Consider the following 269223-nt stretch of genomic DNA (forward strand, 5'->3'; position numbering starts at 1 on the left):
TGCGACAGCATTTCCTGACCAACGTTCCTCAATGCACAGCCCACAGGAAGCCCTGTGCCACTGCAACTTTGCCAGTTGTGTTTTCCATTGCTGCAAGAGAGGTGTCTTGGCCAGAAATGATTTTCAGAAATGTAGTGGAATTGTGAAGCTGTTGTTACATATCCATTCGCTGGGTCCAAATGAGCCAAGTGAACCTGCATTTTGAGGTACACACGACCTACTGTTTGGGAGGAATAAATGTATGAAAATGGGCAACCTTTATAAACAACAGTGATATTTCTGTAGAACGTGACTGTATGAGCAGAAATTAACACCTTTAGACTGCCAGCTCTGGGAAAAGAAGGGCTAAGGCTCAATAAAGGTTGTTCTGACAAGGACCAGGAAGACGGTGTTTCCAAAGTTTTAATTTTCCCAGGGAGAGGCCAAGACAGTCTAGTAGCTAAAGCATGGGGCTGGGATCAGATTTGAATCCTCTTTCTGACGATGTCATTTAGCTCTGTTTCTTTTTGTGTAATAGGGGAATTACGTCACTGGCATCTTGAGCAGTTTGAAATCCTTGGGTGGAATAATCTGAAGAACTGCAAACTACTTTTTATGTATGGACTGAAATCCCAACTCCAGGTCTGCTTGTATCCTCAGCCAAGTTAGCAGCTCAAAATCCTTCTGTTTCTTGTGAGCTGAGACAAGGTACCCTGACATTTAAAAAATCTTGGATCAGGATTTCTCCCCAGCTTGGAGAATTGGCTCTTCCTTTACTTTTTTTTCTATTCTAAGAAGAATAGGAAGCATATCTGAAATTAAGTGATTATCCTATTTTTTCTTCTTAACTTTAATTTTAAAATGGGCTGGTTTTAAGTTATTAAATCTTATGCCAGACACCTAAATTGCAGTTAAGAAAATAGGTGAATGTGTCTGGCATTTTCGAGCACATACATGGCCATATCTAACCGAAAATGAGAGCCGCCAGTCCTGAAAGGCAGTGGGGAGACATTGCCAAGCAGCGGGAAGCATGTCTGAGCCCAGCAGCCTGTGTCAGGTCTCTGGAGGTCAGACCACAGGGCCTTTTGTGCGTTTGTATTTTTCCCCCCCTCCCTTTTCTCTCTCCCTCTCCATGTGTATTTTGTCTCCTCCTCCTCCTCCTGTGGGTGGGTGTGTGTCTTTGCATCTCCAGTCTTCTCCCTCCCCTCCTCCGGATCGATCGCTGGCCGAGGAGACCTCCAAAGGGCCAGGCACTTTGTGGGATTGTCCTTGTTCCTCCTGCGTTTGCCGAGTCAAGGGTATCTCTTTGCAAGCTTGGAGAGATGCTGTTACTCCTGGTGATGTGATTGCATAGCAACACAGCAGCGCGGGGCGGTGGAGGAGGAGAGGCAGGGAGTGTGCAGACAGCAGCGCTCAGCCTCAGCATGCATCCCTGTCACAGGGACTCCTTTGCTGATTCACAGAGGCAGCCCCAGTCAGTGCTCCTGAAGCCCGGCGGCCGCTGCCCCTGCATCTCAGACCTGGTGGACTCGGAAGGTAGGCCATGACAAAATTTGTTTCCCGCTCAGATCCTGGCTGGGCTGGAAAAGGGGAAAATATCGACAGATGGTTAACCTCGGAAATACGCTCTTTGGGCGTGTGTGCATGTGTATATCCCTTCACAGTAACACTGTCCATGTATGTGTGGGTGAAGAAACTTGCAGAGAAGAAAAGAAGGGTGTTGGGGGGACACAGTGGGAGCAAGAGAGGTGGCCACGACTGTTTCCACAAGGGAGAGGCTGGGAACCAGTAAGTGATGCAGATTCCCAAGGCAAACAATAGTAGCCAGCATCCCAATTTCACCAGCTTTGATTCTTTGCACACTGAAGGCTTATTTACCCTGGCAGTGTTTTCGCCTGAGCTGAAGGACTGCTCTGGGCAGGGTGCGTGGTGGCCTTCTAGCATTCTCCTGGGAGGATTAGACAGCAGGGCAAGGCAGGGACCCAAATATTTCTTGAGTAGTAACCTGGGATCAGACTAGTCCTAGCTCTGCCCTTTTCATTCACCACCTTGCCCAGTCCAGCCTTGCTCCTTTATGTGTCCACCCTCCCCTCCCCCAGCTTCTCCCCAATTCCTTTCACTCATTCCTCCTCCTCCTCTCTCAAGGCCTTATATTGCCAGCGCTGACCTTCCCTTTGATGCGGGCAGCCCTGACCAGCTGCAGAACTGCCCGCAGGAGGCACGGGACCTTTCCTGCTCCCCAGAGCTCAGCACTCTGCCTTTCTCTCCATGCCAGACAGGGCAGCCTGGGCAGTGGTTCACCAAGATTTAGTGCCACTTTGCACAACAGATTACCGGTCCCCAGTCTGGCCTGTTCCCTTCAGTCTTCCCTCTGGCACAGCATCGCTGGTGGAATTGCCAGCACCGTATTCATGAGGTCTCAATGCTGAGATTGCCCATGTACAGTGACAGGGGTGCAGAGCAATTACTCCCACACTTTTAAAAGCCGTGTTGTCTGTGGGAGAAACCTATGTTTGTTTGGGTTTTGGTTTTTAGGGTTGAAAAAAAATCTCTAGTCAAATCTTTGTCAATCTGTGTTTTACCTGTGCCCTAATCCAAGGTCCTTCACACCTTCTCTCCTTCTGCTGCTCACCAATCTCTCTGGAGGCATGAGAGTTCTTGCTTGATTATTCTCTTTAATGGCCTTTATTGCCCGACCATAGTACCCTGCAGCAACACACTGTGTGAAGTCCCAGCTAAAAGGCTCAGTTGTGCTGAGAGGGTTTCCGTTTTTCTGGCAGCCGTGTGTAGTGTGTGTGCCTGCCGTGGCTCTGGTGCCATCTCGCATCCTCCCCTGCCAGTTCCCCATGCTGAAAGCTGCTTTCTCTCCTGCTGCGGGGATGGTCAGGCAGGGCTCTGGTGACAACAACTGTGTGATGGCACTCCAGAAAGGGACCAGGCTATAGATGTGCAATTTCAAACTATCTTGTTTTGCAACACCATGCCCAGGAACATCAGTGCCTGGAGTGCTGAGATGGGAAGGCATTGGAGTGGGTGCTGTGATGTGATGCTGTGTTCAGGTCCTCTTTGTTAATTGAAGAAATTAAGATGAGGACCAACTCTCTCTGGATTAATACCTGAGATAGATCAATCCTACTTGCTAAAATTGGCCAGGACTGTAACCGTGAATGGGGTTGCTCAGGTTGGAGTGACTCTTTTCAAAATGAAACAAGGTGAGATAGGGAAGGAATTAAATGAATGGGTTCAAACAAAAGCCCTGGGTTCTGGAAATGTATGGTGAATTTCTGATTATAATACTGTTTTGAGAAATATATTCAAGGCTTCCACTTTAGGCTGGATGCCTACAATAAAAGCATAAAAGAGGAATTGTAAGTCTCATGAAACAAGACATACTGACCAGAAAGAATTCAGTTTTCAAAAAACCCTCATTTTCACAGGTGTATAAAGATGAAACCGAGCTCTTCAGAATTGAGCCAAAATAGCTCCATCCCATTTTCCTTTGCTGTTTCCCGTAGCATAAGGATAAGGTCGCTCTGATACATGTCAAGAAAGGAAAGGAAATGTGACTTCATGTGACACACAGCCTGCTTATAAAATGCATGGCCTCAGAAGGCCAGAGAACCCCATGCTTTGACTGGGAGTTTATTATAAAGACAAGCTGGTTGGGGGCAAGGCGGAATATTCAGTACAGAGAAATAGATATTAGCTTGACACTGAGAATGAGAAACAGAGTCAAGGAAGCCAAAAGTTAGCACAGTGTTACCTTGGCTATCGCCGTGTGGTGGGTGTGCTCTTCCCACTATTGCTGATCAGTTATACAGTATGGCAAATGGGTGATGTGTTTTTCACAATGCAGCAAGACTCATTTCCTGCCTCTAACAGCAGGGAAGGGAAAGCTCAGGTTCTTAGATGAGAAAGACAAAGACAAGACTCAGGATTTTTAGTGGGTTTAAATAGGCTGGTTTCAGGGCTACAGGACACGACCTCTGAAGAACTGGGTTCAATTCTTATGGTTGGTGCAACCTTCTTTTGGTCATTAGGCAAGTTATTGCCACCCCGCTGTCCCTTTTGGGAGGTTGGAGGATGTTTGCTGCTTCCCCCACTCCTTTTGTCTGTCAGGTCTATCAGACAGCAACTTCTCTGTGTCTAGCACAGTGGGGCTGTGTGTTTACAGCTGGGTCCTCAAGGTGCTGGGGTAATTATTTGTAGTACTTGTCTAATTGAAGGAGAAGGAGAAGAAATGGGAAGAATTCCTAGGCAAAGTGAGTTTTGCAGAGAGCAGTTTAAAACCCAGCTGGAACTCTGAAACAGCATGTGAAAGAAATTTAGATTTCAATCTTCCCAAATAAATTCCCATAAGTTATTTTTAAGCAGGAAGAGGAGCAGTCAGTTCTACATGGCCATGTTGTGGGCATGCACCCACACTCACCTGGTTAGCTGGGGATATCATCGTCCCAGTTTCCTGGTGCAAGACTAACTGGTGAAATTTTTCAGCTTGAGTTTTTGTGTGCATGTGGGTATTCTTTTGCTTGGGAAAATGGAGAGCGAGTGAGCCAGCGGAAGAGATGCTGCTTCTATATTAGGACCTGTGGCACCTATTTATCCACTGAATTAAAATAACATTTTGGTTATGAGCTCAAAGTCTAAGTGGTCATTTAAAAATGCAGCTCATTAGATGCGAGCGTGCCCCACTTCACCCACCCTCAGTGAATAAGGCATCTTCTGTGCCACTTGTTCACTACCAGACACAGCAAAGGTTTTATGTTACTTCTTAAGGACAGCTGCTTAATTGAAGGACCCTTCATTCTAATTAATGAAGGGGACCTGCTACTTAGGTGGAAGTGCAGTGTGAAGCCCAGCTGCAGCTTCGGCATCTGGGTTTTTTAGCCCTTGGATGACAGGGTTGTAAATGCCCACTCATGTGGAAGATTGCTGGTGGTCCTTTTCCCCTTTCCTCGTACACAGGAGCAAGTGAGAACCAGGAGACTGTTGGGGTGAATTTTTAAGGAATGTGTTTGGGTATCTATTCCAGGTTTGTAAAGAGATGGCAACTAAAGGTCCATGCTCTAAGAGGGAGTTTTGTTGTTTGTATGCTTGGTCCCAGTGGGACAAAGACTTCTCTTCCTTCTCTCACCAAACCTTGACCTAGTGGGGTCTTGGGAAGTAGATCTGCTGGCCCTCGATCTCAGGCTTAAACTATTTACTTACACGTGCAGAAAACAATTTTTGCTGGAACAGGATGTGCTATTGAGCTGTTGAGGGAGTCCTGCTGTCTGCCAGCTTGGGAATGCTCCCTTTGTTAGCATCTACATGGGAGCTGAACTTTGAAATATCCACAAGCCTCCCACCTTTCCCCTTAAAGGACACTGAGCATGCTGAGCTAAAATGTTATTACTTCTCTTGTACAGTAAGTTAAACAACAACAAAGTCATTAACATTTCCAGCAGCAGGGAATGTGTTTGTATTTCCATTCCCCTCATGGGATAAAGGCTGAGCTGCCTTGCCTCAAAATGTTGCTATATTTTTTCCTTATAGGCCAAGATCTGAAGTGGAAAGTTTCAGCCCGGAAAAAACGTTTTGGAGGAAATTAGCAATTCAAAGCATAAGCCTTGTGATCGAGAGACCTCTTGACCTATATGCTGTATTTGCTGCTGTTATATGTGGTAGAGAGATGGAAATTCAACATCTGACATTGGACTCTAGCTTCAGCAGCAGGTCCCTAATCCTGGGGGTTACCTTTAGCGATGCAGGTCAGCTGCAGTGTGAATTCCCTTGATGTTTGGGAGAGTTTGGATCTGGGTTTGTACCAGGAGGATTTTAAATAAATGCAGCAAAATGGCAGAAATACACTGTGCTGTATGTGCACTGGTGGCAAGCTGTCATCTTACTGTTAGCTGGGATGGAGAAGAGATGCTGCAGGCCTGTGCACCTGAGTGCTGCCTCTCTGGCCCGCCAGTCTTGCTGCTGCAACAGGTCTGGAAGTAGGAAGAGTGCAGAGATCACTGAGCGGAGCAGTAAGTTGTGTGGTAGAGCTGAAGCAGAACTGGTTGAGCAAAGGCCATTCCAGCTGCCTTTGTCAGACTCCTGGAAAGCAGTGCGGTGAGCCAGGCTCTCCAGTGCTGAATTTGTAACAGGTACAGCTCATGTAGGAAGAGGAAAAAGGCAAATACTTTGTTTTGAATACATCCCAATGCCCAAGCATTCAACTGTTGAAATGTAACATCAAGATTTTTGGCTTTCTTATTTTTCAACTAGAGGATCATCATGGTCTCCAACTAGGCTAACAGTTGTGGTTTCGTTACTAAAGTGTTTGGAAGCTGTAACACAGCACTGTGAAACGTCTAATGCTTCATTTCTTAAGGTGTATTAAGAGCAGAGGCAAGTGTTGCATGCTTTTCACGTGGAAGGATGCAAAACAAAATCATGTAATGAGGTTGTACCTGATCCTTCTGAGGAAGGGTCTGATCACCTTTGGGCCTGGAGCGAGGACCTCCAGCAAAGACCAGGTGAGACACACCAGTGAGAAAGATCTCACTCCTTGTGCTCTCCACTGTATGGGTGCAGTGCCCCAGTGCCTGCTCTGTGGTGACTGTAAGACTGCTTCTTGCAATGTCCTCCTGTGGAAATTCTCACCTGCTTCTGCTCACATGGGCTTTGATGTTTTTCCGTCTTGCACAGAAATGTGCCTAGGGGATCAACCTCGCTTTAAATCTGGTGGGACTGCCTGACCACATTGCTCCCTGAGTCATCCAAAGGAGGATTTTTCAACTCCTTTTCAAGTAGAAGCTTGTAGTAGGCTGTGAGGATGGTAGTTTTGGTTGCCAACGCTTAAATCTTTTTTGATTGATGTTGTCCCTTGGCAGTAGCATGCTGGGTCTCCAGCACCAACCTAGAGCAGAGTACAGAGGGTGAACACTGGTGTGGGAGAGGCAAGGTGGATCACAGGTTCGGTTCTTGACAGGCATGGGCAGCAGGCAATAGATGTTTAGCCAGGAAGCATCCACAAAACAGCTACTCCACATGCTGCAGTGCCCAGACACAGTGCCATACTGAAGCACTAAAGTAAAACTGCAAGAGTCGGAGCTATTCTGTGTGCCATGGCAGAGGAGCAGAGCAGATCAAGAGCATTTCTCCTTGCCTGGTTCCTGTAATAGCAGGGAATTTGGCAAGGGATCATACATAGCTGTTGGTTTGCTTGCAGTCATGCCTCACCGTCTGGTTGTCTCTCTCTCCCACTGAATGTCCTCCTTTGTGGTGGCTGCCATGCAGCTGAGTTGTTTTCACATTTTCTTGGGTTCTCCACATCTGGGCTTTGTCTTTGCTATTGCAGAGTGGCAAAGAGCAGCTGAGCCATTGCCATCAAACCTGCAATAAGGTTTCTGTGTCAGCAAGGTATTGCAAAGGACATGCTTGAGGTAGTGGCCTTTGCTAGCACTTAGCTTTCCATCCAGCTCAGTCTTGTTCTTTGACTGCTGCCTTGGACAGGCTTTAGTTCCCCTGTGCCATGGCTCTGTGTCCTGATGGACCTTGTCATCACTGAAGGAGTTCAGGAGCCCGGCACTCAGGAGGTGAGGCAAAGGCTGTTATTATTTCCATAATGCTAGCAGAGAGCATGGAGACCCACCATGTCCTACACGTGGATACCTGTAGAACATGGTTTACCCATCTCTGTCTCCAGAACCGCACCTGCCCTGTACATGGAGACTCATTCTTCAGCAAAAAGCAGTAAGATCAGAGCTAGTGACCTTCCCAGTATTGCTCCCATTCTGCAGTGCTGGTGGGAGGAACAAGAGACCAGGCTGTGCTGGGAGGACTGGGAATGGAGGGCCCCTGTGTGTGGTGTTGGAGGGCTGGCTGAACTTGCCTCGCCAGCACACATCACTGCAATTACATTGCACTGTGCCACAGAAAAACTGGGGCCTCAGGATGGCAGCTGCAATGAGACATTGCAGAACCTCATCGGCAAAAGCCATGGATTTCCCAGTCATGCGGTAGAGCTCAATGACATTCCTCTGATGGAAGCTTTGAGGCAAAATAACTTTTCATGCCCCGAGAATGGTATCTCTGCTAGATTGAGCCTCATTTAGAGGTTCAGGGACAGCTCAGACCCCAAATAGCACAAGCATTGCAGGAATAGGACATGGTGTTACCTGCTATCAAAGACAGAAATCATCCACTGTACCCTTGGAGTTGCGTGAGGTGAATTTGCCCCACAAGTCTGGGGGGCTTTGAAGATCCTGGAATTTATAACTATTAATGTGTCCTGATAACCCTGCCTGCATGGGGAAAGGAGCAGGGCAAGCGTGCTGCGATGCACAGTCTGCGATGTTCATTTGTGCAAATGGGCAGGAGGGGTAGAGGACAGGACCTTGGATTATTGGCACGTTGGAGAGCTCAGCACAGGCTGTTCTGCTGAAGAGGGAGAGAATTATGGCTGTAGAAATTGCTAAGGTATTAAAAAAATCATAACAGGATAAGCTGTTCTCTTAATGCGTGTAATGGAGGGGGGAGAGGCAGTGAAAGCTCAGGCAGGGGAGTGGGAGATATGAAAGCGTGAGAGATGGGCAGTGTGTACCAGGGCCTGGGGGCTTTCTCCTCGCCTGGCTGTCCAGCGTGATTGCTGGCGGTGCAGGACGTGCTGCCTGCTCCTGCCCTACCAGGACCAAGCAGGAAGTTTCTCAGCTGGTCCACGTGAGCTGGGTGTGAAGGAGCCAACGACCTTTTTCCAGCAGCGTTGCTCCATCTGTACCTTGGAAGCAGCCCCCTCTCTGCTTGGACATGAGGTCTGGCTGCTGGAGCCAGGTGATAGTTTCCTTCTAAAAGTAAGAAAGCAATCACCAGGTTAGGCAGTGGGTTGGACAGAAGGCAGCACAGTCCCTCAACACTGCCTCTTGACCCATCACAGACAGTATTCAAGCATCACTCTTGATTTGCTCATCTGACCTCAGATGTGTGGAGTCTGGTCTGGGCAAAGCCCTGCATAGTGTTCACAGCTTTTGCATGTTAGGTCTCCATCCTGCTGTGGACATGTTGGTGCTCAGCTCCTTTCATGGCGCTGCCACTGACCAAATGTAGAGTTGTGGGACTGTGCTTCAGTTCTAGAAATTTTCCAGACTGAGGTAAATATTACCTTGCACTGTTTTCTTTGGACTTTATTTTCTCATGGCTTTCTGTAAAGCTGAGATGATGCTGGCAGTGGAATAAATCACTATTTTAGCTTATTCAGAGTCCAAACAAACAAAAAAAGCAGTGTTGTGACCAGAGGTTGCATTTCAGATCTGTAAAATAGACAAGGGGCCACTGCTAACTGGCTTTACGGGTCATACAGTTTTAAAAACGGAATAAAAAAGGGAATTTTATAACTCATAATGAGTAAAAACTCATAAAAAAGTAGCTGGTAGTGCGAGATGTTTGTATGGGGGACTGAGGGTCTAGGCAATTTTACTTCTGAACATAAAAGGAAAAAATAGTATGTTTGAAAATATTGTCTGTTATGGGGATATGTTTATTATGTTTAAACGTAAGTGGTCATGACAGTGAGATCCTCTCTCCCCTCTTCCTTTAAACCCTGGGCATCTCCTGTAGTTCAAGAAACCCAACCCTTTTTAAAAATGCAACATAATCTGTGCGACTCACTAGCACAGGATATCATTACAGCAAATTGTGTAACTAGATGCAAAAAAGAGTTGGACATTTAGATGAAAAAAGATTGCAACATTAGTACAAATGTATTAAAAAAAAAAAAGCATCCTTTTAGTCTTCAGCCTTCATGAAGGCAGCATACTAGGCAGCTGGGAAGGGTGTCAGTTCCATGAGGAGGTGCAAGCTGACCCAGGGACTCTCACGCTGCTTTTCAGGTGCTTGTGCTCAGAGTTGTCTCCATCCCCATGAACATCAGTTCTGATGCAGCCCCTGGTGATGCAGGAATGGCCCTATGTCCTCTCACGATGTCCTGAGTTGCACGTCACAGACCAGGCGCAGCACAGCAGCACTGCCCACCCACTGTCTCAGGTAAGAGCTGGTTCTGGGAGCCTTTCTCGTAGCAGCTTTTTGCAGTGGTTGCAAATGCCTGTGGAGCAAACCGGGACCTCTGTTCCTTGTGGCAGGGAAAGCTGTTAGCTCCAGCCCCACATCAGCTTGCACTTAATGAGAGCATTAGCTCTCCTCAAGCGTTTTGGCTGCAAAGTGGTTCCCAAAGTAGAGCAAGAGAGACAACCTGCAGAGCTGGATTTCAAGCTTCCTTCAAAATAAAGAGCAAGAGGCCACTGTTAACAGCTCTTGTGTATTTGGTTGGGTTTACTTTTTTCCTGGAAACTTGGAAGAAAGTCAGCTTTTGCTGAAAATGTAGGTTTCTAATCTTCCTGGTTGCAGAGGAGAGCTTGGAAATAAGCCCCTGGCAAATGCTGTAAGGCGGAGGAGGATTCTGACCTCTTTCTAGTCTAGTTATCTTGAGGAACAGAGAGTGGGTGCTCACACTGCCGATCTCCCTTCTCCTTCCCCCAAGGTCTCTGAGCCGGCAGGCCAGGCTCCTCACCGAAGCCGGGCAGAGAGATGAAGGTCTCTGGGATCCCTGGGTAAAGGGCAGGGCAGAGTGGAGGAGAACAGAAAGATGTGCTGGTGACTGTCTGCAAAGCTGCCTGTGCTCTGCACCGAGCTGTCACAAGCTGGTTTAGTACCTTGTCCTGGGTCACCCAGGACAGCAAGGCTGGGGACACACTGCCTTGTCTCTGCTAGAGCATGGTTTCCCCTTTGCTGCCTGTAGCTGTTGGCCCCAGGGTACCTCTCACCTGGCAAGAGACTGATGGACGGTGCCAAAGTTTTCCTTGGGCACTGGCAGTGTTGTTCCCAGGACAAATGAGATCCCTGGCTCTGCCTTTTCTTTTTTCATGTGCTTCAGACATGAAGAGCAAAGGCTGAGCCTGGGGCTCCTCCCTGCCATGGCTTGCCATCAGCCTGGACCCATCCTGCCCCACAGAGCGTCTGCAGGATGAAGGGCAGAGCTGTCTCTGGAGTGGCTCCAGCATGCAAGGATGAGGCTTGCAGCTGGGGCAGGCTCTTGGTAGCTGACTCAGGGCTTATTGACGCTGGGGTGGCTGTTACGTAGCTGCTACCAGGCCAGCGCATGGGTGGTTAATGAACAGCCCAGCAGATGAAGCAAGGAGGGGGAGGCATATAACAAGATGAGCAGGCAAATGCCCTTCTGAGCTGCCTGAGCAGTCCAAGCCTCTATGAGGGGGTCAGACCTCTGTGGGGTGAGCTGGGGCAGGATGCCTTGTGGGACCCACCACCACTGAGCTGCAAGATGGCACATGGGGAGGGTGCAAACATCCTCAGCTCAGGTCATATCCACCACAGGTTTCCCCCAGTCCCTGCCTGAGCCTGGCTTTCTGCTGTGTGGGCATCAGTGTGTTGGGTGCCACGCACCAGCTGGCTGCTGACTCCTACAACGTTAATGACAGCCTGCCTCATTCAAAGGGTCTGCCATGCCCTCCTCACAGGTGTAGGTGTTGCCACCTAGGAAACAGCCTTCCTCTCTTCTCCCAGTCTGGGAGATGGTCCTGCATCTGTCAGGCCTGGGAGGTGGTAGGGAAAGGAAGCTGGCTGTGCTGGTCCCAGAGGGAGAGACAGCAGCAGTCAGATGTGCAGACAGGGAAGGAGGGGAAGAGAGGGAGAGATACAGGGAGCTTTTCATTCCCTCCCTGTAGGTGGAGGAGAGCATGGAAACAATGCTGGGCGGCAGGACTGTGGGGGGCACAAGGAGCCGGCCCAGAGCCTTCTGGCAAAAACAAGCTATTTTCTCAGTCCAGGCGGGCAGGAACATCTGTGCTGGCACCCAGCACTGGGCTGAGACACACTGGGGGCAAGGAGGGCATCTTTGGCTTCTTGGGGGTTAGGTCACAAGGACCTGACTATTTACCTTCTGGGTAGCCAAAGCTTGCTGGGACCATTCCCTGGGTAAAAATCTTCCCTGGCAAACACCCCTGTCTACCCTGCACGTGCTCCAGCATCTGAGGGCAAGGTCTCTGCTGGTCACCCCATCCCAGCCCACCATCACCTTTGCCATGCTCTTGCAGAGATGGATCTTCCCCAGTGCCCAGAGCAATCCCTCTGTGCATGGCCAACTTCCCACAAGGGGCTTTCCCATGCTGGGGTGCCCTGCAGTGGGCAAATCTCTGCCCGCTTTGTGGACAGCCATGATGGCACCACCAGGGTTAAGGCAGGTTGGAGGCTGCTGGAATGCCACTGGACAAAGCTGGGATTGAGGCTGGCTGCGAGGCACTGCCGCCCCCCTCCAGATTCCTGGGGGGTCAGTGCTCAGGGCACCCCGCTCTGCTAAGCACACAGTGCTTGCCTGCTTCCCTGCCGGGTGCTGCCTGGCAGCACCCGGAGGGGTGGAGGCAATGCCTGTTCCTCCGGCGAAGCTGAGCAGCCCTGCGGCAGATCTGTGGCTAAGCACAGGTAGATGCACTTGCCAGAGCCTGCGTGAGTGTTCTGCGCCTGAAAATAAAGCTGTTCAAGGGTGGAGGGGGAATGCGGATCTAGGCTGCTGCTACTGGGGCTCTGGGGAAGGAATGCTTGGGGGATGCTCAGAGGGAAAGCACTGCTTTTTCCCTCTGCTCGCTTACAGGTGTTTTGTCCTAGGGGAGCAGATGTTCAACACCTGGCCCTTGCTTGGCCACTGTCACTGGCTCATCTACTGGGTATGGTCTGTGAGTCGCAGACTTGGTGGGCTTTTAACTTCTTCTTAAACAAGGCTGGGAGGACTGTGTTGTCTGCTGAGCTGTCCTTCAGTTGCACTTGCACCCAGGTAGAGCTGATCCCCCTCCTTTGGTATCCCCTGGGATAGAGGGGAGGGCTGGAGTGTTCCCTGGCAGTGCTGTGGGGCTTACCTACTTCAGTGTCATGAGGATGAGCACATGCAGGGTATTGATTTTTCTACGTGCAAGCAGCAGTTTTAGCTTGAGTGGTTTATTATTCATGGCCCCAAGATTCCTGTGAACTCTGTGGGTGACGGTTTTCTCTGTTTTCTTGATGCTCCTGGAGTGGCAGGATGGGGAGGCAGAGAACAGCCTGGTGTTAGATGTTTTTAGATGAAGCAAACTTAGCACCAGTCTTGGCAATCATTTGACTTCTCTCTGAGAACTGGCATGGAAGGGGTATTGTTTTAGCTGTATGGCCAAATTCCTCATCTGGTGGTTTCCTCCTGCCTGTTGTTTTCCTTGGCTTGGCTGGATCTGTCCCCTGGACACCTTCGGGAGCCATTGGACAGGACAAGTGACAAGTATCCGCACATTCCCCTTGGAAGAGCTGCTGCTTTCCCCCAGAGGCAGCTGCCCTTCTATGGCAAAGGGGTGCCTGTTGTATGTGCTGTTTAGAAAGTGCTAATGCAGTTAATTATGGTTGATTAATCACCTGGGGATAATTATGACAAATGAGCTCTAATATAAAAGTAGCATTAGATCGAAATGCTGCCATTTCCCAACAAAGCGCATCAACGTCTCACTTGTGGAAATGCAATGTGTCTGTGTGTTTTGCACAACAAACTATGTTTTTCGAAGAGGAAATCCCCTGTCAGTCCCTGAGTCCTATGTGAGATGCGTCCAGTCCTGCTGGTGTGTGTTGCTGTTACCAGCAAGTGCAACGATGTCTTCGCTGCCATCACGAGCAGGAGCATGATACAGTGCTAAAGGCTTAGGAGAGGATTCCTTCCCCCATCCACCAAGGATTTGTTGTCCAGGGATCAGCACCCGGTTTTCCAGGCTGAGTGGCGCGGTGCAAAGTGTGCTTCCTTCATGTGGCTGGGTTAGGATTTGCTGTCATCTGCTCCATGGCCTCTTGGAGCATCCTTCCCACCACTACTCATTCTGGAGAGGTGCAGATGAGAAGCAGCATCTGTGGAGGAGAAGCGGCATCTCAGATTTGCTGTGCAGGCAGTGAATATCCTTGTGCTTCTGTAGAGGAGCAGGTGGCAGCTCCCAGTACTGGGGATGGTGTAAAGGAGGTTGGCAGGTCCCCTTGGTCCCTAGGAACAACAGGACCCACGGTGCTCACCTCTTCTTGAAGCACAGCAGCCCTGTATGGCATGGAAAGAAATCGCCATTAACCCTGCAGGGACTGTGACACACAAGGGCCAGCTCTGATTTAATACCTAGCAGTGAGATAAGTTCATTGCTGGATGACTGAGGAGCACAGAGATCCTGCAGAACAGGAGATGTGCTGTAAGCCCTTCCTTCAACCTTTGCTCTTAGTGCTGCTGGAGCTGGCACTGCATCCTTCCTCCAGGCACAGCCATGAGCTTCCCTGGAGCTGCTAACAGACCCCTCTGGGAGCAGGGCAGCCCCCTTGTGAGTTGAAAAGCCAGGCAGGGTCAGGACAGAGGGCAGTAGGTGTCCCCAGGCAAGTGCTGTAAACACCAGGCAGTGTTCTCTGTATGCAGTGTGGTTCTGTTTCTGCCCAGGTTGAAGCCTCGCAGGATGGTGCAGGACCTTCGTGTGTAACCCCCTGGGCTCCAAGCGGTGCCACCAGGCCTCAGGCCCCTCTGGAGATGAATCTTTGCTGGAATGAAATCAAAAAGAAATCCCACAGCCTTCGGTAAGAGTCCCTGCCTGGGGCAAGCTCCGGGGCTGGCCTGGCCTTCCAGCCTTGCCTGCTGCATGTGCTTGTCAGGAGGTTTTTGAACTTGTTCGCTTGACCAGCCACATGAATTCACAGTGACCTTGGCTCCGTTTCCCCTCTTGGCCACAGACCTCTGAGACTTTCTCCCTAAGCTGAAAAGCATCCCCTCCATTTCCACCCATCCCGCTCTCCTCTCCCTCCCCTCCTTCACTCCTGTTTGCTTTCTGCTGCTTTGTCCTTCCTCTGCCACTGCTGTCTCTGCGGCTTGTCTCTTTTTGCCCCATAGCCTTGCCGCCACCTCCTCTGCGCTTGTCCCTTCGCTGGGAGCCCTCTCCACTGCACGGGGGAAACATGCCTTCCAGACTGTCAGAGGTTGCAGCTCCACAGCCAGCATGATGGAGAGCTTAACTGGGGCGTGTTAATTGTCTCCTGCCTTAATGCAAGGCTCCTGGAAGCTGTCCAGTCATGTAAATGCTGAGCCAAGTCCCCCGTGCTAGCCAGAGCACAGCCCCAACCCACAGGCAAATGCGGAGCAGCTCTGTCCTCTGCTCCGGGCTCCAGGGTGATGAATAGCCTCAGAGTTTCCGCTCCCCGATGCCTCTGTGCTTCACCCCACCTGGTGGTGCAGCATCTGTGCTGGCTGAGGGTCATGCACAGCCTGTGCTGAGGCATGCTGCCAGTCCTGTGGGTGCCCGGGGGTCACCACCCCAGCCGTGGTGCTGTGCCTCCCCTTCCTGTTCTGCTCTTCTCCTGTCCGTCTGACCACCGTCCTGCTGTGCTTGCTCTCCTGCCAGGGCTCGTCTGGAGGCCTTTTCCGACCACAGTGGGAAGCTGCAGGTGCCTCTCCAGGAGATCATAGACTGGCTCGGGCAGAAGGATGAGGAGCTCTCGGCACAGCTGCCCCTGCGAGGCGATGTCCTCCTGGTGCAGCAAGAAAAGGAGACGCATGCGGTATGTTCCCTCGCACCTCCCCCGCTGCCGTTCACTGCTAAGATGAGCTGCAGGTGGGCAGCCTTGCCTGGGACCCCTGCCTTGTATCACTGCCCATGCCCACAGCCTATGAGTGCACCAGTCCTTGCCCGTCTCCATCTGTGCTTTCCGTGGAAAGGCAGAGCCCCAGTCCCATAGCAAATACCCATGGCACATGACAGGCAGAGCCCATCTGGTTTTAGACAATAAATCTGCATTACAGCCTCAAGTCATCTGCAGGTGCTGCAGCTGGTAGTGGGCCCCATCACTTCTCTCCTAGTATCCTCCTTATGTCCTAACTCTGCAACAGAGGGAATTGCCTCTCACTGGCCTCTGCTTTTGGGTTCCTGGGGCCTGAGGAGGTCGGTTGGTCTGAAGGCAACCCAGTAGTCAGGACATGAGTGATTCTTGCAGTAGCACATTATCATCATATCTGAAACTGGGGTAAACCCAGACAGACCAGTTTCCTGCTTCCCTGATCAGAGCATTTCCTTCTCACTGCCAGTGGCTGTTGGGCTTTAGTTGTTTTTACCTTGAAAACAAAACTAAACTGTTGCTTACTGTTGCTATCCCTCATCCTTGCTGGAGCTAGCCACTTCCCCAGCACACAAATAGCCAATCCAACAGACAGCACCAGTGGGGGGCTGCAGTTGGAGGGGAGGAGAGGACATCCTAAACCAGCCTGCCTCCGAAGTCTGCCCTGGTGGATATGCTGCTTTGGGGCATCCTGCTGGTTCCCCTCCTTGTTCCTCCAGCAGCTGGACCTGTTGCTGAACAGCTGCTGGAAGGACTGTTTGCATGACCATGCTCTTACTGCATGAGTGAGGAATGTCTCCAAGCAGTGCCTGTGAAAGCATCATCAATAAAGCAGTTCCTCTTGCGCAGCCCTGGCTCAACACACCCTTCTGGGCTCGCTGTTCTGCCTCCCCCCTCCAGCAAAGCTGCAGTCCAGACCTCTGCAGGAGCCACCTTCTTGCAGGTGGTCATTCCTTCCCCGAACTGCAAAAATATTTCTCTGTTAACCTCTCTTTGTATCTCCAGTGAGGTTTGGGCCCTGGAGTGAATAAATCACTGCAGCCTTTGGCAAGGGGGCAGCAGGGGCACAATTCTCCAGCTCAGGCTGCTGTCTCATCTCTGTGCTCTGCTCTCCAGGCTTTCATGGAAGAAGTGAAGTCTCGGGGACCATACATTTACTCTGTCCTGGAGTCAGCACAGGCTTTCCTTTCCCAGCATCCATTTGAGGAATTAGAAGAACCAACGTCAGAAAGCAAAGGTCTGTGGAGCTCCCCCTTCCTTGTTCTCCCATAGCACAGCACAGTGCCTCCTGGGCTGGACCAGAGAGGATGGAGTGGAGGTGGTTGGTGTGGCACAAAGTGGCACGTCAGTGCTCTGCCTTGTGCCATCATGCACCAGGCTGTTTCCAATCCTTTGGCCAAAGGTCAGACCGGCACAGAGCAGTGCTTCTGTCCTGGGCGAAGGCAGAAGCTGCTGGCGCAGCCCATGATGGAGTGCATCTCATGAAACGGCATCAGATGTGCTCTGGGGTAGGTTTTTAAAGGGCAGCAGGGCTTCTGCTTGAGAGGACAGACAGAGAGCAGGCAGAGGTCTGTGGGCAGGCTGGATACCTGGAGGAGCTGGTGCAGAGATGGATACTATTATCGCTTGTTTTCCCTCTCTCTTTCCAGTTTTCCCTAGATTTTTTTATCTCCCTTTTCTGTGCCCTCCCTCCATCTCTTGCCCAATCTCCTCTGGGCTGGGATCTCATTTTTGCTCTCCATTCCCCTTCCGCTTTGCCTTCACAGATGTCTCTCCCCGGCACCGGATCCAAAACATCAGCCGCTTTGTCTGGAAGCAGGCGAACGTGGCCAGTGAGCTGTGGGAGAAGCTCACAGCCCGGTGCGTGGACCAGCACCGTCACATTGAACGGACACTGGAGCAGCTGCTAGAGATTAAAGGGGCCATGGAGGAGCTCAGCATGACACTGGACCAGGCTGAAAGCGTGTGCGAAACCTGGGAACCCATTGGGGACCTCTTCATTGACTCCTTACCAGAGCACATCCAGTCAACCAAGGTACTTCTGGCTCTGAGAAGGCTCCAGCCTTGGCCCCAGAGGTGATGAGATGCTACTTCCCAGGAGAGCAGTGCTGCTCCTCCTGACTGCTCAGTCCAATGCAGCCTTGTTACTTGGGGTCTCAGGGGCCAGGTCCTCCCTCCGACAGTCCCCTAGCTTTGTGAGGGTGGATTTGGCCCGCAGTGTCCTGAGCAATTGGCTGTGCTGAGCACCTTGTCATGGCACAGACCTTACACAGGTACAGTGGCTCAGCATAGATAAGCCATTGTCCGTGTTCCAGTTCTCAGGAGATTTGAGTAATCTCCAGCCTGGCTGGTTTGTTTTGTTTCTTTTTTCCCTATTGAGGTACCCTGTGGGAGGGTTAGTCAGCAGCGTCTTGCCAGCCACTAGCCCACCTTAGCTTGTAGCAGAGGAATCAGATCCAAGTCCTGACCGCTTGCCTGCTTCTTTTCCTTCTTCCCCTGCCCTGTGTCTGTTCCCCCGGGCACGGGACTCCAGCTGTTCAAAGAGGAGCTCTCCCCCATGAAGGATGGGGTGAAAGTGGTCAATGATCTTGCACACCAGCTTGCCATCTCAGATGTCCACCTGTCCATGGAGAACTCCCGTACCCTGGAGCAGATCAATACGCGCTGGAAGCAGCTGCAGGTGGGAAGGAGTCAGGACCAAGCACAGCAAATAAACCACAGACAGGAGGATGCTGGGGAAGGGCTGTCACTGTTGAGCTTCAAGGACAATAAAGTAAGGCTTGGCATAGCAGGGATAGTATAGCTAGTGTTCCTGGAGGAGGATAGCATCAGTTCAGTGTGAGGAAAGTGGCTGGTAAATCTGTAGAGGTCTTGAGCAGGAAAAGGCAGTGGGAAGAACAAAGGATGCTGTCTGAGTAAAAGCAGGATCTGATGGGGGGATCAGTACCAGCTGTGGCTTTGTTGATGCCTGTAAAAATATGGATACAGGTGAGCTGGAGATGTGGCCTGTGCTGCCTCTGCCTGTGGGAGGAGGTGTAGAGGGCTGAGTGGACTGGGGAATGCAAATACCAAGGCAGGTGAGGAAGGAAGAGGACCTGCGTGCTGGGGCATGTCTGAGTCCATCCACAAGCCTTCCTGAATGGGGCTTCAGTCTGAAACGCCTGATGGGCTGCCACTGAATTCTTCTGTCCCATTCTCCAGGCCTCCATAAACGAACGCCTGAAGCAGCTCCAAGATGCCCACCGGGACTTTGGACCAGGCTCCCAGCACTTCCTCTCCTGTACGTAAGCAGGTCCTCCGGGCTTCCTGCCATGAGGCTGCCTCTGCGGAGTGGCTTAGCATGGGCTGTGGCACAGGAGAATGGGGTGCAGAGTCCTGTTGCTCAGCCCAGAGCCCCCAGAGACATGCATGCAGCTAGAAAAGGGCCCAGGCCAGTGCCTGGTGCACAGGAACCAGAGCAGAAGGCATGTCCCAAAGTTAGCATTGTTCTACCTCACCTTGGGGGACCAAGGGTGGGACATGAGTGTGGTTTCCCTTCAGATCACAGAGCTGTGACACTCACAGCAACAGCTCCCAGGTGATACTGGGACTGTGCCAGCCTCAGAGACTGGGTGGGCAAGACAACAGATGGCAGAAAAAGGCAGTCCCCCATATCCCGTGTTAGTCATTCAGAGGCCAAAAATGCACACGTTGAGGAGGTTTTCATTCACGTGGTGAGGCAGAGGGATGCTGTTCCTACAGAGCTGAGCTGCTGCTGGCTGACAGCTCTCAGACCTGCAAAGGATGGGCAGCAGGTTGTGCTCCAGAGTCTGGGGTCCATCCTCATAAATGCTGAGCTCTGCAGGGTCTCCAGATGTCAGTGGGGTTTGTTGGCCTGTGTTTCTCTTCAGACCACGTCCTCCTATCTGAAAGGAAGAGCAACTTTTCCAGTTGCTGGAATTGATAAGCTGCCTATGATAAGGGAAAATAGCTGAGGGTCATAAAAGGGCTTTCGTCCTCTAGATAACAAACGTAGGGTGGCAGGCAACTGGTATGGGATGCGTCCTCATCTTCCCGAAGTACTGCAGCTGACACACAGAGCTTGAGTAATGGGAACAGCAGATGCTGTGGGTGCCCAAGCCTGGCCATAACAGGCAGTGCTCTGTGTGTGCCCGAATCCCACCTGGTGGGGATTATGTGCCCTGCGCACTGGTGACCACAGCGTTGCCTTGAGCATCATCAAAAGCATCAGGAAGTGTCTCTTCCTGAGTTCTGAGCTCAGCCTCTGACAAGACCAGCAGTCTTGTGCCTCTCTTAGAGGCAGCATCCACTCGCCTGTTCCAACACCCCCAGTTGGTGATTTGGGAAGGCATAGCCTCTTCAGAGGCACCCACCTGCTGGCACAGTCCCGCTGGTGTCTCATCAGAAACAGCATCAACCTGAAGGAGTGTTTGGTGTTGATCTGACATCTGTGTCTCTCTCCTTGCAGCCTCTGTCCAGGTCCCCTGGGAGCGAGCCATTTCCCCTAACAAAGTACCATACTACATCAAGTGAGTGTGCTCCCAACCAAAGCCTGTGGTCTTCTCTGACCCAGTGGGAAACAGGAATTGGGAACCAATTAGGAGCAGGGGGCAGTAAGCAGACTGGTCTGAGCATTGACCTCCAGCGAAGTGTGTTGCCCCCAACCTGGCAGAGCCAGGCTTTCCCTGCCTGCCGAAATGCCCCAGATGAGGGGTGACGCTGACTGGAAGGAGGGTGGGCTGGCAGCAAGTGAGGGCATCCTCCTGTGGGCATCCTCCCTGCTGCTGTGGCTGGGGAGTGTGCTCACTGGGGTGCAGCGGCCCCAGCATCTGCAGGCACTGGGAGACTTGCTCTCAGGGCCGGCCAGGTCCTTTTTTATAATCTCTCATGGCAGCTGCTTAATTCCCAGCTTGACTCTTGGTTTCCTTCTATTTTCCTTCCAGCCACCAGGCCCAGACTACATGCTGGGACCACCCGAAGATGACGGAGTTGTACCAGACGCTGGGTAAGGAGGCTGCCACAAAACCATTCGAGTAGCATCCACCTTTTTGCAGTGTAGGGTGCTATATGAGATTCCCCCAGCCCACCTGCTCCCCTCTGTGGCACAGGGCCCCCCAAAACAATGGGGTGCGAGCCCCTGCCAGGCTCTGCCCCTCCTGCTTCCACATACACTCTGCTTCTGCTGGTGGGGCTGGTGTCTGGGAACTGCAACTGCTGCTTCCTGCCCTGGAGATAAGGATGTTGAGCTGCAGTTTTATTCTTCTTTTCCTGTGTTATTGCAGCGGATTTGAACAACATCAAGTTCTCAGCGTATCGGACGGCTATGAAACTACGACGGGTGCAAAAAGCTCTGCGATGTGAGTGTGGGAAGTATTTCCCTCCTGCTGGGTCTCCCTCGATAAAGGCATTAAACTAACACAAGCTTTTATCAGCACATCAAAGGCAGGAGCCCACCAGGGGACAGGTAGCTGAGGTGAGAAGCGCTAGGAAGATGAGCCTGTGGCTGGAAAGCTGAGCAAACCCACCAGCGAGGTGTCTGTGTCAGCGCCTTTCTTTGCAGGCTTAGGGTGGAAATGCCTCAAGGGCAGGTGTTAGTCAAAGGGATTTGAGAACAAAGTTGTCTAGTTCAGAGTTACAAAGCTGTGGGATCAGGCAGGGGCTCACCCAGGAGCTCCAAGGGAGCCTGGAGAAGCTGTGGATGTAACTGAGAGCAGAAACCAGCCTCGCTGGCAGGAGCAGAGAGGGCTCCACCACTTAAAGAGGAGGAAGGGAGCCGATAAACCTGACTTCTGCACTGTTGGTAAAACTCCAGTTAAAATGAGGATTAATAGCCAGGTGAATATGATGCGATAAGAGTTCAACATGATGCGTGGCTCTCCGAGGGGCAGCTGCTCCTCAGAAACTGCTGAGGAGTTTCTAGGGGGAATCAGCAAGCACACGGATGGGAATCTGATAGATGTGGCATCCTTGGCTGCTGGAGAGCTTTTGGCAAGGCCTCTCGCCTAAGGCTCTATCAAACAGCAGCAGGATGAGGGAAACCCCTCTCCTGAATTAATCGTTCCCGACAGGGAGGAGATGCAGCCAGGCAGCAGTGGGGTCCCAGGCAGACCTGTGCTCCTTGATGTCTCATGAAAGGCCTGGAAGAAGGCAATGAGTGAAAGTGAGAGGAGGTTTGGTACTTGGGGGAGTTGAACCCTGGCTGCAGAGTAGTTTCATGACAGTGTAGTGACCAGGCTGTCCCATACCTGGGCACGTTCAGGGCTGACATAGTGCAAATGGGGGGAAGCAGCAGTTAGCTTTCGCCACCCTGCAAAGATGTCCATACAGTAGCAGCCGCAGAAACACCAGGCATGGTGAGGAAAAGGGCAGAGAGCAAAGCAGAGCCCTTCCATGTGCTGCTTGTGTATCTTTGGTTGCCCATCTCTTGCATCTCACATGCTGCACTGGCGCTTTCTTCCCAGCCCAGAAATGATGTGGAAGAACGTGAATAAGTGCTTCTTATTCAAGATGTTCTTGAGAAGGGCAAGGAGGCTGCCAAAGCAGCTTCCCCATGATGAGAGGTTTGGTGGAGTGAGTGGCCATGTCAGAAGGAGACAGTGTGGGACATGTCAGAGCCATGTGCAGTCATGGGCAGTGTGGATGTGAGGGTGAGCAGGAGCGATACTCACTGGCGTGTGAATTGGGGGTCCCCAGTGCAACTGTCAGCAGCTTTGACAGGAGAAGGGAGGACTTTTCCACAGAGTGAAGTTACAGTGTGGAAATGGCACATGATCCCCTGGGCACTGAGAACATAAATGGTCTCAGAAATGGAAAGACTTTCAGGAAAGAAAGATTGCTGGCTGCTAAACACGGTAGCACATACAACCTGCAGCCATAGAAATCTGAAAGCAGGGTATCCAGGGTAGCCCACGCTGTCCTAGCCCCATTTTAGGTTTCTGCCTCGACACCCACTGCTGGTCAGAGCTGGAGATAGGACTACTCCACCTCTGGGCAGCTGCTCATAGGGTCTGTGTGGGTCTGTGCCCCCTCACCTCCCCACACCAGCCCCACAGGGACCCAGCACATGCAGAGGCCGGCTCTGGGCACCTGTGGCTCCGCATAGAGCCTTTCATGGGTAGCATTTTCGTGGCCATGGCTGGCCACAGCAACAGGCAAGGACGGTCACACAGAATGGTGGCTCAAGTTGACTATAGGAGGGTGTTTTGGGAGGGGTTTACAGGTGGCAGAGCAATTCTGGGAGCTGTGCCCATCCTGCCAGCATCTTCCGCACTGCAGTGGGGCCGAGACTGCCCCAGGTCAGGGCAGGGCTGTGCGTCTCCCTCCTCTTGGTTCTCACCTCTCCTGTTTTCCTTTCTGCCTCTGATCCCTCCATCTGTACAGTGGACATGGTGACCCTGGCCACGGCCTTGGAAATCTTCAATGAGCATGACCTGCAGCCCAGCGACCGGGCGATGGATGTGGTGGAGGTCATTCACTGCCTGACTGCCCTCTACGAGAGGCTGGAGGAGGAGCGGGGCATCCTGGTGAATGTGCCACTCTGTGTGGACATGAGCCTCAACTGGCTTTTGAATGTCTTTGACAGGTACCCGTTCCTCAGTGTCCCCCTGAGCTGTGGGGCTGCTGTGCTTGGAAGGAAACCTCTGTGCTGCTCTTCCAGCTGGCAGTGCTGCAAAAAGGCCCTGGCCGCTGGCGAGGGGGCTGCCTGGTGCGGGCTTGCCTTGCTGACCCCCCTGCATAAAAAAACCTCCAAAACATTTGCAAACCTGTGCAATATCTCACCTTGCAGTGGCCGCAGTGGGAAGATGAGGGCGCTCTCCTTCAAGACGGGCATTGCATGTCTGTGCGGGACAGAGGTCAAGGAGAAGTTTCAGTGTGAGTCCCCTGTCTCCGTCCCCTAGGGCCTGGTGTGGCATAACCTGGGGAAAGCAGGAGTGCTTTTGTTTCCTGGCTTAGCCCTTCTTTGCCCAGAAAGAACAGAGCAACAGCTTTCCTGCAGTGACCAATCTGCTTGCATCACCACCCTTCCCTTCCCCCCTCCCCAAGCCTATGCTGCCTAAATTAGGAGGCATTTTTGCAGACTGACTGGTGCTGTGGTGATCTTGCTTGCATGGCACTATAATGAACAGTGCAGAGAAGGCAAACAGAAAACAGTTAATCTAGTGCTTCCCAGAAGGAAAAAACCTGCATGGCTGGGAAGTAGGTTTCAAACAAATTAAAGCAAGCCCCTTTTTTCACTGTGTTTTAACCATGGTGCTCTCTGCGATGGGATACTGCGGAGGGGTTAGCATAGGAAGCACCTAGGGGTTAAATAAAGGGATTGGGCAGATTCATAGAGGACAGGCCAGCTGTGGCTGTTAAAGAAGTGATGTATGTAACCTCTGTCTCAAGAAGACTCTAAACTCCTGGTTATTGGGAGCTGGAAGGATACTGGTAAAGGTTATTTAATCATAGCTCAGTTTTTCTCTCTTATTTGAGCTCCCTGCTGGAGACAGGCAGCGGGGCCCCTGGTCTGATCCACACACAGCTCCCCTGTGCCTGCGTCCTGCCCGGTGTGTTGGGGCATCAGGCATGTCTCTAACAGGGCTGTGTGTCTGTTCTGCCAGCAGATCTCTTCAGCCAAGTGGCAAACGCTGGGGGACTGTGTGACCAGCGGCACCTTGGCGTCCTGCTCCACGAGGCCATCCAGGTCCCACGCCAGCTGGGGGAGGTGGCAGCGTTTGGGGGCAGCAACGTGGAGCCCAGCATCCGCAGCTGCTTCCGCTTTGTGAGTAGGGTGCTGTGGCCTGTGCCATCCCTTTTGCAGCAGCCGTGCCATGGAGAGGCTCCCAGCGTTGGCAAGGAGCTTGCACTGCATCGCAGCTGGGTCCCAGCTCTGAGCAGCCCCTTCCTCTCCCCTCCCCAGAGCAACGGGAAGCCCACCATCGAGGCATCCCAGTTCCTGGAGTGGGCCAACCTGGAGCCGCAGTCCATGGTGTGGCTGGCCGTGCTGCACCGGGTGACCATGGCTGAGCAGGTGAAGCACCAGACCAAGTGCTCTGTCTGCCGGCAGTGCCCCATCAAGGGCTTCAGGTAGGGGTTGTGATATGGGACCTTGGCCCTCAAGGGAAGTGCATGGTGTCCTGCAGGAGGGAGCTGAATTTTCTCTGTGCTGTTGGGGGAACCTAGAGCTCTGCAGCAGCAGTGTTTCAGGCAGGTCAGACCAGGTGCCAGCAGAGGGGAAGGAGCAGGATGCTTTTCTGGGGACTTCAGCCATCAGCACTGTGGGTTCAGTGGGGTGCAAGAGCAACACAGACCACCTCTGTCCCCTGCTGAGCTCTCCTTGGGCTCCAAAATGATGTGGTTTTGCTGATTCTCACTGCCTCCCTATGGCCTCTTGATCTCTTCAGGTATCGGAGCCTGAAGCAATTCAATGTGGATATCTGCCAGGCTTGCTTCCTCACTGGGCGAGCCAGCAAGGGCAACAAGCTGCACTACCCCATCATGGAGTACTACACCCCGGTATGGAGCTGGGCTGGGCTGGGAGGGTCTTGGCTCAGAGCAGGTCCACATCGACGGCAGCAGCCTTGCGATGTTTAGGCTGGTACAGCCCCAGAAGCGGATCCCTTGTATGTTTTTGTTCCACTCCATATGCTGGATGTTGCCTGTGTCCCTGCTATTCTGGGGCTCATGGTGAGCGGGATGCATGGCATCCACCAATGCCCAGCTTGACTTGTGCCAGGCCCTGTGACAGGCTGACAGAGCTGCTGTGTGCCCTCCTTGCTTCCTCAGTTTTGTCTGCCTCTTCCTCTGTGGAGCTCGTGCTCAGCCTGAAGGGACTACTTTCCTGCGGATCCCCCACTGTGATCCCCCACTTTTCATTAAGCAGCACCTTGGTAATGTTTGTGTCTCTGCAGACCACATCCAGTGAGAACATGAGAGACTTTGCCACAACGCTGAAGAACAAGTTTCGGTCCAAGCAGTACTTCAGCAAGCACCCACAGAGGGGTTACCTGCCCGTCCAGTCTGTGCTCGAGGCTGACTTCTCCGAGACGTGAGTTGGCTGGGCCCCAGGCTGTGCCTTTCAACCCTGCCTGATACATAGGCTCCACGGATGGAAGCAGCATCTCAGCTGTGAGACAGGGCTCCTGTGGGAGGGCTGGAGGGGGCACTTACTTTGGGGCTGATACGGCACCTAGTTCTTGGAGGAGCAGAGATTTCAGTCTCCCTCTCCAGCCTGTCCCTGGCTCTTCTCAGCCCAGGTGAGACCAGGGCAGCCTCTCCAAGCCCTAGCTTTGAGTGAGGACTGCCAAGCCTTGCTGACCAGTGTGCGTCTCTTCCAGACCAGCCTCCTCCCCGATGTTACCACATGCCGACACCCACTCCCGGATCGAGCACTTTGCCAGCAGGTATCACCACTGGGCACTGCTGTCACGGCAGGGCACAGAGCATGATTCCGACGGGTGTGGAGGGGTTTCGGGGCAGACGCATGGTGAGCTCCTGCTGCCCACAGTCCCCTCCACACTTCCCAGCACACTGCCTGGTAGACAGAGACTGGCTACAGCAGCTGAGGCTGCAGTGCCATTGGGAAGAGGCAGCTGCAGGGCCAGGCAAACCTGCCTGCACCACTTTGCTCCTGCCTGGGACATGGCTGATGACACGCAAATTGGCAGCAAACACCATGCATTTGACAGCAGATGTCTTAGTGATGAAGCAGCCTCCATGTACCCTCCTGCTCTTCCCAGTATTAGCTGCTGGTTGGATTCTCACCAGGCAGATCCCTCAATGTCTTGCTCTGCCTGTGTGCTCACCAGTGCTGCTTGCACGCTTCCCGTTGCTGCTGCCTTGTGGTTTGTAACGCCTCTGCCCTCACCACAGGTCCAGGCAGAGTGGGGACCCAAGGAGCACAGGGACCCTGTAGCTCAGGCCCTAGGCTGGAGCTGGTACGCTTTTACCCCTTTCCTTTGCTTATGTGAGAGGAGGCAGAGCCAGCTGCATGGCAGCAGCCCCTTATTCCAGAGACTGCAACCCAGAGCAGGAATGGCTTTTGTTTTCCAAAAAGGCAAAACTCTATAGAGCCTGTAAAGAGGGGCAGATTGGTACAGGCCAGCTGGGAGACCCTGCCAGAGAGGGGTCTTGCAGGGGCTGCCGTAAGAAGGGTGCATTGAGCAGATATTTAGGGTGTCTCTGACCATATCCCAACCTGTTTCTCTTTCCTCCAGGCTTGCAGAGATGGAAAGCCAGAACTGTTCCTTCTTCAATGACAGCCTGTCCCCTGATGATAGCCTGTGAGTTCTGCCTCCTTTCCCTCCTCCTCACCTCCTGCTGAGCCAGGGCTCCTGTGGCTCCATCCCTGCCTGGCCAGGGCACAGAAATGCTTTACTTCCCAGTTCCTTTGAGTCTGAGGCTCTTGGGCATCCCCAGCTACCCAGGGGTGCTGAGCTACTTCTGAGCTCTAGACCTGGAGCAGCCAGAACGAACTCCCATATGAAACCACCTCCTTCCAGGCTGTCCTTCCCCAAGGGCACACAAATCACTTGAGACTGATGTTCCTCACTAAGGTATTTCTCCACCTGCTGCAACAGGGATGAGGACCAGTACCTGCTGCGCCATTCCAGCCCCATCACTGACAGAGAGCCTGGGGGCAGCCAGCAGGTTCCGGCAAGCCTCAACATGGATGACAAGGGAGAGCTGGAGCGAATCCTGGCCCACTTAGAAGATGAAAACAGGTAGGGGCATGGGCAACTCTGAAAGTGGGGTTTATAGCCTAAGGGGAAGCCTAAGGCTGGAGAAGCCTGGCAGAGCTCAGAGTGGAGCCAGGGGATAACTGCTAGGGCTGGAGGTGGGGATGGACCTGAGTGGGCTGGTTTGGAGGGAGTCTAGGCGGAGCCCTAAAAACCTTCATGGGAGCACTCGGTGAGGGTGTGCTCTCCAAGGAAGGGAGAAGACTGTTCCCCAAAATGTTCCTGCCCTCATCCCCAGAACCTGTTCCCCTCCTGAACCCCAAACTGGTTGAAGTGAGCCCAGGGCACTGCTGTCTCTCTTGTCGCTGAGCCCCTCACAAACAGTGGTGGTGCTACTCTGGACTACACGAGATGAGGCTCTGGGCAGGGCAGCTTGGCTCAGGAGGAGGTTATGCTTTCCCTGCCCTTGTTCTCAGCCTCTTAGGAAGCAGTTACATGTCTTTTTGTAAACCACCCAAGTGGGGAAGAGCTGCAGGCAGGCCACCCTGCGGTGCAGGGCCAAAGTCCAGGAGCATGCTGGTCCTCAAGCTTCACATGTGGCAAAGCCTCCAGGGGTGTTTTGTCTCTAAGTCATGGGCTGTCCCCAGTGCACAGCGGTCAGGTGTTTCCAGCAGTCTCTAGAAAGGAGGGTGGTGATGCTGACCTAAGCTATCTTGCAGGATCCTCCAGGGAGAGCTGAGACGTTTGAAATGGCAGCATGATGAGGCGGTGGAGTCTCCAACCTTGGCTACAGGCTCCCCTGAATCAGTGCAAGACCCACATAATGATGAGCTCCTGGCAGAAGCACGAATCCTTCGGCAGCACAAGAGCCGCCTAGAGACCCGCATGCAGATCCTAGAGGACCACAACAAGCAGCTGGAGTCCCAGCTGCACCGGCTGAGGGAGCTGCTGCTGCAGGTACTCTCAGGGCAAGGATCTGGGGAAGCCCATCCTTGGGGTGGGCTGTGCCATAACAGAGCTGGGGCAGTGGCAGAAAGTGATGGTCAGAAGGGGGGGAGGACAAGGACAGAGGATCATGACAAGCCCCCTTCTCTCCCCAGCCTCCAGTAGAGTCAGATGGCAACGGTTCAGCAGCCTCTTCCTTGGCTTCATCTCCATATCAGTCTGAAGGCAGCCAGACAAAGGAGAAAGAGCACAACACCCCTGACACCGAAGCTGCAGGTGAGGATTGGGGTTGGGCTGAGCTCTCTGCCCTGCTCCCTTGGTTCAATGCTGCAGGAAGCTGCCTGTGCCCTGCCATCCTGCAGAGATGCTGGCTGGCGAGACGGATGCCCAGAGAGCCTACTCACCCACGCTGCCCTCTTTCCTGCTGCAGACGAGGTGGAAATCAAAACCCAGGAAGTCAGCGTGTGCCTGGAAGACATCATGGAGAAGCTGCGGAGCGCCTTCCCCAACTCTCGAGGTACTCAAGTGAAATCCCCCTCTCTGGCCTCTTACTGCTCCCTCAGATGAGGTTTTCCCCATGGAGCGCTGCCCCGATCCCAGCTTCCCTGCGACAGCTGATCCCCCACAGCGCCTACAGCCAAGAGCTACGCTGACGTGGTGCTGCTGGGACAGGTGTGTGGCCTGGGCACAGAGAGGTTGAGGAGGAGGTTTCACATCTGCAAGGAGAGGCAATCAGAGCTGCCAAGAGTATGGACCAAGTAGATTCCCCCAGATGAGCTGCAAGGCAGCCTCCTGCCCTGCTCAGGACCCTGCACCCTGGGGGGCTCCCCACTGTGAACATGGACAGACCTGCCAGCATCGAGTTTGCAGTGATCACCTTGAGCCACCTCCACACTTTGTCCCTGTCCAGACCACTCTCCAGGAGAGGTCGAGGCCCCAGTTACCTGGCGAGATGGAAGCAATGCTGCAAGCTCTCCTAGATGCTCATGGATGGCTCTTCCCAGAAGGGAGGAGGACTGGGGGATGCATGTGTGGACGGCGCTCCACTCGCCCAGTGGGGTTTGGTGTTGGTCTTTCTGCTGTCCCTCTGTGCTCCAGCCTGGGAGCAGCACTTGGTCCCTCGCCCAGGCTGCCCATGCATGTGCTGCGGGGAGACATTGCTTGGTGCCAGCACTAACACGAGGTGGGGGAGAGCTTCCCTCTCTGCCCACACAGACCCTTGCCCACTTTCTGCCATCCCTGAGCAGGATCCTCCTGGCTCTGCAGCAGCCCCGTTCTAACCAGGTGGCTCTGGGTCCTATTTTCCTGACTTCTCCATTTCTCTTTCAGGTATGACCTCCCTTATCTAACACCTCCTGTGAGCCAGAGGCTTTTTCTAACCAGCTACCTGGCTGCTTTCCTCCCCTTCCTCTCCCTGCCATGTTCCCTGTGCTGCAACAGACCTCGCACAGACTCCTTCTGAGCCGGTTGCGCAGGATGCTTGCCAGCTCCAGAAGATCTCAGGGGAACATAGGTCATGCAGGAGTGGGACTGTGGGCTCCCCAGGAGACTGGTTCAGTCACTCAGCCACAGTGTCCAAGCCTGGGTGGAAAGGTTCAGAAGAAAGAACGGAAGCCTTGAAAGCTGCCTGTCTCCCCCTGTGCTTGCGGGCTGCTACCTTTGACCGCAGCCCTTGGGGGATGCAGAGCTCAGCATCCTGCTACTCTTCAGTTGTGCCCAGGGGCACCAAAACACTCCTGGAGCCACCCAGTTTTTAAAAGAACTTTTTCTAACAGCATCCAGCTGCCAGCCTTACGGATTGAACTCTCTCTGCCACCCAGGGCTCCACAGCCAGGCAGGCATATACTGTCTGGTGGGGAGAGTCTGCAAGGTTTATGGGGTAGGGTTGAGTCCATGTTAGAGCTTCAGCCCAGCTAGTAGCCTTATCTTGAGAGGGTCTTTATAACAGAGCCTTATCATTTAATTTGCATATATTTCTATATATTATATATATATTCTGTACTTAAATACTCTCATGGACTCACTCCATTAAATTCTAATACTGTAAGTGCAGCTGCCCTTCACTTTCAGTCCAGCCCAACATCTGCTCCCACAGGGACCAGCACCTTCCTCGTTGCTGGTGCTGCCTTGGAGCAGGGCTGCTGTGAGGGCAGCTCAGCAGAGGGCTGGACCAACAGCAGGTACTGCATCCCAGCTGGTTTCCTGGGGAGCTGTGCCTTTGCCGTGGCACAGAGAGCCTGTCCTGCCTGGACTCGGCTCCATCCCTGCGGAGCCTCAGCTCCTGCAGCTGCCCATCCCCGTGGCACTGTGGGAAGGGGTTTCTCCAGCCATAGCTCCAGCCCTGGGGCCACCGGGATGTTGAGCTGTGATGCAGAAGCATAGCGGTGTGGACAGGCAGCAGAACAGGCAGGGCACCTCCTTGCTGCCCCCAAGGAGCAGCTGCCCTGCTGCTGTCCCCCAATTTGAGCTGGGCTGAGGGGCTTGAGGCACTCGTTGGAAGCAGGCGAGTCCCGCCAGGCAGTGGAGGAGGCTGTTCTGCAAGCTGGTGGGGTAGCTCAGTGATGGTGGCTCCTGGTCCCAAAGGCGCTCTCAGGCTGGCTGTCTCATGCTGTGTTATGTTGAGAAAGAGGTGGAGTCAGGTGCTGTGGGGTGCCCCAGATCAGAGGCTGAGATGGTGCTGGTGCTCTGGGGCCACAGGCTGAGGAGGGATGAGATGCCTGAGCCCTCGGGGCAGGGCAGGGCTGCATGCCAGTGTGAAGCATCCTGCCCAAAACAGGGCTTGCTGTGAGGACAGGGACAGGGCTGTTGTCGCTGGCTGGGACAGGATGCAGTAGTGAGCTGTTCAAGGAGGTTCGGACCAAGGCAACATGTGGGGGCACAGGGCTGTGTGGGCGGTTGCCTTTGACATGCTGGCAGAGGTGCGAAGCAGTGCCCACACCGGGGATTAGGCAGTATGAGCCTTATGGCCAGGTGTTTGGGGTCTTGTGCTGCAGTGTCCACTAGCAGTGGTGCGGGTTGCTGTCCTTGCCAACCCCTCTCACACCCAGGCGAGTGGCAGGAGGGCAGTAGTGGTGGCATTGGTGTTAGGCTGGCTGTAAGCTTGCTATGTGTCAGGCTGCTTGTTTGACTGTGGTGAGGGACCACATGCTAGCCTGCAAGACCCGGCTGGACCCCCCTGTTATCCCAGCAGCAGGATGGAGGGAGCGTGGGGAGGAGTGAGGTTTTGGCTTGAGGATGAGGTCAGGAGTACCCAGGCTGGGGGGAGCTGGAGGAAGGAAAAGGCAGGATGAGGGCAGACCTGCTGGCCCCGGTGCCAGGTGTGGGGAGCAGTGGTGGCCAGGCTGGGTGCTTGGGCTGTCGGGTACAGGGTGAGGGTGGGCTGTGTTTGGGAGCCAGGATGCGGCAGAGAGAGGAGCAGGCTGGCTAATGCTCTGGTAACCATGTACTGTGGCGCTGCTGTACTTGCTGCTTTGCACCATCTCTGCTCTGGAAAGAGAATAAATTTGTATTTATACTGAGACCCGGATCAGTGCTCTGGCCTCTTCTGTCTGTGCACCTCAGCTAAGTCAAGGCAGCTCCTGGCCCTCTGCTATCCTGGCACCGCTCCTGTAGGGCTGCTGTGACATGGATGTCCCTGTGCCCTCTGTCACCCTGGCTGAGGGTGACATCCACACCATTCGAGGTAGAGCAGAAGCTGTGAGCAGAGCCCTGGGCTCCCCAGACACAGGTGCGTCCCCCAACCACCATCTTCCTTCGTCTTCTTCCAGCAAGGTCTGCTCAGAGCCACACAGCAGCCTGAGGGCTGGGACAGGGGCTGTGTGGGGACAGTCCCTCTTCCTTGCCTGGGAACTTCTGCTGTAGGAAACCCTTCAGCCCCAGGAAGGATGTAGGCAGCAGTGGGATGCTGGGCAGGCAGTCCTCTCCCTCCATGCTTTTTCCCTGGAGCCCCATTAGGTCTCCAGTGCCCAGAGGTGTCCGTGTGCCGCTGCCCCAAGTGCTGCCCATGTTCCCCGTGTCTCCATGGCACAGTGAGGGGCTCAGTTGAGGACTAGCCTAGGGCAAGGCTGGGGCGTCTCAGGCCCTCCCTGCCACACAGGGTGCAGCCCAGCCCTGGCTGACAATGAAGCCTGCCCAGAACTGATAGCTGTAGGGCTGGACCTGCTCTCAGTCCAACCTGGAGGGGCTGACGCTGCTGGGCAAAGGCCTGACATGGTAGTACTGCAGGGGAGTATGGGGACAGCTTTCACACATAAGGGATTCAGGAGCTTAAATGGGGGTGAAATGCAGCCTCTTTAACTCCCCCTCTCAAGAGTAGAGCAAAATGCCCCATCCCTGCGCTGCAGGCTCCAGGGCAAGGCAGGAGGTGCAGATTGTGATCAGGGAAGCCAGTCACGTCCAGGAACAAATCCAGCACATGGTGCCAAGGAAAAGCTTTTATTTCTCAGCCAGCAAAGCTCAGCAGGGCCCAGCTGAAAGGCGCTGGAGCCAATGTGTCGGGGCAGTGAGGCAGCAGGCGCTGCTGCACAGCGGGGCCGGTGGTCCCGGTGGCGGCAGGGTGAGGACAGCATTGTTCCCATGTCACTGCAGGGCCAGTCCCCAGCCCTGGAGCTCCCTCAGCATACAGCAGCCCCACTGTCTGTGCTGTGCCTCCTTGTCAGTGATCCGGCAGCCCTTCCGCCATCCAGGGGTAACCGGCCCTGCTCAGGGCTGGCCATGCCCCAGGGTCGTGGCCCCAAGCTCTCTGCTCTCGTTGCACTGCCCTGGGGGTGCATCACCCCCTTCCCGGGCTGCTATGGGGCAGGGGGGTACTTCTGCCCCTCTGCCCAGCTCCTCATCTGCCCCCAAGTGCCCAGCCTGGAGCACTGCCCCAGGGGTGAAGCTGTCTGGGGGGATGTTGCCTTCTCCAGCATTTCCTTGGCCGCTGCCTGCTCGCTGCTCCCTGCAGCTCCCCTCTTCCAGCGCCTCTCTGGGTGTTTTGTCCTCCAGGTCTGGGGGCCCCTCAGCTGGCCCCAGCCCCTTGCTGGGGGGCCTTGGCTCTGGAGCTCTGCCTGGCTCAGCCAAGGCCACACTCCCTGTCCCAGCTCCCTCTGCCCCACTGGCTCCCTGCTCCAGCCCCTGCCTGAGTCCTGCTGCCTCTGTCCCCCCTGCTGCCCCACATTGCCCTAGAGCCAGCTTTTCCATCTCTGCTGCTGAGCTCTCTTCCTTTTCGTCCTCCTCTACCTTTTCCTCCTCCTCCTTCTCCCCCTCTTCTTCCTCCTTCTCCACCTCCTCCCCCTCCTCTTCTTTCTCATCTTCCTCCTCTCCCTCCTCTTCTTTCTCATCTTCCTCCTCTGCCCCCCTCTCTGCTCCCCAGCTCTCTGGCTCTGGCCCACAGATGCCTAGGTTTGCTTCTTCCCCCAGTCCCATCCCATCCCTTGCTTCCACCTCCACCCCTGCAGGCTGCCCCTGGGCTGCTTCTCCTCTGGGCACTGCTCCTTCACACCCAGCCCCAGGGGTCCCTTGTTCTGCTTGGTCAGCCCCTGGTTGTTCTGCTTCTTTGGTCCCTGCACCCTGCTCCCCCTGCCCAGGGGTCTCCAGGACCTCAGCCTCACCCTGGGATGCCTCTTCCTGCAGCATCGCCCTGTCACCCACCTCCCTGCTCTCCTGCTCCTCACTGGCCCGTGGCCCCTGAGGTGGCTGGAAGAGCCCCTGGTAGCGCTTTCGATCCTCCACATGCTTCTTCCTCATCCTCTCCCCCAGTTGCTTCAGCTCCTTCTTCACAGCAGCTGCCATGGAGGGGTCAAGGTGAGCCACCCGCTGGAAGTCCTCCCGCGCCTCTCGCTCATTCCATACAGCAGCGTGGGCCTTCGCCCGCTTGAAATAGGCCTTGGCGTTTTCTGCCAGGAGAGGAGAGCCCCCAGCAGGGGTCCTGAAGCTCAGGGCCACCAGCCACAGGAGCTGGAGACCCTGGGAACCCAGGGGACACAGAGCACAGGTACCATCATAGGCAGGAGAACATGGAGTGGACACACTTGTAGGTAGGGGTACCATCATGGGCAGGGGGACCTGGGCCATGCACGTACCACTGTGGACACCAGGGGACATGGGGTGCAGGGATCATCACGGGCAAGGGGAACCATGGTGGGCAGGGGGAACCATGGTGGGCAGGGGATCTGGATGGTGTTGGACAACATCATGGGCAGGGGGACCTAGAGGACATGGGGTGCAGGTGCCATCATGGGCAGGGGAAACCAGGGACATGGGCACTGTCATGGGCAGGGGGACCTGGGACACAGGTTCTGCAGTGGACATGAGGATCCAAATGATATAGGTACCATCACAGGCAGAGGGATGTGGGCTGAGCATTGTCATGGATGGGGGATCCAGAGGACACAGTCCCTGGGGGCTGTGGGCACAGCAGGGGGGTAGGATGCAGGGCATGGGTACCGTTGTGTTTCTGGAGGAGCTCTGTTGTGTGCTCCAGCACCTCATAGTACTCGCCCAGCTCCAGCTGGCACTGGCAGTAGTTGAGCACCAGTGGCGTGACCAGGCTCTCCAGCTTCAGCCATCCATCCTCCCATGGCTTCTCCTGCCCCAGAGAGCCATTTAGTTCACAGCTGTGGCTGTCCCCTCCCGGGCACCCAGGGCCCACAGGGTAGTGCTTTGCTGAGGAAACCCAGGCAGGGATGACAGGAGGTGGCTGTGTCCTGCTCACCTTGGCCTGGAGGTTCCTCAGGCAGATGACAGCCTCCTGGTACTTCGCCGCTGCCTGCCCAAACTCCTTGCAGAGGACAAGGCGGTTGCCCTCGCTGTGCAGCACGGGCACCGCTGCCAGCTTCTCCTCCTTGCTCATAGCCCAGGTGTCTCGCTTGTATGCCGAGGGCTCCTCCACCTGTACGGGCAGTGGGAGCTGAGCTGCCTGCCCTGGCTGTCCCCGCGCTGGCAGCCATCCCCACCATCCCCCTTACCCGGAACAACTCCATGATGAAGATGAGGGGCTGCGGTGTCCGCTGCAGCTCGTCCAGGTCATCATAGCCTGTGCTGTGGTAGTCAAACATGTTGCCCATGCCACAGCGGTGCTTCTGCCCTTCCAGGGGGTCCCGGCCCTCTGCGATCCTCCGCATGCCCCTGGAGACCAGGGCGTACATGCCTGTGTGCTGCAAGGAGGGGGAGCACCCCGCTCAGCTGCATGGGGCCAGCCTGCACCCCCTTCCTCTGGGGCAGCCCCCCTGGTGCCATGGCTAAGTGACACCTGTGTCCCCTGTGCTTGCACCAGACGAGGCTGGAGCATCTCTGGGGTGCATGGTCCTGTGCCCTGGCTCTGCAGAAAGGAGGGGAGTGGGCGCCCATGGGCCCCTCACTCACGATGGCGTCGCACCAGAACTCGGCCACCTCCCCGGCTCTCATGGAGCTGAGCAGCGTCTCCCAGATCTCCAGCTTGAACATCTTGCCCACGATGATCTCCATGGGGATGCCAGCTTCCCGGCTGTCGTCAATCACTGTCCGCTCAAAGTCATCCTTCAGTGTCTGGAAGTGGAAGGTGATCTGCCCCGGAGAAAGCTCAGTGTTGAGCCAGGGCAGGCACTGCAGTGAAAGCCCTCCGTCCCCTCGCCAGCCCTGAATCCCTCTGCCATAGGGCCAGGACGCGGGGCTAAGCCTGCTCTTGTTGAGGTGCTGATATGATTGGCAGCTCTCCATCTGCAGCAGGAGACTGTACTTCCTACCCACTTGTCTTAGACAGCAAGCAGATGGTGGAGTAACTTAATGCCCATATCTTGCTGCTCTCTTTGGAGCCCTCTTTATAACCCAGTAGAGAGTGCTCCCACAGCATGCACCAGGACCTGGCGGAACCCACACTGATCTACCCATACCCATAGGCTGGGGAATCTCTGAAACCCCCAAAAGCTCCCCATTGGCACCCCTCACTCCTGTTTGACACGCATCAGGAGAGGCGGATTTCCAGCAACCCATCGTGGCCACTGAGCTCTGATGGCCCCAGGATAGAGGAAGGAGGCAGGTAACAGCACCAATGCAAGGTGAAGGCAGCAGGCAATGTCAGCTGTCACTGTGAGGGCAATGTGGCTGCCTGTGCCCAAAACAGCCCTTCCTGTACCCCCCTTGCAAGGGATCTCCTGGAGATGGGATCTCCCCATACCGCAGACCTGGAGCTTAGCTTGTGAGCACGGAATTTAACCATAATGGACAGGGCTAGTGGTGTTGGGTCCACTCCCCTCTTCTACGGCTTTGGGGTAACAACCAAGACGACTTACCTTGCTCCCATCCTGCAACTTTGGCAGCTCCCCTTGGCCTCCATGCAGAATCTTCTTCTTGACCCCTTCCACATTCAGCAGGTAGGTTTCCTCCATGGCTGCTCCTGCTGGCCCCCAGGAGCAGGTCACAGGCACATGCACACGGGTGTGCTCTGACCCTTCCCGAGCTCCGCGTCTTCCTCAGGGTATCTCCCTTTCTTGACTATCTGGACACGCATGTCATCCCCCGGGGCTTCTGCTGGCCTTTCGCTTTCCGTACTGCGGGCAGAGCTTGGAAGCCTTCTCCCCTTCCCCTGCCCTTCAGGTTGCGAGAGGGGCGTCCCACCGTGGCACACCCTTGGTGAAGCCCGCAGTGCCCTCCATTGTGCTCTGGAACTGCCTTTCTAATCCTCTTCCCACACTGCCAGGTTAATCTGGGATTTGCCTGCCTAGTCTGTGAAGAATTAAAGAAACTCCCTGATCAGGAGGGCCTCGTTCCTCCCACAGAGCGACAGCTCACAGGGTCCCCTTTGCACGCAGTCTCCCTTTGACCCAGCCACACAAGGAGCATCTCAGCAAAGGAGCCCAACAATGCTGGTGCGAGCACCAGCCAGGGGCTGTGTGTGGTCAGGCACAAGCTGGCAAAAGGCAGTGCTAGTCTGTGCTCCAGAGACCACGGAGAAACAGACCAGCGTTGGAAACGGTACTTTATTGAGCCTGGTTTGCAGACACAAGCATTCTCCAAACACAAGAACAAGCTCCCACCAGGCCACAGCCCATCAAGTCCAAGACTCAATAAGATGCAGAAAGCTGCACCGCACTGTCCCAGGGAGAACTAAACCCCTCTGGGAGGATGGTGCTGAATATTTACAGTAAACCCAGTGTTTTGGCTGCTCTCACAGGCATAGTTCAATTCTTTAGCTCCACTCAGCCAAGCCCAGCAGAATGTATGTGAGAGCAGCTCTGGGCATGGGGCCTCTAGCACTGCCCAGCAGCACATCTGGCAACAGAAGTGTGGGACTAGAGCAAAAACTTCAGCATGGCAGATGAACTTCCAGCTCTGCTCACAGGTGCAAAAATCAAGGCCCGCTCCTCACTTCTCCATGAGGGATTCCAGCTGCTCCTGCAGGGATGTCATCTGGGAAGAGAGAGTGAAGCATTACAGTAAAGCATGGCTGGGACTCCTGGCAGCTCCAGCCCAAGCACTTCCATGTTTCTGCGGATCTTCCACCTACGCCAGTGGCTGCTTTGCTTGTACGTTGCAGGGAGCCGTGCCTGGGCACCTCTAGGGCAGAACTCAGCACTGCCCACAAGATGAAGCCACACAACAGGTACCTGGGGAGTGGGAACCTCCTGCCTTGGTATCTGGTTGAAACTCAGCAGAGCTGCCCAGGAAGGAAATCTGCCAAGACCCTACAGCTACTCCCTTTCTTGTACATGGGTGCTAGTGGGTTTCTGTGTCATGTTTTACCCCAGGCAGCAATCCTAGCAGCTTTGGACTGCTGACTAGACATGTTCTGGCTCACTGCTCCTCCAGAAGGAAGGCTGCAATCAACCCCATTTCCTATACCTCCTTGTGTCTTAGGAAGCCCCACACAAGTACAGATGAGGTACAACCACACCTGACCTGTAACACTAGAGTTCAAAGCAGCTGGTGTGGTACAAGATCAGGAAACTTTGTCAGAGGCCAAGCCTAGAACCGTGTAGTGCCCCAGTCCTTCCCACTCCACTGTGGGAGTTTCCTCACCTGCTGCTTCTCTCGCTCTTCCTGCTGCTTGAACTCATCCAGCACAGCCTGGAGACGGGTCTGCAGAGACAAACATGCCAGACCACAGTTACCAACGTGTTCTCAGCTGAACGGGTGCTGGCACATGTCAAATGGTGCAGCAAGTCCCAGGCTGCACTGACAACCAGCCCCCTTATCTCCTGCAGTTTCATGGATTGTTTTGCCTCCATGGGGAAATGCTGGAGTGTGTATGGTCACACCATAATCATTTTTAACCCAGCAGGCAAAGGCCCCTGGCTTTTCCAGGGCAGCAGCTGAATCAGTTTGCTGGATCTAATGGCAAGCCAGTGTTAAGCAGAAGACTTGAAGAGAGAGAGAGCTCTCACCTTGAGGGCTAGGTTCTCCACTTTCATGATGAGATCTTCCTGGCGCTTCCTCCTGTCCTGAGTCTCCTGGAGTTTACTTTTCAGGTTGTCAATCTGTTTCTGGATCCCCATGACTGGAAGAGCAAGTTCAGACCCAGAGCAGCAGCAGAGCTGGGCAGCGCAGCCTGCCTAGCACCCCGGCGATTCTGCTGCGCTCTGCCACCTACTCACCTATTTGGTTGGACCCCTCGTTCTCCTGTTGCTGCCCATCAGACTCATTCAGCTTGTCCTGCAGCTGCCTCTCCAAGTCCTCCTCAGTGTCCATGATGTTCAGGTCTTCGTCGTCATGATGATCCCTCTCATCTTCATCTTCGCTGCTGCTGCTGATGTCATTAAATATCTCCCGCAGTTCATCATGTTCTAGGGGTGTGCAAAAGGGAAGAGGAAAAACACAGCTGATGACCTTCCAGCACTCTTTGCCTGCCAGGGACCACGTCAGTACAGGGTGCCTGTCTCAATGTCCTCTCTCCTTCACTCTGGTTAGGGCTTACCCCAGAGAGAATGGGCCCAACTGATTACTTAGTGGCTAGAAAGAAAACAACAGCCTTCCCCACTGCACCTGAGGAGCCATGGCCTTGCTTATGTCCCGACATCCCTGGGGAGGAGATGTCCAGGCCGGTGAGCGAACCATGGTTGTCTACTTCTTTTGTTTCATCTTCAGCAATGACTTCCCAGCCTGATAGCAGGAACAGACGAGTCAAGGGAAAAAGAGGAATGTGAAAGATGCAGTATGATGAAAGAATGCTAAAAACTGCAGGAGATCACCGCCCCTCCAACAAGTCTGGCCTTGCCGCTATGGATATCCAGGACGAACCACCCCAGCCTCTTTTTGATGACTTCTCTGCTGTTACTTAAGTTCCTGCTCAGTACAATAGTACAGTCTGCAAGGAAGGTCACCATGAAGAAACAATGAGCTTTGAACAAGGCAAAGATGAAGCTCCAAAACTTCAGTGCCTCTTGTGTGCTTACGTCCCCAGCCTCTCACACTCACACAAAGCTGAACTTGTCTCCCCTTTCCACAACCCCCAGGTCACACATAGTGTCCTGTCCCCCACTTGAGCTTTTTTTCTCCTAAAAGGATACGGACACTGACAGCTTCAGCATCTGTGCTCAGGAGACGCTTCACCTCTTTTTCCACATCAGGAGACTCAATATACTGGGTCAGAGAGGGGAAAGAGAACAGAGACACTGTTAAATGCCTCGTGCAGGCTGCTGGTGCTGGTCAACTCCAACCCTCCACCTCTGAACAGAGACCTATTTCAAGCCTTTCTTCTCTTATGCTTTCTGCTCAGCCTTTGCTCAAGTTCACCCTAAAAGTAATTTATGCACCTCCAGAAAGCAATCCATCTTTTTTGTACAGAGCTCCTTGGTGGGTTGTATACTCTCATTTTTCTACTTATACTACTTATGAAATAAGACTTTCTGTGTGTATGCAGAAAGTCCTTGAGTTTCCTGATGGATGGTCAGCTCAACTCCTTCCCATCTCACTCAAAAGAAGGTTTCATTTTTCACTTCTAAATTAGCCAGGAATCTTAATGCAGTGACATCAAGTCTCTCCTGTGAGCTATAAGAATGTCTCAAGTAATTTGTTTCTCAAATGTCATGCAAAATAACACTCCATCCTGTTCTCAGAAACTGCAAAGCAGAGAAGAACAAGTCTTCCCAGCCTCACAGTGCTGCATCTCCCCAACACCTTGCCTGGCTTGTGCATATGCACAGAGTCAGTCTCTGAGCTCCATCTGTTGTCACTCCCCCAGCTGACATGACAGTTATTCTATTTGTAGTGTTGCTTGCTGGGGAAGTGAACAGGCTATGCATAGACAGATTTCAGCTGAGAAAGCAGGAATGAGCGAAGTCTCATTTCCATGCAAGTCTTCCTTTCTTCTCTATGAGCAGGAAGAGATGCGCTATGGCAAGGCAGCCGCAGGAATGGAGTCCAGCAGTTCTCTGCACAGAGGATTTTCCCCTCAGGAGCATCTTGGAAAACATGGAGGAAGCACCCAAGGAAGTGTTTAAATCTACTACCCTCCCTTCACCCTCATCTCGTGCAAGGAAACATGTGAAGCAATGTTAAGAAATTACATGTTTTCTGGACTAATAGACAGTTACAGCTCTAATGCCTCTGCCTTCCTATCCCTTGGTTATTGCACCTGCATCTGTGTGAGAAGCAACTCACCTTCTTCTTAGCCGTCTTCCGGAAACGTCTCTTCCGTACATTTTTCAAGGGAAGAGTGACTGTGACAGAGGAAACAGATTGCATGTGTCAGACAGATGGCCTAATGGGAGAGCTGCATGCCAAAAGGGAGAAGATCCCTTCAGGAACAGAGACAGCACTGAAAACGGAGCAGCAGCACAGCTGGGACACGGCAGTGGTGAGTGCCCTGCACAGCTGTAGGGACACTGGGGTGGTGGGATGGAGGGGTTTGGCACAGCCTCTACTCACTGCCATGGTTCCAGATGAATTTCTTTTCTCTGTCCTTGTCTTTCTTCTTGTTTGCCTTGGGGTCAGTGCTCACACTTTGCTCTTCCAAAGGGGGGTAGAGATCACCATCCACAGTGCAAACGAGCATCTGGAATCCCCGTATAAACACAAAGGGTGCTTATTGTAACGCAAGGACAAAAGGATGTGAAAGCTTTTCTGGAAGATGAACAGTGACTTCCCACTGCATATTGTGAGCCAAAGGGATTCATGGGCATGGGGTACGAGAAACACAATGTTTCACACCCAGCTCAGTTCATATCTAAACACAGCAGCAGTTAAGCTGTTACAAGGACAATCACATTTCATGCTTCAGAAATGAGATTTCTAAACACCAAGCGGAGTGGGGAATTTTAAACTGCTAATATTGTGAGAATACAAAAATTGGCCATGTTATACTGGGTGTCCAGCTCCCAAAGTGTACAAGGGTTTTCCTGGAGAGGGGAGCAAGGAGTTAAGCTGTTGGGGCAGGCAAGGAGGATAGCCCATACCTGGCAAATATCCGCTGTCTTATAGAAGGTTTTCTTGTCAATGGTTTTTAAGCTCTCAATGATGCAGGGCAGATCCACCAGCTTGGCTGCCAGTGGCACCCGGTCTACGCGGACAATCCCATGGCGCCCATCCGCTGCGGAAAGCCACAGGACAGGTTAGTGCTGTTGCTAAACAGCTAAACTGAGCAATACATTCCTGGGCAGCAGAAATTTCATGGGAAAACACATGCAAGTTGCACAGCTTCACGTGCGGACAGTCAGAGGAGTTTTAAGATGTCCTGATACTGCTCACTCACCATGTAGCTCAATGGTGAGCCTGTCCTTCAAGTTGACATTCCCGGACTGTACTGCTCGCCGCACAGTGGAGGCATATTCCTGGGAATGTTGGACAGACTTACGTCAGGACTGAGTGTGCTTCCTCCGAGAATCATCAAAGGCTTCTGTCCAACCTACCCAGCTTTAAACACCCCTGCCATCCCAATGCAGAAAAACAACTGCAAGAACCACAATGAAAATTGCACCCTCCTCCCAATACCACGCGTTAACCCTGTGGCTCTGTTATTCCCAGTGCCCTTCACACCCCCCGACATGATACAGCTGTGACAGTGGCGTGAGGCCCCCGACAGAGATACCCTACCAGAGGACCACAGCTCTGGGGGAAGTTACAGCTCCCCTCACCAAGCTCTTGTGGTCTCCGCAGGGGACAGTCTCAGCTTTAAGCATCTAACAAATAGCATCAGGTACACTGACAGCCATAGCAACTGAAGACCCAGCACTTGCTAAAGCTCTACCCTTATAGAAATTTCCTCCCTAGTTGTCTTCCGAGCCTCCTGCTCTGTGTCACAGGAGCACCTCTCAAGAGGAGGCCGTGGAAAAACTGTTCAAATTCGTGGGAATGGGCTACCCAAGGCCAAAAGCATCCCACCCCTTCCATGTCCCTTGCCAGGTCCGCAGATTTCCCACTGACTTCACCCGCGTTGCTAATCCCTCTCCCAGCCCCCGTGCCCGCCAAGCAAACTGGACTGAGCTGCGTGTTAAACGTGATGGTGGCCACTTCAGCTGTACCAGACCGAACGGTCTCTTACCGGCGGCAGCCGCAGCACGAACTGGCTCTCCAGCTCATGCGGAGCATCGTCCTTGCTCTTACTCATCCTTTCTTTTCAGCTTGGAGAACAAGATACAATCACCTCGTCGCCAAGAAGGCTCCCACAAGGCAACCCCAGCCCAGCACCCCGAGGGCCAGGCTCTCACCCACGGGCGTCCCGCACAGGGGCGGCGGCGGGGGGAGCTGGGGCCTTTCCGGGGCCCGGGGCTGCGCTGCTGTCGGGATGACACCCCCGGCAGAGCCCGTCCGGCGCTCACGGACGGCCCCAGCCCCAAACGGCGCTGCCAGCGCCTCCCCCGGTGCCCCTCACCCGCGCCCCGCGGCGGCCCCGAGCGGAAGCCAGGCCCGGTGCGCCAGCATAGGCTCCCCCCACCCGCACCGACCGTTCCGCTCCGCCCGGCGCCGGGGGAAGGGTGTTGGCGGCGCACCGGAAGCGGCGGCGGTGCTGCCATGGGGGGCGCGGGCGGGCGGTCTGGCTTCTACGTGGGGCTGGGCCTAGCCTTGGCCTCCAGCGCCTTCATCGGCGGCAGCTTCATCCTCAAGAAGAAGGGGCTGCTCCGGCTGTGCCGCCGCGGCCGCGCCAGGGCAGGTACCGCCGGCCCCGGGCCGGGGGGGGGGGGGGGAGCCCGGGCTGACGGGTGGGAGGGGCAAAACGCCCCGTTGCCTCCCCTGCGAGCGGCCCATCACCGCCGCCTCTGGCTCGTGGGCAGACAGCCCCCCGGCTGTCACAGTAGCTGCTCCCCCCGGAGGCGCGTTCCCCGGACGCTAAAGGCCGCGTCACAGCCTCCGCCCGGGCAGTCCGGCCAGCGCTGGGCCTTGGCCGCCCCGCTCCTTGCTTCTGGGGCTTTTTGGTCTGAAAGCAGACTTCTTCCACAGGGATAGCCAGCCACTGCCGATAGCCAACAGAGACACGTTTCTATAACCACTCGCGCGTTCTTGAAACTGCTGTCTTTCAAACGCGGGAGAACCAGGGGATAAAATCTTTGCTTTTAGGGTAGAAGAATCAGTGCTTGCCCACGTCTGGGTCAGGCCAATATGTGACAAGACAGGCAGACCCATGGCAGCCTTGCACGTAGAGGAGATCAGACTGCTCCCGCTTGCTTCTCCGAGGCAGTTCTGGCAGGATAACGAGCCTTTTGTGTAGCTTCATCTGAGGTTTCTTGTTACTCTTCCTTCCTCACTTAGGGCAAGGAGGTCACGCCTACCTGCAAGAATGGCTTTGGTGGGCAGGGCTGCTGTGCAGTAAGTACCCACTCTGAAACTGTAGCAAGACACACTTAAGAGTGTGTTTGTCAGTTGCTTTCGTGTTTTATTATTACAATCATTGTTTGACTGCTTGATTTTTATCTGAGTGTCTGAGGATGTTGTTGATCTAATTAGAACTCTAAAATATTCTGAAGTCTCATGCATTACCAGGTTTCTCTGCTAAATAGGAGTTGAGGAGCTAGTCTAACTGGCTTGGGTTAAGTGCTTCTGAAATGGCCCGCCCAGACAATGTAGTTGATAACAGCACATCCAGCACTGTGGGTTTAGGCTACAGCGATTTCAGCTGCTCTATTTTACACTTTTCAACATTAATAACCAATTGTACTTGATTTACCCTTTAAAAAGCTGTAAAAGCTGTTGCAGGAGAAGAACAGGTCTTAGAAATACGAAACGGGTCAAAACTCCTTTCAACTTTGAGGACATTATGGAAGTATTTTCCTGTGGTTACTGCTCATCTGCGTAGCCACGTGTGACTAAGGATCACCATGCGTAACCATGAGCCTTCTCTTCCCAAGAGAACCTGTATCGGGCTTCTGCTTGTTCTTGCTGGTGCTGTTCTTTCCTGGTTGCATGACATACCTCAGAGAAACATGGGATGCTCAGGTGGAAACTGAGGCTCTCTTCTGACTGCACTCAACCTTGTATTATGCTGAACTGCTCCTACTTTGATGCTCACCTGACAGAGTTTCTCTTGCAGTGGGAGTTGGAGAAGCAGCAAATTTTGCTGCCTATGCCTTTGCCCCTGCAACGCTGGTAACTCCACTGGGTGCTCTAAGTGTCCTTGTCAGGTAAGCAGCCTCAGAAACACCCTTACCTCACCTACCTTAGTGGTGAAAGCAGTTGCTCTGCTTTCCTCTGTCTCTTCCCTCAGGTACTCCATCCCTTGGCCTAATTGGTTTTGGGGTTTTTTTTACTATCTTTCAGTGCAGTTCTGTCTTCCACCTTCCTGCATGAGCAGCTGAATGTTCATGGGAAGATTGGCTGCATCCTGAGTATCCTGGGCTCCACGGTGATGGTGATCCATGCTCCACAGGAAGAAGAGGTTTCCAGCCTGGAGTCAATGGCAGAGAAGCTGAAAGATCCAGGTACTTAAATAAAAGGGGTCCTGTCAACTTCAGGCTTGGAAATGACAGTAGAAGGTAGGATACAACTTTTGGCTAGATTGGGAAGGACTGAACTAAAGGGTAATTGAGCTGATTCTTCTTCTGCGCACCAGTGGAGGAAACATTCCCCTGTGTCCAGGATAGCTTGTGGGTTGCCTTCTGTGGTGGGAAAAGGCTGGGGTCTCCACACTCTAAATATGAAAGATTGGTGACAGTCAAACAGCATTTAATGCATGTGCTCAGAGGATTTACACCTTATTAACTAGCTCAAAACATAGGGGACATGTCAGCTTCAGAATGGCTTTTTAGGACTGTTAGGTCCTCTTGACCCCGGATGAAAGAAGCAGACGGGAACCCCACTTCGCAGAGAGGGAGTCTGGGTGATGCTCCCAAGTCACTGGGTCTGTGCTGAAGCAAGGATGAGAACTTGGGTCATTAACAGTTACCAAGAGTGCTTTTTTTGTACTGTCTATGAGGTATAGATGCAAAAAATGAAGAGCATGGGAATTAGCTGCAGCTGTCAGCAGAAGGGGTTGGCCTGTGGCAGTGCTGGGATAGGAGATGGAATTCCTGTACACGAGTGTGGCAGTGGTGTGGCTGAGGGAAGACAGAGGAGGAACTTCAGGCAAAGATGAATGAGCAATTCAAGGAGTTATGCCCAAGATCAAGTAGTCCTGGTATTTATGTTAGAGGATGAATCAGGTTGCAAGGATATGATTTGGGCAATAGCATGAATGCCAGAATAAGCCACAGGAGATGGAGGAAGGAAGCACAGGGAGAAGAGCAAAGCAGAGTAACAGGTAGATGCTGCTGCTCGTTAGAGGGAGCGTTTTGGCAGGACCTCGCACTCCTGTGATGTGGCGCTTTCCTCTTTATTCCACCACAGCCCACAGAGTTCAGCTAGGGCTTCCCAAGCTTTCTGCCACCCTCTTGGGCCTCCTGCAGAGCTGTGCCCTCTCGTCTTCCTGGTCAACAAGCCCCCCACCTCCGCTAGTGCCGTAGAGCCTGGCTGTGCTCCTACCCCTTCCAGCACGGGCAGCTGTATCCCCTGACAGGCTGACTTATGGGGTGATGGTGTGATCAGCACTATAGAGCTGCTGTTGTCTCTGCAGCTTTGCTCAGGCTGGAGACCAACTCTGCTTCCCAACCCTGGTCCCTACAGGTGGAGGCTAAAAAGACATACTGATGGGGCAGTTACCCGCCTGTCTTCCATCTCTACTTGCTGTTCAGTTACATCTGTCACTGGTGCTACTGTTCTCTGATAGAGCTCTTTAATTCTTCTTTCCCCAAGGATTCATTGTATTTGCTGTATGTGTGCTGGTGAGCTCCCTTCTGCTTATCTTTGTGGCTGGACCCCGTTACGGACAGAGCAATGTCCTGGTTTATGTTTTGGTCTGCTCCGCCATCGGCTCGCTTTCTGTGTCCTGTGTCAAAGGCTTGGGGATTGCCCTGAAAGAACTGTTTTCCGGGAAGCCAGTCCTGAAAGAACCACTGGGCTGGGTGCTCCTGGTGTGCCTGGTGATCTGCATCAGCGTCCAAATCAACTATCTGAACAAAGCCTTGGACATCTTCAACACATCTGTGGTCACACCCATTTACTACGTGCTGTTCACCACAGCAGTCATGATGTGCTCTGCCATCCTCTTCAAGGAGTGGCAACACATGGTGCTAGACAACATCATCGGCACCATCAGTGGCTTCCTCACCATCGTGTCCGGCATCTTCCTCCTGCACGCCTTCAGGGACATGCCCTTCACCCCCGACCTCCTGCCCCTCTTCCTGCAGCAAGGCAGGACAGACCTGCACGCCTCGTGGAGGAGTGCAGACAAACATCAGTCATGTCAGCACCAGCCTCTTCTGCCCTCAGAGGACAAAGGCTCTCACAGCACAGAGGAGGAGGAAGCTGAAAGCGTGTGAGGAAGCCTCTGAACTGCTAGCTTTTTGCTCCACTGCAAGGTTGAACATGCTGCCTCAGCTGCTGCTAGCTACTGCTGCACAAGCAGGAGTTGGCAGTTACCATCTACCTGCCCCTGGCACAAGATGGGTGACCTGCCACTGCCAGGAGGCTGACAGGGACAGCAGCCTCCTGCGGCTACAGACAGGAGCACTGGGAACCGCCCAGTTCCTGGGATCTGGTGCCTCTTCACTGTTCTTTTACATGAAGAATTGATCTGCTCACGTCAGGACACAGGCTTTGGTGGCGCAGAGGCCCCGCAGCACTAACACAGTGCTAACCCTTACTGAATGTGAAGACCATGCATTTGGGAAGGCCTCACAGCATTTTTTAAAAATATACTTAAAAGATTAACAGTTACAAAATAATCTAACATGGTGCTAAGATTACACGGAGAAAAGATGGATGTCTGGCTTTAAAGATGACATACCCAGAATATTTATTCAAAAATTCCTGTCAAGTACTTGTTTTGCTCACTCTGCTAGAATTTATTTACAGATTCACATCCAAGAACAGAATACAGCCAAAACTAGAAAACTTCAGTGGTGCTGCCACGTGCTGCTGTGGCTCTTACAGAGGGACCAACCTCTTCATGCAACATCTGCTGTGCAGGTTGATGAAGCACCTGCTTACTGTATTCTATTAAAAAACTATTTGTTCAGTTACCGAGTGGCTAGTGATACATTTGTACTGAGAGCTGGGCCAGTGCTGAAAGGCGTGAAGGATTACAGGGGTAGGAAGAACCGTGTGGATGCTTGAGAGAAACTCAAGATAGGGACAGGAGAGGGAATCGCTTATTGCGGGAAGAGGAGTGACCTAAGAGTCCTTAGCTATTGAGGTAAGTTTCTGAAAGATAACTAGACAGCTGTGTCCTGACTAACGTGGGTTTATACCTGCATATCTCTGTTTAACACATCCTGAATTTGTTCCCAGGAAGGCTGCTGGCTACAAGCCACCCGTGTTAGGAACTCACATGCCCTGTCCAGCCACCCACAGCAAAGGGACGTGTGCAAAACTGCTTTACCAGGTTCCTGTGTAGAGCTCCAAGCCACTGTCAGTGGGTCACTCCAGGCTTCCCAGAGCCACGCTGTATGTAAACACTGCTGAAATGCTATGCTGCCTTTCCAGAGGGTGGATCAGTAGTTTGTTGTTTCTCCAGTTAGAAGCTCCTCTCTGTGTCCTGGGGGCAGAAGTCCAGAAGGTGCAGCCATAGGCCTTCCTCCCCTGATCTCCACAGGTAAAGGTGCATGAGGTTATAAAGTAGCTGGTTACTTATTTCCTGCATTTAGTTTCTCTAGAGAAACTACTGCTTTACAGGACAGCAGGAGCTGTTAACCCTTTGGGGATGAGGAGGAAAGGCCACAGCCTCTCCCAGAAACAAGTTTGATTCATGGGACCAAATCAGTTGAGCAACAAATCAGAATTCAGAGCAGACCTTCTAGCCAGAAGACAATTATGCCCCCTCCCTACTAATTTTGCAATAAACAGGATTACTGGGAAGGAAGGAGAATGACAAGAAGGTCAGATTTTCAATTCTCAGTGGTCATCTACCTGAACAAAGGCGAATCTCATGTTAAAAATTGACCCAGTTAATATTTATTACATTGACCAGGGGAAAGCAGTTAATGGAGCAAGTCAGTATTGACAGAGTTGTGCTGCAATTTGAAAATTTGTCACTTGGCCACATGAACGATTTACCTATGGAAGTGTGAAAGTATTTTCCAGTAGCGACACTGTGTGGGATGATCACTGTGCTCAACAAACTCTTCTCACTAAGGGTACCTGTGCCGGACTGCACAGCAATGGCGCCTGCAGGGCTTGTTAGCATCTACCCAGGAGGGTTTGTTTTGTGCAGCACTGTTTAAGGCAGCGGTCACAGGCTGGTCTCGCCCAGGGCTGAGATTCACATCAGCCCCTGATGCGAGCATCACCACCCCTCCTTTCAGCTGAGCGGGTGCGTGCCAAATGCTCCCTACGTAGCATCGGTAGCCCAGGAGTCCCAGTGCAAAAACAGCTGCTGGCAGCGCGTCACCCTGAGGAGGAGTGACTGTGCCTCTGTCATGGGCTCTCATCTGGCTGCAACTTCCCCAAGACTGCATTTAATTAAATCCTAAACCCCAGAGCTGATCCTGGCTCATTCAGGCGGCAGAGTGACCGGGAGCCAGCGCAGCGGAGGGCCCAGCCTCGCAGGGCGCTGGCCGGTGTCCCCCGGGGCGCAGGTCCCACTCAGTCGGACAGGCTCTCTGAGAAGGTCGACTTGGACTTCTGTGTCTGCTCCAGCCGGTTCAGGATGAACTGGCTGGTGTCGATGAAGCGCTCCACACAGTTCACGAAGCACGTCTCGGCCCGGCTGTCCAGCTTCGGACCCGGCTTGTCCATGCACTTCTCCTGCACATAGTGGGGGACCTGTTGGTCCCGGGAGCGCCACGGCCCGACACCCCTCCGCACACCGGGGCCGTGCCTCCTGGGCGTCTCGAGCTCGCGGGCGCACCGCCGTCATCCCCCTCGGGAATCTCATCCTCTACGGTGCATCTAGCCCCCCCTGCCCGGGGCTCTTCCCGTCCAGTCCCATCCCATCCCCCCGGGTCCTCCCTTCCCCGAGAGCCCCCCCGCCCCCGGGCTCACCGGGGCTGGGACTGCTCCCACGGCGGCTCTATTTTGTCCCCATCTCCCTCCTTCCCCTGGGGGCAAGGGTCAGCGCGGCGTCCCAGCCCGCCCGTCCCCCCACCGCGACCCGCCCCCACCCCCCGCCGGTCACCGGAGCCGGCGGCGCCGCTCGCGGGCCGCCCGTACCCAGCAGAGCTCGGTCATCTGGTGCACCAGCTGCTGGAAGCGCTGCTTCTGCGTCTCCACCTCGATGAAGCGCTGGAGCTGGGGGTCGGCGCCGCCCAGCCCGGCGGCGGACGGCGCGTCCATCCCGCTACCGGTACCACCGGTATTACCGGTACCGCCGCGCCGCGACCTTCACGTGCCGCGCCGCGCCGCCGCCGCGCATGCGCCCCGGCCGCAGCGCGCATGCACCGCGCATGCGCCAAGCCCACCCCTTCCGCGCGCGCGCGCGCTACGCATGCTCGCTCGCCCGCCGCGCGCCCCCTGCCGGCGGGGCGGAGCGGATGTGCGGCGGCGCCGGCGCGCGGCGGCAGCGGAGGAGGTGTCCGCGTTGGGAACTGTTTATTGTGCACAGGCCCGGCCCGCCGCCGGCTGCGGAGCCCGGCGGGGCTGGCCGAGACCGCGGCCGTCAGGGGCCCCGCCTCTGCCCTTGGCTGCGAGGGGCCCTGCCGGTGACAGGGGCTGCGGTGGCGGCCGTGAGGACCCCTCAGGCCCCTGCTTGCCCGGGGGGTGGCCAGTGCCGAGTCCGTGACAGCGGTGCTGAGGTACCGTCCAGTGCGCAGGTCCGTCCCGGCGGGCAGTGGGGCAGCACCAGCCCAGTAGTACCAGCCACCAGCACCAGGCAGGGATCAGCGGTCTGGGCCGGCCCAGGGGTCAGGGCTCCTCATCAGTGATGTCCAGGATGCTGCCCAGCAGCGTGGTGAAGGTTGGGCGCTCCTCGGCCTTCTGCCGTGCGAGAGGGGGGAATCCCTGCTGGAGCCTGCCAGCCACCCCACTGCTCTCCGCACCCCGGCGGAGCCGCAGAGCATGTCAGCCCCCCCAGAGCAGCTGGGGGTGATCACCGAGGGTGAGAGCAACCTACCTCATGCCAGCAGCTGTACATGATGGCGTAGACCCGCTCTGAGGCCTGCTGCGGCCGGTAGAGGCGCAGGCCTTGGATGACGTGCTCTGTTGTCTCGCTGTTATTAAACCTCTCATAAGGCATCTTTCCCAGAGAGTAAACTTCCCACATCAGAACGCCTGTTAGAGGAAATGGTAGGGACAGTTCATGGCACGGGAGCGCCTGTGCCTGAAGCTGGTTTGCAGAGGACCTCACTGTTGTGGGGCACCCTCTCTTCCCGATGTCCGAGTCATTAATGCCATGCTCTTACCAAAAGCCCAGATGTCAGACTTGCTGCTGAACTTGCTGTACAGAAGCACTTCAGGGGGAGACCACCGCACTGGAAACTTTGACCCCATGGAGCTTGTATACTCGTCATCTAGAACGTACCTGCAGCAGATAAATGGATCAGGGTGCCTGTCTTGGATTTCACATTTCACTCCTCCATGCAACCAACCAAGCCCAAAAGGAATTGACAGCTCTCAGAGTGACCAGAAGTTGCACTCTGCATGGGTTTCAATAGGCAGAAATGTCCCTTTGCAAATGAGTTAGTCAAGATAGGGGAAGGGATAGGGTGACACAGAAGCATAGCAAAAAGGGGATGTGGAGAGAAAGCTGTAGCCAGGAGGCTAAAGGTGGGGGAAAGAAGAAGCAGAGAGGGGGAAAAGGGACGGGGAAGTAAGAAAGGGGTGGTGGAAAGTGGAGGGGCAGAAGGTCGAGCCAGATAGATGAAGCGGAAAGATGGGAGAAGATGGAGGAAAAGCAGAGCTGGAGGATGGTGGGAAGAAAGACTAAAGTGCAGAAGAGACTGAAGGAGGAGATGGGGGATTGAGACAGGAAAGTGACACAGACTTATCTACCAGACCTGGAAAGGCCAAAATCTGATACTTTCACAATTCCTTGGTCGTTCACCAAACAGTTGCGAGCAGCCTGTGGATGGAGAGATGGAGGCAGTCACTCCTATCTGCTCCTGCCTCTCCCATCCCCGCGTACCATCTGGAACTTCATCTTGCCCCCACCCACTTAACACTTTGCCTCACTTTGTCCTGCAGGTTCACCTGGACTGGGGCAAGCTACAAAGTCCTCAGCAAAGATAGCAAGAGAGGTCTCCAGGCATCTTGTTTATCTATGGAGGGGCGACTTCCCTGGCGGGATTTTGCCTGAACAAAGCGGCACCAGGAGGAGATCAGGTATGGGACCTAGCAGGACTGCAAGCTAGCAATGGTAGCCCAAGGCCTGACAAACTGCAGGCTCAGCTTTTCATGTGGGTCGAGAGGTCCCTTTTCATGTCTGAGCCAGCAATGCTGCCTGTGCTGCCTAACGCAAACCCTGCCCTAGCCACAAATGCATTTCCTGTCCCCTGGAAAACTACCTAGTCCCGGCCTTTCTGCAATCTCTGCTAACACTGCAGAGCAGTGACTTCAGAGCATCCCGCCCATGCTCAGGTGGGCAGGGAAGCTTAGAGGGATGTTCTGCAGAGAAGGCTGCAGAGCTGCCTCTCCTCATTTGATGAACTAGCTGGACCCTGTCTAGGACATGCTGTGGCTGTCACTGAGCTGGAGATGTGTCCTTCAGCCACAGCCCTACCAGGTCTCGGTGCAGGAACTGCTTGGATTCCAGGTACTCCATAGCTTCACAGACGTCTTTGCACATCTCCAGCAGCTCAGCAGGCTGGAACCGCCGCCGAGTTTCCCTCAGAAAGTTCAGGAGGCAGCCGTTGGCCATGTACTCGGTGATGATGAAGATGGGACGCTGCTTGGTGCAGACCCCATAGAGCTGCACCAGCTTCTCATGAGACAGGTTCCTGTGTTGGGGGCAAGAAGGGCAATTCTGAGCATCTAGAAGGCCAAGCAGCAGAAGAAGCATCTGTGAATACAGAGAGTTTGGGAAGGGAAGGTGTTCCTGGCCCAGTCGATGGTAGAAAAGCTCACCGGGCAATCAGCATAAAGGCAGTAGGTGCTCGGATGCATTTTGCAGTGTGAGGCTGCCTGAGACTGTCCCTCCACATCACCCAGGAGTGCAGCCATTCTGGCAAGGCATATCCAGCACTGACCTGCAGGCTGCTCACCACTTACATCATGACTTTGGCTTCGTCGATAAACTCATCCTCTGACATGGAGCCCTCCCTGATCATCTTGATAGCAACGTTGAACTGGCCTCTCCATTTCCCGTACTTCACCACACCAAACTGCCCCGTCCCCAGTTCCTTCAGGAAGGTCAGATCCTTCGGGTCAATCTCCCACGACCCTAGGACAGAGAGTGCGAGCATAATGTGGGTGCAGGTGACCTTCCTGCAGGGTGCTCCCAGTCATTTGATCTACAAGCCCAAGAAGAGCTCACGAGCACGTGCTGCCTGAAAAACCATCCCAAAAAATCCACGAAATCTGAGACCTGTTCCTCCAGGGGATGGGGAGCAAAGTAGCTTGTGGCGTCTCTTGGTCAGTACTGTCACCAGAGGGCCAGTGAGTGTTGGGAAGTGGTTCCTGGAAAGGCTGTGAGCCCTGTTACCATGGGACAGCCAGGATCCCAGCCCGGGAAAGTTACTGCTGGTAGAGACAGGGCCTACAACCAGGGAACCGTGAGGTAGCCAAGGCCAAATTACCATAGCCGAGGCCAGCTGTGGAAGGAGCACTTTTCTGGTGTTGAGACACGGGGTACTTCAGTCTGGATATGAGCCCTGAAACACAAAAAGGTAGATTGCCACACCACGCTTACCCGCCATGTTCCAGCAGGGAACACAAGCCTCCTGCCTTCAGCACAGGAAGGTGAGGATTCTGTCATGTCAGTAAAAACGCTGCTGACCTCACTCTGTCCCCCAAACACTGACCGGCAGAGTTGTGCTGATGGTATGTGATGAGCTCCGGGATGGTGTTGAACAGGTGCTTTTCTGCCAAGTAATACTGATTCTGGGGGGTGCAGCATACAACGTAATGGCGGATTGTGCCTTGGGGGTCTCTGGAGAGACAGTACGTGGGGTCAGCGGCATGGGGAGGACAGGCAGAGGGTGCAGGGTGCCTGGAGGGGCCCTCTGAGGTAGGAACAAGCTGTTCTTAGATCCACTTACACAGAGGACTTGGCATAGACGGAGACAGTGTATTTCCCTGTCTTGCTGGTGGAGTCTCGGACAATGAAGCCCCCTTCCTTACCCTAAAACAGAAAGGGGAGAGGGGATGGGGTGGTTGTGGGGAGGCATGACTGTAACAGGCAAGACTTAAAGTGAGTGAAGATCACAGCATGGCTGGAGAGGGTGTGATAAGTCAGAGGAGTCCTACTTCCAGTCCCTGCCTGGGGGGCCACCTGAAGTGCCTGCCAGGAGGAGGTCACGTTGGGGTAGAGATAGTTCCTGGGGCTGTTGGGGTGACACTCCCCTCCCAGTGCAAACCAGGGTTAGTCCCATGCTGAAGACAACGTGACAGCAGCCCACGGAGGGCTGGTGTGTAGAAAGGACTCAGCCTTGGGAGTCAAAACTTACCTCCTGTTTCAGCAGTTGCTCCGCTTGGCTCCGAGTGATATTCTTTGAGTACCACCTAGAACAGGGACACAGTCATCAGGGAGATCACTGCAGCCACCGCAGTCCCCAGCCTGGGCTGACCCTAGCCCAGCCAGGACAGGTGGTGCAGGGAGCAGGGCAGCGATGGCTGTCACAGGGCCAGAGGCTCTTGAAGGGTGTGCAAGAGGGAGAGTGACCCAGCCAGGCTGGGCTCGCAGGCTGCATAGGTTAACAGAACTGAATGTAAAAAGTCTCCAACCAAGTGCAACTTGCCCTGTCCCTGCACCTTCTCTTACTCAAAGATCTCCAGGGAATTGCTGGTTTCAGTGACGTAGTTGCTGGGGATGTATCCTTCCCTCCTGCAGGAGAAAAGGGGCAGGTCACACACTGATGGAGGAGGCCGAGGGGAAAGCAGGTTCCTGTCCCAGAAGGCTGAGTAGAAATAGGCTCAAAAACCCTGGCGCAAACCCATTTGTGTTCATGCTTGGAGAGGGCTGATACCACAGCCTGCTTCAGTCTCCCTCACCCTCCTCATGTGCCATCCCATGCAGGGGCCCACAGGCAGGCAGGCAGGCAGCCTATCCTAACCCCCGCGATGCTGAAGAGGTGTGTTTGCCCACCAGTGTCTTGGCACCAGGAGAGGGCACCGTTGCAGGGCGAGTGCTGCAGGCAGTGGGAGCTCTTACCCGTTCTTGTCACGGGCTTTCCACCAGGGCAGGTGGCTTTCCTCCAGGATGAAGTACTCCTCGCCCTTCTGCAGTTGCAGGTCCTGTGCGTTCATTGGCAGGTAGTTGTAGAGGGCCACCACCTTCTTCATCTCGCCTGCTGTGCTGGGCGCCGGCTCGGGGGGCAGGGGCTTCATCACCATCTTTCCCAGAGCAAGGGAGAGCATGGGACATGGTGAAGCTGGCAGACACACTGTTTCCCAGGCGAGACCCTCCCCAGGCCTGGCAGGGCAGTGGGCTCAGGCCAGGTCAGTGCAGTGTTTGTCTCAGCTCCCACATGTATCCCCACCAGGAGACCAATCCCCCTTCAGCGCTTTTTATTGCAACATTTCCTCCTTGGAGACCTGTCCTCACAAAAGATTAAGTGTTTTCTCTCTACCTTTTGGCTTAACCTGTGACTCCTCCACCCTATATCAGGGCTTCTCTATCCTCCCAGCTCCCCCTGGGGAACCTGAGGGGTGAGATCATTTGACTTTCCTCCATCCCCTGGTTCAAGCTCCTTCTCCCTTAGGGCACCATCTCGACACCCCTCTCCAGAGCAGAGCCCTGGCCTGTATATCTCTGAGCAATGCCCTGTCAGTCATTGAACGTGTTGGCTTTTGCCAGGCAGACCTTTCCTTAAACACCTTGGAGCAAACCCACATGCTGACACTGACCCCTACCTGGTCCTCCTCAGGAGTTGGGGGAAGAGGCTTCTTTGTCTTGCGATGTGACCGTCCAACTTTTAAACCTTCAGAACAGAAAAGGGACTAAGGTGAGAAGAGATCCCCGGCGTCGTGCTGTGGTGGTCCCCGGGGGCTTGGGATGGGGCAAGGGGAGGGTGCCCAATGTCTTACTGCCATTCCTGCTCTCCAGGATCTGGCAGCCCATGGCGTTCTTGGCTGTCTGGGAGCAGCACAGGTACTGGCCGTCGATCCAGAAGCAGGGGTGATACTTCTGTACCAGGTCGCTGTTGTACCGGATCACTGTAGCAGAGGAGGGGAGATATGTGCAACCCGGGGCTGTGTCCCCAGCCTGCTACAGAGAGCTCTCTGCTCCCTGAATGCAGATGATCGGCCCCATCAGCCCCATTAAATCACTTCATCCTCTGCTGTGCTACTGATACACAGTCACATGTGGCCCTGCTGCTCAGGTTTCCCTCAACTCCTTGCTCATGCTTCAGTGCTGTGGCTATGCAAACCCTGTGCCACGAAACCCCTAGTCTGGGGAGAGCCAGGCCGTTCCTCTCAGATTTGATCAAAGCCCTTCAGCAGCTCTGCAAAAGGACATGAGCATGCTTGGAGGGGCAAGTCCTGCTGTGACTGGCCCTCCTGTCAGCCAAAACATCCAGCATCCCCCGGGCTGCAGAGGCCCACGGTTTGCAGCTCTTTTGAACCCTTTTTTTTCAGAAGTGGAGAGTGCTGTGCCTGGCTTGTCCATGGGGAGAGCAGGGCACTGCCACCATCTGCTGCCTGCTCAGAGACTTCCCTTGCTGGGAGACTGGTCCCTTGCCAGGCAGGTGCCAACTGGCTTCTTCGTACTTCTCCCCAAGCTAGAGGGACAACTGGATGTGCCTGAACACCATCGCAGCACAGTGCTGGCCCACAGCAGCTCTGCAGGATGCAGAGAGCCCCTTCTCTGGTGGAGCAGGATGCGGGCATCCCAGCAGCAAAAGGCGAGCATTTTCTTTCCCCTTTTCCCTGTGGATTTTACACTGGCTTCAGCTGCCACAGCAACCCCCTCCTGAAGCAGGGAAGTGGGGAGAGGGCTGGCTGCTTGCCAGCGCAGCGCAGCAGGGGTCTCATGAAATAACCGACTTCCCCGTTATCAGCCTGCTCTGCTTCCGCCTCACTCCGGCAAACTTCCCTGTGTCAATTCGAGCAGCTAATCTCGCCCCACCAGCACAAAGTCACAGAGAGATACACATGCACTAAGAGACACATATGGGCAGCTCCAGCAGATTTCGGCCAACTGCAAGCTCCCGAGCCCCTCTGCGCAGTGCTGCTGCAACATGCTCTCAGCTTGAGGAGGTAGCACCCAGGCAGCTGAGCATTAGCTCAGCAGCACCAAGCGAGGCTTGGGGTGGGTTGGGAGAGACGCTCCCTGGCTTCCAGCAGGCTTTTCGTCTGTGTTTCCTAAAGCACTGGGGGCTCTACCCTCACCTTGCATGCCAGTACAGCTGCGTGGCCACATCTGCTATTTCCTCTCGCCCTCAGTAACTTCTGAGCCTGCTTGAGCTAATTTGGAGCAGGCTTGTGAGAGGGCAAGAAGCCTCAGCCGAGGTGGCTGCGGTGCTGCAGAAGTCAGAGGGTAACAGAGGTGAGGGTCCACCTCCGCCGGGCAGGAGCGGCTAGCATCAGCTCAGGGATGTTAGGGAGCATGCATGTGGGGGCATGGCCTTACAAGTGTGCTTGTCACGGGAGAAGTTTCTGATCAGCACTTGCTCTTCCGTAGGCATGGGGTAACATAACCACAAGATAGTGAGCCCCCGGAAACTCGGCGCTTTGGGTCGTGCCGCACGCACAGCTGATTGCTTGTGTCTGCTTTCCGAGGGAGCCACAGAGCCCCCAAACTCACCGCTCTTCAGCTGATGGATCCAGCGTTTGCGCAGCTCCTCCGTAGGGGAGAACACATAGAGGGGCCCTTCGTCATACACCACCTGCAGGACCACGCACCTTAGCGCCCTGGCTGGGGGTCTCCCAGGGAGGATGGGGGGAGCCGAGGCTTGTGGCCACCCCGAGCAGCTGCTGCAGAGCACAAGCTGTGCCAGTGTGTGCTGGCCCCACATGGTGCTCATGGGACCGTGACAGAGAGGTTATAAATAAGCCCCCTCCCCCGAGACTTTCCACTTCCTTCTCTGACTTTCAGTGTGTCGGGGGCCGTGCTGGGTGCCAGCAGGGGCAGGAAGCTGGGTTGGGGGCTGAGCAGGCAGCCAGCAGCCAGCATCCCTCCAGCATCGGCCAGGGGACTGAAAGGGGCAGGACAGAGCTCAGAAGCAGGTTTCCATCTAAGCAGCCCCCTTAAATAGAGCTGCCCAATTCCTCGAGGCTCACAGAAGCTCACCTGCCTGCCCCACGCAGCGTGGACAGCAGCAGGGCATCCCCAAACAGCTGAGTGACAGCTGGCACTGGGGCAGCGATGCCTTGTTTGGCCCCAGGTCCCTCTGGGGTCCTCCCCCCAGCACCCTCCAGCTGGGCAGAGCAGACCGGCAAAGGGGGTACAGTGAGGACTCACCTGGAAAGGGTAGGGGAACCGTTCGATGATTGAGATCTGCTCCATGTTGTTGTAATCCTCTCCTTTCCTCTGGAAGAGAGAGGCAGAGACGGATGCTGGCATCCTGCTGCTTGGCTGGTGGCATCTCCTCTGGGACCCACAGCCTTTGGCGTCCCCCTGCTCCCCCTGTCCTGCATCAAGCTGGAACCCTGGTATGGTATGGACTGTGGGTGCAGAGCCCCCCATGCCAAGCAGGGCTGTCCCCCATTCCCACCACCCCAGGGCAAGGTAACTCTCCCTACTTCCCCAGTGAGGGGACGGGGGACACAAGCGGGGACTCCGGGACCTTCCTCACCGGGACCTGCCGCTCAGGGGGAGGGTTGTTTTCAGGCACCACCGTCTCCACACAGGTGATCTTCTCAATGTCCACTGAGCCTTTCTTACTGCCCCGGCGCTGCAAGAGACGGAGTTGGTTTGAACGATTGTCAGGGGGGAGACCTGGGGAGCCTCAAGCCAACCACCATCCCCATCCGACCACCCCTTGGGCTGGGTGCTGGTGAGGGACAACTGGTGACCCATGGGCACTGCCATGGCACAGCCCCTATGGCCCTGAGGCCACCAACTCACCCCCCGCTCAAAGTCATACTCGTAGTAGGACAGCTTGCTCTCCGTCAACAGGAACAGGCGCTTCTTGAAGTTGAGAGGAGATGTTTTCTTCTTCTGCTGTGAGCGCTTCAAGAAGATGCTCTCCAGGATGATGCTGGCCATGTCGGCCCCCCCAGCCTCGTCTGTGCTGTGCTCGCCGGGTTGCTGTGGGCAGGACAACGCTGACACAGTGCTTGCTCAGCTGAAAACCTGCCCACTGCTGGACCTCGCTCAGGTGCACTCTCCCCCCTGCCTGAGGGGCAGCCAGGGGGTGCTGGGACCCCCACGGGGGGAATCAGCTGCAGAAGTGTGCAGGCAGGTCAGTGTAGGGTATTTGCGATGTGACCTCGCCCTCTCCCGTCCCCTCTCCAACACCAGGCTGCAGACCAAGCCACCACTCAGCCAGCTTCAGCTGCCGCTGGATGCTGGAGGGGCCCCCTGGGCGTGCAGATGGACAGACAGACACAGACAGCCGGAGAGAGAGGGAGCCGGGGAGGCTGCAAGAAGCGTAGCCCCGGGGAGGAGCACAGAGCCTGAGCAGCAACACCCAGCAGGCTCCCTCCTCCCCTCCAACATGATGCGGGTGTGTTTGTGTGGGCCATTTCCTCCTGCCACACCACAGGCGCTTCGTGCTGGGGATGTGCTGACTTGGCAGTGTGTGCAAGGGACAGCCATGGGAGGCCAGTCCCTAAAAAGTTGTGGGTAGGTCCTGGCCCTGAATAGCCGCAGTGCCATGCTGTCGAGAGCACAGAGTAGCCCTAAAGTCATCCATCCTGCGTCCATGGAGCCTGCAAGAGTGCAGGGACGATGCTCAACCCCCTTTCCTCCCTTGTGAGCAGTGCTTGCTGGAGGCCAGGCTCAAAGGGCTGCCTCCAGCCAGCAACGAGACGTCCCCAGCAAAGCCCTCCTCCTGAGCCTCTCCAGGAATGGTCCGGGCAGGAAAGGGCTCAGATGGGAGCCCCACGTCCCACTGCTGCCCTGCCTTCAGGGGACTGGAAATCTGCTCTGGCCCATCTCTTGGAGCAGCCTGTCCATCTCACCCTGTGCCACTCCATGCTACACCTCGGCACTGCGACACCCAGATGGTTCCAGCACCTCACAGAGCCACACGGCTGGAGCTGTGGGCTTCTCCTTCTCTGAGGGCTGTAACCAACACCTGACTCCAGCCTGGACCTAACAGGGAGATGATGAGCTGCGTGGAACCACTGCTGAACTGTGATCCCCTGGAGCCCTCCTTCGTGTCTCCTGCCCCGACCACCTACATGCCCTGCTCCCCCTTCACCTCCACCTTAATTCCCTTTTTCCTCCTACAAAAACAGCTTTGGAGGGCAACCTGGGAGAAGCTGTTTCCCTCCCCTGCCCATCTCCTCTGGGGGAAGGCTCAGAGGTGGGCCAGAGTCAAGGGTTGAGCCCCCCGCTACCCAGCTGGGCAGCCCATCCTCTCCCCCCACACAGGAGGCAGGCATTGGCTCACTCGCGACAGGGACCAGGTGGAGACCAAAGATGCCAGGAGCTGGTCCCACCTGCTATGCCTCTCTCCAGGGCATGCCCCAGCCTGGGGGCAGGAGCAGGGGCATCCTCCCATCTGCTGGTGATGCCCAGACCCTCCCAGCACAGATCCTGCTGCTGCAATCCTGACCCTGCCCCACTGTGGTGGCTGTAGCCAGAGAGGTTGGAGACAAGCAGGGTTCCTCTCTCCCACAGTCCTCCCTTCCCTCCCCTTGTGGCCCTCATGGCTCAGGCCTTTCCGGCTTGTTTGGGTGGTTTAAAAAAAAAAACAAACAAAAAATGAGTTGTCAGTCTTTTAGAAAAAACAGTAGCCTCCACTGGCTGATCCAGGCCTGGGGAGGAAGGAACTGGGGTCCCTGCTGGGGACAGGGCAGGTGGCTGGGGTGGTGACCCCAAACTGCTGGCAGGCTGGTGGGCGAGCACAGAGCAACCCCAGCATCCCCCTGTAGCCCCATGCCTCAGTTTCCCTAGCTATAAAATGGGGCTGCCAGTCCTGTGTCCCAAGAGCAGGAGGGCTCCCATTGCACCCCCTGGCACAGACACGGGCTGAGCAGAGCAGCCCTGGGCTCCAGCCCATCCCAACTGCAGTGCCGGGTCCCCAGAAGCTTTACCTTGAGTTGCAGCAGCTGAGTCACTGCCAGCAGTGCTGGGCAGATGGGACACGTCCTTGCTGTGTCCTCTGGGACAGTGCTGCCAGAGAGGAAAGGACAATGAGTATCTCAGAGGGCTGTTCTGCCCCAGCGTGGCACAGCTGCCCTGTCCCCAGCACTGCTTCCTTGTCCCCACCATGGCACAGCCACCCTTATCCCCAGCACTGCCTCCTTGTCCCCAGCATGGCACAGCTTCCCTCTCCCCGGCACTGCCACCAGCCCCGCTCTGTCCCTGCCTGTCCTTTGGGGTGGTGGGTGCCCCGTGAGACTCACCCCCGCAGCGAGCCATCGCTGCCGCGCTGTGACAGCAGAGGTGATGAGTGGGTGGGTGGAAGCATATCCTGTGTGTCCCCCCCCCAAGCTAATGTGACTTCCTGCTACTGTCACACCTCGGCCAAGCGTGCTCTGACACCACTGGGCCCAGCACGCACTGCTGGCCCCATGCCACTGGACACTGTGCCCCACTATGGTCCCGGGGCCACCCCCCCGCAGGCAAGCTCCCTGGCCCCTTCCCCGTGTCCTGCTAAGGAGCCGAGCCTTCCTGCCACTGCTGGTTGATGGGGGGCTGGCAGGGGGCTGGCATGCTCAGGGCAAGTGGGAAGGACGACGCGGTGTCTGGGAATGACAAACTCCACAGCCCCCATGTTTCAGGTGCAGCCTGGAGGGTGACAAAAATGAAGGGTGGGAGGGACTGAGGAGGGAAACTCCCGCATGGGAGAGACTCGGGAACAAACCCAGAGCTGCACCTCAGCAGCGCCCACTGCAAAAGGCACGAGCAAGGAGTGGTCAAAGGCACAGTCAGCACCCCGACCCCCTGCTCTGGAGCACCCCTGGGGTCCCTGGCACCCACACACGACCCTGATCCCATGCTCTGCTGCAGCCCCAGAGCCCCTAGCACCCACATACCACCCTGCCCTCCTGCTCTTGTGCAGCCCTGGGGTCCCTGGCACCCATGCACCACCCTGAACCCCCTGCTCCAGGGCACCCCTCCAGGCCCTGGCACCCACACACCACCCCACCGCCCTGCTCTGCTACACCCCCATGGCCTCTGGCACTGTGGCCCCATGGCAGCTGTCCCACCCCCGGTGGCAGATGCTGCCTGCTCAGAACTGGCCAGGCTGCGGGACAAGGCTGAGCCTTCCCAGCTCAGCTCATCCGCAGCTTGGCAGCATGTGGCCTGCACCCGGGATGGCTTTCCCAGCCCCAGCAGGTGCTGTGGCTGCCGGCACCGCTGAGGAGGCAAGCACCGGTACAAGCAGGCGCCGCATGGATGCTCCCGCCTCCTGCTGCCATGGCTCCCCCCCAGCGACGTTAACGGGGCCGCGCCGGCACCCAGGGCGCACCCAGCCACCCTCGTGCTCCCCGCCGCGCCTCTCCCTGCGCCACGCGGTGCCGGGACACGGCTGCCCTGGGCCCGCTGCGCCCTGGCACACTCACCGAGCCCTCCTGCCGCCACTCTGGCCAGCCAGGGTCCCGCTGCACCCGCTGCCCTGCGCCCACCCCGAGCGGCCCAGCCTGGCGGGTCAGGGTGGCTGTGGCGGCCGGGAGGGAGGGAGGCAGGCACGGTGGGGTCGACCGCGCAGGGAGGAAGGACGGGGCCGGCCAACCCCACCCTTTCGGTTCCCCTTTTTTTGGTTTCTGACTCAAAAGCAGCAGCTGTGCTTCCTCCTGGAGACAGCCGGGCCACCTCCGCGGGGCCGCTGGGCCTCCGGCCGTGGCCAGGGCCTGCCCTGCACTGAGGGGACGGGGGGCCTGGAGGTGGTACCAGGGGTGCGGGCCGGGACGTGGGGACCGGAGTGCAGGGCTGCGGCTGGGTCCGGGGTCCGGGCTGTGGGGCAGCGCCGTGTTCCTGCTGGCTGCCTGCCCCTGCTTCCCACGTCGCGCACCCTGCACATCCCACAGACACCCCCCCCCAGTCACCCCCTGGCACCCCCACAGCCACGTACCCTCACCCCCTACGCCCTGCACCCCCACTCCTCCGCAGCCCCCCACCCCCCGGCCCCCGCTGCGCCCCCCGCTGCGCCCCCCAGCCGGTGCCGCCGCCCCGCTCTCCTCCCACCGGGAGGGGGCGCTGCACGCCCAGTGCCTGACGGGCCACTCGCCCTCCCTGCGCGCCTCCTCTCGATGGTCCCCCGGTCCCATCTGCTTCCGCTTCCGGGGCGCTCCTTCTCTTCAGGCCGCAGCTGACAACATGGTGAGTGCTGGCGGCAGCGGGCTGCGGGTCCGACTCCATCTGCTGCCATCCGCCCCGGCGGCGGCTCGCTCCGCTCGCCCGAGGCGCTGGCCGCTGCGGTGGGTGCTTGGCTGGCGGCTAGGCCGGGTCGGGGCGGTGGGGGAGGCCGTAGGCCCGGGATGGTGGCGCAGGGTCTCCTCGAGGGGCGGGGAAGGGCGGCCGGATTGCGTTCGGCAGCGCCGGGGCGAGGGGGGCCCCGGAGGGCGGCGTGGTGTCTCCCTGCGCGGTTGTTGGCCGTGCTGACCGGCTTCTCCCTGCTCCTCCAGGTGAACGTCCCGAAAACCCGCCGGACCTACTGCAAGAAATGCGGCAAGCACCAGCCGCACAAAGTCACCCAATACAAGAAGGGGAAGGACTCCCTGTATGCCCAGGGTAGGGACGGGTGCGCGCCGGGGGCTCTGGGGCACGGCCCGGGGAAGTTGCGTGGGGCCCGGGTGGTCATGCCCCGCGCCAGGGTGGTGGTTGTGGGCGGAGCACGCGGCTGTCCGGGAAGGGGGGATTGCTTCTCGTCGGTTGTGCAGCTGCAGACTGAGGTCTGCTAGGGTTTGGTAAGAGTGTTAGTTGCGCTTGTAGCATGTCTTGAATTGTTGCCTAAACAGCCATTTCCTCCTGTAGGGAAAAGACGCTACGATAGGAAGCAAAGTGGCTATGGGGGCCAGACAAAGCCCATCTTCCGTAAGAAGGTGAGTGCTGCTACTGGAAGGAGAACCTGAAACTTTCTTGGCAATCCACATACCCAGCTGAAGAGGGGCAGGCACTTCAGCCTCCTGCAGCCTTGTGGTGGTCCTGTGCTCAAGCTGTGTTACGGCAGCTCTGTGCTGGTAGTGCTGTCTGGGGAGCGTAAGTTTTTCATCTGCATCTGCTGACCTTCCCTGCTGCTTCTGTCTTATGTAGATGCTCCTTTTTTTGCAGGAGTGACATAGTATGTGTTTGCAGAGCAGGTTCTGCAGGGAGCGTTGATGCTGTAGGGGAGCGGGATCTTACTGGAAGTGATGCTTTTAATGAAAGGAGCATTTTCCTCATTGCTTGCCAAAGGGGAGGAGTATGGTGAAGGGAAAGGCAGCCTGCTGCTTGCTTTTCTTATGTTCTTGAAATGTTAGTAGTTTATTGCTGAAACTTTTTGTGGGGTTTGTGAGGCTCTGCATAGTGAGGCTGTCTTCACTGACAAGGGTATGATAGAAGCAAAGCGTGTGCAACTCCTGGGGGTACCGCAGAACACGACATTTTCTTGCAGTCTGCTGTCTCCAGGGAAATCCATATTGCTGAGCCAGTAAATGAGAGCTGTTGCGTTAGGCCTTTCCTGAGAATCTCAAAGCAGCAGTGGAAGGGCAGCAGTGCATTCTGTTACAGATGAGTTGCAGAAACCTGCTGCTGTCATCCTTCCTCTTCAGTGTGGGTACCTGGAACTGTAGTCTTGCAGCATGTTTTCCCTCTGTGCCTCTACATACCTCCTGCCAAGGAGTTGGGGGTGGGGGCAAAGTCTGTGGTACTTAAAGCAGGGAAGCAAAACCCGATGGGCTGATTTGTTAGTTTTTGTGTGAACCGTTTAGTTATAGCACTTAGAGCTACTTGGCTCACTGCTGGAAAGCCCTGGTGTTCTGCTGGAGATGTTCAGGAAGTCTTCCAGCAAGAAGAAAAAAATGAGATGGCAGTTTTTTAAGTTGACTTTCTGCCAGGAAGTGGGGAGACCTTGCAGAAAATGCTTCCGCAAGCAGGGTACACAAAGCAGCCATACCGCTTTCGTGGTTTGGCACTCTCTACCTGTACATTGCCATCCCCATTTCTGTTTCTTCCCAGTCAGCATTATATGGATGATTGACAGAAGTTTATAACTGGTGGTTACAGCTCTGTCCAGCTGCTACAGTAGCCTTGCAGCTTTGGATTCTTCCCTCTGTAGTCTTTGGGTTTCACCTAACTTCTCAGTAGCTGTGCGTCTGCACTGAACACGTGTCGCTGCTCCTTCTGGGGAAAGTTTGTCAGTGGTGCTGCTTTCAGGTATTTCTTCTGCCTGGCTTTCTGCTGAACTTCTGCAGTGTGGGAGAACAGACTGACACTGCTCAGAAGTGCCTATTCCTTGGTGTGTTCACTGGCACAGACTTTCTTCCAGTGTGGCTGATGTTTGCAGGGGACCAGCCATGCCCCACTGAGTGCCAGCGTCCTTTATTGTGAAGGTACAGATCCACTATACTTCTGTACTGGTCCTTAAGGTGCCTTCTGGTTTTTAATGGAGGGAGCCTAACTGTGTTGGTAGTCTTTTTCTTTACACTTTGAGAACAAGCTGCTGAATCTTCAGGAGTGCAGATAACAAGCTTTCCCTGAGAACAGCAATTTGTTTGTTTGTGGACATTTTGTTCGTTGATATGCTTTGCTCCTCTGCTCCCAGGCTAAGACCACGAAGAAGATTGTGCTGAGGCTGGAGTGTGTGGAGCCCAACTGCAGGTCCAAGAGGATGCTGGCCATTAAGAGGTGCAAGCACTTTGAACTGGGAGGAGACAAGAAGAGAAAGGTATGTTTGTGTATCGAGAGTGGCTGAGAAAGGGTGGTGACATTCAGTGGTGAATAAACTTGCTCTGTCTCTTCCTTCTTACAGGGCCAGGTGATCCAGTTCTAAGCTCCATCCTACCTGTTGTTATGGGTCATATTAAAGTACTTAGAAGTGATCCATTGCTTGGTTTTGTGTATCTTCTCTTGTTGGTGGGGTGGGACTTCCAAGTACATCAGCCCAACAGGAAGGTGTTGCTTGCAAAGCTGCTTAGTAAATGAACAGTTTGTAATCTAAAGGCTTTTGAAAAAACCCTGCCGATGGCTGGGATCTCCTTACTGTGTTACCAAGAGGTGTTTTAGAATATATGTAGAGCCTGAGGCTCTGATGGATTTTTGCACCAGTGGCTTCTCTGCATGAGCATTGTGCTGCTGCTTTTCTCCAGGCTTTTATGAGCTTCCATGGTAGAAGGCTGTCTTCAAAAGGGCCTCCTATAAACTTCTGCAGCTTGTTTCATTTAAAACAGTTCATGTCTCTATTACAGTGGTTCCATTTCAGGAATGCTATTGTGAATTTGAATTGTTGGTAGATGAAGTAGTGATTGGAAAAAAAAGCAGAGCTGCCTGAGGAGGCCTTTTTCCTCTCCAAGCCTTTGCCCGAGAGGAGAGGCAGGTAAGGTTCCTTGCACCCAGCAATGGTTTCGACACAGTAGGGGCCAGAGTAATCTGAACTCCCGTGAACAGCCCCTGCACTTGGCTGTAGGCCCCTCTTCACAACAGGGAACGGTTGTACAGGGGCAATGCATGAGCAAAGGCTCTGGAGTCGCTGGTGGGTTTAGTACAAGGGACTTCATCTGATGAAGCGTCACCCACACCATTAAGCCGTAGTTATGTGCTGCGGCTCAGCTATGACCTGTGTGCAGTGGCTGTGAGTGTTATGGTAGCTCAGGGACAGGAAAGGGACAGCTTCATGTCCATGGTTCCCCCAGCTGCATGCTGTCACACTGAAAGTGATGGTGTGACAGGCCTCAGCTGCCTGCCCCTTGTGTCTGACTGCTGTTGGCACTTCTTAGAATTTTCCTTAAAAGAAAAAGCCCAAGCACAGCACTGAAGTTTCAAATGATGGGCAACTACCGAGAGTGTGGACAACCTGCCCTGGGCTTTGATGGGATCATCCACTTGAGGCAGCAGTATGCTGCTTGTGAGCAGGAAGTCCACTGTCAGCAGGTGCTGGGAGTGCAATACAGAGCTCTCTCTTAAGAGTAACTTTCTTGTAGTGGAAGTAGAGCTGGAGGATGGAAAAGTGCCTCTTCGCATCTTCATAGGGACTGAGAGCGCTCAGTTACTGAACGGTAGCAGAATTTGTGTTTTTATTTATTCAGTACTGGCTGATGTGATTGGCATTTTCAAACTCCTGCTGCTTAAGCTGTTAGCAGCAGTGACTTTGGCCTCTGCCTGTGAGACGGACTGTACGGCTGCATCATGTCAGCTTTACTGAGCTCTGTTTGTAATAATTGTGACAAATTTCACAAGAACTTAGTGACTGGAACAAACCGGCCTGTTTGCTAAAACCCAATTTAATTTCAGATACCATGCTGTACTCCTGTACAGTGGAACTAAGAAAAAGCTTAGCCTTTTTAAGGGACATTTTAATCAAAGTGCTTAATCACAGAAATAAGAACAAATCAGGATATCGTGATTGTGTAGTAGTCAGAAGAGAACATACTTGTACATGATGGTTGCAGAAGTGATTATGTACCCATCTCCTGTCTCAGAAGGACCTGTGTTAGTCAACCTAAAGGCTACTGCCAGCAGTGGAAAGCAAGCACACATATTTCTGGAAGGCAGCTCACTGAGGAAGGGGGACCCCAGTGGCCCCATGAAGGGTGGAGAGGGAGTTGTCACCTAAAAGGAAGTGACAGCCGCTGGTGAGAGGAAGACTCCTGGGGTAAGGAGAAACCCTCAAAAGCTGAGTCCTAAGGCATGATACTTAATCACACTTGTACTAAGCAGGCAGCTGTCAAGAAAGCAGTTGCTAAGAAGTACAGTGATTTAGGCCAGTCCCTGAGTTGTCAGAAGGTGGAAGTAGATGTCCATGCTCTGAGGAGGGTGTTGGCTTTCTTCAGCAGGGGTAGGAGCAGCTTTTCTTGTTCTTGGACTGTGTGCTCCAGCCTGGCAAAGCAAGAGCAAGGCAGCCAGGGTGTGTTTCCCTATTGTCCCTGAAATGCTCAAGGAGGGCTGTGAGATGCTGCATGAATCCTTTGCATTTCTTTGGTTGGTAGTGGCAGCGGGTGTTAACAGGAGTTGCTGCCCTGCTGGGGCCCTTATAGCCCCTTGGAGAAGGAGTTAGGTGAGATGCCAGAGAAAGGGTAAACAGAAGAGAAGCAGTGCCCCTTTCTCTGTTACCTCTTGGTGATGGAGTGATGGGTATTTGTTACATTAGGCTGAAGGTTCACAGTCCACATAGAAGCACTTGAGTAGTGAATGCCTGAGGAGAGAACAAAGGCACCCCGCTTGGAGGAAGGAGACAGGCTTCTTGTGACAAGAAGTTTAGACGGTCTGAGGCTTACAAAAAGATTGTCTTTGTGTCTCCTATAGTGCTACTACTTTCAGCAGCACGGTGCCTGTTGGGTTCACCTCCACGCTCAGGGAGGAGACCCAGCTGTAAACCCCCCAGTCTCTGCTGGCTGGCAGGACCTGCCGGATGGAGCATGCTGGGTTGCAGGCCAGCCCATTGCCGAGGAAGGTGAGGGAGAAGGTGAAGTTCTGGGGTCCCCCAATCTCTTGCTGATTCAGCACCGCCACGGCGTAGGCTCGGCCAGACAGGGGCCGCTCCCACAGCTCAAAGTTCTTGTCCTGCCAAGGAGAAAATACATTAAGGGAGGCAGAACTGATGGTCTTCGTGCCTGTCTGATTAAGCAGGCTTCAGGAACAAGTGGGCTCGCTGAGCTTCTGTTCCCAAACCCTGAGCATTCCTTTATATCCCATGTGTCCCCTTTCTGAGGAGGCTGGTTGCCTGTGCCCCGCCCTGCTCCCTGAGCCCAGTCCTGCTGTACCTTGGTGATTTGGTATCCCTGCTTGCCCAGCGGATCCTGGTTGATGGTGATCACCTCTTTGTTCTGGAGCAGCCCTCTGGCCTCAGGACTAATGTGCCGCAGGTCGTTGGACATGAAGAGGGGAGCTGCCATAATAGCCCACATTGCCATCTGAGTCACCGCCTGGTCCCAGCTCAGCCCAAAGTTTCCAATCACCAGCTGTGACAAGAAAACAAAAATGCCTGGTAATGCTGCCTGCTGAGGAGAAACTGGGCCACCAACCCGAGCACTGGTAAATGACAGGATGCTGTGGGTGGGACCCCTGTTTGGGGACTAGTTAGATAGGCTGAGCGCCAGGAGCAGGACCAGCTGGTTGGGAAATGCAAGGCATGACTAGTGTGGCAATTTAGGATTAACCACTGGTGGAGGTGAAGCAGGATCCTTAACTGGCTAGGCAGTGTTTAAGAATCTGCTTTTGGATGTATCTATTCCTTCCTTGCAATGCTGGCACCCAGCCTGGCACCCAGGGGTTTTCCCTCTGGTGGGAGATCAGCACTTCGGAGACTGTCTCCCACTGCCACGCCTATGTTCTGAACTGGCACTGCTTGTAGAGGCTGCATTACACAGAGACAGCGCTTCCTCGGTACTGTCCATCGCTGTAGTTCTCTTTCCCTTTCCAGCCAGGGACCCTCCCATCAGGGTCCTGATCGTAGGGCCCCGTCAGAGCCCCTCAGTGTTTCTCCCCTGATTCTCTCCCTCCCCATCCTTCTCAGCCTACAGCCGAGGAAAGGATTTTTTGCGGGTGCTGCAAGGGGTGTGGGTTGTTGCTCTACTTGCCATGTCAGGATCATTCCAGCCTCCTGGCCCAGCTATCTTCACAATGCTATCCTGGTGAAGTGCTGTCCAGTCCAAGATACTCTTGATGCTGCTCCAGGAATCGTAGACATCAAAAAAGTTCCTCCAGTGATTGCAGTACTGTTTGATCTCTGTGTAATTGGGCTGCCAAAACAATGAGTGTGATTAGCCAGAGAGCCTGGCTGTACAAGAACAAGACTGTACACAAGGCTTGACTGGATCAGGGATAATTTGGGGGAGAGCTATGATAACACCCTTCCATCACCAGCTATCTGGATGATCTAGTGCATGTTTGTTCCCTAGAATGCCTTGTGCCCAGTAACTCCAGTCTCCCACGCTCCAGACAACACTATTGCTTCCCTTGGGAGAATAGTTGTGGCCACCAAGCTCTGTTAGAAAATTCCTTTGAGCGCTATTTTACGGAAGGCGTGATGGGGCCAGTGGGATTAAACTGTGACATCCCAGTAATTACTGCCATTTCTTGGGTTTACACCCTTTGGTGACTAATGCATTTAACTTCCAGTGGGAGGGAATGGCAGCATCCTGTCATGGTGGCACAGGGGAAGCCAGCTATGGGTGGAGAGCAACATGTCGGTCATGGACCCTGGCTGGCAGAAATTTGTCAGTAAACAATGTGGAGAATTCCCATTAAATAGGCTGTCTTAAAGTCTCTCTCCTGGTCCCTAGAGGTGACTGTAAGGCGTGAGTCTGCAGCACTCTGCATCCAGGAGGAATAACACCGAACTATCCACTAGCTGTGTGTCTGCATTGCCAATGTTTTGTTGCTTGGCTCCTTGGAGACAGAAAGCAGATGGATGAGGCTCTGTTCTTTGGTGTGCTCCAGCTGGGCTGTGCCTTCATGCTGCAGGATCCTACTGAATTCTTTTCAGCAGAGTAATGACTTGCCTCAGATACGCTTCAGGTCCTCCACCTTACAGTCTTGTTTTCTGTCAGACCAGGGAGCAGCAAGTTTCTAGGGAGGCTGTTTTGCAGTCTTAATGCTTTTCTGTTCTTCCCACTTCCAGTCCCAGGATAAGCCTTGAGAAACACTCCTTACCTGCTGCACAGGCCTCAAGTAAAAAGGCCACTCGCAGGAGTACACAATGCTCCTTCCAGTCTTGTTCAGGGCCAGAGACATGCGCCTGTAACCTGAAGGAAGAGGACAGACAGAGGTTACACAACCTCCTTGGTCAAACAGAGGAACTAATCCAATGTCACAGGTTCAAGTTTTAGTTCAACTCTTGCAAAATCAAGGCTGAACACATGCTCACGGCTGAAACACCACAGGGAGGACAGGGGAGCTTATAGTCTGTAGCCAGTCTCCTGCCTCCCAAGGACAGGTGAGCTTCACAGCTTTGCTACAGGTCATGGGCAGGCTTATTGCTCCGAGACTGCTGATTTCTTTGTACATACAGCCATGGGAAGAGGCTGTGGTTTTGCTGTGTGGCATTTTTTCCTCTAGGTATCTGGGACATACAAGTTGGTATCTATCAAGCTGCTGGGGACAGCTTCGCTGGGTAACATTGCAGGAGTATGTTCTTATGAGGCATTTGTGCCATATGGACTGGGCAGGAATGCAAAAGCACTAGGTTTTTTCCTGTCCTTGTCCTGAGACAGCCGTGTTAAGCCCCTTTTAATCAGCAGAGAGGGAACAAAAAGTTTGCTCTCTCTCCCCTGGAACTGCTTCAATACAACTGGATTGTATCTGGGCTACACATATGATCCAACAAGAGCTTTCAGCTCAGCTGTCACTTACAGTGCTGAGCTGTGCTCCTGGCTGCAGCAGCTGGCATATGCCCCACCAACTGGCTTTGAGGGGATTGTCACTTGGGCAGGTTCTCCCTGCCAGGCAGGGCCAGGACTTGTGCAGGATTCCTGCTGCCAAACACTGTGGAGCTCACTGCCAGCAGTGAGACCCCAGCCAAGAGAAAACCGCCTTCCGAGTTGCATCATTATTCCCACAAATCTGGCCCCGTGGCACGGGGATTTGGTTGTGCTTGTAGAGAGTCTGTAGCTGAGCCCCCTTGGCACAGTGAACTACTGAGCTTTCAGCTGCTGACTTGCCAGCCTGTGTGCAAATAACTTCTGAACTGGGATTTATGCTGTCGTGCTTTAAAGTGAAAGCCCCAGTAAGATTTTCATGACAGAATTCCCTTCATTTTTTTCTGTTAAAAGCCGTGATAACTGCCCTTTTTACAGCTGACACAAACTGTTCTAGCTTCAAGCTGATCCATGTTGACATGGCCTCACCAAAGGGTTTAAGGGTTAAGTGTGTGAAATGCTTTGAGGTCTCCAGTAAAGACACTGCAGAAGGGCAAAGCCTCTGCTGCATTAAGAGCTGAGGCAGCAGTCTGCAGAGAGAGCCCCCAGAGAACGCAGTTGATGTTTCCGTGCTTGGCACAATGCAGTCTCTGGTGTAAGAAAGCTGCTTTTTCAAGCTGTGCACACCGGTGAAAGCTCCAGGAGGCTGAAGAGGTAAAAAACGCTTGGGCTAGCAACACTCACTACCTTGGGCTTGAGAACAGAGTCTCATACCTGCTTTGTAAGCAAATCCCTTAAATTAGTATGCTCAGGGAAAAGCAACTCCCTGGAGCCCACCCTGGGCCTAGAATTGCTGCTGCCTGCACAATATTCCCACCCCATGGCGCAGTGCTGCCTTGAGCCCATGCCTACCTTCTGCCAGCAGCTCCAGTGTGCCAGAGTTGCAGCCGTCAAACTTCAGCAGGTCCACGCCCCAGGAGGCAAATGTTTGGGCGTCCAGGTCGTAGTGGTTGTAACTGCCAGGGAAGCCAGCGCACGTCTTGTTCCCGACATCGCTGTAGATTCCCAGCTTCAGCCCCTTGGAGTGGACCTATGCTTGCAGACAGAATGAGAACTGGGGATGGGGCAGCTGCAAGGCAGGAGAAAGTGGAGCTGGGCCGGCAAGGGAAACAAAACCCCACTCCGGCAGGTAGGGCCTTAGCTCAGCAGCTATGCCGCTGTTCCCCACCCGGCCTTCCCTCTCCTCCCCTGCTCCCAGCATGGCTGCAGGTCTGGTCCTTGACTGTCGTCAGTGCTCTACGCTGCGGCGGGTGGCACTCACATAGTCAGCCAGCTTGCGGATCCCGCCGGGGAACCGTTTTGGGTCAGCCTGGAGCCTGCCATGTTCATCCCGTGTCGGGGCCATCCAGCAGTCATCAATGCAGACGAACTCGTAGCCTGCGTCCCTCCAGCCCTCAGCAGCCATCACATCGGCCATCTCCATGAAGAGCCACTCGCTGGGCATGGGGAGGCAACACGACCAGGAAAGAAAGTGGAGAACGTGGCAGCCCGATTTCTAGTACCGACACGGCAACCGTGCCGCCCTTCTGCCAAGGGGCTGGGCCAGCCGTGAGCGCACAAACGGCAGAGCAGTGCGGGAAAGGCCCCGACCCCGGCACGGGGCGAGCCTGGTTCTGTGCCCTGGCGCGGGGAAGGCACACCGGGTGCCAGGGGACAGGGCCGCAGAGCATCGCGCCAGGCCGGCTGTCCTTGGCTCTGACACCCCCGGTGCCGGTACCCCCCACCCCGCTCCCGGGGCATCCCCGTGCGCCGCCGCCGGTACCTGACGCAGCGACGCGGGTCGGCGGCGCAGTCGGTGCCGCAGAGGAAGCGCTCCCAGTGCAGCCAGCCCATCGGCGGCGTCCGCGCTAGCCCGTTGTCCAGCGCCAGCGCCGCCGCCGCCGCCAGGGCCCAGCGCAGCGCCCAGGGTAGCGCCCGGCGTACCGCCGCCATGGCCGCCGACGAGCCGCCGCGACGATGGGCGGTCCGACGGACCAATCGTCGCGCGGCGCCCGCCACCCCTCTGCCAATCCCGGGTAGCGGGGCGCGCCGCGGCCCGCCCTCTCTCCGGGCGGTCACGTGGGGGTGTGATCACGTGAGCGAGGCGGAAGGGCACACGGCGGCGGGGGCGAGGCTCAGCCGGGCTGGGGCTTATCCGGTTCCTGCCGGGGGACGCGCGGGCGGGGCCGGCCGGCCGGCCTTCCCCGGCTGCTGCACCGAGGCCCCCGTGAGGTGCTAGGGGGGTGCGCCCGGAGTGGAAGCCTATGCATGCCCCTCCCTACCTGCGGGCCCGGTCCCGGTCCCGGGCCCGGGCCCGGGCCCGGTCCTGCAGCAGCGCGGCCCCGTGCCCGGGCTCAGAAGTGCCGGAGCTACCGTGGAGGCCTGGCGAGGCTTGGGGCCCCCGTGAGCGCAGGGGCAGTGCGTTTGTGCGTGCTCCGTGGCGTCAGCACTGACCGTGTGAGCACAGGGTCCTGTGGAAGGGGTATTTGTTCCCCATGGGCCCAGGGCTTAGTTTTGGCTCCAGTCCTCAGCCCTGCCTCAAAACCTGTGAGCAGCTCCTGAATGAACCCTGTGATGACACCTTCCTCCTCAGAGCTCCTTCTTCCCCCCGTTCTCTTTCCTCCTCTGTCACTGCTACCCTCTTAACCCTCCTGGGTTCCTTCACCCCTCTGAGACACACCACTGGGTTCATCTTCCTCACTTTGCCTTTTCCCTTGAGCACTACCACTCCCTGACCGTGACAGCTTGGAAACATCAGTGGAGGAGGAGGGGTTTGGTGTTACGGTGTTTCTTCAGACAGCATCTTGTGGCCTGCCTGTTCTGGCTGCGTGGGGTGTTTGGAGCACAGGGCTCTTGGGTGCCTTGGCTGTGCTGAGGAGCTGGCAGGGTCCCTACTGTGAGCTCAGGGTGTTTTATGGTACTGTAGGTTGGGAGGTAAGGAAGGGGAACAGGGTCTCTGCAGAGCCCGCCTCTCCTCTTGCAGGGATCCAAGGATCAGAGTGAAGCCTGGGGCTGGATCCAGTGCTGGCAAGAGGCTGATACAGAGCATCGGGTATGGCCAGGCTGATTGCTGCTGCTCTGGCTGCTTGTGGGTATCCCTGAGGAGCTGGATCCAGCATGCCTCTGCCTGAGGTGCCTGTGCCCATCCAGATCTTTGCACTCAAAGGTTATGGTCTCTCTTCAAACAAGTTCAGCCATGAGAATAAGTCATAGTCACTGGGCACTGCCCCATTTGCACCAGTAAAATCAGCTTGACGGGAGGGTGAGATGAGAACCTCTGGAAGGGGCAATGCTGATGTCAGCAGGACCCAGAGAGCTGTAAGGGGCACCTGCATCCCAGCCAGTGTCTCTGAGATGAGCCCTAGATTTAATCCCTGTTTTTGCAGGAGTCGCACAGCTGTGAGCACTGCTGGGCCTCATCCTGCTGGAGGTATCATCATTGGCAGCATGTGTGACCTGTCAGGGAGGCATGGAGGCTCTCGCTGCCAAGGCAGCAGTGGGAAATGGGAAACGAGGAGCCAATTCTTCCCCCCTGTGCATCTCCCTCAGGGTTGGACAGGCCCCTGCAGCCCCTCTGGAGCTCTTGTTGTGGGGCCATAGCAGGAGGAGGGGAGTGGGATGGGACCGTTGCAGGGCCTGGGCTGCTATGGTGTTGGGTTCTGGGTGCCACTGGTGCGCAGGGCCATTGAGGCATCTCGCTAGGTGTCCTCCAATCCCTGCTCTGGTGCATCCAGGGAACAAAAGCTCTTCAGAGACCGTGGTTTGATAATTGCTCCTTGTTTCAGTGCCAGGATCCTTCCCCTGCCCCTTGAGGGGCTGAAGCGCAGAGGCTTCTCAAAGTCAGACAAAACAAGCTGCTTTGAGGGCTGGAAAACCTCGTTGCTTTGTTTTTTCTTGTGCAAAACCACAGCCCGGAGCTGGGCAGTTACCCGTATTCCTAGAGCTTGGGAGTGCTGCAGGGCTGATTCCTGCTTGTCTCCGGGCTCCAGCCCTCCCTCACTGCCCCCTCCCAGGTGTCCTGCCTGCCCCCAGGAGTACCTGGCACACCCACACCCCTTGGGCTGGGGAGCACATGGGGTGCCCCATGGCCTGCATGTGCTGGCTGGCTTCCCCTGAGCGGTGCAGGCTGATCCCAAAGTGATGCCGGGGGGGTGGATGTGGCTGTGGGGTTTGGCAGGGCACTGGCAAAACCCCTCTGAGTAGGCAGAGGTGACAGGCTGTGGTGTGATGCTGCAGCTTAGATGGCAGGGGCATGCTGGGGGCCAAAGTGCCACTTGGCTCCTGGGGCTCCTCTGTCCGGAGGGCAGCACTGGCAGAGCTGTGCTGAGGGCTGGGGTGCCGGCACAGCCATGCTGCGTGAGCGCCCTGCACCTGGACCTTCCCTGTGGTGGAAAAATCCTGCCCCAATGGGGCCGGCCGCAGCGGGTCTGCAGTCCTGCAAAGGCCCCGTGCGCCGTGGCATGGCTGGATCCCAGCAGGGCATGCTGCCAGTCCAGCTCCTGGTGCTCTCCTCGTGCTTCAGTTTCCCCATCTGTAGGGAGCAGCCCTGGCCCACTCAGGACTGGCTGGCTGACTTTGGAGCTTGATATTTTATTTAAAAAAATAATCTGTGCCCAGGCAACATGCAAAAGGCGCTGAGTGCTCAGAGCCCTGGCAGGGCTGTCACCTGTTCTTGCTGCATTGAACTCGCCTGGCTCTGAACCTAGTGTCCCAAACAGCATGGGACATGCTGTCCTGTGGGTATTGGTCCATCTGGACAGGGTGGTTTGCTAAACCTCTGGCAGTTGATGTTGCCCCAAGGCAGCTCCAGGCTGTGGGTGCAGGCAGGAGGCCCTGGTGAGGGAGGGGAAGAGGAAGGGAAAGTTTGGTACCCCGATGCTGCCATGTACAGTGGCAGAGCTCGGCTCCAGCAGGATCAGGCCCTCTAAGGTTGGTGGAGCGGGGGCCTGCTGTCGCAGTGCCCAGCCAAGGGCACGTTTCCTCAACCCCATGCAGGCGCCCCAGGGAGACCCTGGGGCTGGTGAGGGGCTGTGCTGCCCCAAATCTGTGTGTGCCTGTGGCCACCTGGCCCTGGGCATGCTGTCGGCAGGCTGTTGGGAAGCTGCCAGTGATGATGATGCTCATTTTACTGTCTGGGAGTCCTGTTAACCCAGTGTAACTCCATTAACTTCCATTTAAACCAGCAATTGACTTGGCCATGGCTGTTGGTCCCATGCCCACCGCTGCTTCCCATGGTGGCTGGGATGCGTCCCCCAATGCACAGCCGCAGGCGGGAAGTGGAAAACCGACTCTGTCCAAAGGCCATGGGCTTTGCTGGGGGATGGAGCCACCTGAGCTGGCTCCTGGCCATGCTGTGACCTGTGGAAGGGTGTGGGGCTCAGCACCCCCAGCCTGGGCGCTGCTGCTGTCCCCAAGATGTGAGGGACCTGCTGGAGCTGTGTGCTGGAGGGCAGTGACAGACCTGCAGCTGTGTGGGTGTCCCAGCGGCTCCCAATCCAAGCTGGGAGGACCAGAGGCGGGGGCTGAGTGCTGCTCCTCACCCCGAAACTGCTCCTGGAGACACCCGAACCGCAAAGGGCTGTGGGCCAGTGCTCCCCTCATGCCTTTGCTATTGCGGTGCCAGCAGCAAGGCCCCCTCCCCCCATCACTGCAACCAGCGTGTGGGACCCAGGGGCTTTAGCTTAGGAAGGATGTGTTGGGTTTTTACCATTTTCATTTTTCTGGGACACGCCGGTTCCCGCAGCTGGGTGGCTTAGGGCTGACTACAGTGTTTACCTCCAAACAGATGCCAGGTGCCCAGACCTAACGTTAGGCAAGGGAGAGAAAGGAGAGAGAGCAGGGAGTGAAGAAACCAGGTGCACTGCATTGGCATGAAATGGCTCCTGGCTCTCCCCTTGGCCATGTCCTCTCTTGGGTTGGATGGGGGCAGGAGCAAGACCTCAGCGGGGTTTGGCTTGTCCCATCTAAAGAACAACCCCAGTTGAGTGAGTGAGTGAGTGCACCTCACCTTCTCTCCTCCCTGCCACAGAAGACCCCGACGGGGCTGGGCGGGTGATAGGGCTGCGAGGTACCAACAGAGCCGGTCTGTGAAACTTGGCTGGGAGGACAGAGGGAGATTGATGTTTGCTTGGGCGCTCAGCCCTCAGCTGCGGGCTCTCCCTGCCCCCGTGGCAGCTGGGGACAAAAGCACCGGCCCCGGATGGCACTGCAGGGCTGGTGTAAGCCCCCCGGGACAGCTGGCAGCTCTGTAAGGCTGGCGCCTGCCCAGCGAGCCAGCATGAAGGGGCCGTGCAGGGAGGCTCACCCGTCAGGATGCTCGCCCATGTTTGGGTGTCTGAGCTCCACTGCAGAGCTGGAGCCCCCCCCCCCCCGGCCCCACATCTGCCCCGTCTTAGGTCCTGTCCCCTGGCCAAGCCTGGATGGGGTGGAAAGGAGCTGGGGTGACCACAGGAAGCACCCCACAGAGCTGGGGGGGGAGGAGAGTGATGGGGTTTGGGGTTAGGAGCTCGCAGGGGGCTCCCGCCCGGCCCTGCTGGCATCTCCCACGCAGCAGATAAAACCCATCACCACCAATTATGTCAGAAAAATCACCTGTGGAGGTAATGATATCTGGGTGTAATTGCAGGTCAGGGCTCCTGTCCTCACAGGGCTGTTGTGCCCTCATCCCCACGTCTCTCCCACACATGGGGGGCCCTGCCAGTGGCTGGAGCTGGCCGAAGGGTCCTTGGCAGAGAAAAACCCCCAGCGCACCGCTGAAAATCCCAGAAAGGCTTTATTTGTGTAGCAAGATTAAAAACCCACTGCTGCTAGAGGGAGGCTTGGCTGCCCAGCACCTGCGGGTGCTGCCCGGGCACTGGCATCTCCCCATTTGGCGCTGCCTTGGGGGGCCGGGTGAGCCGAGGAGACAAGGTGCACCCCTTCCTCCTTATCCAAACAGGGCCTCCCCAAAAACAAGTCTTGAAAGCCTGGTCTGGACACACGGTGGGGCCCTGTGGGGACACCCACAGAGGGGAAGGCATGCACGGTGGTGGAACGGAGCTGGCTTGGCCTGTCCTGGTGGGTCCCGGGCATGGCCTGGGGCCGGTTCTCTTCTGCTTGCCCTGTCTGTGAAATGGGTGCGTGTGGCTGAGTGTTCTGTGAGGTTCGGGGGGCTGGGCAGAAGGTGGGGGGGTGTGGGGCTTTGCTCCCGGTGAGTCGTGTGAGGGAGAGGGTGATGCCTGCCTGAGGAGTGGGGCCAGGGGCCATGGTGGGGGTTTCTGCCCGGTTCTGGCTTCAGCAGGCAGTGCTGGCCTCCCGCCCATGTCCCCCTGCCCTGCAGGGTCCCTTTTGCCATGACAAGCGGGTCACCAGGGCCCTCACTGTGCCATGGTGGCACCACAGCCTCCAAGGAAAAAGGGGTGAATCCCATTTCCACGCTGCCCTGCCTGGAAGACCCTGGGCCCTCTGCTGCGCCCAGGGCTGTGGAGGGACAGACCCCGCCGGGCTGCGAGCCCTCCCCGGGCTGGCTGTGAGCAGGGGGAAAGGAGAGCATCAACACGTTTCTCTCTGTAGGACCTACATAAACATCACCTACTGCTTTTATTTCCTGCTAAGCATGGAGGATATCCAGGTCTGGAGGGCTGGAAGCCTTGCTGAGCTTGTCCTGTTGAGGTTTTGGATGCTCTCCTCTCTGGTGGAGGAGCAGCAGGGGTGAACCCGCCCAGGGGACACCGCACCTGGGCGACAGGGTCAGGAGAAAGCTGGCGAACAGGGCGGTTTTCACCTCCGGCTCTCTGCTGGCACTGTGGTGCCATGGGAATGCAGCAGTCTGGGGATGCCACCACTCACTCTACTCCTCCAAAGGGATCGGCCAAGCTGCACCCCACTACTTTCATCCTGAAAAATCTCCCTCGGAAGATGGGCTGTGGGCCCTACCCTGCAGGTAGTGCAGTGCCGGCTCCCCGGTGCCAAGCGGCTCCTGTCTGCGGCTGCAGTGGCCGTCTGCGCCCCTTCACCGTCACTGGGACTGGGCTTGCCTGCTGCCTGCCCCAGGGCTAGTATTTCCTCAGAGGAAATGGAGCCTCCTGCCCAGTGTCCCTGCCACAGTCCTTCCTGCGGCCATGGGCATCATGGGCAACTCTGGGCTCTGCAGGGAAGGAAGCATCCCCGAGCCGCTGCTTTCCTGTGTGTTGGAGCTGGCTGGGGGCCGGAGGGGCCCTGTCTGTTGCTGGGGGCTATGGGGCCATAGCCAGCACCCCACACAGTCCGGGCACAGGCAGGGGTGCTGCCTGCTGTTTCCTGCAACCGAGCTCTGGGCCAGGGGAGGAGAGAGGACTGCAGCCTCTCACCTGACTGCCCGTGGCCCACAGCTCACTGATGCAGCCTAGAGAAGCAGCAGCCTTGACATGGAAGGTGCAGAGAGGTGGAGGGTGTTTGGCTAGAAGGTGGTGTTCCCTGGCCACCAGCTGTGCAGCATCCCAAGGTACTGGGGCTCCCCGGCATCCGAAGGGACGTGGGGGCTACCACATGTCCAGGCTCCAAGGCCCAGCCTGGCAGTGCCGCTGCTCCAGGACAGGGAAACATGGTTCTGGCTGAGCTCATGGCGCCTGGGCGCACTGGGAAGGGGGGTCAGACCGAGAGGCAGTCACGCTTTTCAGGGCCTCAGGGCAATGAGTGGATGTCCTCTGAGTGCAGCACTTTGTAGACAACCCAGTAGAAGATATTGAAGACCAGGAAGGTGAAGGGGAAGACAGCTCGGGAGATGGTGTCGATGCGCTTGGCCCGGTCAATGTAGCACCTGCGGAGGCTCTCCCCTTCCCGCAGCAGCATGCTGGCTGGGGTGGGGCTGTAGATGCCAGGCCCCCCCCAGCTCCGTCCTTCGGCTGCAGGCAGTGACCCAGCCCGTAGCCTCGCAAGTAGAAGTGGCTCTCGCGGACAAGCTCTTCCTCCTGGCAAAGGGAAAGGCTGTCAGCTGGGGCACCCTGTGGACACCGATACTGCAGGGCGAGTAGGTGCTTGTGGCTGTATGCCCTATACACCCCACTGCTGGGTGATACGGTCATGTAAGTGCCTGGCGCAAGGTTAGGCGCTATTTCAGAAAGCCCGAAGCATGCAGGCAAAAGCACGGGGCCGGCAAGCTGCAGGCAGAGGCAGGCAGCAGCGTGCAAAGGGTGTGGGGGCAAGCACTGACCACCTTGTCATCCGGCACGTGTTTTAAGGGTGCATCCAAGGGCAACCCTGACCCTGGCAGCCCAACACTGATCCCCCCCTGGCCTCCTCCCAGCTCCAGCTTGCGGGCTTGGGAACCCCAGCTCTCCGGCAGCGAGGGGGATGGGGGTGAACTGGGGTGGGGGGGAGATGGGCACATGGGGGTGCAGGGAATGCAGGTTGCATGGGGGTGCAGGGCACAGGGGTGCAGGGTGCACTGGGGTGCAGAGCACATGGGGTGCAGGGTGCATTGGGCTGCAGGGAGCTTGGGTGTGCAGGGAGCTTGGGAGTGCAGGCACTGCTGCAGCAGCTGTGTTTGCTGTGGGGTGGAAGCATGCCTGTGCCAGTGAACAGGAGGGGGCAGGCAGCTTGCTGGAGCAAAGCTGGGCAGGGATGCAGGAGCCTGGCTACCATCAGGGTTTGCAGGGCCTCCCAGTTCCTCCAAGGGCCCAGACCCCCCTTTCTCCCCACAGCTGCTTGGTGGGGGCTGCCCAGTGCAGCAGAGGAGGGAGGCTGAGAGAGTTAGACTCCTTGCTGGTCTCTCTGCCCTTGCTCACCCCATCTCCCCCCATGTTGGTGGGGGGGGGGCTGCAGGGAGGGCAGCATGCCCATGGGGCTGCATGCCCATGATCAAGCCTGCAAAAGTGCCATGAGAGCCGGGTGCCTGCCCTCACCCTCGGGTTGCAGCCTACAGCCATCGTTCACGGCACAGCCCTGCTTGCCTCATGGGCCCTCAGGTGCCAGCCAGCAGTGCCCACACTCCTCCCCACCGACAGCTGTGCATCGTTAGCAACTTGCTTCATCCTGCTCTTTTATCCTTGCGGGGGTTGTGTGTGTGAAGATTTGGCAAGGGACTGGCATGTGCAAGCCTGGGCTGCATGTCTGGCTTCTCACTGAGCCCCTGGGCCACTCATTTGGTCTCTGTGGCTCATCCCCCTCTGCCCCACTGGTGCCATATCTGGCTTCAGTGGGTCTCTTCTCCCGGGGCATGCTGCAGGCCTGCCCCTCGCCTTGTGCCATGCCCACACGCAGCCCGGGTGCCAGATCCCAAACTTCATCTCCAACCGGCACTGCCCTCCAAACCATAGAAAGCAGCCTCCTCACTGAGGTCAGCCTGCACAGGTGCTCAGCCGGCAAGGGGGCTCTCATGCAGGAAGCTTGCACCCTAGCATCTTTATTTAACTCAGCAATCTGCTGGCTAAGCAAAATTTCCCAGTGGGAAGAGCAGCAGCGGCTCAAATTGCTGATACTACTTCTCATTTGCAGCAGAGGTTTATTCCCCTGCCCCAGGCTGAGTGCTTGCGGCCGCTCTGGGGGACGCAGTGGGGGGGAGCCGGGGTGCCCTGCATGCCCTGGGGTGCAGCAGCTATTCCCCCAGCCCGAGGAGCCAGTGGGCCCAGCCAGGGCATTTTGGGGAGGAGATGGCAGACTGGGAGTGCTGGTCCCTCTAGGCTGGGCAGCGCCGGGGCGCTTACTGGGGGCTGAGGCTGGGTGCAGGGAGCTCCCTGGGCCCAGCTTTGTGGGGTCTGTGGGAGGGATTTGCTGTCGGGCTGCGGCACCCAGGCTGTGCTGTGTCAGGCAGTGCCAGCACAGGAGCTGTGGGCAGCGGGGCTCTGCTCTGGTCTCTGACCGAACAGCAACCCGGGGTGTTCCTAGCTGCACCCGGTGCCTTGCCAGCAGCACCCTGGGGTGGCTCTGCAGCCTCCACCTCAGGGCAGCTGCACTTTGGTCTGTTTTAAGCTGGCAGATGGTTCCTGGTTTGGCAGAGCCTCCCCCTCCCTGCCCAGGTTGGGTGGGTGTTCATCTCCAGGGGTCAGTGCTCAGGGGCTGTGAAAGGCAGGGAGCAAGGGAGCATGTTGGGGGGAGCTGGGAAGCCTCTCCTGCTGATGATGGTGGAGGGGAGGCTTGGGCCAGCCCGGCTGGGCAGGGAGCCGAGGATGTACTAGTCCTGATCTCCTCCCTGGAGCTGTGGTAGTCCCCCAACATCTCCCCACCAGCCTGGGAGCCTGCTCTGCCCCACTGCTCCTCCCTATGCCTCGAGCTGTAAAGTGCCCATGTACCCTGAGCAACTGCCCGTACTGGAGTTACTGCAGGCAGCCACAAGTGCCTCAAACCTGCCTGCACCAGGAAAGCTGGGCAGGCAGAGCCCTCACCCTGCCAGAGGTGTGGGCACGGCCTGGGGAGCTGGACAGCAGCCCAGGAGTGGCCATCAGTCTGCCCCAGCATCACTCATCCCTCAGCAAAAGGGGCTGTGCTGGTCCTCCTTTACGGAAGGGGAAACTGAGGCATGGAGTGGGGGTGTCTCCAGGGAAATCTGCTCCATTCCTATACCTCTCTCAAATCTCTTTTCAGCCCAGGGAGCGGCAGCTCCATCCTATGGGCTCATGCTCTGTGCGAATCACTGCCCTGCTTCTTCCATGGGCCCTTGCTGGCCCCTGGGGCCAGCTCCTGGGGGGCTTGTTTTGGGGAAGGGGTGGTGAGGCTGGCTGGGGGTGCGCTGCGCTGCACTGCACGGGGGGCTGCTGGAGGGTCGTGCTTTACCCGGGAGCTGGAGAGCTGTGAGAGCGTCGCATAGGTGTGCTCGCCACCGTGCTGGCCGTTCAGCTGCTGCAGGGACTCCAGGCTGGCCGTCCCGCTGCTCAGGCCCTTTTGGCATCCGACAGTGCGCACCAAACAGAAACAGGACAGTGGGTGACCGATGGCTCTGCCCTGGCCCTGGAAACAGTAGCTCTGTGCGCTGGGATGGGGATGGTGGGGGACGGGGGCTCCATGTGGTGGGGGAAAGCCCCCCCAGCAGTGCCTGGGCACCAGGATCCGTCTTCAGCACATGCCAAAGGGATTTGGCTGCACAGGGCACTGCGAGCCTGTGCGGTGTATACGTGTACTCGTGTTTTCCATGGAGGTCTGGTGCCTCACGGTGTGCTTATGGCAAGAAAATGAGTGGGGCAGCCACGTGCTTTTCCTGAGCATCTCGCAGGCCTGATGCCTGCGCCGATGGGCTGACAGAGGGGAGGGCTGTCCCGTGAGCGTGGGACCCTGCCTCTCCAGGCCCTGCTGCGCTTCCGTCTGCAGCCCAGGCCCTGTCCCTGGGTGCCACTAGGTCCCCTTGGTGCTTCACCACTGACGCAGCAGTGAGCCCCCGTCACCGCTGCGGCACAGCGAGGAGCCTGAGTTTGGGGCTGCAGGTAAGGGGAAAGGCCGTTTCCCTCACCCTCACTGTTTATTCTTCTGCTTTTTTAGAGGAAGCAGAGCCTGAGGATGTCCCGGCAGGAGGAGGATGGCACCCTGGGCATGTTTATGCTGGCAGGGCCTGGCACACCCATGCGTGTTATGCACTGTGCTGCTCAGGCAGGCAGAAGGACCGCGATGCCCGTGGGTCCCTGATACGCTGGAGGGGCACTGGGGACACAGCCCAGCACCGCACCATGCCCCAGCAGCTGCTGAGAAACTGGCCCTGCAGCCCCGGGGTGTCCCCTTGGCAGCTGAGGACAGGCAGATGTCGTGACAGCAGTGGTGGGAGGGACTCACCATCCTCTGCCGCCGCTGGCGCCGGCGCAGGCGTATGAACTCCTTGTGCTGGCGGGAGACGAAGTTGACAGCTGCGTACTCCAACAAGGCGGCAAAGACGAAGAGCAGGCACACGGCCATCCAGATGTCGATGGCCTTCACGTAGGAGACCTGTGAGGGTGAGAGGGGGCTCAGGGACCCACTGCCCCCTGCCTCCCTCATCCCCCCCACTGCCAGCTTTGCCCCACTGCCAAGGGGTACAGGAGCCCTCTCAGCTGGGACAGACAGGCCAGAGCTCACCCGGCTGAGCAGCGCCATGTCCCCACCTTGGCACACATAGTGCCCCAGCCGGCGAGGCTACAGAGCCAGTCATTTCCAAGGGAAGGCTGCCCCTGGGGCACTGGGGGCAGCAGTGGGCACCCCAGGTGCCCTGGGCAGGCTGCAGCACGGCAGCCCTGGTGCTGACCTTGGGCAGGGAGGCACGGGAGCCGGCACTCTGTGTGGTCATGGTGAGCACGGTGGTGATGCCCAAGCCCACCCGGGCTGGCGCTGCGTCCATGTTGATCCAGAAGGAGACCCAGGAGAGGATGACGATGAGCAGGCTGGGGATGTACATCTGGATCAGGTAGTAACCCATCTGCCTCTCTAGGTGGAACTTCACCTCGATGCAGGTGAACTTGCCTGTGGGGAAAGACGGCCCTGATGGGCAAGAGGGACACCTGGGCCGTGGCAGGGGGGTGGCAGCGGGTCTCTGGAGTGCTCACCTGTGTTGTAGTACTTGGTGCAATAGCCCAGGTCCTTCTCATCCCTGAGGATGAACTGTGGGAGTGTCAAGCCCTCTGCTACCTGCACAGCCTCCTGCTCCTCCAGCCACTCGAAGATGAGGTCGTTCATAGTGTAGCCAACTGAAGGGGATGGAGGGAGCCATGGGACGGGGGCACGTGCACCCCGTTCATCACCACTCTGAATGACTGCTCCTTCCTGCTCACCTCCCTCAGAAGCAGGGAGATGTCAGCCTTTGGGATGGGATGGGATGGGATGGGATGGGATGGGATGGGATGGGGGGGACGAAGCACAGCTTGAACCCCCCTAGGTACTCACAGCTCTCCAGCTGCATGGTGCACGTTTGGATGTCCATGGGGAAGTTCTTGAGGTCCATGGGGCAGGACAGGATCAGCGTCAGCCTGGAGGAGGCAGAGGAAAGGAGGGGGTTGCTAGGAGCTGGGGCAGTTGGCGGGGGAAAGCTGCCCCGTGGGAAGCAAGAGGAAAGCTTCGCCTTCCCACTTGGGCACTGCACCAGAGGAGAAGGGTTCTACCTAATGCTGTAGAGCACATTGCCATTCTTGAAGATGCGCAGAAGCTTGTTGTCGGTGGTGACCTCGTGGAAATTGGCCCCTTTCTCATTGGCAAAGAACAAGTCTGGCTTCCAGATGGAGTCGAGCATGGAGGGGTCGAGGTCAAGGGAGTCGTCGGGGTACTCGCGGTAAGCCAGGCGGGGGTCGTTCCACTGCTGCCGCAGGAAGACATTCACCCGGTAGTCCTGGGGCAGAGGGCACCATGTCAGCCAGGAGCACCCCATGGGGAGGAGGAGGAGAAGGAAGAGATGGAGGAGGAAGAAGAGAGAGAGGAGGAGGTGGAAGGGGGTCTCAGTTGAGGCTCAGCCTTGCAGGTGCTTCCTGCGTGACACTAACCATGCATGGGGCAGGGGCAGCTCAGGAGCCTTCCCACACTGTCAGCAGCCAGGGGAAATTAAAAAGCCAAAGCCACAGCAGCCAAGAGGAGAAGAAGGAGGAGGAGGACCAGTAGCTGCTGCCTGCAGCGTTCCTCGCAGGGCTCTGTGGCCCTGTGGGGGGTTGATGTGATGGTTGATGGTATTAAGGCTTTGCAGCAGCACAAATAGGGAATTTTTACCCCTGGGGCTTCCTCAGAGGAGTTCCTCATGCACCCAAGGAGGCTGGGGATGGCAGGGACACAGAGCTTGCTTGCGTTGTACGGCACCTGCCAAGCCTGTGAGCAGCAGGGAGCTACCGCCAGCTGCCTCGCTCCGACCCTTCAGGGTGTTTCTCCCAGCTCAGGCATGGAGAATGTGTCCCACACAGCTAAGCCCAGAAAAGCCACAGCCATTTGCTATGGCTCTGCATGTCCCCACCACGGTGCCAGGGCTGGCTCTGGAGAAGGGCTCACAGGGACCCCTGTAAGCACGGCCATGGGCTCAGGCACCAGGACCTGCACGCTCCCCGGCAGAGCCACCGCCAGCCCTGAGGTGCTGGGAGGGGAGCCCGTTGCGCTGGTGAAACCCTCACCATAGTGGTCTCAGTGACGGAGCCGAAGCTGTTGATGAAGATGTTGCATGTCACGTTGACGGGCGGACCTGGAAAACAGTGTGAAGCCTCCTCTCGCTGCTGGCCGGAGAGACACGTGCATCGCACAGGCACATGTGGGGATGCCGCCTCCTGCATGTGCTGCGCAGATGAATGCACACGAGCATCCCCCTGCCCGTTGGGGTCACGCCCCTAGTGTGCTGAGGTGAGCCCCAGCACACCCTGCAAGCACTGCAGCCGCCCGTGCTGTCAGGCAAAGCAGGCACATGCAGGGCGGCTGTGATCACAAGAGCAGCCGGGACTCTGGGGACAGTGTTGGGACGGAGGGACATGGGTCACAGTCCTGCCCCCAAACCCATACCTGCCTATTCCCTGAGTTTGGGCAGCCATAAACGTGGATCACTGCCAGGTTTGGGAGCCTCACGTCCTTCCCTCACCTTTGAAGTTGGGTCGAATCCGGGCATCATACCCTGACGTTCGTCCCATAAGCTTGTCCAGGAAATCAGAGGGTGACATGGGCTGGGGTGAGCTTCGGGAAGCAGCTTTAATCTCCTCCCGCCCTGAGACCAGCCTGCGGGGCAGAGGAGGCAAGTTAGCTGCCTGCTGGCACCACAGGTCTGCAGGCATATTTCAGCACCCCACAGGGATTACCAGCTGCCAGGGGAAACAGCTGTGTCCACGCTGCATCCTCTCCAGCGCCAAGTCAGCGTACTGACCCCGGGACCCCTTCCTCCTTCTGCTGTGATCCCAGCGGCCTCCCCCCTCGCCTGCCACAACCTGAGTGTCACGTGCCTGCATTTTTCCTGTCCCCCTGCCAGCAAAGCTCCTGCCCACCATGTCCGCTGGCATGGCATTCAGAGCCGGGTGCTTCCTGGCTCCAGGACTGTGGTGCAGACAGGGAGCAGTGGGCGATGGCCTCATGCATGGCAGCTGGGCTCTGTGCTGGTGCTGGAGGGGAAAAGCGGGGAGGGTCCCTCCCGGGTTCGATCGCCAGCCCCAGCTTGAGCTGCTGAGCAAACATCCATACCCTGCCTGGCACAGACTCATGGCCTGGGGGGCTTGGGCGACACAACACCCTGCCCCCCGAGCCATGCGCTGGCCTGGTGTGAGTGAGGAGGTGCCCAGGAGCACAGCTGGGGTTGTGACACCTTGCCAGGGGCCAAGACGATGTGGCAGGAGAGGAGCAGCAAAGTCCACCTCCGCACCAGCCGTGGCGTGGAGCTGACATGAGCTCTCCCACACAGCGCTCCCAACGATGATGGAGACTTATTTAAACTGACCTTGGAGGGGATGTTTTTGTGAACACATCTTAGCCTGCCAGCTTCTCTCCTTCCATCAGTCTATAATAATCATTTCAAGGAAAAACATTCGCTCACCACATTGCCAGGCACGTGGCTGTGATGGAGAGGAATTAGCCAGAGACCTCTGGACACAAAGGGAGCTTTGAGCATGCTGCTGATGCTGCTGCATGCTGCCTCATAACTCCACCAGGTCCATGCCCAGGTGGGTCCCACTCCTGCTTGGAGCTACAACCCCGTTACCACAAGCAGAGGATGATGCTGGGAGCTGGGACCCCCTGGGGTGCTTGTTCCTACCTCCTTGTTCCTACCAACACACCTTGTTCCTACCTCCTCTCAGGGGAGCAGGATTCATCCTGGAGGGGCTTATGTGCATCCTTGCCAGCTAGAAATGGCCACAACGGCCATCCCAAAATGATTCATCCGGGCAGGTTTTCCCTTAATTGGAGACGGGCAGCAGAGAGTACCCAAGACTGGTCCTGGCCAAGAGCAAAAGGCTGGGAGAAATTCCCCTTCCAGGAGCTGCGTTAGAGAGATGCGCCCTTGGGAGGAGGGCTGCAAGAGGCCAGGATAACAAGGAGTTAAGTCAGGCCTCTGCCTGCCACATAGCTGTGAACCATGTCCTCCTCTGCTGGAGAGGAGGATGAGGGTTCTCCCCTGGAGCATGTGGGAGGAAGGCTCCCTTGGCGCAGTGGCAGCTAGTTCCTTGAAGAGGCTCAGCTAACTGGCTGAGCAGTGGTGGATCTGCAGCCCCAGCGATGCTCGGACCTTGGGGACTGCAGGGGGTGCAGAAACTCCCTGCGTGCAGCCACCTCCAGCAGCATTACTGGCAGGGCCATGCTGGCACACAGCCCCTGGGCACAGCCCCTGGGTCCTGGCTCTTCTCAAGGTTTGGCTGCAGCTCCCCAGTTCGGGCACTGCCTGCCACGGGGGACTCTGCCACTAACCTGGCCCGGGCACTGCAGGGCCCTGGAGCTCAGCACCTCTGTGGAGCAAAGGGATGGTGGGGCTGGAAAACACTCACGTCTGCCTAAAAATGCCACCCCGAGACAAGCAGTTGCCACATGTGAAGCGATGACATTTTGACATGATTTCCCCCCTCCCCGCCACAAATGCTGTGGTTCCCCCCTGCGCTGCTTCAGCTGTACTGGCCGAGTGGTGGGAGGGGGAGTGGGGGCAGGGAGCGGGCTCTGCCCAGGGGCACTGCAGGCCGCCAACCCCTCCCTGCCTGGCCCACTCACCCCCCCATCCCACCTTGTCCCAGATGGCACCCAGATGGGGTGGGCGGAGAGGAAAAAAAGGAACCTGGAGGCTTTGGATTTTCCACCCAAGTGGGCCAAGAGTTGTTCCTGCACCCATGGGACCTGGGACACCCACTGGCCTGGGCGACCCAAGGGGCTGGGTCAGGGACTGTCCTGAGCCCCCTCCAAACACCCTGAGCCAGGAGAGGGTCTGGGCATCACAGGGGCTTTGCAACACTGGAGAAGGAGTTGCCTGGGCCATCACCTGGCTCAGCTCACCCCTTCTCCCACTGTGGCAAGGGTACCCAGCTGGCCTGGGGCTAGGGGGACCATCAAATGGGGCAGGGACTACTGGGGACAGGCAGAGCCCGGCTGTGTGCGGCTGGGGCTGGAGGGGGGAGGTCTGGTGGGTCCCCGGGGTGCTGGGTCAGGGTTCCGGAGAATGGGGGGCAAGGCCAGATTTGGAGGAGCTCCGGCAGCCTGCAGGGAGGTCTGGATCGGGGTTCTGGCTGGGGGGAAGAGCCCCTGGAGAGAGATCCAGACCAGGGTGGGGGTGCGGGTCCCGGGGCTCCTGCGGGTCTGGGAGGGGATGCCCGGGTCCCGCAGGAGAGATCCATCTCCGAGAGGGGGTGATGCCCGGGTCCTGGAGGGTTAATGTGGCTCCCGGTGAATGGGGGTCCGGGTGCCGGAGGAGGGGGTTCCGGGGGAGCGGTGCGGAGAGCAGCGGCCCCCGCAGCCCCACGGCCCGCGAGTGGGGGCCGCCCCGCCGGACGCGCAGCGCCGAGCACCCGCGCCGTGCGCTCACCTGAGCGGGCCGCGCCGGGGCAGGAGGCAGCCGAGGAGGAGGAGGAGGAGGAAGGCGAGGGCGCCGGCCCGGAGCGCGCCCATCCCGCCGCAGCCCGCAGCCCCGCCGCCCCGGGCGCACGGGCATGACCCGGCCGGCGGCGGCGGCGCACCCGCTCCAGCTCCCGCCGCACCGGGGCCGCTGCCGCCGCCGCTGCCGCCGCCCCCCGCCCGGTCCCGCTCCTCATAGTCCGGGAGAGCGGGAGCCCGCCGCGGGGTGGGCGCCGGCCGGCTGCGGGTTCCGGGAGCCGGGCGGAGCCTCGCCCGCCGCGGCGGGGAGGAGGCGGGCACGGCGGCGGGGGGCCCCTCGCCGCCGTGCCCGCCTCCTCCCCACCGCCTCGGGGACGTCTGCCGCCCCGTCGGGGCTGTCCTGGAGCCCACGTGGGGGTTCTCGGCGCGGGGCGGCAGGGCCCTGCCCCGGTGCTGGGGAGGGAGGCAGCTCCCTGCGGGGTTTGCGAGGGTCCAGGGGCGCACCGGGGCTGGGGGATGCGCTGGTGCGCTGGGATCGAGGGATGCGCCGGTGCTGGGGGATGTGGCAGGGCTGATGGCTGTGCTGGGATCAAAGGATGTGCAGGGCTGAGGGATGCTCCGGGAACAAAGGGTGTGCTGGGATCGAGGGATGTGCTGGGGCTGAGGGATGCCCTGGAGGTACTGCCCATCTGAGTAGGAGGGAGCGGCTGGGATCAGCCGGGCTCCTTCCTTCCTCTGCCTGGCCTGGAGGTGCATGCCCCGGGGCCGCAGCTCAGGGCCGGCTCTCAGGCAGGCTGGGGCACAGACCCCGGGGGGCTTAGCCCTCCTGCTGGGACGCCTGTGCTTGCCTTTCCCGGAGGCTCAGTGGGTGGGCAATCCTGTCCCTCGGTAGGGGCAGGTAAGCTCCTTGGAGAAGGCAAGATGGACAGTCATATCTGCGTGATGTGGAGAGCTGCAGTGGCTGCCAGGGAGAGGGAAACCGAGGCAGAGGGAGGGGAGCTGCTCGTTAACCAGGGCGGCATAGGCAGGGCTGGGACTCAGGCTGCTCGGCTGCCTCTGCCCTGTCCCCTGGGGCCACCTGGCCGAGCCACAGAGTCGCCTCTGGTCCTAGGCAATCTGTGATTAATTTGCGAGGAAGAAAATAGTATTAAAAAAAGAGAAAAGCACAGAATAAATTATTCCCAGCGGATATGTTGTTCAGGTTTCCGTTCACCCTACTGTGGCTGGCTCATCTCATTTATTTGTATTAATTACAGTTTAGTAATGGCTAGGAGCTGCTGTACAAAGCCATTGCTGCAGGGGTCTGCAGAGGAGGATCTCGGTGGAGGAGGAGGAGAGCTTGGTACCCCCCGCCCACTCTCCCCAGGGCAAGTGAGGGGCTCAGGTCTGTGCCGGCTTCTCCTCGGCAGAAAGCCAATGCAGGATTTCGAGAGCTCCCTGCTGAGTTTGCTGTAGGGAGGCAGCATGAGTGAGGGCTGACTGTGTGAAGTCAAGCCTGGGGCACCTTGTCCAGCACAGGGGAGAGGACAGGGGGCTGTAGGCAGTGGGCACTTAGCTGCGAGGCAGCGTGCAGGAGTCCTCATCCCCACTCATTGGCTCTCCCAGCACCAGGAGCTGGGCGAAGTCTCCTCCGATTACTGTTGCCATTAATGTTTACGGGGCCGTGGTGCTGGGAGGCGCAAGGCAGGATCTGCAGCCCTGGGGCGTGAAGCAAACACACACTGTGCGACAGCTCCTCTTCCAGAGACTGTCCGAGCTAAGTGGACCTGACACCATCAGGAAGAGGGGAGCCAGCCACATCCTCTCTGCCCTCCGGGGAGACTGAGGCACCCGCACGGCATGCCTGCATCCGTGCCTGCATCTGCTGAGGGGCCTGGGGATGGTTGGAGAGCCAGTTCTGCAGGCAGCCATGAGCATGGGCTCTCAAGATAACCAGCTACTAGCCTTGGCTGCACGTGCTGTGGTTAGCAGGGCACCGGGGCCGAACTAATGAGGCCCTTGGAGAGGCTGGTGAAGCCAACACGGCAACACAGCTCCCTGATGGGCAGGGCTGTGGGGGACGGTGCAGCCATAGCCCTCCTGCCCACCTTGCAGCTCTGAAAATAAGCTCTGAGAAAATGAAGGCAGCAAGCATCCCATCAGGAAGGTGAAGTTAGCGCTGATTTGTTGCCAGCCAGGTCAGGGGAATGGAGCAGGAGCTGCAAAAGCAGAGCCCGGCCATACCCAGGGGACCCCAGGCACTGCACCACATCCCGGCCAGGGGATTTTTGGGAGTGACAAGAACAGGCTTCTTTCCCATGTTCCTCAAATCAGAGCGTGAGGTGTTTTTTCTGTAAACGGTAAAGATGCCAGCCAGCAGGCAGCTGCCAGCGACGGGCTCCCAGAGGCAGGCATCCACTGCCAGGCTGCCCTGCAGCTGCTTTCCCCGGGGGCAGTAAGGCTGGGGGGGGGGGGGCAAGGACCACACTATGACCCGGAGTGTGGGCAGTGGCTGTCAGCCTGTTGCAGTCCCCAGGGCTGGCACTGGCATGGCCCTCTCTGGGGATTCCCCCTGTCCCTGCCCTGAAGCCGTCCCTGTCATGGTGCCAGGCTCTGCTAATAGGAGAGATGCAGGCAGCAGAGGCTGGGGTTGCTAAGACAGGGAGGAAAATGTAATATCTTTTTTTCCCTTTCCCTCTGCTATCTCTGAGCCCTCGTCAAACTGTTGTCTGGGGCTGGATTCCTACCCGCCACAAATCTGCCTGGATCCAGAGCCTGGAGGAGGGCTGTGCCAATCCACGCCACTTGGATCCTGACCCTTCTCTGCTGCTCAGCCCCCTGCATTGCCACATCTATATATTTAATCCCGCCTGATAAACCCTGTAGTGCATTTGCAGACAACACAATTTCGAGTGGCTGAGTGATTCAACCCCTTGAAAACAGGTTTGGGTTTTTTTGCAGAGAAAAGCTTGAGAGGTGCTTAAGCTCGATTTTGGGATGAACAGTTGCCTGTAAGATCAATTTTGTGCTGTCCATGTTGCGGGGGGGGGGAGTGGGAGGGAGGGCAGCAGGTGAAAGAGCACCCTTTGCTCTTCATGTAGGGCCACAAAGCCTCCCTGGGCTCCCTCGCCAGCAGCCCCGCTCGGGGGGCCAGGGGCTGGGATGCTGCTGCCCATGCTGCTCCTTGGTCTGTCCTTCAGAGTCAGCTCGGAGCTTTGCCTTTGCCCCGGAACCAAGAGAACCTGCAGCACCAGGAGGGGCAGAAGCTTCAGGTGGGCACAGGTTTGTGGTAGGCTTTAAGCAACTTGCTCCAGTTCCCTTCCAGCAGACTCGGAGGGCGAGGGGCGAGGCGGGTGTGTGTGATAGCAGCTTAGAGGCAGCTCCTGTTTTAGGAGGTGTCGTGTGCTCTGCATCTCGCAACCCCAGCCCCACTGAGGGGCTGGCACGCGGGCTAGCCTCCTGCCTAAGATAGGATAATGACTCTGCGATTAATCAGGGGCAGAGGCAGATGCTCTAGGAGACTCCGCTTATTTTAATTAGGGTGTATCACACAGCAGGCACCTCCATCCCCTGTCTCCTAATTCCTTCCTGCCTTCCTTCCCCTCTCCCAAGGCTCCCAGCCAACCCAGCTGGCTCTGGACATCCTCCTCTCTCTTTTGCTCTAGGACTGGGATTTTTTTTGCAGAAACCAAGGAGTGAAACAGAGATGCTGAGTGCAGAGGGCTCTACCAGCTAGCTGGCACGCAAATGCTGCTGTGCGCTTCTGCTCTGTACCAATTGCTTAAATGCTTAATGAGCACTGGGGAGCAAAGTGCTCCTTGTGAAAGATTCAAGGCCTCTGTGCCTCCAGTTTAGGACTATGCCAGCTCCCCTTTCCATTTTTTAATCCTCCAACCAGTGAAAGCAAGGGAAAGCAGACACAGTCTCATCACTGTTTCTAAGGAAAGCAGCAAAACAAATAGGAAAACCCCGCGTGCCTGCATTCAGGGAGAGGACAGCCTCTCCGCCCCAGAGTGGACACAGTGGTAGGCTTCCCCACAGCAAGCATTTTGAGACATCTAATCGGGTGTGAAATTAATGGCAGGGAAAACACATTCTTGAGGGTGGCTGTGCATTGCTGCCAGCCTGTGGGTCTCCCTGACCACCCAGCGTGCACCCAGCTTGGGCACTTCATTCTCATTTAATGGCACATTCGTTTGGTTCCCCAGTGTTGTGCTGGTCCCGTCTTTCCCTGGAGAAGCTGTATAATGGGCTGTGGGTGCTTTCCTTTCCCAGCAGGAGCAAAAATCATCTCAGGGCAATAAATGCATGGCTAAGGGATGAATAACTGTGGTGGTGCTTTGGTGGGGAGACTGGGGCCCCACTGGCACCAGAGCATGGGCAGAGAGCCCGAACCCCCACCGCATCTCAGTAGGGCAAGCAGGCACTGGGTTCAGGTGTAGTCGCCAGCGGGACAGGGCAGGACATCCCCTCCAGTGGCCCAGGAAGGTCATGGGGTGCTGGGGGGATTTGGGGCTGCTCCTAGGGGAAGGTGGCACCGTGGCATGGGAGGAGGGGACAGAATGGCAGTCGTGCTGGGGAGCCCAGTGGGTGCTTGGTGCTTATGCAGCAGTGCCAGCGGGACCCAGTGCCTCACTGAGCCGGGCAGGGTGACCTGGAGGAGATTGCAAGGTGAACCGAGACGTTGGTCCCAGCTCTGGCTAATGTCACTCTATGATTTTGTGGCACTTTTCCAGGCTAAAAATACACCTGCTGTTGGTGTGGCGTGGGGCGGGCATTGCGTGCAGTGGCTGTGGAGGGATGCTCTGTGCTGCAGGACCAGCCAAGGGCAGCCAGCTGGTGAGGCTGGGGTGGCCTCGCAGCCGCCATGGGGCTAGCCCTCCCCTGCCCCGAGCAGCCAGGCGCAGAGGTCACCTCTTCTCTCTTCCTGCTCTGAGGTGACCTGGCACCTCTCTCTAGGGCTGTGCCAGATGCAACTGCTCAGTCAACAGTCCCCAAAATACCATGTGGGGGGGGAGAGCATCCTCAGTGACCTCTCTGAGCTGTGTTTCAGCCCAGTACTGGGTCCTTTGCTGATCCTGGAGGGTCACACTGGCTCATCTGGGTGCTCCTTGGGAGCTGCAGTTAGGGCACACCGGTTCCTCTGGGTGCTCCTTGGGGTGTGTCTGGTCCATTTGGGGACCAGCCTGGAGGTGGGATGCTGCAGCAGGGCTCATTTCCCCAACGAGGGGCAGCAAGGCCTGAGGAGCTGAGCCCATCACTATGGCTGTGGGGCTGCTGTGTGTGCTAAAGAAATGTGCCCCCAGCCCCTCCGTAGAGCTGGGGGGTGGCTGGCGTTGGGCTGAGGGACCTCACCTGTCCCTGTGTGTCCGAGCTGCTGGGGAGCTGAGTTTGGGGCACATGAGCAGGTGGCTGGAGGGGACAGGGTTGGCAAGCCTCTCACAGGCTTGGAGGCAGTCCCAGTACAGCAGGATCCAGCTAGGCCAGCCCCATCCACCTTCACGACTCTCCTCGCCATGCGGGGCAGCTCAGTCCTGCGCCACTCTGCTGTTGCAAGCAGATTGCTCAGAGCCGGGCAATGAGAAATGCAGGATCTGGACCTGGGCCCATGTCTGCATCTGTGACGGGACTTTTCAGGGTGATCCATAGGGATTCGGTCCCCTGTGCCATCATGCAGCCTTGGGGTATGTCATGCCATCCTGGGGACCGCTGTGATGGAGGCCAAGGGGGCAGAGCATGGCTGCCGTTGGGGCCGGATGCTTTGCTGGATGGGAGCCAGCCAGGTGGCTGAGGGAGGGCAGGGGCATGTTGCAGCAGCCATGCTGCCGGTGGCCATGCACCTCAGCACTGCCTTGGGGAGCTCTTCTGCGCTCTGTCGAGTTGGTTGTCGTTTGCACAAAGGCTGTCCGAGCCCTGCCCAGGATCCTGGAGTACTTGAGCATCCTCCATGCAGGTTGGAGGGTGTTTTGGATATTGCTCTCCTGAAAGCTATCAAAGAAAAGAGAGTCCAACACTTGTTCTTCAAAACCAACCCTTCATCTAACAGGCGCTTATCCACGTCTAACATATTTCTGATATTTTATGGCAGGTTCTCAAGGAAATATTTTGTGTACGTCCCCCCATCATGTACTGTCCTGGTTTCGGCAGGGATAGAGTTAATTTCCTTTCTAGTAGCTGGTACAGTGCTGTGTTTTGGATTTAGGAAGAGAACAAAGTTGATAAGGCACCGATGTTTTAGTTGTTGCTAGGTAGTACTTACACTAGTCAAGGACTTTTCAGCTTCCCATGCTCTACTGACTGAGAAGGCTGGAGGTGCACAAGAAGCTGGGAGGGGGCACAGCCAAACTGGCCAAAGGGACATTCCATACCATGTGACGTCATGCTCAGTACATAAACTGGGGAAAACTGGCCGGGGGGGGGCCGCTGCTCAGGGACTGGCTGGGCATCGGTCAGCGAGTGGTGAGCAATTGCACTGTGCATCACTTGCTTTGTGTATTATTATTATTATATTATTATTATAATTTTATTTCAATTATTAAACTGTTTTTATCTCAACCCATGAGTTTTTCTCACTTGTGCTTTTCTAATTCTCTCCCCCATCCCACGGGGGCGGGGGGGGGGAGTGAGTGAGCGGCTGCGTGGTGCTCAGTTGCCGACTGAGGTTAAACCACGACATGTACGAGCAGGAAACTCCCACCCTGGCCTGAAGACATGGCCTAGATGGTCCTAACTTGCCTTTTCCTGCCCATGGGCTGCGGACCTTGTGCCTCCTGGCACCAATGGTGCTCTGCTTTGGGCAAACTACATGGATCGTATTTGCAGATAGAGCAAGCACGGAGGGAACTGCAGACAGAGGGAAGGCTGGAGCAATGGTACTGGCTGATCCCGTGACCTTGACAAGCCGGGCATGCTGAACAGGGAGATTTAATTTAGGTAAGTGTCAAGCGAGACTCTTGGGGCCAGCAGCAAAGCCTGGCACAGATGCCAAAACCCTCAGTGGGTGCCTCGCTCCCGCAGGGTGACCTGGCCCTTTCCCATCTTCGTGTCCCTTCTCTTTTCCCACGGGTCACCCCTTTGCTGCCTGCCTTGTCCCCAAATCACCCCGCAGTGTGGGCTGGTTCCCTCCTGATGCTAGGAGTGCAGGAGGGGAATTACAGAGAGGAAGCTTGGACTGGAGTAGAGCTCTCTCTTGGCTGTGGATGCTCCCACCTCTACTCCCAGAAATGGCCCTGCTTGGTGAGGACAGCAATCGGATGGGGTTGGGATCTGCCAGTGGGCTGTGGGGAGTGGTGCTGGGGGAGATAGCACTGGCCTGACCCCTGCTCCAGTTGCCTCCAGCATTTCCAGTTACTCAGGGGAAAATCTACTGGATTTTGACACTGCAAGACACCCTAGCCCCTAAACTCTGCCGCCACTAGCCCCGCCCCTCCCCCTGCAGCTCTTCACGCTGCCTGAGAGGAGAAGAGCTGCTGTGCAAAATCGATGACTTGGCCAGTGCTGGGCTAAGGGGTGTTGTATCAGCAAAGGGAGGTGGGGGCTGTGGGACAGGGTCAGTATGGTCCCCCAGTCTCCTCCCCACTTTGGGGTACCTGGCTCTGAGCATCCTTGGCCATGGTTGCCATGGCGATGCACATCCCTCACTGTGGCAGAAGCACTTGCGGGGTTTGCTGAGCTCTGTTTGCTGTTCTCACCTCCGTGGCTCTCCTGCCCTCAGCCCCAGCAATCTCCAAGCACGAAAGTAGAAGGAGATCACCTCGAGCAAAATGCGCGGTAACATCACCTCGAGCAAAATGCGTGGTAACGTTGCGTGGTGCTAACTGCAGGCCACCCGCCTCAGCCTGATTGGACAGGATTTTTTTTTTTTCCACTAGAGACCCCTGGGAGGGACAAATTTGGAAAACAAAGCATTACACATCTGCGACATCAGGCGGCAAGCAGGTGGGGGGAGAAGGAATAAGAAACCAGCCCCCCTGCCCTGTGCCCCCCCACTGCTTCTCCCCCTGGCACGGCCGCTATGGTGGAGATGAAGGATTTGTTTCATTAGATGGCAAATCATCCTGCTGCTGCACAGATGCAAACAGCAGCAGCTCAGGCAGCGGCTGCTTCCCAGGGGAATCTTGGCTGTGGGACTCAGGGTGTGGGGCTGCCATGATGGCACCTGCATCCCACGGAGCTGGTGGGTGTCACGGTGCCAACGAAGCCATCGCTGGGGGCAGACAGCATGCTGGGTGCCACTCCAGTGGTGGTGGTCATGTGGCTACAGAGAATGGTGCCGTGAGGAGCCTAGTGTGACCCCAGGTTTGTTCCCCCACTCCATCCTCTGCCTCCCATGCTGTTATGGACGCTAGGGTGGCTGTCCTGGGGTCCCTGCTGCAAGTGGCATCCTGGCAAAGGCATCTCATCCGTCCCCATGTCTCATCACCTTGCCATCCTCAGGGACCCAGGCTGATTCTCCTTGTGCAGCTGCCAGTACGGAGGGGCTGCACAGTGGCATCACGTAAGTGTAACTGGAGCAGCAAATGAGTCCCCCCTCCCCAGAGCCACCCCGGGAGAGGAGCCTGTGTGGTGTTTGTGGGTTGTTTCTGCCTGGCTCAGCTGCAGGGGGGATGCAGGAGGGTTGTGCGGCCGCTGGTCTCCAGCCGACTCTCTGAGAGCCTCCTGCAACTCTGGGGAGAGGCAGTGGGTGCCAGGTAGGAAATGTCTGCATCTCTCACACCCACCTCTTGGTCCTACCATTGGGTTTGCTCTCCAGGAAACACTGCAGCATGCTCTCTGTGGCTCGGGCGGGAGGTGCTGTGACAGTAATGCCACCCCGGGGGCTCTCACTGCTGTCCTTTTGCTGCCCGGCCCAGTCGTCACCTCCCAGTGCCCACTTGCTCATCCCCTGGGAGAGCCCCGCTGTGACTGTCACCCGCTGGCCATACAAAGGGTCCTGCCAGCCTGGGGACAAGGCTTGGAGCAGCCGGGTCAGACCCTGTCCCCTGGTCTCTGGAGGGGGCATCACCCCTGGCACACGTGGGTGAGCTGGGGCTGGGGCTGGCATGGGGGTGCGCAGGAGGAGCAGCATCTTCCTGGGCTCTGGAGGGAAATACAGGGAAAAGCTCCCTCTCCGGGTAGAAATCCAAGACAAAACACCGCGGGCACAACCTCTGCTGCCCAAGGACTGTCCTGGCTAACCCAAGACCTCCCTCAGCATCACTCTCTCTCCTCTGGGCTCAGGGAAAGCGTGGGACAAGTTAGCACCTCCTTGGCTGTTTGGAGGCACATGAATTCACCTGAGCCTTTCAAAATGGGTCCCATGGGCAGCAAGAAATAGATGGGGGTGCCCCAGAGCTGAGCCTGACCCCGGCGCTGCCTGTACCCTCCCTTTGCAGAGCCCGCTCCGGCTTCACAGGGGCAAATAGAAACAGAGTGATCCTGGGCTGTATTTGCTCTTCTCAGACATCATTGGCTCCAAGGAAGCAGAACGACATTTGTCTTTCCCTTCCAGGGTTTTCTGAAAGGTAAATGAGAACAGTTCAAGAATGTGACCCCGCAAACGGCAGAGCGAGAGAGTAATGAACAGCTCGGAGAACATCAGTGTGAGGCATCTGTTTACCCTTCTTTAGGAAGAAAATCAAGGAGAAAGGCAGTGGATGTAAAAGGCAAATCTGCTGGAAAATCAGTCAGGGGGAAAAAAAAAAATCACCTTCCCCCCAAACCCGTAATTAACCCAGGAGATTCACTGCACTGGGAGAGGAGCTTGGTGAGAATTTTGGGGGAAATTAGAAACAAGAGTAAGAAAGCAGTTTGGACCAGCATATTATCCCCAATTTCTGCAGTAAATAATAGGAGTATTCAGTGGGTAAAAGGAGCAGCAAGCAGCCAGCGAGCCCTCCGGTGCCTGGGCTGCCTCTCACATCAGCTGGGCCCCGGGTTGTGCTGCCAGCAGCTGCCTGTGCCCCTGATTCCCCCCTGGGCGCGGGCAGCCGTGCCTGCACACCTGCACCATGTGGCCCCACCACCCTGGGCTTCAGCTTCACAGCCTGCGAAAGATGTGGGGACAGCGGGGTGGCAGCGGGGCTCCTGCATGTACCACCTCTGGGATGCCAGACACCCTGCCCCGAGCACGGCTGGGGGGCTGGTGACCCCCTCTGCCCCCCCCAGGCTCATGGCCCCTCCTACACCAGCGAGCCCAGGCATGGTGCACGGGCTGGACAAGAAGACCTTCCAAATTTTAAAATTTGGTATTTTAAAAATATCAGGCTCCTGCAGGGGAAAACATCAGCCAGGCACACCAAAAAGGAGGAGTGGGCATCTGCTCATCTTCTCTAAAGGGTGACTAGGCAGGGAGGTGAACTCAGCTCGGGTGTAATCTCAGGTGCCCGGCACCTCCGTGGCTGCTGCTGTGGTCCCAGATAAAGTTGGGCAGCTGATGCAGGCAGGAGACAGGCGCTGGTGCCAGGGAGGAGGGCCCTGCCCCTGGGTTATCTGGCAGGGCTTTGTCGCACTGCCTGCAGCCCTGCTTGCTGTGGGGTCCTGAGAGCCTTGGAGCATCCCTGGGGGGCTCAGGGTGCGGGGTCCTGCTACTGCCAACCCCCACACCCAAGGCTGGTACCCATTGCCCAGCCCTTGGCTGAGCCTAGAGAGGGTTTTAGCCTGCTCCTCTCCCACACATCCCCTGCCCTTCCTCTGTCATCCCGCAACACTGGCCTGTCCATCTGTCCTTCAGCGTGCCTCTCTCGTCCTCTGACAGCCTCTGACAGCTGCTTTTTTTTTTTTTTAAATTTAATTTTTATTAGCACATTTTGCAGCCTTGCAGCAACCCAGGAATACAAATAGGACAGCGAGTGCAGCCAGGCCCGGGCAGTGGCGAGCGGGGCCGGCTCCATCGGGTGTCCTTGGCACCGCCAGGAGGAGGCAGCTGGGCAGATGCTGCTGGTGCCACCACGACCTTCCCGCGGTCGCTGTCTCCTCTCTGCTTGGATGGAGCTGCCTGGGAGAACAGGAGATTTTGCAAGGCAGGAAAATCCCTGGGCATCCCTGGCTGCTTCAGGCAGCTAAATTGCTCGCCCTGGCCACAGAGCTGCCCTGGGGCACTCGATAGTAGGACACGTCTCAGGCTCCCTGGCCAGGGTGTTTTTACCCTGCTCATGGGTGAACCAAGGCAGCAAGGCAGGTGAAGAAGGACAGTTAAAATCAGTAGCAGATAATGAGAAATTCAGCCTGGCCGGGGAAGCGGCTGCCTAAAAATAGCAGCAAGGTTCTCAGCTGTGACAAGATACACCGGGGTTTCTCCCGCTGCCCTATGTATAATGGATAAGGGCACTGCATGCGCCATCGCTGGCTCCTCTTGGGTGTACCGGGGCTGTGCCTGCATTTTGGGTGTGCAGGGTGGAGGGGCTTTCTCTGTTTTGCACGGTCAGCACCCGCTGAAGCATGTGATTTTGGCCACTGTGTGTCTTTAAAAATCCAACCCCGCGCCCAGGCCAGTGCAGAAAATGAGCCTGTGGGGACATAAGCAAAGAAATCAATTGGGGGGGGGGACGGGGGGGGGGACACGGAAATCCTCCCTGAAACTGCAGGGCTGTGGCAACCAGGAAACCTTCTTCTCCCATCTGGCCCCCACTGCGACTGGCCTCCCTGCTGCCTCCCAGCTCGCCCTGGGTTGGGCTGCCTGTGTGCTCGGTGTGCCTGGTGTGTGCCAGGGGGCCAGGGCAAGCAGGAGGCTGTCCCATGCCATCAGCATGATGGGAGTGGGTGTGACAGGCTGTCTGCAGTGATTATGAGTGAAGTGGCTGCATATGGGGACGGGGACAGGGAGGATGCTTTGTTTCTCTGCCCCATATGCTCATGCTTGCTTTCCCATCTCGCTTCTTTGCCCTGATGTGGTGGAGCAGTGCAGATTGGCGATGCCCATGTGGCTCTCCCTTTGCCATTGCCGTCACCTGCTTGTCCCTCCAGCCCCAAACTTGCCTTCCCCATGGCCCAGGGAAAGACTGAGTCTGAGCCGCAGCTGTGAAGCACTGAGGACGGAAGAGAAAGACCCACAAACATCCCAGAGAGGCCTTACCATGCAGGGGAGGTGGGTAGGTGGGTGGTGTATTTAGAGAGGTGCGTGTGTGTTTTCCTCGAAATACTTCATTTTGGTGCAACCCATTCCAGTGTCTTAGTGCAGATTGCAGGTGGCTGGGGAAGGAAAGCCTTCTCAGTGTCTAGCCCCTAGTACACCTCGCAAGGGGCAGCGTGGCAGTCCCGGGCTCTATTAATGAGTGCATAATTGCCCTGTGGGGGGTGGTTTTGGACATAATTGGCCACTGCCCAAGGGTCAGAACAAATTGCAAGGTGATCTGGATTGATTTATAAGCATGTTTATTTTTATCAGCCTGGCATAGCCCTCTCCTGGCTGGCAAACAGGGATACGTCTCCCCTTCTCCGCCTGAGAAATAGCAGCATTTTCTCTGGCGGGGACGAGCCAACAAGAAAACTTTTATGTGGGCTGGCAGGCTCCCTGCAGCCGCATGCTGCCCTCAGGGCCTCATCCAGGAAGGGGCTGAGCTGCAGGATTGCTCCAAGCCTGCGGAAGCATGTGGTTACGCACTAAGGATTTGCAGGAGAGGCTCCCACGACCTCTCCAACTGAAATGCAAAGGGAGAGGGATGCAAGAAAGCCTTTTCAGCATCCCTGTGGCCACACGTACCCCTGGAGATCTGTCCCCCCCAGTGCGGGCAGATGGTGCAGTGTTTGGGGTGCGCTGTTGGCCACGCACCCAGCTGCTTGGTGCAGGGTACCTGCTGTGTTGGCAGAGGAAAGGCAACCCCAACCACTTTCCTGCACGCTTTCTTCTCCCTCAAACCTTAGAAATCTAGGGAGGGGCTTTCCCCTTTTTCCCCGTCTCCCTGTTTTGCAGCTCTGCTCTGAAGCACCCATGGGAGCACTGCCGGGAGATGGGCTGATCCCTACTGCCAGCGGGTGATGCTAGTGGCAGGACCGAGGGGTTTCCATCCCAGGAGGGAACCGCTTGCTGACAAACAATGCCCAATCACCAAGAATTTTAAGCCACTTTGTGCAGAAATCACAGTCCCTCTTTGTTGCCCACCTTCTCCTTGATGGGGTAAAGCTGCCACTTCCCCCCAGGGTGTTCAGAAATTGCAGTCGGCAAGACTGGAATTTCTAGGGAAAGAAAAAGAAGGGCTTATATTTTTTCCCCCAATGTCATATTTTATTTTTTTTATATTATGTTATATTTTATATATTATATTTATTGGGTTTTTTTACGTAATATTTTTTTCCTCCTGGTTGCCAGGGGTCCCCCCGTGCTGCCCTGGGGTGCAGGCTGGGCCCTGCTGGTTTCCAGTGGCCATAGGGGTCACGGGTTATTTCCAAAGGGATGTTGCAAGGCTGTCACCTTCCCATGGCCATTACGAGGTGACCGTGGCTGGGTGACATCGCTGCCAGGCCACCTGGGTGCCACCTGGAGGGCTAAAGGAGGTGCCCAAGGATGCTGCCCACAGCAGTATCAGAGGCTCTCCCTGCTCTGTTGTCCCTCCCCAGCCCTTCCCATCCCACGGCTGGCTGGGGACACCAGGCAGCCCTCTGCCACCCTGCCTCGCAGTGGAAAACCAAGGCAGGGAGTGGTGCTGGGGGGCCAGGAGCTGTGTCCCACCGATGCAGGGTGCAGCTGGCCACCATGAAGCCCTGGCAGCATTTGCACAGCTGCCCAAGTGGTGTTTCCCCCCCAACCCATCTGCAGGCAAGCCAGTGGCTGTTTGGATGGGCGAGGAAGGGGCAGGGGTCCCCACAAGGTGCCTGCCAGCATCCCCAGCCCCAGGGACAGCCAGGCCCTGCCACCTCACTGCCTGGCACAAAGCGGGGCATTGAGGGACACAGCGGGGCTTTGTCCACCCCATGCCTGCTGGGAAGGGGCCGGTTGCCCTCTGCAGGTTTCCCCAGCCCTGTGCTGGCTCTGCAGCCACAGTACCCAGGGGAGCTGTGGCACCCATAGGAGCAGGAGCACCCAAGGGAGCTGGCTCCATCTGCTGCAGCCCTGGAGCCATACTTGTCACTTGGGGACCACACGGCTGTGCCCACCCAAGCACTGTTCCCCCACAGGGGCCAAGGAGCCAGGGAAAGTGGCTGCAGGATTCCCATCAAAAGGGGGAAAGCTCCCAGTTTGGAGCCCCCAAGGCTGAAAGCAGGTCCCTGGAACAGGGGACCCCCATTCCCCACTGACAGATGCTGGGGGGTCGGGGAGGTGGCAGAGGGGCATCACTGCTGTCCTGTGGGGCCAGTCTCCCACACTGCCACAGCGGGCAGCCTGGGGCAAACACAGCCTGGCTGGGCCCGGGTGGGTCCCCAAAGCCACCAACAAGGGGACACCCCATGAACCACCACCCCCACCCCCCCCCCACCCCCCCACCCCCCCCCCCAAGCTGCTCTCTTTCTTTTGCAAAAGCCTTTTCCCCCAAAAGCCCTGAGCGGGGCTGTGGGGCGGCTCTGCCCACACAGCCGCCAGGCACCCAGGAACTGGCAGCCAAGGGGTGCTGGGAGGGTTGGGGGGGGCGGGGTTCTGTCCCTTTAAGGGGGGTGGCTGTCACTCAGAGAGCCCTTTTCTTTGCTGGAGAGCGGGACAGGCACCCAGAGGGGGAAATACAGGGCAAGGGACTTCCAGGCAGGCGAGGGCTCTTGAATATAGCATCAAAGCAGCCGAGCCGGCGGTCGGGGGAGTTGACCAAGTCCAGCGCCATGGGTGAGTATGGGGTGAGGGTGGCAGACACCTGGAGAGCTGTTGCTGGTGGCTCTGTCCCAGAGCAGAGCCCCCTGAAACTTTCCTCTGGCACCGGTCAGGTCCCGGTGGCCCTGGTGTGGCCATGCCGGCCATGGGAGCTGCCAGGGGAGGATATCTCGGCATGGGGGGGATGATGTTTTCTGTCCAAAAGCGGTTTTCTGTCCCTCTGTGCTCATGTGCTGTCTGTGGGGACAGATGCCATCCCCACAGCCGGTCCCACCTGAGCCCTCCCCACACGGGCTGGAGAAATGAGAACTGGGAGGCTGGTGGGAGCTGGGAGGTCAAGGCAGGGCGCTGAGACCTGCCACAGCTCATGCCACTTTTATGCCGGCAGCCTTGGGAAAACAGAGGCACCCCTTGTGCCTCAGTTTCCCTATCGATACACCAGAGCTAATACTTACCGGCATACCCCCCAGGGCATCAGGGGTGCTCTGTTCCCAGGCGTGCGATGGGCTGCCGGCACCCTGCCTCCTCCTCCTCCTCCTGTCTGCAGTGTATTGTTTGGCTCTGGCAGCAGCTGAGCCCGGGTACAAGGCCCGGGACTGTGCTGCACAAGGGCTCTTTCTCTCCTCCCTTCCCCTCCCCAGGCTTTCCCAGCATGGCTTCCCAAAGCCCGAGGGCCTGGAGCTGTGTCAGGGAGCCTGCCAGGCCCTGCTGCATCCTGGGACCTGCAGTCCCCTGGGAATGGAGCCATTCACCATCCCCCAGCCCCGGGCACCTGCCACACCACTTCCCAGGTGCCCAAAAATAAAAATAAAAAAGGCGTGTTTGGTCCAGCACCCCTCTGGGTGCGCAGGGCCATCCCCGTAGGTCCCAGCGAGGTTTGGGGAGCAGCGCTGGACAGGAGGAGCAGGACCCCCCTGGACCTGCCGCATCCAAGGCAAACAAGCGGGAGGGGTCCCAGTGCTCCCCCATAGTACTGCCTTTGTTCCCTGTTTGCTCTCAGCACGGGGCAGCCACCAGGGTGGCAGTGCCAGGACAATCCCCCATTGTCCTCGGTGCCACTGCATGACCTTGCTCCCAGTGGGGAGGGCACTGCTGGCCAGGACCCCACAGCTTTCTTGTCCTTTGAGGGAGGAGATAAGCACTGTGGGATCCGTGGAGGGAGCATGGGTTTGGGAAGACTTCCCATGGGTGCCTTTTTGGCATTCAAGGCACAAATGCTGTGCCCAAATGGGATGTGCCCAGGCAGCCCCTGTGCCTGGGACAATGGGGTGCTGGAGCCTGCATCTTGGGGAAGGGGAGCAGCTTCCCAGCGCAGAGGTGTTGCACAGCCAGGGCAGCAGGTTATCGCAGCTTAGCTGGAGCCAAACTGATGCTCCGGTGCAAACCCACCTGGCTACCCACCCTCAAACAGGGCAGGAGAGCGGCTGGCTGAGCACCTCCAAACCCAGCCCATCGGGAGCCTGAGCTAACGATCCTGCATGTTAGAGCTCCAACATGCAGAAGGAACAGGTGCCCATGGCCCCACTGCTGAAAAAAATCCAGCATTTAGGCAATCCAAGCAGCACGCTGGCACATGCCCTCGCTTTCCCTACCCACACACAGGTACATGTACCTTCTTGCCAAATATCTGTCCTGGAGGACTAAATCTATTACACAAGCACTGACGTTCGGGGAACTAACACAGCTCCTCTCCATAAGCACATCTGCCCATGTAACAGGGCTGCTGCAGCCCATTAGCAGCTTGTTTGCCAGGTCCCGCTGGCATTACACTACATTGCCTTATATTTCCATTGTTTCGCATGAATTGGCACAGCTGGCTCACCTTGGCTTCCCATCCACCTCACACCCAGGGGCTGCCTTGTGGCCCCGGTGCCCCACACTGCCATCACCCCCTGTCCCTGGGCGCACTTGGGTGTGATCTTGCCTGGCTGCTTAGAAAGCTCTCGGGGAAGCTGCTGGGTTTGGCTCTCCAGCACCGCAACAAATCATTTCTGGATTTTCCTTCAACCTACTTCCCTCCTCCCGCCAGGCACCTTTCTCCCACCCTGTGCTTGCCTGCCCCTGAGCTGTAGGCTCCAAGCACTCCCCATCCCAGTGGTCCCATCCCACCTCACCTCTCTTCTCCCTAGGTTTGCTCGAGTGCTGTGCCAGATGTCTCATCGGGGCACCCTTTGCTTCACTGGTTGCCACTGGCTTGTGCTTCTTCGGGGTAGCGCTGTTTTGTGGCTGTGGGCACGAAGCTCTCACAGGCACCGAGCAGCTCATTGAGACCTACTTCTCCAAAAACTACCAGGACTATGAGTATCTCATCGACGTGTAAGTACCCTGCTGCAGTGCATCACTCTCACGCCGGGGCCCCTTGCGTCTCTGTCTTGCTCTGTGCCGGGAGGAGGTGTCCAGCCAAGGCGATGCTGCCACCCAGACACCATGGAGACCCCAGGCTGTGTTTGCCGTGTGCCGGTGCCACGGCTGCATGGCAGGGTCCAGTGGCCACTTGTTTCCATTTCACGCCTGTTTTTATCTGACCCTCACTAGGTGCCCTGACTAGTGCTGGACCTCTGCAGCGGGTAGGTATGGAGGGCGCGGGGGAGCTGGCAGTGGCCGACAGCCTTGCTCGCCACAGCTGTGCCCCAGCGCGCTCCTCTCGCGGCTTCACCCTCCATTTTGGTCCCCCCGGGGTGGCACAGGGAGGGTAAGTCACTGCGGCCAGGCTGCCCCAGCCATGCCGCACACGGGGCTGAGCTCCCCAGCACTGCCCTGGCACCTGAGCATCCCTGCCCGCTCCTCTCCCTGGCAGCATCCACGCTTTTCAGTACGTCATCTATGGCACAGCCTCCTTCTTCTTCCTCTATGGAGCCCTGCTGCTGGCTGAAGGCTTCTACACCACCGGCGCCGTCCGGCAAATCTTCGGGGACTACAAGACCACCATCTGCGGCAAGGGCCTCAGCGCAACGGTAACTGGGGGCCCGAAAGGGAGGGGAGCGCGAGGCCCCCAGCGAGCTCACTCGTTGCAGCGGGTGTGTCAGTGTTTGGGAAAGTGGCTAGGACATCCTGACAAGGTGATCTTAACCGGGGTTTGGCACCCCTTCGCGCGCCCGCAGCGGGTTCGCCATGCTTGGCGTGGCCGAAGGGCAGGAGACGGCGGCCGTCCGGGTTTCGGGGTATCCCAAAGGGAAGCGCAGCCCGGCCGCCCTCCCCCAGGCCTGCCGTGGCCCCTGGAGACCAAAGCAGCCCAAATGGCCACATGTAATGAAACCACTTCATGTTTAAGCATCGGCGAGGAGAGCCATGAGCATCCCCGCGGTGCTGGCAGCCCGAGGCTCTCTGGCACCTGGTGCCCCTGGGGTTGTCCTCTCCGCTGTGCTTGGGGACCATAACAAAGTGCTGGCAAGGGGAGCCCATGGCCTGGGGGAGTGGAGGGGGATGGCTGCGGTTCCCTTGGGGGCCAGTCGGGGTGGCACCGCGGAGGGCGGGCAGGAAAGCCACATGTGCACACCAAGGCAGGTTTTGCAGCTGCCCTCCCGCAGAGGCCAAACCCTGCTTGGCCACAGCCACGTTTTTTCCCCCCCCTATACGGGATGTGGCAGCCATCCTGCTGCTGCTGCCAGTCACCCCCACGCACGCATAGGTGGCCACGAGCCTGGGGCTGATGCTGGCCCCGTGAGCTGCAGGGTTGCCCGGCTCGGGCTGTTGTTCCGTGCTGGCTGCTTGGGGATACGCCGGGTTTGGTGGGCAGTGTGGAGCTGGATGCAGGCAACATCTCAGTCCCCTGCCTGCCCCACATCCTCTCCTGCCTGGGGACCCTCGCGCTCCCTTGTCCTTGTTCCTGGCCACTCGGTAACCATGGCTCTGCCCCGGTTTGTCCTGCCCCTTGCAGTTTGTGGGCATTACCTACATCCTGACCATCATCTGGCTCCTGGTCTTCGCCTGCTCCGCGGTGCCTGTCTACATCTACTTTAACACTTGGACCACCTGCCAGTCCATTGCCAACCCCAGCAAGACCTCGGCCAGCATCGGCACCCTGTGTGCAGATGCCAGGATGTACGGTGAGTACCCGGTTCGCTGTCCAGGAGCCAGGGCTCAGGGCAGAGGAGAGGCAATGGAGGAGAGGGTCCAGGTGGATAAGGCTGGGATAAAGCAGGGGCAAGTGCTGAAGAGCCCTAAAACACCAGGGTGTGCGTGACATGTGGCTGCAGGAGGCTGAGCAAGGCAGCTGGCTGGCGGCCATGCCCAGCTCACCTGGCTCTCTGCATCTCACCAGGCGTCCTGCCCTGGAACGCTTTCCCTGGCAAGGTGTGCGGCTCCAACCTGCTCTCCATCTGCAAGACCAGCGAGGTGAGCACCTCCCATCACCCCACATGTGCTCCCCTCAGTGGGTGGCCTCAGCACTGGCCTCTCCAGCTGGCATGTGGGACCCCAGGAGCTCACCCCCTCTTCCCTTGCAGTTCCAGATGACTTTCCACCTCTTCATTGCAGCCTTTGTGGGGGCGGCCGCCACACTGGTCTCACTGGTGAGTTGGTGCTTCCCCTGCCCAGCCATTCTCCTCCACCTGGTGAGGATGTAGGAGCAGAGGACAACAGAGGTGGTGGGCATGGACATGACAGAGCCTGTGCTTGTGTCATTTTCTGGCACATAAGCGCAGATGGCAAATTCAGGCCATAAGAAGGTAGAGGTGGCTGCTGGAGGGGATCTGGAGAGGCTTTAGGAGACCACCGGGGAAGGGTCCTGCTGCCCGTGCACTGAGTCCCCTGCCTTTCCCCAGCTCTCCTCTTTACACCAGTGACGAGACACTGCAGTGTCTTTCTGGTGCAGTGGGGCCACGTGGCTCCATGGGGCAACTGCTCTGTTGGGGTGCTGGGCTGGGGGATGCCACATCGGGCGTACACCAGCAAGGAGTCCTACCTCGCCTGCGGGAACTTCGTTTCTCCTCCTCCCCCCTCGCTCACTCTCTTCCCACCCACAGCTCACCTTCATGATCGCTGCCACCTACAACTTTGCCGTCCTCAAGCTGATGGGCCGAGGCACCAAGTTCTAGTTCACACAGTGGAGCCCAGCCAGACCAAACACCCTTCTTTTCTCTAACCCCAAGGCTTTAACACTGCAGCCACCCGACACCACGTCTCCTGCGTTAACTTTGCCTTCGCTGCTGACTCCCCTCCTCTTCCTCCCTTGTATCCATCATGCTGAGCATGACCAGGAAGGAGAGCTTCCCACCAATGGACACCTCTTCATGCACTTTTCTCTCTCTGCTCATCTGTAAACAGTTCGCTCTAGGGCCAAGCCCATCAAAACCAGCCAGAGAAGAAGAGGGACTTACTCCAGTGTCCCAATGTTGCCTAGGGATGAGCAAAGGCCTTCATGCTCCTGGGAGGAGGAAATCCGTGTAGGTTGCTCCATGAGTAGCAAGAGGCTACCTAGAGAGAAAAGGAAGTTGGCCCAGTCCTGGTACTATTGCTAGAGACTCTCCTGGAGCTGCCTGCTGTCACCACCCATGGATGGAGAATAAGAGAAGGATTTTTTTTTTCCCCCTTAGCAAAGAAAGATGAATTTACCCCAAATTGCCTGCTGCAGCCAAAGCAAAGGGAGTTCAGGGCAAGGATCTTCCCATTGTGGAGAAGAGAGTGCTGACCCCAATGCCGATAAAGCCCTAACCCAGCTGCCCCTATTAAAGCCTGAAGGAGTTTGGTGTCTCTGTAGACAAGGGGGACTCTTGGCTTTACCCTCCAGGCAGCAGAGAGGCGGCAGATAGGTTTGACAGAGAGGGGACATCTCTGCGCCGTACCCCGGGAGTGTAAAGCCAGAGCCATCCCTCCGTAGGCAGGGGATGACCCTCTGGACTGCGTGCCTTCGCCCGTCCTGCAAGCGCCGCGCTCGCCGCATGCTCTCGTCCCTTCACAATGGTGCTCTTCTCTGGGGTGACGTCTGCTTCTCTAACCTCCGCTGTGTCGGAGAGCTTGATTTGTTTCTCACCCATGTCAAACGTAACTTTCCCTCGTTCTGTCCCCCTCTTCCTCTCACTTTTTTTCCCCCCTGCATTTCCTGCAAGTCAGGACAACTGTCTTGTGTCTGCCAGGGTGGGAGGGACTGGCAGCATCTCGCTTCCAGCAGAAACCCATGAAGGAGTTGAGGAGGGAAGGAAAGGCAGTGGTTTGGGGGTTATGGGGCAGAAACACAGCCCGTCTCTGCAAACTAGATCCTTTCTGGTACCAGTTCAGTCTTTTCTCATGGAGCGGGGCAGCAGGGCAAGGGGTTCGGTGGAGACAACCTCTCCCCCATGATCACTCTCCATGGCAGCTGGAGGAAAGCCCTCTGGCTGGGTAGCATGGGTCCAGCCAGACCTGCCAAAATGCTGTTTCCAGTCCTCCCTGCCAACTGGTATTTTTTTTTGCTCTTCCCTGCCTCTCCTTAATGCTAATCTTAGTGTTTATTTATTGAAGAAACTACTTTCAGTGGCAGACTGTAGCTCCATCTTGCATGGATTTTTTTTTTTTGTCTGTATTATTATTATATTTTTTTTAAGTGCTGGTTTCAGCAGGGGCAAGGATAAAGGAGCAGATCTGCTGAGCAGAGCATTCGGAGGATCCTTGCCGCCAGGAATGCTGAAATAGGTTGGCCAGGCTACCAACGCACATGGGCTGGGGGAGGGGGGAGATGCCAGGAGGGATGGCAGGGTGGGGAGAAACCAGTCAAGATCTGGAAATTCACATCAACGCTATCTCTCTTGGGGGTTTGCTGGGGTTTTTTTGGTATCCATTTAACAAAAAATAACCAGATCCTCCTTCCCACCCTTGTCCCCAGACCCCAAACACACACACACACACGCACACACACACACACACACGCAAAAAAAAGAGTTAATCAACTGAAAGTGTTTCCTTCATTTCTGATCTAGAATTTCAACTTGTTAACAAACAATAAAAAGGAGCAAGTTTTTAGAGACTTATCTTACAAGACGTATTTTATAAAAATTAAAGAAAATAAATTAAAATTAAGAACATTCTGAACAAGATATAAGTCTGTCTGTCCATTTGTTGTGCTGGCTTTCCCACCCCCCACCCCGGCCAAAAAAAAAAAAAACCAAACAGGGAAGGGGAGGCTGCAGAGGAGAAGGTCCCAGAGGAGCAGCGCTCGCCAGCCCCACGTGTAGGCCAGCAGCCCCCGCAGGACTCTGCCCACCCCTGCTTTCCACCCCAGCCATGAGGTTCATAACCCTGACTTCAAAATCTTTGTTCCCAGCTGGGGAGCCCTTAAAACTTCTATTTCTCCTCCAGCCACCCAGAGGAAAGCTGGGGTCTTGTAGGAGCCGCTTGCTTGCGTTTGGTGATGTGCTGCTGCCCTTTAATATTCAGCCTACACTGTGACAGCCTTGCCACATCTCCTAATTGTAGCACCTACAGCACAACCACAGCAAAACTAATCGGCACGGCTCAAGCAAAGCTCGCTGGCTAGCATCAGGCAACACACGTGGTACAAGCACATCCAGAGCCACGCAGGCTGTGCAATTCTCTCACTTGCAGAGAGCCCTGTGTGAAATAGGATGGTCTTGTTTAGGCACAAGGGTGCACTCGACTATTGCAGCAGTCGATATGTGCTGTCCACATGCTCTGTGGGTTGCTGTGTGCCATTTGCCGCAGGGTCGTTAACAGTTTGCACAGTGCTAGTGCATGGGGAGGTCATCAACTGGTGTCTTTCTGCCCCTGATCAGATCAACACTGCCCTTAGATGAATGTTTCCACAGCAGCTACTCAAAAATTATCAATTCAAATATTGCTTCTCTCAGAAATTCCCCCTAGGAGCTCTGCTCAGGAGCCTCCGGGGAGCGAGGCCACAGAGGGATGCTCCCGGACCCACCCTCAAACCCCAGCACCACTCCCATTTGCAGCAGATCTACCAGAAAGGCAGATTTCAGGCACGGCTAGGTGCCCATGAGCAGCAGGGCGGGCTGAGAGCTGGCAGGCTGTTACCTACCCACGGCCAGGACCCTCGCTGCTCTTCCTAAATGGGACTCTAGCCCAAATCCCGCCCTCCCCTCTCCCCCAGCTTCAGACCCCTCTGGGCAGGCAGCAAGGCTTCCCATGCAGCCTGGCTGGGGGAGGTTTAGCTCATGCATTGCTGCTGCCCCAGCTCAGTGCACAGCTGTGCCTGTACCCCGGCCTTGCCCCAGCTCACAGAAAACTGTGGGGCTGCAGCCAGCATCAATGGGGCCCTTTGTTCCCTGCATTCCCAGATGCCATCACCCTCCTCTCCCCATGCTGAAAGGGTCCTGTGTGTGCACGATCAGCCGCTGGGCAGGAGCGAGCTGGGGAACAAAACACCATCTCTTTCCCCTGGCAGAGACTGGTGCCCCCCCGCCAGGGTGAGGGTTGGGGACAGCAGTGCGGGGTAGCATGTGAAAGCAGCCAGCATGGCTAGGATGCTGGGCAAATCCAAGGGCCAAAGGACACATGTAGCCTCTTGTCAGGTGTGCCCTTGGCTGTGTCCTGCTGCCACTCCACCTGGGGACATGGGACCTGCCCTCACAGCTCCTTCCCTGGGCACCCAGTCCCCTCCAGAAACTGGCTGAGAAAAGACAGGGAATAAACCCTGCCTCGTACCAAACCACACCTCTGTAAACTGGCCCATCACGACAGCTCCAAGGAGGGGAGCCAGTGCAATCAAACACTTTCCCCCTGTCTAGTGGCTGAAATGTGGCTGCAGTTTGCTACCACAAAGGCTGGACCAGAGAAAGAGACCCTAGAGCAGGTCCCATGGGCTGCCTTGCTGGCGAGCAGGCAAGGCGACTCCCACCCCTTCATCCCATGCCCTGCCACTCCAGGAGACGGCCCTATGCCGCTACTAGCAAGGGACACTGGGCAAGCAAGCCCTTGGGACAGCGAAGACAGAAACCTCCCCTGCGCAGGGAAAGGAGAGGGGAGGGGATGGCGGCACCCAAGGGTGTTCGTGTAGGGACGGCCACGGGTCCCCAGCCCTGCGCTGAGGCAGCCTCCAAGGGCGAAGCCCCGCCAGGCTGAAGCTCCTCCCGGCCACCTCCCTCGGCCGGGGCGGGACCGACTCCCGCATCCCCGGTCCTCCATCTCCTCCCCGCGGCCGCCGGCCGCAGCGGCAGCTGCCCGGGCTGGCGCTGCCGCGGCGCAGCGGGGCAAGGCGGGGGTCGTGCCTCGGCTTCCCTCCCGCCCCAGCCCTGCCTCCCGTGCGCTGCCTGCCCCCCGCGGTGGCTGCCGCTGCGCTGCCCGTGCTTCCCTGGGGAAGCCCTCCCTGCAAAGGCACGTCTCCTGCTAAGGGTGCCCTGGGAGCCTCCAAAGCAAAGCCAGCCCACCGGCCACACATCAGACAAAATAACTACCGTCTTCCTCTAGTGCCTTCATTTAAATTGGGCTCAGTTCTGCACAGTCCAGTCAAGGGAATAGCAAATAAAAGCTACATGAAACGTTCAGATGCTGCCATTCAAAGCCAGTCTGCAAGCCCCTAACTACATAGCAAACTCCTCTGAAGCCACACAGGCAGGCACAGACCCCTGCCTTGCTCTCTTAGCAAGGGCTCGGGCTCAGGCTCAGCCCTGAGGTAAGGCTGTGTGGGACAAACAGGAATGCTCAGGGAAAGGCGGCAGCACTAGAGGCAAACCCAACGGCTGCCCACTGCCTCGGCTCAGCCCTCCATCCCTCTGCCTGCACTAACACTCAGCAGAGCAGACAGCAGGCACAGCAGCCATGGCAGGGTACACTCACGCTGCTCCCCTCCAGCAGCTCCCCAGTCCTGTTCTGGCTTCAGTTCGGGCAGGGAAAGGGCTGCGAGTTGCAAGTGATAACCTGGCAGGGGTGGCAGCTGGTGAGTAGCCCTGCCTGCTGGGGCCATGGCATGTCACTGCTGCCCATCTACCCTAGAGGAAGGTCTCACCCGCAGCCTCTCAGGCACCCAGCTGGTTCCTCTCCATTTCTGCACACAGTTTGGCTTTGCTAGGGAGATGCCCAGGGACAAGGAGGGAATAGCAAGTGGGAAGTCCTCACAGAAAGGAGTAAGACTGACAATAGCACAGGCAGATGCTGTACTTTGTTGCTCATGAAGACAGGAGTCCTGCGTCTGCACGTGGCCACATGCACCAGCCCATGAAGGACCCCTTGAAGCCACCAGGAAAGAGCTGCTCCACCAGCCACGCAAGCACTAGGGCCAAGGGGTATCTCTGTCCATCCCAGATTGCTTTTGCCCAAGCAATCGCATCAGGAGGTAACCCACCATTTCACTGACTTCACAGATCGTCCCAGGCCCCAGCCTCCCAAGTCAAGGGACTCTGACTCACCTGAGGTCTTCAGGCAACCACTGTTGGAGCTGCCATTGCCTCCCACCACATCCCTTCTTGGCAGAGCAGGGAGTGCTCCTTCCTCCAGAGCAGACCATACCAGTGCCACTGGCGCCAGAGTTGCAGCAAACTCCCTGTTAAGAACTGGATCCTGGAGCGGGGTTCAGAGGCTCCTGAAAGGCCATTTTTAGACTTTTTATATCTTTTTGCTCACCCCCAGACACATGTAAGAAAATGCAGTCCCCAGAGAGATCACGTTCCCATAAACCTCCTTACAGCTGTACCCCTGCGAGGAGCCAGCCTCTGGAGCTAGGAAGGAGCTGCACTCAGGAAACGCACCATGTGTGAGCAGCCTGGATCACCCAGAGAGCACAGCAACTCCAGGGCATCTGCAGCCATTTGGGGCTCCTCTGCTAGCAGTTCTAGAGAATGTTTCGGTTTCCTCAGCCCACCAAGCAGCTGCACGGCCTTACAGCTGCGCTACCTGGCCCAGAGCAGCAAAATCCTCAAGAGGGCTGTGGGCGAGAGGGATGGATGGGACCAGGAGACTCCCCACCACTCCTCCTCCTTCTGTTCCACACAGAAGCAGCTCACTGCTTTCCTTTGGAGACACTCCTTTGCCCTCCAGGGATCCATCCTCTTCCCAACCCGTGACAAAACCCACTGAGCCCTCCACTATTGCTTGTGGTGGCAAAGTGAGGAATGAGGGAACTGCCTCACTATCGCTCCTGCCTCTGCCCCGCATTTTCTTACAAACATCTCACATCAGGGGAGTCAGTGGTTCTGATGGTTTTAGACAGACCCTCACTAATGTGAGACAGTCTCACCCAACCCCCATGACTCCTCCAAGGCTGGGACCATCTCCCACCAGGTGACATTGGCTGTCTGTTTTCAGCTCTAGTAAGATGCTGGAGGCCCCCAGATACTCCAGCCCACATTTAAAAAGCAGGATTTCCAAGGACTTGAAACGCTATGCTGCCTCTGGAAGCATGGATAGGCAAGCAGACACGGGACAAAAATAAACCAGAAGGTTCTGCCAACAGAAACAGCAGGCACAGACTCTGCAAACACAGAGAAAGCCTCCCAAAATAAGAGACCATCCTGGCAGGACAGTGGAGGAGAACAGTCCCCATATGCTGATTTCTGTCTGAGCATCCTATGGAAATCATGCCTGGTTACAACCCCCTGGAGCCCGAGGGGTCGGTTCCAAGATCGCAGGAAGAAATCAAAGTAAAGTACCCAGCTTACTGCTGAGAGCCCAGGCTGAAAATTAAAATGTAATGACAGAGGGAAGCAACGTGGAATATTTCTGTTATGGAAGTGTTTTCTGATACACTCTTGAAAAGACAAAACTGGTCACTGGATTCAGCTAGAAAATGTTATATTCCTTCAACTACTGGTCTAGCTAGGTACATTCAGGAATAACCAACCCCTGTGATCCCTTAGTGACTTCCCTCTGCCAGATACTATAACCAACCCAGCTCCACATCCCTCAGGACAACAGGAGCCAACTTGAACTTTGATAAACCAAGAAGGCAGCCACTTCCTGAGTTCACTTGAATACATCCACGTTTTATTTGCTTAAATAAAGGTAGAATCTCGGTTTTACAATTCCAGTTCTGTAGCAATAGCAACAACCACAGCAGCATGAGTGGACACAGGGAGGGGATGGCTGTTGGCACTGACCTTTGCAACAAAGAGTTCAAAATCCTAGCTCCTTTGGAAATTGTGCGTGTCATTTAAAATAAATTAAACAAATATATTATACTATACTTTTTTAAATGGATTTTTAAAACACAAGCCTAATAAAATAGCTTTTATTTTTTAAAGTCAATAATCCAATATCTGTTAGGAATAAAAGATGTGTGTAACACCCTCTGGCAATACATACCGTCTGCTCAGCCTGTGCACAATGAGGCTCTTGAGCTTCAGCTATCAGCATCAACACACACCCAGGCTACTGCAAACAGCATGCTGCACCCTTGCCTCCTACACCGTGGCTTCAGTCTCTGCCCTCTCCCACAGGAGGTGCCAGTCCTTACCCAGATCCCATGAGACCCAAGCTGGTGAAGCTGCAGTTTCACCTGCTGGGAGCTCCCTCAGCAGCCCCTCTGGGAGGGCCAGGCAGTGCACAAGGGCCTGAGCCTGTTCCGACCCTGGGGCCCCTGCACAAACCAGCTCCAGGGGAACGTGTCTGTTCAGAGACGTAAATCAGAACCATAGGTCACAGTCTGGGATCTTGAAGGAAATATCAAGCAGTGTTAAACTGAAGAAAAATCTAGAGGCCTGGGGAGGTCAGACATCGGTAAACAAACAGTAACAATAACTTTAATATCCTGTAAAAACCTGTTGCACCTACGGAGGCAGAGCCTTCTCCTATACCTCAAGGGACCTGGTTTTCCAGAGACTGCAAGCACTCCCTATCTATCCCCATGAATATGAGTGTCCAGCCCTGTTTAGAAGTCAGATCCCTCTAAAGCACTTTGCAGTAAAGCTTCAGTCCCTTCCATATGTGGCTGCCCTGCAGAGATGGGCAGGATCACCCCGAGTTCCCCCAGAGGAGACTCCCTGCATGCTCAAAGACTGCTCGGCGATGGGGATTAGCTGCCACCAGCCAGCACGAGGACAGAGATTACCCTGCTCTAAAGCACAGCATAAGTGAGGCTGCTCGATTTGAGCTACAAAATTTACCATCCAGTAGCTCATCACAGTGGGAATCGCATTCAGCAGCCAGCTGATACGTACTCGGGGAAGCTCTCCCCATGGCAGGCTGCTATGTGCTTATGGGCAAAGTCATAGTTTTGGGCAAATGCTTGCATGGGAAGTTGCAGGACATGAGGTTATAATGGTAAAGACAGCAGTCAGCAAGCACTCATCTCTCTGCTACACAGATAGCTTGGGACTAACACCTAGAAGGGTGCAGGAGCTGCGATCAGCAAAGCCTAGCGTCCTTTTCTAGAAGGTTCCCTGCCCCCCTCCCATACCATTTTTCAGCCACCTTGAACAGAGGTGGAACCAGTGCAGCTCTCTCCCCAATGGACTGAACACAGCAGCCATTAACAAAGGCCAGTTAACTGAGTGGACTACCAGTAAAGTCTGTCAGATGAATTATAGATAAAACGTACTGGATTCCCCGTTAGGGAGTAAGGGCCAGGACAACGGCATGAGTTAACTGTGCTCAGCAGCACTGCACCTGACACAACAGGTAATAAAGTGAATGGTCCTATGTTGCAGCATCCAGATGGGAACATCCATGCTAAAGCAACTGAAGATGCTGGTCCGCCAGCTAATGAAGCACAGCGGTCACCAGCCCCGCACACCGAGTGAGTGGATTTAACAGCTGACCACATATGACTCCCCCAGCCACTTGCACACCTAGGAGACATCCCACCCACCTACCATCCGGTCTGCTAGAGCATATCATCTGGACACAGCGATTACCTGTGACAGAAACCAGCTGAAGTTTCACGCTCCAGATCTCCTGAACTCCTGAGTAACTCTAAACCCTTTGACATGACCCGGCGAGCATCCACATCGGTATTTTTTATCCAGGCCTTCAAGGTATGAGAAGCGAGATTCGGCGTTGAGCCTCCAGAAGAGACAAGGAAACATATATTAAACAAGAAGCAGACAGTCTCTCCACAAAATAACAGTCACACAAGACAAAGTTAGAGGTGAGGAAAAACAGATCAGAAATAGGCAGCTACAAAGAAGCGATGCTGCCACATTCAAACACAGGTCCATCTCTCCTTTGTATGTTGCTTCAGATCAGAGCTCTAACAATTCTCAGCACAATTCAGTCTCAGGACAATGCACTTATCCCAAACAACAGATAGACACACATCTCAGCCACTCTAGTATTTGGCATTCTCACAGTCGTGTGGGCTAGAGTCTCTATAACAGGTTTCTTTCAGTATGCTGAGCAAACTTTCCTTTGGCAGTAAGGTCATGAGTTTAGTGGGTCTAGTATTTTTTTTTTTTTGAGTTCAGGACTAAAATACTTCAAAGAGTGTCTAGAGCGCTCTCAGCTTTGTTCAGGAGGCAGTTCTTGGTACAGATCAGCATTCACTGTCTTTAGTGAATTTAAAGGACTTTAACCTAGTCCTTTAAACCTGCTAAAACAGGCAGAGATGGAAGCAGGACTACGTTCACATGCTCTTTTGACAGCTCCCTCCTGCAGATATATCCTTTGTGCCTGAAGATTCCAGCCAGAATTCAGATGGTGAGGCTGCAACTCTCCAGTGGCAAGCCACCTATTGTCCTTGCAGCCACTCTCCTCAGAGTGCCCCAGAGCTGCCTGTACTTATTCCGATCCAGCCGCCGGCTCGAGTGACATTCCTGAAGCAGCAGCCACTCTTAACAACAGGAAGACCCTGACTTGGAGCTGGAGTGCAGGTCAATGGTGTGGCCCAGCATGCAGTGCTCTAGCTGCTCCTCCACCGCCAGCACCTGTCGCACAGCCTCCTCAAAGGCCACTGCCACATTGGTGTCATCCTTGGCACTAGTCTCCAGGTATGGATAGTTACCATTTTCCATGCACCAGGCCTGAGCCTCCTCTGTGCTCACTTGTCTCTCAAGCTTGTCTATCTTGTTGCCCAGGACTACAAATGGGAAGTGTTCAGGGTCCTTCACGTCAGCATAATAGACAAACTCCTTCTGCCAGTTACTGAGGTTCTCAAAGCTCTGCCGGTCATCCACGCTGAAGGTCAGCAGGCAGCAGTCTGCTCCCCTGTAAAAGGGGGTTCGCAGGCTCTTGAATCTCTCCTGTCCCGCAGTGTCCCAAATCTGGAGGGTCACAAAACGTCCATCCACCTCCAGGTCCCGGTTTAAGAATTCCACACCAATTGTGTGGAAAGCCTGCGAGTCAAACTTGTTGGTGACGTACCGGTTCATGAGGGAACTCTTCCCAACTCCACCATCCCCAAGGAGAATGACCTTTAAGAGCAAGGACTTCCCACTCATTGCAGCAGGATGGAGGGGCACAGTACCAAGGCAATCTGCAGGGTTCAGAAATAGTACAAAATAGCTATTTGACTCGTGGATTCTGCAGAAAGTCGCACATGGAAGAACAGAATATGGTATTTCCTTCCCCATTTCAGAACAAGTTTTGTATATAGGAGGTAATCTCTCTAATAAGAGAGCTCAGAGCTGGAAATTGGACAATCTTTCAGGCACACAAGTGCCTGAAATCAGGTCCAAAATGGAAGCAGCAGGTCACCACTGTAAGTTCAAGGTGAGAACAACTGTTGAGAGTTTAGTATCAATTATACCACTTTTGGTGAAAACTCTGTATAGCCAAGCTTTTTTCCCCAAACATATCATCACTAGTTAAACATGTCTTCTGGCCTGTGTCCTCAGGCTATTACAAAAACAACAAAATCACCAGTGATCACTGTCACCAGGCCCTCCTTTCCACTGTATAATCACTAGCTAAATAATTTCTCCTATCTGACTTGCTCTACTGGAAGGATGTAAAAGATGTACAGGCCTAACATCAATACAACTGGTAAACCAGTTCTTAATCACCCCAAGAATGCTGACTCACCTTACAAGTGGAGCTGTGCTTGTTTTTTGCATATGATCTCTACAGCTCAGAAGGGGTTTCCCAGGTACAGAGACCCAGCTTCTCTGCTGCTCTTTTTTGGCAATGCTTTTCGCATGTCAGTTTGCTAGGGCACAGGTGCAAGTTCACGTTGCAACACAAGCCCGACACCACAGGTTCCTTAGTCAGTAGTCGCAAGAGAAAGACCAAGTGCCAACCAGTCCTCCCCCTTCTAGGGACATTCTGCAAGCGAAGGTAAAGGCCTGACATGGAATAAGAGGTCTGTTTGGCTGCTGTCTGTACTGTACCTGCTCTAGAAATACAGTGCTTCTGTCTCCAGGACTGTCCAGGGAACACCTTCCTCCAGCATAACAGTCACTAAAAAACAAACATCAGTCAGTGAGGTTGCCAGAGCTGCGCTTGGTGCACTGCCTTTCAATTTGTGATGTTGACCCAGGCCGGAAGAACAACAGCGGAGCTCTAGGAAGCTGAAAGTGCAGTACTGATGGCTGGAGTAAAACAGGGAAGAACAAGATGCTGAGGATAGAGTTTCTCTTGCCCTAAGTAAAACAGAACACAGCCCATTTCTGACCAGGGCAGGGCCAGTACGTTATGGATGCTAAATCCAAAATAAGAAAAGAATAAATTGAAGGAGCTCTGGCATGAGTGCACAGGCTGTGTAACCCGTGTCTCCCCTCAATGCAGGGGACGTCGATAGCTTTGATCTGCTTGTCCTGCCTACCCACACACTCTGGAATCTGATCTGAGGATTGAACATGTACCTGAATCTGCTAACCAGAAGAGTGAGCCAGATGGCAAGAGCCTGGTATGAAAAACAGACAGGATCTGACTTGCTTACACCTGCTACCACCATTCCTGGGAAGGGTGTGGACATGTAGTGCTGCTTAGTGATGACACCACCAGACCAACCTCCAACCAAGTGAAACAGGAGCATTCAACACTGCTCAGATCAGCACTCCTATTCCTTCCAGGCCAAAAACCACTTTCCGCATTAATCACAGGGGGCTCTGTTCAACTTTGTTTCTGCTCTTTTCGCAGCTCTTTCAACCAGTGCTTACCACAAAGCCAAAATCAGAAACTTCTGCTTCAAGTTAGTTTCTGCGAAAAGTGCAGAAACTAACTAAAGGCTCACCAATTTCACTTCCCTTGCACAGAAACACCCCAAATCAAGCACAGCTGAACTAACTTGATGGGCCATGGGACATTTGAGAAGCATCTGTGCAACCCAGTGGTTCTAAAGCAAAGAACAAAATGCAAATGTCACAAGAGACAAACAGGAATTGCAGCATAGCTCCCTAGGCTGATGGCTTTGGGAAACTCTCCCCTGGGTAGGCGAGCTGTTCAAAACCCTTGCTCTTCCTTTTCCAAACCCTTGCTGAGGGGGGTTTAAGGTGGTCCCTGCCCCCTGTCACCAAAGCCCTTCCTGACAGACGCCATCAGCCCTGACAAGAGTTTCCATTTAGAAATGGTTTGCTAGCAAGTGACTAGCAGACGTTTTAAAAATGACTAATAGGTTATGCTAGGCTACTCCAGAGCCTGGCAGGTCAGCAGACTACCGACAGACATGACACAGCCATGACACCAATGGGCACGCTGCCACCCATGACACTGACGTTAGCAATGCTGTTTGCAACTTGCATTCACTGATTAGCCCTTTGCAAGCTATTTCGGAGGCTAACCTCGACTTGCGGCAGGATGGAAACCTCTCACGCAGAACGCCAGCACCCGTTTGCAGACAAAAACAGCGGGGTGCGTGCATGGGAGCTGCACGCTGGGCCGGGCCCCGCCCTGCTCCCCAGGCCCTGGCTCCCAGCTCAGCAGGCGGCAAGACTCTCCGGCGGACCCTTGCCCGGCTGCCAGACCCTCGCCTGACCCACAGCCGGACCCCCAGGCCGGAGCGGCCGAGGAGAGGCGCAGGGAGGGGGGACGCGGCAGAGAAGCTGCACCCCACGAGGGGGGCGCGGGGCACCCCCCAGCTCCGGAGCCGATGCCAGGGCTCCTCGGAAGGGGCCGGGGGAAAGGGGCAGCCCGCCAGCCACAAGGGGTGTCTGGGGGCCGAGGGAAATGGCGCCGCGCCCGCCCGCCCTTCCTTACCTCCCTCCGCGCCGCCGCCGCCGCCCACCTGACCCGCCGGGCGCAGGTGCCGGCTCACCCCGCGCCTGCGCAGCGCACGCGCCCTGCCAACGGCGGCCGCGCGAGGCAGCGGGGCGGGGCCAGACCACGGCTCACCCCGCCCCTGCCCCGCCCCACGCCCTCCTGCGGGGGTGGCCGGGCATGGCCACTGCTGTCACTGGTGTCCCCTCACTGCCCCCTCCTGCCACCCGCTTGTCGCCCCGCCTGTCCCCTCACTGCCCTCCTCACAGTCCCCTCCTGTCCCCCTTTTGTCACTTCATTCCCTCCTCTTGCCACCCCGCTGTCCCTACACCAGCTCCCTGCTGCCACCCCACTGCCGGGAGGGCAGGCACAGTGGGACCCCTGCCCCAGGTCAGGCGAGCAGTACCAGGGGGTGCCCCGAGGCAGTGGTGGGGCCTCCCTGGAGCCTGTGTGAGCAAAAAGCCCCTTGCCTGCCTGCAGAACACAGTCCCCCACACAATGTCACTGCAGGCTGGCGGCGGTGGCTGTCCCCAGCCACCCTGTTCCTGTTCTGGCATGCTCGGCATGCTCAGAGGCCTGTCCCTCACCCTGCCAGCGGGAGCCCAGCCACTGCGTGAGGGGGATGTACAGAAATAAATTAACAAATACCCCAAATGGCTTCTCCCTGCTTCCCCATTTAGTGCTGAGGGAGGCAAATGGCTGGCAGCTGCCAGAAGGAGTGCAACTCCCCCCACCCTCACAATCACCCATGGGACCAGAAGGGAGAATGTCTTAAAGAAGGAGGTTTCTGGGGAAGAGCAGCAAATACAAATATTTCAGATGGTTGAAAGGAAGAATAGTGGCAAGGTCACCCCAGCCTGGGGCAGAGAGCAAGGGGAGAGGGGAGAGGGGAGAGGGAGGGGGACACCAGACCCCCGGGTGGCTGCAGGGGCGTTTTGGGGAACAGGAGCCACCTGCCCCGCCCCAGGCATCATCAGCTCTTCTTCCTGCCAGTGCCTGGGGCCCACCCAGAGACAGCTCCAAAACTTGGGGACACCTCTCGCTGGGGACTGCAAGATGCCCTGGGCACCTTCCCTGGGGGGGCAAAAGCAGGGACCCTTTGCATGGACGCCCAGGGCTTTCTGGCTGTCCGAACCTGGCACAAGCCCCAGGGCTGAGCGGGTGCCACAAAAGTGCATCGATTCCCTCCTCCTCCCTGGAAAAACATGAGATGGGAGAAGGATTTACATTAAGCCAGGGATTATGGTAATACCAGCCTTGGTGATCTGTCAGAGGAGACAGGGAACAAGAGAAGCATGGGGGGTTGAGGAGGGGGCAGCAGGACGAGGGCCTGAGGGTGCAGGGTGTTGGCAGTCTGGGACCAGGGGAGCCCGGGGAATATGGGGGTGCTCCTTGGGCATGTATTTGGGGCACCAATGTATGTGCCAGGGCCAGAAGCGCAGGGTGCTGCTGGTACAAGTGGCAGACGCAGCCTGCACCACTGGCTGGGGCTTGCTCCAAACCAGTCCAGGTCCCCGCACCAGCCCTGCCAGGGCCACACGCCGCTGGGGCGAGCCTCTGAGCATGGCACACCTCCCCCTGCCAGCTCCCTTTGCCTGGTAGCTGTTTAATCCCATTATTTGTCATTACTTATTTATTAGAGATCTAATTTACCGTGTAACAATACTGAGGCCAGGAGGGGCGAGACACCTCCTGAGCAAGATAGAGCCACCAGGACAGATCCTGCTAAGGCAAGAGGGGCACGGTGCTCTGCAGCAGCAGCACCGTGCCATGCCCTAATGCCCTGGACTACCCCAGGCAGGGCTGGCAAACACTAAAGCCTCAGGGGATGCTTCTTGCAGGGCTTAGCAAGGGCAGCATATACCTGCAGTGCGGCCAAGGACACCACAGGGCCAGTGGCCCCAGCTGACTGTGCTCAAGGGGCCCCAGCCAGGGTTCCCCTGGGCTGAGCTGCAGGCGCCAGGAGCCATTGGAGAGTCACCTGCTCATCTGAGCAGGGATGTGGCTGGGTAGGTTTGGCTCCTGGTGGCTGTGCAGCTTGGCTGCCTTGCTGAGCTGGCCGACAGCCTGTTTGGCATCTGTAGTGGGTTAACCTTGGCTGGCTGCCAGGTGCCCACCAAGCCGCTCTATCACTCCCCATCCTCAGCAGGACAGGTGGGGAGAAAATAAGATGGAAAAGAACTCATGGGTCAAGATAAAGACACTTTAATAAAGCAAAAGCAAAAACTGCACACGAAAGCAAAGGAAAACAAAAGATTTATTCTCTACTTCCCATCAGCAGGCAATGTCCAGTCACTTCCCGGGAAGTAAGGCTTCCGTAGGTGTAGTGCTTGCTCCGGAAGTCAAACATCGTAATAATGAATGCCCCCCACTCCTCCTCCTTTCTCTTAGCTTTTATTGCTGAGCAGATGTCATATGGTATGGAATACCTCTTTGGTCAATTTGGGTCAGCTGTCCTGGCTATGTCCCCTCCCAGGATCTTGCCCACCTGCAGCCTACTGGCCTTTGGGGGTGAGGGGGTGGAATGCTGGAGATACAGCCTTGATGGTGTGGGAGCACTGCTCAGCAGTAGCCAAAACACTGGTGTGTTATCAACACCTTTCTAGCTACCAATACAAAGCACAGCACTATGAGGGCTGCTAGGGGGAAAATTAACTCCATCTCAGCCAGAGCCAATACAGCATCTTGGGGAAAAATATATTTTATAAGTGAAAAGAGACCTCCGAGTTAACTAACTGTGGCTTGATGGGTTGCAAACAGCATCACAGCCACTGCCCCACGGCTCTGCCACCCTGGTGCGGTGACAAAGCCTGGCGGCACAACCCACCATGGCTTGCTTGGCCATGCAGCGGGGAGGGGAGCCTGGACCCTCTCCTGAGGAGGTCTGGCAGGGACAAGGGGATAATTAAATAGGAGGTGAATTGCAGAAGTGGGGCTCCCTGCTGAGCCCCCAGAAGAGAGGAGTGGGAGGGAGGCAATGGGGAGCTGCTGGGAGGGCTGGTGCTTCCCACGGTGCCCAGGAACCCAAGCACTGGGCTCAAGGGCGAAGGAGGAATGGGCTTATCTGGGCATGACCTCGCATTTACAGGAAGCCTGCCGAGAGCTGGCATCGCCCCAGCACTGCAGGTGGGACAGGACCTTGCCTGCGGGCTGCGGGCACTGCCACCAGTTGCTGCAGGGGGATTTGTCTGGAGATGGGGACATTGCCCAGGAACCGTATGCTGGGCAAGAAGTGCCAGAGCAGTGGGGGCAGCACCAGGGCAGCGGGACAGGGACTCTGCAGGGCACCAGGCTCCTGGAGCATGGGAGGTTTTAATCCCCTGGGCTCGGCTGCACCCCTACCCAGAGAGGCTGCGACACACGCGCCCGCCACCTGGCTCCCACTCCTGGCTCTGGGTGTTACGGCGAACACGGGGAAGCCAGTGCCAAGGTAAGGAGCCCTGATACAGCCTCATCCCCGCTGCCAGCCTGTGGCCACGCAAAGTGCTGCCAGCTCATGCCCCAATGAACTCATCACATGTCCCGTGCTGCAGCTGGGGCTTGGGCCTCTTCCTTTGTTCCAGCCCCGGTGACCAGCTCTGCAGCTGCTTCTCCAAGGCCTGTACCCAGCGGCAGCTCCATCCACAGCATCTGGCCTGAAACACCCCCCAGCACATGTCCCGCCCAGAACAGCCCTGCCACCTCTAGCCTTGGCCATCCCCATTTCCCCCAAGCTCACAGCTCTGAGCAGTGGCTGCCAGGCACCCTGGCACCCATTTCCCCCCCCAGGACCAACATAGCTGAAGCAAATCTGGGGAAGGCCCCCCCACGCTTCCCCCTCTACCCCACACAGCTCAAGCTGCCCTGAAGGAGTGCCCTGTGCAGTTTTCGTGAGCTGGGCTGAGGCCTTGCAAACTCAACACTTGCCAGCCACCACACAGGCAGCAGTAGTCCAGGGGTGTAGCAGTGTCCCCAAACAGCGTCATCCATGGCAGCAAGACCACATAACTGGTGAACTGGCTGGAGATGGAGCCACTGCCAACACTGCAGGGGAATTGGGACCACGGCAGCAGAGATGGGAGCTGCCTCCTCCCCACCTCCTCCCCACCATGGCACTGGGATGCCGGAGGTACTGTCAGAGCCTTCCCTGCGAAAGCTGCAGCCCCGTGAGGTCCCTCCCTGCTGAGCTGGGAGTGGCGTGGGAGAGGCAGCGGGGAGAGGAACATGCCCGAGCTGCGGAGCTGCCTCTCTGAGACACAACACTGCAAGCAGAGGCTTGTCCAGCTCCGCTGCAGCCCCGGGGCTGGCAGCTGCCGAGCTGCGTGCCACCGCCGCAGCCTTTACCCTTGCCTCCTCGCCCATCCCCAGCTCGTCCCCGGAGCCCCTTGGCCAGTTATGAGGGACATGCTGGGTGACAGGGTGGTGGAGCAGGTAGCACCATAGGAGGAAGCACCAGCCATAATTTTACCTCGATGTAGGTGCGCAGGCAGGTTGGGGCTTTGGGAGACAGCATGACTATCTGTTGCAACATGCTTATCTGCTGCCCATTGCTCCTGCGCTGGTTCCTGGAAAGCCGCGGAGGTGGCTGGCAGGCGCTGGCTTGCAGCCTTGTAGGAGGGAGCTTGGCCCCTGCTGCAGCGGGTTGTGCTCGGGGACTCACAGCAAAGGCGCACGGCGGCAGAGCGGGCTTCATGGTGGCAGGGACAGAGGAGGGGGACAGAGGGGCACATGGCATCCCGGCTGCCTCTTGGCAAGGAAAGTGCCTGGGCAGAGGGCTGGAGGGAAGCCTCTCCTGCCGCTGCTTCGGAGGTGCCTCCGCCCTGTCCGCAGGTGATTTTGGGGGAAGCAGCAAAGGGTCGTATTCCCATGCTGACCCCCGGCTTGCATCCTGCACCACACCCTTTGTGCCCAGTTCGTACCCTGCACTGTGCTCTCTGCACCCAGCCTGGCCTTTGATCCCCGTGGGCAGTGGGACGTTCCCCCACAGGCTCATCCAGGCAGGTTTGGAGCTGTGACACCACATGGTGCCCCCAGCACCAGCAGTGGGGCACCTGGGCTTGGGGACAGCAGTGTCCCTGGGGAGAGGACACAGACCTCTGCCTTGTCCGGGCAAAGCGAGGTGACATCACTTCATAGATGACACCCACCACGGAAAGGCTTTGATTTTGTTTTTCTGCCCCTCGAGGTTTCCTCACATCCTGCAGGCTCTTGCGCAGTCAATAGCAGTCTCGGACACCCCTGGCAAATCCCATCCGGCTGTGCTGCGGTTTGGGCCCTGGATGCATCCCTGCTGCCATCACTGCCATGGGTTTGAGCCCTCACCTTGTCCCCCGCCAGCTCCCCAGGGTGCTGTACCCCAGCTGCTGCCTGCAGAGAGGAATAAATCATGGAGTGGGGGCTATGCATTGGGAGCAGGGGAACAAAATGGCTTTTCATGCCATAATCCTTTGTAATAAAGCACTGGGGGGAAGAAAGACAATAAACAATGTCTCCTGTGTGAGCCAGCTGCTTCCTAAAATAAAGTGCTCCTCTCCGCCATCAGCTGCCCCGGCTTGGGCACAAGTGCAGGCACTGCCGCACGACACCGGAGCCGTGTCCCCCGCAGGAGCACATGCTCCTGCAGCTCCCAGCATGGCCCCACAGGCCCACAGGAATCTGCAGAATGCAACTGGGGGGGCCAGAAATGAGCAATTAATTCTGGCCGCTCTCGGGAGCGGGCTGTGAGCCACCGAAGGGCTCTGCACCCCCAGGCGCCAGCAACACGCATGCCGCTTGGTGAAGGCATGCGGCAAAGCTGCTCCCACCTGTGCCCTGTGCCAGCAACAACCCGAGCAAATGCAGGGAGCGTGGTGGGTTGCAGGGTGGCTCAGTGCATAACTCCCCAGCTTTATTTAGACCTGGGCGCTGGCAGAAGCCGGGTCCTCGCCAGGGCTCTGGAGGAGAGGAAAGCTCTGCAGAAAGCTCTGAGCACTCCTGGTTCATCATTACTCGGGCTGAGCCCTCACTGGCAGGGGATGAGTAAGCTCCGGCTGGTAAATCTGACCTCCCAGGCATTATTTCAAGAGCAGCAATAACTTCTCTGCTGCTGGGGAAGGTGGTGGGGTGTGCTGCGTGTGGCAGCCTGGCTCTGCTGGCCGCCGCGCAGCCCGCAGGTGAGTTTACCAGTGCGGGTGTCTGGAGGCACCTGGCTTGCTGTGCTGGTGCCTTTGCACCCACTGGTCAGGGATGGTGGCTTTCCTGCCCCATGGCCATGGGAACTCTCTGGTATGGCACTGCTCCCTGCCACATAATGGGGACAGCTTGTCTGTTAATCCTCACCCTGTGTCACTGAGAGTCCCCAGGGGACAGTCTGACCTACAGTGCCACATCACACACACTCTCCCACCCTGTGGTGGCCTCCCATCAGCTCCATTCCCAAAGGACCATGGTCGTCAGCTCGCCCAACACTTTCATTTCCCCGTTACGGCTCAGTCTCTTCTGCTTTCCCCTTTTACAGCCAAACATATAACTATCCCAGTGCACGCACGCACGTATCTTCCCCAACAACTCCCAGCAGAGGTTTTCCCTGGCAGCTCGTGCTTGCTGCTTCCCTTGCCTCCCTTCTCCACCACTGCCACCATGGGGTTTGAGCTCTGTGCTTGGCAGTGTGTCCACCCGGGCAGGGGAGAGCTGGTGGGGAAAGGCTGACCCAAGTGACGCAGAGGTGGTGACACGGTTTCCCTGGGGATGTGGGGAGTGGGGGAGGACCCGCACGTGGGGGAGCTGCAGCGTCTGCCCAGCTGTGCAGCCTGGCTTCACCTTATCCTGTTTGCTCTGGTGATAAACCCACACCTTCCAAGGGGGTGTTTGCTTGGACTACCGCAGTGCAGGCTGGGGCTGGCAATTTCCTGCCATCCAAACCTGGGAGCCGCCCCTGGCCCTGGTCACCGCCACCTCTTGGCTCTCACCACTTTCTGCCGCAGCTCCAGGGGCTGCCAGATGGAGAGCGGCCAAGGGAAAACCCCAGCTGCTGGCGTGCAAAAGCCTCCCTTGCGCTGGGCGATCTGCGCTGCAAACCAGCATGGTGCTGCAGGATGTGCGGAGGGTGCCGCAGCCTGGCAGGGTGGGTGCACGGCTGGGAGGAGGGGGACACCGGGGTGCCCGGTGCGGGGCCATGCACAGGCTGACTCAGACACCTCCTGCAAGAGATGGGATTATGATCCTCCACACAAGCGTATATGGGGCCAAATCCTCTCCCAGCTGAGTCAGAGGGGATGGAGCAGCGCTGAGGGCAGATGCCCATCCCAGCCGCAAGCCCTGATCTGAGTTCACCCCGTGCTGCTGATCACCAGGTATTTGCCCAAATTCCTCCTGCCAGTGACTCAGCCTCCTCCTCCCTCCTCTGCAGCGCCAGCCACCACCCAGTCGAGCGATGGGAGGAAACTGCCCCAGGAGCAGCGGGATGGGCCCTGGCCGGGGAGAAGCATGGATATTGCCAGGAGGAGCTGACACATACAACTTACCTGGTGCCCAGCATTGAGCCCTGCCAGGAAGGCCCAGCTCCTGGGATGGCATCCTCTGTGCATGGGTGGCTGCTGGGGCAGCCCATGCTGCCAAAGTCACCACGTTTCTAGGGGATATCAGCCTGGCAGGCATCCTGGCCTCCCACACCGCTGGCAGCCATGTGCCCTTGCATGCCAGGGTGAAAAAGGGAAGGTCCGGGGCAGGGGGGGAGGGAAAGTGTTGATATAAAGGGCTTTTCTGTAATGGTTCTCCCCTTACTGGCTAATCCTCTGCTGGCAACAAGGACAATTCAGGCACTGGGTTGCAAAACGGCTTTCTCTTTATCCTCAGACCTGAGGATACAGGGTTTGGGCAGCATGTCCAGCACTTCCCCATGCACCATTCTGGCAGGGATGTGGGTGGGAGAATTGCCTGGGCTGCCCTCATTTTGGGCAGACTCAGCTGCATCAGCCATACAACCCACCAAGATGGGTTTGCTGGGGCTGGGGAGCTGCCCCTAGCTCCAACTGATGTCCCCGGGGCCGGGCTGGGGCTGCCAGCTCCTGAAGTAGCTTCCTTGGGCCACAGACCCAGCTGTGCCAGCACTTAACCCTGTGTCTAAACCTGCATTGCTACGTCCCTGGGGTGGCCACAGTGAAAAAAGCAACCTACACCCAGGTGCATCGGCACCCCTGTCCTCACCCTGCAGCTCCCCGGGATGCAGCAAGGTGGTCTCATGGGTCAGTTGCACAGGCTCAGGGCGAATGCTGGAGCATCGCCAGCTCCTGGCACCAGCAACCCTACCATTTGGGGCAACCTTTGGAGAGCCGCAGAGGTTTGCCTTGGCTGGCAAACCGGTTGGCCCCATAGGAAGGGGGTGCACGGTCGGCAGGCACTTGGGGCGCCCAGCACCCCTCGGCAAAGTCTCTGCTGCCTGCGTGTGCAACAGAGGGCGAGAGGGAGGTTTTTGTGAGCACGGTGGTGCCAGGGATGGGACACTCCTGCCGTGACCTTGCAGAGGTCCGAGTGACTCAGGGAGAGATAAGTCAACCAGTGGTTTTCCATGCCCACAGAGTGGCCCATTGCAGCATGACTAAGAGTGTGCAGGAGGGAGAGGCACTGGGGCGGTGTTGGAAGCAGCCAGGTGCTGCAGGCAGCCACCGAGACCTCCCTATCCCCAAAAGCCCCACTGAGAAGAGGGGATCAGCCCTGCCACTTTGTGTTTCCATCCCAAAAGCTTCACTTGGTTCAGCTCATGCTCTGGCTTTCGGGGATGGGGAAAGGGCTCAGGCTGGTTTTACCTCTGAGTTTAACCCAACTCCCAGCCTGGGCACATCAAGGATTGCAAAGCCTCTCTGCAGGATGGGTGAAATGCTGAAGCAGCAAGAAGGTGCTTAACCTTTAGTGGTCTGCGAGCCCTGCCTGCTGCTCCGAAGCCCAGCTCTTGCTGACGTGACCTGTTCTACCTTCTGCTTTCACAGAAGGGTCTGAAGAGGCCCCCTGCCCCCTCCCCAGCACAGGGCTGAGCCTGCCCTGCCCGGCAAGAGAAACCACTCCCGAGAAGGGACAAGCCCTGCCAGGGTGGTGAGCGGCTGCTGCCACACTGGCACCCTGCCCCAGCAGTTGGCACCGAGAAAAGTATTCCCACATCCAGTATAGGGTGCTGTCCTGGGGACATCAGCCCCCCCCGAGGGGGCACAACCACCCTGGCATGTGCTGAGCTTCTCAGTGCTCAACCCAGTGTAGCAGCAGCCCCAGCTGGACCTCAGCATCGCTCCCCACTGCCCTCACCCCACGGAAAACTCTGCACGCTGCCCTGACAGTATGCAAATGCCAACCTCTTACCTTCAGCTCTTTCAATTCTGCTTTTTAAGGGGTGAAGGCAGTTGCAGCCACACAAGCAATGTTATTTGCAGCCTTTGGCAGGCAGTGTGGGTGGAGGTACTAGGCAGATAGGCACTGTGTCCAGACAGGCACAACAGCCCCGTGTTTGTCTCCAGCTGACCAGGCTCACTAGGGACACTGGCCAAAACCGTTAGTTGGCAAGTCTGCCTCCACCTCTTCCATAGGCAGCCCATTCAGTGACCCTGCAGGCCAGGTGGAAGTGAGGAAATCCTGGCAGCACCCAGGAAGCCTCAGCAGACCCAGAGGCACTATCAGACCCCAGCTCCCCCTCACCCACCATGCTGGAGGCTGACTGCAGGACACAGGGATCTCCACTCCTGCAAGGCAGGGCTGGGATCAGCCTAGAGGGTACCCAAGGGGTCTACTGCATTAATCCATCCTTACAAGGCTGCAAAAACCTCCAACCAAGGGCAGGGGTTGGCTCAAGGTGAAGAGAGGGCTGTGCCAGGCAGCCAGGGGAAAACTCTGCTCTAAGAACTGGGTGGACAGAGCCAGCCTGGGCACAGCGCCAGCAGGACCCAGGCCAGCATCCACAATGCCAGCACAGGCACCTCCAGCTGTGCAGGTGAGGAGCCAGCCCAGCTCCACAAGTGATGTTTTAGGCAGGGGACACCAACCTCTTAGAAGCAGGAGGCTCAGCCTTCAGGTGAGCAGGAAGGCCCAGGTTAGCCTCTACTTGAAGATGCACCAAGAAGCCACTATGGTGGTAGGACTGTTATCCTCAGGGTACTCAGCCCCCTGAGCTGGAAGACAAGGACGGCGAGCAGGATGAACCCCTCATAATCCAAGAGGAAGCAGTCAATGACCTGCTATGCCACCTGGACGCTCACAAGTCTATGGGGCCGGATGGGATCCACCCGAGGGTGCTGAGGGAGCTGGCGGAGGAGCTCGCCAAGCCACTCTCCATCATTTATCAGCAGTCCTGGTTAACGGGGGAGGTCCCGGACAACTGGAGGCTTGCCAATGTGACGCCCATCTACAAGAAGGGCCGGAAGGAGGATCCGGGGAACTACAGGCCTGTCAGCCTGACCTCGGTGCCGGGGAAGATGATGGAGCGGTTCATCTTGAGGGCGCTCACAAGGCATGTGTGGGACAATCAGGGGATCAGGCCCAGCCAGCACGGATGACATGAGAGGCAGGTCCTGCTTGACCAACCTGATCTCCTTCTATGACCAGGTGACCCGCCTAGTGGATGAGGGAAAGGCTGTGGATGTGGTCTACCTGGACTTCAGTAAGGCCTTTGACACCGTCTCCCACAGCATTCTCCTAGGGAAGCTGGCGGCTCACGGCTTAGACAGGTGTACTCTGCGCTGGGTCAAAAACTGGCTGGACGGCCGGGCCCAGAGAGTTGTGGTGAATGGAGTTCAATCCAGTTGGCGGCCGGTCACGAGCGGTGTTCCCCAGGGCTCAGTACTGGGGCTGGTCTTGTTCAATATCTTTATCGATGATCTGGATGAGGGGATCGAGTGCACCCTCAGTAAGTTTGCGGATGACACCAAGTTGGGCAGGAGTGTTGATCTGCTCGAGGGTAGGAAGGCTCTGCAGAGGGACCTGGACAGGCTGGATCGATGGGCCCAGACCAATTGTATGAGGTTCAACAAGGCCAAGTGCCGGGTCCTGCATTTCGGCCACAACAACCCCATGCAGCGCTACAGGCTTGGGGAAGAGTGGCTGGAAAGCTGCCTGGCAGAAAAGGACCTGGGGGTGTTGGTCAACAGCCGGCTGAACATGAGCCGGCAGTGTGCCCAGGTGGCCAAGAAGGCCAATGGCATCCTGGCCTGTATCAGCAATAGTGTGGCCAGCAGGAGTAGGGAAGTGATCGTGCCCCTGTACTCGGCCCTGGTGAGGCCGCACCTCGAATACTGTGTTCAGTTTTGGGCCCCTCACTACAAGAAGGACGTTGAGGTGCTGGAGCGTGTCCAGAGAAGGGCAACGAGGCTGGTGAAGGGTCTGGAGAACAAGTCTGATGAGGAGCGGCTGAGGGAACTGGGGTTGTTTAGCCTGGAGAAAAGGAGGCTGAGGGGAGACCTCATCACTCTCTACAACTACCTGAAAGGAGGTTGTAGCGAGGTGGGTGTCGGTCTCTTCTCCCAAGTAACTAGCAATAGGACAAGAGGAAATGGCCTCAAGTTGCACCAGGGGAGGTTTAGATTGGATGCAAGGAAAAATTTCTTTACTGAAAGAGTGGTTAAACATTGGATCAGGCTGCCCAGGGAAGTGGTTGAGTCCCCATCCCTAGTGGTATTTAAAAGAGGAGTAGATGAGGCGCTTCAGGACATGGTTTAGTGGGCATGGTGGTGTCAGGTCAACGGTTGGACTCAATGATCTTAGAGGTCTTTTCCAACCTTAATGATTCTATCACTGCTGGTGGAACACAGTGGCTTCAGCCAGCTGAGCCCCCAGTCCCAGCACCACACCAGCAATGCTCCCAGCTCTGGTCTGCCCCAGGCCACCAGGAACTGATCCCTACACAAACACCAAGCTGGACTCACCCTGTAGGGAACCATCCCATACAGCCCTTCGAGCAACACCAAACCACCAGCGCTGCTGCAGCACCAGAGACCTTCCCACCCACTAGGGCAAGCCAGGCTGCAGCCTGAACCTTTGCCAGGGAAGAAGCCACAAGCTATAGGTCAGTCATTACATTTTTTATTTTATAATAAACTTCTCATTTTTCCCCCAAGGAAGACAAAAAAAAACCTGTGAGTGAGGCTACAGAACACCATCAGTGAAGAGTATGCTAGACAAACCCAGGCCATGGGCCAGGCCAGAAAGGATCCCCGCTCCCCCAGGCAGAAGGGGGTCTGTCCCCAGGAGCCTCTCCATAGCCCTTGCTCATCTCCCCACCGCATTAGAGGAAGATCAGCGCTGACAACAGGAGTCAGCTGAGCAGCAGAGATGAGGTTGGGTCAGGCTACTGATGGACTGAGAGGGCCACGCTTTGTTCCCCCCACCTGCCAAAGCTGCCAGCAAGGTGGGACAGTGGGTTAGGTGATGCAGCTGTTTTCCATACATGTACATGATGTAAATTTAAAAAAAGCACATGATTTAATTCAAAGCAAAAAAAAAAAAAAAAAAATCAAGTGGTAGCTCTTCCTGCCAGGCCATCTCACTCTAGGAAGACTTCACACATTCCTTCTCCTGCTCAATAGCTGCAAGAGAAGAGAGGTCCATTAGTCTGTGGCGCTTTTTTGTGGGAAACACCCACTGGAGAAGGTTGCAGAGCAATCACTCAGGCCCTGGCGCCCAGTTTTATGGATTGACCCCAAGTGGGGTAGGCAAACACTTCAAGTCAGAGGGTGATGAGATGCATAGATGGGTGACAGCAAGTTGGGCACCTGCCTTCAGCTCTCCTCAGGGAAGTCATGCCCTGAGGCAACAGCCCTCCGCCCGCTGCCCCAGAGAGCCGTACCCTGACCCCTCACCTCTCGGTCAGTGGTTTTCTCTGGGTCAGAGCCTAGCTGCCCCAAACTGCCTCTCTCCACTGGATGCCTCGGTGGTGAGATCAGCACCCGAGGACACCCACTCCACCGGCCACGGCCAACACATGCCTCCCGCGCAGCCAAACACCGGGGCCCCAGCCAGCCCCTCCGCCCCTCGCGCCCGGTGCTGCACTCACTCTCCTTGGAGGGCAGCGTGTTCTTCTCCTCCGTGTTGGTTTTCTTCAGCTTCTTCTTGTCGAATTTCTCCACTTCCGAGAGGTCTGGCTTGTCGCACATTTTGCCTGCGAGACCCACCCCTTCGAGGTCAGCCGAGGTCCCCGGGGATGGGGATCGGCAGACAAAGGCGGCCCGCCGCGGACAATAGCGCAGGGCGGGGCGCGCCGCCGCCCCGGGCACCGCGCCGCTCCCCGGCTCCGGCCAGCCCCGCACCGGCTGGGCGGCCACCCGGGGCCCGCATCCACGGGGGGAGACCTACCCGCCCTCGCCAACCGCGCTCCCCGCGACACGCAGCCCGTCCCCCCGGGACCCCCAGCCCCCGCCCAGAGGCGACCGAGGGGAGCCCCTCCTTGCACCAGCCCTGCGCGCAGCCCCCTCCCCGGCACAGCCCGCGCCCACCGGCGCAGGCAGCACCGCGGCGGGAGAGCTGGCGCCGTACCCGGTGCGGTGCTGCCCTGCCCTGTCCCGTCCCGCTCCGCTGCGCGTCCAGGTGAGGCTGGAGCGCGCGGCGTGGGGCGGCGCCTTATATACCCCGGCCGCCGCCCAGCCCGCGCGCCCATTGGCTGCCCGCCGCCCGCTGAGCCCGCTGGGAAGCGTAGTCCGCCCGCTGGCTGCCGCGGCCGCGCGGACCCCGGGAGAACTGCCGCTCCCGAGGTGCCCCGCGGCGGGGGGAGAAGGGCGGGGGCGCGCCGCTGCGCGGGGCCGCGCGCCGGCCGGGATGGGGGGAACCGAGGGGCGCGGGGCGCGCTCAGGGGTGCGCGTGTGCGACTATGAGTGAGCGCTACCCGTTATAGCAAAGCAGGGACCCAGCTCCCGCTGCCCCCCGCGGACACACACACACTCGCACCCAGCCCTGCGCACGCCGGCTGTGTGCACACGCACCCTCTGCGTACAGATGCCCCCACGCAGCCCCGTGCGCACCCACAGCCACCCTGCGTACTCACAAATACACACATCGTGCCTTGCACACACCCCGTACCTGCACACTCAGCATGCACACACCCTCACGCACACACATTGCATGTGCACACACAGGCATACACACTGCAGAAGCACACGTGCACACACACACAGCTTCACCCCCCCCCCCCCCCCCCCCCAGCATGACACCCAGCCCTGCTGCCACCCCTGCTCCCCACACCTGGGTGCCAGCTGTGAGGGGCAGCAGGGTGGTCCCTATGGGACCGGGTGACCCCAGGGCCACCATCCCAACCCCACACCCTCCCCAGAAGCAGATGCCCCGCAGCCATGGGGGCAGCTGTGCCCTGTGCATGTGCCCAGGGATACACCCACCACTGGCCACCCCACCCCCCCTGCTGAAGCAGAACTTGTTTAAGAAAAGCAAGCCCTTGGAATAAAAATAGCACTGTATTTTCACAGCTGTGGGAGATGCTCCACCACCACACTTGACCCGCGGCCGCACTGGCTCCAGCCACGGTGCTTCCTGGGGAGATCCGGTCACTAAAGCAGCAGCAGCATGGGTGGGCAAGGAGCAGACCACACTTGTGGGCAGAGGCTCTTGCTTGGCTGTAGCAAGGCAATAGGGTGCAGAAAGCCTGGGGGGCAGCCAGCACAGACCAGATGGGCTGGGGGGCATGTGGAAAAAAACACCTTTGGGGGGGAAAAAGCTGAGAGTAAGCGCAGGCAGCCTACCTGTTCCTGGCTGGGCCAGGGAACAGAAAGTTCAGTCCAGGGGCACCTACACACTGACCACCAGGATGGGGAGGGGTTGGAGGGCCAGGATGCCTGGGAAGCCTTGCAGTAGGGTCCTGTAGGTGCTGAAGGGAATGACAAGGGAAAAAACAAGCATCCTGAGCCCCATGGCAGGCTTGCCAAAACCCTTCTGCAGAAACCCCCGTGTTGTGGCAAGCAGGAACCTGCTGTAGAGCACCAGGGGTAGTAGCTGCACTGCAGCAACTCTCACACCCGCCTCCACCTCCTCCTGGCCTGCCAGCCTCTGGGTTTCTCTTCAGGCTTATTGGAGATTTTGCAGAGAAAATCCCCAGTAAGCCAGAGGAAACATTTGCTTTGTGTTTTTTAACTAGAAGACTGCCGTCTTGGGAGGGGGGCTTGGTGCTCGGTGCTCTCCAGCAACAGCAGGTCTTGGCTGGAGGGCAGCCCTTTGCAGCAAGCCCTGAGGACACAGGCACCTTCCTGCTCCAGCCAGCAAGTGTGCTCTGAATTAAAGAAATGCCAATGGTTGGTGTACACAGAAAAAGCAAAGGCCAAGATCTAAGGCCAGGTCCTAAGATGTGGTTGCTACTCTGAGGGAAGTCTGGATGGCAAACAGCCTCCAGTCCCCAGCCCCCGGGGGGAGAGGCTGCAGGCAAAGCCCCAGGCCAGGCTGCTCCCAGAGCAGCTTTGATTTGATGTTGCAGCACCCTGGCAGGGCCAGGTTTGGAGGGTACCACATAGCTAGAAGCAGCAAGCCCAGGCAGGGCTGCCTTCATGACCATCCTTCAAAACCCACCCTGCAAAGCCTGCATCACAAAGCCCACCTCGAGCTGAGAAAGGGCTCATTTTTCCTGCACAGCGAAAAGGAAACAAAAAACCCACCCAGTTTCAAAATGAAAGCAGGAAATCCTTTTTGCCTGTATGCAAATAGTCAGACAAGCATTTTGTCGTGTGTTTACTCTCCAGCTGTGCCTTCCCCCCAGCTTCCCCTTCTTTCCCTGCCTGTTCTCCACATGCTTCTCCTTTGCGGATGCTGCACAGTCTGCTGTAGCTTTTGTCCCTGGCAGGCAGCAAGCGCAGAAGGACCTGGTCCCCATCCTCCCCGTGCACAGCCCGTTGCCAGCATCGACTGTACCCACCCCAGCCAAGGCATAGCCCCTGTGTGACAGGTTACATCTCCTCAATGCTGCAGTGCTTTGCAAACCCCGGGGTCTTTGTCTGGGCACAAAGCCACCACAGTGGCCATGCAGGCAGGGGAAGGGAAGCTCCCCCTTCCTCGAGCCAGCCACAGCCACACAGGCACCACCTATACAAACCACAGCCAGAGCAGCCTTAAAGCCAACCCTCTGTATTTCCAGCAGGCAAGGTGTGGGGCTACTGCTGGGAGATTTTAAAATCCATCTTGCACAAAGAACAAGAAAGGAGCTTATATCCCAGCAAGAGCTTTTTTCCCCCTGACAAATTTGCAAAGCCTCCTGTAACCACACAACCTGCTTCTTTGTGTTTTGGTATTTCTGCTTTCAATAATTTATAACAAAAGAACTGAGACATCAACAGATAGGGGGAAAGAGAAAACAGCCCTGACCCAAAGTAGAAAAGAACAACTGCCAGCCATTTTAGATGAGTTTTAAATCTCCCACAGAACAAGGCTGTCAGGGCTTAGATACAGCCTTGCTGATGACCATTTCCAGGAACGCTTTATTCTCTTCTACAGGAAGGAGGCAGGAGGTTTTCTCTATCTGATCAGACAGGTCTTTTCAGCCTCCTACCTGCAGGAACAGGCAGGGCACCACTGCAGCCAGCCAGGACCCAAGACCCCTTCAGCCATTGCTGCCTGGCTGTGAGCCAGTCCCCCTACTCCACAGGGCCAGAGTTTACTTTTTCCTGCTCATTTTTAACCCCAGCCTCCTGCCATGACCCTTTCCTTCCACCAGGGCAGGAGTAGAGAACCCCAGGAAGACAGCCAGCACACTTGAGCTGCTGTCTTACACCAGGGCTCATTCCTCCTGTGGATTTTGCTGCTCCTTGCAGTTTAGAGAAGGGCTTTGTTAACCCTTACTACTTTCTCATTGCCCAACAGCAGCAAGGCACACTGCTGCTTTCTCTAGATCACAGAAACACCAACTCTAGGAGATGAGAAATCATCTGTACACTAATAAAGCAAAGGGATAAGCAGCAGGAAGGAGCTGCTAGAGAGAGCAATTTGAGATGTGTCTCATCTCGCTCCAAACAGCAGACAAGTCCTGCCGCCTGCAAGGCACAAATAGTAAGCCTGGCTTTCACAGTGGCTTAAGGCATCCCCACCCTGTGCACTAGCTTCAGCTACCCAGGCAGGTGAGCTGGACTAAAATGCAGGACTTCCGATTGATATGTTCCCTTCTGCTGCTGCTTTTACAGCAGGCAGCAGACATGAGACAGCTACTGGCACCAGTATCAGCATCTGCACCCATGCAGCCATGCTCCACCTGTGTCTGTGGCACAACAAGCTGCTGTAGCTCTGTCCAGCTCTTCCAGCTCTCAAACTACAAAAGCAAAAGTTACTCACTTGGGATTTTCTCACAGGGAAGTAATGACTTGCTTTCTATGGTATTTCTTCAGCAGCTGTGAAAGAAGCCTGAGAAGACACCACACAATTCACCTCCAGAGCACCCTGCATGCTCTGTGCTCACTCCAGCAGCTCTCCAGGACAGGCTGGAGAATCACCTCCACTACGGCAGGTAGCTCAAGATAGCGCAAATGCTTCACAGCATGGCTGATGCTGCTGGAGCTGAACTTGCCTGGGCTAAGGGATGAGCATCCCTGCATCACCCCTAAACTTGGAGGGCATTGGAGGAACTTGGCTCTCTGCCATTCACACCTCAGGGGCTGGTTTCATCGCAGCCCAAGCTGCAGTGAAGGCAAGCCCAAGCCACCCTTCCCATGGCTGCCTGGTACTACATACATGACTGTCCTGGACAGGGAGAAGAGTGCTTTAATTCTACATGCACATGTTAAAAGCAGCCATACTTGCTCTAATAGCACAACAGCCACTTCTAGCCAGTCAGTCACAACCTGCCTACAAATAGGTTTAGTAATTAGTTTTTTTTTAATTTAGGGAAAGAACTTTGGTAAAGTGTCCAGCCCTTCTGATCTGAAGGAGGTTTCCAGAGCAGGAGAGCTTTACCTCCTTGGGACAGTTCTCATACCCTGTGTATCACCCATCCTTTTAAGAGCTACAATGCTGTCATACAGCATTTTAAGTCTGTGCCCTCTCCCACTCCAACCCCCAGGTTTTATTAAAGTAACTAAGAAAACAGTGTATTTTGCTACACACCAGTAGCAATGGTCACTTTTGTACAAATTTCTGGCTGTAAAGCTCATGTTCTGTTTCTTCTCTAAGGAAGGTGAAGTCTGCTACATCACCCTGACAAGACCCACATCACCACCCCTGCTATCTGAGGGGAAAAAATATACAGTTCACTTATTCATTGACCAGTACTGAAATATGTTTTAACAGATGAATAACAGTAGTGATCCTCAGCAAAAGTCTACCTGAGGTCATGGTCATGTTTCCTGAAGCAATGTTCAGTCTAGGCCTGGAAGTCTATTTTAAGGCTAAAGACCTTTCTCTAGACCTGCCATCTCATCCTTCTGACTTCGTTTATACTTTCCCCATCTACAATACACAATGAGAAAGGATCACGGTTTAGTTAGAACAAGTGCTTCTCAGGACATAATCCTGCTGTCTGATCATTAGCTTTGTGCAAGATACTTACCAATTCTTCATTCATACTTGCTAAACTATTCAGGTTTTCCCCTACCTGAACATTACGTGAACAGATCTGCTCAGATACATAATTGAACAGTCCAAGAGAAACTGCACTACCACCACTAACAATTAAGTCTAGGAAATCAGATACAGACAAAATCCACTACCCACTAAGAGAAGTAGCTTGGTCCCAAGCTTTTTCTTCCATGCAATGTGAGCACAGCCAAGCTGAACCTCCCAGTCAGCACCGCTGCAAGAGGGTTAAACCAGATGACCTTCCAAGGTCCCTTCCAAATAACAGTACTCCATAATCTACCTTGCAAGTGACCCAATTCAGAAGATGCACATCACCTTTGTAAGGTTTTTAGAAGCATTGATAGGCAGAGGCCATGTTTTTTAAATAAAAGTTTAATTCCTTCATCAGGTCTTAAGTTTAAACACAAATGCTGCTGAAAATCCTCACACCGCTGCTCCGATGTCCTGGCTCTTGGCTCTCAGGGCATTGGCAGTGTGGCAGCAGGGGCTCCAATACAGGAGGCAGGAATCAGACTCTCTGTAGAGCTCAGTGCAGGATGCAAAGCAAAGAAGCAAGAGATACACACTTTCCAGACAAACACCAATTCTTACACAAAAAGAAAAACCCTACACTGTAATAGAAGTGTTAACATTGCCACAGGACAGGAGTTCTAGGAAGGGAGAGAAGTCTTCAGTAAAAGGCACAACTAAAAAAGTACTTCCCTAGATCTTAACCAAGTCTTTCAGTTAGTTCCACTTATACCCCAGACCCTAGCCTCTCAAAGCCATGCTGATTACTTTAGCAAGTAATTTCAAGTTCCTTCTGTTCCCTTTTTTCCCCTTCCTCCAGCTCAAAAACAAATAAGAGGAGTGCTTATAAAAACCAGAGCATAAAACAGCTCGGTATATAACCCAGTAAGAGTCCAGGAGAGACAGTTTACCTTACGATTGTCTGGTACAGTTACTAAATATTCAAGTTTCAGATGATACTTATTACATCCGGGAGCCTCAGCCAGCTCTCGTTTTGGTATTTTTCTTTCAGGCACTTTGCTGCCTGTCAGGTTGGTGTTAGATCTACAGTTTTCCCAGTACTATGTATCACCAGCCTCTTCAACCCATTGCTGTAAGCACTCATTAGCAGCATCAGACCCACACCAAGGGCTTCTTCAGGTTTTGTAGTCCTGCAGCCTCCTATGCTCCTTGGTTTAAGATCTTTTGCAAGGAGCAACACTTTCAAGGCAAGGCAGACAGCAACCAGGACAAGCAGCCAGAATGTGTCAGTAACTTACAAGACAACAGGATTGCTGGCAATGAGAGGCTAAGACAGCTGGACACAAAGCTGTTGCATATTAGGTCACCCCAGCATCTGAGCAGGCACTTGCTAGATGCAACAACCAAGCTACTATGGAATAGAGAGGCTCAGTTTACTAGCGTACCGGTAAAAAAAGGATCAAGGATTCACACAGCAAGTCAAGGTGCAGCTATAGTACATGACAGCAGTCCTCTAATCGCTAGCAAGGCTAACAGTAAGCTGCAAAATTGAGGAACTGGTTTTAGCCTACACTAGAAACTAAAGCACACAACCACCATGAGTCCTCTGCACAAGAGGGAGAAGAATGCTTGTCCAGGATGCACCTTCACCATTAAGTTAACACAGCAAGGCAGTACAGCACAGACTATGCTCTTACCTTCACTTTGCTGTGTGGCATGCTAAAGGGCGTTTAATTTCATCAATAATTAAGATGAATTCAAGTTTGCAAGCTACACTGATCTCTTTTCATGGGAGGAAGCTGTAGCAGAACCACCTCCCAGGTGTCCCCCAGAGCTTCACCTAGGGTCAAGCTTGGCCAAGATACAAGCCTTCCCCATCACTCTTCAAGGGCTTCTGTCAGGTATAGAGCGGTAAGACAGCCAGCAGTCTCTCAGGCTCTTGCTGTAGATCCAGATCAACATGTCCTAGGGAGCTCTACTTTCCAAACAATTTAGGGTGCACATGCCAGATCATCTAAACCTGCCCACAGACAAACCCTCTCCCCCCCACCTCAAAATAATTGTGGAAATTAGCCATGTGTCAGTCCTGCTCTCCACAGATCTGCAGAATTGAGTCAATACTACCGATAAGACCCAATGCACAGGGTTGCTGGTGGGGTTGGAGTGTTACAGAGATAAGCTTCCCCCCGCCAGCCTCCCAGTGTTGGGATCAGAGCCAGTAAGCTTGACTTAAGCAGGAGGAGCTGTGGAGAACTGCACTGGAACAAGCAGAGTCTTCTACTGAACTTTATAACAAGCTGAACAACTTTTGGTTTTTAAAAAAGCCATACAAGCAGCAGCTGGTATCTGTTGTTATAAAGGGACATGGCTGAATAGGTAGGAAACAGATTCCCCATTATGAGTCCTCCTGATGGCCTCCGCAAGGATCATTGAGATGTCAATCACCTAGAGGGGAAGAAAGATGCATCAGCATCACTGAGAAAAGACATTAAGCCTGGAAGAACAGCTGGTAAGTTAGGAAGAACTTAAAGAGTAAACTCATCACCCAAATTTATAACATGCCAGATGCAGACAAGTGACTTCTACACAGGATTGGGATTTAATTACATATAATTCTCAAGATATTCTACATATAGCACTACAAGAATTATTTCACTGTTGATCTTTGTCAGGATGACAGACTACTGTCACCTTTCTTTGCTGACACTCCCTAAGCTCAGTCTGTTTATCCTAAGACCGACTTATTCACTTTGTGTAGGTTGCAGAGAAGTTAGGGGAGTCTAAATCAAGATCAGATCACTTCCCTTGAGTCATGAGGCTTTACCATCACTGCCAGCAGTCTAAGAAACATGAAGCTACTGTGCTGCAGCTCAGCTCCCAGTCACTGTGCTGGCTCCACCTGGTGGGGTAATCCAGTTAACAGAAGGGAAAAAAAAAAAATCAAGTCTCAGTTAAACTGTAGCTCTGAACCCCAGCAGCAAAAGCATTTCGATATATGTAGTCTCAGTAAGAAGCACCGTGTTCATGGTGCGTTAAGCAAACTAAGTGAAATCCATATTTAACATTTTCTTTCTTCTGAATAGTTTGCCTCCTAAGGAAGGAAAGAAAAAAACTTAAGAGCTGTAGAGCAGACAGAGCATGACACTTATGACAAATCCTTTAGTTCTGTATTTCTCAACACTGAACATCAGATGTTAGCGTAAGAGAGTGAGGTGTTAAGTGAGAGCCTGAAAAACTACTCCACTGCAATCTTTGGCTACAGCTATTTACATACTGATTACCAGTTTAACGTTTTGCCTACATTAACTGTAGTGTGGAGCTTGGAAAGAAGTTGAAGCATCAGGCATCTTTTGGATGTGCTCAGCTGCAAGAATATCATCCATAAGCGTTGAAAAAGATGCAACCCAATAGCAGTTTGCAATCAGCTTTAACTTACTTCCAAAAGCAGCTTAAAATTCAGGGCAGCTTCAACCAGTTGAGCTTCCTTTTCACCAGAACCCCAGTACTGGGGAACCTGCTACACTTACGACACAGTGCTAGCCAAGTCTTAGCAGTGGCATTCACTTTCCAGAACTTCTCCAAATGCCTGTGTCCTATATGTCTGTGCTGTGAAGCCAGTATTTAGGATGTCCTTGGCTGTGTGTATGCTATAGCAGTACGTGAAGCTTCTGATGGACCTATTATGCCTGAATGCTCAGATAAAGCTGCAACTTCCAGCTGTCCATTAACACAGGAAATCCTCAAGTTCTGCCTAGCTTAAGTTGTACAGCCAATTTTTTTTCTTCCAGGAAAGTCAGCCTCAGCTTGGGAAAAAAATGCCACAGTACTTTTCCTAAATGGAAAACCCAAGACATGGAGTGAGCATCAAGAGACCAGGTTTTAGCTTTCATGTGGATGGCAAAGTTTTTTGTTTATCTTTGGGAAGTATCTGAACATTGTACTGTGGAGCTGTGTCAACTGCTCTTAGTCAAACCAGCAAGACATGTCTGTGGGACAAGACTGCACTCCCTCTCCAGCTTACTTGCACTGCTGTTATGACCAGACATGAAGCATTCACTTTCCCCAGGCCAGGCCTACTTTGCTTCACAAAAGGAAGGGACACTCTGCTTAAAGGGCTGGGCATTAGGCGATAGATACACAACTGAAGCTGGCATTATCAACTTCAGAAGTTCCTATCTACTTCTGCTTCAGTATTACATGTCATCAGCATATCACTCCTCCAAAGCGTACAGATACAACTGCTTGCTTATATCATGGCCCCATTAGATCAGTGATCTGATCTAGGTAAAACAAGCCCTGAAAAAAATTTACTTAAATGAACTGTTTAAGATGAGCTGGATTAGAAGCTGCATTTTATCAGTGTAACAGATCTGTTATCCCACAGCAAGAGGAACAAGAGAATTAGTCAACACTGCCACTGATTCCAGTACCAATGAAGCTGCTGTAAGCACTAGACAGTATTATGGGGTTTTCCCACCAACAGGAGGACAGACAAGTGCTACCACCCCCCAGGAGTGACAGAAGAGAAAGTAGATGCTCACCTGGATTTTAGGACACTGCTTCATCTTGTCCTCCTGGGGTATTGTGTTTGTGACTACAACTGCCTCAAAACAGGCATTATTGATCCGAGAAATTGCTGGCCCAGAAAAGATCCCGTGAGTTAAGATGGCATAAACTTTGGTGGCTCCAGCTGACACAAGCCTACAAGGGGGGGAAAAAAAAAAAGGAGAAGAATGAGAAATTCTTAGCAAGTATTAACTGACATTAGTGCAGGGCACATGGTAAGCATGAAAGGAAACCATACCATATGCTTAGGGGACAGGCTACCTTTGATTCCCCCCTCCAGCCCACTATTGATGTGGGGGAAGAAAACAGTTTAACAAGTACCATAAAATCCACCACAGGCAAAGTATACATTGAAAAAAAATACTGTTCTTAGCCCTGGGACATTTGGACTAGACCACACAAATCACCTTCCGTGATTTTTGCCCACACAAGGTAGCAGATATTTAATACTGAGTGTTGCATATGCTGGCGTTTCTAATGTAGAAGGCTTGAAAGATATCAAAGCTTGAAAAGCTTACTTCTAATAGAAATTCAGATGTATGACCATAAGTTGATGGACCAGACAGCACTTAGTTCTACCTAGCATAGTCAGTGATGGTCTAGCGGAAGACATACTTTCAACACAAGCATTTTTCAAATAAAAAAAGACACTATGGGCTTCTAGCTATTCCCACTGTGAGAACTTTAGCTAGGCTTTTTACTTATTATGTAGGACATGAGATAGATTATCAAGAAAATGTATGTTACTTTATGAAACTTGACATGCAAATAATCTGATTAACTCATTACATAGTGTTCACTAACAATAGGTTTCTGATTTAGGAAAGAATCAGTCAGCCCTACTCACTTGTCCGCAGCATGACAGATGGTACCACATGTGTCTGCCATATCATCTACCAGAATGGCCACTCTGTCTTTCACATCACCCACCAGCACCATGCGATCCACTTCATTGGCCTTCTTGCGCTCCTTGTGAATGAGGGCGAAGTCTACATTCAATCGATCTGCAATGGAGGTCACTCTGAAGAAAGAACAGTTTCCAAACAACATTTAACTCCACACAACAGCTTCAATCAAATCTCTTAAAGCTATTAAGCACAAACTGCCACTGCAGTAAGAGAAGCTGTCACCACATCTGTTACTGCTCCCAAGCAATTAATAGAAGACACTCTGCCACCTTAGTTTCCCTTCAAGCAGTTCAAGTACAATCTCTGATCTAATCTCTCCCAATGACAGCAACTAGATTAAGATAAAACAGTCTTTCATCTGGACCACTGTAAATTAATTTGCATTTAAAGCTCAAAACAAACCTTAACCAGCAAGTCTGGCAAACCTGAAGTGATCAGAATGCTTGGGAAGTTGTCATCTTTATAACACTACACTGGAAAGGCTTAAGTTGTGCTATGACAGGGATCTACTTGCACTCATAAGCATTCAATTGTCATGCATACAAGTGCTGGCACAAGGACAGTGGCAGGAATACACATCCAAGATGCAAGTCCACCACCTCACATTTACTTTGGTTAAAATGACCACAGAACAACCTTACTAGAGGGACCTAAACTTAATATTGATACTGATGAGTAAAGAGTTTAAAAGCATTAAGAGTGAGAAGGAACAAAATACACATGCCCCTAAGAAATTCTACACTTGAGATGAGTAGACTCCTAGCCTCAGTAGGTCAGACTCATCACCCTGGGAGTCCTACACAAGATTAGTAAATAGTTTAGTTAACTAAAGTATTTAGTTCTGCAGTATCTCCATAAAATATTGCACCAACTAAGGTCGACACATTCAGTTTAAGTGGCTTTTGAAGAGGTTTTTTCAAGAGTCAGATTATAGCTGGCTGACTTGGCATTTCATATACTGCATTATGCATCAAGCTACAGAAGTAGCTGAATATACAAAAGGTCTTGTCCAATACATGGGCCACAACAAAGCTACAGGAAGACATACAGCAACCTACAGCAGTAGCAGCGCTTGGCTGTTTGTAACAGATAGCTTAAAACGCTCTAAAGTATGTGAATCAGATCAGCACGCACCAACTTTTTGGTGCGACAGTCCTGGAATAAAGAATACATCTGCATCCCTTTGCTGTTCACATGTAGCCCTTATACAGAAGCATCAAGGAACAGCCTAGTTTCTCCTAATAAGCACCTGAGAACATTCTGAACTGCCCACAAACTAGCATATTTATCTGCAGAAAGATGGGAGATTGTCAGATTCAAGTAGAAATGTGCTATAACATATGCTGCTGCTTTTTAGAAACGAACTATCTTCCTTGCCCTCAGGGAAGAGGAAGAATAGCAGCAGGCTTAATTTCCAGTTAGATATTCAAATCAAGAGTAATAAAGTAAGAAAATGCCTCAATAGACTAAGCTTAATACTGCAAAGAAAACAGCCTGGATAAAAACGTATCATTAACCAGCAGCAATAACCTCATCTTGGCATAGGGGTATGAGCTACATGATTCCCTCCTTCAACCTGCATAATTACCCTTCTATAAAAAAATTGGTTTAGTCCAAGGATGTAGTAACTGTGCAATTCCTACTTATGCAGCTGTGATTCTAGAAGCTATTTAATTCTCCACATAGCCCAAGAAATCTTCTAAACATTCCCCAGGAAGAATATCTGACCACTCTTCACTAGCTGTCACAGACTGTCTTACAGAAGGCAGGCTGGCAGAGGGAACATGTCTTAGGAATAAGGTCACAAGCACTCTCAGGAATTCAAGTAGATATAGAAGAAGCACCTCAAGCTAGCTGTCTGACAGCTTACCTCTTGGCTCCACCAGCATCTGGTGAAACAATGGTACAGTTCTTCCACTCTGCAATATTCTCTTTGATCCATTTCAGTACAGCAGGCTCAGCATATAAGTTATCAACAGGGATATCAAAAAAACCCTGCAAGGAAGACGACAGGAACAGATGTAGCTGAAGGTCACATTCCCAAAACAGTTGGAGGAAGCCTTCTATATGATCAGGCATGCAGCCACCGCCTTTCCACAACTTTCAGCTTTCCTTTCTACTTCCCTTAATGCAAGGGCAGTAGCCTTTGGGATACACAGAACAGTAATGTAAGAAGCCTTCAGAGCCAGAAACAGTTTAGCAGCATAACTAACACTTTACATCTGACATGTCCACAACATGGAACTAGTTCTATTCTAAGGGGGTGCAGAAACCCAGCATCAAACGCACTCATTTTCAGAGCAGCTAGCTGCCTGTTTACGAAGTCAGTCTTTAAAGCTCATTACCTACACTGTTTGCATCTACAGGAAACATATGAAAAAGGTTTGAGTAACATTTGTTTTTAAACTAACACAGCTGGTTCCACAACATTACACTGACCCAGCAGACTCCTCCAGGTAAACCTCAAAGGTCACAAAAAGCCAGAAGTTAATCCTGGACAGGGAGTAATAGGCAGGAGAGTGGGGGCAGTGACTCTAGAGGAATGCTTCAAAGTATAGGGGTAACAGACCTTTCCTACCATCATTCCTTCTGTGCTCAGCAACCCAGCAACTACAAGAACCAGGCTGAAACCAGCCAGATGCTGGAAGCTTATATGCACAAACCCCATTATTCAATTGAATGTCACCATTGTTGCTGGTAAAAGGTAAACCCTATGGCACACAGCACAACTCCAAGGCTCTTAGGGAAGAGGCATACCCCCTTGGGCTCTGTTCTTTTATTTCATGATCTTTCTGAAAGCTTCCCCCCCCCCCTAGATTTTTTGTTCCATCTGAGACAAAGTATTTCTGGGCAAATTATACTGGAAGAAATTATACTGCAGTGCGAACAGCTGCATTTTCAACTGTTAAAATGACAGCCAGCCCACCTACTTCACCAGGCAGTAGATATCTTACCCTTCTGGATTCAAAGTGTTTGTTTGCAGCAATACAATAGATATCCTCCTCTCTGCCACACCCCTCTCAGTTGTACTGAGTTGGTTTCTTGGTCTCAGAGCACTTGCTCAAGGTGGAAAGAGACAAGACTGATAATTTAACAGCTTGCTGTCCCTCCTCTCCCTGGTATATGCTCTTGCCACTCCTCTTACACAGTTTTGGTCAAGATTTTAATTGCTCCGTGTGACTATTCTGTTCACTAAGCCAGCAAAACCCATGAATAATTTTCAATTCACAAGCAGCTTGGGAGAGAACCAAAGCCAACTTATTTGGAGGGGTGGTACTAAATGGATACAAGTGAGATTGTCCACCTTGACAGCAGCAAGCTATCAGATCACTGTCGTGGTCAGCTGAACCCTCACAAGCAGCAGTGCCAGTACACCTGGAGACAGAGCTAACCTCAGGGCAGCAGTATTACCAGCCACTGTGTCAAACAGCACTGCTCACCTCTCCCTGATAATTCAGTAAATATCAGAAAGCTCTAGTCAATATTTAAGAACACACTTGATAAAGCCATTCTCCATCTCAAATTCCTCAAAGGACCAGTTAAGAATATACAGTGTCACTGCATGGCAATAAAGTTGCACAGATCATTTACTAGCCCAACATTCATTTACACAGGACTCATTATGCTTAGTCTGATCAAGAACAGCTATAATTTAATTTACAGATGAACCTGTTACCCATGTCCCCATCCTCTTCTGACTGATTCTACAACTCCCTTCCAGTTCCCAAGACCTTATCACTGCTGTGTCTAAAAAAAGCAGATCACTGGAAAGCCTGCAAGGCAGTAAAGAGGCTCAGATTAGAGCAGGTAAGTACTTCCCTGATTTTAGCTCCTACCTGAATCTGAGAGGCATGCAGGTCCATGGTGATTATATGATCTGCACCTGCCACAGACAGCATGTTTGCAACCAGCTTGGCAGAGATTGGAGCTCGACTCTAGTACAGGAAAAAACAGTATTTAAGACAAGTTCAACTCCATCAAGATGTCAGTCTTCCACTTCTAGGCAATGATTCACAAGCAGTTACTAAAGGGAGTACTCATTAACATTGCATCTTTTCATCAACTGGTGATTACAGCTTGGTGTATTTTCAAGAACTAGATCTTTACAAAAAGATGAATTTGCAGTCTGATGCCCTGAGGTTTAAAGAAATTAAACTAAGTTTTATCTTCTCCTCTACATATTCAACTTCATCTAATCCCTATCCAGTCAGGACTTTCAAGGTGCGCATTCATCTTCCCAGCAGAAACCTTTACCACATCCCTTACCTTGTCCTTTTTGTCCTGCCGAGCATAAGGGAAGCAGGGTATGACAGCTGTGACTCTGCTGGCTGAGGCAATCTTACAGGCATTTATCATGATAAGGAGCTCCATCAGATTGTCATTGATTTCACCACAGCCACTCTGCACAATGTAGACATCCTCCCCGCGTACACTCTCACCTATTTCCACACTGGGAACAGATGAGGAAAGGAGAGTTGTATCCAAATACAAATTAAAACACAGCCATTACATATGCCTGCAGAGCAACCAATGGATTGCATTCCCAAGGGTCTGTGGGTGACAGTGTCATATAACCAAGGGTGTTGAGCAGGAACAGTGTTGCTTATTTGCTCAGTAACGATTTCACATCGCTCACTAATCAAATTTAATGGTTCAGTCAGTAAGGCTAAAAGCACTCAGCCCATATGCTCGATCTCAACACAAGCTGAGCATGTAAACACCACAAGAATAGACCTTGTTCCCCCTGAATCAGAAGTACAACCACCTCAGCTAAAAGCCGTAAGTGTACAAAGGAAGCAAGGATGATGGCCAGTCAGCAAAGAAAGCCGAGCCAAACTTCTACCAGAAGCTATGCTGCAGCCTATTATGAGATTTAGAGTCATAACAGCTATTCACTGGCTTGAACAGAGAAGCCCTCCAGCATTTCACTTTGGAAAGGCTTTTGGGGTTAATTTCCTCCTGGATGTAATGCACACTAATCCCTGCTGATGAAGGGACTGAATACAAGCCAAAGGTCCTGTTTGCCAGCAGCAAACTGCCAGCTTCAGCACGTGTATCAAGACACCTGCACCAGAGGCAGAGTTGGAAAGAAGGCAGTAGTAGTCTTAGGTTTGAGGTTTCATACAGGCAGTGCTGCATAAGACCTTTTGTAGGAACAGATTAACTACTAAGTACTTCCAACATTTCAGTTTAGAGAAGCCTGCCACAGATTTGGAAGTAATCAGAAGTCACTCTACTGAGGACAAAGCTCTTCCATGGTTTCTTTCTTCTTGCACTGGAGATGCTCACCCACTCTGCAGACTGCTGCCACATCAAACTCTAGGAACAAGTAGACAGCCAATCACCCAACCTACTCCTAATGGCTTCACTTATAGAGCACCTTAGGGTAGATTTCCAATTTTAATATTTCATTCTCTGATCTCCCTCCCCTCTTCAACATGTTTTTGATGACCACTAGGTATTTATAGTCCTACTGCTCAATATTCATCAGCAAACTGCTGTCATCTTTATTGCACGCTGACTTACAGCATATACCAATCTCTCATGAAGAATTTCAGCCAGCATGAGAACTTTCTGCTAAGCAAGTGCCTGAATTAACAGTAGTTAGCACAGAAGTGTCATCTCCAACTGTACTTACTAACAGTCTAGTATTAAGCTGATTCATGACATTTATTGTACAAAAGTATCAATGAACTACTCTGTTAAAACAATCTTACTTTTTCTGGGAAGCATCTGCTGTCAGTTTATTAGGGTAAATAAGATGTCTATTAGGTCTTAAAGTCACATTACCTGTTGACATAAGAACCTGCTGGCTGGCCAACTGGATGGATAAGAGCAGTTAATAAAGAGCAATGAGAACAGTGCAATGGCTGTAAATCAGACTCTCTTTACAACTCTCCTCTACAACTCTTTGTACCACCTCTGAAGTTTTCAGTTACAATCAATACTCATGCAATAGAAACATAATATTCTACACCATGTGTACATCCTGGATTCTCCTGGAAAAAATTACTGTCTCCAGAAGAAAGGAGTGGGTTGGAGCAATCATTCAAGGGTCTTTGTATTATACTGTGTGGTGTATACATGCTTAGTGTACTTCTCTAAAGCAATCTTTAAGAGCTCCAAATAGTTTTTAGCCTCTCCTTTCTTTTAGTGTCTTCACGTAGAATGGCAGCAAGACTTATAAAGCATAGACACAGAAAACAAGATGAATCTTAGGTTTCAGAGCTTGGGGGGGAACACAGACTGCATGACTGCAACTGCATGATGGGCTGCACTGCACTGCAAGGCGGTGTCAGCCTCTGATCCTTCCTGAATAATTTTATCAATACCTTTTTAAGACTCTGATGCTCTTCAGAGTAGTTTAAAGGCATCGGCTACACCCTAAGCACAAAACTGTCAAGCCTCAAGTAATCACAGTCTAGACTAAGCATGGAAGAGGCTAATCAATGTGGATGAAACCCCAGAGGGTGCATTCCCATCAGCTCCTAGCTTTTGGGGTGGTGGGGGCAGGGTCCGGCTGGCGAATTCTGCCGCTCCAACCTGTCATAGCGGCCAGGTGACACAAAGCCTTTCCTCCACATGTAGGAGCACCGCACGCCCCAAGGTGCAGTGAAAACATTAAAACCGCCTGTGGGAAGCCCAGCACACACGGCACAGCCCGCATGGGAGACAGACGCTTCTCAGCGGAGGCCGCTAGAGGCATTGCCGGGGCCGCGCAGCCGCCCAGCACATGGCTCACCGCCGCCGGGAGCTCTCTAGTGAGCACCACAGCCCCGGCCTCTCCCTATACGAAAGCCCACCCCCCCGGGGCTCCACCACTCCCCGGGATGTCACGCTTTACCGGGCCCGTTGTTTCCGCTCCCTCTCGCCCAGCACTCGGTAAACCCCGGCTCGGCGGCACGATCACCATGCTGCCCCACGCGTTGCTCCACAGAAGAGGGCTCCGGGCGGGGAGCTGCTCAAGCGGGAGACAGCGGCGCTGCACGGCGGCCCCCTGGCTGAAGGACGACCACGGGAGACTCGGCGCCGGCCGCGGCCCTGCCCGGGGGCTGCGCAGCGGCTGCCCGCAAGGGAAGAGCGGGATGCGCTGGAGGTCTCCGGCCCGGCAGGGCCCAGGCAGGAGTGCTCCGCGCTCAGTAGAGGTCTCCGAGCGCGGCGCCCGTCGAGCCGCCGCTCCCGCGGGGCCGGGCCCAGCCGCCCGAGCCCCTGCGCCAGGCCGCGGCCCCAGCGCCCACCCCGCGCCCCGCACTACAAATCCCAGCAGCCCCTGCGCGGCGGCTGTGCGGACCCCAGCGCAGCAGTGCCCCGCAGCCCGCCGGGAGCTGTAGTGCGGCCCCGCCCCCGCCTCACCATGTCTCCTGGTTGCTGAACTTCTTCGTAACCACCTTGCCCAGCTCCAGGCCGAGGCGGTCGGCGATCTTCTGGGACAGGTCCTGGTGCGAGCTCCCGCTGAAGATCTTGATGTTGGGCATGATGGCGGCTGCGGCGTCCTCCTCCACGCTCCGCCTCGCACCGCAACCGGCTGCCGCACGGGGACCCACCCGCCTCCTGCGCGGGGACGCGGCACAGTGAGCGCGGGCCACGCCGACTCGCGCCTACGCCGCCATCTTACCCCTTCCCGCCAGCCGCGCGGGCCCTTTATAGGCTCCTCGCCCCCACGGACACGCCTCGGCGCGCTTTCCATTGGCTCCGTGGCGGCCAGGGGCGGGGCCCTGCCCGCCCCCGCAATGGCGCGAAAGGGTGGTGGGCCTGGCTCCGAGGTCTGCCTCCTGCCCCGCCGACCGCCTGGACAACGGCCCCGCGGGGGGAGGCGTGCGCGGCTGCTCGCTAGCCCCTCCAGGGGGTGGGGCGCAGGGCAGGAGGAGGCCTGCGATTGGACGTCGCCTGGTCGCCTGGCCTGCGATTGGTCAGGGCGGTCGCGGGCCGAGCTGGCCAGCGGCCCTGTCCCACGTGGCCCGGGGGGGGGGGACACGGGACGGGGACAGGGTTCTTTAGTCGCGTGATTGGCAGTCGACCCCCCCGGCGTCCATGATGGCTCCCCTCCCTCAGGGGAGGCCCCGGGGAGAGGCGGGGGGGGGGGGAGAGAAAATGGTCCCACTCCCGCCGTAGGGCGCCGTGTCCACGTCCCCCTCCGGCCTCCGGCCCCGGCGGGTGAGGAGCCCCGCGGCGGCGGGGCGAGGGGTTACCTCAGCATGCCGGTGTGCCTGCGCCCGCCGCCTCCTTCCTCCGCCGCCGCGGGCTGCCAGGGCCTGCCTTGCGCTAAGCAGGCGTCACCTCGCCGGGCCGCAGTACCGCGGCGTAATGCAGTACCCCAGTGGCATGCTGTACTGGCGTCACCTTGTCCGGCTGTGATACCGCCGTATCACATTGTATAGGCGTCACCTCGCCAGGCGCTGTACCCCTGAGACAGGCTGTGCAGGCACCACCTCGCCAGGCTGCTGCACCCTGTGTAGCGCTGCACAGGGGTCACTCTGCTGCATCTCGGGCAGCGCTGCACGGCCGTCACCTCGCCATGCCGCTGGACGCTGCCTGTTGCACTGCCGCAGGTGACTCGGGGTGCTGTAGCATCGCAGCCACATGCTGTGCGGCTCCCCCGGGCTCCCGCTGTGCTGTAGCTACCTCCAGGCAAAGCCCCGAGTTGTGGGATGACAGCCTGCGGAGCCCCAGGCACGGCAATGCCCTGCAGCAGCAGCAGCATGGGCTGGGCACCCACCATTTCATGTTTCTCTGTGATTTTCACAGCGAATAGGTTCTCGTCAAGAGAAATTGTAGCTTTTCCAGCACAAACAGAAGCCCAGGTGCCTCAGCTGGAGGCTGCGGAGAGTCAAGGGCAGCAGGGGAAACGGGAGCTCTGCTGCCTAATCAGCCGTGCCCAGACCAGCCGCACTGAGCCCAGCGGTTGGGACCAGTCCCCAGCTATTAGCTTCAAAGGTTGGGCGGGACGATGTGTCAACGTTATCAAGTCGAAGCAGGTTTTTAATTTTTGAAGGATAGCGCTTATCTTCTTCACTTGATGATAAACCTTTTGCTTTTTTTGTCTTGCAAACTTCTAGTCTACAAAAATACTAATAATTGATTTTCTTTGCCCTTTCCTTCAAGCATGCTGTGCTCAGTCTCTTTTCCTTTGGCTGAATCGCGAATTGATCCCATTTCAAAAGTGAAATGATGATAGTGGGCTTTATGCGTGAAGAGGCATTGACTTCTTGCATATATAGCCAGTACGACTGGTCTCACTGCAAACTCAATGAGAAAAAATACCATGATAGCTGTAATCAAAGTTTTCTGCACTTGTCCTCAGAATTTGCAGCAACACTTTCTGCTACTTATTTTTCTGTTGGAAATAGCCTTTGCCCACGTTTTGAGATTAAAAAAATCATAATTGTGGTGGATACTCTGAATTGCAAATACAGAGGTGTTTTTTTCTGTCTTCTGGATCGTTAAAACCCCTGTGGGTACTATTTTTAGAGGCCGTTTAATTTAATTTGAGGTTTTTTTTACATTTGTAATCGCGGTTTTGTACCTAATTCTGTTATTAGCCTCCTGTGAACTTTCAGCCTGTATGTGATTACATTATACAGATTAATTTAGCTTTTGCAAAAATAAAGTGTTTAAAGGTTTTTAAATATACAAAATAAGCCACAAACAGCTCTTCAAAATTTGCATGCAGTCATGTAATTCCTCGTTTTACTTGACTGTCTCATAGATAACAAACTTATGCAATGAATTTGGCATTGATAAGTTATTGCTTTGAGTCCTCGAGAATTCAACTGGAAGAAATAGTCCGCAATTCACAGACACTGGCCACATTTTCTTTATTTATTCTTGCAAGTATTCTGGCCCAAAATGCTGCTGTGACTATCCCCAAAGGCCAGTAAACTAATGATTACAAAGTTGTACTTTGAGGAAGTTTTCTATAACCCTTTGTAGGGTGTCACTAAACTTGGAATTCATCTGGATTAAAATAGATATTCCCATACTTCCCATCCCGTTGATGGGAACTGGAATATCAATATATGGTAATTTAGATTTTTTTGGTGTAACTGTAGCAGCTTGTGAAATACTGTGACATACAGCAAATCCAAGGAATGGGAAAGGAAGAATACAGCCCTTTGCTCCTAATTTGTTGCTAAACATTGCTCATCTTAATAACACAGAAGAAAACTTCACTGTCAGATGGCTACCTGGTGGTTCAAGTGACAGGATTTGTGGATACCTCCCAAATTTCTAGCAGCTAGATTCTTGCACAAAATCCGCATCACTGGAAATATTCCCTACAAATGACTCCTGTACTTTTGACTGGAGGACACCTAAAAAAATCCGGCAATTTTGTTGGGATTCTTATATGGGCCTTTCACAGTTCACAACATTTTTTTCAAATGATAGTTTGGGATAATTGCAAGTTTGCAATGGCTGTTCTGTACATTTTTTTCAGTGATAAAGCTATGTAGTCAAAAAATAACTTCAAGGCCTCTCCTCCCTGCAAAACATGGACTACAGAAGGTTTGTTGCTGCTATTGCACTTTGAAGAATTTGGAAGATGGATAACTTCTTTCCAGTCCCCAAAATATTTGTTTCTGGTTTTGAACCATTTGCTTCAGTCTTGGTTTAAATTCCATTTCCCCCCCCCCCCCCGCTCTTGAATGCAGAATGAGTGTCTTCTGTGCCCCAACATCCCTGTCCCCTCCCAGTTTATTCGTGAACCAGGCACTGGGAACCTGAGGCTGAAGGCAGCAGAAGGTATACTAAAACATGAAAATTATGCCTTTCATTGACAAACTCTGTCCCAGTTTCCCCTACACAGGAATTTTGAAGCAGCATGTCTTTCAGCTTCCTTCTGGGATCACGGAGATGGGATTTGCAGGAGTGAAAAATCTGACAAAAGATGAAATTAGATCCTTAATCCTGTAAACCAGGGACTGGCAACCTTTCATGTGTAAAATCAAAGACTTTTTTTTTGCCTTTCTGGGCTAGAGGCCAAGCGTGCTTTCAGGAGCCCCAGTGAGCTGGCAGAAGCTGCCCCCCAGGAGGGAAGATTTTGCGGAGCTGCTGGTGGATGACACCTTCTTCTCCTCCAAGGCAAACAGAGCCAGGGGCTGGGTGCTGCAGTCGCTCAGTCTCTCCAGCTGCCTTGCGCTGCTCATAGCAGCGTTAAATGGCCATGAGTGCCATCTAAGAAAGTCCCTGCTACCCTTCAGTGTTTCAGCTACCACAGTGTCTTTATAGGTTAGACAGCACTTTGGTTATGAGGACAAAAGTCCACCTGCCTTAACGATTTATTACTATTGCTAGCAAAGCTCTTAGAACAGGATAATCTCAGAGATTTGATTGAGGAGAAGCTCTTAATGCACCAAAGTCTTAGTTAAACAAAGCTAAAGAGCTTGCTTACAAGGTCCCTCAGCCATAGCTTGTCTATTAGCAGCTTGCATTGCCATTAACTGAAGGAGGAGGGATAAGGAGAACCACTTTGAAGAGGGAGATGTTTATCTGGTTCTTGTCCTAAATGGGATGAAGGGTGAGATTGTGAAAACAATCTGTTGTTGTGAAAACAGTGTGGCCTGTGAGTCAAATTGTCTGTCAAAGGACACTCAGGAAAATGATTTAGGCCGATTGACAGCCTAAGTGAAGTTTGGATGTGAAAGTGCATTGGAGTATCTCAACTCTTGTGTTGACACCCTTATTCAGAATTATTCACCTAATTCCAGTTGGCTTACTTCATTCTGAAAGCAAAATATAATAAATTTAATTATCTACTTCAAAGAATTTTATTTAATTTTCCTGTGGTTTACAATGCGGACAAACACGAGTTGATTTTGGTAGCAGAAAGAACAAGCTCATAGCCTGAGCTGCTGTGTTCCCTCATGTTTTGGAAACTGTGAAGTAAATTACTGTCCAACTAAGGAGAACCTGAAAGCACACGAATGACAAAACCTCCTTTTTATTTACGCGATTCTATGGAGGTGCATTTAATCAGAAATACCTTTGTGTTTCACGGCCTGAGAATATATTTTCCAGGAAGTTTTAAGCAGTGCATTAACACCATCAAATTTCATGGTGATGTCAATCAAGACAAGTAGCTCTTGTGTCTCTCTTGGCACATTCCTGCATACAATTGCCACTCAATTACCACCAGCCACTTAATCAACGACACATTTTCATGCAGAAAGCCTGTGGCTGAGGGTTGTTTTTTCTTTCTGTTGCCATGTAACTGCACTAACTCACAGCTGGTTCTGTTAATGAATGGCACTTGATAGGAATTACACAAGAATCTGCCCCTTGCCATGGTGGCTGAAAGAAAAGTAGAAGCCAGGAAAAAAGTGGAGGCCAAAGAGGGGTGGGAGGCAGAAAGAAAAGTAGAGGCTGAATAGGAAAGTAGAAGCTGGGAAAAAATTAAGGCCAAAAAGCACTGGGAGGCTGAAAAGGGGAGGCCGAAAGAAAAGTGGATGCTAGAAAGAGGTGGGAGGCCGAAAGGGAAGTAGAGGCCAAAAAGAGGTGGGAGGCCAAAAAGCAGTGTGACGCCAACACTGGGAGGCTGAAAAGGGATGTAGAGGTTGAGAAAAAGTTAGGGCTGAAAAGGGGTGGGAGGCCAAAAATGGAGTCAGCAGCTCTTGGCGCTGGGACCCCGAGCGCACGATGTACACCAGCCTCACAAACGTCTCAATGAGGCTGCTTAGCACCTGGAAGCTGCTCGTGATGGCAGAGAGCATGTGGGTAGGACTCTTGTCAACGGCTGCCACACGGCGGCAGGATGCCCGAAACTCCTTGAACTTGAGGGCAAGCTCTTGCTTGTACTCAGCCAGCTGGGAGATGTAGGGTTTGCAGTCCCGGACGTCAGGGCTCACCACACACTGCCTCAGGATAGTCAGGAGCTCATTGGTGTCCAGCTGCACTTGCAGAAACCCGTTGGGAAAGCTGTAGGCATGGCCTCGAAGGGTGTTGATCTTTGCCAAGCTCCCCTCAAAACTGGAGGTCCTTAAATCTATTTCCTGGGTCTGACTGTCATTGGGACTGCTGCAGGCTGTTGCGTCGGGAGCTGTAGTGCGGCCCCGCCCCCGCCTCACCATGTCTCCCGGTTGCTGAACTTCTTCGTAACCACCTTGCCCAGCTCCAGGCCGAGGCGGTCGGCGATCTTCTGGGACAGGTCCTGGTGCGAGCTCCCGCTGAAGATCTTGATGTTGGGCATGATGGCGGCTGCGGCGTCCTCCTCCACGCTCCGCCTCGCACCGCAACCGGCTGCCGCACGGGGACCCACCCGCCTCCTGCGCGGGGACGCGGCACAGTGAGCGCGGGCCACGCCGACTCGCGCCTACGCCGCCATCTTACCCCTTCCCGCCAGCCGCGCGGGCCCTTTATAGGCTCCTCGCCCCCACGGACACGCCTCGGCGCGCTTTCCATTGGCTCCGTGGCGGCCAGGGGCGGGGCCCTGCCCGCCCCCGCAATGGCGCGAAAGGGTGGTGGGCCTGGCTCCGAGGTCTGCCTCCTGCCCCGCCGACCGCCTGGACAACGGCCCCGCGGGGGGAGGCGTGCGCGGCTGCTCGCTAGCCCCTCCAGGGGGTGGGGCGCAGGGCAGGAGGAGGCCTGCGATTGGACGTCGCCTGGTCGCCTGGCCTGCGATTGGTCAGGGCGGTCGCGGGCCGAGCTGGCCAGCGGCCCTGTCCCACGTGGCCCGGGAGGCCAGAAGGAAAGTAGAGGCCGGAAAGGGGTGAGAGGCTGGAGAGGGGTGGGAGGCTGAGATGAAAGTAGAGGCTGAGAAAAATTTAGGGCATAAGAGGTGTGAGAGGCCGAGAAGGGGTGGGAGGCTGAGAAGGGCTGCATCTCCGGTGTTAGGCCCGTCTGGATTTCACTCCCCTCCCCTGACTCTCACTGAACACTTCAGAGACCTGAGGCTTTTCTGTGTGGGAGCAGAAAAACTGACCACCACTTCTGGGAGCAGTTCTACTGGCTGCTCACTTTCTGCCCGCTCCTCTGCCTGTAACATTTGTTTTGCAGGGATTATTTTTAGATAAATCCTCTCGCTGCTACTCAAAGCCACTCGGCTGCAATAAGAACCCTCTCGGTTTGAATTTTTACTGACTCTACAAGAACCCCCTATTCTTTCCTTTGTAAAGAAGATCACTATCATAGCTATCCCACTGGGTCCGATGGGTTGTATTTAGGAATGAAGCTCGCCTGTAGCACTGTAAACACTACCAGTTACACGGGATGTAGCTGAACCAGAGCACATCCACCAGGAAAAGCACACCATTTGTCAGGAAAAAGAGAAAACTTTGGGAAATAAATGTTATTTTCAAGTCTCCACTAGAAACAATATGGACTTAGGGATGAAAAGCTCTTTAAAGGATCCTGACTGGTCCCTTTGTGTTCCTGATCTTTCTACTCAGCATTTTTACTGTGCCTTTCTAAGGAGCCCAGTCAAAAGTATGAGGATGGAGTCCTGTTGCTCTAGCAAGAGGTGGGTATTCATTACATTCAGGAGTATTTCCAAGGTGCTTTTCAAAAGTGGAATTTAGTGGAACGTTATAAAGTGTCCTGGACCGTGTGTGTAGACCTGGTGCATGTCCCCAGCCCTTTCATCTCTGTCCCCAGCCCTTGGCATGTGCAAGAAACCTCAGAGAGGCTGCACTGGGATTTCTGCCACTTTGAACACAGTGTGTTTGGTTTTTAATGACTTTATAGTCCAGCGGCAGAAAACACCCTCCCTGTTCACTCTGTGTCTGTGGGGCGGGTGACAGTAAGGGGCACCATTTCAGCTGGGCTGGAAGGTTGTGCAGCGGCTGCAGCAGGATGAGGCATGGGCAGGTTCCTGGTCTGCTTCATGCCCTGACATGAAATTACATAGCCTGACACAAAAACCTTTGGAAAAGTTTCCTATCAAGTGTACGGACTGTTTTCATATATACTAAATAAGGTTGGGCGATGTAAATAAGCTGAGATACCTGTTTTCCCTGGCAGACTTCTCCCATGTCCAATTAAAGCCATGGGTGTCCCAGCCAACTCCACCGTGTCTGCCTACACGAGGAATTTGTTAGGATGTTTTACACAGGAATCCAGACACTGTGCTTTAAATGAGGGTAAAATTTAGATATTACTCATTTCTATTTGACTGTCAGCTCCCTTGGACGTGATGAAAACAAGCAGTGGGTCCCAGCTGCTCAGCTTGCCCTGCTGTTGTATCTGGGGCTGCTGCGATTCCTGTGTAGTGTTGCCAGGACCTTGGGGAGGATGGAAATCCCGGCAGGAGAATACGGACACTATGCTGTGGGGATTAGAGTTCAAAGTGCTTTAAACCATGGTGCCCAGTTGTTGTCTCCAGCTGACAATGACCAGCAAAGTCCACAGAGACACAAGCAATTTTATCCAAACCTATCTTGGGACTACTGCTTGAGGTCTGCTAATTTTCCAGCTCCTGCTTTTGACACTTTAACCCCTGAAAGCCAGGTCTTCTGTTTTTCTCATGTGTATTAGAGGGACCAGCAATGGCCCAATTTTTGTTCCTTTTCTATCCATTGTCACTGATAGAGCCCTGGTGAGGACGTCTTGGTAGTGGACATAATTTAGAGAAGATTAAGGGAGGGAGCAGACTGTGGGAGTGAAATGACATCAGATGGTCATGAATGCATGTTGTGGCTGAGCAATGCTCATGGGAGCCGTGAAGGCCCTGGAGGAAATCTCTGCCAGCTGTAATGCTACATAAAAAAACTCAGGGCGAAGGCAGTATGAGAAGGGCAGTTACCGCTGGTGCTCCTCTGAGAGGGTGCTAAAGGGCAGGCGAACACAACCTGCCACACTCAGGCAGATTGCTCTGGTGGGAGGGGATGGAGAAAAATTGATTTATCTTTATGCACACACACCTGCAAAACAATATTGTCCTTTTCCGAGAACCGTATACTTTGTTTTAACTTGCTGGGTGACAGTGGCTTCGATCTGAAGAGATGCTGATGCTAAATGAGAACAAGGCAGTCTGCAGGTAGATAAACTAGATGGACAGTGAAATGGGAACTAGATTGGGAAAAAAATATTTACTTTTAATTCTCTGTGCTGTGTAACTGAGATCCAGTTTTTTGAAAAATCTGCGATTCAAAAACATTAACTAGACCATTTTACTTGGATCATTTCCTTTAATAGTATTTACAAGTGCCCAACAGAGTGAGGCCGCAGGGACAGCTCCTAAAAGACGAGTACAGCAATAATGAAGGCAGGGCTTCATCGTCCTTCTTGGGTATGTACCAGTATAGCTCCTCCCTTCACACAAGGACATTTGACTGATCCTGGAGCACCTATCGCTGTGCAAATAATAACAGTGTGCTGTGAAGAAATAATTCCTTTTTGATGGGGTGCTGATTGCCCACTAGATGGTACTAAGCATCGACTCTGAAACTGCTGATTAAACTGCCTCCTGTCAATAATATTTTCAGGCTTTGGGGGTTGTTAGAAAACCTCTTGGCTTTTCCATTTTTTTGATCCATACCCAACTTTATAAATAGGTGGGTTTTGTCCCATTCAGTGTCATTGTTAGTTAGTTCAGCATGGGAAATGCTTTGATGCAGATTAAAATAACGAGCCTGGAGGCACAGAGAACATGTGAGTCTCAACTGCTGCTGGCTTTGCTTTAGAGAACACACTCAACCCCCATACAGAGAATGACCCAGTTCCTAAGTTTTTTTGTGTTGGAACCTTATCAGACTTGGCTTTTATAGTTCCTGGAGGCTTCGGGGCACATAGAGGGCACACATCAATGCCTTCCTCCCTGATAAATAGCAGTTCTTTGTGCCAGGCAAAACGTGTCCCCAGAGGGAATGGGATATTGGAACTGTCATCTGTAGCTAGGAAACTGTTTGCCTTGCTCAGATTTCTCCCGGGGTCTGGCATTATGCTTTTGCTGGGCTTTCCCCTGCAGACACACCTGAGCAGTCCCACAGGGCAGCAGAACCATCAGGCCACCGATGGCAGGTCGCACACCGTCACCTCTTCCCAGGCAGAAGAGCAAATGCCAGGCAGAGGCTGTGACTTGGCTGAAAACATGCACTGGAGCTGGTCAGTGGGTACTCAGCTTGGCTCATCTGAAAGGGCCAGGAGTTTGCTAACAGAGGGGGATTAAAGGATGTCCCGGCTCTCCCCTGCTTTAGGGGCAGGAGGGTGTCCTGCGGGCACCAGGAGGACCCCACTTTCCCCAGCACGGCCGCAGTGCCCAGTGCCAGCAGTGAAGGGGTGATAGCCGCTGGAGGTGTTCCCCTCCGGGAGGGGAATTAAGCCAAAATGCCCATTAACAACACAAAACTGCCAAGTCAAACAGTTCATTTCAAACCTGCATATTTGCTGCTTCATGGCTTCCTTCATAGCCTGGTACTTAACTGATGTGGAGTCCAGCGACTTTGTGGAGTCCTTAAGCTGTGCCCTTCCAGTATTGAGATACATGCATTTCTATAGCAACAAAAATAGGGGGTTTTGCTTGCAAACAGTGTTTTGTACAGCTAAGAATAGCCACATTTCCACAAAGTTCTTAAAAAAAGACACAAGTGCTAGTTTGGATACTAAGATTAATATATTTAATCTTTCTTGTTTGTAAAACAAGACATAAATTTGTGTATATATATAATTTATATATTTTTTATTTATATATACTATATACAGACAATAAAAAAATTTTCCTCTGTATTAGACTGAGAGATTTATGGAGGAATGATATAGGCATAACAGGGAGCTTGAAGAAACTCAGTTTCGTAATAGATAATTCATGGGGAAAAGAAAAACACAGCTCCCTGTCGGCCTTCAGCATTATAACAGGCTTTGCCCACCATGGACTGAAATCTGAATTGGCTCTTCCACTGTATATTTGCTACATGGTTATTAAAAGCAGGAGGCTGTCCCCACAGCAGGATCCTCTCTGCCTTGCTGACAGCAATGGCCAAAGTCCGGGACAGCCATGGGCCAGGGGAGGTTATTGCACTCTAGAGGATGCGCATGTTAAAAGCACATTGTGCATTTCCATAACTCATATGGAAGAACGAGAGATTTTGAATGTGCGTATTTATAAAAAATAATAAAGATGGGAAGCGATTGATCATACGGAGATCCCTGATCATCCCCAAGCGCTGGGGCAAGCTGGCTGGATTTGACAACCGGTCTCACTCCTGGCGCTGTGAGGCTGACACCATGATCTCCCTTTCCAGCTGGAGGTGGGTGCGATGGGGAGAGGCACAGGGACCCCGTCAGGACCCGCTCTCCCCATGCATGCGTGAAGTGCAGTGGGTGGCAGGGTAAGGGCAATGCAATGTGTAACCTTGCATTTTTCTCCTCGCTCTGTTTTGGAGGGTGGGTGACTGCAGTGAAGCACCAATTAAGGCAGTCTGATTGATTAGGTCTAGAAGCTAGACTGGGAGGAGAAGGGGAACCTTGGGGTGCGACGGGAAGTAACTGGGAATCATTTTACCATTCACCTGGAAGTGAAAAACAAATAATCCAAAAGCCCCAACTCCAAATAAATAACCATCACACAGTACTAAATAATGCTTCTTATGGCAGTCAGTCCGGTGGAGACAAGAAAAGGACCCCAATGCCCTGGCAAGGAGGGCAGCTCCTTTGGCCGATGGCAGTAGTACTGCCTGGCTTGGGGGCAAGCTGTGTCTCACAGACAAAGCTGATCTGGCATTCCTCTCTAAGGGGCATGGTGAAAGGAAATAGGAGAGGGCTTGGGCTGAGCCTTGGAGGCATGGAACTGACCTCTGGAGAATGGTGTGAAAGAGATCTCCTTTCAGCTGCTAGCCCAGCTTCTGGCTTGCAATGGTCAAAGATCAATCTGGGTTCCTTGCAGGGTCTCTAGCATGGACACAGCCATCCAGCAGAGGAAGGGGAACATAGAATAATAGAATCAAAGAATCATTTAGGTTGGAAAAGACCTTTAAGAACATCGAGTCCAACCGTTAACCTAACACTGCCAAGTCCACCACTAAACCATGGCCCTAAGCGCCATGTCTACATGCCTTTTAAGTACCTCCAGGGATGGTGACTCAACCACTTCCCTGGACAGCCTGGTCCAATGCTTGATAACCCTTTCAGTGAAGAAATTTTTCCTAATATGCAGTCTAAACCTCCCCTGGCACAACTTGAGGCCATTTCCTCTCGTCCTATCACTTGTTACTTGGGAGAAGAGACTGACACCCACCTCGCTACAACCTCCTTTCAGGTAGTTGTAGAGAGCGATGAGGTCTCCCCTCAGCCTCCTTTTCTCCAGGCTAAACAACCCCAGTTCCCTCAGCCGCTCCTCAGAAGACTTGTTCTCCAGACCAGCTTCGTTGCCCTTCTCTGGACACGCTCCAGCACCTCGATGTCCTTCTTGTAGTGAGGGGCCCAAAACTGAACACAGTATTGGAGGTGCGGCCTCACCAGTGCCGAGTACAGGGGCACGATCACTTCCCTGCTCCTGCTGGCCACACTATTTCTGATACAGGCCAGGATGCCATTGGCCTTCTTGGCCACCTGGGCACACTGCCGGCTCATGTTCAGCCGGCTGTCGACCAACACCCCCAGGTCCTTTTCCGCCAGGCAGCTTTCCAGCCACTCTTCCCCAAGCCTGTAGCGCTGCATGGGGTTGTTGTGGCCGAAATGCAGGACCTGGCACTTGGCCTTGTTGAACCTCATACAGTTGGCCTGGGCCCATCGATCCAGCCTGTCCAGGTCCCTCTGCGGAGCCTTCCTACCCTCGAGCAGATCAACACTCCCGCCCAACTTGGTGTCGTCTGCAAACTTGCTGAGGGTGCACTCGATCTCCTCATCCAGGTCATTGATGAGAGACCGGCCCCAAAACTGAGCCCTGGGGAACACCACTTGTGACCGGTTGCCAACTGGATTTAACTCCATTCACCGCAACTCTTTGGGCCCGGCCATCTAGCCAGTTTTTTACCTAGCGAAGAGTACGCCTGTCCAAGCCATGAGCAGTTTCTCCAGGAGAATGCTGCGGGAAATGGTGTCAAAGGCTTTACTAAAGACAACATCCACAGCCTCTCCCTCATCCATTAAGTGGGTCAACTTGTGGTAGAAGGAGATCAAGCTAGTCAAGCAGGACCTGCCTTTCATAAACCCATGCTGACTAGGCCTGATCCCCTGGTTGTCCTGCATGTGCCATGTGATGGCACTCAAAATGATTTGCTCCATAACCTTCCCTGGCACTGAGGCCAGACTGACAGGCCTGTTGTTCCCTGGATCCTCCCTACTCGCACACATTAAGCCCTCGCCTTTTGCACAGGCAGTACCTGTGCTCAGGACTAGGGCATTGGTGCCTAAGCTGTGAGAGTAGAGCCTGCTAGGGTGACCTAGCTCTGCCCCAGGATTATGGCATCCTGCCCATGCTAGGACTACTTCCCAAGCCCTAGCATAGCAGCAGGGACTTGCAACCCAGAGATCCCTTCTGCTGCTAATTACGTTGCATTTGTGGGCCAGGAAGACCCTGGAGGCAGAAGAGCTGTTTACGTGGCAAGACATTGGTTTGGCTCCAAACTGCCCAAGTGAAGCCAGGAGATCTCAGCTCAGTTCCTGCTAACTCACTGGCCCACCATACACCGTGACAAAGGTCTTTGCACAAGTGAGGCCCAGAACCACATGAAACCAAACTAGCATGGAGACAGCGTGACTGTGCCCCCCAAGTACCGTCACTGACAAGCCAGCATGGGAGAGCAAGCAGAGCAGCTGCTTGAGACCCCTGATGAGCTGGTTGCGCAACTTGTGACAGGGCATGAATTTACCCTTCAAAAACACCACCAACACAACCATCCATTCTGCAGAGATAAAAGAGCGTCTTGGCTATCGCAAACCCCAGTAGATGTGGGCCTGGAGACACGCATCCTCACCAGACCGATGCGATTTGAGAACCACTAGCACATGGCCCGGCACACATTGGCTTGTTGGTTTTTGTAGCTGGCTTACTTATTGATCAACGTCTTTAGGGAGCGTGTGAGCGTGCTCATGACAGTGGCAACCGTGGCTGACTGGTGGGCGAGCTGCTCCACCGTCTGCTGGTGGCTCAGCGTTCTGGCTGTGGACTCCTCCGCAGCCTTCAGGAGGAAGGTGTAGTTTCTCACCACTTCCTCCACCTTCGTCAGCAGCTCTTGGCGCTGGGACCCCGAGCGCACGATGTACACCAGCCTCACAAACGTCTCAATGAGGCTGCTTAGCACCTGGAAGCTGCTCGTGATGGCAGAGAGCATGTGGGTAGGACTCTTGTCAACGGCTGCCACACGGCGGCAGGATGCCCGAAACTCCTTGAACTTGAGGGCAAGCTCTTGCTTGTACTCAGCCAGCTGGGAGATGTAGGGTTTGCAGTCCCGGACGTCAGGGCTCACCACACACTGCCTCAGGATAGTCAGGAGCTCATTGGTGTCCAGCTGCACTTGCAGAAACCCGTTGGGAAAGCTGTAGGCATGGCCTCGAAGGGTGTTGATCTTTGCCAAGCTCCCCTCAAAACTGGAGGTCCTTAAATCTATTTCCTGGGTCTGACTGTCATTGGGACTGCTGCAGGCTGTTGCATCTAGTACCTGAAGAGTCCTGCTCATGACTGGGACCATCTGATTGTCCAGCTTCATTCCTGGGAGTATCTGCATGGGGATGGAATAGGACAGCTCATCCTTCTCGCTCCCATCATCTGCAACATCGCATTTCCTGTAGTAGAAGCAGTACCGGATGGAGCAGCACTTCTCATCCTCCATATCTTCATCCCGCAGGTCAGCAGGACTTGGATACATCTCTTCTTGGACAGAGAACACTGCTGAACCCTTCTGGTTCTTTTTCTCCTGTGCTATCTGGACATAGGAGGGGCCAGCCACTCCAGAGGCTTCCTGGATTTTGCTCTTCAGAACAGGACAAAGTATGCTGGGCTCAGGCTCTTTCTGGGGGCCTTTCAGCTTGGTTGTATAGATGTTCTGGTAGATGTCAGAGGACAGGGATGTCCTATCAGTCTTATCTATTTCACTGACACTGTAGCGACGCAAGAGCTTCCTGTAGTGTGGAGCACCCATGCACTCCCCCCGGGAAGTGCAAGTTGTCAAACAGGACATGCTGTTCTCTGGATCTGACCGGTAGTCTCTGGACTCTAAACTTGTGGATCGTATCCGCTTGCCTTTGGAAGGGCTGCTCACACTTGTCAACCTAATGGCTTCTGCCTGCTTCTGGTCATCGGTAAGTTTATCCCTCCCTCTCCTCTCCAGTTCTGGCATCACCAACTGGTTAGCAGGTGGCCTCACCCCCCTGCAAATCCGCTTGCAGTCACAGCTGCGCCTTTGCTCCCTAGACATCCCTGGGACTTTTTGCACAGGACTGCTCCTTAGCTGGCAGCTGCAGCGCCCAGGGGCAGGAGGGTGCAGATACTCCTGTGGTGGGAGGTCACCTTTACTCTTTGGCTTGAGCAGCTCTTCAAGGAATTCCAGCTCATACTGCTTCACCTTCTGCAGCTGGGCCTGCCGCTCGTCCGTTTCCTTCTTCAGCCGGGTCGGAAATGTTGCAGAGAAGAGGTTCCTCAATCTGAAAGGAGCTTTTGGAGCTTTGGGTTTAGCTGGGACATCAGCATCTTGTTGGGTCGCCTCCAGGACTTTTTCTACTGTTTTGGAAGGCACAGTGCTGATCTGCAGGCTCTCGGATCTGGGCACCAGCTGGATTGGCCCTTTGGGTTCCTCACTGGTGCTCCTGAAAGTGCTACCAGATGATGGAGAGTGCAGATTACTACTCTCAGCTTTTAAGCTTTTGGCTGAACTTTCCTGTTGCATTTTCTGTCCTTGGTTTGAAGGAGCTGTGTGTTTCTGAAAGATGATGCTCGTGGCTTCCCCACCTGCCTTCTGACCTATCTCTCCACTTGCGGCTTTTCCTGGAGCATCTCTACTCACTGTTTGCTGGTAGCTTTTAGAGGCAAAAGTCTTACTGGGCATCATTTCCTCACCTGCTGAGGCGAGGTGGAAAGCTTCAGCCTTACTGCCATGAGCTTCTTTAGGACTTGGAGAAACTTCACAGTGCTGCTGTGGAGAGAGTTGCTGCTGCTGCTGACAGTTGCATGTTTCTGCAGGTTGTGGACCTCCTTTAAGTTTCAGAGGCTTGCTGCTGGCTGATGCACAGCTGCTGGTACCATTCATGTTCTTGTCTTCTTTTGAGGCTGCTACCACCTGGGGAGCTGAGCCTTTTGCATTTGCCACTTGCTGCAGAGCAGCTGAAATGATGGCTGGAGTTACACCACTTTTTTGATCCAGGAGAAGCTTGGAGCTCAGCTGGACCTCTTTGGGCACCTTCTCTTGTAGATCCTGTGCCTGCTCCCTGGTCGGGGCTGCTGTGGCATGCAGAGATACCTCAAAGGCAGCTTTTGTGTGGCCTGCACCTTTGCATTCAGAGCCTGGCACTGGAGCGCCCCTGTTCTGCTCATTAAGTTGGGGGGTCAGCACTGGCTGGACAGCCAAGGTGTAGCTCCGCTCAGCATGCTGCTGCTCCTGTTTGCTCTTGCAATTGGTAAGGTTGGGGCTTTGGTGAGAGAAAGCTGGCTTCAATGAAGGGCTTGGCTCCTGGCGGCTGAGGGGGTACGGTGAGGTGAGAACAGCCTGGGCAGCACAGCTCTGGATTCGGAAAGGCAAGTCCTTTCTGGCCAGGATGTTTTCTTTGTTGATGTGTTGAGTGAGGAAGTAGGCTGCATTCTGATGCTGCTTCATAGCAGAGACCATCTCTGAGACATCAGTTAGCTCTGAAGAGTTGGTTTCATGGCCAGAATCCAAGGATGACTCAGGAGTGATGGCAGCCAGGACAATAAGACCTGTGGAGGAACAGAAAAAAAACCGCACGACAACACTCACACCACACTGCTATGCAGAGAAGAGGGGAACTACATGCGGCAGGAGGGTCCCAGGAATGCAGGACACAGTGTCCCATCGGAGAAACTTTAGTGACTTCCCGCAACTAAGAGTTAATGCTTTTAAGATGGCCTGGGCTTAATGGTCCAGGAAAAGGTCCTGGGAAGCTTTCCAGTGCCAGTGATAGCAGAGCTACAGGGACTTGTCTGGAGCAAGAAGGAAAATCAGGCAATAGCTACTCTGCCATAGTGAGTAGGGCAACCAAGGCAGGGAGAGGGATGAAGGACTGTGCTGCCAGCAGGCTCGTCCCAGCGACACCCATGTGACAGCAGGTTTGACCTGTGAAGGGCTCACACACTGCAAAACCTGGGTGGGAACCTGCGAAGACCGAGGGCCGAAGGTACCAGCTGAGTAGGGTCACAGGGAGGAACTCATGCTCACAATATGGGTTTGTTAGTGCCTCACCCCAACATCATGGCACATGGACCATGGCAGATACGGGATAACCAAGAGACTCCTTCAGCCACTGTCAGGGAGAGGAGTCCCACCTCAGCTTCTTAGAAATCTTCTGAGCAGCAGCTTGGCTGCTCCTGCTAGAGCCTGTTGCCACAACTTAGTTTTTACTAGAAGCTGCTCCACAATCACATATAGGATGGGAGAAGGAGACTAAAGGGAAGGAGGTACCATAGGAAAGAAAGGCTATAGGGAAAAAAGAAAGTCACAGCCACTGAAATACCTGCTGTCTGCTGTGGTGGGGGATGCGGACAATCCTCTGAAGCAGCCAGGGCTTCCAGCGCCTGCAGGGTGGAGACCAGGGCATCATCCAGCTCTTGGGCATGGTCTCGGACTGTCCGTGGTTGCACGTTGTCTATCAGTGTGACGGGGATCTCGTCATAGAGGATGCCACAGAGGTGCCGGCCCTGCTCCTGGCTCTGGGCAGCTGCCCGGCGCTTGGGGTCGTCCTCGTCTGAGCTGTTGTCTCGGAAGCCAGGAGGGGGGGCGGCGATGGCAGGGAGCAGGGATGTCGTCTCGTCTTCTTCCTCATCGCTCCCGGGAGGGGGAAGCGACATCAAGTCCACCATATTGTCTCGGACACTGCCGGGCTTGCCCCCCTTGCATGAGGCCAGCCGGCTCTTGATTTTGGCTTGGCAGGACTCGCAGTAGAAGTGTGAGGCATCGCTCCGCAGGTGGGTGTCTATGGTGTGCGCCCTGGCCCTACTTGGATGCCTATCTTGGTCAAGGCCATCCGGGTCGTACTCGTTAGCTGCCCCATTGTAGCCTTGGCCAGAGCTTTTGGAAGTGGGGTCAGATTTGGTCCTGGGACGAGATTCCTCAAAAAAAATCAGGTTTTCATTGATATCCGTCCTGCTCTCTCTTTCCTTCCTCTGCTCTCGCATGTGCAGGTAGCAAAAGCTGATGAGCTCTGAGTCTGAAGTCCTGGCGGCTGGAGCCCCAGCTGCTCCAGCACTGGTGGCAGAGCCACCCACCAACCCGCTCTCTTTCTTTCCCGTGTGCCCCGCTGTGGCAGGCCGGTGGAGGTTGTGTGCGTTGATGTAATCTAAACCAAAACCATAATAGGCACATTAGCAGCAGCACTCGGGAGAAGGGAAAACAGCATGGGGAAGCTCCTGCTCACCCTGAAGAAGCATCCATGTGCTCTCTGCCCTCCAGCCCTTGGCATGCTGGACTGCAGTGAGACACATGTTCCCTGCGGCACAGCCAGGCCACCTGGCTGGTCTTTTGAAAAAACATCTTCTGCAACCCGCTGGGCCTATCTGCCAATAATGAGTGCAGGAAGAAATGTCCTGCACATGCAGATCATAGAATCATAGAATGGTTTGGGTTGGAAGGGACCTTTAGAGGTCATCTAGTCCAACCCTCCTGCAGTGAGCAGGGACATCTTCAACTAGACCAGGTTGGTCAGAGTCCCATCCAACCTGACCTTGAATGTTTCCAGGGACGGGGCATCTACCACCTCTCTGGGCAACCTGTTCCAGTGTTTCACCACCCTCAGCATAAAAAAATTATTCCTTGTATCTAGTCTGAATCTACACTCTTCTAGTTTAAAACCATTACCCCTTGTCCTATTGCTGCAGGCCCTACGGTTAAAAGGGTTAAAAGGGTTAAAAGTCTGTCCCCGTCTTTCTTATAAGCCCCCTTTAAGTATTGAAATGCTGCAATAAGGTCTCCCTGGAGCCTTCTCTTCTCCAGGCTAAAACCCCCAACTCTCTCAGCCTGTCCTCCTAGGAGAGGTGTTCCATCCCTCTGATCATTTTTGTGGCCCTCCTCTGGACCCGCTCCACTAGGTCCATGTCTTTCTTGTAGAGGGCTCCAGAGCTGGGTGCAGTACTCCAGGTGGAGTCTCACCAGAGGGGAGTAAAAGGGCAGAATCACCTCCCTTGACCTGCTGGCCACGCTTCTTTTGATGCAGCCCGGGATACGATTGGCTTTATGGGCTGCAAGCGCACATTGCTGCCTCATGTCCAGCTTTTCATCCGCCAGTACCCCCAAGTCCTTCCCAGCAGGGCTGCTCTCAATCTCTTCATCCCCCAGCATGTATTGATACCAGGGCTTGCCCTGATCCAGGTGCAGGACCTTGCACTTGGCCTTGTTGAACCTCATGAGGTTCACATGGACTCACTTCTCAAGCTTGTCCAGGTCCCTCTGGATGGCATCCCGTCCCTCAGGCGTGTCAACCACACCACTCAGCTTGGTGTCATCTGCAAACTTGCTGAGGGTGCACTTGATCCCACTGTCTATGTATGTCGTTGATGAAGATATTAAACAGTACTGGTCCCAATACAGACCCCTGTGGGACACCACTTGTCACCAGTCTCCATCTGGACATTGAGCTGTTTACTACCCTCTGGATGTGACCATCCAGCCAATTCCATATCCACTGAATAGTCCATCCATCAAATCCCTCTCTCTCCAATTTAGAGAGAAGGATGTTGTGGGGCATCGTGTCAAAGGCCTTACAAGGTCCAGATAGATGACATCAGTAGCACTTCCCTTGTCCACTGATGTAGTCACTCCATCACAGAAGGCCACTAGGTTGGTCAGGCAAGACTTGCCCTTGGTGAAGCCATGCTGGCTGTCTTGAATCGCCTCCCTGTCCTCCATGTGCCTTAGCGTAGCTTCCAGGAGGATCTGTTCCATGATCTTCCCAGGCACAGAGGTGAGGCTGACAGGTCGGTAGTTCCCAGGGTCCTTCTTTCTACCCTTTTTAAAAATGGGTGCAATATGTCCCTTTTTCCAGTCACCGGGGACTTCACCTGACTGCCATGACTTTTCAAATATCATGGAGAGTGGCTTGGCAATTGCATCAGCCAATTGCCTCAGGACTCTGGGATGCATCTGGTCAGGTCCCATAGACTTATGTATGTTCAGGTTCCTCAGGTGGTCACGAACCTGATCTTCTCTTACAGTGAGAGGGACTTTGCTCCCCCAGTCCCTGTCTTGCAGTCCATCCACTCGAGGGGTGTGGGAAGAGAGGTTGCCAGTGAAGACTGAGCCAAAAAAGCTGTTGAGTACCTCAGCCTTCTCCTCATCTGTTGTTACCAGTTTGCCAGTTGTGTTCATCTGGGGGGTACTCTTTCTTTGACCTTCCTTTTCTGGCTGACATACCTGTAGAAGCCCTTCTTATTATTCTTTGCGTCCTTTGCCAAGTTCAGCTCCATCTGCACCTTGGCCTTCCTGACCCCATCCCTACACAACCGGGCAGCATCCTCCCAGGATACCTGTCCCTGCTCCCACTGCCTGTGCATTTCCTTCTTGCTCTTTAGTTTGACCAGCAGGTCTTGACTCGTTCATGCCAGTCTCTTGCCTTCCTTTCCTGATTTCTTACACCTGGGGATCGAGAGCTCTTGCGCTCTTTGGAAAGTGACCTTAAAGATCTGCCAGCTCTGTTCTGCTCCCTTGCCCCTGAGGGCAGTTTCCCAGGGGGTCCTATTGACTAACTCCTCAAACAGATCATGGGCTGGAAGGGATTTCGGGTGATCAGTTTGTCAGTACCCCACCTCTGAGGCAGGAAAACTGTAACTAAAGCAACCTTCATAAATGCGTGTGTGATGGAGGGGAGCACATTCCCATGGGTGGCTTTGTGTGCACCACCCTTGCCTTGGCCTCCCCACCTGAGTGTGTGGGTCTCTCTAGAGGAAAAGGTTAAGCCCTGAGGGATACCATGTGTGCTGCCACCAAGAGCAGGAGGGGACTGCTGACACTGAAGACAAGGGACCTTCCGGCTCTGAGACATCAATCCCTCCCTGCAATAAGGAGAGAAGACCTGGAGGAGGCAGAAAGGAGACGGATGTACAGAGATTTACATGGTAGACTTGGAAGATGGCCAGCTCAAAAAAAGCCCGTGTGGTATCAAAGAAGCTGACATGCCTTTTTTTCCTAAACCAATAAAATCTGGATTCCCATTAGCAAATAGCTGTTGAAAGTGTTTTAGTGAGGCCCTTAGGTGTGGCTGGGGTATAGCAATGATGGAGGCTAGAAGAGCCTAGAGAGTGGCTGGACAGGATTTAGAAGCAGTTATGCCCCAGCCAGCAAAAACCCTGTGACACACTGACGGAGCAGGCCACCTCCTCGTGTGGTTTTGTCCATTGTCTCCAAAATGATTACGTGCTATAGAGGTTAATCACATAAATTTTATAAAGTTAAATATTATGACATTTATGATAAGAAAGTATTGACCCTAAAGCTGTTTTTTGCGAGGAATTAGATCAATGACACCATGGATCAGCAGCACAACTGATCAGTGCCCTTTTACAAACAATCTTTAGACATCAGAAATATTGTCCTGTTCCTCCCTCTCCATCTCCCACCTGTCTCTTTTCTAGACTAGCCACAGCAAATTCCTTTAGTATTTCCTGACAGGTCTGTTTCCTAAATGTCTCAGCTTTCTTACTGCTCTGGGCTGGACTCCATCCACGTCGGCTACCTGGGAAAATGTCTTGTTTCTGTGCTGCATGAGAGCAGCAGGGAGAGGAAGCAAGATCCCAGTAGCTTGCTGGGAGGCAGAGCTGGGCAGAACCAGAGGAGGGCTGGCCAGCACAGCAGGCACTGAGACACAGGAATGTGGGTGCCACATCACCGAGCCACCAGCCATATTCAGAGGGCAATGGGAGCAGCCTGGCTGCACACACGAATGAGGACCTTCAGCCTCAGTCTGCCAGTTCATGCGTTATACAGCAAGAAGGAATTGTTGTCACCATTTTTTCATAATGTTGGCCAGACCAAGCAGTTTTCCTCAGGAGACTGCTAAATGTGGTGCAATATTGCCTTTTGGGGAGACAATCAACGTAGCTTGGCTGACTTTAAGTGACAGACACCCCCCCAGTCCCTTGTCCCTCACTGCCCACAATCCATGTGCTGTTTCTGTCTGGCTGACAGCTATCGGTTCAGGCTAGCTCTGAAAGAGCCTCTGCTCCTGGTGTTAAGCATTTCCCTGTGACAACCTCCCCTTGCTCCCTTGTTTGAGGCAAGCGGCTGAAATATTGCTTGAACTTCTGGCCAGTGGTCCAGCCCTCAGGAGGGGCATCTGTCTGCATTACAGGTTGAATTATGCAGCTGTGCTGAGAATGGCTGCCAGGGTGATGCAGGCTCTGTCTTACCAAGTATAAATTAAATCGAATAAATTTTAATTAAATTCATTAGCTCAACAAATTGGACAATTTGTTTCCCCAAACACACATTTGTATTGTACTGTTCATCACCTGCAATGCTAAAATCCCAATCAAAACAATATCTCTCTCATTTATGGACATACTGATACTCAGAAATGACAGCTGTGTGAGTGAACACAAGGCTGCTGCAGCTGGGGATGTGTGTTCAGCTCTGGGCTGTGGTGGGGCGGCATGGACCAAAGCAGAGGCTTTCCCAAAGCCAGACACCTCTGATGGGTCATGCTAGCAGCCTGCCCTGCTTGCACAGCCTCGCTGGCTGCCCATACTGAGCCAGGGCCTGTTGCTGAATGGGACCGAAACCCTAAAATCCATAATCCAGCTGCTGGATGCTCTGGGGGAGAAGGTCCTGATGAAGAGATGAGAGAGCAACCAAGGGCACAGAGCTGCTTGGCTGACGACGGTTGCTGGTGGGAGCAGGGAGAGGCCGCTGTCGTTAAAGACAACAAAAAAAGTTTTTACAAATATATTAATGACAAGAAGAGAGCCAAGGAGAATCTCCATCCCTTATTGGATGCGGGGGGGAACATTGTCACCGAGGATGAGGAAAAGGCTGAGATACTCAATGCCTTCTTTGCCTCAGTCTTTAACAGGCAGACCAGTTATCCTCAGGGTACTCGGCCCCCCGAGCTGGAAGACAGGGACGGCGAGCAGGATGAACCCCCCATAATCCAAGAGGAAGCAGTCAATGACCTGCTATGCCACCTGGACACTCACAAGTCTATGGGGCCGGATGGGATCCACCCGAGGGTGCTGAGGGAGCTGGCGGAGGTGCTCGCCAAGCTGCTCTCCATCATTTATCAGCAGTCCTGGTTAACGGGGGAGGTCCCGGATGACTGGAGGCTTGCCAATGTGACGCCCATCTACAAGAAGGGCCGGAAGGAGGATCCGGGGAACTACAGGCCTGTCAGCCTGACCTCAGTGCTGGGGAAGATGATGGAGCGGTTCATCTTGAGGGCGCTCACAAGGCATGTGTGGGACAATCAGGGGATCAGGCCCAGCCAGCACGGATGACATGAGAGGCAGGTCCTGCTTGACCAACCTGATCTCCTTCTATGACCAGGTGACCCGCCTAGTGGATGAGGGAAAGGCTGTGGATGTGGTCTACCTGGACTTCAGTAAGGCCTTTGACACCGTCTCCCACAGCATTCTCCTAGGGAAGCTGGCGGCTCATGGCTTAGACAGGTGTACTCTGCGCTGGGTCAAAAACTGGCTGGATGGCCGGGCCCAGAGAGTTGTGGTGAATGGAGTTCAATCCAGTTGGCGGCCGGTCACGAGCGGTGTTCCCCAGGGCTCAGTTTTGGGGCCGGTCTTGTACAATATCTTTATCAATGATCTGGATGAGGGGATCGAGTGCACCCTCAGTAAGTTTGCGGATGACACCAAGTTGGGCGGGAGTGTTGATCTGCTCGAGGGTAGGAAGGCTCTGCAGAGGGACCTGGACAGGCTGGATCGATGGGCCCAGACCAATTGTATGAGGTTCAACAAGGCCAAGTGCCAGGTCCTGCATTTCGGCCACAACAACCCCATGCAGCGCTACAGGCTTGGGGAAGAGTGGCTGGAAAGCTGCCTGGCAGAAAAGGACCTGGGGGTGTTGGTCGACAGCCGGCTGAACATGAGCCGGCAGTGTGCCCAGGCGGCCAAGAAGGCCAATGGCATCCTGGCCTGTATCAGCAATAGTGTGGCCAGCAGGAGCAGGGAAGTGATCGTGCCCCTGTACTCGGCACTGGTGAGGCCGCACCTCCAATACTGTGTTCAGTTTTGGGCCCCTCACTCCAAGAAGGACGTTGAGGTGCTGGAGCGTGTCCAGAGAAGGGCAACGAGGCTGGTGAAGGGTCTGGAGAACAAGTCTTCTGAGGAGCGGCTGAGGGAACTGGGGTTGTTCAGCCTGGAGAAAAGGAGGCTGAGGGGAGACCTCATCGCTCTCTACAACTACCTGACAGGAGGTTGTAGCGAGGTGGGTGTCGGTCTCTTCTCCCAAGTAACAAGCGATAGGACGAGAGGAAATGGCCTCAAGTTGCACCAGGGGAGGTTTAGATTGGATGCAAGGAAAAATTTCTTTACTGAAAGAGTGGTTAAACATTGGACCAGGCTGCCCCGGGAAGTGGTTGAGTCCCCATCCCTGGTGGTATTTAAAAGAGGAGTAGATGAGGCACTTAGGGACATGGTTTAGTGGGTGGTGGTGTTGGGTCGACGGTTGGACTCGATGATCTTAGAGGTCTTTTCCAACCTCAATGATTCTATGATTCTATGATTCTATGAAGGGGCAGGGAGGCGAACCGCCTGCGCAGCTCCAGCACGGCACAACCCTTCCTGCGGAGGGCAAGAATCTGGCATACGGCTCCACAGGGAAATGCAGAGAGATGGATCTAACTGACAGCATCCAGACAGAGCGTGCATTTCTAAAAATGTCTGCAGTTCAGCAGGAGGTTTTAATGGGCCTCAGGGAAGATGCATGTGCTCGTCTTCTAGGCAAAAAGCATGGGCCAGGGCTTGATTTTACATTTAAGATTCTGGCACAGCCTGCCTGCAGCCTGGAAAGTCAAAGCCTGGGCTAACTTGATTCATCCCAGTGGGGCTTTCTTATCGTTCCTGCAGAGGTGTGCTAATGATCAGCAGCCCCTGCTCCCTGTGATCTGCCTAGCTCCTGACAGCTCAGCCTGCAGCCGTAGCGAGACCAAAACTGTGAACAGACCTTGTTTTCTCAATACACATTAAATTCACTCCTTCTGAAGGATGCCTGAGCGGCTGGGCTGAGTGTACTAGGTCTGCAGGGAAACTGTTGCACTCCACTGGTCAGAGAGGTTTTCACTGCACCTCTGAGGACAGACCAGGCCATCCAGAGAGGGGCTAGCTCTTTGGTATGAAGACCATGGATCCATTGCTCCATCGCTGTCCTACCCACACTGTGACTTCCCCTCACACTCACGCCAGCCCCCTGCAGAATGACATTGGTTTCCTGAGACTGTCAAGAAAAGGGCAAGATCTACTACCCTTTTTGGCATAGGTTTGGACCATGCCCATGAAGCAAAATCTCCCCGAGGAAAAATCCTGATTATCACTGCTGCTAGAGTGTGGAAAAGCACCACTCGCACATGCTGAGACATCTCCTGAGTGACCAGTAACTGGGGGCGCCACCAGCCTCCCTCTGAGCCCTTGGGGATGTTCTGGGATGCTCTCCGCTTCCTACCACATTCCTCTGACTCCCCACAGCCATGTGCCCCATGTGTCCCTGTAGCCCATCTCAGGGTGACATGACCCGGGGAAGGACCACTCTGATGATAGCCAGTTAAGTTGGAAACACCCTCCACTCATAGAAAAATGTGACTCAATGTGTTTCTGTAGGGCACCCAGAGCAGCGAGCACAGTGACAGCTGTCAATAAGATGCGCAGGTGAAGAAACAAAAGGAAACCATGCGCGTATACTTACATCAACATCACTTGCCAGGTCTTTCCCTGGATTCACTGAGGTTGCTGCAGATGCTTTCCTGATGCCTCTTGTGAGTGTGTCCTCCCACATGTGCTAAGTCTGTGTCTGGGTGCCTTCCTTAGACCTCAGAGGCATTGAGTCCTTTCCCAAGGACCCTGATAGCTCTCGGCACTCCTCCGACCTCCCCCAGCTAGTCCCATCTTGAGGAGGCAGTTTTGACACTCTACCAGCTAAACTGAAGACTTGTCACAGCTCTCTGGAGCTGCAGTGTCACTTGGGAGCTCTGGGGGCAACCTTCCAGAGTCAGCTGGGTTGGTATTTTGCCCATCTCCAGCCACTGATCCTGTATTTTATATTTCCCTGTACAAAACATATTCGATGTGAACACCTGCATGGAACAATAGCACGTAGCTCATAGGTGGCTCTTGTTTGAAATCAAGCAATCCATCCTCAATGAATAGAGCATCGGTGCCTGGTGGGACACAACCTGTCTTTAGCTGTTCTGGTCTCCTGCTATGCCCAGACCAGCCCTCTGCTCCCTGCATCAGGCTGGGCACCTGAAAAGCTGGGACACCAAAGTTTTCTTCCTGATTTAGGAAATCAGCAGAGCAGCCGTGCTTGCAGAGCTGCTCGTGCAGCCCAGATCCCCCACGGATGAAGGCAGCAGTGTCCAAAGGCAGCAGGAGTACAGTCCCTGGCCGAGTGCATACACTCACGTTGGTCTCTGGAGCCAGGATGCTGGCCAAGGAGCATGTGCTGCATCCCTGCGGCAACGCACAGGCTGTTCTGCGAGGACCCAGCATTTAGCTGGCAGCATTACAGGTCTTTTCAAACGGCACCTCCTGGATCTGCTCTAGGAGCTGCCAGAACGACACTTGCAGTGAGTGTTTAGGGCCCAAGCTGACACCACAAGTCAGAGCTTATCCAAAATGAGGACTTGTCTCCCTGCTCCTTGTTTTCTGGTTAAAAGGGGGTCTGCTGGTTCTGCAGGGGAAATGGGAGCAGAGGTGAGATGCCAGATAAACTGTTCTCCTTTCTAATGCTGCAGAGCCCTGGGAGCAGGGAGGAGGAGGAGAGGGAGGTTGAGGAAGGGGCTTGCACAGAAAGCAGAGGCTGAAACGTACCTGCCTTGATTATCTGAGGCGGGGGTGGCTGGCTGGGGGCCCTGGAGAATATCATCTTCTTGGAGTCCACCAGGAGACGGCAGTAACCTGTAATCAGGCAGGCGAAGTTGGTGGCTTCAGGCCACTCCATCAGCAACACCAGCGGCTGGAAGGCAAGAGAGGCAAAGTGCATGAGGCCCACGTGGCTCAGCTGGCACGGGACCAGTGCTCCAAAGGGGTTGTGCTGGGGCCCTGCACTGGTGTAACTGGTGAGCTGGCTGGCACTTTTAGCACCCACACAGAAAAAAGCAGCCAGGTGCACGTCCTTGCTCCAGATCACCCAACAAATCGCTGTGCACAAGAAAGTGCCTTGCTGCAGCTGTATTCCCACTTGCTAACTCCCCTAAGGATGATGAAAGAGGTGGAGCCCTGCAGGGCACAGGCTGTGCATGGCAGGGCCCCCATGCAACTGGCTCCTGATCGTTTGTCTGCATGTCAATGCTCTAAGCCTACCTGCAAGCACCAGATTAACCATCAGGCCCTGGGGAGCTCAAGGGAGCTTGTGGAGTCTCCAGCTGCCAGAACCCCTGTTTCATTGCAGGCACCACATCGCCCTCCCATAAACTATGACATCTGCTTCCAGCAAGATGCAGAAGGGGCAAAAACCCATTACAGGCTCCCCCAGTCACCACTCTGAGCCTGTGGATCTTATTTCAATTTAACCCTTTGGAAAATTAAATTTGTGCTTAGGAGCAGATGGTGTATTCTCTTTTAGGAGAGCATTTATTTGCACGCTAAAAAAGGTCTTTGCTTTAAAGAGAAGAAAAAATCAGACATGATCTGTGTGCCACATATAACCTCACTGCACAATCTAGTGGGAGACACCACGACTCCCTGGCTCCCGGCTTGTCCCAAGGAGAAGGCTAGCTAGCCCGGGGAAGCTGTTGGGTTGGGATCCACTCCTACCTGCTCAGAGAGGTCCCATGCACTGCTGGGACCCAGCTGGGCAGAGCAGCCTGCGCCAGCACAGCTTGGTCGAGCAGTCCACACTTGGTCTGAGCCCTGAGCACCGCTCAAGGTGGACCCATGAGATGGAAAAAAAATTGACAGTGCCTTCAATAAAGTTATTGCATGGCAGCTCTAGCCCTCATCTACCCCTTGCACAAAGCAACCCTATCTAAAGGGCCTTTGTACCCAGGTACAGGGCTTATCTGAGGCAACTGGGGGATGTTTAGCTACTGCTGTGACTTGGGCTGCCTGTCCTGCCATGCTCGGTCTCTTGCATACTGACAGCCCTCCAGGACTCAGAAGAACTCGTTTACCACATCCAGGGCAAACCAAGCCCATTTTAAAAAACACTTAAGCCTATGCAGTGTGAAAAGCTTTAAAGCTATTTTGGTTTTCTTGTTTTATAACCACAGGAGGTTCCTGGTACCCACTGGTCAGTTCTGTGCTCTGCTCAACACTTGCTTTTTTAAGCCACCAAGCCAACTCTGGCAAAGGAAGACCTGGCCTTACAGCACATCATGCTCTAGACCATACAACGCAATAAACCTGGGTGTGAAGCCATCAGCCCTGGGCAGAGCTGCATGTGATCCCCAAGCCACGCCAGCCCCTGGCAGGGGCTGATTCCTCCTAGGGCCAGGGTAAAGAAGTTCCCTCCTTGTCTGCTGTGCAGGAAGGGAAAGGAAAAGAAATAACCCGACGTGGAAGAGTAATAACCCAACGAGCGAACGTGCTCTGCTGAGAGGCTCTGCCCCTGCCTGCTTGATGAGGCTCTTTCTGCACCAAGGAAAAAAAACCTGAGATGACACAGATCAAAGGGAAAGTATCAAGATAGAGAGAATGGAGAGAAGCTTGAAGGAGGCAGGCATGCAGCGGTGCGGGGGGTGTGTGTGTGACACCTCTTAGCTCAGCTCCAGTCTTGACATAAGTGATGAAGGGAAACCATGTGTTCCAGTTCTGCCACATGAAGCATCCTTAAAACAAGTGCCTTCTACATAGGGCTAAGCCTTCTTGGGTTTTTCAAGCCACTTGTTGAATAAAGCAATATTTGCACAGTGAGGGTTTGAGTGCTAGCAACAAGAAAGGAAGCAAATGCCAAGGGGAGGGAGGCAATGGCTGATGAGTATCCACTACTGGGAGATTAAATGAAGAGGCCAAGGTGGGTTGAGAATTCCCTTTCAAAGGGAAAGCTAGGCGGGTAGTTTCCACCACACGCGAGTCACGCCAGAGATTCACAGCTAGCTCTTGGGGACACCAAGGCTGAGTGGCAAGAATCATGGACCTTCACTGCCTCCCTGTCAGCGCTTGCCGTTCAGCCCGCAGTGCAGTCCTGGTACCCCAGCTGGTTACCAGTACCTCTGGGACCCAGCCCTATTTCCATCTTTGCTCAGATACCTCTGCTTCAGGACGCTCCCACCCATCCAGAGATGGGACTGTAGGTTCTTGCTGGCAAGAAGCAGTCCCTGGATCAGTCCTCCTGAAGGAAGACAGGACTGAGACACAACCACCCCGACTGGTGTTTCTTGCCTACAAATAAAACACATGCAATGCACCAAGATGCCGTGAGCTCCCTGCCAGGTGTCCAAGCAAGCCCAGCCTCCAGACCAGCTTCCAGCAATTGGTGTGTGACATGCTGGGGTTAGCTGTAGCACTCTGCTCTGAAAGAGGACTCTTAATACTGATTAGCATTACAGCTTAGTGAGGGGTCTTAGAAACGATTACTCTCACATCTTGGCAAGCAAGCAGCGTGAGAACTCTTCTCTAATTGTCAAGCATTCAAATATTGTTATTAGGGATTAAATCACTTCAGGGGAAGCTTGAAGCCATCCACCCACGCTGCTGGCAGCACTCCAGCGAGATCCCCATGGCCCGGGAGCCCATGCTGCAGGGGCTCTGTGTCCTGCTGATGGATTATTGGTTGTTTAAAAAGATATTGAATGTGAGCAAAGCTGCTGCAGTCAGGCTGTGCATCTCTCCTGGCCTCGGTGGCTTCTCTGCTGCTCACTAACAGAGGTCTGGCTGTAACCCTTTCCCATGTGGGGTTACAAGACTGAATCTCTCTCTTCCACCCACCTAGGTAATTTTGCCGAGATTGCAGCAGCTCAGCTGCCTTTGAGACTTCCACCCTGCTGCCACATCTCCCTGAAAGTGGCCAACAGATCTGAAAGTGAGTTGTGGGGTCAAGAGGCAAAGAGGCAACATGATCGCAGCAGCCTTGTTTCCTTGGGAAATCAGGTTACAAAGAGGAGGTGTCAGGGGATGGCAGCTAATGGAGATGTTATTTTTAGACATTGGCAATCTTGGTCACCCTGTTCCACGCAGGCAAGGCAAACGAGATCTCATGGAGACAGCCAGGCACAGGCGAGCTGAGCAAACATTGACTTTCTGAACAGTTGCATGAAAAATTTCCAACTAATGTTGCTAAGGGTTTTAGATGGTAAATTCAGGGCAGCTTTGCAGGGAGCTGCTCTAAGTAACAACAACGCAGGACTGTAGTCTGTGCTTTGGGCTTCCTTGTGATACCCATGTCTTGTGGCGAATGAGATTGACCTCCTTTCCTTTGGAAACATCCTGCAAGGAGCAGTGAGGGCTTGTGCCTGTGGTCAGTATTGGCCTAGTCCCCAAGGGGCTGGGGCTCATGCAACATCCTTGCCTCCCCCTGCAATTTTTTTAACTCGCTGCTCAATCTCAACCAGACCTGACAAAAAGGCAGCAACCTGAAAGAGCGTAAATCTTCATAAGTTTTCTAAACCTGGTGGTGTGGTAGAGCAGAGAGACTTCCGTGAGCAGCCGGAAGGCAGGGAAGGATGCAGCAGGAGCAAAACCGGTGTCATTCCTCTAAGACTTGCTCCTTGCCCCATTGGCACTGATTGTTTCGGAAGTGGTCACAAAATGCAGTGCCTCTTTCCCAGCTGTAATCAGGAGATGGTGTTAATCACTGACGGGGAACAAGTTATTAACTAGCATAACCCTCCAGTTATCCTCCTGCCACGCACTGATGGCGTGTCTCATGCCAACCAGCCCATCCTCTTCCTCCTCCTCACTGGCATGTTCTTGCTGTGACAGCAGCGGGGTCTCATACCTCGGTGGCCCTGAGGGCTCTGCTTCCCTGGGATGCCAGAGCAGAAATGCCTGTCTGATTTTTGTCAGGGCAGCAGCACCTTTAGGATGAAAGCTGGTTTTACACAGAAGCAAACTTACTGGGATAATCCTACTGCTCTAAAAATGCCAAACATCAGATTCCCAGTGGGATGCGCAGGTAAAGGTTCATCTCTGACCTGTAATATGCCAACATGAAAAGAAGCAAATTTTAAAGAGAATGCTCTTTCTACCTCTAAAGGCATAATACCAGTCTGAAATTATTGATGTTTTGATCTTTCACTCATACTGGTTTTCTAGATTTTCTAGTCCTAATGAGAAAAGGACATTTCTTCACTTAAAGTTGGCAACCAGTCTCTCTGGAAAGTAAAACAAAATACATTTATACTGGATATGAGAGATGAGTTTCCCATTAGCTTATTAAGGATAGAGTGCTTTTGCTATTATGCCCTGCCTTTAAATCAAACCTTGATGTCCTTCTGGAGGATATTCTCTTGTTCAGACAAAGGTGAAGGTTTCATAGAATAATGTCTGGAGGAAATTTTATGGCCAGGGTTATGCTAGAGGATCTTAACAGTCCTCATATTTAAATTAATTTATGACCTGATCTATGTGTGCTATAACCCTTAAGCTTATGTGCATTTCCTTTTAATCTCCCCCCTTTATCATGTACTTCGGGTCTTACCCTGCTTCCTTTAATGCAGTGCAGTAGAAAGGTGGGATATGAATTTACATAATTTATATTCCCTGGTTTATTTGAGGTGCACTGCCAAGTTTATATTTAATAATATAGGCATCCAGGCCTAATGAGACAGCAGTCAATTTTTCACTTGTACATTGACCTTTCCTTTCCTCCCTTTAAGCATTATTAACTCAAGTCTATCAATACCAGGCTGCTTGCGATTAGACCATTATTTCCCATTTGTTGATCAATAAACCTCCTGCCTTTGTTAGCAGCAGACCTTCAGGTTTCTGCAGTAGCGTCTCCTTCCTTAGGGTTTGAGCAGCCACCACCTCCGCCAGGTGAATGCCCTCCTTGTTTCCTGCATGGTCCCACAAATTGTCACAGCGGATGGAGAGGTACCTCTATAGACTGCAAACTTGTAGGCGTCTCCTTCTCTCCACTTCGATGGTGGTGCTGTGTCCCCTTGCGGTGCTGCTGTGTCCCAGGGAAGGTGCACGTCCAGCCTACACCTTCCCATCATGCTGCCACTGCCACCCTGGCCGGCTTTCATCTCCCCCCTGGCTACTCAAAGGGCTCGTGCTCTTCCCTGTGGGATTTCTAATAACCAGAGCCTGCCAGCACTTTCGGCATCCTCCACGTTTCCTATTTGTTGAAGCAAGTTCTCAGGACTCCCAAGGTTGCAGCACCATCGGGCTGCTCTCACTCCCACAGCACTGGATGCCTGAGGTCTGCTTGTTTATTTTTTCGTTTTTTAAAATAAACAAACCAAATTTGGCTTTGCAGGCTTGGAAACTCATCCTCTCTACATGTTGTCTGACTCTTGTGTTTCTGGCTGGCTCCTGTGTTTCTGGCTGGCTCCCATCCCAGGTCCTGGTGGGCAGCGCTATAGGTGGTGCCGGGGCTGGCACCACATGCTGGTATGTGATTTGCTTTACAGCCCACTAGAAAGGCTCTGCGAGGGGAGAAACTGCATCTGTGCTTCCCACTCACCTGAGCCAAAGGAAATCTCAATCCCTCCCTCTCTCCCACGAGATGACAGTGTTTCAGAATGGCTTAATGCAAATAAAGATGAATTCAGCTTAGGGAACCAGAGCCTTTAGGTCCATCATCACTCTGAAGCCTCGCTCTTCATGTAGGAGAAATCCGATGGGCTTCAGTCATTGCTTGCATGAGTGGGAGTAATGCTGGCCTCACCTGCCCGCATCAGTTTGATGGGGCTCCCCACCATTTTCAGACTACAATTTGGCAAATGCACTTACGGCACTGGCTTCGGCACCCACAGCGCATCCCTGCCATGCTTGGCTGGGGGAAGCACCACTGGGCTCAGGGCCGGCTGCGGCCCCGCTGGCACCCGCTGTGGTCGTCTCTGGTGGGGAAAGCTCGGAGGCAGAGGGGTCGCCATCTGCCGCCATCACATCCCATCACTAGTGAGAGGGAGGGGTGGCCGGCAGGCAGGACTTTGCTCCTTCCAGGGGGAGAGGAGAAGGCTGCACCCTGGCCGTGCATGGTGGCTTTTTTTTCCATGGCAGGCTGGAAGCACACCAGGGCCCCTGGGACACCGACATCAATAGCCAGATTCCAGGCACAGCAGCAGCCGGGGACCTTTCTGAATTAATTTTTCCTTTTTTTTCCTCTGTTGAGTCTTGATCTCCGCTAAAGCGCCGGCTGGCTCAGGCCCTGCTGGGAGACATGAAATCAATTACCCCAGTGCCTTTGACTGAATTGTGCTTGGTGAGTGGCCAGCCGCTGTGGGCTCCTGCCCCGCAGCCTGGTGCAGGGACGAGGTGCAGCCTGGGACAGCTCCTCCGTTAAATTGCAGACGCTTGTCTGGGCTCAGGCAATCCGGCTACCCCCTGAGCGTTCCTCTTTCATTCCCATTCAGAGGTCTTCAGCAGCTTTTTTGCCAATGTCAAGACTGTTAATAATAAAAAGCCCAACGGCATGTAGCTGTGTAAATCAGAAAGGAGAAATGGTCCATTTGAAAAGGCATTTCAGTAAGAACAAAACCTTTGCTTCTGCAGGAGCTGCGGAGCTGCACAGTCAGGGGTGCGACCTGGTGGAGCCACCCAGCTGGACATCAGGAGCTGGCTCCGATATGCCCATGGAGCTGAGCAGCTCTCCCCATGCCTCCTGCACGGGGGAGCTTGGGTGAGCACGGCGAGCAGCAGCCCCTCTGCCTCCTCTGCACCCCATCAGTGCTGCCGGGCTTGCCCAGATGCCGGACAGGAGATGCTGAGACTGCCCTTCCCGAGATGCTGGGAGGTAGAAGAGAACTTTGCAGTTCTGCGCTGGGGAGGAGGGGAGATGTATGCCTGGAAGCCCAAATCTGAGCTGGCTCAGAAGCATTGGCTGCTCTGAAATGCTGGTCCCAGCACTGCTGGGCAGCTGGAGGGGGAAGCCCCTGGGAGATGCAGGCCTGTGGGGCCCCCAGACCACTGAGACAAGCTGCATTTAATGCATAAAGATCACACGAGACACCACGTGCCACCACCCTGTCCCCAGCAACTCTATGAGCTCCAGAATCAATGCTCAAACACCGGCAAGTCCAGAGCGCAGGAGGAAGAGCAGAGAAGTGACAGCCCCAGCAGAGAGGGGACTTTGCCAGGTGGGAATGACCACACGACCCTGCAAAATGCCTACACCGTTGCAGTGCAGCTGGGGAAGCACTGTCCTGCCCCAGCTGCGTGCTGTGAACTTTCTCAGCATTTCCAAGCAAACCTGCCCCACTCCCTCTGTCAAAGTGAAACCTGCTCCTCTCCTCCCAGCAGCTCCCTCAGACATTGCAGGGAATAAAAATCCTTCTTGGACCCAGTAGCAGAGGCCTGAAGGCTTTTGTTCCTCTGCCCTGAGGTTGTGCAGCTCCTCTACAAGGGGTCCTGCCAGCATTTTCCCCCCCCTTGCCACCCTCGCAGTGGCAAACAGCTAAAGAAAGCAAAGCAGAGGTGCCAGCCCTGGGTGTGTATCCCAAAGGGGCTGTTGTAAACAGAAACTGAAGCCCAGGATTGAAAAGCTCCAAAACAAACCAGTTAACTACCCACTACTATAATTTATAAGACAAACATAATTTCTTTTGCTCCTGAATTAAATGCAAATGGTTTATGATCTCCTCAAGCCTGCTCGTTACCTGAAAATCTTCCCCAGCTCCTTCCCGGCAGGTACGTCTGGGCTGCGGTTGCAGGCAAGCAGTGGATAAGGACGTTTGGGTGGCGCTGGCTGGTGCGGTCGGGGTGTGCAGACCTCCCGGCTGATGGCTGCTCTGTGACCTGACCCCTTTTTTTAACCCTTAGGATCAACTACACAACATCAATAAACCTGGTGCTTAGAAATTCAAAATGGCCTTTCTGCACAAATCCCTTAACCGTCACTGAACATCTGCTGTTTCCACAGTAACCCAGAGAGCAGCTGTGACGGGCTGCCGCCACCCCACTGATTCAGGCTGGCTTGCCTGCATCCCTGCAGTTACCTGGGGAACACACCAGAGCTGCCCCAGCACCAGCATCCCACAATGCAGCACCAGGCATCACAGTGCAACGGCCCCAGGGGGACACCCCCACCTGCTCTGCAATCCACAGGGCTCCGACAGGCTTTCAGGGGTGATACGGATTTCAGCGCAGGTCCCCAGAGCAGTCAGGACACTACTTCAAGCACAACCCTCCAATGGTTTACGACTCATGCTGGAAACAGATTTATTTGCAACCCAGGGCTTTAGCCAGCAACACGTTCAGTGCAACAGAATAATTGCAGAAAGCAGATTAGCTCTGCGAGGTAATGCCTGCTTTTCTTAGCCTGCCTCATCTATCACTGTCCTGCGTAGGATTAGCATATGCCTCATTTTGGAGCAGACATTCTGGCTTTAAAACCCAGCCCTTTGGATAACAGTTAAATGAAGATGGATAACAGCCTCTGCACTGGTGGGGTGCTGTTGAGCCTGCTGAGATTCACGAATGAGATGCTCACTCCGCTCTGGGTGGGCAGAGGGGCTTTCAGTGGCTGTAGGCAGCTGCCTGGAATTTCTCAGGAAGGTAAGGCCACCATGCATGCGTACGTGCTTGCGGGAAGTTGTATGTGAGCTGCCTTTTCTCCAGCAATTGGGAGGCTGGATAGAGGGGACACGGGAGAAAGTCTACTCCTACAGCGGGAAAGGGCTGGTGGTGTTACGGAGTTAATTACTGCTGCAGAGCACGGCTGAGGGGAGTGGCACTGCAGGATCTGTGGAGAAGCCTTGTGGGAATTGCCACCTAATTTATAGCAGATGGATGTCAGCACCACCTCAGCCTCCAGCACATCTGCCGCTCCTGTGGCCAGTCTCAGCTGCGCACCGGACTGCGCCGGGGACGACGACTGCCCTCTCCCATGCCAGGGAGGGGACAGTAGCACCAGAGGGGCCCGTGCACCCGACCATGAGCTCAATGCGCTCCTGGGACTGAGCAGCGCTGCATGGAGCAGAGCTAACGCTGCACGTCTCGCCGCACAGTACTTGCAGCTGGCGAGACGGCCATGGAGCTACATGACAGTGAGAACATGCTGTGCTCCGAGCGCTTGCAGTGAGCCATGAGCAGTCAGTCACGGGGTTGTGACCAGCCTATTATTAATGTATTAATATTGCGATTTATACACACATATCCAAGGGGCGTGGGCACCAGGAGGAACCAGAAGGGTTACTCATGGTGCAGACTATATCCCTTGGTTATACCTGCTCCATAAGCAGTAAGGAGGAGACCCGGTGGGCTCCTGCACAGCCCAGGCAGCCAGAGGGGCCGTGCAGGGAGGGGTTCCACCTGCCCAGGCTGCAGGGGGGGAGGTTTGAGGGTTTTGAAGGGTAAGGACAGGCACAGCAGGACACCAGGACTTCACCTGGGCAACAACTGACCTCAGTGGGATGCAGAAGAGGGAATATTACAGATATTACAGTTGACTAAATACCCACTGAATTACAAATGCAAAAAAAGGGCTTCACCGATGAGGCTGTTGGAGGGGACAGCTGAACCAGAGGGGATGAGGATGACCGCGGCTCTGGCAGAGGCTACCGAAGTGTTACTGCATTTCAGCAGAGTTACTGGACCAGGCACAGTGGCAGCAGGAAAACAGACTTGGAGGAATTAATGAGCCTGGTAGGAGGAACTGCTAAAATCCACTAGGAGAGGAGGCAGCAGGAGAATCCTAAACAAATCCACCATGATTACATCTGCGAGGCTATGGCTGAAATAGAGAGCGCAAGGAAAGGGCTGCAGAGAGGGCTGAGGTTTAGAGAGCTCGCAGGAGATGAGGAAACACAGAGGCAGCCAGCAAAGCAGCTCAGCTTCATCAGCCTCGGGGGGAAAAGGCATGAATGTGGGGGCAGCAAAACTGACCTACAGCCAAAGGCTCGGAGGGCTTGTGCAGATACACCCTGTCTGCTGTGCAGCAGCATCTCCATGCCCCACAGCGGTCACAGCTCCACTGTGCCAGATGTCATGGCATGAGACAGCCTCTGCCAAGCACTGCTCCTGTCTAATTTAGCCCAAACTCAATCCTAACTCTGTCCTGTTGAATTCAAGGTGGGAGGAGAGGAGAGGATGAGGCTTGGCATTTATCTGTCAGGTAGCTGCCTCTCAGCTCTGTCCTTCCCCATGGGGCAGGGAAGAGCTGGGTGCGGGGAGGCAGTGAAACCGAGGATACCCTGGAGCAGGCACATGGCCACCTGCCTGCGAGTCTGCCGGAGACGTGTCCTAGCTTATTAAAAACCTGAGCAAAGGCCAATGGAAGATCTCTTTAGGATCTTGTGGCTGCTGGACCAGACACCAAAGAAGTCAGTAAAGCTCTTCCTGTGTTGCTGACAGTCCTTCTGAAGGGTTTGGGACCCAGGAGAGACAGGAGACTGCAAGGGGTGTGGAGGGGTGGTGGGGCCTGACCATGGGGATCGACTACCAGAACCAGCACTGCACCACGCAACAACTAGCAGGGGATGGCAGGATGATAATGCACAGGGCCCAGGAGGGCATGTACACTGAGAAGTGGAAAGACTGCTCCATGGGCTGAAGGGGAGGATAACAGAGGCAGCTGGTAAGATACCTGGGGGGTGACTTACTGGAGCCAGGGACACCCATGCCCAGGGATGCCCAGCGATCTCTTCTTGCACTCTGAGCCTGACACCCCCCATCCTATCATTTCCAGTTCATTCAACGATCCTGCGTAGCTTGACAAGTTCCAGAAGCGCTGCTAATGGACGAAGCCCCACCAGTCCCCTCCAGTACCTGCATCCAGCCCAGGTATGGCCATGGATCGCTCCTCTCCAGCCCTGAGCAGAGGTGAGGCGCTGTCCTGCCTCCAAAGGGCCCTGTGACCTGCCTGGCCTGTGTCACCCCTATCTGCCCCAAGGACCCTGCTCGAACTGTTGGGTAGGTGTTTCGGTCATGGCCAGAATGCCACCATGTCTGCACTGCGCACCCTTGGCATCAGTCCTATGGTGCAAGGAGCCAGACAAGCAGGGGAGATGCCGCGGACCGTGCACCCTGTGACCACAATGTGAAAGGGGCTTTTGAGTCCCTAGAAATCTCCAAGCAGATGCTCCAACATGCACTTGTGTCCTGAACCCCCTCAAAGGCGAGCACCGAACCCCCAACCACAGCCTCCGCACTAGCCCCTCTCCCCGGTGCCTGCCTCTGTGGCACCCATGCCTACCTTGGCATCCAGGATGCTCGTCTCCACCCGAGCCACCCCCTGGTTCTCCCTGAACAGCTGGATCTTGCTGACCTTGCTGAACTCCGACAGCACTGTGGTAAGGTTGGTCTTCAGGTCAATGACATGGCTGATGCCATGCCGGGGTCCCACCAGAAGCGTGGTGGCTGGCTGCTTCTCATCCTGGTAGCACGAGCACATGGAGAAAGAGAGACAGACAGATAGGGGTGAATAAACGCATCCTGGGGCTACACTGGCTACACCTGTCTCTTTCTCTGGAGCCAAGCCTTGATGTTGGCAACTCAGCCAGGTCCTGGATGGCTTTTGCAGAGCAGCAGGTGAAGCTGGTGCTGTGAACACCCTTCCCTGAGCTTCTCTGCAGGGCTGGGAACGGTGTGCGGGATGCCAAGGCTATTTAAAAATAAAGCACTGAACTGACTGTCCACATGAAATATTCAGGCCTGCTGGTGTCACTACAGAAAAGTAAGAGCATGTTACAAATCTGCCTGATCTGACATTGCCTCTGAGAGAAGGAAGCAGAGGACAGAGTGAATGCGTTTTAGAAAAGAAAGACTAGAGCTTTGACTGAAAATAGAGATCTTTCTTGCTCTGGTCTGCCCAGGAAGGATGCTTCAAGCCAGACCTGGAGGTGAAGAGGAGCTGGGCAGACCAGTGCAGAAGAGAATAAAGGAATACTTTTTACCACTTACATGTGGTTCCACTCCTAGGCTGGCTCAGAGTCATTGCTTTGGTGACAGAGATGAAAAAAAAGGCAGGGCACCCACACCAGAGGTGAGTTGCCCAACGCTGCACACCCAGGCAGTGTCGGAGGCAGGCTCTGACCACTCAGCCATGGCACTGACCAGACACCATGTGGTTCTGCTTTCACTGATTTCCTACAGGCAGCCCTTTGAGCTGCAAGGTGAGGAGCTCTGAGACATGGTGGAAGCAGAGCAGATCAAAGGCTGCAAGAGATGGAACCCAGGAGGCAAAGCAAGGGAAGCCAGGGAAGTGCTGAGATCTTGGGTGGGGGTAAAGGCAAGGATGGCAGAGAGGTGACACTTACATGGAGACCCCTGGATGGTAGGTGGAGCGAGAGGGATGGAGAGGTGAGCCAGGCAGCAGGGAGCCTTAGCGGGTCCACTGTTCTCCTGTTTGTCTTGGTGGCTTTCCTCCTGCCGTGGAGAAAGTGAGGTGGCTTGGGTGAGGGGTGGTGATGCCTCTGATGGAGATGAGGGAGGAGTGGGCCATGGTGGTGGCAGCTTCCTGAGAGCTGCCAAGCAGTGGTTGGGCTGGACCACTGCTGACGGAGATGGTAAGGCTAGCCAGGCTATTCCCTGCATGGACAAGCAGAGAATGTGGTGACCTTTGCCAAGGGTGGCCCTTCTCCGAGAAGGATGGCAGGATGCTGCCAGGGCAGGACCGAGCTATAAGCATTTGTCTGAAATTACTCCAACTTCATTGAGCCGGTCATCTCGTTGCACAAAAGGCTGGCAAGAACAGAGCTGACCCTGACCCTGCGGAGCTGACGATCTGACCTACTGTCAGCAGAGGCTCTGAAGGCTTTTCTGGATGGGCTTGGACCCCAGTGGGGCGGAGCAAGAGAACGAGGGAAGTAATTTCTGTGGGAGCCACATCTCCCCTGGCTCTCTCCTCCAGCGCACACTCAGGACCAGTGCCAAGCACCTCCCAGCCCATCCTGAATTACCGTACCAGTCCCACTGTGTTGAAGAGGACCCCAGCAAAGGTGGGCAGCTCGTTCAGGATCCTCAGGTACTGCAGCTTCGCCTGGGCCGTGGAGACCTGACAAAACACATCACATGGGTGATCACCACCAGCACAAGGTGGAAGAAATGCAAGATGCTCGTGCAAACTCGGGAGCTCCTAAGCAGGGGTGGGCAGTGCGCTGGGGGCTTGACATGGGGTGGAGAGGGGCTCCGCTCCCCTGCCGTCCTGGGCAGATGCTGGGAGGTAACTCAGAGCAGAGGCACAGCCAGGGAGGAGCCCAGACACTTGATGTATAACCCCCCTGGGGGATGTATAATCCTCCCAGAGATGTATAACCCTCCTGGGGGATCTATAACCCCCCCGGGGAGCTCTCACACCTGCAGGGACCGAGGCAGTGGCTCAGCAGCCTCCTCCAGAGCTTTCCAAGCCCAGAAGCAGAGATAACGATAAACACAGGCTTAACTGATGTGTGCCGCTTCAGCCAAGCTGAGAGCCAGCTCTTGGCTGATCTCACCCCACTGATCCTCACTGCAGTCCCCGAAATCCAGATCAGCTCTCGGAATTGGATTCAGGAGAGAGAGATGCCTGGCTGCCTGGCTGTCACCACGGGATTTATCGCCCATCCAAGGGGACTTAAGCAGCAATAACAGGAGTCCCTGAGCAGCCGGGGACAACAGGATGGCTGGAGCGGAAGGCACGCTGCCACTCCACCAGCCCTAAGCCGTGGCCGTGTGGGTTGGGCTCACCTTGGTGCCGCCAGGGTGGTTCTGGTGGGCTTTGAGCTGCTGTGAGAGGGATTTCCGGAGGCTCTTCTCTTTGATGAGCTGCAGGAGCGAGGGAGGCAGGAAGGGCTCCAGGCCCCACTCCTTCCTGTGGGGAGGGAAGCCTGCCTGAGCCACCAGGCCAGAGACCCCACCGATGGGCAGGGAGGGCCAGAAACCAGGGATGCTGCCTGAGAGCATCCTCTTGCCATCAGAGGGAGCCGGAGTTGCACCAGCACTTCCTTGGTGTCACAGCCGGAGCAGCAGCAGCCCCCAGCCTGGGCCCCCAAGGGGATGGGATCCCCAGCTGGTGTCACAGCCACCAGCACCGGGCTGGGGAACACAGTGGTGCCAGGCTCTGCAGCCGAGCCCAGCTCCCACTCACCTTCGTGTAAGGTTAAGGGATGCAGGGCAAATCCCCAAACCTCTTTTGGGATCCTCCCAAGGTGCCATCTCCCTCCTTCCTCCCTGTGCACACTGGGCAAGGCCAGCCTACACAGATGGACTCTGCATGGATTTAAGACACTGGGAGCCGCAGGAGGGCTGAAGCCAGGGATGCACGGCTTGGTGATAGGCTGAGATTACACAGCCACAGTGCCTTCTCCTTCCCTTGGATGCCAGGTGGAAAATCAGCCCTGGTTCCCATGGAAATGATCCTGGGCTCACAGCAAATATCCCTGCCAGCCCTAGCAAGGCTGCTCTGCGCAGCTGGATGTCAGCATGCAGGGGTCTTACACAGCCCTGTGGTGGGACCAGGGGCTGTGTGTCACTGCTGCCAAGCCCGTGAGCCACCGGCCAGCTCCAGGAGGGCTCCCAGGGCATCTCATGCTCAGCACCCCGAAATGTTGCTGGGAGCACCCCAGTTACGCAGGGGCTATGAGCAGGAGCACAGGGAGGGAACACAGAGGAGGGCTGCGCGGCGGCGTGGGGAGAGGGAGAAGGACTCACTCCACATTCTTGAGGGAGACCTTCTGGCTGGGGTGGGTGGCTGAGACGGTGATGTAGATGTGGAGGGCAGCCAGCCCCAGCAGCATCTCTGGCTTGGGATCTGTGCCAAAGCGCTCTCTGATCACATCGTTGCGGCTCTGCAGGGGGGAGGAGAGGTGTTCTCAGACAGCCACGGGGACAGGGCACCCTCCACGTGAGGGATGCCTCCACAGGCCCCAGCCTGGGCAGACACGTGGGCCACGAGCACTATCACCTCCCAGTTCCTAGGGGTGAGTCCCCTACCTGGATGTACAGGTACTCGAACGCTGCAGGATCCTGGCGCAGCAGATCCACCGGGTCCTTGGGGAAGAAGCTCACACGGAAGAGGCATCTCATGCCATGGTAGTGTGTCCTCTGCACAACCTGTGGCAGGAGCAGAGGGGAGCGGTGAGCCCAGGAGCCACGTATATTTGCCTGCAGGGCAGGAGACCCCCTCTCCTCTCCCCTGGGGGAGGATTTGATTTCTCTCCTCCATGCACCACCTGATCCTTTCATCCTGGGAACAGTCCAGCCTTCCTTGGTGTGACACCTTTGCCTGGTGCTGCAGGGGTTTATGCCACCAAGGCTAACGCTTCCTCCACGATCCCCATTTTACCCCTGGTCCTGTACAGTGCCAGCTTGCTGGCTTTCCCGGGCAGGCCAGGGATGTTCATGAATGCTGTCTGCAGCTGCCCAGGCTGGAGCATGGAGCATCTCCATGGTGCTGTCAGGGTGGGATGGGTAAAACCCTGATCGTCTCCCTCTTTGGCCACCCTTTGCACCCCTGAGCCCGCAGGACCATGCCAGAGGCAAGGAGAGGCTACGCCACCCCATGGCACAACCCTGGCCAAGCCCCACACTGGTGGGAGAAGAGCCTCCCTGTGCCCCAGCCACCGGCCATGGCTGTCCCAATGCCCTCCTGCACCCAGCAGCTTACGTGGGCCAGTGGCTGCTTGTCCTGGAGCAGCAGGAACCGGTGGCTCTGCTCTGGGCTGGAATACTCCAGGACCAGGGCAAAGTGCTCGATGTGCCTCAGGGACAGGCGGTCCTGCAACGTCACCATCACGTCCTGCAAATGCCACAGACAGGTTTGGGTGCGAGGCACTGGCTCCCTCCCAGGGTGGGAACCGGCATTCCCACTGAAAGCCCCCTTCTCCCTGGCACCTGGGGCTGCGCCAGTGAAGGATGAGGCCCTGCAGTGCTGAGAGGGGCCGTGGGATGGTACCCAGCCACTGCCAGGCAAAGTGACCTTGCAGCAGGAGGTGACCAGCAGCCAGACCCCCATCACCTCGGGTAACACTGTGGTGTTTTGGAGGGGGGGCTGCAGGGAGCTGGCCTCTGGTAGGGGGACTCACAGGAGCATCCATCCTGGCTGGAGGACAGGCTCACAGCAAGGAGAAAAGTTAGGAGTGGGAGAAAGACAGCAAAACCCCATCCCTGCCAGCTGCAAAGCGTGTCGCCCGAGGAGGTGGAGGGTCTATCTATCATGCGGTGGCAGTTCGCAGCCAGCCAAGCGCCGCTGCGGTGTTTGTGCAAGGAAGCAGGAGACAAGGAAAAATGGATCGTGCAGGCGGGAGGAGAGAATCGTCATGGTGCCATGGGGGAAGCAGAGGGGCCCACCTTCACGGTGGTTCGGCCATCGAACGTGAAGGATTTGATCTGCCCGTTCTCCAGGAAAACCTTCAGCACATTGGGAATGAGGAGGAGAGCTTCTTTCTTCAACATGTCCTGGCACGCAGGGCCAGCAACAGGGGAGCCGAGGAGGATGGGGGGCACAGAGAGACGGAGGGAGGGTGGGGAGAGAGAATGAGTTTCAGTGATAGAGCAGTTATGGCATCCTCCGCTTCTCTGGGCTTATGTGCTAAGAGGCACATTCCCCTTGAAAATCCAGCATCTCTGCTGAGCCACGGAGAAGTGCAGAGCTGGAGCAATTCAGAGCTGCCTGATAGATTCACCTCCCCAACTCCCAGCAGCTGCAGTGGGAACGGAGCATCCCACTCCGTCCGGCATGTCCCAGACCTGTGCCCATGCCTGGCAGCCTGTTCCACTCCCCAGCTGGTGTCCCAGAGGGGAGGCAATGGCCAGGGTGGCTCAGAGCTGATCCCCCTTTCCTGACCCATAGCCCAAGCCTAGCCCACCTTAACCTTGCACATGCCCTGTGCAGTAAGTTGGGTGAAGGCTGATTTTATTTAGTGAGAAGTGTTTCGATCAGATAATTACTTAATTGATTTTGCTTAAAAATAGAATTTGCTAGAAGCGCTTTACAGGTTTTTTTTGGTTTTGGTTTTTTTTTTTTTTTTTGTATGCTGCTTAATAAAACCTTTCTGCAATTAAGAGAGAATGGCACTGGGCTGGAATGCTACTGCAGCATAACAGCCTCCATTGCCACGCAGCAATGCTCTGGTCACACTGCCCCACGCACAGGCACTCCTGCGAAGCCTTTGGCACTGGGTTGGAAGCCACAGACCTTCCTTAGGGCAGATGCTGGCACTGCCCAGATGTCACCCTTGGGTGATTAGGGGGACTCAGGTGGGACCAGGTTTCCAAGGACAGTTTCTGGGGCTCCGTACAGACAGAGGGACAGGGGAGGACCACAGCATGTTCCCCCCAGCACTGACCCAATGCCTTGAGTGCGCCCAAGGGCATCTGCCCTGCAGGGCTCCCCGGGCCAGAGGGCTGCTCTCACCCACAGAGCCCAAATCAGGGGAGAGGAGCCCTGCAGCCCCTGCCTACCTCATGCCCCACAGCCCCAGGGACGCCTCAAGGGGGTGACTCACGGAGGAAGGCAGGGCAGGACTTACTGGGTCCGTCTCGCCGACTGTCACCTGCTCTGAAAATCGGACCTTCGCCGGGTTGGACCTTAGCTTCGCCTTCTTGGCTGCGCTGATGAAAGCAGATTTGGGAGACTGGAAAGAGAGGACCGGGTAAATCACCTGCCTGCCCTTGGAGCCATGGCATGGGGAAAGCCAGACACGGGGCCCAGAGAAAGCCTCTCTGAAGCCAGCATGACGATGGGGAGCAGGCAGCAAACCATGAAATGTGGGGGTGGAAAGCAAGTCCCCTTCGCTGTGGTTATACAGTGCTACAGGCAGGGCCAGAATGGTGAGCAGCAGCCCCTGAGGTCACACCAGCATGCTCAGTGTGACGGGGGAGGCTGCATCCCCAGCGGCACATGTGCCTGGCACCCCCTGTGCAGGTTGAGCTCCAGCAGACACGATCCAGGACTTGCTTGGAGGCACCGGCACTGGTTTGGATGGGAGGGACAAGCCCCTCGGATGTGGGTCTACTGCCGCGGGGAGGAGCTGGGTGGCTGGGAGATGGGGGATGGCAGGACCCCCGGCAGCCCTGTGGGACATTCTGGTGGCAGTGTTGGGTGCTGGGGAGCCTCTGCCTGCACATGCTCCAGCACAGAGGCAGTTGTGCTGCAGAACTGTGTGAGTCTGAGGGCACCAGCATCAGCTGAGCAGCCTGTCCTGGCTGGTGGCCATCCAGGGCCAGGACAAAAAAAGCTTTTTTGGAGCCCGGCACATGCCCCGTTCCTGATGGAGCTGTGCTGGGTGGTGGCATCTCCCTCCCAGAGAGGAGGGGAGCACAGGGGAGCTCTCACACTTATCTCCTTCACCAACATCGAAAGGCTCAGTAAAGCAGAAATGATGCCCTGCCACCACCATTGCCGGCATGACAGTTCAATCTGCTTCAGCACCACGGGTGCCGAGCCCCAGTGCACCATCACCACCCGGTGCCAGCACCACCGCCACCTGCACTGCTCGGGGCCCGCAGCCTGGCACTCCCATCTCCCCAGGGATTCCCCGGCTGAGCCTGCCAGCAACGGCAATGGCAAGTCCCCCCCTGCCGCCTCTGGCATGATGGGTCACTTCATCAGACACGCCTGATGCCCTCAGCAAACTGTACGGGTTTGGGGATATTTTTCCTCCCTCCCTCCTGCGAGGAGATAGTGATGAGGACAGGGAGATGGCTGCATGCCCCCACTGACCCTGTGAGGCTGCGGCAGCTCTCAGACCTGACAGCTTGGAAGAGCCTTGGGTTGGTGGGACACCAGTACACCACCTCAGTTGAGCTGCCTGAGTGGTCCCCCGGGGCCTCCATGGACCCCACCTCAGTCTCCCAAAGGGCTCTTAACCCCCGTCCTGGCTCCCCCGGGGCTGGCCATGGACCTGCTGGTCTCACCTGGTGGGTGTGCAGGACTGTGAGGATGATGAAGTCCTTGGCCTTCCTGTGACAGAAAGGAGAAATGAAGGTGGACAGGACCTCATGGTGGTGGACCTCAACACATGCATTTGGCTATCGAGAGAGCACATCCCACCCTACCCAGCCTGATGGTGGCTGGGACATTTGTGGGCTCCTTGGGGTGCTTGGTAATACAGCTGTGGGTGCTCTCCCAGTGCTGCCCACCCCTTGGCCAGCTGGAAATGGGTACGGCACTTGCTCCAAGACACTCCCCCTGCTCAGGTTGAGGCTTCCCCATGCCAGAGTGACCGCGAGTGACAGTGGAGCCTGGGGGTATGCAACGACACCCCAAGGCTCCGGTCAGGGCACAGCAGCCCGGCACGAGCCCCCTCCCCGGAGGCGATGAGGGATGAGTGTTGTCTTCACCTGACGAGCTCGATGAATCTCTCTCTGGGGGCTTCACTCACGTCCTCATCGTTGATGGCCAAGATGTGGTCTCCTGGCAGGAGTTTATCCTCAGAGGGGCCACCTGCCGGGAGAGAGGGTCAGGGCCAGCCCAGGCATCCCAGGGCTGCGGGGCTGGGGGGAAGCAGGAGGGTCCCAAGCACCACCAAAGCATTTGCCCATGTATGTGGCTGTGGAGGGCACCCCGCAGGCACACCGGAGGGGGACAGGAGAGGACAGGAGCCCAGGGAGGGGTCCCACCAGGGGAAGGTGCCGCTGTGCTTCCTGGCACCCTGCAGCTGTGTCCAGGGAGCCCCCCACCGCACACCCTACCTGCTGCCACCGAGCGCACCACCACCGGCCTCTCACTGCCGGCCACAAAGCCGAATCCGTAGCGGGGGTGGCGTTGGACCGTCACCTGTCGGAGCGTGTCCGAAGGCAGCTGCCCACATTCCATATCATCGCCACCACGCTCCTCCGGCATCACATGGCTGCGCTGCAGAGCGGAGGGGCAGGTTGTAATGCACCCCATCATGACAGCCCTCCCTGCTCGCCTCAAGCCCTCTGTGACCTGGAGGGCAGCCCCACTCCACCTGCCTCCCGCATCACCGCTGGCACTGCAGGTCCCAGCAGCTTGCCGGGACATCCACAGACCCCCACATCCTCCCTTGCAGAGTGGTGCTGCTCAGTGCCCATCCTTGCCGCAGCACCAGCAGCTCGGGCAGGGTGACATTCATAGAGATACCCCCTAAGGGTAAATCATGCCATCCTCTCCCAGCATCTCACTGTCCCAACCCTGTCCCAGCATCTCACTTCATTAGATGGGAGACCTGTGCAGGATAAACTCCTGGTGGTGTGACTCTGGCCGTTACCTGAGGGATGCCACTGTCATGAGGTTCAGAGGAGACAGCAGCCCTGGCACGGCCAGAGTGCCGTCTCACTGCCTGTTTTGCAGAGGTTTACGAGCAAACTCAAGGGCTGGCTTTTTCATGCTCTGTAACACAGCTGCACAGTATCAGAGATAAGTGGAAACAAGTTCAGCCAGTCTAAAAACTGGGATTAAGGCAGGATCAGCCACGGCTGCTGGCACTATGACCAAGACTCTGCTGCCAGCCCTGGGACTCCTTGAAGCACTGACAGCCAGAAGCCGGGAAGACCCAGCCCAGGGCAAGGTCATGCCAAACCTGCCCTTGGCATCCCAGAGCAATGCCAGCCATGGCTCCGGGCTGTTCAGCAGGGCTGCGAGCCTGCTACTGGGGAGCAATCCTGGGATGGATCATCAGGATGGCGGTGGAGTGCAGCACAGAGAGATGGCAACGTGCACGGCCGCAACCAGAAAAACAAAGTGAAGAATGCGCCGTTGTTTCTGTGCTGCTCATTGCTTGTTCCTGTCCAGACTATTTAGCCTGCTTAAAAAAGATCCTTCCAGGCCTTTTGGCAACACATCAATTGTTCTGTCTCTTATCAGTTTAGGATTTGACGCATCATCCATCTAATGCAATCTGTCTGCATTTCCGACACCCCCCACCCGCTCCCAGCGCCGCATGTTGGCACCCGCTGCAGAGTGAAGAGGGACGGCACGTGGGGCCGAAAGAGGACGGGAGCTTCTTGCAGCTCCGTGCCAGCACATGCACAGCTTCGGGCTTGAGCACGTCACTGCCAGGAAAGACAGCCTTGTACCAACCCTGATCCCCAGGTGACCTGTCCTGACATCCTTTAAGGGAGCAGGATCTTTCCCTGTCCCTGCTGCCTTGTCTTCCATGGGAGCCAGGAGGGCTCTGAGCACTGGGCACCTCCACCCAGTGTCAGGGATACATCGCTGGCTGTGGATGAGCTGCACTCTGTGGTGATGTGATGCCACCACTGCCAGGTCCACCCTGACCCGTCCCTGGTGCTCAGCTGGATGGGTACCTGTGGCTTTCCCCTCCCTCATGGAGCGGCACATGGCTGGAGAAGCAAAACAGTGAGACCCAAGGAAGGGAACTGCTGAGGAGCAGAAGGGTGTGGGCATCTCCCGGGGTGGGGGAAGTCCCACACCTGTCAGCTGTCCCAGCAGGGGTGCAGCACCCGCAGGCATGGGGTGCAGGGCCAGCTCCATTGCCAGGAGAGTGCAGCTGCGGGGAAGCGCAGGCAAGACTGTCTCCCCTGCGACTGGCTACGCACTGCCTCATTAGCTGCTCTGCTACTCCCATGAGCATTTAAAAGAACAACAGCAACAACAACAAAAATATCATGATTCAAACAATTTTCTCAAGTGAACGTTATCCAAAGCCATTGTCTGCAGCTGAAAAGGGGACTGAACGAAGCACTGCATCTCTGCACGCCTGGCATGGCTGGGGAGAATGCTTGCTGCTTGCAGAGATGGAGCCGGCTGCCAAGAGACAGCAAAGCCGCCGAAGCTGCTCACTTCCCAGGGGAGACCTCCCCCCACAAACTGCCCACAATAACTCCAGCCCCCCCCTCAACAAGCCCCTGCAGCACATGAATGTGAGGATGAACTGTGGGGCTGTCCTGGTTTCGGCAGGGATAGAGTTAATTTTCTTCCTAGTAGCTGGTACAGTGCTGTGTTTTGGATTTAGGAGGAGAACAATGTTGATAACACACAGATGTTTTAGTTGTTGCTAAGCAGTGCTTACACTAGTCAAGGACTTTTTAGTTTTCCATGCTCTACCGACTGAGAAGGCTGGAGGTGCACAAGAAGCTGGGAGGGGGCACAGCCAAACTGGCCAAAGGGACATTCCATACCATGGGACGTCATGCTCAGTACATAAACTGGGGAAAGCTGGCCGGGGCGGGCATCGGTCGGTGGGTGGTGAGCAATTGCACTGTGCATCACTACTTTGTGTATTATTATTATTATTATTATTATTATTATTATTATTATTATTACATTATTATTGTTGTTATTATCATTTTATTTCAATTATTAAACTGTTTTTATCTCAACTCATGAGTTTTTCTCACTTCTACTCTTACCAATTCTCTGCCCCATCCCACCGGGGGGGCGGGGGGGAGGAGTGAGCGAGCGGCTGTTTGGTACTCAGTTGCCAACTGAGGTTAAACCACAACAGGGGCTCAAAGCACTGGGATGCTTCAGAGATGTGGCTGAGCTCAGTGTGATTGCTCTGGGGAAGCTGAGGCAGGGGTTTGCTCACCAAGTCACAGCCAAGTGGATGACAAGTCTCAGACTACAGCTGCCCAGTTAAAGCTGTTATGTCTCCAGATCTGTCCTTTTGTGTGCAGTTTGGGAGTGGGTCTCACCCGGCTCCTCCCCACAGAGCCCGCAGCTGAGCCACAACACTCCGATGACCACCCAGGAACAGCAGCCTCTCACGCAGCTGAATTACCATCAGAAAAGGTTAGCGGGGAAATCTTTGCAGCTTGAACGGACAAAAGGAAAAGAAAGCACATCTCATTTCAGCCACAACCAGTCTGCCAGCGTTAATGGGAAGAGGGGAATAAAGAGCTGGATACTGGCAATAAAACTCCTTTACCAGGCTCTTAAGCTGCTCCTCTCCTGATAAGACTTTGATGCTGCAGAAGCATTACCAGGGAATTAAATAAAAGAGGACCAGTGTCCTTGTAAGCAGGACTTATCCACTCCCGGAGAAGCAGTAATGTGCTCAGCAGCAGGTACGACACGCCTTCTCCGGGCTGTGGCTCTGAACATCCTTTCTGTGGCAGCTCTCTCACACTGGGCTTGGGGCACAACATGTGCTCACCCTGGACCAGAGCAAGAGGTCGGAGAAAACCAACAGCAGCAGCTGGTAACTCACTGGTAATTACAGCTTGGCTGTACCCCAGGACCGCAGGAGCCATCGCTCCCCTGAAGCCTGTTTTTTGTTTCTTCTCCTAATTCCTGGGCAGAGAAGTGCACTGGGCTGCAAATCTCTCGGCCTCACTCTCGCAGCACGGAACTGGGGCTATAAAACAATCCCTGGAGCTCAGCAGCTCTGCCCTGTTGACAGCACCCAAACCCAGTCCAATCCCGGGCTCAGCGGCTGGTGATCTGGGTCATGCTGCTTGGAGAACACCCACCACCCCCCTCGGTGGGCACAGACCAGCACTGACCCCATCCCACCGCAGGGAGCAGATGGCCATTCATGTCCATGTCCCCACCCTGCCTATGTTCCTCCCTGCTTGCTGCCTGCCCCCAGCCCAAGAGGCTGCACCGTGTTCCCTTGTGTCCCCGGGGACCACCGTGGCACAAAGCCACAAGGTCATCGCAAAACAGCTCAGCACAAGGTAAAAGGACTTGGCAGGAGAAACCCCCCTGTGCCCATCAGTAGCAGGAGCTCACTACGGACGTGCCCCTGTGGGAGGATGTCTGTTCCTCACCCGGCTCTTCACGGTGTCTCAACCAACATGGCATGAAGATATCCTCTCTCCTGGGGCTTGGACACTTATCTTCTGTTCTCAGAGCTCAGTCACCGATCCGGTCACGCTCTGCCACCCAAGGTAAGAGAGACATCAGCTCTGTCCGGTCACTCCCCACCGTGATACGCCGCCAAGGGATGTGCCTTCAGCTTCCTGAGCACCTTCAGACCTCCATGCTACAAAGCAGGGCTGAATCCAGAGCCCTCATTCCACACACCCCCCGCCCCCGACAGATAAAGGCAGAGCAAGAATTACTCCAAAAGCTGATGTGTACATTTTTAATTTCCTACTGCAATAAATTTCTGCTCCCTCTGAGGACTGGGGACTTTCTCCCTTTGCTTTTAGTGCTGACTGACCGTCTCTGCTAGTGGGAAAAGCCACCAGAACAAACCAGTACCACCTGCCTGGGAGGAGCGATGGTCTCCATCTACTCAGGACACTCGCACCATTTCCAGCCACCTTTAAACAGGACAGCACCAGGTGGAAACACTTTCTGCAGCTGAAGAAGGGCTTACGGCTGAGCCCCAGGATGGGGAGTGGGTACGGAAAGGTCTTGAGCCTTTTGCGGAGGGGCACTTTGCACAGATGGCACTGTGGGGGGGGGTGCCAGCTCTCCTCCCCCTTCCTCTGCTGCCATGAACACCCTGAGAACAAACAGAGCCTGTGGATTCCTGTCTCTCCTGCTGCAAAATCGTGCCCGACTCCTCCATCTGCCAGGCTGCAGTTGGTGAACGGCTTGCGAGGCATGTGGGATCCTGAGCACGTGTGGCAGCGGCAGGAAACGCCGGGGAATGGGCCAAGAAGTGTTTTTATGGGGAGCATATGGCAGCTCCAGCCTCACATGCTGGTCTCCATCTCAGACGGAGCCCACAGGGCTGTCAGGGTGTGTGGGGACCAATGGCGGGGACAAGAGCAGAGTGGGCAGAGGTGACCTGCACAGGATCCACCATGACATGCATCTCTGCTCCATCAGCCCTGCACATCTGCACCCAGCAAGCATCTGGTCACCTTGGAAGATGCCATTTGGACCACGTCAACATGTCAGACATCCCCAGCAAGGGCAAACAGATGCTATACTTCCAGACCACTGTGAAGCTCCTCAGACATGCAATGCACAGAGAGGTGGTGTTTGATGGCCTGGTAACAGCTGCCCTTGCTTTGGCAGCAGTTAATGGCTGGCTTAAGTGAGGAGGGGTGGACCGAGGGGTGCCAGCCTGGCTGAGACCGATGTTAAAGGCAGCAGAATGACCCAGGCCTTCATGGCTAAAGTCCTTCATGGACCCAGCCTGGAGAACTGCAGTCTGCGTATGGCTCTGCCATATGGCCCAGGCCTTTAACCCCTGTGCTCCAGCTCGGATTTGCTGTCCATATTAGGAAGCAATTTAAAATCAGTAGAGCTCTTCAAAAGGGTTAGCAAGGGTTAGCTTTACCGTTGGCACTTGGTCTGTCCTGAGCTGGCAGGTACACCAGGTACGCTGCTGGTACAGAGGTCAGGTGCCAGATGGCAACAGTTTGAGGGCAAAAATACTCTGGGATTTCAGCGCAGGAACAAGCAGACAGCGAGCAGCGTCCCCCAGCACAGCCAGAGCTGAGCTGCTGGAGAAGCCAGCAAGCGGCCAAAGGCAGCTGTAAATAATGAAGCAGCAGCCGCAGCCTGGCTCTGGGCAGCAGCCGCAGCTCTCTGCTGCTCAGCCTACAGCTTTTTAAACGGTCCTGGCATCTCAGCTAGAGATAAACACAGGCAGAGGGGCAGGGAGGGAATGGGGGCCAGGTGGAAATCGCAGGACCTGTGATACCCCGGGGGTGACAGAGAGGGATGGAGAGGGGCTCAGCCGCCCCGGCAGGGAGTTGGACTGGCCCAACCTGGTGCTCAGAGCTGCATCTTGGAGGGTGAGAGGGGCCATTCCCAAAGTAATGCTGCTTATTAACAGAAAATACAGTGTAAGCATGGCTAACAAAGACCCTGACCCCAACCTCCAGACATGCTCAGGTCAACAGAAGAAACAGCTTCTGCGCAAGGAGAGACTGTCCTGAAACAAGCCTTGTGAGACATGGCCAGAAGCACCACCGAGAACCTGAAGCCCAGCCTGGATTGCACCTTCCACAGGCAAACACTCACAAACACCATCTTTCCCACCTAAGACTTGGGGTCTCCAGCCTGGAAAGGAGAAGAGGAAGAGGGACTGTGATGGGGCCTTTAAAACCAGCATGACATGGGGCAGGGAGCCGGCACCGCATGAGAACTGGAGGGCACCTGTGGAAGGAGGTTTAACACATGGAGAAGGCAGGACTTTGCCAGCCAAGAGCCAATTAATCCCTGGAGCTCAGTGCCACAGGATGCTGGGGAGGCTGTAAATTCAACTGGGTTTGAAAAGCAATTTCCGGCTATTTGGAGGCCAGAGGCCTCCAAAATTCCCATGCTATAGCTTGCCAAAACCTGGAAGAATTTACACCAAGAAAAGCCTGATTGAGATGAGCCCTCTCCCTCAATACACAGTGGGAGAGAGGAACTGAGCCCACCTCTCCGGCACACTGATGGGGCGCGTACTCACCTGCACGTGTCAGGCCACTGGCATGGGCTCCCCGAGGCACATGTGAGTGTGGCAGAGATGGGACCCCGCTCGCACACGCCTGAGTGTGCCGCTGGGTGCCTTCAGGAGGCAGCAGGGCTCCAGGGCAGGTGCTTGGTAGCAGTGCCACGGGGCATTGGGTACCTGTGGGAGCGAAGGATGCTGAGCGTGAGAGATGATGAAGACCTCCAGGGTGTCTGCACACACAGTCTGGCTGTGCCCGCGCAAATTGGGGACAGGCTGGGATGCTGTGCAACCTGTCTGAATGCCTTGCAAAGACAGTGGGTTGCCTCATTTGTGCAGGTTCCCACGCTGTTACAGACGCCATTCTCCTATAAATGTGAATTGTTTTTACCTGGGGCTCCCACCATTTTCTCCTCCAATTTTCCCTAGGATTTTTGGCTGTTTAAGGGATTTTTGTTCTCCCCAGCTGGAGAAGCACCTTGCCGAGAAAAGGATCAAAGCAAAATTCTTTAGCAACAGGGTCAGGCCCAGAAGGCTCGTGCTCCTGCCTCACCCAGCAGCAGGCAGGGGAGCCGCTACCCCGGGGCTGCCAGCAAAACTGAGCTGAGCTGGACAGCCTGGGCTGGAGGAGAGGGACATGGGACAGGCAGGGCTTCCCTTGCAGGGCTCTAACAAATCTGCCTGCAATGAGACAGGGATGGTGAGAGGAAAGCCCGTCTTCTCTCTAGTGCATTGAGCACGTGCCTTGAGCATGGGCTGCAAAGCCACACCATGGGACAATTTTTTTAGGGTATTTTTCCTCTCCCTTCAGGGATGCCCAGGTGGCTGGGCACTAATCTAGGGCCTGGGAGAAACTAGTTTCCAGCCCCGCCTCTGCTACAGTCCACCATGGTGACCACGAGCACGTTACCTTGGTCCTCTCCTCCGCGGTGCTCCACTGGTGTCAGCGGGCAGGAGGCCCCCTCGCCCAGCCAGGGCAGGGCTGGGGAAGATGTTACAGGCTCAGAGGGGTTTTTATCTCTGTGAGGACTATAGGAATACAGTAAACAGACAGTCATCACTGGGCTAAAATGAGATGAACACATAAGAGGATTAATCAGAGATAAGGAGCGATGGAATAAAATTCACAGCACTTTTCTCCCTTATTTGCGTGACACTTCAGCTGCGTGATGGGGGCTTGGAGTGACACCAGTTCCCCACCACAGCCTGGCCGCTCTCCACTGCTCACTTGCTGCTGCTGATTGAACCACTCAGTTCCTGCGTTCCCCGATTTTAACCCGGGAGACCTTCGTGTTGTATTAACTTTGCTTTCTAGTGGTACTGGAGACAAACACTTTCGGCCCTGTGGGGAGGAGGGGGCTTACACCAGGTGATGGGTGCCAGCCCCAGGTGCTCCTGCCCCTCTCATGCTGGCACAGGCAGCTGGAACCCAAACCAAGCCTTTTCTGTAAGAGACCCCAAATGCACACAGCGTGTGCCCAGAGCCTCACACTCCTCGGGGACAGGCTCTGTCTGCTGCGTGGTGCGGTGGCTCCCCTCTGGCAGCGAGGCAGCAGGAGCACATGCCTGCCTGAGGGACCCCGTAGCTGCCCGCCTTGCTCCAAAGGATTTGCAGGAGGAGAAATTTATTGCTGCATACAAAGTCCAGAGGGAAGTTAAAGGGGGGAGAGAGTTATGGATCCTTTACATCCCATTAGCAAGAGGGCACAGTCTGCATCCCCTCCCAGGCAGCAGTGAGGAAGATTCAGGGAGGCTGTCAGCCCCTCTCTCTCAGTACTGCAGAAAGAGGCTTGAAAATCCAATCAAGCACTTTCCTTTGGGCTCTCATGAATCCCAGGACTTCCACTCTGGATTTATAGAGAGCAATTTGCTCAGCTGATGACTTGCTGGAGGTTTTTGGGACTGCTATCTCCACCCAGCGCAGAGCAGAGCAGGGAAGAGGCCTGAGGGAAGGGATGCCAACGGAGGAAGCAGGACTGCAGAAGCAACAGCAACATTCCCAGCCCAGACGCTGCGTGACGGGCCCCAGGTGCAGAGGGAGCGTGAGTCAGACCCAGTGAACTCACCCAGCACCTCCCAGTGCAGTCCAGTGACCCATTGCTCAGCCCTTCCAGCCCGTCCAGGGTGAGAGCTCGCCTTGACATAGAGGTGGCAAACCCTGGAGCATTTCTGGCAGTACAACGTTGGTGAGAAGGTCCCCCAAGCCATGATGGAGCTGGCCCATGAGCTTGCCTGCGTGGCAGCGGGGACTGTCCCACCAAGCCCCCAATACTGTCACCCGCCTTGACCACAGCTACACAGGAACCCACTTATGGGAGGTGACAAACACAGCATCTTTGGGTCCCCCTCCACCCCTGCCTTTTCTGGGAGCCCTTTCCATGCTCCAAGGCTCAGTAAAGCTCTTGAGCTGATGCCAGATAAAGGCAAAACCATTAAAAAAAGAAAAAAAGCAAAGGAGTAGGGGGAGCCTTTGAGCGCGATGCTTTCAGCCTGGGGCTGCCGGCATTTCTATCAGAAAGGCTTAATTTATACTTTATAATCTCTTTATAACCTGCTCTGAGTTCTGCTGCCTGTGCCAGTACGCTCCTGCAGGCGCAGGGCGAGGAGGAGACTCTGCAAGCTGCAGTGAGCAGGCTTGTGAGTGCAGTGCACTTCCCAGGTAGCCAGGCCTATATTTAGAGGCACACCCACCCACATGTACTCTGTTTTCTACACGTGTGTGTACAAATGTTGCACCGAATCAGCAGCCTCGGGAGACAGTGTCTCTCTGTCGACAGGAGACATACACGTCTCACCAGCCGCACGCCTCCTCGCCCACAAGTCACCTGAAGGCACTCGCCTGGGGAAACAGCACGAGCACAGAGATGTGGAGCTGCTTCTGTGGTGGCACAACCTGACACGTGTGCCCCAGCGTCCCCGTGGAATGCATGCAAGCACACTTCCCCGTGGGATGCAGGCACCTGGGGTCCCTGTGGTATGCAGGCACACATGGTCCCCTGTGGGATGAAGACACCTGGGGCCCTCATGGGATGCATGCACACACGGTCTCCCGTGGGACACAGGCAGGGGTGCTGGGAATGCCCAAGGGACCTCCCTTCCACCAGGCCAAATGCCACCCAAGAGCTACCGCCTGCCCATGGCACAAATCCCTGCCGGTCACCCACCAGGCTGCCTGCCCACTGGCACACGACCCCCACGCTCTGCCAGGGCTCCCAGGCAGCACCCAAGATTGCACTCGCCCAGCTGTGTCAGAAGGAGCGCAGATGCCAGCCCAGCCTTTCGGTCCCCGGCGTACCAGATGGGACCAAATTACCAGCAAGACCGAGATGCTCACTACCCACGTGCTGTGTGGGTGGCCCCTGCTGCTGGTGGCTTGGTTCTGCCGGTGCCAGCAGGCGCTGCTCTGCAGGGCCATCGCGCTCCACGCACACCGTGGCATTTGGAAAGCATTGGTAGTGCAGAGAAACACCCCAACAGGTTTCTAAACCAGACTAAATGATTTATAAACTATTGATGTCATGAGTTTGCCTGCCGTCAGATAAGGGGGAGTGACAGCTCAGGCTGCTGCTGGCAGGTGAGCAGCAACTGCCTCAAATGGAGCCGGCATGCCGGCCACATCCCATGCACAGCTCCCAACGGAGATGCCGGTGTGGCTGCTGCTGAAGGCATGGTAATGCTGGCAGGCATCTATGCACCCAGCTTCATAGCAGCAGACCTCAGCACTCCTGCTGCATAAGAATCTGATGATTTTCTGAGTTTTTGGTGTAGTAATTAGCTTGATCAGCCCATGCAAATCAGTTACTATTTGAAACCAGCCTTATTTAATGGGATCCGCTCAGTATTTGCCTCCTGAAGTTTTCACATAGATCAATCTTTCCCTTTTCAGGTGTGAAAGGCAACTGGGGCAGGGAATGGTTTCACCTGCCCTGGCATGGGACCCAGCTCGCTGCTCACAGGCAATTTCTCAGCTTAATTTCTTATGCGTGAGTTGATGTAGTTTCCAGAAACAAAGGGGCTTAGGCTCTGAAAACCCATCTCCTCTGGCAATGGATTATGTCGTTAGATCGTTCCAGTAATTTAGAGGAGCATTTGGATAACTGAATTTACACAATTTAGCCCTTGGTGTCAGCGGGTTCAGAAGGGGAGCCCCTCCGCTGTAGCCTATTTTGAATATGCAAATGAACTGCGCACAAGGAGATTCATTTTGTAAAGTGCAAGCTGAAAAAGCAATGCCAGTTCTCATCCATTTCTGGCTGACATTTTATTTAATAGACTATTCATTTGCCCTGGTGTCCCCAACAGCAGTAACAACTGCCTCTTCAACCTCCCATAACTCACCGCGAGCACCTTTCCCAGGAGCCAAACCAGGGGTCCCGGCACCTCGGTGGGATTTAACCCTCCTGATCCCCCTGGGAGCACGCTTGTTCTCTGCCTGGCAGTTAATGAGCCCTCGAGACAGGGGTTCCCCTGATAGCTATGTCCTGGAGGAGGCTGATTACATTAGCAGTGGTGAAGGCATTACGACAGCAACCTGCCCGAGCTGTTCAGTGCCGCATCCCCAGTGCTGGCTCCAGGACCCCTTGGATGGCACCATGTCTTCCAGCACCGACTGATAATCCCAGATGGACAGATAACCCCCCCAACCTTATCCCTCAGGCCTGATCCTTCCAGGGATGCAGAAGCCTGAACCCTCTTCGAACTGTTGGGACAGGGGCCCCCTGAACTCCTCAGAAAGCCTGGGCTGGAGCCCAAGCCAACCCATGCAGACTGGGTCTGTGCTGCACAGACCTTCCCCAGCTCCATGGACCCTGGACCAGGTGTTTTGGCATGCTGTACCCTGAGATGTGCACAAGCCCACCAGCGAGTGAAACCCCTGGGGATGCACACAGGTCTGCTCTGAGCCCCCGCCCAGGGCCCAGGACCCCTCTCACTGTCTGTCCTGCTTGGGTTTGTCTCGTTCCCTCCTACCTCTTTTCTGTTCGTCTCCAGAGCCCTGCTACAGTGCTCCTGGCTGATCTACAGGGGCTTTAGCTCATCATCCACTGGGCTGGACTTGCCGTCTCAGCCCCAGCCAGGGCAGGTACAGAGAGCAGGTGTTGGAGGCTGTGCTCCCGGCGCTCCTGGTGCTCCCAGACCAGGCTCGCGCAGGGCAGATGCTAAGCCTAAATGAGCTTTGCTGAAGGGAAAAACCCCTTTGGCAGAAGGGAAGGGGGATATCTGGAAGGGTGTCTCAGCCCTGCAGAGAAGGGGACAGGGCTGCAGGGAGGGAGCTGGGCAGCAGGGCAAGAATCTGCCTCTGGGAAGGGAGTGTGTGCTTGAAGCAGCCAGCTGCCCTGGGAGACCACAACCGGCATGGCTCTCCCCACCAACCGCACTGCTCTCCTCTTTTTTTTTTTTCCTCTCCTTTTCTCCAATTTATCTTTTTGACACATTCAATGATGCTCCTGCAGACTGAAAACAATAGAGACAGAGTTTCAGCCAAGGCAATTTTGGAGCTGAATCAAAGCTAAAATAACCTAGGCACAGAGCAGCTGAGCAAAGACAACTCGGTGAGGGGGGACAGAGCAGCGCATGTGCCCTGTCCGCCTCCACGGCTCCGACCACCTGGCTGGCCGGCATGGGGGACAGCGAGGCCCACCCAGGAGCTCAGTGTGTCTCGATCTCCCCTGCTCACCTACCATCCCCTTCTGGCCCTGGTAGCATCGTTTCCCCCCTCTCATAGATGCAAACCCTCATCCCAGTGCAAAGCTGGCCCTCACAGCTGCAGCTGAGTAAGTACCTGCTTGCCCGGCATGCTGGCTCCGTGCTCTGCATAGCAAGCACCAGCTTTTGCGTTCCTGACCTTACAGCCCTGCAGAGCAACCCAAATCTTCCAGTCAGAGATTTTTTTTTTCCCTACAGATGCTACTCTGCTGCTACGTGAGGGAGCTGGGAGGGATGGACGGACAGACAGGTGGGGAGAGGTGGGTGATGAGCTGACTTCTGCCAAGCAAATACTGTATCTGGACTCTTAACAAGGAACAAGACACAATCCTCAGCATGACTCAGCCTGGAAACACATGCTGCTTCCCATCCCCACCACTGGGACCAGCGCGTCCCCATCGCTCAGCCACCATCCCATGAGGGAGCAGCCCACAGCTGCTGCCCCAGCGCCCACCCCAAATGCATTTCACGGCCAGGACAGGTAGAGCCAGGCAGCTCCTGAGACATGGACAGGCTGTGTGTGCCGAAAGGCAGCCGGGCAAAATGGGGGTTGATGCTCTGCAGGACGAGCTGTGCATGGCTGACACATTGCTCGGTCTCTCGCAGACCTCCTGAAAGCAGCTGTCAGAGCCTGTCTTGTTCCAGCTCCCTGCCTTTCCAGACACGCTGATAATTCTGCTTCACTGTGCGTGTTCCCGGTTTGTTTCTCTCTGAGAGTGAAATGGTTTGAGTACCGGGAGCCTCACTGCTCTTAAAGAGCATCAAGAGCACCCAGCAGAGCAGAGAAATGGAAGGCACAGGACCGCAAGCATCCCCCCAGGCTGGTCCATGATGGCACCTCATGCCCCAGAGCTCCTGCCAGGGGGACAGTGGTCCATACAGGATGCTGCTCACATCCTGGGTCAAGTTCAGGGGGCTGGGGAAGGCAGCAATATGTCCTTCTGCTCCTGTGTTTTACGTGTGAAGCTCCACATCCAGCCCATCATCCTGTGGGGCTGGGCAGGAGCTGCCTCAAAGACCTTCTCTGGGTGAGCCCCATGTGAGCACCTCTAGCCCCTTCCTTCCTAAAGTGGCTCCCTGAGCCTGGCAGGGGTCACTGGCTACCCCAGCCCCAAGGAGCCGATGCCATCCCCACCCGCTCCCCAGCCAGGGCACCGTGAGCACTGTATGCTGCGGCAACTGTGGCTCGCAGCCACTTGGCTTGTGGGTGCAAAACCCCTTGCTGGGGCTGGGCAGGGGTGAGCCCTGGAGCAGGGCATGGCAATGCTTGGCTCCTGCCAGAGCCCTGAATCTTCTAAGGGAGGTGCTCGGCATCACCTCTTTGGACCAGGTGGATGTTAGACTCCCCTCCTCTCCGCCCTCCCCTCAGCCGGCTTCATTGGGAAATAGTTACCCAATGGAAGAGTTACACTGGGGGAAAGAGTTACCCATGCCACCTGTTGATGATAAATGCCTTAGTGTGGAAGCCAAAGAGTGACAGCTCTGAAGATGGCATGTCAGCTCCGGCTGTCCTGGGAGGACCTGTCAAACTGTCACACAGCATTAGCTGCAACACATTATTGCACGATGCCCTGCAACCCACACCGCCATGGGGCTGCGGTACCCCTGCTATGCCACAGCACCCAGAGCCCCCAGCATGTGGGAGCATTGCCTCCCCTCCATTACCTCTCTGGGCAGCCGCCTATCCAAGGGGTGCTGGCCACTGCTTTTGTCACCTGGCCCCTTGCATCTCTTCTCCTGCAGCAGGACGCCCATGGTCTGCTGCCCACGGGCTTTGCAAACCATGATGGCTGAAACAACCAACTGGCTGCCACTCGAGCACCTGAGGCTGGGGCTGATGCGGGCAGCAGGTGGCTGGGGTTGTGGGTACAGCAGGAGGAGTGATGGAGGTCCCGTGTGACAGTCCTGGGCCACCTCACACCCACACTGCAACAGCCCTTCAGAAACACATCCCCAGTGAAGAAGCTGGTGGTGGCATAGAGATCTCAGGATGGGGCAAGATACCTCCCCACACCAGCCCCAGTGGGGCTGGCTGAGTCCCCTGGGATGCAGCCCTGCTTCCCATCCTCATCCCCTCCCTTGCCACTGTCTGTGCCCCTGAGCCGCTGCAGTGTGAAACAGATCTGCCTACAGCACCGCTACTTTGCTTTCACCAAGGGGGATTGAAACAAACCCATTTTGCGGCAGTTTGAACCAGCTGCCGGGCAGTAGCCGAGCCTCGGAGGAAAGGCAGCACAGCGCAGCACAGCAGCGGCGGCTCCCTAAACCACCATGCCCGTTCACACCAGCCACGTTAGCATCCGGAGAGCATCGCAAGGCCAAGATCTGTGCTGCTCCTCATCTGCAAGCGAAACCACTGCCCGTGGTCTCCACAGCTGTCACCTTGGCACTTTTAGTGAATGACAATTCGTAGCCGCTGGCGGGAACACATCAGATGACTTTGTCTGTCCTGAGTCACAAGAAGCAGGAGGGAGAGCTGAAACTTGGCCTTGGGAGCTTGCCGCCCTTTCCTCTGCCTGCTCAGATCAATGCTTTGAGGCAGCGACCGGCTCCAGGCAGCTGTGAGATCAGGGTTAAGCATCACTGGCTGTTTGGGCACCAGCTGGGCTGTGAATAACACAAGGGGCAACTGCAGTCCCACGAGGCCAGGCCAGGAATGCCTCTCCCTGACACTCCTAGTTTGGCCGAGAGCATCAGAATCACCTCTCTGAGACGTGGATAAGGAGCCACCAGCCCCCGCTGCCTCCTCGGCGAGCTCCGGGCACAGCTTCTCCCATTTCCTACTTCACTGTCCAGATTAAAATCCTTCTGCTAGCCTATAAAAAAGGTAATCAAAATGATAACAACAACAATCAAACATTCTCAGCAGATGAGCCAGTTGGTTCTTAATACCTCCTGGCTGCCAGCAGCTCATTATCATGGGGAGATGGGAGCTACAAACTCTGTCCTGGGGCTAGGATGGACATCCATATGGGAAAGCTGGGGGGCTCCCGGGGCAAGGAGTGGTAAGAGAGAGGTTGGGGGTTCAGCTCCAGCCCCAGGGTTCAGTGATGACTGCAGCGTTGGCCAAGCCCTCATGGGAGGGGAATGTTTTTCGTAATAGCCCTACACAGTGAAGCACGAAGGATGGAAGGCCACCAGGACGGGTGGAAGGAAGGCCACTAACTCAAAGGGCACCCTGGGAGAAGGTCAGTCACAGCTGCCCAAACTCTTCTGACTCAGAAAGCCACCCCCCCAGGCAGAGGCTGGGAGGTGCAAGCAAGACCTCAGGAAAGAGGAGGTGGGCTCCAGGCCCACACTTTTCATGCTAAATCCATACAAACCAGCCTCTACCCCAGCCTGTTAACTAGGCATGGTAACGGGCTCTCTGCAAGCATGGGAAGCGGTCGCAATGAGGTTGGAGGGGAGCAGGCAGCCTGCCTGGCTCCAGGGGAAGGTGGCTAGCACAGACCTCTCTCCTCACTGAACACACTGGGGTGCTCTGGCACCCTCTCGGCACTCAGCTAGCCAGCTCCTCCGAGCTGCGGGGGGGAAAGGAGCCTGATTGCTGGCAGGGAGCTGCAAGGGTGCTGGGGAGGAAGGAGAGCTCGCGGGCTTCCCGCGCTTGTGCTCAACCACAAAACCTATTATCCTCTTTGCAATTAAAAAGGAGGAGAGACAAAACCCTCTGACCCAGAGCATCTGCAAATCCTGGAGCCAGCATCCATGGCAGAGGAAGGAGGAGCAGATCTCCCGGAGGCATGGCTCCCTGCCAGCCCATTTGCACATTGGGGATGGATTATGCAGCAGCGCTTTTGGTAACGACAGGTGGTACCACAAATTTGCAGGACAGAGATGAGATGCTCCCAAGTCCTTGGTCACACAGGCTCACCAGTCCTGCTGCACGTAGTGGTCGAGGTATATCGGATGCTACAGGCTACAGGCAATAAAAGGCTCAGGGTCTAGGGGCAGTTTCCAAATAATGTCTAGGGCCACTGAGGCAGAGATGCAGCGTTAATGACTGAGAGATGCTTCCCAGTCTTTTCGGAGCTGTGGCTGGGGGCATCGCTTACGTCCTGTGTGGGACTGGGAGATCGGAGACTTATCTGGCCCAGTTCCTTCATGGACAGGCAGGAGCAGGGCTCTGCAGCCAAACTGCTCAGGGATTGGGAGACCCACAGGTGTTATACCTGGCCTTTGCTTTTCATGCCAAGCAGAGTGATTCCTGGGGAAGCAGTCTGCGCTGAAGCTGGGGTAACAAACTGCCATCTTCTCAGCAGAGGAGACTGCAGGAGCTGTGGTTAGCACACATGAAGTTCAAACCATTTCCACAAGGACCCTCTGTTGAACAAGCGCCAGGTGAAGGAGCACATGATGAGACGCTGTCATCTCAAACCGGCCTGGGAGACAGACCTTCCCCATGTGCCACCAGCTCTCCAGCTGGATGCCAGCGTGATTCCTGACCACATGCCCCAGCCTCGCTTTATTGGTCCTGTAAAAGCCACATGCAGAGGCTCGCACGTGCCAGCATCCCTGCTGACACCTCATTTGCAGGAATATTGCTGGGGGCGGGTAAACACAGGCAAGTTATTAGTATCAGCATTAGCGGGGACTATCTAACTTGGATCTCATCCTGCGTGAACAGGTAGCAAGGGAAGGCATTGCTATAAAGAGATCATCTTCTGAAGAGCTGAGACAAGCAAACCCCAGCATCCTCCTCTTACAGAGCCAAGGGATGGGAACTGAGACGGGAGCATCCAGCTTCTCTCCCACAGCCACAAGGTCTTTCTCCCTCCCCAGAGGAACCCATAGCTCTGAGACAGCCCCAACTCTCCGGGGAACACTCCCTTCCCTCACCGAGCTCAGGCCTGGGTCCCCTCTGGGACTAGAGGATTTTGACTGAGGAAAGCACTTTTTTAAAAAAAAATGAAATCAGCGGTTTATTGCTGTTAAGCATCAGTGAGGCACACACTGTGCTGTGTTGGCTGCGATTGTACAGACCCCCAGGTTGACAACCGCAGCAAATGGGGTGGGGATGTTGCTCGCAAGGTCTCTTCTCTGTGTCCCCACCCCAGGCAGGACGAGGTTTCTAATGCCTTCTCAGAAACGTCTCTCTAATCAGTAGGGTTACAGCAGGAGCAGACCCAAGGCTCTTCTGCTCAAGTTCTCTGTACAGCCATTGAAAAGAGGAGTCTCATGAGAGCTGCTCGGAGGTGACACAGCAGCAGCCAGGAGGAGAATTACCAGCTGCTCCACACACGGAATACAATTCCCGTTAAAGGGAGGGGGGAAAAAAAAAAGCAAAGAACAAAAACCAACCGAGCACTGAACCACTTCAAAGCATCCTCTGTCTAACCTGAAGAAAGGATCCTCTGCCAGCGAGAGCCCACAGCCTGGGAGATGCTCCCAGTGCAGCCTTCCCCTGCCCCACATCCCACCACCTACCCTGCTTGTGAGATGGTAACGAGCTGCCTCCCAGGGGGGCTGCAGAGAGAAACTTCCATGGGGTCTGTGGGGTCCATGGGGTCTCTGAGGCAAGGCGTTGGGTGCAAAGTGCTTTGAAGCCCTACCTCGTGTGGGAGGTATCACCCGCCTCCCTCTGGAAGGAATCAAAGAGGGGGTCTGCAGGGTGTGGGGCAAACACTGCCACAGCATCACAGTGCCCCAGGCTCATCCAGCCCCGGGTTTGGCTGCCTGGGGATGGGGGGGACCCTCCGCCAAAGCTGAGCGCTGGGGCCAGGTGAGAGCTGCCAGGAGGAGAGGGCATGGACTCCACCACAGCCAAACCCTTGCGCTCCACGCAGCCAGCCCCTGAGGCCAGAGCACTTCCGTGGGGAGAAGGACCAGAAGAGGAGCCACAAGGGGTTGTTAACCAGGCATCCCGCTAATGGGAAAGGGAATTAAGGGCTTCCCAGAGAGACCGGCACTGGGATCCGGATTTAGCAGCATCACTCCTTGGGGATTGCAAAGACGATGTAAACTCCTGGGAGATTAAACCTGAAGAGGTCATCAAACTAGCAGGGAGAGAGGAGAGGCCAGCACCATAGGAGGAATGGCAATTACAGAATTACCTGCCAGCCTTTAGGAAGATAAATGACATGAAATTTTATACAGATAAACCAAGACTTAATACAGCCGGGGAGACGATTGGTGCCAGGGCAGGAGCAGCCTCCACTATCTGGCTGATGGCAGCACAGAAGCAAGGCCTGGAGGCTAGAGCAGGCAATAAAGATGAGCTGTGTTTGCATGGCAGAGCCACGCTGGGAGCGATGCCGGCGCAGGGGAACAGGGACAGACGCAGCGCCCTGCTCCTGCCCAGAGAAGGATGGGGGACGGCACGGCTCGGCATGCACTGGGATTGGTACTGCGAGAAACCTCAGCCCTTGCTTAGTAGTCAGGTCAGGCAGCACCAACACCGCCTGGGCACCTGGAAGAGGACGTGCTGTTTTTTTTCTCTTGTAGTCAGAGAGCACAGGGATGGTTTAACCTCTGCACCATGGGCCAGGCTGGTTTCTGCATTGCTGCCTGTCCCAGACCCAGAGGCATCCCAGGACCTGCGGACAACACATGTGGGCTTCGCAAGAGCAAGACACAGAAATAATTCAAGACCAGAACAGGCTCTGCTTCCCCACGCTTAATGGACAGCAAACCCGAGAGCCAGCTTGCAAGCCTGCGGAAAGCTGGCTGCCTGCCTCTCCTTCTCCAGGGCTGTGGATGGCTGAGCCCTCGGAGCTGGGCATTTCCCTTGCTTGCTGCCACATCCCAGCCGTCAAGCAGCCGCCTCCTCACAGCCTTTCCAACCTTTGCCAACACTGGGCAAGACCAGGCTTTGCTGCTTTCCACTCCAACGCAGGCTGCCCGGTTTGCCACCCCAGGTGCGGGGGTCCTGCCCCCCAGCCAGCCGCTTCCCAGCTCTCCTTGGAGGGCAGGGAGCGCACATGCCCTATCCAGGCCCCGGGGACAAGGACCCAGGCTCCCTCTTCAGCTGTTGCCATTTGGAGACATCTCCTCAGTCTCTTGGAAACACTGCCACGTGGGAGCTGCCGCTCGGGGAGTGAGTCACGCTGCTGGGCCGGCGAGGGCGGCAGGTGGACACACCAGGCACCGGCCACTGCTTGCCCCCTGAGACCCCCCGCTCCCCCAGGTGCTGTGCTGCGGTGGCACAGGGCAGAAAGCCATGGTGTCCCCATGGAGCATCTCCTGCAGCTGGGTGACAGCCCCACGCCTCCTGCCCCACTCCACTGCTCCGCTAGCTGCTAAAGTGCTGCGAAGCATTTCCCAGTGGCTGCTTTTCCATGCCACGGCATCAGGGAGAGAGAGAGAGCAGCCCTGGGAAGGCAGCTCCTGCAGAGACGGACACCCTGTGTCCCGCTGCATGGAGGCACGTGGCATGAGAAAATCCTCCCTCCCAGCTTGGAGGCTCTGGGGCTAAGGGGAAGGCACGGGGTGAGGAAGAGACTTGCAGCAGGAGATCACTGATGGTGCAGAAGCCTGTGGGCAAAAGGCTCCCCTGAGCCTCCTTGCCCTGGGGGAGGGATCCCCTGAGCCACAGGGTAGCAGCCCAGCCACCCCACTTTGGGGACTACCTCCTCACCTGGCCTCAAAGATAGCACAAGCTCCCCAAAAACCGATGGGATGATAAGCACCTCTTCTGAAAGGGAGCAATTACCACAAAATACAGATTATGCAAATACCTTGGTTACCAAAGTGATGCTCCCTGAATGCTGAGTAGGAAAGAAAAGAGCCATGGAGAACGAAAATTCGCTTAGCCAAGAGCTGCATCACATCTCTTCAAAGCACCGAGAGGTGGAGAGGGGCCTCCTTGGGCAGAGGGCCTTTAGGAGGCCACCACATCCCACTGACTGTCACAGCAGGGACAGAGACAGCGCTCAGTGTTTCCCTTTCCTCCCAAAGCACTTCAGAGCCATTACTATTGCTCCCCTTGGAAGAATGAGGAAACCGAGGCACATAAGGAGAAGGCACTTGGCCATCAAGACCCAGCGTGTGGAGACAGAGAAGAGGTTAAGGTGCTGCTGCCAGGATGCCTCAAGCCGGGCACAGAGTGGGGCACACTGCTGCTTCACATTCCTCTGTGAGCGCTCCTGGGCAGCTGGCGTTTGCTGCTGTGGCATGATGGGTTGGACTTGCCGCAGTCGGCTTCGCGTGGAGCAGAGGTGTTGAGAGAGGCAACAAGAGCACAGGGCTGGGGAAAAAAAAACTATGTGGGCTACTTGGGATGGGCTGGGATGGTGGCAGCAGCCATCACGGCAGGCAGGAGGCTGGTTAGGGGAGGGCTAAGGGGGGACCTGTGAGTCTTGATTCAACAGGCAGGGACTGCCCTGCCTCAGCACATGCTCCCTGACATGGAGGCGATGGTGTTCCCAAAGCCTGATGTTACGGGCTTGAGAGGAGCGGGGCTTAGGGTGCCACCTACTGCTGCACAGCCCTGGCCATGCTCCTCTGCTCTGGGTTTCTTCTACCCTCATCTGCCGCCACGGTGGGTCAGTTTTGCAACCCCAAGCCCTTGAATGGGCTGCGTAGCTGGTGCCAGAGCCACAATGGTGAGCATGGCTACCCTGCTGCTGAGGGCAGCACGGGCCACAAGCGTGGTGCCATCCTCGGTGGCGGTGGAGGACCCTGACAGCCATTTCAGCTAGGCAGCTTTGGAAGGATCAAGTGCTGATTTGGAAGGATGGAGGGTGACACATTTGAGACAAGGGCAGCAGTGGTGGCACTGTTTCACGCCTGTCCACCACATTTCCCCCAGTGCAAGGTGGGTCTAACTGGGACAGCTGATAAGATACTGCTGTGCCATAACCATGCAGCATCCCTGAGTGGGAACAACCACTTCTCACAATGTCGCTGGAGCCACCAGACCCTCATACAGGTCTGAGCTCCTGGCACACCAGTCCCTGCTCTACGCATGCTCGCCTGACTGGCAGTAGTCACTCGCTGAGTCCCACTGATGTTGCACAGGGAGGAAGGACAACTCATGACGCAGTAAATGCCAGCAGAGCCAGCCGCGTGATGCTATTTCCTATCCCTATAAAGCAGAGAAGCCATAAGTTAGCGGGAATGCTTTTTGCATCGTCCCCACCACTGATGCCAGGCAGATTTATGGTAGCAGCGCAGGCGCTGCCGCGCCGGTCCAGCAGCCCAACATCCCCTCCTGCAGCCAGCGGCATGAGCATGTCCCCAGTGCGAGTGTCTCCGTGGGCAGCAATGGTGACCCCCTCCCACTGCCAGCACTGTCAGGCCAGAGATGGTGAAGCATCTCCTCTGGTGCTCCAGGGCGGGTGGGGACCCAGATTTTGCACAGTCCACTTCATGGGTCCCCACCCGCCCTAGAGCACCGGAGGAGATGCTGGACTGCAGTAGACAGCACCCCGCTTGGCTGTTCCCGATGGCCCAGCTGTCCCGGCACGTGGGACCCCACGCTGCAAGGCAGCCCTTCGTGCTCCCAGTCCTGCGGGAAGACCCTGCCCTCCCTCCTCTTGTCACAGCCTCTCTTTGGGCACCTTTCCAGCACAGCCTGTTTGTAAACAGCCTGGTGCAGCTATCGCACACGTAGGTGGTGCCACATGTAGACCGGTGGCATCGCTTGCCCAGGAGGTACGTGGCTCCTCCGGCTGCTGCCCTGGTGCAGGTTGCTGCCCTGGGGTCTGAGGCAGCAGGGCAGGACAGAGCCCCACCCAAACCAGCATCGGGAAGAGCTGCAAAGTCAGCTGAGCCTTTTCCATTTCCAGGGTGAAATGCCTGCCTGAGGACCAGGACTTTGCCCACTTGGACCATGACAGCAGCTGCCTCTTCAAATCCATCTCTGGATTTGAGTGCCTCAGTGATATTTCCAGAATCAAGGAGTTTCTTCCCACGCCCAGGGAGAGATGGATCTCATGTCCACCTGCTCTGCAAGCCTCTACCTGGCTGCCCAGCCCCTTCCCAACCCTGCCTTGCCCTCAGGCAGGTCTCCTCCAGCACAGAAAGCCATGTTTGGCCTCTTGGCACTCCTGCAGTGCCAGTGTTTGCTCACAATAACATATGCGTTGGATTTGCTTTTGATCAGCAAAAAACACCTCCTCCTTATCTCCCCTCCATTCTGAGCTCACACTACCTCAGGAGAGACAGAAAGTTAAATTCGTGGACAAGGTGAGAAAAGCCAGATGCCTCCTGCTACGTATAACCACAGCAAACAGCACAGGCACTTTGCAGATCCCCTGTGACACCAGTAATCCCACCTGCTACCAATACAGCTCCTTACTTCTCTCAATTAGCTCTAACTCTCTTACTCTTTCCCAAAATCGAGCATCCTGTGCTCTGCGGGGGGAGCAAGGGGCTTGCTGGAGGTGCCAGTCCACCCAGCAGGACTAACCTCAGTTTCTACCCACTTCAGGTGGAACAAGCCTGGCTTTGACTGCTACACGATGCTGGGGACCAAGTGACCAGATGGCAGCGCCTGGTCCTCCCTCCCATTCAGCACCCCACTCCTGCCTGCTTCAGCATCCCGCAAGCTGCTCCACCACCTTCCTTCCCCCCAGCAACCCCGCTAGGCCACCCCCAGCACCCCAGCCCCGCTGCTGTGGCATCCCTGCATCCAAACCAAGGGATTGGTTTGAGGAGTTGCCGAGCCTTTTATCTTAACACGGAGTCTTAACAACAACTGTGGGTGGCTGGAGGCAGGGAGGGTGGCAGATCCGCTCACAGCATTGCTGGTGCTGTGAGAGCAGGACACTGCTCCGGCACACTGGCACTGTGTGGCTTCACACCAGAGATGGCTTATGGAGGAGTGTGCAGGTCTGTCTGGTGGGATCGAAGCTCCAGTGTCCGGTGTGAACAAGGTGGACTTGTTCCCAGCTGCCTGTCACCTCCCAGCCACACTCACTCACTCCGCCAAAGAAAGGGCTTAGCTTTGGGGATCAGAGGTCACATCCTGGTGAGCCCTGCCATGGGGTCTTTCCTCCCTTGGGCTCAGGCTCCTGGGAGCTCAGAAGACCTGGAAGGAGCCCTGCTGATGCTGCTGGCCTCTCCCACTGACGCCAGCTGGCCACAGGGAAGCGTCCCGGCACTCCTCCCCATGCTTTTGCTGACGGGGATGAAGGCAGAGATCCTGCTGTGCCTCCTATGAACATACAGCAATGCTACAGGGGCTTTCTGCAGACAGCCAAACCCCTCAGCTGCCCACATACCACCCATCTCCCCAGGCCAACAAGCTGCAGCCTGTATTTTCACTGCCCTCAGGAAAAACAGCTCAGGCATCCAGGCAGTAATATTCCCCTGAGTTGTATCTGAACTTTTCCAGGCACCATCGTGGTCCTCTGGAGATGTTTTGGGATTTTTGCTGCCAGCCCACTTAGAGACACCCATCACTCATATGACAAAGAGCCACTAGATCACTCCCAGTCCCTGGCCAGAGCACAGCGCTGGGATCTCTGTTTGCCCTTGGGATGGGAGAGGCTTGCAAGGGGCTGGAGAGCAGCCAGCCCTGGTAGATACCACCCAGACACCATCTCAAGTCTTTCCCAGAGAGACCTGGGTCCAACCCCAGCAGCTGGGAGGAGGGATGTGACAGCCAAGGTGGGCTGGTTGTACACGCTGATGGCAGCACGCTCCTGCCAACCTCCTGGCCCACCTCCCACCAGCACCGCGTCAGCCTCCTGGGACCGTGGGCAGCAGCAGGAGCATTTCCAGCTCGTGCTTGTAAAGGAATGGAGGGAGCAACCTCCAAACCACTCCCCATGGAGGGACAGATTGCTTCAAGTGCCTGCGGGCAGTGCCTTCCCGCTGCTTTCTCCACCCGAACGCAGCGCTATGGGGTAATTCTCAGTACTGACCAGTCCATGGTCTTTGCATGGGCATGCCCCACCATTGCAGCCCAAAGTCAACAGGAGCAAGCAACAACCAAGATGAAGAGAGGGGGATGGATTCTCAAAGGTGGCTGCAGACAGTGACGGAAGCAGGTGCAGGATGCAAGGGAGCATCAAAACACTGGAAATAAAGAGAGGCAGAGCAAGGAAATATGACCTGAAAGAAGCAGTTAAGCCTCCAGAGAGGAAACTCTGGAGGATGTGGTCTGCCTGGACTTCAGTAAGGCCTTTGACACCATCTCCCACAGCATTCTCCTAGAGAAGCTGGCGGCTCATGGCTTAGACAGGTGTACTCTGCGCTGGGTCAAAAACTGGCTGGATGGCCGGGCCCAGAGAGTTGTGGTGAATGGAGTTCAATCCAGTTGGCGGCCGGTCACGAGCGGTGTTCCCCAGGGCTCAGTTTTGGGGCCGGTCTTGTACAATATCTTTATCAATGATCTGGATGAGGGGATCGAGTGCACCCTCAGTAAGTTTGCAGACAACACCAAGTTGGGCGGGAGTGTTGATCTGCTGGAGGGTAGGAAGGCTCTGCAGAGGGACCTGGACAGGCTGGATCGATGGGCCTAGGCCAATTGTATGAGGTTCAACAAGGCCAAGTGCCGGGTCCTGCACTTCAGCCACAACAACCCCATGCAGCGCTACAGGCTTGGGGAAGAGTGGCTGGAAAGCTGCCCAGCAGAGAAGGACCTGGGGGTGTTGGTCGACAGCCGGCTGAACATGAGCCGGCAGTGTGCCCAGGCGGCCAAGAAGGCCAATGGCATCCTGGCCTGTATCAGCAATAGTGTGGCCAGCAGGAGTAGGGAAGTGATTGTGCCCCTGTACTCGGCACTGGTGAGGCCGCACCTCCAATACTGTGTTCAGTTTTGGGCCCCTCACTACAAGAAGGACGTTGAGGTGCTGGAGCGTGTCCAGAGAAGGGCAACGAGGCTGGTGAAGGGTCTGGAGAACAAGTCTTCTGAGGAGCGGCTGAGGGAACTGGGGTTGTTTAGCCTGGAGAAAAGGAGGCTGAGGGGAGACCTCATCGCGCTCTACAACTACCTGAAAGGAGGTTGTAGCGAGGTGGGTGTCGGTCTCTTCTCCCAAGTAACAAGCGATAGGACAAGAGGAAATGGCCTCAAGTTGTGCCAGGGGAGGTTTAGATTGGACGTGAGGAAAAATTTCTTTACTGAAAGAGTGGTTAAACATTGGACCAGGCTTCCCAGGGAAGTGGTTGAGTCCCCATCCCTGGAAGTATTTAAAAGATGTGTAGATGCGGCACTTAGGGACATGGTTTAGTGGGCATGGTGGTGTGGGGTTGATGGTTGGACTCGATGATCTTAGAGGTCTTTTCCAACCTCAATGATTCTATGATTCTATGATTCTATGAAACGTATGGCAGGGCATGGACTGAGGCTAGATATCCACACAGGGAGATGGACCCACCTGTTCCCAGATAAGAGGAGCACTTGCTGTAGGCTATGCCACAGCTGGGCAATGCCAGGGAACAGATCTGCTCAAAAAAGGTCTCAGAGCTGGATGGAGTCCCAAGATGCGAGTTCTTTGGGGCAGGGACCACGTCCTTTGCATCCTCTGCATCTGTCCCAGTGCCCAGCTGAAAAGCTGGCAGGACAGCAGTGCCCTGTACCCAGCCTGCCTGCAGCACTCATAGGAGCAGGCTTGGAACCAGAGCTGCCTGCAGCCTTGCTGGGCATCTATAGGCATTTCAGCTAAGACATGCCTCCAGATTTGTTAAAGCACTTATGATATGAGTGATGGCAGAAGGATATTGGCTACACCATTGGCTGCCCTTCCCGCATCCTTTTTAGCGTTGCTCCTTTTAATAACTGCAGTTAATATTACATGCCTCTACCAAGAGTCCTTTTAGACCAGCAGTCTCTGAGTTGCTTGGAAACTGTTTGCTGCAGTGACCGAAAGCCACTGTCGGGAGGGCTCAATGCCAGCCCGCTTCCCGGGGCTGCCAGCGCTGGGAACCTGGCAGAACAACCATGCTCCCTTTCCTGATATGCACTGGGAGCCAGAGGAAGCAGAGATAAGATGGGAGCAGCTCTGACACGCACCGGGGATGAGAGAGCCAGGAAAGGCTCGGGGACTGCAGAGCTTGTCAGAGGACTCAGAGATCCCACGGCTGCGTTTCAAAATGTTCCTGGCCAGAAGGTAAGGGCGAGTTTCCAGACCAGTGTTCACAGAAAACATGCTTGGCCTCGCAAGATTTATTTGGCCAAATCTGGACATAGAATTCAATCATTAAGAAGTGAGAGAGAGGGTTTTGCTTTACGGGCAAGTGTCGGTGCGGCCTTAATGGTGAAGTCATTTACCGACACCTCTGTAATACTCTGTGAATAATTAGGTATCTTTTCCAATTTATGGTTTACCATAAAATGCTGCTACAGTTTTGGAGACTGCTTTTTTTTATACTGTAGCAATGACAAAAAGCATATTTTATTGCCGGAATGGCAGCATAAGTATATTTATCCATTGGCCAGGATTCTGTAGTATACTTTCCTCTCTAATGGCTGTACAAACATATATACATCCCAGATTTATATCCAGATTTTCCATACTTTGCTTTTTAATTTACATAATATGTGAAATTTTCTACATAAAATGGAGAAGAGCACTGAGCTGTTCCTGCCAACCCACCCGCCTGAATTCAGTGCTCCCCCGTCTCGCACCGCTTCCGTTTCCCCGCGGTGACAGTGCTCCGGGAATCCCGCAACCACCTTTGGGATCCCACCTTTTAGCTCAGCGCTGCTGGCCGCTCGGAAGGCCGAGGGGGACATGGGCAAGGACCCCAGGGCCAGCTCAGCGCGGGAATCCCCAGGAGAAGAAATGTGAGGGGAGCAGGTTCTGCCAATGCTGGTAAAATGCATCTCCCAACACCATCCCACCGTGATACCTTCCTCCATCGCTCCGGTGAAGCACTGCCTTTTTTTTTAAAAAAAATATTGTGGAATTAGAAGTCTGATTGATATGAATATGTAACAACGCTGCTTTATTAATAGCAGCTGCATTATCAGTTCGCTCCCTGCTATTGGCAGGAGATCTGGGACAATATGTGGTTTGAAAACTAAAGAGAAATGCAACCCGCAATGGCAGCAGCAGTGAGATAATTTCATTCCTTTTCCTGGTGAGCAGGCCAGGCTAACACAAACACAATGGTCACTGATGCATCGCCATTGCTCTTTCTGCCCAGTCACGGGAGCAGGCATTGGGATGGCTCCACGGCATGGATGGTCCCGAGCACATCACACAGCCACCTGAAAAAGGATTTGCAGCCAAGGCCCCCAGCACAGGCAAGAGACACCCTTTCAAGCTGGGGAGCACCACAGCCAGTTTTACCTCTGCAAATTGAGGTCATTCTGTACAGAGTATCACGCAAATCTCCCTGGCATGGGTAATAAACTCCCTTCACAGTTTGCTTTCCTTACTCCCCCCATCGCCACCGTGGAGGCTTAAATGAAAACAAGATTACAAAGGAGATTGGATTGGACATATTTCTGGTGTGCTATTTTAGCTGTAAATTATGCCAGCTTCATAAAACCCCAACTGTTCTTTCCTGAGATCCCTGCATAGATTGGCTTGCTGAGATCAGGTGACTGGGCGCTCGCTGCGGGCAAGCATTGTCTAGAAAAACACTTACGGGGTCCAAACAGTAGCAAGATGCTATAGTGCTACATATATATATATATACATATACACACACACACATATATGTGCACATACACATGGGCATGACAGCACCCAAGAACTTCCCATGCCCATTGATTAACTAAACAGTGACACACACACACAGACCTTCCAAGCCCCTGTCCGCTGGGCTTCGGTGATCTGACCCTACAGATCATCTGTGCCATTTCAGCTGCCTGTGCCAATGCAGCTGATGCTTTCCTCAGCCTTAGCTAATGCCAGGAGAGAGCAGAGCATCAGGCACCGTGGTCCGAAGCAAGGCTGGATGCAAAGTATGGGACATGGGGCCATGCTCTGTCATGCCACATGGAGCAAGCGTGAGTTAACACACATGGCGAGACAAGCAAGTCTTGCTGCTGTGGCAGCCACAGGGCTCCCAGCCCCAGGCAAGGCTGGGGAGTGGGGCTCTGCAGCAGCAATGCAAAATGGCCACAGCCTGAACTTTGCTACCACAAACCTGGCAAGAGGTTTTGCAATTCCTCTCACGAGCACCACTGCACCTTGGCTGTGCTCCATGACCCTGGAGGACAGAGCAGCCAGGCTCCCAGCACACGGTGCTGCTTCAGGGAGAGTCTAGTGGCACGGCCCAAAACTAAAAGGACAACAACTTGGTTCACATTCAGCTCCAGTCCCCAGCCCCTCTCCTACAGTGCTACCAACACCCACTCCCCCCCACATTAGGGCCTGCCTCCACGCTGTGCTGCCTGCACTACAAAGGTGCGTGCAGTGCAGGCAGCTAGGCAATGGGGACCTTGAGCAGAGTGCCATGACTCCGGCTGCTGCAAGCACTCTGCCACCTTTGAGGGACAAGAGCCACTCTGAGCCCTGAGGAGACGAAGCCAGCGAAGCCCCCACAGCCCACGGGAGCCCTCTTCCACCTGCTCCCCATTACCTGGAGGGAGACAGCTCGAGAGCAGCAGCACACTTTGTCTTTTCCCGAGCAGACACGGCAGTGAGTGATCTCCCCTGTCACACTCCCACAGCTCCACCTGCTTGGAGCTGAGCCTAGTCCCACCGCGCTTCCCGCACGTGTCAGCTCACAGCCTGTACCGCCAGCCCGGGGAGCGACACAAAGCAAAATCCTCCCTGGCAGGACAGGTCCAGCCCATCTCATCCATCCTCCTCTCCAGCTGGCCCCTCCGGGCAATGCTACAGCAGACTTCGTTTTGCCCATCTATCCCAAGTCTCCCATGTGAAGAATCCCTGCAGGGTCAGTGACCTTTGAGGAGACACCAAATTTGTGGGCAGACATCTGCACATCTTCTCCTAAGGAAGGATACAGCATCCTACCTGCAAACCAAGAGGCAATGCAAGTTGACAGAGGTGTTCGCATCGCAACGTCACGTATTAGGAAGAAAGCGGCAGAAGCTCAAGAGTGGTCAAGGCAGCACAATAGTGCTGGATAGACGTGAAAGGGTTCATACCCAAAGACCCTGGGGTGCCTCACCTTGCTCTCCGATGGGGAGCTGCATCTTCCTCACGCGGACACACACACATGTCCCCACCTGCGACAAGCCATTTCCACACATTACACTGTGCCTTTCACCACCGGGACCTGGCACGGGGCTTGTCTGCATGTGTACGTATCTATCAATACAAAACCAGGCTTCCTAGGCAATCAATAATGCTATTTAAGAGATAAATCTCACTATTGACTGGCTGCAGAGGCCAGCTCCTGATTAATTTAAAAGAGAGAGAGAGAGAGAATGGCAAGGGAGCTCAGAAGTGTTCTCAACATCACTGGGCATCAGTCCTGCATGCTCAGTCTGTGCAGGTGGGGATGGATTGGGCCAGGGATGGATTAGGCCACCTATCTCTGGGTTACAACAGGACAGGGCCGTGCAGGGACCCATCTTCTAAGGGGGATGCAACTCCATGCCAAACACCTCCGTGACCTGAGACCAGAGCCTCAGGTCTCTTTAAACCCAGCAGGGACCACAACGTACAGCTAGGCAGAGACATGCTGATTTTTACACAGTTGAGGATCCGTGCACCCTTGGGAAAGAAAAGGCCCATCTGTGAATGCGTGCAAGCACTAGCTGTGCCATGCACAAATTAAAACCGGACATTGCGTTCCCTGAGTCCAGCTGTGGCTGTGCCGGATTTGAGGCTCCTCTGCCATCCCACACCCAGCCTTGGTGTTTTGATCATAACTTCGAGTGGGTTGAAGGGGCTTGTTGGCTGCCAAGTCCTCAAAGGCGGCTCCTGGCCACCATGTCTCTGTCCTGGCTGCAGAAGTCTCTGCTGTGGTGCATGTAGGGCCTCCCGCAACACACCTCCAGCCCTCCATTTTCAGGAAAGGACAATTCCCACCAGAACAGGTCAGAGCAGGGAATGAACAACAGAGCTCACCCAGTCTCGCAGGGGAAGGCTGTGAAGGAGCCACCCCTCTCCTCCCTGTGGAGGACAGCCATCCCTTACAAGCATTTGAGGGAGAACGACAGAAGGGGAAGCACCGCTGAACCCAAAGGATCTGCCATGCCAATAGACTGCCACTGCACTGCCCAGAGATAGTATTTAGCCAGATCAGAGATTTACAGCCCTCCAAGCAGCAAGGACCTGAACAGACTCCCAGCAGGAGCCACAGAAGAAGAAAGACTGTTTTAGGTAGGCTGGATCAATTGGAAAAAGATGTGTCCTTCAGCAACACAGGAGCATCTTCCAGCCCGCAGTGCCTGAGGCCACCACTTCCCTGAGCTGCATGACTTGAGGATGGATGGTTCCCTTCCATGTTCCCAAGCGTTTCTCCCTGGCTGATGTGGATCCGTGTCTCTGTCCCCTAATTTCAAAGCCAGAGCAAACCAACAGCACTGGTGTGGCAGATGGCTGCCGGATGGGAAGGAGCACGTCCAAACAAGCCTTGCTTCTGCCAGGGAGCAAAAGGCCCCATTACATCAGCTCATCTCCCCCCTCCCATCGCAGGCTCTGAGACATCACCCGGCGATGTCACAGCTGAGCCCTGGGAGGGGAAGGCAGCATTGAAAAGCATCTCAGCCTGGGGATATTTGGGCTGCTTTCTGCCCCACGGCAGGAGAGATGGGAGCTGTCCTGCTGCCCCAGGCCTCAGCAATGGTGGGGGGCTCATTCGGTGGAAGACCCCCAGATGATCTGAGCCTTGTTCCAGCCAGGCTGGAGGCTCTTCAAGGCAGCAGCCGACTTGGTTGTTATATAAACACCTTTTGCACTACAGAAACATGGTGCTTGTGGGTTGGAGCTGCCCTGGCAAATGATACTGAACTCATGGGTATGTATCAGGAGAGAGGCTTGCTGCTGATTTCAGCAGGAGGCGGGGAAGGACCAGCGCTAAAGCAGAGCTGGGGACTTGAGGCTTTGTCCTTCAGTGCCAGGGAGCAGCCGCCAAGCAAACGATAAAAGCATCTTCCTGGTATCACAGGGCTGCGATCGGAGGCAAAATCCCAGCTCTGCAGACCTGCGGGCAAGTCCCAGAGCCCAGCTTCCTGCTCACTCCCAGTGCACAGGTTAGCTCCCACGAGCTCAGGCGGTCAAGCAAAACATGAAGGCGGCTGGTGCAAACAGTGCCTTATCTCCCAACTGCTTCCTGCTCGGGGACTTCTCCTGTGCTAGACTGGGCTTTATGCTTTTAGGCTTCAGCTCAAAGCTCGAACTAGCTTACTTCAAGACAGAAATGAGCTCCAAGAGCTCGCTACAAGCACACTGTTGTTCACTGCAAGCATCAGGCCACCCTCCTGCCTCAGGAAGCTTGAGGCCAATGGGTCCCTGGCCACCTTAACTTGTCGGGAGGCACCTCTTCCCTTCCCCGGCCTTATCTCCAGCACCCTGCTCCCCGGCTTACAGAGAGAGAGACGAAGCCTGAGCCCGTTTCAGTTGCATCCCCAATGTGCTCCCCCCACCCGCCACTGTACAAAGAGAATATGGTTTTGCATCTGCTCCACAGCCCCTTCCTTAACAAGCGATGCCAGTTCCCCTGTGCTGGGAAAGCCTCCCAGGAAGCCAAGTCAGCTGTTGGCAGCCAGTGGCATTGGCCCCCAGGATGGGATTGGGGAGTTCACACTGGGACAAGCTGCAACAGCCGGGGCTGCTGCAGGGACAGCCCTTGGTGCCAGCAGTGCCAAAGCCCCGGGAAGAGGCAGACATGCTCCGACCATGGGGCGCCAGCAGCTTGGTGCTAACCACGTGGGAGCACCCAGCCAGCAGCACCCCATGCCCCCTTCATGGGTGGGTCCTGCGGTGATTGCCTGCAACAATGCTGAAGTTGGGGCTTTGAAGCGGTGCTGCAGCACAATGGTGGCTGTTGACATGCCAATCAAGTGGCACATTGAACTGCCAAACCAGGAAAGCAGCCACACTACTGGAGATGGACCCACGCCAGGGTGCCCTGGGGGGCTGCGTTTCCTCGAGGGCTCCTGCAGCAGCATCGCACAGCCCAAGGAGCTCAGCTGCTCTTGGCCGATGCCCTCACCAAGTGCCAGGCACTCCTAGGTGCACACAGCCCCTGGAGCCCGCTCCTCATCCCACCGCAGCCCCTGGAGCCCACTCCCCGCCTCACTGCAACCCTGCACTGTTGCACCCCGGCTCCAGCCAGTAACTGTTTATAGACACGAGCGCCAGCTCGTCCCCACCGCTCCGGCGGCTGCGTGGCGATAGCTGCGCTGGAAGGAGGCAGACAGCGTGTCAGCAAATGCAAGGGAAAGTTCAGCATCAGGGGGGTGAGCACAGCAGCAGGTCCTCAACAAGCAGCCAGAGAGCTGCTGCTCACACAGGGGCATGTATGAGTATGGAGGGCTGCTAAGCATAAAGAAGCACCCTGCCTGGGTCTCTGCCCAGAACGGAGGCAGTACCAGCCCTCCTCTGCCCTTAGCACAGGCCACAGGCTCAGCCTCCCTTGGGCCTGACCCAGAACCGGTCTTGCCCTCGAGGCAGTCTCGTGTCACGCACGAGAACACACATCCCAGCCCGCCCTGGTGCAAATCAGCTTTTCTCTTCTCCACTGTTCCCTTGTAGACATGGGGAAACTGGGGCACAGGAAGGTGAAAGGCGGCACACAGCTCACTAGTCATGAGAAGAGAAAGACGCGAATGTTTTCAAATCGCTCTTCCCCAAAAGCAAGCCACGTCTCTCTACCAGTCCTGCTGCTGACAAGGAGGAAAACTCATCCCATCCAAATTGCTCTAGAACAGGGAAATGAGGGAAAAAAACCCAAACAAGCCCCAAGGCAGGATCCAAGTGCATTCGCCTCTGTTCTTTCAGCTCAGTCAGCCATGATCCATGACGGCGACTGCCATGATACTGGACTAACACCGAGAATGTCGCCACCCGGGAGAGTGCCAAGGTGACCTGGGGGGCAGCGGTGGAGCTCCCTGCCCTGCGCCCCACTTTCTCTGCTCAGCCTTGCCCTGCCCAGGCCCCCCCAGGATGGGGAAAGCCATCTCAGGTGAGAGCGGTGCTCAGCAGCACTGATCCGATTCAGACCATGCGAGCCCCTCAAACCAGATTCCTCCTCCCATGCATCATGGCGCGCACCTCCTGCAGATACACCGTTCGGGGGCCACCGAGGCTGCAACAGGGAGATGAGGCAGTGGGATGGCCGGGAAGGGGATACCCCATCACCACCCTGGCGCCTGCAGATGGCCACATGCACATCTTCAGCTGACCCTGCGGCCTGGACTCTTGCAGAAGGATGAGGCAGAGCCCTGCTCCAGCACCTCCACGCTACCGGCGGCTTCTGGGCACCCAGAGTCCGGGGAGCTGGGCATCCCCCCCGACATGCCATGGGAAACACGGAGCCGCCTGGCATTAGGGTGTTAGAAAGTGCCGGGGAGGAGACGGCAGGCCTCCTGCCTCCTCGCAATCACCTTGCTCCAGCCAGCGCATCCCCGGAGGGGGAAGCCAGCTAACTCCCGCGAACTGGCAGCACCCCAGACGGAGCGCAAGACCGACGGGTCTCCCTGCCGCCGTGCCCCGCAGCATCCCAGCAGGCACCCCTCGCCCGCCGGGAGAAGGGCTCACCTGGGTTCCGCCGCCGCTGCTCCCTCCGTAACCCCCCGGAGCCTCAGGCGGGCGGCGCGGCGGGCGGTGCGGCGTGGCGGGCGGGCAGGGCAGGGCATCCGCAGCCCCCCGCCGCCGCCGCCCCCATGGCCCGCCGCTGCCGCCGCCCTCAGCGCTCAGCCAGGGCCCGCTGCCTCTGCTGCCTCCGCCCCGCAGCGCCCGCGCCCGCCCCCGCCATGCCGGCCCGGCCCCGCGCTCCCCGTTCCCCCCGGCCGGCCGGCGGCGGCGGGCGCTGTGCGCGGCTCTGCGGGGCGAGGGCGGGCGGCGGCGCGGGGCGGGGCACGGGGCGGGCGGAGGCGGGCGGACCCCGCAGCCCCCCTTTTGGGGGATGCCGGCGGGCATTGCCCCCCTTTCCCTTCCGGACGCACCTGGACGGTCGCCTTCGGTGGGTACCGAAGGACAGGGACTCCATCAGCGGTCACCGAAGGAGCCCCTCGCCCACCTCCTCACGCCCTCCGCGGCGTGCGCTCCTGCCCGCCGCCAGCTCCATCCCCAGCCGAAGCATCTCTCCGATCCCTCCTGCTGGGTCTCCCCGCTCCAGCCCCGCACCGCTGGAGACAGCCCAGGCAGTCCTGCAGGCAGAGCGGCAGGCAGTCACCACAAACCTCCACTCTGCTCCCTTTCCCCTTCCAAGCAGCCTGGGTGCCTTTCCCAGCACTGCTGGGTGCTGAGCCAGCCTGCCCAGGCACCTGTCTGCACCAGCGGAGGCTCCTTCCCTGAGCACCAGCCCGCTCCAGGGCCACTGCTGTGCCTGCTGTGCTCCCCCTGCAAGCCCCTCTGCCCGTGGCACTCTTCCTTGAATGCCACTTGCCATCTTGTTATCCTCTCACTCAACATCATTAGACCCTTCTGCAGTGCTCCATTAGCTTTTTCTTTTGTTACCTTTAGACATTATGTATGATGTGCAAACGTTGACACCTTACTCTTCATCCTCTTTTCCAAATGCATGGGATTGTCTGCTCACCCATCCATAGGTAACTCCATGGTAACCTCCCTCCCAATCTGGAAAAAAAAATATCAACAAAAGCTCTTAAGGAAACTACGTTATCAACGCATAGAAGGATGTTTGTGTGCATTTCTTATTAGAAGATTGGGAAACGAGGGCTGGGAGAGAGGTTACCGTGGATTTGGGGAATTCAAGTACACCATTAGCTGGCTAACATCCTCAAGAAAGAATGTTAACAGATTCGCAAGCCACAAATTCCTCCTTTGAATATCTGACTGACTTCCATCATATCATTTTCCAAATCTCCCTGTTCTATTCTTTATCAGAGCTTCAAGCAACTCATTTTCTCTGTGCAGAAGTTGGACTTGTCTATAGTTTCCTGGCTCTAAATTTTTACAAAAATTGCAGTCATGCTTGCTGCCTCCCATTTGTATGATACCAGTGCTCATCTCAGCAGCAGGGTACTCGGCCCCGTTGGTAGCTCAGTAGCTCCATGCTGCTCTTCTTCCAGAGCCCTTAGGGAAATCCTGCCTGATCCTGGCAATCCCTTGCTCTCCATTTCATTGGTATTTTCAAAAAATGTCTTTTGACATTTTGGTTTGAATTCTTCAGATGTATCTGCCATAGGAAAAGGCACACTATGTGAATTTTCCAACATCCTACATGGCAGATACCGATGTAAAGAAATGAATTTTGGTTTTATGCAATGCCCTTATCTCAGAGCTTTTTGCAGCCACAGAAACCCAACAAGCCAGCACAGCACTGACTGCCTTCCTTCTAATGATGTTGGCACAGTCTTCATCACACGTTTTTATGCTTTTGGCATGTCCCACCTTAAAACTTATCTTGTCCTAGAGGTTTACATTTACCTCACCCAAATTTATGTCCTCTCCTATTTTCCTTATTTGAACACAACATGCACCTTCTGAAGGCTCTCTGTTGACATCTGATTGTCTCCTTTACACGGCTATTTTAAACCTGTTGTCATTTTTTGGCCCTTTACAGCTATGAAAAAATATTTCCATTTCTCAATGAAGATTGAGAAGAAGATATAACAAAGCTCAGATGGTTTTCTAGATTTAATATCAGAATTTCTTCCATAAAAAACCATGCCCTCTCTCTGCCTGCCTGTACATGAAGACATCCCTCACAAAACATAAGCTGTTCATTGCAGAGTATTAGGATTTGTTTGTTTGCACCCACCTGCTTATATACACCTGTCACTTTTTCTTCTTTCAGTTTGGATGCCTGCTTAAAAGCAGGAGCTAAGTGCCTCAGAGCAGCAGTATCATCTGTGAGAATTTTACTCTTTCAGCTGCTGCTTTGGCCAAGCTTCCTTATTTTTGCACAGCTTATTTTCCAGAAGGCTGTTCTGCAGTTGGTGTTAGGTGAGAGTTGGGAAGCAGTGGGAAACTATAACACATGCAACTTGCTCCCTGTCCTGTGCACTGCCTGCGAGTGAAACAAAGTTATTTCTCTTCCTTGGGTGCCTGAATAATTGCTCCGGGAGTATTCTCTGCCCTCTTCAAAGGTTTTAAGGCTCATTGCCAGGTACAGTTAATTCAGACACCCTCCTCTGGCATCTCCTAACCTCACAATGTGACCACCACACACGTTATCCATTTCTTAGCCCATGCTTCCCATGGATGCTGTGGTCTCGCTGGCAGTGCTGGTATAGCGCCCTGTGCCGCATGTCCCCAGCTCCCTGCTGCAGGATGAGACAAAGACCACTGGGTCCGCACTGCAACACTTGCTGTTCTTCCACGCTTCTGCTTAGTGCTGGATTAGCCTCTCATTAATTAGCTGCTTTATTGCTCTCCCCCCAGGGACTCTCGCTGTCCGTGATAACAAGATGAGGGGTTTCACCATGGAGCACAATACTGGAGGAACCTCAGATGAGACTCTGTTGGGGCTTTTGATGGTCAGAAAGAACAGCAGAATGGAGGTGAGACCAAGACAACAAATGTACACCACAGAGCTCATGGAAAGCAAGAAGCAAACTTCAAGGGGGCTCTTGTTCTCCAAAGAAACTGCATACCGGCAGGCACGGCTACCCCAGCAGTGGAGGCTCAGGCAAAAGAAGATCACACCAGCATGTGGCAGAGGTATCATGGAGCAAATCAGTGCACAGCCACTGATCAAACCAGTGATGCTGGTGGTACCAATTGCTGTTGTAAGAACACCTGCCCTGGTACAACCCTCACTGCGCCGGGAGCACCACACAGCGGGGGATCAGATGAGGACAGAAGGTGGGGAGCACAGCAAGTGTCACACTTGTGTAAGGGGGACAGATGAAAAAGGGATCTATGCATACCTGGGTTTTCTCTCTTCTACAAGAAAAGCAGAGCAGCCCCCTCCTACTCTGTCCCTCGCTCCAAGCCAGAGCGAGTAGGAGAAATCACGACTACCTGATGGCTGTTTGGCAGTTGTCGTGAAACAAGCCTGACAGTTGTCAAGCCAGATCCTTGTCGCCTGGTTATAGCTGCACTGTCATGACATGGCAGGATGTCCCAGCCTGGCGCATGTCCCAGCCTCAGCCCTACCTGCTCAAGACTGAAGAGTCCTCAGACTCCAAACCAAATGAGGAGCTTCTTCCCTGGGCAGAAATGAGCTCAGGTGAGCACAAGCCCTCTCGGTGGGATGTGGGGACCAGCACTCAACCCCGGCAGCACTGGGAGCTACAGCAGGAGGGAGCTCATGTCTGCTCCTGGCTCAGTGGGAAAGTCAGAGTGTTGTTGGGGTGATGGTTCAGAGTCCCTCCTGCCGGGTGTTGAGGGAAGGCTGTTGTGGAGTAAACATCCCATTAAGCCAAGAAAAAAATAAAATGAGCTTGCAGAGCCCAGTGGGGTGGGAAGCAAACAGCTCTATCAGTGCCTGAGAATAAGCAGTTTAAATAAGCAACAGGCTCACCAGCTGAGAGGAGAGCAGCAGCACAAGGGAGCAGAGCTAGGAGCAGGGGGAGGCCATTGCCTTTTCCAGAGGGTTTGTCATCAGCGGGCAGGGCACACCAGCACCTGCAATTATTTCATGGGACTGTGGAGATGCTCCTTTGCACAGAATGCCAAGGAGAGCAGCAAGCCCCAGGCAGCCCAGAACTGGCAATTTCAAAGCTGCAGCTGTGAGGAGGCTTCTCCCCTCTCCTTCCCTCTGCTCAGGGTCACTGACAGGCAGCGAGGGCATGAAGCTTTCAAGACACCCACTCCACAGCTTTCACAGCCAGGGAACCTGGGGCATGCACAGAGCCAGGCTGAAGGGACCCGCAGGGTGGGCACAGGCACCCTACACAAGCTGGGGACTGGGAGTCCCCAGGGTGACATAGTAACTCCTGAAGAGTCACGGGGATGTTTGGTAGCAGCATCTGCCCCACTCACAGGAGTGAGGTGCCCAGTCCAGGCCTGGGGAGGAAAGTCCAACAGTGGCCACGGCATAAGGACCGCCAGCCTCCAGGTCATCGTTTTCCTGCCTCTCCCAGATTTGTCTCTCCATGTGCCCAAAGCCCGTCTTCCACAACACATTCCTCAGTCCAGCCTTTTCCTTTTCAGTCCCCAAAGGTCTCAATTAAACATGCAATTAGAAATGCATTCCAATTACAGCAAAAGAACTCTTCAAACTGGAAAAAAAGAGTGTTCTTCACACAGCAGTTTAGCTAGATGAGTGCAAGTTTGCATGCCCACAGGAGCTCAGCGGAGGCAAAGCCCAATGTTTTCAGCAGAAGATGGGTGATTTTGTCTGTAAAGAGTTATTTTCCTGTTTGGCAGGACTACAGCCCAGCTGGGGGCTGACTCCTGCCCCGGGAGCTGTACCTGGCCTCACATTGCTCCTTGTGGGGGAGCATCTACAGCAGCCCAGACACTGCCACACAGGTGCCACAAGGCTGCTTTTACATGCGACTGTGGCACAGCTTTGGGTGCAAGGCAATGGACACTCACTTCTGGCCATCACAGCAAGGTGGATGTTTTTGGCTGGGTCTATACAGTAGTTGTCAGCTCGGTGCTATTGCTATAGGTGTGCTAGGGAGCCTTTCTGGTCCAGACAGACTGGGACAGCCCTGGATTCACATCTCATGCTCCTCCCAGGACGGGGATGCTCTGTACCAGGGTGCTGGAGTCGCTCACGTCTGGGCCAAATGAACAGAGTAGGAAGTAGAGAGTAGGAAGACAGGTTTGGCAGGTACCAAGGAAGGCGGTACCCTGTAGATTTCTCTCTCAGACCTGAAATCCACCTCCCTTGAAGATGTCAGCCTGAAGTGAAGCTCATTTGGGACAGGACACTCAAAGTCTCCCACCTGGTATTATTAAGGAGTCATGAATCTTACACAGCAGATTTTTTCCCCACCATGGAGGGCAGGAAAAGGAGTTTCTGACTTCCACTCAGTTGCTGATTTTCAAGAAACCTGTCAGATTTCATCTTTGGCATCTCAGATTTAACCTGGTATCTGTTTCACCCCAACACTGAGGGCAGGCCAGGGGGCCAAGCATGCGCAGGCAACACACCCAGCTGGGGAAGCCAGGCTGAGAGAGCATGAACCACCAAAACCAGGAGCACTCACAGCCCAAAGCCCCGGGGCAGAGCAAGCTGCTCAGCTGGGGCTCCAAACCCAGCCCCTGCAGGGATGCAGCACCCACCCACCCACCACCTCTGTGGTGCTGCCATGGATGCTGACCCACTGGGAGGCCACGGCAGGATCAGGCTGGGTGCAGGAGAGGTGACGGAGCCGTCTGCTCCCACCTGCAGTAGCAATTAAAGAGCAGAGAAACACCAGAGCTGGCCAGGGAGATGGCAGCTCTCCAGCTCCTCACCTGACTAAATTGGTCCATCTGCACAGAGCTGCTGGGGCTGCCAGTCATCTCGCCCAGCCCTCTCCAAAAGCCAGGGATGATGGGGAGTGGTGCTGGCAAGCTAAATGCCTTTGCTAATTAGACCTGTTACCATGGCTTTTTTTTTTGTTGTTTTCCTTCCAGGCTGTGGTAGGAGCCTGCTGGGGTTATCGGGGACCTGCCAGCTGCTCTCACCCATGCTGGGGTGCAAGACCTGGAGGGCAAGGTGTTAAATTATCTTGAAGAGCAAATTTCTTTGCCCAACCCTTTCCCCATGCCACTGATGTGGAATGCAGATCATTCCCCCAGCAAGGCTCGCTGCAGGCCAGGTGCTCCCTTGGCAGGGAGGGTCAGTGGCCTCTGTCCCTTCCGTGTCACATGGGGCTTGGACCTCATGGCGCTACTGATCCTGCTACAAGGAGCTACAGGGGCTTCTCCCCTCCTCGCTCCTCCTGCTCTTTCTCCCTGCTGTTCAACTAGTGGTAAAACAGAAGTGGCTGGATCTTGAGGAGAGAATAAATAGCTTTGATTTGGCCACAGAAAGGAGATGGAGGCATTTGCTAGAGAGCATCTGACAGCTTGGGAAGAGCAGGCAGAGCTGGCTCTGGAGGAACTGTGGTAATTAGAGTCTGTGTTTGCACTCACTCTTTCACTTAGCACCAGAGGTTGCCATACTCGAAAGCAGCCCTGTCACTACTAGATTACAGGGTCCTACAGCTCACACCCTGTCTTGCCGAGATGCTGCTGCCACAGCATCTTAACACCGCTGTCTGCTGGGAGGCATCCTGGCAGCACACAGCCTCCAGCGGCCAGGCAGCTCTGCCTCTTCCTCGCTGCACCCCGGCACAGCCCCAGGACACGCCTGAGACCCAGCTGTGCTCCTCCCCCAGCACTCTGCACCCACCACGGGTCAGACAAGGAGCGATGCAGCACGGAGCTGAATTACCACAGCATGCACGCTGCTCATTCAGCAGCGATTTACCTCCGCGATGGATAGGCTTGATTCATTACCCTTCTCCCTGTGCCCTGTTACTGGAGGAGCCAGCAGTGAAATTACGCCTTCTGCTCCACACCTCCGCATTCCCTTACCGTCTCCTGGCCAAACTCCGCTGCCTGGTGTTATTTTTAGCTCCTGGGAACTCTGATCTTTTTCTTAATGGGACACGTGTGCTATGAAATGTGCACAGGCAGATCGCTCCAGCCGCAGCCTCGCGTGGGGAGCTGCCGGGCGGTTGCCTGTCTCTCCAGGCACGGGAGGGAGCAGTGGCTCCCACCGCAGTGAGCACCCCTGGGCAGGGACCAGGATGGCATCGCTTTGCCCCTGTGGCTCCCTTTATGCAGGGCTATGGCCCCAGCTAGGTCTTCACACTGCTGGCTGTGTCCAACACATTCCTGCTGCATCGGTTACCTGTCATGGGATCGAGAGGGGTCAAACCGCCTCGATCCCTCCTGGAGGCTGGGGAGGCCAGATGCAGCAGGAAGGTGCTACAGGGGCACTACGTTGGGATATCAGAAACCCTCTGAGGCATAACCAGGCTGAGGTGCATCCCCCAGCCCATCCTGGGGATGCTGAGGCTGGGTATCAGGCTGCTTATTTATAATGTTAATTAATAGCTTCTGGAGCAGCCACTTGCCAGCCACCAGGCTCCTGCAGCACCAGGAGGGCTCTCCCCTCCAGGGATGGGGGAACTGCTGCAGCTCCTCCTTTTCCAGGCCCTGACTTCTACTAGGGTAAATCAGGGATACAGGAGGATTTGGGCTTCTTAAACCTGGTGGTGTTGGATTGGTCCAACATGCCTAAAAACAGAGCACCTCCCTGGAAGCCTCTGGGTGCTGAGCAGCGCCAGGGAGGAGAAAGGAAGAAGCAAATCAGTCTATTTATTGAAGTACCTAAATTAGGAGGTGGGAGTCTAATTTTAGGCACCTGGCATTGCCCTTCAGAGTGATGAATTAAGCACTGCAAGGGTTTGGGTGTGCATTGCTCCTTTCCTAATGCTGTGGGAGAGAGCCTGTGTCTCTGGAGTTGGGGCAGCACCCTTGGAGATCAGCCCTTGCTGCCAGCCTGGCCCATTGCAGGGGCACTGGAGCTGCTCAGACATGCTGTAACGGACCGGGGACTCCATAAACCCTAAACAGCAACTTTACAGCCTGTTTTGCGACTGAGCCTGGCTGTGACTCAGCAGCAGGGGAAACCGAGGGCTATAACCACCCAGCACTGACAGCACATCCCCTCCATTGAGCAGCTCCCTGGGGCTGGAGGCACCTTCAGCTGAGCCATACCACCATGCCCCTGCAGCAGAGCCAGGCACGCTTCATTAATGCTAATGAATTAAGTCTCCCAACACCCAGTGAGAAGAGGAAAGCTGAGCTGCTGTTGTGCCGGGGATGAAGCTGGCACACAGAGGTAGTGAGGTCAGGAAGGGAGATAGCAGGAGCAGAGACCTCCACCACCCTTTGCATCCCAGATGGGGACAGCACTGCTCTGGCTCCATGCCACCTGTGGCAGGACAGACCCTTCCCATGTTTTACATTGCTTCATGATCCCTGGGAAGCAGATTTGCTGCCCATAACCCAGCCAAATGCCAGACCTCTGCTGCTAGAGGAGACCTCCACCCTGCCCTGTCCCACAGGAGGACCCCAGGGCCACCCGCAGCCATCTCAGACACCCCGGGCAGCACAAGGAGCTTGAAACCTTCTTGTGGCTTGGCAGAAAGATAAATGGAGAGCAAAGCGCCGCACTGGCAGATTGCTGCTCGGCAATTGCCCCTTGGAGGACACCTTCTCTGCAGCTCTGCCGGCCCTCTGCTCTCGTTCAAGACCTTCCAATCATCGTAATAGAGTGAAACCTTATTTACTGCCCTCATCCCAGCTTTCTAAAGTGGCCATGGGCATACAGCAGACCTCTTTCTTTCTGTACTAACAAGAGCGCCTTAATGGCTTTTCTGCCACAGCACAAATCAACGCCAAATAAACATGGGCGCTGGGGGGAGGCTGTAAGTGGTGGCTGGGGCAGAGACAGGGAAGGGGAGGGCAGGGGTGGCCAGGGGTCTGGCTGGCACCCACAGGCAAAGGTCTGGCCCTGAGCAAGGGACAGTGAGCTCGGCAGGGTGGCCACAGGCTTCAGCTGCTGCTGGCGAGTGATGGCACATTCATCTATGTTTTAAATGGTCCCATGGTTCAGCTGGGACTGAAAGGCAACCACCGGCAGACACCAGCAGGGATGGGGGCTGCTGCTCCATGCTGAGCACAGACAGATGCATCACACATGGGCTCACTGCTGGCTGTTGCTTTGGGGAAGCCTCAGCCACAGCACTGTGTCCATGCCAGGTAGCTGGGAAGCCCTGGGATATGCACTATGTCCCAGGGACATGTCGCGGCAGAGTGGCTCCCAGGGGCCAGGCAAGGCTGACCAGGCAGGACCTCACCCCCAGGCAGATGCCAGGATGGTGGAAAACTTGACAGGCAATGCTACCTGTACCCAGCCCTCAGGGCTTTTTCCCAAAATGGGTCTCATTGAAACCTCCTTTTCCAGGAGGTGAGAATGGATCTGCAGCTTCAGAAAAGGCAGGGGTAAAGCTGGGCAGCCCCACTCTCCCACCCATGCTCTGGTCCCACACGGGGCCATGATGATGAGACAGGAAAGTGGAGGTGCAAAGAGGCACTGAATCACCGGCAGGCACTGTGAGGCAGGCACACGCGTGTCACACCATGGCGTGAGGATGGGAGCGCATCCCACCAGAGCTGCCCGCCGGGGCAAAAATGCTGCATTTTGCAAGAGCATCTCAAGGCTGCTGATTTCCTCTGAGGAGCTTCTTGGCCCAAACCTCTACAGTGTTAGAAATGCAAGAGCATTTTCCTAATCAGCCAGCTTCATCAGCGTGGGGGATGCCAGCTCCCCATCAGTTTGGTATGACACATCTCTCAATTCCCATGCATTAACCAAGGCTCCACTGAGAGCCTCATCAGGAGAGAAACTTCCCAATAGAGTCGGGGAAGAAATACGGGTACAGAGAAACACTGGTGCCCCCATCGGAGCTGGGCTGCTGTGGCCACAGAAACAGCACCTCTGGCTCAGCCATTTGGGGCAAAACTGTTCCTGAGCAGATTAGCAAACTGGTGCTCAGAGGGCAGAGACACCCCTGTCCCCAACCCTGCAGGAGGAGATCCTCAGCCCAACCCTGTCTCAGCCAGTCACTGTCCCTGCCGGGGTTATTGATTTGCCAAGGCTCATCCTTGAGGTACAGGATGCACACGGTGGAGCCGTCCTCCACAGGTTGCTATGGTGATGTGAAGCACTGCCACCTCCCTATCCCTGTCCCCGCCGCAGGACAGCACAGGTTGGGGCAGGTTTGGGGCTCGGCGTGCCTCCCGTCACACAGCTCTGGGGCGCATCCCACGTCCTCCGTCCCGCCAGCACAGCCGCAAGCGAGGGCTCAGCGCTGGCTGGCCTCGCTCCCAGTTCAGGGAGCCACTGGAACTGGAGAGGTGGGGGAAGGAGGTGCTAGGGTGAGCCAAGTGGTTTCTCTCCATTTCCCTTCCTTTCCTTTCCATGCTTTTCTCTTCCCCTTTCTTGCCCTTCCCAGCCCAGAGGCTGGACCATCTCTGCTCCCATCAGATGTGCATCAGCGTCACCAGGAGGAGAGCGGGCTTTGCAGAGCCATGGATGAGGCCCAGGAAGACAAAATGCTCTCATGCACCAGGAAGCAATTTCTGTTTGAGCTGAGATGGGAGGAAGCGAGAGGCAAGCCATTGGCTGGAAGAGAGAGCAGCTGGGCTGCTGCTCATGCTACCCATGCTTTCTCCCTCCAGCTGGTTAACAAGGAGGGTTTCCTCCAGGAGTCCCCCCTCCTTGTGTGCCCCAAAACGCAGACACGTCCTGGCCAGATGCGATCAGAGGAATGGATCCCATCCTCTGTATTTCATGGGTGGTTTAGAGGGCATCTGACCTGCAGAGCTGCACGCAGCTGCCTCAGGAGGGGTGGCCCAATGCCACAGGGCTGGACATGCCCTGGTGAAGCGGGGAATGCAGACCCTCCTTCCTCCCCCAGCCAGAGGCAGGGGCAACACGCAGCCCGAGGTGACATCCCCCTCCTTGGCCCTGGGCTGTAGTGACATGGTGCACCACCTGCTCGTGGGAGGGGGACACTGGGTTCCTGGCGGTGATGAATTATTCAGCGTAGCCGCTGCCTCCCGGTTGACTTGCTCCACATGAGCCGCACTTCACGTATGCCCGAGCTGCAGCCAGGGATGTATTCAGCACCTTCACATCAGACGAAATGGGAAAAGCACTTGGATGGATGGATGGAGCTGATGTGGATCCCTCCTGTAACACCAGAGGAGCAGATGCTGCCAGCGTATGCCTGGTTCACCCCCGGTGCCCAGCTTGGTGTGGTCATGGAAGGTGTGTGTGCAAGAAGCCAGGCTGCCCGGCCTGGGGCAGTGCTGCGTGGAACGGCACTGGTGCAGCCAGGGAGCCCTCCTGCCTGGGGCTTCCTTGCCTTGGTTTTGCCTTCTCCTATGCTCAGCCTTTTCCCCATCTGGCCTGTGCTACCCTGGCTGGGGGGGAACGATAATCGCAGTGGACACGTGCCTGCCCCATGTCTTCTCATCCCTGGACCCTCTCTGCTCCCTCCACTGCCCCACACATACCTTTGGGACCCCACAGCCGAGGGCTGCAGCGGTCCTGGGAGATGCTCTGCCAGGATGCACATGCATTGCCAGTCCAGGTGTTCAGATATGTGTGTGCGCTTCCCCCCCTTTGGATGTGTCTTTGCCTTCACGGCAGATACTGATGCTCCTGTGTGTCTCTGACATAGCCATGGGTGGCGGGGGCTGTTAGCTTGGCTCCTGTGCCTGTTGAGCATCCTGCTCACACCAGAGCAGCTGCCAAGGCCCTGCATAAATGGCCAGGGTGCCATCACCCTGCAGAAGCCATACCGTGCTGCTGTCTTTAAAAGTAAAACAGGCAAAAAATGTTTCGGCTCTGCAGCATGCTCCCAGGCTGTGCAAGAAATGCTTTCATGATAGCTGAAGATTCAATGTAAACTGGGTACTGAAGGCCAAAGGCTCTTGTAGCATAAAAAAGACATTTTCTGAAAGCAAGAGCTGATTCACACTGACAGAGACGGCCATTTATTTAGGAAAGCTTAAAACTTCAGAAACCTCTCACTCCTGTTGCATCTAACAGGGTTGTAAGCTCTGCTGTAACCTGTCTGTCCAGGGAAAATAACACATTTACAACACCGTCTCTCTAGTGTTGGTGTCTAAACAACCACAAATCCACAGCCAGAGAAAGCGTGATGGTGAAATCGAATATGATTTAGCCAGACCTGGACTTGCAGTTGGCATGGAAGGGCGCAGGAACCAGCACAGTCCAGCTCCTGACACGGGCAGTGCCGCCGGAGCCCCGGCAACCAAATTCTCCCCAAGCGAAACCAGAGGCTGCCTGTGGCCTTCCTTATTTTAATCTATGTTGCAATGAATTAAACATGTTTTAATATAAAAAATGAAAGATCAAGGATCAGCAGTAATAAATCTTCCACACTCATTTTCCGTATTAAGCCGGTGTGTACCCAGGGCAAGCGCAATAATTAGAGTCGTGCGGGGATTTATTTGGAGGAAGGAACTGAAGGCATTCAGCTATTGGCATTCTTAGTCTTGGCGTGCGTCCGTGCCCCAGTTCCCTGCCTACATTATAAATCCCTCTATGGTGTGGACCCTGCAGGGGTGGGAGCACTGGTGGCAGCGGGATGCGTGGGTCTGGTATGTGCAATGAGCCTCTAGTCCTGGGCGCTCTCTGCCAACATGAGTTGAAGGGCACCCGACGGGCAGCAGGCTGAAAGGAAGGATGTATCTGGGGTCAGAAGTGGCCTTTGCCTGTCTCAGGAGGACTATAGCTGTGTTCTCAGGGGGCTGGTAGGAGTAACATCACGCAGGAAGCCCCCTTCACTGAGGACAGGGAAGGGGGCTGGCTCTGGCAGACCCCAGGAGAGGCTTGCGCTCATGCAAGCAGCTCTGGGACAGGGGGTCATTAGTGTTCCTGGGCTTTTGCCTCTCTGTCCCTCGCTCAAGCACTCCCCACTTTTGGCACAGGGACTCCCACCCTGGGCTCAGGATGCTGCCATCCCCAACATCGTCCCCAGCCCCAGGAGCAGAGCATTTTTCTGGGCCATTTCCCAGGCTCTGGCTCCAGCACAGTGGGGCCAGCAGTAGGCATCTGCATTTCAGGCATGCACTCCAGAGAGGAAGCCATGGTTACACACGTATTTCTATTCTCAGCAGTCATTTTTGGAATTGTTTATAACTTTTTTCCTGTCTTTTCACCTTTTTGGATAGGAGGTGGCATTTTTTCCTCAGCATGGGTGTGAATTCTTGTGGGCAGTTCGTGCCTTTTGGAAGACTGGAGAGGACTTCTCTTGCTGGGGAAATGTGACTGCAGGCTTTCCTCCCCAACAGCTCCAGCCCAGCAGCAGCAAACAGCGGGACTGTGGAGTGTGACAGGTATTACTTGGGTGGCGGGTGGGCTTTTGGGTGGTCTGCTGAAAACCCACAGATTTCCCAGCAGCTGGATGAGGCTGTGGGCTTGAAAACGTACGAAGGGGGAAGGGACATTCAGCTGGTCTTGCAAATACCTGGAAGCTTCATGCCAATGATTCCATGGCTCAGGGGCTGCCCCATCCCTTGGCAGCCAGAAACTGCACACAAGAGGCTTTGTAGATGCCTTTGAATTTTCCCCAGGAGGCACAATCCCCTCCTGAAGTTCACCTCACACATGTACAGACTTCAGACACTTAATCTTTTTCCTTACCCCAAGCAGTAATCCATGGATGCCCTGGGTCTGTGGATCACAAGCAGAAGTCCTTGCCCTGAAGAAAGTGGAGGCGCTTGCCTCCTCTTAACATGGGAAAAAGGTGAACGTCAGTAGCTACTCAAAGGCCATGAAAGCACAAGGTCCATCAGTTCATGCAGTGGAAAGTGTGAGGTCTGTGGGAAGCACGTGGCTGGCACTACTGCGGGTCCCAAGCAGGGGCATACATGTGCACTAATGTCACTGATAACAGGTCCCAAAAATCGAGGGGATCCCACAACTCGTGCTTCAGGGCTTGTGGCAGTCTCTAATGCATTGTCCTGGTTTTGGCTGGGATAGAGTTAATTTTCTTCCTAGTAGCTGGTACAGTGCTATGTTTTGGATTTAGTATGCGAATAATGTGATAACACACCAATGTTTTAGTTGTTGCTAAGCAGTGTTTATACTAAGTCAAGGACTCTTCAGCTTCCCATACTCTGCCAGCGAGGAGGTGCACAAGAAGCTGGGAGGGGGCACAGCCAGGACAGCTGACCCAAACTGGCCAAAGGGATATTCCATACCATATGACATCATGCTCAGTACATAAACTGGGGGGAGTTGGCCGGGGGGCAGCAATCGCTGCTCGGGGACTGACTGGGCATCGGTCAGCGGGTGGTGAGCTGTTGCATCACTTGTGGTTTTTTTTTTCTCCTTGGGTTTTTGTTTCTCTCTCTCGTTGTTTTACTTTCCATTACAATTTATTATTATTATCATCACTACTACTACTATTATTCTATTATTTCAAGTATTAAACTGTTCTTATCTCAACCTACGAGTTTTCTTACTTTTGTTCTTCCAATTCTCTCCCCCATCCCACTGGGGTGGGGGGGAGGGTAAGCGAGTGGCTGGGTGGTGCTGAGTTGCTGACTGGGGTTAAACCACGACATGCATAGAGGTCAAGACCAGAGTGTGCGTCGCTGGAGCGCAGATGCTGTGGAGGCTGGCTTTGCCCTGCCAGGGTGGGCAGCAGGGTGCCAACCCTGCCACCCAGTCCAGCTCCCACACAGCACTGACCTTGTGCCCACCCCAGCTCCTCCTGCAGCAAAACCACTCGGCAGTGTGCGCTTTCAATCAACATTATAAATGCCCCAGGCTGGCACAGGCCATTGCTGCCTCAGAGTGATCAGCACGGGGCTCCCCACACCCCAATCCCACCGGCATGAAACGCTGCCAGTTTTCACTGTCAAACCACACATCTCATGATGTTTGTTTTTTCCTTCAGACATCAGCCTCCAAAACCACAGGACTGCATGAGGAACTGAATTTTTAATGTATTCTTTAAGGATTAAATTTCAAGATCTCATAAACACCCAGAGAGGCTTGGGGATACACACCTAGAAGCAGAGGATAAGAATCCAAGAGCTGGTATTTAAAAATGAATGAATCAGGGTTTTCAAGTCAATCCTGCTATATTTAAAAGCCTGATTCTTGAAGGACCACTGCTTGCTGCAAAAGCACTCCATGCTTGGTGTCGGTGCTGGCACGTGGTGTGAAACAGATGCCCCACTGCCAGCAGTGAGGACATGAGCTGCTGTAAATGCTGGGGGGTCCAAATCTTTCCAGGGGAGGGCTGGGGTGGAGGTTACAGCTTTCCCTGACACGGCACTTAAGGATAATAACTTGGCATAATTCCTGCCAAGGGCAGATCACTGCAAAGGTTTGTGGGGAAAAGCAAAATTTAGACCAAATGTTCTCAATTCTCGAGACCCTACACGGGAAAGCCAGAGCAACCCATCCTTTTGCGAAGGACTCCTGAACCATGTTGCTGGGGCACCTGGAGCTGGATGGTGCCAGATCCTAAATTAACTCAAAACAAGGAGATTGTTCCCTTCCTTAAGGCAGTGGCAGCCATAAAGAAGGTCCAGAGGATCCTTGCTTTTTGGACAGTGCCTCCACAACTCCTTGTGGCGATGTCCTGGCTGCTGCTCAGAAGAGGGAGATACTTTCCCTGTCCTCGGAGGATGGAGCTGGGAGAAACCTCCCATGGCTGACTAGTGGAAGAGACTATGTTTCTTCCAGATTTAAAAATTCCCAGTAATTTCCATGACTCTAGGAGCTGGGTCTTACTTCAGCCACTTGATATCACAAGACTGATGCTTCCAGGGCTGGCAAAGGTGTGCATAGCTCTTAAATGTCCTGCCATTAAATCACAGTCTCCTTCAGCTTGTCCTGGTAGATCCAGGGCACTTGGCACTGCTAGGAGCCCAAAGCAGAGCACTGCAGCAGCACGGAGAAAGAAGAGGAATATATTATTTTTAGCTGCAAAGCATTTGTTTTTTTCCTCTTTTGCAGAGATGGGCTGAAAACAGTGAGAACAGCCTATTGCATTGAACTCTCCATCTAACACTTCAAATGCTTGCCATCAAAATAGAAACTTATCTGAGATCTTCCAAAAATGCATGAGGTTGGGTCTATCTTTCCAGCACGGAGGAGGTGAAGCCCTGGGCCGAGCAGAGCTGACCCGGGGGTGGCAGGGAGGGCACCGTGTTGCTGCGCTTGGAGCAGCGCCATGTTTGGCTGGGAGCATCTCTCTGTGCCTGTTACTTGACACGCTAAAATGGATAGAGGTGCCTTTTGATGTTCCCTTTGAGTTGCTCCTCTCTCTTCCTTCTCGTCCCCAGGGTATTTTATTGGACTTCGTAATAAAGCTGGAGGGGGGGGCAGAGGGGGAAAAGTTCTTTGAGCTTATTGTAAATGAGCAGAATCTTATCATCCGCCTGCTTCCTTTTTGGATTTACCCTGTAATCTTATTTACAAGCTGAATACCAAATGCTGGAGTAATCAGTAGGTGATCAATAACTGAGAGAGGCTCCTTCTTGATCTGCAACCATTTAAAGTCAATCTGTTCACGTGCATGCAGGCATGGAAGCTGCTTTTTGGGTGGAAAGGTGCTGTCATGAGAGCCCAGCACGGTCCCCTCCATGCAGATCAAACCAGGGGTCTGACAAGCCTCAGTCCTCTTCCCAGGAGTCATCCTCCCTGAGCCATGAACTGAATCCTCAGCACGAGCCATGGTTTGGGGGTGGGATGCAGTCAAACCTTCCCCAGTGGGCATCCCCTTCCCCTGCCTTGAAGCAGGACAGGGAGACCATGGTCACCACCTCTCCTCCCACTCAGCCCAGCGTAAATCAGGAGCAACACTTCTGAAACACGGTGATGTGCTTCTGCTTGGGGAGGGGGGACCAGTCACTGGATCCATGGGAAGCTTGGGTTGGCGTGCTGGGGAACACTCCAGCCCCTGCCTGCTGCTAATTAGCACAACTGCTCTCCCCTGGGATCACTAATCTTATTGTTTCTTGCTGCCCTCTCTTTCGCATTCAGGTTTGCCTTTCATTTACCTGAGGATGTTGGCAACCCCAGGGCACTTTTAATTAAAAACAAATAAATAAATCTAATTTTTAAGAAGGGCTGCAGGAAGGATGGAGAGAAGACTTGTCATGTCTTTGTTAATCTGTAGTCCAGACCTGGCAAAAATCAGGTGGCTAAATTCTGATGTTACCTCTCACGTGACCGCCCTGAGCAGAGGGAACCGGGACACGGATACTTGCCCAACCTGCTTGCCCACTGCCTCCCCCTCAAGCTCCCATGCTGGCTGGGGGGCAGTTGGGACAGTGCCTGCTGGGTCCCAGCCTGTTGCTGCCTCCCTCTCACTGCCTTCTGCTTACTCAGCAGTAGCATCCCCCCTGAGCTCATCCATCATCCCGAATTAGCGATTAGTAAAGCCATCTATTGCAGGGCTGCAGCCCAAATGAATTGTGTTAGTATTCCAGCTACCGCAATGAATGGCCTGACATCGAAACCATTTTGGATCGCAGGGAGAAAGCAATCAATTATTTCATTCCCCTGCCTGCTGCCAGCACCCAGGCACGCAGGGCTGGAGCACACTCTGATCCCTTAATGGCATTTTGAAACCCCGGTCAAGAGAATGGTGCATTTCATTTCGCTCCATGCATGGCAAGCGCCAAAAGGTTGTTATTGTAAACCCCCATGGTGGGACGGGCTGTCCCCGCTGCCCTCTGGCCCTGCCTGCTGGTCCCTGCACCCCTCCCATATCGCACTGGGTCCCTCCTTCTCCCTGTCCAGGGATGCACATCCCTGCTCCCTACAGCCGCCTCCTGCCACGGGGAGCACTGCAGGTAGTCCAGCCTTCCAGGCAGGCAAGTGAAAGGATAGTAATTATGTGCAAAAGGAAAAAACTTAACTGGAGTGCCCTGTCTCTCAATTCACCCACCTAAGGCCATCAAGCTCCCAGCACCAGTGTGTGTCTCTTGCTCACTTCCCCTGTCTCATGTATAAATATAGCAGCAATAATTAGATGAGGGCTCTTTGCCCTCTCACCAGCGTCTCATTCTGCACAGAGCACGCTCAGGCAGACGGCACAGCATGTGGTCCTCTGTAGACTCAGCCGGCCATGCCAGGCAGTCAGCTGTAGAGCATCTTCTGGGCACATGTTCTCCTGCTGCAGCTCAAAACACTCCTCCCATGTGGGAAATGGTGTAAAATGGCTTCAGTCACCCGCCAGCTCCAACAAGATGCAGCATGGCTGGGCTGGCCAAGGGGGAAAAGCATCCTCTCTGCTAGATGCAGGTCACTCAGGGTCAAAAGAGCGACCGGGGGCGATGGTGCTGTGTCTTGTTTTAAGGCATTGTGTCCTCCAAACACTGACCCTCTAGACGGCCATCCCAAAGCCATGGTCATTGGGAGAGGATGAGCAGGAAGGACAATTTCCCTGCCCACTGCCTCAGTCTCTGCAGTGCTAGTGAGAGCACAGCTCTTGGTGGCAGAGCCACCATTCACTGAAGACAACTTGTTGCAGCAGTTTCTGTTCCTGAGAGGCTGCGTGTAAAGAGAAACAACAGGCCAGGACATGCCGGGGCTGCTCCCAGTTCCCTTCAGCTGGTGTTAAATCCAAGGAATAATGATTTCAGGGCAAACAATCCCATTTCCTGGTTTACAGCACTCATTTTCAGAAGTCATCTCCAGCTCTTTGGGATCTTGAGCAGACGCTTTCTCCCCTCACTGAGCTCTGCCTTTCACTCCCCATGAACGAGAGATGCAGAGCTCATCTCACTCTCACATAGTAAGGGGGACTCTCAGCTGCTCCCTCCTCTGCTCAGTGGTTATGTGTGCCTTAATGACTTTGTATGTGCTTGGAAGACTTTTTCCACTCTATAACGATGCACAAAGCGAAGGAAGTATCATAACCAAGCTCAACAGCAAGACAAATGCTATGGGACATGACGTTCTAGACACTGTGTCCCAACTCAGCTGCAGTGGCAGGGCTTCTGTGAACAGCATGATTGCACAGCTTTTCTCCATGCAGGTGTTGAGAAGCAGACTGAATGGAAGGCACCAGCTAAATATAAACTCTGATTTAAAAGATAAGTGTGGTAAGTAGTTTCATTGTTTGGGAGCAAGGACCTCCAAACTGTTCACTGGAAGAGGCACAACCAGCTCCAGCAGAGCCAGTAATTAAAGGTAACTGTAGCCCAAAGCAGTTACAGCACTAATAAAGCGATGAATGGAGATTACACTCCCCCTGCTGTGACTCTAAAACCAGCACTCTTCGGCAGCTGGGCATCGGAGGGAGTACCCGGCTGCAATTGCACTGAAAGCACTAATTGGAGAGGAAGATTTCTCTCCATCGTTGCTCACGGGACAGTGAGCCAGCCCAAGGAGCAGCCACGCAGGAGAAGGGGAGAAATACAGATGCTGCAGCTGGAAGGAGACCAGGAATCCAGTGCTGGCAGCCTCACCCACAGGCGTGGGTCCCCCAGAGGGGGACCCAAGTGCCACCTAGAAAAAGCCGATTTTGTCCAAAAGGGTGAAAAAGGCTCACATCAGTGCCAGCTGAACAACACAGCAGCCTCCTAAGGATCTGCGTGCCCTGGGAGGTCATTCACCAGCCACCCCAAGCACCCATGGCAGGGCCCCAGCCAATGGGCAGCGGCACCATCCAGCTTCCACCCACCTGTCCTTCACCAGTCCCAGCACCCCCACATGGAGAGCAATCCCCAGCCTCCCAGCCAAGAGGGAAAGCATTTCTTGAAGATGTAATCTTCACTGTGCTCACTCAGCCTTATCAGGTTTTGGAGTGGGCTGCAGTATTTAAATGAGGTGAACTGAAAACATTTAAGAGGCCTCCTGCTGCCTCTTAAAAGAGAATGAAAAGAATCATTTACAGCGACGGAGAGAAGAGACAGTGCCTGAATGGGTAAGGAAAGGAAAGCTCTGACAAGCTGCGAGCCACAGTGCTAGTTAGACACTTGCAGCACAGGGGATGCTGTGCACCTGTTTCACGTGCCAGAGTTGCGCTGGCAGCAGTAGGAGTCCTGCAGCTTGACACAAATGGAGCACATCTGCCTGAGAAGTTAGCCTCCTTCAAAGATGATCTTCCAACCCCATCTGCAGGTCAAGAGTCCACACAGGTCCTAAGGTCCCCTGCAACTCCTTTTCAGGACATCTGGTGCCCTTTACTTGAAAACCAGTCAGCTTTGACATAGGGATGGCTTCTTCACGTGGGGTGAGAAACACCTTATTGGTTGCAGTGGGTACACATCCCCAAGCATGACAGGACCTCAGTACTCACAAAACTGAGGTCTCTCAACCTCTGCTAGCCCTCTTCTGCAGAAGGTAGCAGTGTTGTCCCTGCTTCACAGCTGGGGAAACTGAGGCACAGAACAGCTCCAGGATTTAAAAAAAAAAAAAAAAAAGAAAACCTCAAAAGCGAGATCAAAGGAGTCTAGAGCAGCAAAGAGACAAAACACATAAAGGCAGTTACAGCAGCAGGGATGCTCCCGGTGGGCACGAAAAGCCCGCAGCTCCAGAGCGGCTGTGACATGCAAGGGGTCTGAGCATACTGCTGGAGGTCTGCGTTACACATCCAGCAGTGGCTGGGACCTGCTGATGAGGAGGCGGTGCTGCGGCAGCATGCCTAGCTCCAACCCCACCCACCACAGGGAAGCAGCAACCCCCAACCACCAGCATTTTCTCGCCCCAGCCCTGCTCCCCTCCCTGGGATCTCCAGGGGAGGGGGCATTGCCTTGGTGCTCTGGCCACACAGGGTGTTGTGTTGCTACCTTGGAGAGCAGGAATGACTGCTCACCCCTGGCCCAGGGATTTTCAAACACAAGTGTCACCTCAGTCCCTCCCATCCCAAGGTACATAAAGAAGCTGAAACAATTTGAAAGCCGGGCCAGATACCATGAAGCCTGGATAGCAGGCAGATACCTCTGTAGGCATCTAGATCCCCTTGAAAATTTGAAAGTGACTTGTGAGTGGGATTGGGGTCTTAGAGCATATAAGCAGCTTGAACAGGGCAGCTTGCCCAGGGGAAGCTCACAGCCAAGGCAAGAGCTGGAGGCAGATATAGCGAATGCCAGATGCATACACTAGCCTCAAGCTTCCCTCTCAGCCTGTGGGGCTTTGCAGCCCTCTTCCCTGTGTTATCAGCCATGGTTTACCTCCTCTCCCCTCATGAAAGCTGTACCCTGACATCAGCAAAACTAAGTACCTATCCAGGAGAAGAAAGTAAGATTGATTTGACTCCAAATGCTGCCAAATGCATAAAGCCAACACACTGGGAAAAATAAGGCAGGCAATTTTATCCTACTCACTTTCAGCAACAGTGACATTAGGTGTTATTTGATACAAGAGAAGAGCCAATATTTCCAAACTGAAGGGCAATTATTTAAACCGGTGTCTTTAGAGGATCTGGAAGCAGTTCAGAACAGGAGCGCTGGGGAACAGCTTCTGACTCAGGATCGTGTTTATCGAGGGCCCAACATGTTTCTTGATGGTTTCACCCTAGTCCAGACTTTCCATTTAAAGAAAACCTTGGGCAAGATTTCCAAAAGCAGCATTGTCCTGACTCCTCTCTGCCCTCCATAACCATCAGCTGGATCAGCGCTAAAAGCCAGTGCCGAAAGCTTTTGCAAACCCCGTATTTCCAGCTAGGAGTGAAGGAAGAGCCCTGTTCACCTCGCTGAGCACAACCTCTGGAGCCCCAGCCTAATAACGTGTCAGTTGCTGAACCTCCAGCTGGCCTTTGTGGGCATCTCTGGCACAGTAATGCATTGCCAAGATTGTGAAATATTAAATGAGGCGTTAGAGTCAAGAGAACAAAATTACGCATCTGAAGGCCACTTTACAATACCCTCAGGGTTTGGCTCTGTGCCTGTGATGTAAAACGGGTATGGATTTATAGCAAACCTGCCCCAGCATGGGCGCCAGTGCTGGCAAGGAACAGGAGGTGGCTCCTGCTTGGTCCCTGAAAGCCCGCATCTAACACCTGCCGGAAGCCAGTGCACATCCACAAACTCCAGCCCCATGTTAGGTATCCTGCTGCACTGCCCCTTGCTAATGCCAGGTCCCCGGTGATGCTCAAAGCCCCCCTAGCTCCTTCCTGTTTCAAACAGGAGGTGGGGCTTTCAAGGCTCAGAGTTCCCCAAGGAGTCTGAGGCAGAGGAGGGTGATGGATGAAGGCTCCCCAGTGCCAGGCTATTGCTTTCCCCATAAGTCCATTCCATTTTGCCTCAGGAATAGCCAGCAAGCCTCAGCAGGAGGCTGCTGTAGGTGGTTGTAAAAAGCCCTAGTCAGTGCCTTGGTACATCCACTGGCACCGAAGCAGCTTTGCAAGATTGAGCTTCACAGACCTGATCTGACAGAAATGAAATAAGGAGGCTCTGCCAGAATGGCAGAGACATCCTGGAGAGCAGGCAGGAAAACAGACCAGGTACAGAGGGGAGAGATGCTGAGATACTGCAGGCATGGAAATCCAATTCCTTGTTAAATTGGAAAAAGTCAGGGCTTTGAAGATAATGCTGATAGGGTAACATCTCTCAAACAGAGATGAGGCTGCAGGTTGGAGATACAGAAAGGCACTTGTGTGTACACATGGGCACGTAGAGGAAGATGATGGAGAGATCCCATAAGTGTAATACTGGAGAATATGGAAATTAACACAGAAAACAGCCTGGGAAATTCAAATAACCAGTGCCACGCGATGGGCTGAATGCATCTTGAGCGGCAAGCTGCCAAGTGCTCTGCAGCTACATGAGGGAGATGTGACACCCAAGACATCGGGAGCAGCCGTTAGGATCACTCAGTTTCTGAGGCTTTTTAGGAGCTATTTTTGCAATTCTATGCAGTTATTCTTGCAGGATGTTCAGCCCCGACCCTTCCCCAGAGAGGCTTATCCTTTTCTCTTGGCATAACCTCTCCATTTGTTTGAGGTGGAAGATGGAGGCCTGGATCACACAGCCATCAGGAGGGCAGGTTTCCTGGCCTCAGATCTTCAGCCAGCTCCTCACAGCAGCAGAGCCCAAGGAGACCTAGAAGCACGTCTCCAATCTCATCCCAGAGGATAAGGGCAGGATCCTCTGTACACCAGCTGCACCAGCCCTGCAGCTGCTGCTCCAGCACTGCCCCACCAGTCCCATCCTACAATGCTGTTATTCACAACCCCACTGCCAGGTTGTTATGGTGGGAGCATAGAGCCATTATCCATCAGCATGGATGATGGAGAGAGATGATGGCAGAGAGCTGGGAGCTGTAATTACAGTCTGCTCTGTGAAGTCTCTCGGGTGCTTTGGCTAGGTACGATGTTTGTCATGCCCTTGAGTGCCATGTGAAGCTGCCTCCCCTGGTATGGCAGCTTCCCGGGCCAGCACAGCTGCTCAGCCCCAGCTTTGTGTTGGGGCCAGCTCCATCAGCAGTCTGGTAGGGCCAGGGAAGTCCTGTGCTGAGGCACATGAAGGCACATCCATGCCGGCAGCCAAGCACCCCAGCCTCAAAGGGCTTGAACCTCACCGGGAGGGTCTGGTGGAGTCAGTGCTCACCAAAGCTGGGTAAGATCTGATATGTTGTAAAGGAAACAGCCTCTCCTTCAGAAGGGGAGGGAGGGATGTTTGCAAAGTGGGACTGAAGTGACAACAACAGGAGATCCTGCCACCTTCAAACTCCAACTGCTCCCAACATACCAGCCAGGGTGAAAGTGCCAACATCTCTACTCTGTTAATGATGAACATGGCAGATGAAGACCATGTTTGCAAAAAATATTTAAAGCACAACTATTTTACCACTTAATCCCCCTAGATCTGTGTTGAACCAAGATCCCTTGGTACTCCTAGTCTCTAGGTCAGAGCATTTTACCTGAAGTCACCACAAAATTGCCATTTCACACCCAAACCCTGATTTCCTCTCCTATGCCCTGATGGGTCCATAAAACTTACCATGCAGCACTCGCACTGTAGCAGACAGGCGAGTGGGAGGGGGCAGGCACAGGGAGGGGTGCAGGGGGCCAAGCAGACAAAAGGAGTTCCTGGGATCACCAGTCACCAAGGATTGAGCAAGTGCTGTCTCAGCAGCTTGGACCCCACAGGGTTCCACAGTGCCAGGGATGCTATGCCAGCAGGAAAGGTCCATCTGATGCATGACACCAAGAAACCCACCGCCCTGCTTCAGAGATCTCTGCCTTGCATACTGCTGTCTCTTGGAAGGGCGATATCTCAACCTGCAAATCTCAGGAGCTACTGCTCTCAGAGCTGCAAGGACAGGGGCTTTAGCACAATGTAGATATTAAGTGAAGACATCTACAAAGCGCAGCGTAGACATTAAGTACAAAGCCCAGGGCTGTCTATGGCAGTCAGAGTTCTAGGCTGCTGCAGAACAGATGTGTTACAGCTTGAGCTCTGCTAACAGGAGAAGAGGCTGTGGATGAAGAGCTCCTGCCGGGATAGGCAGGCTTATTTCCAGTCTGACTGTCACAGCTGTAAACTGGTGCTGCAGGTCTTCAACCTTCACATGGTTGAAAGGAGGGAAAGATTTAAGTACCCTTCTTAATCATAGTGTGCCCCACGAGTCAAAAGACAAGGGCTCCTGATGATGTTGAGATTGAGGAAAAACCAATGATAGTGGCAGGATATTGGGATAGGAGATCCAGGCTTCCCTGGACAGAGGCAGCAGCTGTCCTTGCCTCAGGGAGGCAGGAAAGCAGCTTCCAGTATTGCATGCATATGGCTTGGGAATTTCAAAGGGGGTTAAGGACATACAGGTCCACGTCTTCCTAATCCTAACTGTTTTCATCCTAATTCTCCTAGGAATGAATCAGGAACAAACCCCAAATAGCTCTTCTGTTTGCCCAGGTGAATTTACCACAAGAGCTGTCAAGCTTTGCTCTGCAGTCTTGTCTCAGCCCCTACGTGGCCTGGGAGCAGCCCTTAGCAACTGTCTCACTGACTACATGTAGTCTTAACTACAGGCTCATGTTGTGCAACTGGTCCTTTTAGTTTCTGCCAAGTATCTCTTAGGACAGATTCCTTCACTCACAAGTAGTTCTGACACTAGATCTCCCGCAAAATTATTTCTGTGTAAATAGTCACTGTTCTCTGCTTGCAAGTATTTTTGTGCCTGGAAACTTGTTGACTGAAGGAAAGAAGGTCCCTGCAGCCTCGACACCTGTCCCTGAGCTTGAGAGCACTATTTCTGAACAGTGCCAGACTTTCCTCAGCCTAATTAGGGCTGTCTGAGTCTGAGTAAAACCAGTCCTTCCCTGTGTGGCCAGATGCTGCATTGTGCCGCTAGCCCAGAGAGAAAGCAAGCAGCTTAGGCTGTACTGACAGAATTCCTAATGGAATAATTAAACTCAAATAATTCAATTAACATCGCAATTGAGTAATTGCATTTAGAGCATTGCTGTAATTGAGCAATATTTGTATTGTCCCAGCAATGAGGATAGGCACAGTGGCCTTTCAACAGGCAGAGGGAGACAGATGGCGCTAATGAAGGGCAGAAGATAAATGCGAGGTCACTAGATTAAGTGCTTTTCCTTTTTTGGCTAGAGAAGAAAGTCAAGTCACTGTGATCCTGTTGCCTTTAAAAGCCTAAGTAACAGAAATAGAAGAGACTCTGCAGGATTGCAGGAGTCTGCTTTACCATTAATTACTTTTTATTGAAAGCTCACAGCCTGCTTGGCGTTGCATCAACAAGAGGGCAGCCGTGGTCCTTGCTCAGCTAGTCCGTTATCTTAATCGAATGCTGTTTCAGAGTTCAGACATCAGCAGCAAACGGGGAGCTAAGACTTCAGGAGGAATTTCTGCCTCCCTTAGCAACCTGAATGAGCCTGCAGCAAGTGTCAGGCCAGAAGTCAGGAGACCAGATCTCAGCAAGATAAACAGAGATGGAAAACTAAAACATTCAAGTTTTAGGATGCCTAACTTGTTGTGCTAGGTGTAGCTGCATCTTGAGAGTCTGCAGGACTGAGACCAGTGAGGATGCTCTGGATCAGTGAAGATGGCAGTTAAATTACCACCATGCCACTCCCACTTGCATTGCAACCCAGTTCTGGGGAAGAGTGTCCAAACTGGCCACCCCACTATCTGTCAAGTTTGACCCAAGCAAATCCACTAACTCTTCTTTCCCTAAAAAAGAAAAAAAAAAAAGTGGTATTGCAGTGAATGTAAAAGCCGGTATCTCCTGTTTACCTGTTAGTACAGGGGCTTCAGGTGCTGGATGTTTGTCTTTCCCTTGAGGCTCAAACTCATGATCAGCCTTGGGAGTACAGGCACTTGGGTTTTCAAGGATTAGCCTCTAACCAAACAAGAGCTGCAGCCTACAGCTTCCTTACCTGTATTTGGAGATATGGGTGTTTCCTGGGAAACCAACTTTATCATGTAGCCTAAGGTGCTGGGAATGGAAAGGTTAACAGAATGGTTAACCCCTTCAAGTCTGTGAAGTCACTGCAAGCATGATGTACATCACCTCTAACTACTCTGATCTGCGTTCTTCGCAGCTGTTACACAAATCTACCTCTCTCTTCCTCTCCCCAAGCAATTTCAGTTTTGTTTCCCCACATGCAGAGCTCTCTAAGCAATTTAAATTTGTTTGACAGGTTTTTGGGTTTCTTTTGTTGTTTTGTTTCTTCCCCGCCCCCCCTCCCCCCCCCCCCCCCCCCCCCCCGCCCAAGAAAGAGGCAGCTGATACCATTGTGCTGTTTACAGCTCCTCTCCCCTCCCACTCTCAGCAATTTCTGAGCCTGGTGGTTAATTACTATGAGACCTCTATGCCTCTATCAGTGTTAGCTGGAATGATGTTTTTACACCTTGCATATCAATAAGCAACTAGATGGAAAATAAATCTACTGATGCTCCCACTGTTGGGGAAACCAGCATGCTGATTCAGGCTCTATCAGGCATCTGAATCCGCGTGGACGACAGGCACATCCTGCTCTGCAAGAGAGCTCTGATCACCAAGGTCCGTAGTAGGTTCTCCTATGTCCCCTGCAAGACAAATCCATAGAAACTAGGCCTTGTTAACTCAGCTCATTGCTCTCATTTGAGGCAAGTTGTCCGCACATGCAAAGTTGACTCAATTTAACTGTACCTGAAATATGTTTTGAAGGTCTTTTCCCAGGCACCCATAGCCAGGAAGGAGCACAGGACCCTCTCCGGGTGAGAAAGCACTGCTAACAACCCCAGGGTGTCTTCCAGCCTGTGACTCAGGAGGGCAGCTGGCCACGGGCTGCCTGCATCTCAGTCCACACACTGGCCACTTGGGTTTGCAGAAAGAGAAAATGGAAGCAGATCTGTTCCTTTGGGTGCTGAATGTCTTGCTGCAGACCCGTGGCAGAGTAAGTCACAGAACTGAGTTCGGTTTCCTTTTCCTTCAAGGCACACAGCAATGCAAGTATGAGAGGGGACAAACATGTCCTTGTGACTAGAAAGCCACATGATGTTGACGAGTCTGGATCTGACTCATAGCCCAAGGGATGCTGTAATATACCACCACTGGCCTGCTCCATCCACCCAAGCACTGAGGCAGAGCTTTAGCATTCATGTCTATATTTACTGTAGAACCCCATTTTCCCACCACAAGAGCAATCTCAAATCTAAGGGGGGGAAGACTTATCCTTGCTTACTGTAGCAGCTTGATTTCTGATTAAGATCTCGCACACAAACTCATTCCCATCTCTCTCAGGGAAATATTGCCAGTGTTTCTTCAGTTGTGCTTGGGCTTTCTGTGTGCTTTGGTTTTATCAGGTGTTTGAGTAAGAATAACTAGCATTAGCATGCTCCAGAAAATTCCAATGTCCAACTCCAATAAGCCCAGACACAAGCACAGTGGCATCGTCACAGGAGCAACCCTAGTAGCTCTCTCTGCACACTCCCTTTGAAAGCGGGGACTGCATTAACAACAAAAGCAGCAAAATCCATGCAGTGGCACTGTTTTACACTGAGGCAGGTCACCTGAGCTGACTGATACTTCCAATAAACATTGGAAAAATCTGTACAGGTTTGATGAACCCCACCCTAGACTTGGGCGGTAGCAAGGTCTCACTGCCTCAGGAAGGTCCCGAGCAGATTCTCATCGCAAGCTGTGTACTGCGATGGCTGATTCCTAAACTCACTAAACGCAAACCGGAGTTGGGCTGTTCCAGTATATTGCATGTTTGCTGGAAAAGTATACGTTTTGGGGTTTCAAAGCTGCATTCTGGCTTCGCTAGGTGGGAATGCAGTTGCCATTAGCCCCTGTTTCTTCCAGTAGTCTGTAGTTAATACGCTTGCTCAGAAAGTGGGTAGGTAGGTACTGGAATTTATTTTTTGAATAAAAGAATGAGTGAAAAGAGTGCTGTTGTCTGTGTGTGTACGTACACGTGAAATGTACAGCTCAACATTAGCGGGCGACAGCACACATACATCTCCCATCTCTCTGACTACCCAGTTGCACACTAGCTGGTGGAAAAGCAGTTGCTACCAGTCTCAAGAGTCTAGTCTCCAAACTCCCTTGCTTTCCTTGAAGAAACCCCAAACCAGCTGATTTTCCTTCAGACCAAAAGAAGGATTTCAAGTTGTGGGAAACAACAGAAAACTTCTTTTGGCAAGGAAAGAGGAACTCATAGTCTTCCTCCACCCAGCTTTGATCTAAGTTGAATTTTTCAGTTGTGCTGCTGGTCTTGAAGGGTGTGGGGGGCGGGAAATAATTATTTGCAAAGCCCAATTTACTGTCTGATGACTTGTTTCATATCAGCCAGTGAATAGCCCATTCGTACTTGGAAAGATATCCAGGTCCTGAAAGCCACAACCACTATCATCTATCAGAGTCAACAGCAAGTGCCAGAAGCCGGCTGCATGATGAGGAATAAGCTGCTCTCCATCCTTTTGGGAACCCCTCTAGATCAGTGGGCCACTGATTTTGGCTTTGCTGCAGACCCGTTCTGCAGCCTTGGGGAAGTTGTCCTCCCCAGCCCAAAGAGAGGACTCAGTTATTCTGCAGCTTCCAATAGCAGAATCTCCACTGCACAGATGAAAGCGATACCTGCATGTCTAGCAGGAACGGTTTGGGAGAGAACAAGCAGCCTGGCTCTCTCTGGTGGCATGATGCAGTACGCCAGCCCTCATTTCACCGGGCATTGCATGCTCTACCTAGAGAAGGCAAAGCTGTCACCCAGCAGCACTTGAATGCTCTGCCACCTCTAAGTCAGGGAACTCGCTTTCCTGAAGATGGGTTGAATATGGCACACCCTCTTCCCTGTCCTCTGCAGTGATATCTCCTGCCTCTGTGCCCGCAAATCTGGAATTAAGTTTCTCTACCTTCTAGCACTAAGCAAGCTGATCACACAGGCTGCATCAAGGCTCACATGCAGGGGACAACTGTCTCCCCACCATACGTTCCAATGTTGTATTGTGTTAAAGGTTGACAGTACACCCTTTCTCCCCCTCCAGTTTGACTGACAGCATTTATTTTATAAAGATCAAAACACCACTGCAGGGCTGTTGATCTGCAGGGGCTGAACAGCATGGTGCACAGTAGGCCTACGAGTTAACTTGTTCTCAGTAGATATTCTCTGTACAGAGGCCTCAAGTCCCACCAGCTCAAGTGTCCACAGCATGTAATGCCTATCACAGAAGCAGCCTTCTCCATGAATCTCTTGGCAGCATCCCTCTGAGGGAAGACATGGCCCTCACCACTTCTATGCCTGTAGGTACAATGAGTAACTGGGCAGTAGAGAGTCCTGCAAGTTAGAGTGTCTCCAATAGAAGAATGCCCACCAGGACTCCTCCAAATCAAGCACCAAGTGGAAAGAGCTGCTCAACAGATTGCTTCCTGCAGTCCACCACCCCATCTTGCTCAGCAGTTCACCCCACAGGTGCTCCGATTTCAGTCCCATGCAGATCACTGACAGTTTCCTCCAAGTGGTTCTGGACTTCATGTAGCAGGCTAATGCCTGAAACACAGTGCACAGGTCAGCCCCATCTCCACTTCAGTCCTAACCCCTCCAGTGAGTACCAAAGTATTAGTCTGCTTCCGGGTGACAAATTATTACATGAAAAAAAACCCCACTACCCAATGGTCTTTTTTTTTTCCTTTTGGTAGGGCATATAAGCAAGTAGATTCTCTCTTTTGATCCATATCACACTTTCTCCTATTTTTGTCATGTACACTGCTCTATTACACAGCATACCTCTTTGTACCAAGAAATACTATAATAAACTCATATGCAAGTGGGATTCAGGCTGGTCCATGATGCTTCCAGGGAGAACAATACCAACAGAAAGAAATCTAGCTTGGTAAATGCTGCCCAGGAACAGCCCCAATCATCCTTCCGCTGCACTGCACAGCCTTCATTAACTTACAAATGAATTCCTGCTGTGTCCCATGGCTTTCTTCAGTTGTTATTATTCCAGCCTCCAAGGGCATAAACAATTCTCTTGATTTAAGGAACTAGGCTGAGATGCTGCTTGACTGTGGCTTGGGGAGGGGCAACAGCATTGGAAAAGATGTTTTATTCAAGAAAACAAAAAAATTACTTCCAAATAGAAGCAGAGGTCCAATTTAAATAAACTCACAGAGCATAAGCTGGGGAATTCATAGTTAAAGACAACAACAGGAATGGGATTTTGTATTACTTCAGCTATTCTCTTCATTCAGGACCCATATCACAGTAAACAGTTGATCACCTTCCTCTCTCTCATCTGAGTGCTGGTTCAGGACAATCTTGTGGGATCTTTCTAGATGATGAAACCCTTCTCTTCATCCAAGAGATGCCCTGCCCCTGGTCTGAAGGTAGCACCTGCTGCAGAATAAGAACAATTCTAATCCCCTCATTCACCTACTGTTCTTAGAGCAAAGGCTTGTTTTCTTTTTTTTTTTTTTTTTTTAAAGTAAACAAGGCCTGCTCTAAATAGGTAAAAGGATAGAGGCAAGAAGGCATATGCATGTGGGCCTAAAACTAGATGTGACATCCACCATTCCAGGCCAGGGCACAGCAGTCTGTCACCCAGGCACTTTACACACTAACTCTGCTTACCCTGAAACAAGGTGCAGCAAGGAAAACACAGAGAGTCAGGCTGCTGTAAGCATTTGAGAGGGTTCATGAACTGCAGCCACATTTCCCACTCCTCCCACACTGATTCCCCTTTCATCCACTGTTGGTAAAAGTAATTGCCATGTACCACCTTGGGCTGACCCCTGGAGCGAGACAGGGTTCCCAGCTCGATAGATCTATGTGACCTTAGCACTCAGGTCCTCTTGGAGGCCTCATAGCTATTCCAGGAGCAGTCCCCTTCCCACAGCTTCTTTTGGCACAGGATTTCCAGCACTAGTGACATTCTAACAAAGGTATCTCATCTGTCCTGAGCTCAGGGTGATCAACCGCCTGCTCTGACCTTTCCCTTCAGCACAGTAGTTTTAAAGAAACATTGATAATCTCTTTCTCCTCCCAGTTGTGCTTTTGCCCAATGCACATCACTCCCCCACTTTCACTGTCTCACTCCATCACCACATATACCATTTAGCCTGTTGCTCACTGCCTTACAACACAGCTCCAGTCCTATGTGACTCCCTACACCCCTAGCCCTGAATTCCCATGGTGCTGTCCGTACCAAGGCTCAGACCCTTTGCCCAGCTCTCCACCACACACATCAGCAACGGCCTGCAACACCTTCACCCACATTAGTCACTGGCCTCCAAGCAGCTCCACAGATACACCATCATCCAGGTCTGGCAGCAAGTTAAAGGCAAATCACAATGCAAGTTGTACTTGAGGCCAGGGTGGCATTTTCAGTGTTTTCCTGTGACCTCCTGTAGCTCCTCTCAGCACCTCAGGTTCCCCCCAGAAGCTTGTTACAATTCTGAGAGCTGCTGCTGACCAAGAGCCATATATCCAGCTAAGTCACACTGACACTCCAGCCTTCATACAATGCCTGCAACCCAGAACAAAACCAGAAACGTTTCTCACCTTGTCAGAGCTTCCCACATCCAGCCGTTGGACAATTGCCTCCTGAATCTCCCAGGCACAGCACGGATAGTCCCGTAAGCCAAGACAAATCGTGCATCTTCCAGCTACCTTACTGTTTCTTGGATAATAGTCGTACAACTTTCCCTCCACTCCTCCCTGCCCCAGGAACACCACAAACATAGCATATACTGCCCCTGCTAGCTCCCCTGCTTATTTAGCTTTTCCCAGTGCTGTTCTGCAACCATTTAACTCCTCCTGAGTGGAGCCCTCTGGCTCCCAGGTGTCTGGGATCAGCTCAGGTGAGACAAGGTAGAGCTGACTATCCCAGGTGAAGTCAACCCCTCGCTCCCCTCTATATAGTTGCCAGCTTGCCACAGTGCCACCCAAGGCTGTGCTTCAGGGATATGGCTACAGGAGTCTGAGTCCTCCAGGAAGAAAGTTATTGGTCAGGAGATCCCATCACCTGGGTCCCCAGCCAGAAAAAAACACGGGGTGGTAGACTCTCATTATTTGGGCATGTGTGAGGGGTGGAACCCACCCAAAGCTCACAGCACTGTTAAGCTCAAGCATTGATGCTTACATCTGTTACAGTTCCTAGTCTGCTGCTGTCTGGGAAATGTCTGGCTTGCCCACATCATCTCCTTATGAGTTAACAAAATCAGTTGTGACCATCTCCATTCCTATCCTCTTCCTTTTTATGCAGCTTTCCAACAGGAAAAGAATTTTCCAGAAGACGTCTATGGCTCTTTGCTTCTCTGCTGAGCAGCTGCAGGAGATAGGTTGCCAAATACAACCTAGCTGCCTTGGCAGTCTTTGCTGGGTTGTGATACCACTCAGTTAAAACCGAGTTAACCAAGTAAAAATGGCATGGATTAAAAAAAGTGCTGATCAGCATCAGAAGTGAGCTGCCAGGCTGCTGGGATCCACAAAGGAGGCTCACAATTAAAAAGAGATGGTCTCTAAGGATTGTAGGTGTACAGCATCTGCTGCCATGCTGGCATCTTCTCATGATGATCTCTCCAGAAATCAGTGTGTGAAGACAGAGAAAAGAGATGAAAAGGAGACCTTGAGATGAGTAACCCCAAAGTGGTCAAAGATTTCAATGGATTGAGAGAAATACTCCAAAACCAAAGGCACTCCTCTGTTGTCTGTGTCACTGTTGCCCTGGACTGGATCTCAAAAACTTCTTTAAGTACTCATCTGGGACACAGAGACATTGGGAAGGAGAAAGAAATTTTTTCAGGCCTTGGGAAGGGCTGAAATTCTGAACATTTCTGACTTTTTCTGAATTGGCCCATTCCTTCATAACCAGCCCTATTTGCACCAGGCAGCTGTGGGGCTGGCTATGTTTGAAGCATAGACTCAAGCAGGTTGTGCCCGTGCCAAAAGGTCCCTCCTCAATTCTGTCAACACTCCTCACACAGCTCTGCCTTGACCTGCAGCATCTGCTGCTTTTGTGCCGTGGTCCTTCAATATAACTGCCTTAATGCAATCCTGGTTCTGCCCGTGGTGCTCCTGCTTGTGTCCCCTTCCCATGCACACAGACTGGACGCATAACAAGGAAGAACAAAGTGCTTCACCCAGCATTAAGCTGAGTGAGGGGAGATGAATCACACACTTCACCAACATTTGGCACATCCAGCAAGGGTCAGATATGTCAACAGCTACCTGTGAAGACACTCTGGTGAGAAAGGTCCTAATGTGAGAGTGACTGAGGGAAGTGAGATAAAGCACTTAAGAAAGGAGAGATCAGAGTCCCCCGAAACAAGCATGGAACAAACAGTCGGGAGGGAAAAGGAAAAACAGGGACTGGCTGTTCTGCATCACAATCTGAAAGTAAAATCTACCTGAAGGAGAAGACAAAGAGAGCGAAGAGAGACAGAAAGAGAGAAATTGTCTCCTGTTTGTGAAGATTACAGGAAAGAAATAACCCAACCCCCAGCAGATTCCAGGCACCTTCCCTGGAGCCGAGACCATAGGCAGACAACAGTGATTGACTGTCCATGGCAGCAGCTCTTGAAGGGGATCTCAGAGAATAAGGATGAATCCAAGCTGCAGGCGCTGCAGAGAAGAGGGTAAAGGTCTGCCAACACCAGCAGGTTCAAAGGCACCCGTTCCAGCATGAGGAGGTGCACGAGCAATGGATATGTGAGTGTGCAGTGAGCCTGATGAACACATTCGAGGCACTGCCTGCATGGCTTGGCATTGGTGCATGCCCTTGCCCATCGGTCTGTTTTGCAGTATATCCAGTAGCCCGTGCTGCCAAACATCCAGAGTAGATACTGCTAAAAGCAGTCACCTGCTACCTGAATGAGAAAATCTGGGAGGCCTTGGGGACAGAGGTTACTTCACTGAGAGTTTCCTTTGTGTATTTGCACTCCTCTGAGTGTCAGTGTGCACGGCAGCCTGCAAGGGATGCTGCAGAGCTCCATTTTGCCCACAGAAGTCCAGTCTCATGCGCTGAGCATCAGGGCCCAAGGTTAGATGAGAAAGACAGAAGCAATATCAGTCCTGTCTCCTTACTTACTCTGTAGGCTGTAGGGGAGAGATCTTTCTGTACACATAGATACAGCTTAGTTATTTTAGATAAACTTTATCTGGAGGGAAACAGATACCAATAAAGTGGAGTTTCACACAATGAAAGAAGAACATAGAAATTTTGGATACAAACTTTAAACTGAACAGTAGAAAAATGAAGTAGTCTTCCTTTTAAAACAAATACAAGGGGTATACAATAATACCAACAGCAGACCTGGAGGAAGATGGGAATGAGAGCAGCCCAGAAGCTAGACTGGATGTTTAAGGGGAAAATCTAAATTTAAGTCCTTGCTGTGTTTCAGGTGTTTATATGGAGCAACTCTTCTGGGTTTTCTCTTTCTCAGGCTGTAGAATGAGGAAAGTATCTTTGCCTCAGAAGGTCAGTACGTGGACAAAGGGGAATATGAAGAGAGGTGAAACACACAGAGCAAGCTGAGCTGTGTACTTTAGCAGACCACCATAGTTCTGACAGAAGACAGGAACAAGTCAAAATAGGAATGGTGGCTCTACCACCACAACTGGAGGATAGAATGCATGAACAAGGTGAGATGACAACCTGCAGTTTATTGGGATACTACTGTAAACAGCGTCTATCTCATTTCCATAGCTACAGTACCCTCAACTGCAATACATTTAATCAAGATGTTTCTTAGGGAACCAAATAAAGCTTGATGATGTTTAATGGCTGGGGCTTAATGGCTGGGTTGTTTAACTGGGCTCATAATTTTGATTAATTAAGATGCCTGCAGGTGTTGGAGTGGTACTTAGGCAACAGCTTTGATGTTCAGAGGCAAAGGGGGTTTCGTATCCCCTTCAAAAGGATTTCTGCCAGTGCTAGTTCAGCAAAGAAAAACTGCCTTCAAG

General features: G+C 54.6%; 14 protein-coding genes across 27 annotated transcripts; 4 read left to right on the forward strand and 10 right to left on the reverse strand.

The window, feature by feature from the left end:
* Positions 1-1183: 1183 nt before the first annotated feature.
* DRP2 (dystrophin related protein 2) lies at positions 1184-31724 on the forward strand. Of its 4 annotated transcripts, none has more exons than XM_076347160.1 (24): positions 1184-1515; positions 9837-9990; positions 14438-14571; positions 15390-15546; positions 16717-16837; positions 17367-17635; positions 18134-18280; positions 18802-18880; positions 20069-20129; positions 20544-20605; positions 20883-20957; positions 22981-23182; positions 23387-23472; positions 24207-24364; positions 24503-24669; positions 24987-25098; positions 25494-25630; positions 25920-25985; positions 26799-26864; positions 27162-27305; positions 27980-28217; positions 28361-28481; positions 28568-28722; positions 29535-31724. In XM_076347160.1, exons 2-24 carry the CDS (start codon positions 9883-9885, stop codon positions 29538-29540), a joined length of 2871 nt encoding a protein of 956 aa, XP_076203275.1. In that variant the 5' UTR covers positions 1184-1515; positions 9837-9882; the 3' UTR covers positions 29541-31724. The 4 variants fall into 4 exon arrangements, with proteins under 4 accessions (XP_076203275.1, XP_076203277.1, XP_076203278.1 ...); XM_076347162.1 differs by having other exon boundaries at positions 28636-28722; XM_076347163.1 differs by lacking the exon at positions 9837-9990.
* Positions 31725-32369: 645 nt separating this feature from the next.
* Positions 32370-36550, reverse strand: LOC143164692 (aryl-hydrocarbon-interacting protein-like 1). The gene is made up of 7 exons (XM_076347612.1): positions 36455-36550; positions 35550-35729; positions 35153-35341; positions 34900-35076; positions 34632-34773; positions 33837-34081; positions 32370-32423 (listed from the first exon to the last, which is right to left on the reverse strand). Exons 1-7 carry the CDS (start codon positions 36548-36550, stop codon positions 32370-32372), a joined length of 1083 nt encoding a protein of 360 aa, XP_076203727.1.
* A 573-nt stretch (positions 36551-37123) lies between these two features.
* Positions 37124-42956, reverse strand: TAF7L (TATA-box binding protein associated factor 7 like). Of its 2 annotated transcripts, XM_076347166.1 has the most exons (12): positions 42806-42956; positions 42640-42718; positions 41851-41929; positions 41555-41688; positions 41028-41154; positions 40761-40819; positions 39668-39740; positions 39144-39260; positions 38756-38944; positions 38546-38658; positions 38181-38240; positions 37124-37571 (listed from the first exon to the last, which is right to left on the reverse strand). In XM_076347166.1, exons 2-12 carry the CDS (start codon positions 42703-42705, stop codon positions 37527-37529), a joined length of 1062 nt encoding a protein of 353 aa, XP_076203281.1. In that variant the 5' UTR covers positions 42706-42718; positions 42806-42956; the 3' UTR covers positions 37124-37526. The 2 variants fall into 2 exon arrangements, with proteins under 2 accessions (XP_076203281.1, XP_076203280.1); XM_076347165.1 differs by having other exon boundaries at positions 42640-42956.
* Positions 42957-43100: 144 nt separating this feature from the next.
* Positions 43101-47647, forward strand: LOC143164501 (magnesium transporter NIPA2-like). The gene is made up of 5 exons (XM_076347164.1): positions 43101-43248; positions 43845-43901; positions 44623-44713; positions 44850-45010; positions 46320-47647. The coding sequence occupies exons 1-5, from the start codon at positions 43110-43112 to the stop codon at positions 46943-46945; spliced, it is 1074 nt and encodes a 357-aa protein (XP_076203279.1). The 5' UTR covers positions 43101-43109; the 3' UTR covers positions 46946-47647.
* A 908-nt stretch (positions 47648-48555) lies between these two features.
* TIMM8A (translocase of inner mitochondrial membrane 8A) lies at positions 48556-49963 on the reverse strand. The gene is made up of 2 exons (XM_076347167.1): positions 49776-49963; positions 48556-49370 (listed from the first exon to the last, which is right to left on the reverse strand). The coding sequence occupies exons 1-2, from the start codon at positions 49896-49898 to the stop codon at positions 49209-49211; spliced, it is 285 nt and encodes a 94-aa protein (XP_076203282.1). The 5' UTR covers positions 49899-49963; the 3' UTR covers positions 48556-49208.
* Positions 49964-50238: 275 nt separating this feature from the next.
* On the reverse strand, positions 50239-62423 carry BTK (Bruton tyrosine kinase). Of its 2 annotated transcripts, XM_076347170.1 has the most exons (20): positions 62340-62423; positions 60864-60942; positions 58726-58908; positions 58454-58552; positions 58120-58188; positions 57463-57544; positions 55743-55871; positions 55569-55636; positions 54868-55049; positions 54478-54540; positions 54164-54218; positions 53756-53838; positions 53519-53646; positions 53294-53368; positions 52767-52938; positions 52279-52495; positions 51557-51621; positions 50963-51081; positions 50674-50831; positions 50239-50537 (listed from the first exon to the last, which is right to left on the reverse strand). In XM_076347170.1, exons 3-20 carry the CDS (start codon positions 58864-58866, stop codon positions 50466-50468), a joined length of 1977 nt encoding a protein of 658 aa, XP_076203285.1. In that variant the 5' UTR covers positions 58867-58908; positions 60864-60942; positions 62340-62423; the 3' UTR covers positions 50239-50465. The 2 variants fall into 2 exon arrangements, with proteins under 2 accessions (XP_076203285.1, XP_076203284.1); XM_076347169.1 differs by lacking the exon at positions 62340-62423 and having other exon boundaries at positions 58726-59042; positions 60864-60876.
* Positions 62424-63017: 594 nt separating this feature from the next.
* RPL36A (ribosomal protein L36a) lies at positions 63018-65795 on the forward strand. The gene is made up of 5 exons (XM_076347171.1): positions 63018-63096; positions 63402-63507; positions 63751-63818; positions 65519-65641; positions 65726-65795. Exons 1-5 carry the CDS (start codon positions 63094-63096, stop codon positions 65744-65746), a joined length of 321 nt encoding a protein of 106 aa, XP_076203286.1. The 5' UTR covers positions 63018-63093; the 3' UTR covers positions 65747-65795.
* A 1449-nt stretch (positions 65796-67244) lies between these two features.
* Positions 67245-73259, reverse strand: GLA (galactosidase alpha). The gene is made up of 7 exons (XM_076347172.1): positions 73090-73259; positions 72589-72763; positions 72180-72357; positions 70564-70655; positions 69489-69650; positions 68673-68870; positions 67245-68472 (listed from the first exon to the last, which is right to left on the reverse strand). Exons 1-7 carry the CDS (start codon positions 73257-73259, stop codon positions 68209-68211), a joined length of 1239 nt encoding a protein of 412 aa, XP_076203287.1. The 3' UTR covers positions 67245-68208.
* A 6615-nt stretch (positions 73260-79874) lies between these two features.
* On the reverse strand, positions 79875-89747 carry LOC143164522 (glycine receptor subunit alpha-4-like). Its single transcript, XM_076347204.1, is given in 11 exon segments — positions 79875-80105; positions 80108-80233; positions 83034-83138; positions 84021-84170; positions 84466-84680; positions 84764-84904; positions 85101-85183; positions 85316-85539; positions 86303-86370; positions 86758-86891; positions 89665-89747. Coding segments are annotated over 11 exon segments (1488 nt in total). The 3' UTR covers positions 79875-79946.
* Positions 89748-104244: 14497 nt separating this feature from the next.
* Positions 104245-111203, forward strand: PLP1 (proteolipid protein 1). 2 transcript variants are annotated; one of them, XM_076347173.1, is made up of 7 exons: positions 104245-104379; positions 106494-106680; positions 107162-107423; positions 108242-108410; positions 108626-108699; positions 108810-108875; positions 109329-111203. In XM_076347173.1, exons 1-7 carry the CDS (start codon positions 104376-104378, stop codon positions 109398-109400), a joined length of 834 nt encoding a protein of 277 aa, XP_076203288.1. In that variant the 5' UTR covers positions 104245-104375; the 3' UTR covers positions 109401-111203. The 2 variants fall into 2 exon arrangements, with proteins under 2 accessions (XP_076203288.1, XP_076203289.1); XM_076347174.1 differs by having other exon boundaries at positions 107162-107318.
* A 5007-nt stretch (positions 111204-116210) lies between these two features.
* On the reverse strand, positions 116211-122382 carry RAB9B (RAB9B, member RAS oncogene family). Of its 5 annotated transcripts, none has more exons than XM_076347175.1 (3): positions 122317-122382; positions 120510-120579; positions 116211-119656 (listed from the first exon to the last, which is right to left on the reverse strand). In XM_076347175.1, the coding sequence occupies exon 3, from the start codon at positions 119619-119621 to the stop codon at positions 119016-119018; it is 606 nt and encodes a 201-aa protein (XP_076203290.1). In that variant the 5' UTR covers positions 119622-119656; positions 120510-120579; positions 122317-122382; the 3' UTR covers positions 116211-119015. The 5 variants fall into 5 exon arrangements, with proteins under 5 accessions (XP_076203290.1, XP_076203292.1, XP_076203294.1 ...); XM_076347177.1 differs by having other exon boundaries at positions 122345-122362; XM_076347179.1 differs by lacking the exon at positions 120510-120579.
* Positions 122383-134315: 11933 nt separating this feature from the next.
* On the reverse strand, positions 134316-135850 carry LOC143164733 (thymosin beta-15A homolog). Its single transcript, XM_076347657.1, has 3 exons — positions 135781-135850; positions 135302-135406; positions 134316-134834 (listed from the first exon to the last, which is right to left on the reverse strand). The coding sequence occupies exons 2-3, from the start codon at positions 135399-135401 to the stop codon at positions 134797-134799; spliced, it is 138 nt and encodes a 45-aa protein (XP_076203772.1). The 5' UTR covers positions 135402-135406; positions 135781-135850; the 3' UTR covers positions 134316-134796.
* A 5303-nt stretch (positions 135851-141153) lies between these two features.
* Positions 141154-153840, reverse strand: PRPS1 (phosphoribosyl pyrophosphate synthetase 1). Its single transcript, XM_076347180.1, has 7 exons — positions 153597-153840; positions 150510-150693; positions 150080-150178; positions 148114-148238; positions 146183-146356; positions 145311-145470; positions 141154-143214 (listed from the first exon to the last, which is right to left on the reverse strand). Exons 1-7 carry the CDS (start codon positions 153716-153718, stop codon positions 143122-143124), a joined length of 957 nt encoding a protein of 318 aa, XP_076203295.1. The 5' UTR covers positions 153719-153840; the 3' UTR covers positions 141154-143121.
* Positions 153841-164283: 10443 nt separating this feature from the next.
* FRMPD3 (FERM and PDZ domain containing 3) lies at positions 164284-234000 on the reverse strand. Of its 4 annotated transcripts, XM_076347185.1 has the most exons (16): positions 233939-234000; positions 207631-207749; positions 206739-206900; positions 199792-199894; positions 199366-199411; positions 197979-198083; positions 196798-196905; positions 196115-196246; positions 195442-195561; positions 195160-195296; positions 194197-194320; positions 193436-193525; positions 191726-191905; positions 180298-180442; positions 170793-171614; positions 164284-170019 (listed from the first exon to the last, which is right to left on the reverse strand). In XM_076347185.1, the coding sequence occupies exons 7-16, from the start codon at positions 196900-196902 to the stop codon at positions 167159-167161; spliced, it is 4716 nt and encodes a 1571-aa protein (XP_076203300.1). In that variant the 5' UTR covers positions 196903-196905; positions 197979-198083; positions 199366-199411; positions 199792-199894; positions 206739-206900; positions 207631-207749; positions 233939-234000; the 3' UTR covers positions 164284-167158. The 4 variants fall into 4 exon arrangements, with proteins under 4 accessions (XP_076203300.1, XP_076203297.1, XP_076203299.1 ...); XM_076347182.1 differs by lacking the exons at positions 207631-207749; positions 233939-234000 and adding an exon at positions 200143-200305 and having other exon boundaries at positions 206739-206806; XM_076347184.1 differs by lacking the exons at positions 191726-191905; positions 207631-207749; positions 233939-234000 and adding an exon at positions 200143-200305 and having other exon boundaries at positions 206739-206806.
* Between the last annotated feature and the right edge of the window lie 35223 nt (positions 234001-269223).

The sequence above is a fragment of the Aptenodytes patagonicus genome, chromosome 9 (assembly GCF_965638725.1).
Source record: "Aptenodytes patagonicus chromosome 9, bAptPat1.pri.cur, whole genome shotgun sequence".
In the NCBI taxonomy this organism is placed as follows: domain Eukaryota; kingdom Metazoa; phylum Chordata; class Aves; order Sphenisciformes; family Spheniscidae; genus Aptenodytes; species Aptenodytes patagonicus.

Coding starts and splice junctions, on each gene's coding strand:
- LOC143164692 (XM_076347612.1), bottom strand. CDS start 36,550: ATGGAGGAAACCTACCTGCTGAATGTGGAAGGGGTCAAGAAGAAGATT. Junction 35,730..36,454: donor AGTTGCAGGATGGGAGCAAG/GTAAGTCGTCTT, acceptor TCTCCGGGGCAG/ATCACCTTCCACTTCCAGAC. Junction 35,077..35,152: donor TCATCATGGAGTTGTTCCGG/GTAAGGGGGATG, acceptor CTGCCCGTACAG/GTGGAGGAGCCCTCGGCATA.
- DRP2 (XM_076347160.1), top strand. CDS start 9,883: ATGCAGCCCCTGGTGATGCAGGAATGGCCCTATGTCCTCTCACGATGT. Junction 17,636..18,133: donor AGCACATCCAGTCAACCAAG/GTACTTCTGGCT, acceptor ACGGGACTCCAG/CTGTTCAAAGAGGAGCTCTC. Junction 25,986..26,798: donor ATCGAGCACTTTGCCAGCAG/GTATCACCACTG, acceptor TCTTTCCTCCAG/GCTTGCAGAGATGGAAAGCC.
- PRPS1 (XM_076347180.1), bottom strand. CDS start 153,718: ATGCCCAACATCAAGATCTTCAGCGGGAGCTCGCACCAGGACCTGTCC. Junction 150,179..150,509: donor GGCAGGACAAAAAGGACAAG/GTAAGGGATGTG, acceptor TTCCTGTACTAG/AGTCGAGCTCCAATCTCTGC. Junction 148,239..150,079: donor TGCATGCCTCTCAGATTCAG/GTAGGAGCTAAA, acceptor TCTTCCTTGCAG/GGTTTTTTTGATATCCCTGT.
- LOC143164733 (XM_076347657.1), bottom strand. CDS start 135,401: ATGTGCGACAAGCCAGACCTCTCGGAAGTGGAGAAATTCGACAAGAAG. Junction 134,835..135,301: donor CACGCTGCCCTCCAAGGAGA/GTGAGTGCAGCA, acceptor CTTCTCTTGCAG/CTATTGAGCAGGAGAAGGAA.
- LOC143164501 (XM_076347164.1), top strand. CDS start 43,110: ATGGGGGGCGCGGGCGGGCGGTCTGGCTTCTACGTGGGGCTGGGCCTA. Junction 44,714..44,849: donor GCTCTAAGTGTCCTTGTCAG/GTAAGCAGCCTC, acceptor ACTATCTTTCAG/TGCAGTTCTGTCTTCCACCT. Junction 45,011..46,319: donor AGAGAAGCTGAAAGATCCAG/GTACTTAAATAA, acceptor TCTTTCCCCAAG/GATTCATTGTATTTGCTGTA.
- GLA (XM_076347172.1), bottom strand. CDS start 73,259: ATGGCGGCGGTACGCCGGGCGCTACCCTGGGCGCTGCGCTGGGCCCTG. Junction 72,358..72,588: donor TCCGCAAGCTGGCTGACTAT/GTGAGTGCCACC, acceptor CTGCAAGCATAG/GTCCACTCCAAGGGGCTGAA. Junction 70,656..72,179: donor ACTGGAGCTGCTGGCAGAAG/GTAGGCATGGGC, acceptor CTCTTCCTTCAG/GTTACAGGCGCATGTCTCTG.
- TAF7L (XM_076347166.1), bottom strand. CDS start 42,705: ATGAGTAAGAGCAAGGACGATGCTCCGCATGAGCTGGAGAGCCAGTTC. Junction 39,741..40,760: donor GGAAGACGGCTAAGAAGAAG/GTGAGTTGCTTC, acceptor TCTCTGACCCAG/TATATTGAGTCTCCTGATGT. Junction 38,241..38,545: donor TGGAGAACCTAGCCCTCAAG/GTGAGAGCTCTC, acceptor TTGTCTCTGCAG/ACCCGTCTCCAGGCTGTGCT.
- TIMM8A (XM_076347167.1), bottom strand. CDS start 49,898: ATGGACGCGCCGTCCGCCGCCGGGCTGGGCGGCGCCGACCCCCAGCTC. Junction 49,371..49,775: donor AGATGACCGAGCTCTGCTGG/GTACGGGCGGCC, acceptor CACTATGTGCAG/GAGAAGTGCATGGACAAGCC.
- BTK (XM_076347170.1), bottom strand. CDS start 58,866: ATGGCCAGCATCATCCTGGAGAGCATCTTCTTGAAGCGCTCACAGCAG. Junction 52,496..52,766: donor GACGAAGCCAAAGTCATGAT/GTAAGTGGTGAG, acceptor CCCCCAACACAG/GAACCTGTCTCATGAGAAGC. Junction 51,082..51,556: donor TCAGATTTTGGCCTTTCCAG/GTCTGGTAGATA, acceptor TATCTGCTGCAG/GTACGTTCTAGATGACGAGT.
- RPL36A (XM_076347171.1), top strand. Junction 63,819..65,518: donor AGCCCATCTTCCGTAAGAAG/GTGAGTGCTGCT, acceptor CTCTGCTCCCAG/GCTAAGACCACGAAGAAGAT. Junction 65,642..65,725: donor GAGGAGACAAGAAGAGAAAG/GTATGTTTGTGT, acceptor TCCTTCTTACAG/GGCCAGGTGATCCAGTTCTA.
- RAB9B (XM_076347179.1), bottom strand. CDS start 119,621: ATGAGTGGGAAGTCCTTGCTCTTAAAGGTCATTCTCCTTGGGGATGGT.
- FRMPD3 (XM_076347182.1), bottom strand. CDS start 200,293: ATGCCGGAGGAGCGTGGTGGCGATGATATGGAATGTGGGCAGCTGCCT. Junction 193,526..194,196: donor ACCACCCTGGCGGCACCAAG/GTGAGCCCAACC, acceptor GTGTTTTGTCAG/GTCTCCACGGCCCAGGCGAA. Junction 171,615..180,297: donor GCCTCAGATAATCAAGGCAG/GTACGTTTCAGC, acceptor GTTTTGGTTTAG/ATTACATCAACGCACACAAC.
- PLP1 (XM_076347173.1), top strand. Junction 106,681..107,161: donor TATGAGTATCTCATCGACGT/GTAAGTACCCTG, acceptor TCTCCCTGGCAG/CATCCACGCTTTTCAGTACG. Junction 108,700..108,809: donor CCATCTGCAAGACCAGCGAG/GTGAGCACCTCC, acceptor CTTCCCTTGCAG/TTCCAGATGACTTTCCACCT.